This window comes from Oncorhynchus tshawytscha, linkage group LG33 (genome assembly GCF_018296145.1).
Source record: "Oncorhynchus tshawytscha isolate Ot180627B linkage group LG33, Otsh_v2.0, whole genome shotgun sequence".
In the NCBI taxonomy this organism is placed as follows: Eukaryota; Metazoa; Chordata; class Actinopteri; order Salmoniformes; family Salmonidae; genus Oncorhynchus; species Oncorhynchus tshawytscha.
In genome coordinates, this window is record NC_056461.1 from 21,177,879 (window position 1) to 21,447,490 (window position 269,612).

Consider the following 269,612-nt stretch of genomic DNA (forward strand, 5'->3'; position numbering starts at 1 on the left):
AACCTGCCTAAATGACTACAGACCCGTAGCACTCACATCTGTAGCCATGAAGTGCTTTGAAAGGCTGGTAATGGCTCACATCAACACCATTATCCCAGAAAAGGAACACCTATGTGAGAATGCTGTTCATTGACTACAGCTCAGCGTTCAACACAATTGTACCCTCAAAGCTCATCACTAAGCTAAGGATCCTGGGACTAAAGACCTCCCTCTGCAACTGGATCCTGGACATCCTGACAGGCCGCCCCCAGGTGGTGAGGGTAGGTAGCAATACATCTGCCACGTAGATCCTCAATACTGGAGCTGCCCAGGGGTGCGTGCTCAGTCCCCTCCTGTACTCCTTGTTCACCCACGACTGAATGGCCAGGCATGACTCCAACACCATCATTAAGTTTGCTGACGACACAACAGTGGTAGGCCTGATCACCGACAACAACGAGCCTATAGGGAGGAGGTCAGAGACCTGGCCGGGTGGTGCCAGAATAACAACCTATCCCTCAACATAACCAAGACTAAGGAGATGATTGTGGACTACAGGAAAAGGAGCACCGAGCACGTCCCCATTCTCATCAACGGGGCTGTAGTGGAGCAGGTTGAGAGCTTCAAATTCCTTGGTGTCCACATCAACAACAAACTAGATTGGTCCAAACACACCAAGACAGTCTGCCTATTCCCCCTCAGGAAACTAAAAAGATTTGGCATGGGTCCTGAGATCCTCAAAAGCTTCAGCTGCCTCCATGACTGGTTGCATCACTGCCTGGTAAGGCACTTCAGAGGATAGTGTGTACGGCCCAGTACATCACTGGGGCTAAGCAAGGGTCAAAGACCCCAGCCACCCCAGTCATAGACTGTTCTCTCTACTACCGCATGGCAATCGGTACCGGAGTGCCAAGTCTAGGACAAAAAGGCTTCTCAACAGTTTTTACCCCCAAGCCATAAGACTCCTGCTGAACAGGTAACCACAATGGTTACCCCCCCCCCCCAACCCCTATTTTACACTGCTGCTACTCTCTGTTTATCTTATATGCATAGTCACTTTAACGATACCTACATGTACATACTACCTCAATAAGCATGACTAACAGGTGTCTGTATATGGCCTTGCTAATCGTTTTCAAATGTCTTTCTAGTGTTGTTTTATTTCTTTACTTACCTACACACACACACACACACACACACACACACACACACACACACACACACACACACACACACACACACACACACACACACACACACACACACACACACACACACACACACTTTTTTTTGGCACCATTGGTTAGAGCCTGTAAGTATGCATTTCACTGTAAGGTTTACACCTGTGGTATTCGGCGCACGTGACAAATAAACTTTGATTTGATTTGAACCCTCTAGTCTAAATCAATACAACAGGTTATTTGAGGTTCACATACACCTGCAGTGAAGGATAAACTCAAGACACATCCCACAATGGAAAGGGAAGAACAGCCTGGTTTCATAGACTAGACGTAACATAGTACATGTAAATCCGGAACTCTCAAATTAGTATGATATGTTACGTTTGGTATGGTTACAGAAGACAGACAGTTACTTAAAGCAAAAATTAAAGTAGGGTGCTTGGTCAAGGTAAATGGGTAGGGGTATAATGCGAATGTCTAGCAACCCAAAGGTTGCGAGATCAAATCTCATCCCAGACAACTTTATCATTTTATCTAATTAGCAACTTTTCAACTACTTACTACTTTTTAGCTACTTCGCAACTACTTAACATGCTAGCTAACCCTAACCTCAACCCTTTTAGCTAACCCTTCCCCTAACCTTAAGCTTTTTAGCAAACCCTTCCCTAACACTAACTCTAACCTTAACCCAACTCCTAAACTTAACCCTAACCTAGATATCAAATCAAATCAAATCAAATCACATTTTATTTGTCACATACACATGGTTAGCAGATGTTAATGCGAGTGTAGCGAAATGCTTGTGCTTCTAGTTCCGACAATGCAGTAATAACGAGCAAGTAATCTAACTAACAATTCCAAAAAAAAAACTACTGTCTTATACACAGTGTAAGGGGGTAAAGAATATGTACATAAGGATATATGAATGAGTGATGGTACAGAGCAGCATAGGCAAGATACAGTAGATGATATCGAGTACAGTATATACATATGAGATAAGTATGTAAACCAAGTGGCATAGTTAAACATATTCTTGGTCGTACTGATGGTGAGTTGACGCTGATCTTATATTCAGTAGTTCTTGTCGGCTGTATGTAAAGAAACCTAAGATGACCTGGGGTACTAGTGTAAGAAATAACACGTAAAAAAACAAAAAACTGCATAGTTTCCTAGGAACGCGAAGCGAGGCGGCCATCTCTGTCGGCGCCGGTATAACATTAGCTAACATTAGCTAGATAGCTAACGTTAGCAACCTAGCTAGAATTCATAACATACACTATGTTTTACAAAACTTACATATTGTAAGTTTTGCAAATTCGTAACACATAATACGAATTGTAATTCGTAACATATCATACGAAATGGGTGATGGGACATTATAAATGAATACATACCATACGAAACGTAACATGTCATACTGAATGGAGTGTCTCGGATTAAAGTACAGAGTAATACAAAATGCTCTGAGGAGGGAGAGAGAGAAATTCAGAAAATGAGAGAGAGAGACAATGCCAGAGAGCTAACCAGTGTGACTTATCTCCAGACAACAAAAGCCTCTTTTAAAAACAGCTTGTAAATTCTGGCCGTGGAGAAGCCTACAGAAACTGATGAACCAGAGGAAAGTATCGTCTAACCCAGGGGCGCAGGAAAACACACACAACTGGTAGCCTCTGCGTGTGAATAACAGAAACCAAAACAAACTCTCAGAAGAGCACATACACAAGGCTAAGCAGGCTAAATTTTCCCTGACATTGTGAGAGTACGTGAGAACATTTGTTCTCTGCTGAATTTAAGGGTGGTGGTGCCACTCCATGAAGAGAGAGTCATAATTGTTTTCTTTGAGACAGGCAGAGTGCTCACAGTTCACAGCTCTATACTCCACGTTTAACTCACTAATAAAACACCTGGCTGCCAGGAAATAACCCTCTAGGCTGGGATACTCTGTTGGTACTGGATTATCTGATAAAGCCAAACTGTGTTGAATTGGGTCTACAGCTCTTTACTGTCTCTTTACGTACAACCACTCAAAACTGTTTACCTACACCTCCACAAGTCTGGTTTAATTCTGTGGGAAGTTTTTAGGTGAAGTTCTGCCTGTAAATATAAAACTAGCCAGTGAAATGAGAGAGAGGGCTCTTAAATTAACCGTGCACTGTGCTAAACAGTCATGGGGATTATTTAGCTGACGCTATTAAAGCAAGAGCAAAGTAATATTCCGCCTTCAAAGACTCTCACAGGGGGTATCAAGTCACCATCAAGCAGACAGCTTTTAGATTTAGCAGGGAACAATAAAACAAGCAGCAGTGACCTTCAATTTGAACTGAGGCCTTGCCGCTTGCGAAGTCAAACTGACTTCAAAATCAGCAGTACTGGTTGTCTTTTATTGGGTAGAACCATTAGCAACGTTACGGTTTGTGGACTTGTTCATTGTTCCATCTTTGTTAATGATTTAAAAAATCCCACGTGAGCTCAATCTTGATATTCAAGAGAAGCCTGGTTCTGCTCTTCCGATACTCTGTATCGCAGGAGGTGAGTACGGCTCATAACAATATCTGGAACTGTGCAAATAGAATGGCATCAACCACATGGAAACCATGTTTTTATTCCGGTGGAGGAGATCTTCGTGGGCTATACTCAGCCTTGTCTCAGGGTAGTAAGTTGGTGGTCTGTTGATATCCCTCTAGTGGTGTGGGGGCTGTGCTTTGGCAAAGTGGGTGGGGTTATATGCTGCCTGGTTGGCCTTGTTTGGGGATATCGTCGGACGGGGCCACAGTGTCCCCCGACCCACCCCTGACTCAGTCTCCAGTATCTATGATGCAATAGTCTATGTGCAGGGGGGCTAGGGTCAGTCTGTTATAGCTGGAATAATTATCCTGTCTTATCGGTTGTCCTGTGTGAATTTAAGTATGCTCTCTCTAATTCTCTATCCCTCCCTTCCCGGAGGTCCTCAGCCCTAGCATCATGCCTCAGGACTACCTGGCCGGATGACTCCTGGCCTGATGACTCCTGGCTCTCCCCCTGGTCGTGCTGCTGCTCCAGTTTCAACTATTCTGCCTGCGGCTAGGGAACCCTGACCTGTTTACCGGACGTGCTACCTTGTCCCGGACCTGCTGTTTTCGACTCTCTCTCTCTCTCTAAAGCACCTGCTGTCTCGATCTCTGAATGATCGGCTATGAAAAGCCAACTGACATTTACTCCTGAGGTACTAACCTGTACCCTCTACAACCACTGATTATTATTTGACCCTGCTGGTCATCTATGAACATTTGAACATCTTGAACAACAATCTGGCATTAAATGGCCCTGTACTCTTATAATCTCCACCCAGCACAGCCAGAAGAGGACTGGCCACCCCTCAGAGCCTGGTTATCCGGTCTAGGTTTCTTCCTAGGTTCCTGCCTTTCTAGGGAATTTTTCCTAGCCACAGTGCTTCTACATCTACATTGCTTGCCGTTTGGATTTTAGGCTGGGTTTCTGTATATCACTTTGAGACATCTGTTGATGTAAAAAGGGCTTCAAAATGTTTTTGATTGATTGATTTGATACCATTCCACCTATTCCGCTCCAGCCATTACCACGAGCCCGTCCTCCTTAATTAAGGTGCCACTACCCTCCTGTGCTCTGTATACCAGCTACGTGGCCATGGCAACATTTCAATTTAGTGGGCCTATTGATTTTACCATTAGAGATTGTATTATTCACAGAGCAAAATGTTGCTCATCATCTTCTGTCCCAAAGTCCTAGCTTGGTAGGGCAGTAACATGCTCTCCATTATGAGTAGGTATCAGCCTGGCACGTTTTTGCAAAAAGGGCTAATGTCACAGTAGCTGATGTTTTTCTCAATACATTGCAGTCAATACGAAAAGATGAGTGCCACAGGGTTGACGTTTATTTCAATACATTGCAGTCAATGGGAAAAGATGAGTGTCACAGGGTTGACGTTTATCTCAGTACATTGCAGTCAATGGGAAAAGATGAGTGTCACAGGGTTGACGTTTATCTCAATACATTGCAGTCAATGGGAAAAGATGAATGTCACAGGGTTGACGTTTATCTCAGTACATTGCAGTCAATGGGAAAAGATGAGTGTCACAGGGTTGATGTTTTTCTCATTTATCTCATGTACATCTCTCTCTCACTCTCTACCTCCTCTTTATCCTCTCCTCTTTTTTCATTCTCTTCTCTCCCTCCTCATTCTTTCACACTCTCCCCCCTCTCCATCTCTCTCTCAATTCAAGGGGCTTTATTGGCATGGGAAACATGTGTTAACATTGCCAAAGCAAGTGAGGTAGATAATATACAAAAGTGAAATAAACAATACAAATTAACAGTAAACATTACACATACAGAAGTTTCAAAACAATAAAGACATTACAATTATGTCATATTACGTATATATACAGTGTTGCAACGATGTAAAAATGGTTAAGGATACACAATGGAAAATAAATAAGCATAAATATGGGTTGTATTTACAATGGTGTTTGTTCTTCACTTGTTGCCCTTTTCTTGTAGCAACAGGTCACAAATCTTGCTGCTGTGATGGCACACTGTGGAATTTCACCCAGTAGATATGGGAGTTTATCAAAATTGGGTTTGTTTTCGAAATCTTTGTGGATCTGTGTAATCTGAGGGAAATATGTCTCTCTAATATGGTCATACATTGGACAGCAGGTTAGGAAGTGCAGCTCAGTTTCCACTTCATTTTGTGGGCAGTGTGCACATAGCCTGTCTCCTCTTGAGAGCCATGTCTGCCTACGGCGGCCTTTCTCAATAGCAAGGCTATGCTCACTGAGTCTGTACATTGTCAAAGCTTTCCTTAAGTTTGGGTCAGTAACAGTGGTCATGGTATTCTGCCACTGAGTACTCTCTGTTTAGTGCCAAATAGTATTCTAGTTTGCTCTGTTTTAAAAAAAAAAAAAATTCTTTCCAATGTGTCAAGTAATTATCTTTTTGTTTTCTCATGATTTTATTGGGTCTAATTGTGCTGCTGTCCTGGGTCTCTGTGTGGTGTGTTTGTGTTTGTGAACAGAGCCCCAGGACCAGCTTGCTTAGGGGACACTTCTCCAGGTTCATCTCTCTGTAGGTGATGGCTTTGTTATGGAAGGTTTGGGAATCGCTTCCTTTTAGGTGGTTGTAGAATTGAATGGCTCTTTTCTGGATTTTGATAATTCTGCTCTGCATGCATTATTTGGTGTTCTACGTTGTACACGGAGGACATTTTTGCAGAATTCTGCATGCAGCCTCAATTTGGTGTTATTCCCATTTTGTGAAGTATTGGTTGGTGAGCGGACCCCAGACCTCACAACCATAAAGGGCAATTGGCTCTATGACTGATTCAAGTAATTTTAGCCAGATCCTAATTGGTATGTTGAATTTTATGTTCCTTTTGATGGCATAGAATGCGCTTCTTGCCTTGTCTCAGATCGTTCACAGCTTTGTGGAAGTAATCTGTGGCGCTGATGTTTAGGCCAAGTTATGTATAGTTTTTTGTGTGCTCTAGGGCAATGGTGTCTAGATGGAATTTGTATTTGTGGTCCTGGTGACTAGACCTTTTTTGGAACACCATTATTTTGGTCTTACTGAGATTTACTGTCAGGGCCCAAGTCTGTCAGAATCTGTGCAGAATATCTAGGTGCTGCTGTAGGCCCTCCTTGGTTGGTGACAGAAGCACCAGATCATCAGCAAACAGTAGACATTTGACTTCAGATTCTAGTAGGATGAGGCCGGGTGCTGCAGACTTTTCTAGTGCCCGCGCCAATTCGTTGATATATATGTTGAAGAGGGTGGAGCTTAAGCTACATGCCTGTCTCACCCCACGGCCCTGTGGGAAGAAATGTGTGTGTTTTTTGCCAATTTTAACCGCACACTTGTTGTTTGTGTACATGGATTTTATAATGTCGTATGTTTTACCCCCAACACCACTTTCCATCAATTTGTATAGCAGACCCTCATGCCAAATTGAGTCGAAGGCTTTTTTGAAATCAACAAAGCATGAGAAGACTGACTTTTTTTGGTTTGTTTGGTTGTCAATTAGGGTGTGCAGGGTGAATACATGGTCAGTTGTACGATAATTTGGTAAAAAGCCAATTTGACATTTGCTCAGTACATTGTTTTCATTGAGGAAATGTACGAGTCTGCTGTGGTTGTCAATTAGGGTGTGCAGGGAGAATACATGGTCAGATGTACGGTAATTTGGTAAAAAGCCAATTTGACATTTGCTCAGTACATTGTTTTCATTGGGGAAATGTACGAGTCTAATAATGCAGAAGAATTTCCCAAGGTTACCTTTGACGCATATCCCACGGTAGTTATTGGGGTCAAATTTGTCTCCAATTTTGTGGATTGGGGTGATCAGTCCTTGGTTCCAAATATTGGGGAAGATGCCAGAGCTAAAAATGATGTTAAAGAGTTTTAGTATAGCCAATTGGAATTTGTTGTCTGTATATTTGATGATTTCATTAAGGATACCATCACCACCACATGCCTTTTTGGGTTGGAGGGTTTTTATTTTGCCTGTAGCAAATTCAAGGTAATTGGAGAATCCAGTGGGTTCTGGTAGTCTTTAATAGTTGATTCTAAGATTTGTTTTTTATCCTGTATATGTTTTTGCTCTTTATTCTTTGTTATAGAGCCAAAAAGATTGGAGAAGTGGTTTACCCATACATCTCCATTTTGGATAGATAATTCTTTGTGTTGTTGCTTGTTTAGTGTTTTCCAATTTTCCCAGAAGTGGTTAGAGTCTATGGATTCTTCAATTACATTGAGCTGATTTCTGACGTGCTGTTCTTTCTTTTTCCGTAGTGTATTTCTGTAGTGTTTTAGTGATTCACCATAGTGAAGGCGTAGAATCAGGTTTTCTGGGTCTCTATGTTTTTGGTTGGACAGGTTTCTCAAATTCTTTCTTAGATTTTTGTATTATTCATCAAACCATTTGTCATTGTTGTTCATTTTCTTCAGTTTTCTATTTGAGATTTTTAGATTTGATAGGCAAGCTGAGAGGTCAAATATACTGTTACGATTTTCTACTGCCAAGTTTACACCTTCACTATTACAGTGCAATGTTTTACCCAGGAAATTGTCTAAAATGGATTGAATTTGTTGTTGCCTAATTGTTTTTTGGTAGGTTTCCAAACTGCATTCCTTCCATCTATAGCATTTCTTAATGTTACTCAGTTCCTTTGGCTTTGATGCCTCATGATTGAGTATTGCTCTGTTCAAGTAGACTGTGATTTTGCTGTGTTCTGATAGGGGTGTCAGTGGGCTGACTGTGAATGCTCTGAGAGACTCTGGGTTGAGGTCAGTGATAAAGTAGTCTACAGTACTACTGCCAAGAGATGAGCTATAGGTGTACCTACCATAGGAGTCCCCTCGAAGCCTACCATTGACTATGTACATACCCAGCGTGCGACAGAGCTGCAGGAGCTTCTCACTCTCGCACTCCTCCCCACCTCATCTCTCTCTCCCTCCTACTTTGCCTCACTCCCCCTCCTCTCATCTCTCTCCCTCGTACTTTGCCTCCCTCCCCCTCCTCTCATCTCTCTCTCTCCCTGTCCCTCTTTCTCTCCTTCTCCCTCACTCTCCCCCTTCTCTTTCTCCCTCCTCCCCCTCCATTCTCTTTCCCTTCTTATTTTCTACAGGCAGGCAGGCAGGCACAGAAAGTTTCAAGAATTTAAGTATGCTCCCTCTAATTCTCTCTCCCTCCCATCCCAGAGGTCCTCAGCCCTAGCATCATGCCTAAGGACTACCTGGCCTGATGACTCCTGGTTGTCCCCAGTCCACCTGGTCGTGCTGCTGCTCCAGTTTCAACTATTCTGCCTGCGACTAGGGAAGCCTGACCTGTTCACTGGATGTGCTACCTTGTCCAAGACCTGCTATTTTCCTCTCTCTCTCTCTCTCTCTAAAGCTCTCCTGCTCTCTCTCTCTCTCTCTGATCGGCTCTGAAAAGCCAACTGACATTTACTCCTGAGGTACTAACCTGTACCCTCTAAACCACTGATTATTATTTGACCCTGCTGGTCATCTATTTTGAACATCTCTCTCTCTCTCTCTCTCAACAATGTACATATTGCCAAAGCATATTTTGGATATTCATATTTTTATATTTTTATATAAATATATATATATAAAATATATATATATATATTTTATATATCTTATTTTTATATATATTTTTTACATTTTGTCAGGAAATGCAGCTCTGTCTCTCTCTCTAACGAACCTGCTGTCTCGACCTCTGAATGCTTGGTTATGAAAAGCCAACTGAGATTTACTCCTGAGGTACTAACCTAGCCACAGTGCTTCTACATCTACATTGCTTGCCGTTTGGATTTTAGGCTGGGTTTCTGTATATCACTTTGAGACATCTGTTGATGTAAAAAGGGCTTCAAAATGTTTTTGATTGATTGATTTGATACCATTCCACCTATTCCGCTCCAGCCATTACCACGAGCCCGTCCTCCTTAATTAAGGTGCCACTACCCTCCTGTGCTCTGTGTACCAGATACGTGGCCATGGCAACATTTCAATTTAGTGGGCCTATTGATTTTACCATTAGAGATCGTATTATTCACAGAGCAAAATGTTGCTCGTCATCTTCTGTCCCAAAGTCCTAGCTTGGTAGGGCAGTAACTTGCTCTCCATTATGAGTAGGTATCAGCATGGCACGTTTTTGCAAAAAGGGCTAATGTCACAGTAGCTGATGTTTTTCTCAATACATTGCAGTCAATACGAAAAGATGAGTGTCACAGGGTTGACATTTATTTCAATACATTGCAGTCAATGGGAAAAGATGAATGTCACAGGGTTGACATTTTTCTCATTTATCTCATGCATATCTCTCTCTCACTCTCTACCTCCTCTTTATCTCCCCTTATTCTCTTCTCTCCCTCCACATTCTTTCAAACTCTCCCCCTCTCCCTCCCTCACTCTCCCCCTCCTCCCTACCTCATCTCTCTCTCCCTCCTACTTTTCCTCCCTCCCCCTCCTCTCATCTCTCTCTCCTTGTCCCTCTTTCACCCTCTTTCTCTCCTTCTGCCTCATTCTCCCCCTTCTCTTTCTCCCTCCTCTCCCTCCATTCTCTTTCCATCCTTATTTCCTGCCTCCCCTTCCTCTCCTCTCGTCCGTCCGTGTGTGTGTGTCCGTGTGTGTGTGTTTGTCAGTTACACATTCATGTCAGCACATACAAAAAGAAGGTCACATGGGGGAGAGGCATTGTGCCGTGAGGTGTTGCATTATTTGTATTTTGAAACAAGGTTTGCTGTCAAAAAAGCAGAGCATCTCTTTATCACAGACCGACTTCTCCACATTATTACAACCATTGAATCAATATGTTCTGACCATGACAGTTTACAATCTAAAGTAACACCAAGTAATTTAGTCTCCTTAACTTGCTCAAAAGCCACCATTCATTGCCTGATTCAGGTCTAGAACTTAGGGAATGATTTGTACCAAATAAAATGCTCTTAGTTTTAGAGTTTGGTACTGGCCACCCGTTGTAAAACTGACTGCAACTCATTGTTTAGGGTTGCAGTGATTTCACTAGCTGTGGTTGCTGACGTGTATATGGTTGAATCATCAGCATACCTGAATACACACGCTTTGTTTAATTCCAGTGGCAGGTAGGCAGGCAGACAGACACACATGCAAACAGGCAGTTAGGCAGGCAGGCAGACAGGCAGATGCCCGGCAGGCAGGCAGGCAGGCAGACAGAGGCCCGGCAGGCAGACAGACAGTTTCAAGTTTCGGGGTCAAATTACTTCAAATGTCATATGCCGCGTCATGATGGTCCCCCAGTCACAAATATGTACAATTTAGGAAGATTAAATATTTTTAACCATAAGAAACTGCTCCTATGACCTCAATTAAGTCACTTCCTGTAATCGCAGGAAGCTCAAATTCAATGTATGTCCTCCAGGGGGCGCTCTTTAATGATGCCCTTTTATTCTTTGCGTTAAGAATTGACTGTTCTACAGAGGATGGATGACAGTGTTTTGTGTAACTGCAGGGAGAGAATGAAGGACCAGGTTTAGAATTAATTAAGACACTTCCTGTTGCCACACGAAGCTGACCCTCAACACAGGGCATTCCGATAAGGTCACAATTGGTTGTGTGCAAGGATGGTTAGCTAGCTTAATCGCAGTCAACGGGCCATGTGAGGGCTGTAGGTAATGCTTTTCTATGGGACCAAATTTTCACTGTGAAGAGTTCATTTTACATGGTTAGATATAGGCTTGCCTTCATCTTGAGCGTCTGTTGAATGATCCCATATGTCAGGGGTGCTCAACTACTATTTGAGAAGGTCCAGTGACACAAATTTCCTAGGTGGCAAAGGCCCGGATGGATATCGTCCTTTATCGGCGCTGTGGTACAGCATATTAACAAACATGGTCATCTATGACTTAGGAAACATGTTGTTATATAAAATGTACATGAAATACATTAAATGAGACTACGAATTTGAATTAATTACAACTTCTTTCAAATGTAAACGTGCAACATTGCATCAACATCGCTGAAGAAAAAAAGTGGTTATGCAAAAAGGGCACTGTAAACCATTGTACATGGGCCTTGAATAAAAAAGAACAATAATACAAAAATCAGATGCATGTTTTCTGGAGAACAAAGGAGAGTTGAACAAAAATAACAATCTGAATGCACAGAACCTCTCTGTGGGCCGTGCAATATTCATGGATAAGTCACTCTGGGGCTTAATGAGAGAAATGTCACTTTCTGTCTCCTACCAATGCTTTGAACTTTGGCACAAAATTGTGTGAGAGCAACTCTGAGACACTGGTGCAGGTGTTCATTGGTGATTCTGGTGCAGTATTTGTTTTTAATAAAGTTAATTGTGGAGGAGGCTGATTCACAGCTGTGTGTGAAGCCAAACATGGTCAGGATGTATAATGTCAGTTTCTTGAGAACAGGGACATCAGCTGCAGGCACCATCTTTTCCCCAGAAAGTAACAGGGTCACAATCACCAGCCTGCTCCTTCAAAGCCACCTTTTCTTGCAGCTCAATCAACTCCATCTGCAGTGATGCAACATCTCCCCATCTGAAGATCTGTTTTGCTTCGTCTGACAACTTTGTCACATTCGTGACCATGAAGGGGTTCTGGATGAGCAGCAGCAGTTCTCTTCCAACAGTGAAGTCATCAAAGAGAGCTTTGAAGTTATCCATCAGCTTCTGGATGAAATCAACATGGTTGAGAACATCTTTGTCTCCCTGCGTTTGCACCAGAAGATTGGGGAAGTGGACAAGTTCTCCCTGGAGAACATTCTCAAAAAGCTCAAATTTCTACTGGAAAGCCCAGACTGCTGTTATCATATCCCACACTGTGTTGTCCCATCCCTGCAGCTTAACATTCAGTTGATTAAGATGTATTGTCTGTTTCCATCTTCTCATCATCTTCCAAAAACTCAAGAGAACTGAGTTGCCTTAATTGAGCTTTAATTTCCTCCTGAATGGTCCAAAAGTGTTCCAAAACCCTGCCTTTGCAGAGCCCTCTGACATTGTTGTGTAGTGGTAAGTCATCAAAACTGGCATTGGCCTCTGTCAGAATGCCTCCTAGCAAGGCGGTATTGTAGGGATGATGTTGCTCTCAAAAAGTAGCTAACTTTCATCATAGTTGTCATGACCTCAGAATACTCTTTTCCCAGACTGGCACACAGGACAGATTGATGGATGCAGTGATTTGATGTCAGGTCAGGGTGGTCCTCTTTCAAACGTGCAACCAGTCCCCTACCTCTTCCTATCATGGCTGGAGCTCCAGCTGTCGTGATGGAGACCACAGACTTCAGATCTATCCCCCTTTTTGTCAGCATCCCTTTGACGGCCTCATGGATATCCTCTCCTCGCTTCTAGATTTGTTAAACCCAGCAGCTTAAGAATTCCTTTGTTTCATTATAAAATCAAACAAACACCAGAATATGGGCATTGTCAGTGTTATCTGTTGATTCATACAAAGCTAATGAAATGCATGGTGCATTCTGAATGGCCTCATCAAGTTGTGAAGTTAAATCTTCAGCTAATATTTCAGTTCTCCTCATTGCTGTGAATGTGACAGTGGGATCTGTTTGATCTTTTCTCCAAGCTCATCTTTTTGTTTACCTTGAAGCAAGATGTCAGCAACTTCACACATACATTCTTGTATCATCTCAGTGTCTGAAAATGTTTTTTTGTGTTTTCCCAAAACCTAAGCTAGCCTCAGTGAACACTCCATTGCATGTTGCTGGGCTGTCAGGGAATTGACAAGGACTTTGGTGGACCTCTCATATTGGGATTTCAGTTGGTTAATCTTGTTTGTTCTCACTCCCGTGTTCAGGAGATATGTCTGATCAGATTTACTATGCCTGGTGTTATAATGGCACTTAACATTGGCATTTTTCACGAGAGATAAGGAACTCACTGTATATCAGGTACATTGGTTTTGTGCTAGTTGCGGGGAGAATTAATAAATACTGTTCTGTCCACTCGTCTTTGAATATACGTTTTTCAGAGTCCTTTTAAAAAATTTTTTTTTTACCAGCCATATTAACAAAGATACTGGTAACTAAGCTCTTCTATCTGTGATATTTACAGTTGAACCGCGGTCAAATATTTCTGTTTCTTTCTGCCTACTTATCCCAAGGTTCCACAGAGGATATTTGGATTCATGTGATCGGGTAAAACGCGGCCTCTTGTATTTGCATATAATCTTGCGTTTGGATAAGACGGGGCACTAGTAGAGGTGGTGATTGCTTCAAGAGAAGAGAGTGAGAAAGAGAGTTTGCTGAGTCAAAGAGGCCGCTGCGCCCAGTTGATTTCTAAAAAAGTAATGTATTAACTTTAATATAAAAAAATGCAATGTTGTCCAGTCCGGATTGACCCTTCTCTGGGTCCGGACCCAGAACGCAGTCCGCCAGTTAAGTTTGGCTGCCATATGTGAATTTTGTTTCTAGCCTCAAACGTTCTGCCAATGTCACTGAAAAGCCCATTAATTCTAGGTCAAGTTTCAAGTGAGGCCTACCTTTCTGCCATGTAGTGGGGGGAGGGGCACATTAGTGAATTGTTCATTGGACGGCCTAACCCAAGCTTCCTATCCACTCCCTGCCCAAACCTAACTGTAACCCCAACCATAACTAGCTTCATATCCACTCCCTGCCCAACCCTAACTGTAACACCAACCATAACTAGCTTCATGTCCACTCCCTGCCCAACCCTAACTGTAACACCAACCATAACTAGCTTCATGTCCACTCCCTGCCCAACCCTAACTGTAACACCAACCATAACTAGCTTCATGTCCACTCCCTGCCCAACCCTAACTGTAACCCCAACCGTAACTAGCTTCATGTCCACTCCCTGCCCAACCCCAACCATAACTAGCTTCATGTCCACTCCCTGCCCAACCCCAACCCTAACTGTAACCCCAACCGTAACTAGCTTCATGTCCACTCCATGCCCAACCCTAACTGTAACACCAACCATAACTAGCTTCATGTCCACTCCCTGCCCAACCCTAACTGTAACCCCAACCATAACTAGCTTCATGTCCACATCCCGGCTCAACCCTAACTCCAAGAGACAAGATGAGAAGGGCTATGGTTGAGCCGGGATCTGGATATGAAGCTAGGGTAAGGGTTAGGTTTAGGGTTGAGTTTAGAGTTTGTCTGCCTGCCTGCCTGCGTGCGTGTTTATGTATGTCTGCCTGTCTGTGTCTTTAACCAAAATTCACCCATTGCAGCTCTGTCACCAACTTTTTTTGCCTTGAATGCAATGTATTGACTTATATGCCAATATCCTTGATGCATATCTATGCATTAATATCCTCTCTGTGGAGGGGGGAAGTGGAAAGAGGTGGATGTGGGAGATAGAGGAAAATAGAAGAGTAGGGTGTCATGTATGTGATGCCTTTCTGTGTCCATATTGTGATACTATTCTTCCCTCATTGACTGCAATTTATTGACATACGCTTCAACCCTGTGACACATCTTTTCCTATAAACTACATGTATTGACATAAGATTAAATTGGTTGAAGCTTGTATTTTCCCATTGACTGCTATGTATTGGCATAAATGTCAACCCTGTGACACTCATCTTTTCCCATTGACTGCAATGTATTCAGAAAATCAGATGCAACAACAAAAAAACGTGCCAGGATGACATTTTCAGGCTAATAATGGTCGGATCAGCCTATTTGGGCCCAATAACAATATATGCCATTTATCAGACACTTTTATCCAGATTGAGTCTTAGTGGCATCATTAGAGTAGAAGCAGTGTGTACGCCGTATATCCACTTATTTTTCAATGGGCATTGCGTATACGCACTTCTTAATCCCCACGATGTGTATCAAAGTAGTGTACGGGAGGTACATGCCGTATCAATTAATAAAGCTGATGGAACAGATCAGAATGTTTAGATTCAAATGTTAAACTATTATTTCTTCACATCATAGGTGCAGCAATGTGCACACGGTGGTAAGCCTACACAAATGTATTTTTGGGGGGATATTATCAATGTACTAGGACAGAGCCCAAAAAAACACAATACTGTCTGGTGGTCTTCGTGCACTTTAACCAGCCTAGATGGGGTCATAAAAGCATAAGGACATGCTACAGACATGACTAAGTATTGTTTAATGTTCATTCCCCACCCTTCATTTTTTTAAATATATGTTCATCTCAGCAATGTGTATTATGATTTTGGCTTTTGTGATATTTACTTGGGCATTTACAAATTCCTTGTAAATAACCAGACTGAGGCATTGACAGATGAACAGCACTCAAACCACTCTGCCCTCTTGAGAAAAATAACTTCGCTCACATCCTTTGCAACAGGGCCTTATGGGGCTCCACTAAGAGCCTTGTTTTGATTTCCTCAGATGAAATACAGATAATTGCCAAAATAAAGGGAACACCAACAGTGTCTTAATATGTAGGGCCACCGCGAGCCAGAACAACTTCATTGCACCTTCACATAGATTCTACAAGTGTCTGGATCTATTTTGAGGGATGGAACACCATTCTTCCACAATAACTTCCATAATTTGGTGTTTTGTTGGTGAAAAATGCTGTCCTCGCTCCGGAATCTCCCATAAGTGTTCAATTGGGTTGAGATTTGGTGACTGAGATGGCCATGGCATACATTTTTCCCTTGCTTACCAAACCAATGCCCCCATCTACTCGTGCCCTGTAGATGGGGGCATTGCCACGGTAACCAAAAATAATGGTCTGCCCAGCATGGTTATAGATGACCCTAAGCATAATTGCTCAACTCAGGAACCACACCTGAGTGAAAGCGCATGCTTCAATATACTTTGTATCATTAACATAAGTATTTCCATTATTACCTACATCAACCCCCCACTGACCTTTACCTGCCAATCAATATAATGAGCACTCCTTTCAGAGAACCCAAGGAAGAAAGGTGTCTGCACATTGGTTCAAAACCCATTGAGTGTCAACTTCACTAGTATATTATATTTTCTCAATTGAGTCACTGTTCCGGTAGGTCTACATACAAATCACTGTCAGCTGTGCTGCCAGATAAAAAAAATGTTTTTAAACTTAAGTCAACTTGCAGTTTAAATTTCTCACACCTCTGCGAGTTGATTGACGAGTCCACATGTAAAGACTATACAGTGCTCTACAGAGTGTAATTAATGGTGTGCATAGCCACGGTCAGTGTGGATGGCTGATTGAGCAACATGCTGATCAGATGACACATTGATTTAGAGCTCAGCTCCTCTACCAGAGGCTCTGGCCATCCATCTACCCATTAGCCAATATCTCTTGCATGGGAATTGGTTCCCCTACTCCCATCCCAAGAGCTTAGTCTCATTGGGCCCCAGTATGACCACTAAGAACCATACATCATGTAGCCTAGCCGTCTCTCTAATAAGAAAATATTTCCTTATAAGAATTCAGACAGGTCAGACTATTTTCAGTGAATAGCTTAACTAATGAGCAGACCAATGAGTGTTGCTCCCTGACTAACTGATTCTAATAGTTAAGCCCAGTAAGACCAAAGGAAAGTAGGAACTTAACCTGACCAACCTGACCAGCCTCACTAGGGGACAAAGTGTAAACACACCAAATTCTTGAGCATCAACACAAAAGGTTGAACAAAATTCATTAAAATAGCATTAAGTGAGCGACCAGCTTAGTTTCACAGGAGAAAAAGGTGGAGCTGGCTGGGGCACTGGCGCTATGAAAGGTCTATAATGACAGGAAGCTTCATGGATTGAAGTTCATTACCAGTGAACAGCAGGGGGAGAGCTCAGTTATTGACACTACTTTTACAGAATGGAAACGTACGCAGATGTTTACATGTCCTACAGACAACGCATTTCTATAGCCTATAACATTTAACAATAAAGATGAATACACCAAACAATTTACTCTAATGGGCCAAGTATCACATGCAGTTTAACATTTGTTTCTTATTTGGATGAGTGGTTGTTCGAAGGCTTGAGGCAAATTTGAGATGGCTTGTGAGGAATGAAATGGTCTCGACTCCCCCTTGTGGCTGACAAAGGCACGCTGCAGGTCTAGGCATTGGCACAAATGGCCATCAACTACAGTAATTAATGTGCTCAAATTAAATTGATACATTTTCACTGGAGCAAACTATAAGGGGTCCATCACCATGTCAATATACACAAGGTTGTACAAACTGTATCCTATACCAGATGTGTCAATGTCAACAGTGCATTTATTATTATAATCAGGTCAAGTATTCATATTTCCCATTACAATGAAAGGCCATTCATCTGAACTCTGATTTATATACAGTTCTTTGGGATGTATAGGAGTTACTTCTCTTGGGAAGTGCAGCTCATTCCACTAAAGGCACAGTACAGGTGACAGTCCACCAATGGACTGGGCTCTGGTCTAATGCTGACCCCTTCCTTTAGGCCAGGGCAGGGAAGTCCTCTGGGTCATCAGGGTTTGGTGCCTGTCCCTGCTGGACCTGAGCCTGGGGAGAATCAGAGTCAACTTAGTGGGATGCCTGCATCAAGACATGAGCAAAGCCCAGCAGGCAATTGTAGTGCAATTCAAATGCATGAGGCACCAGGGATTAAAGAAAACACTTTGCTGCCCTCTGTGGTTTGAAACCCCTTCATGTACAGCCAATAGGACCCAGTCAACCAGACAAACCTTTTCAGGAGGCTTCTGAGGAGAAACGGTCTCTGGCCGTGTGGCTGGTCCACCTCGTCCACCCCCCCCTCTTCCTCTGGTCCCCCGTGAGGGTCGTCCCAGGCTGCCAAAGTCAATCTTCAGCTTGGCTGTGATGTCATTGGCAGGGCGACGGAGAGATGCAGCATCATCCTCCTCAACCTCAACCTGCTCCTGCTGAGTCAGAACCCAGGCAGCGCAGACAAACACTTAGAGAAATCAGTACTGTGACTAGGGTTGTAAAACCACCAGTAATTTAACAAAGTTACTGGAATTTTGGTAATTGAATAAGTAATCTGTTAACTTGTCATTTGTATTCATATTCAAAAAAAGATAAACCTGTGTCCATAAGTTTCTAGTGGATTCATTTTCAATCAGGTCTTCAAAGATTTACCACCAAAACATTTTACAACAAAGACATTGAAAGATCAATGAGTATAAAAATATCCTTCAATGTTGCATGCCAAAACCCTCATATTATACAAACAGTATTCAATTATATCGGTTATACAGCATTGTCATTTTATTAAAAAATATATATTCAAGTTCCAAAATACTGGTAGTATTTACAGGTAATGCACTCTCCCTTTTGCAACCTTAATTGTGATTCAATGAGAGGTACCAAACAGGAAAACGAGTGATTAAGCAGCCTGTATTTGCAGCATTTTACCAGGATTCCTCACCTCAACCTGTTTCTTGGACTTGTGGATGACCACTGAGTTAGAGGGCACAATGGTATCAGCCTTGCGCAGGTTGAACTCCTTCTTGGGACGGTTCTGTTCTTGCAGGGCTTTCCACTCATCCAGAGACATCTCCACAGCAACATCCACCACTGCTTCCCCCTCACCTTCATTCTCAGGGGCGCTGCAGAGAATCAACAGTTTACTATGGCTTAGGAAAATCAAACACTCCAAAACTCATTCTATAACTAGAGAGAATTGTGAGTATTTAAAATGGGAATGTCAGAGCATGTAAAGCCAAGCCTAAAAAATGAAAAAAAAAAAAAAAAAAAAGTATTGCAGAAAGAATTAAGCTATACATGTATACTGTTTGCATGGTCTCACTGGCTGATTAAATAGTGGTGCTGTGCTGGTGAACCATTTGTCACTCACAGATTTTCACCAGTCTCTGCCACCTCATCTCCGTCACCTCCCTCAGTCGCCGCAGCCCCATCAGCCACCGCACTAAAAAAAACACATCAGGTTTAACTACGGTAACAATCATGCAAGACAATTCTCAGATGACGAACACTTGAGACATGGTTGTTGAACCACTCAATTGAGGGCTTTTCTAATTCAGATCAGAAAGGAAAACATTGGCTTTAATTTATATATTTTTCTAGACACAAGTCACAACATTCCGCCATCCTTCCAAATCTCATCTTGTTGACTACTATTGGAAGTGTGGGAAACTTCAGTATCTGATTATGTGTTCGAATTTATCCTTCTTCCTTATTTGACATTTAAGTAGCCTGTGGCGTTAATTTGGAAACTTACGCTAGCTAGCTTGTTGCAAGTCAGAAATGTTTTTGAGAATCTCTGGACCGCCAGCCACGGGGAAATATTTGATTGGTTTTACAAGTGGCAACAAGTCACTAGCATCCTCCTAGACCACGAGTTCCAAAACTTTCTCCCTCGGGCCGCCCTTCTAACCTTGTGCATTCTATTACAACTTTCAAAAGTTGAAAGCTGGACTGGCTTTTGGGGGGGACCCCACAACCCCTACTGGGGGCGTGCCCCAGTTTGGGAACCACTGCCCTAGATTAGTGATGCACCGATATGACATTTTTGGCGTAAGCGATATTTTCATTTACAACAAAAGATACGATAACCAATATTTAATTTTAGCAGCCTCACGCATTCTAGTACAGTTACACCACACACGGACGCAGTGGTCTAAGGCACTGCATCTCAGTACAAGAGGAGTCACTACAGTCCCTGGTTCGAATCCAGTTTGTATCACATCCAGCCGTGATTGGGAGTCCCATAGGGCAGCGCACAATTGGCCCAGCATCATCCGGGCTGTGATAGTAAATAAGAATTTGTTCTAAACTGACTTGCTAAGTTAAATAAAGGTTACACACTATTTTTTGGGCATTTACGCATGTCCCCATTACCAGTAAAACAATCGAAACCCATTTCTTGCACTTACTTACTCGTTCATTTGTTCAACCGTTTCATTCTCAACCAGGATTTCTATGGAACGCCATTTGGGTTTTTGCATGTCAAAAGAGATAAGTCAAATAACACTACATAAATCTGTTTAAGTAGCTAGCTAACTATATAGCTATGTGTCACTTAAAATAACCCTAATTTACAAGACAGATTTCGCCTTGGAGTTGTCTCGCTGAAATGATCTTTCTCTTTCAAATGACTGCTCGATCCACACAGCAAACATTGTGTGGGCTAGGTTAGGAATGCTGTTGCACATGTAGCACACAATTTTACATGGCGTTATTACATCATGTACCTACGTTACACAAGTATGCACGGTAGCTTTGACATCGTTTTTTAACATTGGCGTTAAACTAGACATCGACCAATGTTATCATTTTTAGCTAATAATCGTCCGATTCCGATATGTTCACCGATATATCATGCATCCCTATCCTACTGTAATCCACCCCTTTTTATAGTCTACCCGATGAGAACATCCCCAGGCTTTTGAACAGAATGTGAAATACCTGGGCTTCAGAGGCTACTACCCCAATTATAGCAGAGCTCTCCTATAGCTAGTTAAACACTGCACTGAGCAAAAGCAAGGCGCTACAGAGGGTAGTGCGTACGGCCTACAACAGGCTGTGTCAGAGGAAGGCCCAAAAATTGTCAGACTCCAGCCTCCCAAGTCAGAAGGTTGTTACCGCACGACATGCAGTACCGAGGCAAGTCTGAAACCAACAGGACCCTGAACAGCTTCTACCCCCAAGCCATAAGACTGCTAAATAGTTCAACTACCTTTGTTACCTACATTGACCCATTTTACACCAACTCTCGACTCGTTTATCTTTCCTGTTGCCTCGTCACTTAATCCCTACTGTTCGTCTACACCTGTAGTTTACGAAGCACCAACGGTCCTAGTGTGCATACTCACCTTATGTGGTCCCTCATAGATCCCCAGTTACGTGGACCACTGCCCCCTCGCTTCTCCTCTGACCGCACACCACTGAAACAGGAAAATGCTCAAACGTCACCAACCTCTACTTCACGAAAAAAATTGATACGGGTTACGTGGAGTATTGATCTTACGTTCTATCACTGCCACTGTGGCGCTCGAACTCCCTCTTGCCTCTCTGGTCAAAGCCATCTGTGGATCTTATGTTGCCCCCGCCACGCATTCCTCTTCCACGGCCCCTTCCAGGACGCTCACCCTGATCCACAGGCCTGTTGGGGTAGAGTGAGTAGTTATTACAGTCCTTGTGGCCAGAGGACTACAGGAAGAAACCCAGCCCAGTCACGGACCAGGATGTCTTGCTCCCAGGCAGACTAAATAACTTTTTTGCCCGCTTTGAGGACAATACAGTGCCACTGACACGGCCTGCAACGGAAACATGCGGTCTCTCCTTCACTGCAGCCGAAGTGAGTAAGACATTTAAACGTGTTAACCCTCGCAAGGCTGCAGGCCCAGACGGCATCCCCAGCCACGCCCTCAGAGCATGCGCAGACCAGCTGGCCGGTGTGTTTACGGACATATTCAATCAATCCCTATACCAGTCTGCTGTTCCCACATGCTTCAAGAGGGCCACCATTGTTCCTGTTCCCAAGAAAGCTAAGGTAACTGAGCTAAACGACTACCGCCCGTAGCACTCACATCCGTCATCATGAAGTGCTTTGAGAGACTAGTCAAGGACCATATCACCTCCACCCTACCTGACACCCTTGACCCACTCCAATTTGCTTACCGCCCAAATAGGTCCACAGACGATGCAATCTCAACCACACTGCACACTGCCCTAACCCATCTGGACAAGAGGAATACCTATGTGAGAATGCTGTTCATCGACTACAGCTCGGCATTCAACACCATAGTACCCTCCAAGCTCGTCATCAAGCTCGAGACCCTGGGCCTCGACCCCGCCCTGTGCAACTGGGTACTGGACTTCCTGACGGGCCGCCCCCAGGTGGTGAGGGTAGGCAACAACATCTCCTCCCCGCTGATCCTCAACACTGGGGCCCCACAAGGGTGCGTTCTGAGCCCTCTCCTGTACTCCCTGTTCACCCACGACTGCGTGGCCATGCACGCCTCCAACTCAATCATCAAGTTTGCGGACGACACAACAGTGATAGGCTTGATTACCAACAACGACGAGACGGCCTACAGGGAGGAGGTGAGGGCCCTCGGCGTGTGGTGTCAGGAAAATAACCTCACACTCAACGTCAACAAAACTAAGGAGATGATTGTGGACTTCAGGAAACAGCAGAGGGAACACCCCCATCCACATCGATGGAACAGTAGTGGAGAGGGTAGCAAGTTTTAAGTTCCTCGGCATACACATCACAGACAAACTGAATTGGTCCACTCACACAGACAGCATCGTGAGGAAGGCGCAGCAGCGCCTCTTCAACCTCAGGAGGCTGAAGAAATTTGGCTTGTCACCAAAAGCACTCACAAACTTCTACAGATGCACAATCGAGAGCATCCTGGCGGGCTGTATCACCGCCTGGTATGGCAACTGCACCGCCCTCAACCGTAAGGCTCTCCAGAGGGTAGTGAGGTCTGCACAACGCATCACCGGGGGCAAACTACCTGCCCTCCAGGACACCTACACCACCCGATGCTACAGGAAGGCCATAAAGATCATCAAGGACATCAACCACCCGAGCCACTGCCTGTTCACCCCGCTGCCATCCAGAAGGCGAGGTCAGTACAGGTGCATCAAAGCTGGGACCGAGAGACTGAAAAACAGCTTCTATCTCAAGGCCATCAGACTGTTAAACAGCCACCACTAACATTGAGTGGCTACTGCCAACACACTGTCAATGACACTGACTCTACTCCAGCCACTTTAATCATGGGAATTGATGGGAAATGTAAATATATCACTAGCCACTTTAAACAATGCTACCTTATATAATGTTACTTACCCTACATTGTTCATCTCATATGCATACGTTGATACTGTACTCTATATCATCGACTGCATCCTTATGTAATACATGTATCACTAGCCACTAACTATGCCACTTGGTTTACATATTTATCTCATATGTATATACTGTACTCGATATCATCTACTGTATCTTGCCTATGCTGCTCTGTACCATCACTCATTCATATATCCTTATGTACATATTCTTTATCCCCTTACACGGTGTATGACAGTAGTTTTTTTTGGAATTGTTAGTTAGATTACTTGCCCGTTATTACTGCATTGTCGGAACTAGAAGCACAAGCATTTCGCTACACTCGCATTAACATCTGCTAACCATGTGTATGTGACAAATAAAATTTGATTTGATTTGATTTGAGTCAAAACACATACTCTAGACCAATGATAAGCCTTTGTTCTATCCTAGCTGATCTGAGAACACTAGAATGGGGTAAGGAGCATGACAGTTCCACCAAGGGTGATGTTGGGCCAGGTAGAGTTTGAACTTGCATACAAGTAACCAGTTCTCAGATCTGCAAAGCAGTGTCAGCATAGAAAATAAACTGAAGGAAATTACACATGGGAATCCTTGAATAGCCAGTGTCCAGTTTAATATGTGAATCCAGAAAAATGCCCACCTCGTGTATAACTACCTTTCAATAGAGTATCCTAAGGGTGCTTCATTGTCGTTCTGCCTTCGATCCCGGAAGCCAACACGTCGCTCCTCTAGATGGCCAGGTGCACCTTGAGGAGGATATTTCGAACCTGCACATAAATTAAAGCTTAATGTAGAGGAGATATTATGCAACCAGCACCACACAAAACCAGTAGAACAGCCAACTAATCCAGAGGATCCAATTACCTACAATGTAACCAAGAGCTAGCTAGCCGATAGGTATTATCGCAAGGCCACAGCTTTCTTGTTTCTACCATTTAATGGGTAGCTATACTGAAGAGAAAAAACTATTGAAGGTTTTACTAAGCTACAGTTCATACACAGAAACCAGTCAAGTTAAACAAAGTCATTAGGCCCTATTCTATGGATTTCACATGACTGGGCAGGGGTGCAGCCATGGGTGGTTAGAGGCCAAACCACTTGGTAAGCCCAGCCAACCAGAATGAGTTTCTCCCACAAAGGGGCTTTATTACACCACAGAAATACACACCGCCCCCACAATCTTGCAGGTGAAGAAGCTGGATGTGGAGTTCTTGGACTAGTGTGGTTACAGTCCACGGTTGTGAGGCCCGTTGGACGTACTGCCAAATTCTCTACAATGATGTGGGGGCAGCTTATGATAAGAGAAATTATTTAAATGTTCTGGAAACAGCTCTGGTGGATATTCTTGCAGTCAGCATGCCAATGGTACTCTCCCTCAACTTGGAGACATCTGTGGCATTGTGTTGTGACAAAACTTCACATTATGAAAGCTGTCTTATTGTACCCAGCACAAGATGCACCTGTGTAATGATCATGCTGTTTAATCAATTTCTTGACATGCCACACATGTCAGGTGGATGGATTATTTTGGCAAAAAGAATTCACTAAAAGGGATGAAAAAAATAATGAAGTTGTGCGTATGGCAAAAGTACTTTTATTTCAGGTCATGTTACTTCAACACTTTACATGTTGCGTACATTTTTGTTCAGTACATTCAGACATTGCTAACCTGTACAGTGGCGTTATGACCCAATTCCAGGTTTAAACCATCGTTAGCTAGCTGACTACCGTGGCAAGTCTACTAGCTAGATACATTCAAAGGCCTGTTCTGTACCGACAACTAACGTTAGATTGCATGTCATCGATTTAGCGGCAGCCTACCTGATTGCTAACTAAATTGCTAGCAATTTCACGAAAGTAGCACTGATTCAAGTAAAAATACCTAGCTAGAGCAAACCCATGTTGCACCGAACTAAGATGTTATCTACAGTAGTTACCGTTACATTTGGCTAGCTACAGTAGTTAACTACCCAAAGCATCTAAACCCCAAAGTCTACAATCCCAGTTCCATAAACAAAGGACAAACAGGAAGAGACTCTTATTAAAGTTCACTTGCAAGCAAAGTTCGTCACGCCGCAACTGTGTAAGTTTAACTACACATGCAATACACCCGACACGTGCTGTCAATCTTTACTAGAAGTTAGACACTTTCTTGAAGTAAACTAGATAGGCCTTCAGCTATCGCATCGACTTACCCTGTAAACTTTTAACGTGTGCATTGTCGCATTCCCCTGCACTCAATGGAGTTCTCCTGTCCTTTTGAGAGTCCTTCTTCACAAGTTTATCTGTAGTGGCAGTTTTTTTAGGCTCATCTTTCTTCTTTTTCTTCTGCTTCTCCACCTGAGCCTCGCGAATGATGTCGAACGGGTCGGCATCGTCGTCTAAAAGATGACCAAAGCGGTTTGTCACGGAGCACCCAAAACCAGCACTTTCGGTGTCGGTGGGTTCTTCAACAATTCCCTTCATGTTGAGAATGGAATTTTCCCCCAAAAATCTACTGGAATACAATCTGGATTACACCTCTAAATCTATTGACCTTCTTTACGAGCCGAAGACCTCAAGAACAAACATATTGACCCGTGAATAAATCACGACTATTCCCCCTGGCTAAATTTCGAACAAACTCACTTGCATATTTGAGCATGCGGTTCGTCCAAAATGGCGGATAATTTATATTCAATCCATAATATTACAATATTATTCATGAGGTTAAGGACACCCCCCTTTTTAATATCATCACCATCACAGCCAAACATTTATTGGGCGCGTTCGAGCGGATCACTTTTGTCAAGTTAGTGACTATCGCTGGTCACCACCTTTCAAACTGTGTTGCATTCTGTGGATAAAAATGGTTCGACTTCCGCCTACATGACGACTGTATGAACTTTATAACAAACATTTTTATCATCATATATTCTGCAAATCCAGCACCTTGCATACAGTGCAAATGTACATTTTTGGCCTACTATTCATTTTAAATATGTATTTAGTCATTTCAAAAGTATCATTAGTTGTGATAACCGTTGATTTCTCAGGCAGCTGTACACCCGTAGCTGGATAATTTTTGACCAACAGTTTCTTGGCGATACTTTCTTCGTTCTCAACTTAGAAGAAAATGGTGATTTATAAACTTCCATCGATAGTTGCAGGTGGAACGTTGGAATTTAGAAAATGCTCTATTATTTAAAGCTTCAATATGTAACTTTAAGGGCATCCTGACCAAATTCACATAGAAATGTGAGTTACAGATCTGTAATTTTCTATGCTTCCCGTTCTTAGGCGTAGCTGCAAATACAATAGTTTTGGTTATTGCAAAGATAGCTCACAGCGGCTTAGATCATCCAATGATTCTGTACACTATACATTGCTTGTTTTGTTACAACCAGAAATTAGGCAAACTATTACAGTTGAAGTCGGAAGTTTACATACACCTTAGCCAAATACATTTAAACTCAGTTTTTCCACAATTCCTGACATTAAATCCGAGTAAAAATTCCCTGTCTCAGGTCAGTTATGGTCACCACTTTATTTCAAGAAAGTGAAATGTCAGAATAATAGTAGAGAATGATATATTTCAGCTTTTATTTCTTTCATCACATTCCCAATGGGTTAGACGTTAACATACTCAATTAGTATTTGGTAGCATTGCCTTCAAATTATTTAACTTGGGTCAAACGTTTCAGGTAGCCTTCCACAATAAGTTGGGTGAATTTTGACCCACTCCTCCTGACAGAGCTGGTGTAACTTAGTCAGGTTTGTAGGCCTCTTTGCTCGCACATGCTTTTTCAGTTCTGCCCACACATTTTCTATGGGATTGAGGTCAGGGTGTTGGGATGGCCACTCCAATACCTTGACTTTGTTGTCCTTAAGCCATTTTGCCACAACTTTGGAAGTATGCTTGGGGTCATTGTCCATTTGGAAGACCCATTTGCGACCAAGCTTAAACTTCCTGATTTTTTTTCTGAAGTCTTGGCTGATTTACCCATGATGTCAAGCAAAGAGGCACTGAGTTTGAAGGTAGGGCTTGAAAAAACATCCACAGGTAAACACCTCCAATTGTCTCAAATTATGTCAATTAGCCTATTAGAAGCTTCTAAAGCCATGACATCATTTTCTGGAATTTTCCAAGCTGTTTAAAGGCACAGTCAACTTAGTGTATGTAAACTTCTGACCCACTGGAATTGTGATACAGTGAATTATAAGTGAAATAATCTGTCTGTATATAATTGTTGGAAAAATTACTTGTGTCATGCAACCAACCAAAATTACTTGTGTCCTAACCAACTTACCAAAACTATAGTTTAACAAGACATTTGTGGTGTGGTTGAAAAACAAGTTTTAATGACTCCAACCTAAGTGTATGTAAACTTCCGACTTAAACAGTGTGTAGCGACTTCTGCATATTGCATCTTTAATAATAATAATAAAAAATTGCTCTGTGAAATAATCAGACTATTTGAGTATTTTTGTGGGCTGCTCTAGTGTAATTGGTGTTTCCATTGTCTTGTAATTCCAAGCTGGAAAGTACCCAGGGCCTTGCCTTGGCTCCAACATAGAGCAGATCCGCCGCAGCCATGGCCCAGTGAGACACGGATGCCGGCCCGTGTAGATGGAAACAGACAAGTCTGAGCCTTTTGGGTTAAACACTGGGGTAAATTCACCTCACAAAGCAACTGTCTTGATTGATGGAGGTTGTTGATTCTTCTTGCCACAAGTCATTAGTGTCACACAGAGCCTACATTAACATAAAACACTGGCAGCCCACTGGTGTGGGGGTAAGTCTCACTGGAACAGCAATGGTAGTGTGTTCAGATTTCTATCACATGAAGCGTGCATACTCACCAAGCTCACCTTTACATGGTTTTGACCATGCTTCAGTTAATAGAAATCTGAACACACAACCAGCACTTTGAAACGGTGGCTTAATAATACTTTCCGGTGGATATATTGTCAAATCTCTGCCCACATAAGGACCAACCACGCAGGTAACAGGTAGAGTAGGTTCAAATGTAATTTTAGTCAACATTCCAGCTTGTAGAGGAACATTTCCTGAATGAAACACAAAGATATTCCAGACATTAGTGGATTTAGAAATTCACACATCTGGTCCCCGGGCAAATCACTCTGTGACCATCATATTTCATTCCATTCCAGTCTTTAGTCCAGTCATGGCCAGCTCTGAAATTACTTGCCTATTAAATCAATTTATGCTTGATCTAGCAATAGGGTCCAGAGGCTCTGTAAGAAGGGTGTGGCACAATTGAGGTGCCTCTGGAGGTTTGCAGAGGACAAATCAAGCTCTGTACTGCATCGGCAAGCGCCTCGCACATTTTGTAACAATGCAGAGGGCTCCATATAGCTCCGCATTGACATGATTTGTTGACGGTAGGTTGGGGCGTGAGGTCCTGTACAAACAAACTCACTTCCATGACATCTTCCTTCACAACAGCGCTGCGTAGAAGAATGAATGCCTTGACTTCTCAAGAGGCCGTATCACCAGTAAATGCTGTACTGCCACTGCAGGTCGGATTGATCACGCAGAAACTTCAAGGCAGGGCGGTAAGTCATTCCATGGAGGGCCTAGTGTCTGCTGGTTTTTGACTTTTCCTTTCAATTAAGACCTTCCGGCGCCGACAGAGATGGCCGCCTCGCTTCGCGTTCCTAGGAAACTATGCAGTGTTTTGTTTTTTTACGTGTTATTTCTTACATTAGTACCCCAGGTCATCTTAGGTTTCATTACATACAGTCGAGAAGAACTACTGAATATAAGATCAGCGTCAACTCACCATCAGTACGACCAAGAATATGTTTTTCGCGACGCGGATCCTGTGTTCTGCCTTTCAAACAGGACAACGGAATGGTTCCCATGCAGCGACCCAAAAACGACTCCGAAAAAGAGGGAAACGAGGCGGTCTTCTGGTCAGACTCCGGAGACGGGCACATCGTGCACCACTCCCTAGCATTCTTCTCGCCAATGTCCAGTCTCTTGACAACAAGGTTGATGATATCCGAGCAAGGGTAGCATTCCAGAGGGACATCAGAGACTGTAACGTTCTTTGCTTCACGGAAACATGGCTCACTGGAGAGACGCTATCGGAGGCGGTGCAGCCAGCGGGTTTCTCCACGCATCGCGCCGACAGAAACAAACATCTTTCTGGTAAGAAGAGGGGCGGGGGCGTATGCCTTATGGCTAACGAGACATGGTGTGACGAAAGAAACATACAGGAACACAAATCCTTCTGTTCACCTGATTTAGAATTCCTCACAATCAAATGTAGACCGCATTATCTACCAAGAGAATTCTCTTCGATTATAATCACAGCCGTATATATCCCCCCCCAAGCAGACACATCGATGGCTCTGAACAAACTTTATTTGACTCTTTGCAAACTGGAATCCATTTATCCGGAGGCTGCATTCATTGTAGCTGGGGATTTTAACAAGGCTAATCTGAAAATAAGACTCCCTAAATTTTATCAGCATATCGATTGCGCAACCAGGGGTGGAAAAACCTTGGATCATTGTTACTCTAACTTCCGCGACGCATATAAGGCCCTGCCCCGCCCTCCTTTCGGAAAAGCTGACCACGACTCCATTTTGTTGATCCCTGCCTACAGACAGAAACTAAAACAAGAGGCTCCCACGCTGAGGTCTGTCCAACGCTAGTCCGACCAAGCTGACTCCACACTCCAAGACTGCTTCCATCACGTGGACTGGGATATGTTTCGTATTGCGTCAGATAACAATATTGACGAATACGCTGATTCGGTGTGCGAGTTCATTAGAACGTGCGTTGAAGATGTCGTTCCCATAGCAACGATTAAAACATTCCCTAACCAGAAACCGTGGATTGATGGCAGCATTCACGTGAAACTGAAAGCACGAACCACTGCTTTTAATCAGGGCAAGGTGACTGGTAACATGACCGAATACAAACAGTGCAGCTATTCCCTCCGCAAGGCTATCAAACAAGCTAAGCGTCAGTACAGAGACAAAGTAGAATCTCAATTCAACGGCTCAGACACAAGAGGCATGTGGCAGGGTCTACAGTCAATCACAGACTACAAGACGAAATCCAGCCCAGTCACGGACCAGGATGTCTTGCTCCCAGGCAGACTAAATAACTTTTTTGCCCGCATTGAGGACAATACAGTGCCACTGACACGGCCTGCAACGAAAACATGCGGACTCTCCTTCACTGCAGCCGAGGTGAGTAAGACATTTAAACGTGTTAACCCTCGCAAGGCTGCAGGCCCAGATGGCATCCCCAGCCGCGCCATCAGAGCATGCGCAGACCAGCTGGCCGGTGTGTTTACGGACATATTCAATCAATCCCTATACCAGTCTGCCACATGCTTCAAGAGGGCCACCATTGTTCCTGTTCCCAAGAAAGCTAAGGTAACTGAGCTAAACGACTACTGCCGCGTAGCACTCACTTCCGTCATCATGAAGTGCTTTGAGAGACTAGTCAAGGACCATATCACCACCACCCTACCTGACACCCTAGACCCACTCCAATTTGCTTACCGCCCAAATAGGTCCACGGACGATGTAATCTCAACCACACTGCACACTGCCCTAACCCATCTGGATAAGAGGAATACCTATGTGAGAATGCTGTTCATCGACTACAGCTCGGCATTCAACACCATAGTACCCTCCAAGCTCGTCATCAAGCTCGAGACCCTGGGTCTCGACCCCGCCCTGTGCAACTGGGTACTGGACTTCCTGACGGGCCGCCCCCAGGTGGTGAGGGTAGGCAACAACATCTCCACCCCGCTGATCCTCAACACTGGGGCCCCACAAGGGTGCATTCTGAGCCCTCTCATGTACTCCCTGTTCACCCACGACTGCGTGACCACGCACGCCTCCAACTCAATCATCAAGTTTGCGGACGACACAACAGTGGTAGGCTTGATTACCAACAACGACGAGACGGCCTATAGAGAGGAGGTGAGGGCCCTCGGAGTGTGGTGTCAGGAAAATAACCTCACACTCAACGTCAACAAAACTAAGGAGATGATTGTGGACTTCAGGAAACAGCAGAGGGAACACCCACATCGATGGAACAGTAGTGGAGAGGGTAGCAAGTTTTAAGTTCCTCGGCATACACATCACAGACAAACTGAATTGGTCCACTCACACAGACAGCATCGTGAAGAAGGCGCAGCAGCGCCTCTTCAACCTCAGGAGGCTGAAGAAATTCGGCTTGTCACCCAAAGCACTCACAAACCTCTACAGATGCACAATCGAGAGCATCCTGGCGGGCTGTATCACCGCCTGGTACGGCAACTGCTCCGCCCACAACCGGAAGGCTCTCCAGAGGGTAGTGAGATCTGCACAACGCATCACCGGGGGCAAACTACCTGCCCTCCAGGACACCTACACCACCCGATGTTACAGGAAGGCCATAAAGATCATCAAGGACATCAACCACCCGAGCCACTGCCTGTTCACCCCGCTATCATCCAGAAGGCGAGGTCAGTACAGGTGCATCAAAGCTGGGACCGAGAGACTGAAAAACAGCTTCTATCTCAAGGCCATCAGACTGTTAAACAGCCACCACTAACATTGAGTGGCTGCTGCCAACACACTGACACTGACACTGACTCAACTCCAGCCACTTTAATAATGGGAATTGATGGGAAATGATGTAAATATATCACTAGCCACTTTAAACAATGCTACCTTATATAATGTTACTTACCCTACATTATTCATCTCATATGCATACGTATATACTGTACTCTATATCATCGACTGCATCCTTATGTAATACATGTATCACTAGCCACTTTAACTATGCCACTTTGTTTACATACTCATCTCATATGTATATACTGTACTTGATACCATCTACTGTATCTTGCCTATGCTGCTCTGTACCATCACTCATTCATATATCCTTATGTACATATTCTTTATCCCCTTACACTGTGTATAAGACAGTAGTTTTGGAATTGTTAGTTAGATTACTTGTTGGTTATTACTGCATTGTCAGAACTAGAAGCACAAGCATTTCGCTACACTCGCATTAACATCTGCTAACCATGTGTATGTGACAAATAAAATTGAATTTGATTTGATTTAAAACCAGGTGAGTTCCTTACTAATTAGTGAACTTTATTCAACAACCAAGTACGAGGAGCGAAAACCCGCAGACACTCAGCCCTCAGTGGAATGAGTTTGACATGTGCTTCAAGGGATACGAATAAGAAGTGTTTTGTAACATTAGGCCCTAAAACAAGTGTTGATGTGTGAAGAGATGATCACAGTAGTAATGTAAAGGGGGTTTAATTTTTTGTTTTTTATTTGTTCCATCACCACAGCACTGTGTTGGCTTCGCAAGTAGATAAGTGTTAGTATTTACTTCCTATCCTCACGAGGCTAGACCTTTATTGCTGGCAGTGTTGAATTATAACCACCACAGATCAGCCAGGCAAAACTCAAAAAGTCTCCCTCATCTATTGTGTGTATTATTAATTAATTGAATGCAATCAGAACACCACACAACAAAACTAATGCTCACTCAAGGCAAAATTCCAATTAAAACTTGTTAGGAAAGTATTGACTTTTCCCGTTGATTCAATAAATATTTCACCAAATATCTTATCTATACATTGAAGACAAAACAACGACATCTTCACTGAACAAAAATTGGGTTGGTCCCATGTTTCAAAAGCTTATTTCTCTCAAATTCTGTTCACAAATCTGTTTACATCCATTAGTGAGCATTTCTTTGCCAAGAAAATCCATCCACCTGAGGCATATCAAGAAGCTGATTAAACAGCATGATCATTACACAGGTGCACCTTGTGCTGTGGACAATAAAAGACCACTCAAATGTGCCGTTTTGTCACAACACAATGCCACAGATGTCTCAAGCTGAGGGAGCGTGCAATTGGCATGCTAACTGCAGGAATGTCCACCGAAGCTGTTGCCAGATAAATTAACATGACATTTTCTACCATGTGCTGCTTTCAACGTCGTTTTTGGCCTCACAACCACTGACCATGTGTATGGTGTCGTGTTTGCGAGCAGTTTGCTGATGTCAACGTTGTGAACAGAGTGCCCCATGGTGGAGGTGGGGTTATGGTATGGGCAGACATAAGCTACGGACAATGAACACAATTGCATTTTAGCGATGGCAATTTGAATGGACATTGCCGCGACGAGATCCTGAGGACCATTTTTTAAAAAGGTATTTGTGACCAACAGATGCATATCTGTATTCCCAGTCACGTGAAATCCATAGATTAGGGCCTAATGAATTTATTTCAATTGACTGCTTTCCTTATATGAACTCTAACTCAGTAAAATCTTTGAAATTGTTGAATGTTGGATTTATATTTTTGTTCAGTATACATCCAAACAGTAGAGTAGAATTGTCTATTGTCCCTTTAAAAGTATAATATCTCCATCAAATCAAACTGAACATCTATGAAGTAAGCCCATCCCATTATACAGAGGGATCAGGTTTTCTTCAGAGTGATCCTGTACATTTTTTCCAATGACTGTTTTCTAGTTGAACTTGCACCTATGAAGTTTCAGGTTTCGGGCACATGCATAGCCATTCCCACATTTGTTGCACACAAACACTTTCACACCAGTGTGAACACACTGGTGAGAAACTAAATGACTTGTCTGGGAGAATTTCTTGCCACTTCACAAGCATATGGTCTGTCCCGTGTGAGTGCTCATGTGGTTTACAAGAGTACACTTTATCGTGAAACCTTTCCCACAAATGCAACAGTTGAACGGTCTCTCGCCTGTTTGACTGAGGCATGTGGATATCAAATGTAGCCTTCATTGTGAAACTTTTACCACAAATATAACAGTTGAATTTTTTTCTCCTATGTGTATGTGCTGATACAGCACAGATTTGTGATAGCAGCCTTTACCACAGTGGCTACAGACGTGACTTTGAAGTTAAGAAGGCAAGTGAATCATCTTGTGTTTCTTGACGTCGGCACGCGATGATGCGAGGTAAAGCCTTCCCCACATATATTACACGCGTAAGGCTTTTCACCAGTGTGACTGCAATGACGTATCTTAAGGATTGTTAATTGGGTGAAACCTTTACCACCAGTAGTACAAACGTACAATTTCTGCCCTGTGTGAGAAAGCTTGTGTCTTGAGATTGCCTGGGTTACAGAACTTTTTACCACATATTACAGGCAAAAGATTGTTCATCAGTATGTACGATCATGCCATTTGAGCCTGGTTACATCAGAGAGATGTTTGCCACAAACATCACAGACATACTGGTAGTCTATTTTTCTGGTATGGATGGAGGCCACAATGCATTTGAGAGCACTTTCATCCCGGAAGCATGCCACATGAATTAGAGACAGGTTCTTGTCCAGTGTGCATGGTTTTGTCTTTCAAAAGTGTGCGAGATGAAAACACTTGGCCCATACGTCACAGACAGTCGGTTTCTCTCCGATATGGGCAACGTGCTTTGAGCTGGCTTGCTCAACAGTAACTCTTGCCCATAAACCACAGACAAAAGGTTTCTGTCCAGTTTGTAAAGTCATATGATCTTTGAGACTGGTTGAAAGACGGAAACCTTTGCCACATGCATCAAAGTGATAAGCCCTTGCTTGAGGAATGGCACTCTGACTGGATAAGGATGAAAGGAAAAGATCGCCACAGGTTTCACAGCAATACTTCTCCGAGTGCTCTGCTTTATGAAGATCCCATTGATACCATGACTGAAAGGTCTTAGACAGCAGCTGTGTGCCCTTTCTGCATGATCACTGAAGTTGTGCCTTTTCAGAGCACGTTCCCCACAGAATATTTTTTCATATGTTGTGCAGGTGTTCCGAGTTGGGTTAAGCTCCCTGTGTTTGACCTAACTACTTCTCAACGCAAACATCCTCCCACAATCTGCGCATTTGAAGGTCTTCTCTTTACAAAGCACCACCAAGAGGTGATTACTACACCCTGTCTTTGTACTAAAACCTTTCCCACACTGCGGGCAACTAAAGGGTTTGATGTGAGAATTAATGTGGGCTTAAGCATATATCTCCCATTGAAACACTTTCCATAAAAGTTGCAAATGAAGCGCTTCTTCGCTGCTCCGGTGGCAGCGCTTCTATCCGAACTTTGGGCTGTATTTAAAGAATCACCATTCTGGACATTATCTCCAATCCTGCCTGGGTTTGGTTCTGTGTTTGAGGGATGGCCATCTTGTTTCTCTGGGTCTGATGCAGGTGAGATCTGGGGATTAAGGTGAACTTCCTCTTGATGATCAAATTCAGAGATAAATACCACATCTGCAACAGAGGGGGACATTGTGGTTGCTGAGGCATAAATGTAAAACAAACTACTGCATTACATATATGAATAAGATTGTGGATATGAATGACCATTTCTCCTAAATAACTTTAACAGCAATGTACCCACCCTTAAAAAGTATTCCTTAATAGTCTGATGGTGGCATTTACCCCAATAAATGCATAGGAACACTAATTTTAAATGGTTTTTTGACAGATTGTCCTGAATATCCTTAATCATAAAAAGTCACTCACAAGTTGGCTAAATGGTAGTGGTACCACGATGCCATTAGCTGACTGATTCAAGTAATATATTTCATAAAATTGCACAATACAATACGGCTATTGGACTTGACCATGTCTACCCGTATTCAGTGTGGTCTTGTCGACGTCTCAGTGTTTCTCTGGTTATCTTGTGTCTGAGTCAGCCCAAGGGGAGGTCTGGGAGTAAAAATCCTCTTCCTCTTGATGAGCCTCCTCAGAGAGAGGGTCAGAGCAGTAGTTGTAGAAATGAATACGGTCTCATAAAAAAATCAGTATGTGTAAAAAAAAAACAAGACATGCAACAACACCAAAAATATTCCTCATTATAAATCTGCTAGCTAAGAATTTAATTCCAGTGTTTGATACTTGTCAAATGTATTCTCTTTTTAGACATAGCAATCAGCCTAGTATTGACATCATGCATTACACATGTGCACTGTTCATGTTGATATCATTATCTGTTCAGGTATCTAGCTAAGTGGGTTATTAAGTAGGGAGGGAGTACAAATTGAACTAGTCTAGAACACTTGCTGATTTTGGCTGACAAGTTATACATTTCCACACAATTAGCATACTTCAGTTTACACACACACCTTTAATGACCAATGATCAATCTAGGCGGACGCTTTTATTCTCTGATACAGCCTATGGGTGTGTACCTTTTAGTGCGCCTTCCACCTCAGTCCCTTTTTCCCGACTGACACTCATGCCTGTGGAAGTCTTCTCCCTTTTGACCATTATCACGTTCATTAACATCGCACTTTTTTCCCAACATCTTCATGAATATTGTATCTGAAAGATTAAAATATGAAGTTAGAGCGACCTAACATGTTCCAATTGATGTTCAGGTAGCGAACTTGGTAGGTGGGCAAACGACAGTAGTTACAGATGAGAGGTGGAGTATCTGGTTCAGTAACAGTTAACGCGTTAGCAAGGTAACCTTCACTGGTAAAAGTTTGTAGCTATCTAGTTTGCTAGCCAGCCACGTTGTCACCAGCAAACTCGTTTTTCCGACCAAATGTGTAGTCACTGTCTTGGTTTTGTTCACACGAAGTTTATTCTTCAGCAAACTAATTTCCTTATTCTGCTGAACCAACATCAGACTCATAACAGCAGCGAATGAGTCTTCTCATCTGCGCAACTGCAACTAATACCTAGACAATGGTGGATAATTGTGTCTGAAAAGTCTCGTTACTCAACATTGCTGCAAGCGAAAACAATTATATTCATGATTTATGAAATCACCCTTCTCAAAAAGTATTGAATATAATTATAATTTCGATTACTATTAAGTATCGATGTGAGAATCTTTTAAAAATAATTTTACATTTTTTTAAATTCATAATACAAAAATCAACTTACATGAACTACATCAAACATATCTAACAAAACAAAACACCGGTATTAACAAGAAAATACTCAAACATACAAAACATATCAATAATACAAAAAATAAACAGTTTTAGTGCAATTGTATTCACTGAAAAAATCGTATTATAATGATTCAGGAAGATGTTATTTTTGTTGTTATTCACTAGGGTTAATGTTTTAATAAGATAATTCAATCAGAAAAATGTGTAATTTTGGTAGAGAATTTTGGAATTTTTGTTTGTGTTTGAAGTATTTGGCAACAATAATTTAAAAAATGTACAATCATTTCAGTGGTCTTGTTATCATTGCAATAGTAACATATTATATATTTCATGTCAAAAACATAGGCATTGTTCAAAATGGTAAATAAGTATTTTGCAAGGTTTTCCCAAAATTCTGACACAAATTTACATTCAAATAACAAGCGAGACAGATTCTCACCTTCTTTTTCACAGAAAACACAGATATCAATAACCACAAATTTGGATATCATAGAATTACATGGATATATCTTATGTAAAAGTGCACTTCCTTAACTTTGTTTGGTATAGAGTATTTGTAAGGCCTTTTAACCATGCATTTTTCCAGACAATGTCAGGAATATTCCAGAAAAACTTTCCTCTCGGTGTAAGTTGGTTTTGTGAATGAAGAATTTGTCTTATATATTTATTACAACAAGATTTCTCAAGTAAGCCCACGCCTTCCAATCTGAGTTCTGGATAAACTTTGTGATCATTCCCAAAACTAAGATGAGTTTTCATTAGTGTAGTTAGACTACTGGGAACAGCTTTGATCACAGAAATAAACTCTCTGAAAGGTATTGGAAACTCTTTCAATGTTATAAATTGTTCGTATGTGAGAATATTACCCTTGTTGTCGAAAATATCAAGAACAAAGTCAATATTCCTCTCATGCCAGCTGGGGTAGAACAATGTTCCAGTTGATTCCTTATAGTTATGTCTGAATTATTCCACAAAAGAGCTTTATGTGGGGAAAAATTGTGCAGGAAACATTTTCCAGGCCATTATAGCTTGTTGGTGAAACCTAGCCAATAAGCAGGTAATCTTACAGGAATATAATTACATTTCAGTAAAAATTGAGATGATGACGTAGATGCACAAAGTAAATAGTAGTAGGGTCAATTCCAGCAACAACCAGGGGTGTTAAAGAATGAGGCTAAACTTATCAGCTATTTTGGTCTCAGTTGTGTCCCACAGTTGTGAAGCGCACCCGTGCACATACTCTGCACTGTAATTTTTTTTTGACAATGTTGATTAAAATGTACAATTGTAAGGCAACCAGCTGCAATAGGATTGAGTTGCCTCAACCTTTGGGCATATAGCTAAATCAACATATGTTCTCAAGTTTTTCTTTAATCTTTATTTAACTAGGCAAGTCAGTTAAGAACCAATTCTTTTTTTACAATGACGGCCTACCCCGACCAAACCCTCCCCTAACCCGGACAACGCTGGGCCAATTGTGCACCACCCTATGGGACTGCCGGTCGTGATACAGCCCGGGATCAAACTATGGTCTGTAGTGATGCTTCTAGCACTGAAATGCAGTGCCTTAGACCGCTTCGCCACTCGGGTGCCTTATAACTATTTGTTGAACTGTATGCTTACTCAACTTACAATTTTAGGTTGAGTGAACGTATAATTAAATTAAAAAAATTTATTCCTTATTTGCACTCCTTATGACAATACATTACATATATCTTAAAGCCTTCTTTGCCAAGTTACGGAAGATAAAATGTTACGGTGCTCATCTGCCATTGGACATAAACATTACCAGTGGTGGAAAAAGTACCCAATTGTCATACTTAAGTATAGATATCTTAATGGAGAGTTACTCAAGTAAAAGCAAAAGTCAGCCAGTACAATCTACTTCAGTCAAAGAATTTTGTTCTAAATATACTTAAGTATCACAAGTAAATGTAATTGCTAAAGTATAAAAAGTAAAAGTATTTGACATTTTCTTGTTTTTAACACTCAGACATCATTTAAAAAAAATGCATTTGTGTTTAGTGAGTCTGCCAGATCAGAGGCAAAAGGGATGACCATGTGTTGTCTTGATAAGTGAGTGAATTGAACCATGTTCCTGTCCTGCTAAGCATTCAAAATGTAACAGCATTCAAAATGCAACAAGTACTTTTGGGTGTCAGGTAAAAGGTAAAATGTATAGAGTAAAAAGTACATTATTTTCTTTAGGAATTAAGTGAAGTAAAAGTAAAAGTTGTCCAAAAAAATAAATAGTAAAGTACAGATACCCCCAAAACTACTTAAGTAGTGCTTTAAAGTATTTTTACATACGTAGTTTTCACCACTGAACATTACACAACAAGTTGGAAATTGCAAATTCAACAATGAGTGGTTTGGAAGGAATCAGTGCCTAACTGCAAGCATTGAAAAGCAATCACTGCTATTCAGTGGAGTGGGTGTGTGGTCCCAAGTCTGAGTTTAAGGGTCTCTTTTCCAAGCTTCAAAGGATAAATATTCAACATTGGCCATGCTGTCAATCCAGCATCACTTCTGCCACATTCAAAACAACTGGAAACTCTGAAAACTGGGAAATCTCAGACTTCAGTGAGCGCCGACTGGGAAAATACGTTTTGAACGGTCATCCAACTCAGAATTGCATGTCGGGAACTTGGGTCTCTTTCTAGAGCTCTGACCTGAAGATCACTGATGTCATCATGATTCAACCTTGTCTTGAACGCACCATAAATCCAGAGAATGACAGATTTTTATGACAAAATTTGGACCGTAGCGCCACCTTCCTGTTCAAGTGAGCACAGCACAACACGGTGAGTCCAAAGATGTATTGTATGCTGCTGAATAAATGATGTAGTATGCCAGGGAGATATGAATACTGTAGTTAAGAAAGCAATACTAAGTATGTTGTGAAGTAAGATGTTAGTAATAATTTGGTCCCTTTTCCCTTCATAATTTCACCTAATGTTCTGACTTAATGGTGCACATGTAGCCTATTGCCTGTTTTAGATAAATGTAATCATTGTAGAGTTGAAGTCGGAAGTTTACATACACTTTAGCCAACTAAATTTAAATTCAGTTTTTCCCAATTCCTGACATTTGATCCTCGTAAAAAATGCCCTGTCTTAGGTCAGTTAGGATCACCACATTATTTTAAGAATGTGAAATGTCAGAATAATAGTAGAGAGAACGATATATCACATTCCCAGTGGGTCAGAAGATTACATATACTCAATTATTATTTGGTAGCATTGCCTTTAAATTGTAACTTGGGTCAAACGTTTTGGTTAGCCTTCCATAAGCCTCCCCACAATAAGTTGTGTGAATTTTGGCCCATTCCTCCTGACAGAGCTGGTGTAACTGAGTCAGGTTTGTAGGCCTCCTTGCTCACACACGCTTTTCCAGTTCTGCCCGCAAATTTTCTATAGGATTGAGGTCAGGGCTTTGTGATGGCCACTCCAATACCTTAACTTTGTTGTCCTTAAGCCATTTTGCCACAACTTTGGAAGTATGCTTTGCGTCATTGTCGATTTGGAAGACCCATTTGCGACCAAGCTTTAACTTCCTGACTGATGTCTTGAGATGTTGCTTCAATATATCCACATCATTTTCCTACCTCAAGATGTCATCTATTTTGTGAAGTGCACCAGTCCCTCCTGCAGCAAAGCACCAGCACAACATGATGCTGCCACCCCCATGCCTCACGGTTGGGATGGTGTTCTTCAGCTTGCAAGCCTCCCCCTTTTTTCTCCAAACAGTTCTATTTTTGTTTCATCAGACCAGAGGACATTTCTCCAAAAAGTATGATCTTTGTCCCCATGCGCAGTTGCAAACCGTAATGTGGCTTTTTTATGGTGGTTTTGGAGCAGTGACTTCTTCCTTGCTGAGCGCGCCTTTCAAGTTATGTCGATATAGGACTCGTTTTACTGTGGATATAGACACTTTTGTACCTGTTTCCCCCAGCGTCTTCACAAGTTCTTTGCTGTTATTCTAGGATTGTACAGATGAATGTGGTACCTTCAGGCATTTGGAAATTGCTCCCAAGGAAGAACCAGACCTGTGGAGGTCTAAAAAAAAAATCTGAGGTCTTGGCTGATTTCTTTTGATTTTCCCATGATGTCAAGCAAAGAGGCACTGAGTTTGAAGGTAGGCCTTGAAATACATCCACAGATACACCTTAAATTTACTCAAATGATGTCAATTTGCCTATCAGAAGCTTCTAAAGCCATGACATCATTTTCTGGAATTTTCCAAGCTGCTTAAAGGCACAGTCAACTTAGTGTATGTAAACTTCTGACCCACTGTACTTGTGATACAGTCAATTATACGTGAAATAATCTGTCTGTAAACAATTGTTGGAAAAATGACTTGTGTCATGCACAAAGTAGATGTCCTAACCAAGTTGCCAAAACTCTAGTTTGTTAACAAGAAATTTGTGGAGTGGTTGAAAAACGAGTTTTAATGACTCCAACCTAAGTGTATGTAAACTTCTGACTTTAACTGTATATTGTAAGAGCTTTCATTGTCTTTTATGTCCCCTTTATTTATCCTGTGGTTCTGACTTGGTGTACAGGGAGAATACTGTAAGAATGGTCCATGTTCTGAATTCTGTCTTGGTACATTTCAAAAGTGCTGAACAAATAGTTATATTGACTACGTCCTTTCTAGCTTGCTCATTAATGTCTTAAATTAAATTTACGGATTGCCTCTTCTCCGCTCATCGTTCCCTTATGCCATAGTTTGTACATCTCAATTCTCAGTAGAAACCACATTTGTTTAAGCAAGTCAGCCTTATCAGCTATGTTTTTTTAAGGCAGTAAATGAGTCTGAATGAACTGTTTCACTCCCAGAAAAGGCTCCGCTGATAGCCAGGTGTAGCAGTGGTAAGGATTCACTCCATGGTGCTGAAAAGAAAGCTCTGCTTTTGGGACAGCTTTATGTAGGCCCTAACAGTTTGTGGGCACTGTTTGTCACCGTTATAGTGCAATTAATGTATTGTTTAGTGTTGTGGCTTTACTGGCATGCATTTGCAACATTTCTATTTTTTGCCCGCACCACGATTTACATGCTAAAATCGCCACTGCCTTGGTGTAATATTTCCATTGTAGAGGGAACTGTAAAATCCCTTTTACATCCACCACATGGATTTGCACTGAACAGAAATATAAATGCAACGTGCAGAGTGTTGGTTTCATGAGCTGAAATAAAAGATTCCAGAAATGTTCCATACGCACAAAAAGCTTATTTCTCTCAAATGTTGTGCACCAATTTATTTACATTTTATTTACAATTTACAATTTATTTACATTTATTTACAATTTATTTACATCCCTGTTAGTGAGGATTTCTCCTTTGCCAAGATAATCGATAAAAGATAATGTGTGGCATATGATGAAGCTGATTAAACAGCATGATCATTACACAGGTACACCTTGTGCTGGGAACAATAAAAGAATACTCTAAAATGTGCATTTTCCCCCCTCATTTTTAATCTCAGCCCCCATCCCCACAGGAGGCCTTTTGCCTTGCATCATTTTAAATAAGAATTTGTTCTTAACTTACTTGCCTAGTTAAATAACGGTTAAAATAAAAAAATACACAGTTTCAGAAACATTAGGAACAACTTCCTAATATTGAGTTCCCTTAGAACAGCCACAATTCGTTGGGATGCTGGCCAATGTTGACTCCAAGGCTTCCCACAGTTGTGTCAAGTTGTCTGGATGTCCTTTGAGTGATGGACCATTCTTGATACACACAGGAAACTGTTGAGTGTTGAAAATCAAGCAGCGTTGTAGTTATTGACATACTCAAACCAGTATGCCTGGCACCTACTACCATACCCTGTTCAAAGGCACTTAAATATTTTGTTTTGCCCATTCATCCTCTAAATGGCACACATACAATCAATCAATAACATTTATTTATAAAACCCTTCTTACATCAGCTGATTTCTCAAAGTGCTGTACAGAAACGCAGCCTAAAACCCCAAACAGCAAGCAATGCAGTTGTAGAATACACAATCCATGTCTCAATTGACTCAAGGCTTAAAAATCCTTTAACCTGTCTCCTCCCCTTCATCTACATTTATTGAAATAGATTTAACAGGTGACATCAATAAGGGATCATAGCTTTCACCTGGATTCACCTGGTCAGTCTATGTCATGGAAAGAGCATGACTTATTTGCTCTATGATAAGAGATTTTTTTTTTAATTTTACAATGACAGTTTGTAATATTCCTCCCATTCAGAATGGACCTGTTTTTACTCCACGACAGCTATCATATTTAGCACAATCCTACAAAGAAGACACGCTATTTTGTTCTCCAGCATTCTTACTTTCTATGTGATTCGTCAGTCCGATAGGTTAGGCCAGCTCCATTATTTTACGCAGTCTCTGTTCAGGTGAAGAACTTGGCCAGCTTGAACAATTTGAAAACACTTGCTGTTCACTAGTCAAATAAGCTCTGCACACAAACACACAGCTCGGATGTTTCTTGCGTCAGATGAGTCTCCTCCAGCTACTGTCACAGACGCCAAGGCCATGGCAGTGTGGTATCCCTGGCAATGTGATTTTCACAAATTAGTCACAAATCAGCATGCCAGAGACACACACAGCCACAACAAAGGAGAACTCCACACTGCTTTAGTATCAGAAAATCCTGCAACCCCCCTCTTTTGCTTCTGTCCTCCCTCTCCTTCTCCATCTCCTTCCTCTCTCATGTTCCTTTCCCCCTCCCTCCCTCCACTCTCCCATGCTCTGTTTAACGTTGGGTATTCCCTCATTAACTGCTACGCCTCAGAAATAAAAAGATGACATGCTACTGATAGCTGTTAATGATTAGCCTGTGATTTGATGTCAAAGACCCCATAATCTCACAGCAGGTGTGAGGGAAATCAGCTGCAAGTTATAAAAGTGTTGAATAGTCAAAGAAAAAGCTCCGAACACACACAGTCCCACACATACCAGTCCAGGTACACTGTTGTTCAAAACATCCCCACGTACCAGCAATATCTCACGTGTCGTATCCAGCCAAACGCCTTGTGCCTGTCTCGATCTCTCTGGCATTCCCATGTGAGCAGAGAGGCTGTGTAACCTGTTAGAGCAGCCCTAGGCAGAGACCTTGGCTCTCTCTCCCCTTGTATTTTTATTGGTCCTGACGGAGGACTGTACATGTGAGCGCCACCTCCAGAATTGAATGAGAAGCACAAACCCCTCGTGGGAACACATGTTCCCAGCAGCAGGTCATAGGGCTGCTCGTTAGAGAGAGACGGGAAGAGGAAGGTAAGAGCAATAAAGGCAGGGTTGTGAGAAGGGAATAAATAGACTTATGTTTCCTTAGACTATCTACTGTGTGGTGACACTGATGACATGGGTGATAGAATAGTACACTCTCAAGCGCAAATACCTGTAAAGTCAAAAGGTCACACATGAGCACATGCACACACACACACACTTTCATAGAATGGGTCTTCTGGTGAGAACAGTACACACGGCATGTGGGGACTTGACCCTGTGGGATAGGTCTAATAGAATGGACTCACTTATGTCATGATCTGTTAGGGCCTCAAACGGATTAGGGATACATTTCAAACACTGTTTTTGCGCTAGGGTCTGGGCAATTATATGCTGGAAACACAGTCGTGTCTCTGTAAGGGTGGTCATAGTCACGTCAACACTACTCACAAGACCAGTTGCAGGTCGCTCACTGTCTGCATAATGCTTACATGTTACATTTGGATATTAAACTGTCTCGTCTTTCGGATGGGACGTTAAATGGGTGTCCTGACTCTCTGTGGTCACTAAAAATCCCACGGAACTTATCGTAAGAGTAGGGGTGTTAACCCTGGTGTCCTGCCTAAATTCCCAATCTGGTCCTCGTACCATCATGGCCACCTCATCATCCCCAGCTTCCAATTGGCTCATTCATCCCCCTTCCTCTTCGTGTAACTATTCCCCAGGTCGTCGCTGTAAATGAGAATGTGTTCTCAGTCAATTTACCTGGCAAAATAAGGGTTAAATAAATAAAAAGCTCTCTCACTTAATACATAATACATCTGAAAATGATTCATATTTAGAGTTGGATAAATGTAATTATTGTTGTTCCTCTATGAACAACGATCACTGGTGCCAACAGTGAATAAATAAACTTGTCAGCCAATCTGTGATGATTTATGTTCTGTGACACTCCACAGCTGCCTAGCAAACCGGTCACTCATCCCAGCTGCTCATGGCACGTAAATAATATGGCTCATAAATTCACAGCTCTCACTCCCTCAGTCTAATTGAGCAATCGCTGAACTTTAGGGGGATTGTACAAGCTTTATGGTAACTTGTTGGGACTCCTGTTCAGGACTGCAATCCTCTGCTAGCTGTGCTATCGGTGTGTGAGAGTTGGAGCTTGTTTAATGGGAATCACACTACAATAACACCTAGATTCTCCCATGCCTGAGATCTTTCCTTACATGTTCAGCTCCGGGAGACGTCGCCCTGCTCCACATGCCCGTCGTGATCTCGGCATGTGATCTTTGGTTTCATGCCCGTTTTTCCTCGTCCAGCTTCTCAGAGCCCCTTTCCCGTAGATTGACGTTTACTGTCATGAATCTTGCACTGGAGGCAGAACTGAGTGATGTTCGCTAGATGGGACAGCTGCAAAGTCAAATTGGCTATAGGCTTATTGTAAAAATGTATGAAAACAAAAATTAACTTTTTGGTCTTCATTTAAGGTTAGGCATTAGGGTTAGCAGTATGGTTAAGGTTAGGTTTCAAATCCAATTTTAATACTTTGTAGCTGTGCCAGCTGTGGAGTGTGCTGACCACTGTAGAGCTGCCTCCAGGGCAAGATTGATGACAATAAATGCCGACCTGCCCCCTTCCCTGCCCCTCACGTCCCCCTTCCCAACTAGAGGGTCCGGTCAGGGCAGCCCCGGGGGCGGGAGTCAGTGACTGCCCATAAATGGGGGGAGATTGAGTGACCAAGGCAACTTGAGGGTGAGTGTGATCAGAGAGATTACAGTAATACCACCCCTCTTTCTCTCTCTCTCTCTCTCTCTCTCTCTCACAGGTTCCTCATCTATCCATCCAACTATACATAATCAAGTACTACCATTTCTCTCCTTCTAAATCTACATTATTTTGTTCCCCCTATTCACTTCCTGCGTGTCTGACACACTGAATTAATCTATTTCCTGTGTTTTTCACTGACTGCATGGAATCTGACATTCCCTACCCCCACCTAAAGAGAGTCAGCATGGAGAAGTTTTTAACAGCACCAAAAGACGTCACTGAAGTCGATTATGATTTACTCTAAAAGTGAATAATAAGGGTCAAGATCTTACTTTTTTTATTTTCCCCTAATACCTTTTCTGATCTGTCTTTTTCTGAAATATAATCAAACTAGTCACCTTCAGAATCACATCCATAATACTTGCACATAGAGAGAGAGAGAGTAAACCTTATAGTAATCAAATGCGGTCTCCAGAGGTGCAGCCAAGTCAATTCAGTTCATGGTTTAACTCCAGGCAGGCATCATTGCCTAATGATCAGATCTTGTCCCACTCCCCAAATACAATATATTATAGTAAGTTTGTCCCTTCTGATCTTTTTCCCAGTATAAGTTTGTCTCGTCAAATAGTCCACTATGGTCCGCTCAGAGTCCGATCCTATTATTTAGTGTAGCATGTAGCATGACCTTCTCTCACATGGGTCTACCCTGTCTAAGCCTCTCTCAAGAGAGCAGTGGTGTGAGGACAAGGAGCTCTTAAGTCTGATCACAAATGTAATACGAGCATGTTAAACATCGGATAACTTTCTCCCAGCAGCTCCATTCACACACTCTGATCCCTGACTCCTGGGACCCTAGAGGTCCTCCAATAAAGACATAATTACATGAACTTATCAAAACCATTGGTCTCGTTCTTGATCTATGTCGCCAGACAAAAGACAAAAGACATTGTTGCATTGTTATATTCTGGAAAATGTATAGGTATAACAACAAGAATTCTAGACTCACGTTAATTTGCCTATTAGCACTTTCTCTTCTGGTGATAGAATGATTCCCATGTAAATGAAAGTTCTGGTTTGCATGTACACAATTTTCCTCTTTGGAGCTGAATGCGACAGGAGGAAGCGGTGGGCAGAGACTGACGCCTTTCACTCCTCTATAAATCAGGCTTTATGAGTTGACATTGTGCCATTTGTTGTTACTCCACAACAATTCAAAGAGAGGTTTGTTGGTCTGTCCCCCCAGTTACACAAGCAGCTCTTTCAGCATTGCTCTGTGTGTGGGAAGCCATGTTCTCTCTCTCTCTCTCTCTCTCTCTCTCTCTCTCTCTCTCTCTCTCTCTCTCTTTTCTGGTGGAACATAAATACCAAGTGTCAACCTATAGCTGCTCCATCCATTTTTGGTATGTATCCATTGGTATGTACCCATTGATTCTTGAAGAATATAAGTTATAAACGCCTCATGAGTTGAGTTCAACTGTCATGCCCCAATACCCACAATAACCCAAAATATAAGATTGTTTTACTCCAATGTTTGTAAACAAAGCAATTGTAAACAAACACCAGTGTTGTGTTCGAGACCACCTAAAGTGAGACCGATTCAAGATCAAAACTGGAGCAAATTGAATCCGAGTCAAGACCAAGACCAGAGGGGGGTGAGCTGTCTGAGACCGAGTCAAGACCGACACCATAAAAATGGAGTCCAATTCAAGACCAATTGTGTCAAATCGCTACCCTAGTATTTCTGTGTTCATATTTCAGAAGAACACATGGATTCTTTGGACCTGTGTCCCCCAACTGGTTTTTATTTGCCCCCCCCACCCCCACCCCACCCCAAGCATGCTGAGCAAAAAAAAAAAATAATGTATAATTTTAATTTTTTATTGTTGGACATAAAAAGACAACAACAAAAACAACACCAGGAAATCAGCGCCAAGTGATTTTAATTTTGGATATCTGTTTTGATGTATTCCCACACATAGAGTGACCATATGTGATGGTATACTAATAATAATAAATAATTATTGGTTAGATATTTATATAGCGCTTTTCTACCAACTGAGGTACACAAAGTGCTTTACATAGTAGGGGGAAACTCACCTCAATGTGTAGCACCCACCTCAGTGATACACAGCGACCATTTTTGTGCCAGAACCACACATCAGCTATCAGGTGGAGAGGTGAGGTGTAATATATGCCAATTAGGAATGAGGGGGATGATTAGGTGGCCATGATGGAATGTGACCAGATTGGGAATTTAGCCATGACTGGGGTGAACACCGCTACTCTTACAATAAGTGCCATGGGATTTTGAATGACCACAGAGTCATGACACCCATTTTAACGTCCCATCCGAAAGACGGCACCCTACGCAGGGCAATGTCCTCCAGTTTAATTAAGGTTTGAAATTATTATGTTTATAGTCAAATATTATATCTGTTTAGGCTTCTTGTGGTCAATTTGAAATGTAAAAATATGTTTTTTATTGTGTTCCAGCCCCGACCATCTGCTCAAGAAAAAATAGCCTGCAGCTGAATATAGTTGAGGATCCCTGCAGTAGACATTCAGAATGGTGAAAAAATGCATGCTGAGGGCAAATAAACAGCCACTACATATTATCACCAATTCAAACAGATCTATAATAGATCAAAAAGACAAAATATGTTACAACTTCCCCAGGTTTCCCCTTACTAATAGTGAGTACACAACTTTACAATAATTTCCCTCATTCTTCCCTACCAGCAAATCAAGGACATTCTGATAAGCGAATGTTTGAGAATATTTTTCAACGAAAGTAAAGGACAGTAATGTTAGGAGTAAAGTAGGAAGCCCAGGTCTCAATAGGCGGAAATATATTAACGTGTCATAAAAGGAGTGTGGCCTGGCAAAGCGGTTTTATCCGCTGGCTGAATGGGAGCTGATTATTATGAGTTTTTTTAGATTATGAGTTGATATTTTTATGTTAGTAGCTAGGATATTAAAATTTCCGCATAAAGAAAATATAAACATGGATTGTGGATAAAAATCAGTGTGTAGAGACGTAGTGCACACAAAATGTATTTTTCAATGTGTTTCTATAGTTATGTCACAACTTTTTTTGCGTTAAATAGTGAATGTGCCTACTCAGGTGTTTGAACGTGCGTTCTAGCCAACAGCTCGCAGAAACTAGGCTGTGAGGGTAGACTAAACTACATGATGCGATTATTGTGAATAAAAGTGAGAATATTTGTGTTTGTCAAACGGCAGTCAAGCATCGATCATCATATCACTAGAATCAGACCATCGACATTTACTGGAAAGCAGCATCAAGATCACGTGCACTTTCACCAACCTGTGAAGTTTATTTATTTAATCTGTAGCCTAATAAACTTAATGCTTGCGCTCTTTTGTCCATAATATGAATATCATTATGTATGTAGCCTACCTACATTTACTGTATCTGCGAGCTGTTGGCTAGAGCGCACGTGCAAAGACGCGAGTGGGCACATTCGCTATAACCCAACATGTTTTGTCAGAAAACGATCAAGTAGATTTGAAAATGCGATGGAAACCAATATCATTGTATTTTTTATTCGGTATATGGGAATTTAACAGCAAAATTATTTGTTCTGTGCATTACGTCATCACGGACGAAAAAGTAAATGTGATGCAAACACACCTAGCCACTGACACACTTGTTAGATTACACAGGCTTTGCCAGAAGTCCACACCACACACACGAATAATGGTAACACCTTAAGCATTCTGTATGTGTCTGCACCACCACAGACGGCCAACAGATATAACCCTTTCACTTCCATCAATAAAACTAAGGCCAAGAAAGATTTTGTAATTTCTCAAATGTTTCCCAAATTGCACCTACAGTTTTGATTATTAGAGTCTGTAAATGTCCGATTCAAATTGAATAAGTAGCCACATTTTTTATGTAAATTCAAAGCAGATTTATTTAACAGTTTGTCACTCCTCTGAAGGGAGGGACTATATGACTTATCTTTAGTAGTGGCAATGGTTATTAATGGAACTGATCATTCCAGTGAATTATAAACTATTTGAGTCAATGGGGCTGTTTGGCTGCAAGGCTGGTGTCAGTCTGGGAACACCCACTGTCTCTTTCCAGCCCCTCCCTCTCCTCATCTCTCTATTCAACATCAGTCTGAGCTCCACACCTCCTCAGGACAGACCTGCAGTACACCCAGAATTCTGTGAGGTCTCATCAGACCTGAATTTTCCTCATTGCCATCTGATCAAGATCCAACAGGTTCTGGGTATAAAGGCTCATCACATCAGCTTACTGGATCCACAACCACATTTATCTAAAATAAGATACTTTCTCGTTCTAGACTGAGTTGAAGGGGATCTCTCCATACCAGGCCATGAGGGTGAGCCGGGTGTTACAGCTGTCCATCTGCCTGGTGGGCCTCAGCCTGGCATGGTGCTCTCCACCACCAGGCAAACCCTCCATAGAGGGGGGTGGCCAGGTTCCTGTGGGCCAGATACAGGTGCTCTCTGTGGGGCTGCTCCAACTGCTCCAGGGGGTGCGGGAGAGTGCCTGGAGGATGGAGAGGCAGGGCGACCAAGTGTCAGAGGAGCTGATGGGAGACACCCAGGTTGTGGAGAGGCTACGAGAGCAAGGTGTGCAGGTAGGAAGGACCCACAGGCAGGTGACGAAGAACCTCCAGATGATGACAGCACAGAGCGACAGGCTGGAGAATGCAGCTCAGGACATGCAGCTGGGACTGGAGACTTTATTGGCCGAGCAAGGTGCCTTGGAGCTCAGGATGTGCCGTGTCCTGGAGAGGGTGCAGAGCATAACCAAGCCAGTTCTAAGGATGGAAAAGCAGCTTAATATGAACCTGATGAAGGTGAGCTATTACACATTTCTAACTATATAACCTGCTCCTTCTCTCCTCCCTAGTCACCACTTCTCTGTTTTTTTCAGCTAATGAGTCTAAAAGAAGAACATTTGAATATTATGCCTTTCAATTGATAATCACCTCCAGATGTTTCATGCCTGTATTTCTGCTGTTCTGTATTTGGTCCGAACTTACATCTGTCTATCAATACGTGTGTGCTTTAGGTGATAGTGGACACTCAGTCCAGACGTCTGGCTGACCTAGCCTTGGAAGTTATGACCAGAGACAGATTGATTGATAAGCATCTGCAGCACATTGTTGACCTGGAGGAACAGGTATAGTGCATTGGCGCCACGGTTGTACACCGACAAAATACAAATTGAGACATAACTAGATAGAAACCCTTGTTCTCATAAAACTAATGTACACGACCAAAGAAATACCAAAGAGCATATAAAGACCAGCACAAACTGTACATAAAACATCCTGTCTTACAATCAGAGACAGCAATGGGTATGGAAAGTATAGGCTACACGTTTGATTGAGTCTTTAGAGAACAACTATTTGGGGTGATATCCATGCTTTTTCCCTGCTCTGTGTGCTACTGATGTAGTGTGTTTTTCTCTGTGAAGCACCATATGTTTTAGGAGTGTAAAGGAATGGAACATTGCTGTTCCTTCTCTGTGTTTGTGTGTGTTCCAGGCGTCTCGTATCAGAGGGGAGAGGCCTCCCACCAGCGCTGAGGGCAGGTTCTGATGATGGCTCTGGCCCTTGTCTGGGCAACAACCACAGCTGCATCAATATAAACACTCCATTCAAAACTATAAGAAAACAACATAGTTATAGTGGAAATCTGAGAAAGAAAGACACATAGCATTATTCATACCATATTCAAGCTTCATTTCTTCATCCAGATACTATGAGATGATCTGATTGGAATTTTAAAAGGTAGACATCCTTGTTGGGTAATCTCCAAAGTGGTGTGGCTCTGTGTTAATGTTTGAGGTTCATATTTGGAAGCTTTGTATTTGCAATCCCTTGTCAGCTGGTGCCTCTAGGGCAATTCAGGCAGATGTTAGAGGGCCCTTTTACTGAAGCATGTGTTTGTTTCATACAATTGTGTTTTGCTTTTGTTGTTTTCTTTTCTTTTCATGCATTGTGTAATTGATGTGTATAGATATCCATACTAGTGTAAGGGTTGTTTATTGATGTGTTCATGCAGGGCTCATCTACAAAAGAGACCTTGGTCTCAGCATGACTCAATGCTTAAAACTGCAATATGTAACTTTTTGGGAAACTCCACCAAATTGACATAGACATTTGTGTTATAGATCTGTCATTCGCATTGAAAGCAAGTCTAAGAAGTGGTAGATCTGTTCTATGTGCACTATTTCTATGCTACCCATGCTTAAGTTTTGTTTTTGCATCTTTTACTTTAGCTTTTGTACACCAACTTCAAACAAGATGAAAATACAATATTTTGGGTTATGGACAATATATTTTACAGTGGTTTAGATGGTACAATGATTCGCTACACTATATTGCTTGTTTTGCCACATAAACTGAAATTAGGCAAACTATTAGAATTTTAGCAACCAGTATATTTCTGCATAGTGCATCTTTAAATAAAGGCTAACCCTTTTTAAATAAATGCAACCACAATCAAATAAACAGATTCAAGGTAATGGACTGGATCAGACTGCCTGGAAAAAAAATATTCCTGTCAACTTTGGCTGATTGGCTAATTCTCCTTGAACGTAAAAAAAAATAAAAATAAAAAATAAAAAAGGCTCTGTGGCTGTATTCTAGAGGTACAGGAGACCTCCTACCGCCAAAATCAGGAGATTCTCATCTTCTCAGCTGTCTGACAACCAAATGTGGCAAAGGTTGTGTGTGAAAGCTTTGAGGACTAAGGTCCTATCTGATGGCCTCAAGTCTGTGAGATCTAAATGCATGAATGCTGTCCGACTGGTGTTCCCCAAAAAAAACAGCCAGAGCAACAAACTCTGACCCAACATGCCAAAGAGAATATACAGTAATGTTCCTGTAAATCTATTTGAAATGTGCCTACAGTTCTTCATTTGACTTGGACATTTTAGCCATTTAGCAGACGCTCTTATCCAGAGCAACCTACAGGAGCAATTAGGGTTAGGTACTTTGCTCAAGGCCACATCGACTGATTTGTTTCACCTAGTTGGCTCAGGGATTCGAACCATCATCTTTTCTGCACAACACTCTTACCCGCTAGCTACCAGACACCCCACTGACATACTCCAACAGGTCTTTACTCTTGAATTAATTTACATTTCATTTCAGCCAACCTATGTTACCAGACATGCCTATTGAAGATGGAAGATCAAAGCCAATTGAGTGTGCAATTTCATTGTCACACACAATATGTTCAGTTTCAGGTATGATCTTTGTCATATTGTGTAGAGTATGATGATGAGCTTCAGAGTATAGTAGCTCTAGGCTATCATGATTCTGAACTACACTGAACAAAATATAAATGCAACATGTAAAGTGTATGTTTCAACATGCAACACGTTGAAATAAAAGATCCCCGAATATTTCCGTATGCACAAAAAAGCTTATTTCTCTCAAATGTTGTGCACAAAGTTGTTTACATCCCTGTTAGTGAGCATTTCTCCTTTACCAAGATAATCCATTAACCTGACAGGTGTGGCATATCAAGAAGCTGATTAAACAGTATGATCATTTTACAGGTACACCTTGTGCTGGGGACAATAAAAGTCCACTCTAAAATATGCAGTCTTGTCACACAACACAATGCCACAGATGTCTCAAGTTTTGAGTGAGCGTGCAATTGGCATGTTGACTGCAGGAATGTCCACCAGAGCTGTTGCCAGATAATTCTCTGTGCATTTCTCTACCATAAGCCACCTCCAACATCGTTTTAGAGAATTTGGCACTACGTCCAACTGGCCTCACAACGGCAGGCCATGTGTAACCACTCCACATCTGTCTTCTTCACCTACGGGATCGTCTGAGACCAGCCACCCGGACAGCTGCTGAAACTGTCACACCAGATACTGACTGGTTTTCTGATCTACGTCCCTACTTTTTTTCAAAGGTATCTGTGACCAACAGATGCATATCTGTATTCCCAGTCGTGTGACATCCTTATATGAACTGTAACTCTGTAAAATCTGGGGTACCCCCACGAGCTTTGTGGCCCCACCAGAGTTTGGCCCCCAAAGATAGCGTAAGAACACGTCATACACCACAATGATTTTTTTTATTATAGGAAATTAGCCATAAAACTGAAAAAATACTCAGCCTCGTGGCAAAATGTATAGAATAGTAGGAAATTAGCTCTAAAACAGCAACATTTTCTCTCAGCCGCATGGCAAAATGTGTAAAATGCCATAGATCAGCAATAAAATTGCTATTTTTTCTCTGCCCCATGGCAAAAAAATACAATGCAGTGGCTCCCGCGAAACTACGCTAAACCGCTGCATTTACTCAAATGTGACACCTTATAATAGGTTTATGGATTTGCAGACTCAAGTCAATAGGAGTACTGGAATGCATTCAACTATAGATACGCTTTTTCAATGTATTTTATCATTTAAGTAGCCAGCCCATAGTCGCCCACAACAGCTTTGTGCGAATATGCGGACACTATACCTCAGGGTTTTACACAAAGGTGCGTGACATGACAGTAGGCGGAGGATGGCTCGAAGTACCGAGGATGCTAGCGCGTCACTGACATCATTATCAAAAGCCTTCAGAGGAGTTAGAAACGATGAAACCTGGTTGGATTTTACAACGACGATAATATTTAAGGTAAGGACGCACATACATTTGACATACGAAAAATAATATGTTGTCTTCTTGTCACCAATTGTTTGCAAACTTGACACCGCCTGAATATGCCGGTCATTGTTGATGCCACCTGTCGACGTTTTGGTTACCACTTTTTTGTTTCATAACATAATTAACTGTTCTGTTATTGACATAGTCTTAAGTTCTCACTGCAAATAACTTTTTTTTACTGTTCTTAACATATTCAATTCAAGCAATTTGGTACGATTGCATTTGATTATTACAATGAAGGCTATTGATGATGATACGAAGTTGATTTGCTTAACCACAGGAGGAAATACTGGCATCCAACTAATATAAGGATTACATCAAATTAAATCACAATTTTAAATAAAGTTAGATTAGATTTAGTCATATTCTTTAATTAACATATGTTTGGTTGAGATGGAGAGGTGAATCCAACATATCAATGATTCATTTGTAGACAAACTGGAATTAAAACCGGTCTAAGTCAGTGGCACAGATGGAACTATCCAAATGTTGATATTTGGTTGCATTGACAATTTAACACAATTCAATATCTCTAAATATCATTACATTTGAAATAAACCAGATCTTGAAACAGTGGGCCTATTGTATTGTCTATTTTTAGTTGAATTCTGTGTTGAATTGAAACAATAGCTGTTGATTACTTTGTATATAGGCCTAAATAGCACCATTAAAGATATGAGTGATACAGTATGGTCACATTTCATTTGCTCTATTAAACCCTTTGGAATGAGCAGCAGTGAATCTATTTCGTTTTTAAGTGGAGATCTCTCAACAATAATTCTCAGTAGTAATTAGTACACATTAGTAATAGTCATTGACAAATAACTAAGCAGGGCCGGGCTTAGTTAAAATCCTGGGATACCAAAGGGTAGCTGTAAATAGATTACTTCTCCAGTAGGAGGTGCTGCCAAGCCTATAGGAAAATAATTATAGTTGATATAACATTGTTTTAAAGGTACGAATTCAACATATTTAAACAAGATTAGGTTATGTTGAAATTTGGTTACCATGATGACATAATTTTGGCATTGAAATTTCACCCTCAAAACAACAGTTGATTACTTTTTTCAAATCCACTGTATTTTCCATGTAGATTCCACGTCACAATACATAGACAAATTATGTTGAAACGTTGATTCAAACAGATTGGCCCAGTGGGTTGTCACTTCCCCAAAACCTGACAGAGTAAGAACTTCACTTTGTAAAATAATGTAGGCTCCCCATTATTGTTTATATGCATAATTATGGAATCTATGAATACGATTGGCCTGTGATAAAAGTATACACAATTCAGTAAACTAGTAACTGGAGTTGTTGACCTGCATATGAAATTATGTAGGTCACAGGATATTATGCGTACACTATTTTAGCTGTGTGACTGTATTCAGGCATCAGATATAAACAAGATATTTATATGAACTTCTACTAGAATAGTCCCTATGGACAGACCGTAATAGGATTGCATTCAGGGATTTCTTTGTTCACATTTGGTTATTCCATTATTTTATTACATCCCCTATCTTCTGAAACAGTATGTGTAGTGTGTGTGAGTGGGTGTGTGTGTGGACCATATTTGACTATGGCTGATCAACAAATCTTCAGCTCAGATTTCACAGTTCCCCAGTATGATGGCATCACACATCAACCCTTTTTGATGTTAAGGTTAAGTGAATGCTATTCAATCTAAAGTCTGACCAGGCACAACTTTTATTTGCATCACTGTTTTTGGTGGGGAGAGCCCTTCACGACTGGTAATCTCTTAACACTCTTCAATTATTCTAAGTAGAATAGCAGTGACTGCTCAGAAGTTCCATGTTTTTACTCACGTTGTACTGTACGTAATATTATGTAATCCATTGATTGGGTCATCAGTGATTGACATTAAAGGTTTCCCTTAGTGGCATCAGTTCAGTTCAGCTAAACCTAGGGTATGGCAAAGTGGGGCATTTCTACACAATTTAAAAACTCTAAAATGCTATTTGGAGAACAGCAAAAACTAACAAAAATGACTCCAGCCATTAATTATCATCGCAATCTTAGGTTTACAGGTGAACGGCTTATACAATGTCAACCATGACTCAACCTCATCATAAATGTACTAATTTACTTGTGGAACTGTGCATACAGTGCAACGTGACAATTTAGGCTAATAAGATAACTCAATCACTGTTAGCAAAACCTGCAGTTATGAACAATGCAAACCTGTACGTGTAGTGACAGTAGGCCTCTAATCAGAGACATTTCTTCTCCTTTCTTTGCACAGGAAAAATGTAGCCTTTTATAAACACATGTCATGCAATTCTACTACACCTTATATGACTGGAGACATATGCAACATATTTTTTAATATGACACATTAGTAGTCTATTCTGCTGACACTGACAAACAGATCAGTAAAAATGACCTTGTCTTGAATGAAACCATCTAATCTAGACCTACAAAAAGGGGAAACACAAATTCAACAATGTGATGCACATCTAGCCTGGAAAAGGACATTGTTATCCCCAAAAATGTTTCCTGTGGAACTGATCCAGTGATAAAGACAGTGAATATGCACAATAAGATATGCTACTGTTCGCTCAATTGGGAGTTGAGAATGTTGATAACTAGAGACAGATGAGTATATTCTTGTTTTCTCTTTTCAGCAATAGTCATTTGCTTTCTAAACTGTTTTTCCTACGATTTGAATTATTGCGAAAGGCCTATGTCAAGGATTTCCTCCTCTTCTTCCGAAGAGGAGAGGCGAAAAGGATCAGAGGACCAATATGCGGCGTGGTAAGTGTCCATGGTTCTTTTAATACGTAAACGTACACATGAACAACTGATTACAAAAAATGTGTGAAACCCTAAACAGCCCTATCTGGTGCAAACACAGAGACAGGAACAAACACACAGTGAAACCCAGGCTACCTAAGTATGATTGAGAATCAGAGACAACTAATGACACCTGCCTCTGATTGAGAACCATACTAGGCCGAAACATAGAAATACCCAAATTATAGAAAAACAAACATAGACTGCCCACCCAACTCACGCCCTGACCATACTAAATAAATACAAAACAAAGGAAATAAAGGTCAGAACGTGACAGTACCCCCCCCCCCAAAGGTGCGGACTCCGGCCGCAAAACCTTGACCTATAGGGGAGGGTCTGGGTGGGCGTCTGTCCGCGGTGGCGGCTCTGGCGCGGGACGCGGACCCCACCTCACCATTGTCTTAGTCCGCCTTATTGTCCGCCTCCGTGGCTTTCTCACCATGGCCACCCTTCTCAATGACCCCACTGGACAGAGGTGGGGCAGCTGGGACAGAAGTGGGGCAGCTCCTCGGGACAGAGGTGGGGCAGCTGCTCGGGACAGAGGTGGGGCAGCTGCTCTGGGCAGAGGGGCAGCTCGGGACAGAGGTGGGGCAGCTGCTCGGGACAGAAGGGCAGCTGCTCGGGTCAGAGGGGCAGCTCCTCTGGGCAGAGGGGCTCCGGCAGCGGCGCCGGACAGGCGGGAGGCTCCGGCAGCGGCGCCGGACAGGCGGGAAGCTCCGGCAGCGGCGCCGGACAGGCGGGAGGCTCCGGCAGCGGCGCGGGCAGGCGGGAGGCTCCGGCAGCGGCGCCGGACAGGCGGGAGGCTCCGGCAGCGGCGCCGGACAGGCGGGAGGCTCCGGCAGCGGCGCCGGACAGGCGGGAGGCTCCGGCAGCGGCGCCGGACAGACAGGACCACCTGCAGGGAGGAGACAGACAGCCTGGTGCGTGGGGCTGCCACAGGAACCACCAGGCTGGGGAGACCTTCAGGAGGCTTGGTGTTAGGAGGCACCTGAAGGACCGGGCTGTGGGGAGCACTGGAGCTCTGGTGCGCAACCTTGGCACCACTTCCCCAGGCTGGACAACTACTCTAGCCCGGACCCTCCAGAGTGCAGGCACAGGTTGAACCGGGCTGTGGGTAAGCACGGGAGATCTAGTGCTTACTACACGCACCTCTCCCTTAGGCTCCACTCCCACATTTGCCCGGCACGAGCGGAGCGCAGGCAGAGGACGCACTGCACCCTCCCAGCGCCCGGAGACACAGCACGCAGAGCCGGCGCAGGATAACCTGGACCAAAACTGCGTACCGGCGACCAGACCCGCTGAGCAGGCACCATACGCCCTGGCTCAATGCCCACACTCGCATGGCACTTTCGGGGCTGCCCTATAGCGCACCGGGCTATGGGCACGCACTGGCGACACCGTGCGCTTAACCGCATAACACGGTGCCTGACCAGTAATGCGCTGCTTATAATAAGCACGAGGAGTGAGCTCAGGTCTGCTACCTGGCTTAGTACCACACCTCGTCTGCCCCCCAAAACATTTTTTGGGGCTGCCTCTCGTACCTGTCGCACTGCCTTGCTGCCTCCTCATATCGCCGCCGCTCAGCTTTCGCTGCCTCCAGCTCTGCTTTCGGACGGCGATGTTCCCCAGCCTGTGCCCAAGGTCCCTCTCCGTTCAGTATCTCCTCCCATGTCCAGGAGTCCTGTGATGCTGGCCGCTGTTGTTGCTGCTGCTGCTGCTGTCGTCGCTGCTGTTTACCACGCCGCTTGGTCCGAGTTTGGTGGGTGTTTCTGTCAAGGATTTCCTCCTCTTCTTCCGAAGAGGAGAGGCGAAAAGGATCAGAGGACCAATATGCGGCGTGGTAAGTGTCCATGGTTCTTTTAATACGTAAACGTACACATGAACAACTGATTACAAAAAAACAAGAAACGTGTGAAACCCTAAACAGCCCTATCTGGTGCAAACACAGAGACAGGAACAAACACCCACAAACACACAGTGAAACCCAGGCTACCTAAGTATGATTCTCAATCAGAGACAACTAATGACACCTGCCTCTGATTGAGAACCATACTAGGCCGAAACATAGAAATACCCAAATTATAGAAAAACAAACATAGACTGCCCACCCAACTCACGCCCTGACCATACTAAATAAATACAAAACAAAGGAAATAAAGGTCAGAACGTGACAGCCTAGGCCAATTTAACTGCTTTTCACTGACTGCAGCAATTCAACAATCAGCTATGACGGCGCCGGAAGAAATGGCAGCCATTTTACGGGCGCCTAACCAATTGTGCCATTATGTGTTTCTGCCACTGTATTTTACGGCAAAAAAGAGCTTCTGGATATCAGAACAGAGATCACTCACCCTTTTCTCCAATAAGCAGGATGCACAGGACACCCGACAAGGCCAATATCCCCATCATTGGCAGGAGAAAGAGACCCAGGCATAGGGGACACAGGGCGGGGTACCTTGTAAGGATCCGCCGACAGCGAGTGGGAAATCTGCCTTTACCATCAATATTACTTGCCATAATACAATCATTGGACAATAAATTAGACGAGGTATAATCACGAATATCCTACCAACGGGACACCAAAAACTGTAATATCTTATGTTTCACCGAATCGTGGCTGAATGACGACATGGATAACATTCAGCTGACGGGATATACGCTGCACCGGCTAAATAGAACAGCACACTCCGGTAAGACAAGGGAGTGCGGTCTGTGTATATTTGTAAACAAGAGCTGGTGCACAAAATATAAGGAAGTCTCTAGATTTTGCTCCCCTGAAGTAGACTATCTCATGATAAGCTGTAGACCTCACTATTTGTCAAGAGAGTTTTCATCTATATTTTTCGTGGCTGTCTATGTACCACCAGAGAAGAATGCTGGCGCTAAGACCGTACTCAGTCAGCTGTATAAGGAAATAAGCAAACAGGAAAACGCCCATCCAGAGGCGGCACTCCTAGTGGCCAGGGACTTTAATGCAGGAAAACTGAAATCAGTCTTACCTCATTTCTATCAGCATGTTAAATGTGCAACTAGAGGGAAAAAATCTCTAGATCACCTTTACTCCACACACAGAGACACATACAAAGCTCTCCCTCGCCCCCCATTTGGCAAATCTGACCATAATTCCATTCACCTGATTCCTGCTTACAAGCAAAATCTAAAGCAGGAAGCACCAGTGACTTGGTCAATAAAGAAGTGGTCCGATGACGCAGATGCTACGCTACGGGACTGTTTTGCTAGCACAGGCAGGAATATGTTCCGGGATTCCTCCAATGGCATTGAGGAGTACACCACATCTGTCACTGGTTTCATCAATAAGTGCATGACTGATGAAACCATGGATTACAGGCAACTCCGTACCAGGGTAGAGCTGCCGCCTTCAGCTAGATCCTGCTACTCAGACAAACCATCAAACAGGCACTGTATGCTCCGCGCTTTGAGGCAAGCAACAGTGAGGCATGCATGAGAGCATCAGCTGTTCTGGACGACTGTGTGATTACACTCTCCGTAGCCAACGTCAACATTCACAAGGCCGCTGGGCCAGACGGATTACCAGGACAGGTGCTCCAGGCATGTGCTGACCAACTGGCAGGTGTCTTCACTGACATTTCCAACATGTCCCTGATTGAGTCTGTAATACCAACATGTTTAAAGCAGACCACCATAGTCCCTGTGCCCAAGAACACTAAGGTAACCTGCCTAAATGACTACCGACCCGTAGCACCTACGTCTGTAGCCATGAAATGCTTTGAAAGCCTGGACATGGCTCACATTAACACCATTATTCCAGAAACCCTAGACCCACTCCAATTTGCATACCACACCAACAGATCCACAGATGATGCAATCTCTATTGCACTCCACACTGCCCTTTCCCACCTGGACAAAAGGAACACCTATGTGAGAATGCTATTCATTGACTACAGCTCAGCGTTCACCACCATAGTGCCCTCAAAGCTCATCACTAAGCTAAGGACCCTGGGACTAAACACCTCCCTCTGCAACTGGATCCTGCACTTCCTGACCGGCCGCCCCCAGTTGGTGAGAGTAGGTAACGACACATCTGCCCTGCTGATCCTCAACACTGGAGCCCCTCAGGGATGTGTGCTCAGTCCCCTCCTGTACTACCTGTTCATTCACAACTGCATGGCCAGGCACGACTCCAACACCATCATTAAGTTTGCAGACGACACAACAGTGCTAGGCCTGATCACTGACAACAACGAGACAGCCTATAGGGAGGAGGTCAGAGATCTGGCCGGGTGGTGCCAGAATAACAACCTATCCCTCAACGTAATCAAGACAAAGGAGATGATTGTGGACTACAGGAAAAGGAGGGTCCAAACACAAGACAGTCGTGAAGAGGGCGCCCCCCCTCAGGAAACTTCTCATCCTCAGGTCCTCAAAAGGTTCTACAGGGGCTGTAGTGGAGCAAGTTGAGAGCTTCAAGTTCACTGGAGCTAAGTTGCCTGTCCAGGACATCAGGCCAGACCCTAACCTGTCCCCAGCCAACAGGTCTGTTGTATTCTAATCAAATGGCGACATGTGGCAAATAAACTTTGATTTGATTTGGTAGGCTATTTGCTGCGCGCTACCCAATTTGTGCACTTAATACAATTCACAGCTCATTCTTTAAAAGAAACGAATGACCCTCTGTGGCCAAATCATGCTCTTTGGTTTAGTATTTTGAATGATTGTATTTATTTCTGTAGAAGTAATTATAGCTAATTTGGGTAATTTAATTCAATTACCTTTATGGGAAGCTTATCTTTCCCTAGCCTATTGGACGCGCCGCTTATGCCAACATCAATGTAAAAGCAACCGCTGCATAAAACAGCTGGCACTGAGGCTTACAAGGCCGAGTTCAAATGCAGACATCAAATTCAAAGCAATTGTCTGGCAGTGTCTCTGCTTAAAATGAAAGGCATGCAGGCTGGTAGCTTCTCTCCAAGCGATGCTCCGCATGGTCCTAAAGCCAGCTATTCAAAATGCTAAACATTGCATTTTAATCGGGATTGGAATTTCACTCTATTTTATCATCTGAAACTCTTTTGTGGGGAAAAACTAATTCTGGTTGGCTGGGCCTGGCTCCCAAGTGGGTGGGCCAATGCCATCCCAGGCCTACCCATGGCTGCTACCCTGCCCAGTCATGTGAAACCCATAGATTAGGGCCTAATGAATATTTTAATTGACTGATTTCCTTTTAAGAACTAGAACTCAGTAAAATCTTTGAAATTGTTGCATGTTGCGTTTATATTTTTGTTCAGTATGTAACTTGTCAGAAATTCCCAGATCCGCCAACAAGAGGGGTGTGAACAGTTTGTGTCTAGAACTGTGCTTGTGCCCATAGAAATACACATTCATTTCCCACCCAAGTTAACCAGTATGAACTGAAACCCCCACAATGAAAGACCACCACACAAAATGTACAGTACAAGAGTCCAGGACAGTACCAATAAAGTCAGGGAATGTGAGCTATGGTAAGCCTAAACATCAAATTGAACACTTGCACATTCTTTGGCACTTTGAATACATAATCTATTTGATGAATCATTGATGGTGCCTTCAGACACTTTAACTCTATGACGACTTAGATGCTCATATAAGTTTCTTGAGAATGTGAGTGGTTGGTATGAGTCTAGCAGATGAGTTGAATTTACATTGAGTCTGTTGATAAAGTAGCTCAAGTAAATACTTTTTTGTCATTGTTTTTTTCCCAACTCGACGTGACAATGTGTCGAATAATTGCTTTGCTTTCCAAGATTTTGAGTGGTGCGTTATTGTGGTCATCATATTGGCAGAGACTATAAATCATGAATGAATGAATGAATCATGAATAAGCCCTTGTAACAATGGGTCTCGTGTCCACTTCACCCAGCAGCTTTACCTCAGTGCTACTTGTTGATTTGTTTTGTTTCTTTGGGAGATGTAGCCTAATTGAAAGAGGCTTGAATTTCAGACTTCCCCTTGGAATGTCCCTGGGGGAGATTTAGCCTGAACAGGTTTCTCAATCCTCCCTTTATTGGGACCAAGAGTTGTTCCCGGGGGTTTCAATCAGCAGAGGTGAGGTTTTTTTTGGACCAAAGGTTTCTCACAGCATAGTCCTGGCCAGAGAGGTATGTATGTCTCTCTCTCTCATTCTAGAATCTAGACTACAAGATGCCCTAGGTATGTGCTCTGGCAGAAATGATCGGACAGACGTAGACGACATTACTACGCGGCTGGGAATGGAAGATTGTTGATGTTGTTCCCCTGCGTGCTCTCTTGACTTAAATTGTCATAGTTGCTACAGTATAATGTATTTTCAGCAAGCTGATTGCAAAAACGTCTCCGTTTTGTAGATGGGGAACTTGATGTGGATAATGGGATACAGATGTTTTGTGTGTTCTCTATAATGATATACCATTTTTGGACTTGGCCCTCTCTTTCCATCTCCTCTAGGAAGTGTGAAACTGGGATTGGCAGTAATTGCTAAATATTTGCTTTAATAGGTCAAATCAGCCCTCATATCACACCATTTATTGTGTTGTGGAATAGGAACTCACCTGTTCCCTGTTTATGCTTAACAAAAGAACCAGAAGGATGGCCTTTTAGGGAGTTGTTCTTCGCCACTGTGGTTCTGCCTCTGCATTGCTTACTCTTTGGGGGTTTAGGCTGGATATACCTAAATCACTCTAATAATTGCTGATGTAAAGAGGGCTTTATGAAATAAATGTGAATATTTGGTTAATAATGAAATACCACAACCATGATTTAGATGATAATAAATCTATTATTATTATGTCATGTTAAACAGGGTGAAAGGGTATATTATTCATCTTGTGTTAGATTAATCTATATTCTTTCTGTCCAAAAGATGGAAACAACAACCACTGAGAATGGAGGTGGAGGAACCAGTGGGTCAAAAGATTACAAAAAGGTATGGATTCTTTGGGCCCCGGTAATTTGTTTCTAATTTATGGCACACGTCTACAAATCCTGTATAATGTCCTTCTGAGTGTGAACAAGGTCCCATTGGTGAACTGAGCTTCAAGAAGGATTACTGCCATTCCTCTTTAATATTGGGCAATGCTTTACCCTCCCTGGACTGGAGATGGTGTTGTGGTTGAGCGTTACATAATGGGGCTCAGTGTGTCTGTTTGTTTGCTGATGGAGGGGCCGCAGCGGCGGATAACGTGATTAGGTAGATCAGCCACTGTGTTTAGCCACACGAGTTCAGAGCGGAAATGCCAAAATCAGTTACAAAGCTACAGGTGGTCCTGGTATCCATGAACGTGCTGACTGACAACTTTCAGATGTACAAAAATGGTATGGTTTGATCTGAAATCCCTACACATTATGATCAGTGTTGTATTGATTGAGAATATTATGTTTGTGTGGTCCCAGCCAACTGCTGCTGCACTGAAAGGAGCCATCCAGCTGGGCATTGGGTATGCTGTGGGGAACCTGATATCCAAGCCTGACAGAGATGTGCTCATGCAGGATTTCTACATGGTGGAGAGTGTCTTTCTACCCAGGTACAGTACACAGCACTGGCATCACTCAGCAGGCTTATACACCCTATTCACCCTAGTGACATGAATACAGCACAAACCCTGTTAAAGAAGCAAATCTGACAGAGTTTCCCATTGACACAGAAGTCCCATTCACTACAAAAGTCCTACTCCAGTCTCTTCACCTCATTTAACACCTGCTCATTTCCACGTTTCCATACATTCATAGAATGTTTGGGAATGACGTAGAGTAAAGCATATGTGAAACTTCGCTGACAATATAGAGGGAAAGTGGCGGTGCGTTTGGACAATTAATAACCACTGCAGTGAATAAAACCTAATAAAGAAAAATATGTCTTGTCCCGGACTGGACTCTACACAGACTGGTAGGACATAGCCAATCAGAGCTACAGTAGGCCTATATGCAAATGAGCTATCTGCCACACCGGCCTGCCATCACTCACTTTGAACTGGACTGTGTGTTTACAGACAGTAGCAACAGCACGACTTTAGATCATTAGAACGCATTCGGCAAAAGCCACAAAATACACCTGAATGAATTTCTGCAAATAAATAAAGTACCACGGGTGTCCTCTTACATTTGCAGACTTTACAGTCCTATTGATCAAACAACCATGAAAAGGTAAACTATCTCTCCCACAGTGCTATAACTTTTTTTGTACATAATGTTTCCTCCATTGTTTCTTATGACTGAAAAAGCTTCTAGACATCAGAACAGCAATCACACACCTCGATCTGGACGAAGACATCTACTTCAATGAGTCTACGCCACAGGACATACTGCTCATCTCGAACCAGGCCCTATTCCCCGGAAGAGGAAAAAACATAGCTATAGAGGTCGCAGTGCGGGTACATTGATGAGGCTACAGTGACAAGTGAATAAACTGCTCCTACCCTCTGTTCTGAGATATTCTTAATGATTGGCTATGAAAAGCCAACTGACATTTACTCCTGAGGTGCTGACCTGTTGCACCCTCGACAACCACTGTGATTATTATTATTTGACCCTGCTGGTCATCTATGAACATTTGAATCTCCACCCGGCACAGCCAGAAGAGGACTGGCCACCCCTCATAGCCTGGTTCCTCTCTAGGTTTCTTCCTAGGTTCTGGCCTTTCTAGTGAGTTTTTCCAAGACACCATGCTTCTATACCTGCATTGCTTGCTGTTTGTGGTTTTAGGCTGGGTTTCTGTAGAGCACTTTGTGACATCAGCTGATGTAAGAAGGGCTTTATAAATACATTTGATGGATTGATTGTTCTATTGGTGAATGTGCAATCGCTGGAGAACAAACTAGACGAGCTCAGTTTGAGACTATCCTATTAACGGAACATTAAGAACTGTAATACACTGCTTTTCGGGGTCATGGCTGAACAAGGACATGGATAATATACAGTTAGCTGGATTTTCCATGCATCGGCAGAACAGCAGAATCCGGTCAAATCCGTGGGGGTGGGGTGTCTCTCTTTGTCAACAAAGACTGGTGCTCATTCTAAAGGTTCTGCTCGCCTGAGTTAGAATACCTCATGATAAGCTGTAGACCATATTATTTACCAAGAGAGTTTACATCTATATTTTTCGTAGCTGTTTATTTACCACCACAAACCGATGCTGGCACTAAGACTGCACTCAACAAGCTTCATAGGGCCATAAGCAAACAAAAAAATGCCAATCCAGAGGCGGCACTCCTAGTGGCTGGTGATTTTAATGCAGGAAAATTGGAATCCGTTTTACACAAGAAATTTTTCCAACAATTGTTTACAGACAGATTATTTCACTTATAATTCACTGTAACACAATTCCAGTGGGTCAGAAGTTTACATACACTAAGTTGACTGTGCCTTTAAACAGCTTGGAAAATTCCAGAAAATTAGCCTATCAGAAGCTTCTAAAGCCATGATATCATTTTCTGGAATTTTACAAGCTGTTTAAAGGCACAGTCAACTTAGTGTATGTAAAATTCTGACCCACTGGAATTGTGATACAGTCAATTATACTTGAAATAATCTGTCTGTAAACAATGGTTGGAAAAATGACTTGTGTCATGCACAAAGTAGATGTCCTAACCGACTTGCCAAAACTATAGTTTGTGAACAAGAAATTTGTGGAGTGGTTGAAAAACAAGTTTTATTGACTCCAACCAAGGTGTATGTAAACTTCCGACTTCAACTGTATATATATAATGTACTGTAATAGAGGTCCTGGATGGCAGGAAGCTTGGCCCCAGTGATGTACTGGGGGGTACCCACTACCCTCTGTAGCGTCTCACGATCGGATGCCAAGCAATTGCCATACCAGGCGGTGACGCAACCGGTTAGGATGCTCTTGATGGTGCAGCTGTATAACTTTTTGAGGATCGGGGACCCATGCCAATTCTTTTAATTCTCCTGAGGGGGAAAAGACATTGTCGTGCCCTCTTCACAACTGTCTTGGTTTGTTTGGACCATGATAGTTTGTTGGTGATGTGGACATGAAGGAACTTGAAACTCACTACCCGCTCCCCACAGCCCCGTTGATGTGAATGGGGTCGTGTTCGGCCCTCCTTTTCCTGTAGTCCACGATCAGCTCCTTTGTCTTGCTCATGTAGAGGGAGAGGTTGTTGTCCTGGCACCACACTGCCAGGTTTCTGACCACCTCCCTATAGGCTGTCTTAAGAACAAGAGGAGACTAAGCACGCACCCCTGAGGGGACCCCCGTGTTGAGGATCAGCGTGGCAATGTGTTGTTGCCTACCCTTACCACCTGGGGCGGCCCGTCAGGAAGTCCAGGATCCACTTGTTTAGTCCCAGAGTCCTTAGTGATGAGCTTTGTGGGCACTATGGTGTTGAACGCTGAGCTGTAGTCAATGAACAGCATTCTCACATAGGTGTTCCTTTTGTCCAGGTGGGAAAGGGCAGTGTGAAGTGAAATTGAGATTGCGTCATCTGTGGATTTGTTGGGGCGGTATGCGAATTGGAGTGGGTCTAGGGTTTCTGGGATGATGGTGTTGATGTGAGCCATGACCAGCCTTTCAAAGCACTTCATGGCTACCGACGTGAGTGCTACTGGGCGGTAGTCCTTTAGGCATGTTACCTTCGCTTTTCTATGGTGGTCTGCTTGAAATCAATCAATCAAATGTATTTATAAAGCCTTTTTTACATCAGCAGATGTCACAAAGTGCTATACAGAAACCCAGCCTAAAACACCAAACAGCAAGCAATGCAGATGTAGAAGCATGTAGGTATTACAGACTCGGTCAGGGAGAGGATGAAAATGTCAGTGAAGACACTTGACCCAGACATGCGTGACCTTCGAAGCTTCACTGAAAGATGCACATCTGTTGTGACATCTGTTTGGCACATCTTATCGCACAGCTGATGCTTCTTGTATACTTCAATACTTCAATCCTTGTAGTGGTCCATCACTCAGTCACAATATTCTCTGTTTGCTCAGTGGTTCCCAAACTCTGGGGCCAACTTACTCTTGAAAGCTGTAATAGTAGAATACTTCAAAATGAGGTAGTGCATCAGCAGTTTTCCTCTTGTCATTGCTCCCTCAGAGAGCTATTTAGGTAGCCTAGAGGTTAAGAGCGATGGGCAAGTTACCGAAAGGTCGCTAGTTTGAATGCCTGAGCCGGCAAGGTGGAAAAATCTGCCGTTCTGCCCTTGAGCAAGGCAGTTACACTGTGCCGTGGACTTCGATAAAGGCAGCCCCCCGCATCGCTCTGATTCAGAGGTGTTGGGTTAAATGCAGAATACACATTTAGGTTGAATGCACTCCGTTGTGCAACTGACTAGGTATCCCTTATAATGTTTTAGAAATGACCAGAACCAACTTACTAGCCCATGTCAGCGAATGTTTTTTTATCTAGGTTTTTTAACCCATTTTTTTGTTCCCCAATGATGGAAGGGGGGCCCCGAGTGGAAACGTTTGGGAACTGCTGCTCTAACTGATGCATTTGTGTACTCTACCCTGTTCTATTGGGATGCAAATGTACGTATTTTCAGTGGTAAATTAGTGTTTGTATATGGATGAATAGGGCTGTTGTTGTACACTGATAACACTGATCTGTTTGTGTGATAACGCTTGTGTTGTCAGTGAGGGGAGCAACATGACCCCAGCGCACCACTTCCCAGACTTCCGCCTCAAAACCTACGCCCCTCTCGCCTTCCGCTACTTTAGGGAGCTCTTTGGCATCAAAGCAGATGACTACCTGGTTAGTGTGGAAAGCCCTTTACAGAAAACACTCCTATACACCATGTGCTTCTCTTATAATACAGCATACAGTCATGTAGTAATACAACCCATTAGAGTTGTAAGAGCACAGTGTTCACACTGGGCACAGATGTCATTTCATTGTCTAGTTTGGATTTACATTTGAGTTGTCAACTAATGTGAATTCAATGTGAAATCAACAAAACATTTCACCATGTCATTGGATTTAGTTTAAAAGTTGGGTGAAAAAATTACAATTCCCTTACGTTGATGCCTTTTTTCAAATCCAATCAGTTTTCTATGTTAATTCAACGTCATCACATTTACATTTTTGGGTTGAAATTACTTCGAAACAATGTTGATTCAAACAGTTTTTGCCCATTGGGTTTGTTTTGTTATTTGAAAACTGCCATGTTGCTGTCCTGTCTATATGAATGCATGCTATTGGCTCTTCCTGTATGAATTCCAGTACTCCATCTGTAATGAGCCTCTGATCGAGCTGTCCAACCCCGGGGCCAGCAGTTCCTGGTTCTACCTGACCAGCGACGATGAGTTCATCATTAAGACAGTGCAGCATAAAGAGGCTGAGTTCCTGCAGAAACTCCTTCCTGGTTACTACATGGTGAGCCCCTCCCTTAACACAAACACCATTCCTCGCATAATAAATAGGGCAACTCCTATCAGTTCTAGTGCCTTCAGGATATTCTTATTCAAAGATTGTAAAGTTTAATTTAAATGTTGGCAACGTGTGAACTATTCTCAGATGTATCTCTTTTTCCATCTTGTTTTATTTCAGAATCTGAATCAGAACCCGAGGACACTGCTACCTAAGTTCTACGGCCTGTACTGCATCCAGTGTGCCGGGGTCAACATCCGTCTGGTGGTGATGAACAACGTGTTGCCCAGGGCCCTCCAGATGCACTACAAATACGACCTGAAGGGCTCCACCTACAAACGCCACGCCTCGTGCAAGGAACGCGCCAAGTTCTCACCGACCTTCAAAGACCTGGACTTCCAGGAGATGCTTGAGGGCCTGCACTTTGATGGTGACACGTACAGTGCCTTAATGAAGACATTGCAGAGGGACTGCAGGGTGAGGCCACTCGCAGTAGATTCACTTACTTATTGGTATTGCATATTCAAAACATGAAGGCTAGCCAAATGTGTGTTGTTAGAGGGACATTTTAGTTCCTTCAATAGCATTTGGTTGGATATTTCTCATTGAACTTTGAACCCTCATTGGCAATCATGTTACATAAGGATGACTGGCCTCTTCTCCATCACATTGAGCCCTTCTGAATGACTGCATTATTACTCAACAGAGGAACTGGACATGTGGTAGGTAGGCAGCAGCACAGTAAGCTAACTCAGGCATTGTTAAGGCCTTTGTTTAGAGGAGTTATAGTGTCACATCAGTGATGGTCAGAAGCAATGTTCCCTCTAAACTGTGCATGAGATTGAACTTCACTCAATTTTCTACAGTTTTCCCCTTTAGTTAACACTATCAACATTTCGCTCTACTGTGGGAATTGTGATTGAATCAATGCAATATTAGCCACGTACACAGACCGGGGCGCCATAACCAATCTTCTTCTATGTTATGATGGCATTCTCAACAATTAGATGTGCATTCCGCCACCTACTGTGCAGGTGCATAATAAGGATCCCAAAAAAGGAAATAATGTGGGTAAAAATAAATCAAATATCGTACAAACTATCAAAAAATAAATTAACAAAATCAACCTGCTTTTCTGTAAAACACTCATTCTAATCAGGTCCTTACACAGGTTCAGAAGACTCCTGTGAGGGCGGGACATTTCCTAGAGACATTAAATCAAATCAAATTTTATTTGTCACATACACATGGTTAGCAGATGTTAATGCGAGTGTAGCGAAATGCTTGCATTAGTCCTTGCAGTGCTTCTGCCGTGCAGTGCTTCAGCACTCCAAAAACATATCGGCTACAGATAAAATGACAATTGTGCTGTACAATTAATCACTGTGGCTATAAATGCCACAAAATCCATATTCTTTACAATGAGTGTATCCAGATCACTCGATTTACTTAAAACACTAACAACTGGTTGCGATGCATCCACCGCCATATCTTCAACACTGTTGCCTCTTGACCTTTGACTCTCTTCACGCCTCCACATAGGAGAACCGGTACACAGCTCTGATCCTTGACACCTCGAACCTCCTTCACCCTAACAGGGCACTCAAGAAAGTCCAGAGTATGATCCCCACCACAGTTGCAACATTTTTCATTCACCGATTCTTCAAGAGCATACTTCTCCCGTCTGCAAACATTTCACACGTGCACAAATGCTCTCACCACATATCGTACATATCTCTCACCACATACTGTACATAGCTTCACATGTTCAGGTAGTCCCCTTAAACAACAATAATAGGTTTATCTCCTTCCTTCCATTTACCGTAGGGGTCAGGTGACGTGCACTGACCACTCCTGGGATTATCTGACTAAGTTACTCGTCTTCTATATCCAACGAGACTCCAGCTATAACTCCTTTGGCTGGCGCCCTGCATCGAAGAGCAATACGTGGGCTGACGTGAGCAATTTTGCCAGATGCAGTGCACGCTTCTGTTCTTCGACACAATTAACCAAAACAAGTCACCTTGATTGAATCCACCTTTCCCACTGCTTTCTTCACAGTCCTCGATATTACAAATGGATTTCCCAAATGAAACTCCTTGTCCAAAAAATGCAGTCCAATAAGAAATTAATTATTGGGCCGGTCTTCTACTATAGCTTTTGCTCGTTTTGTTCCATTCTTTGATTTCACTTATTTTCCATTCATTATCCCGCACTTTCAGATTCAAGCACAGTCTCCATTTCCCCACCTAACCACCTAGGGCCTTCCCACCATAACCAATCAGAGCTGCAGTAGGCCTATATGCAAATAGCCATTGCCATATATGGATCTGTACCATTCACTTTGAACTGGACTTTGTTTAGACTACAGTATGAGCGGTTGCAAGTAGATTTGCTTGTTTTGAGAACAGTGACAGCTGCATGTAGCCAGGTGTGCAGATTTGTTCATATTCTTTGCTAGTTGGTGAGTTATTAGCCCAGTTATAGCTCATTTCTAGTAAACAATAGGGGAGTGGCTGCTTCCAACGAGCACAAAATGTGTGCATTTCTAGCCATCTTTGAAAAGCCAGTCAGGTAAAGAGTTTAAAAAAAAATGTCTTTAAGGGGAAGTTCTGTATTTTAAGACGGTCTTGAATAAGCTAAGTAGCCAATAGGCAGAGCGTAGCATAATTTGTCTAATTCTCTGTAATAATGGCATGATAATAATAATACATTTTATTTTGTAAAGTGGTTTCTTGCATCACACAACATTTTCAGTCACCTCCTTGACTGAAGGACAAGTGGATTAACAGGTAAATGTCAAGCCCTGCATGTTTCTTTTCAAAAGTCTCATGGAATGTAGGCATTGAACACCACATGTTGGCTGCTACTGGAGGCTGAATGATAGAACAGGTATTTCCATGTTAACATTTTAACATGGAAATACCTGTTCTATCATTTTGTGCTTTTTTTCTCCATTGTTTTTGATGGTAGGCCACTCTGATAGGCCTACATTATGATCAAGTAGCCACAGTAACCTACTTGGCAACTGTTGAAACTGTAACTTTAATAGTGGGTACAGCCTCAGAGTTCACAGGAAACACGTGCCGGAAGTTGCTCAGAATTTTCACTACGTTCAAGTTTGCGCTCAGCAGACCAGAAATGTGCTCAGTGGCGAAAAAAATAGAGGGAACATTGGTCAGAAGGCTAGAGGTTTAAGTGTGTTTGGTTTGCTAATCCATCTTTGGTGGCTAGTTTGACAGGACTTTCAGCATGGGTGGTTGTTGAAGGTCACGTGGAGTGGTCAGTTAAGAGGATTGTTGAGAATTTAAGTGGGAACAAAATGTGGTCATGTTTGCTTTGGTCATGTGGCCTTTTATGTTCCTGTCATCTTAATGTGTGTGTGTGGATTGTGTGGTCATGTGACGGTCAGGTCCTGGAGAGCTTTAAGATCATGGACTACAGCCTCCTGCTGGGGGTGCATGTGCAGGACAAGAAATGTCTGGACAGGGGGGCCAGGGCGGACAGTAAGCGCCTCAATGGCCAGAGGGTCCTCTACTCCACCGCCCTGGAGTCCATCCAAGGGGATGGGGATGGCAAGGTTGCAGAGCCAGTGGCCGACGATGACACGTGAGAGAACATTCACCTTCACCAATGACATATCACTGACTTCACAGTGAGTCATTGCAAACATTAGTGCATTGTATTATTCACACCATAATTCAGTCACACACTGCATAGCAGCTGTGTGAGATGTAAATTCCTTTTTTTTTATCCATTAGAATGGGTGGAATTCCAGCTAAACACAAAGATGAGAAGCTGCTGATCTTCTTAGGGATCATTGACATCCTCCAGTCCTACCGGTGAGGACTTTTTGTGGAACCACTGTCGTCATTTCCATCAAGACAAACGTATCAATGTTACACAAAACATAAATGATCTTTGTAACACCTGTGCTTCTTTTTAAGGTTCATCAAGAAGGTGGAGCACTCCTGGAAAGCCCTCGTACACGATGGGGTAAGCTACAGTGTGTGTGTGTGATTGTATTCATATTCCATTTTGCTCTCATCGCGGCCGGACACCTGTGTATCTTTGTGTTTCAGGATACAGTGTCAGTTCACAGGCCCGGTTTCTATGCAGACAGATTTTTGAAGTTTATGGGCGGCACTGTATTCAAAAATATCCGTCGTAAGTGACTTCTTTCACTTAAACATCCTCAATATGACCTTATATATTTCCCCATTCCTTTTCTTCGTAATTTCACTAATGCTCTCTGTTTATCTCTCTCCCACTCTCTCTCAGCTCTAAGAGGAGCATCCTCCAAGAGGAAGAGGAGCTCCATCCATGCGATGAGGTCAGCCTCCCAGGAGGTACTGTCCCCCCAAAAGGAGGAGAAGAAGGACGAGAGAAACGCCCAAAGCATGGAGAGCCTGGGCGGACAATGTAGTCACCCTTTATTTAAAAAAAAGACACAACCCACAATCTATTGGGCCTGTACACACGACATGCACTCTCTGCTTTATCCTTTGACGTTTTTTTGTATTTCTCTGTTTTGTTCAACAGTAATGAGTTCCTCCAAGCACCCTGACCTAGTCCTACTTCCGAAATGTTTAAATCAGGCTGTTTCCTCATCCTTCTCCACTCTTGAGAAGATCAAGAAAGACCTTGAGGAGCACCTTGAGGAGCACCTGGAGAATAGGTACAGTGTCGACTGCACATTAAATCTTTACACCTTCACCACTTAGCACAAACTGTTTGAGTCAACATTGTTTCAGTGTCTTTTGTCAACTTATTGTGACATGGAATCTACATGGAAAATACATTGGATTTGAAAAAAAGTAAACTGTTGTTTTGAGGGTGAAATTTCAACCACCAGAATACGTATGTCATATTTATAACCAATTTTTAACATAGACAAACTGTGTATAAAATATGTTGAATTTGTACATTTGACACAATGTCAGATCTCCAATGTAATATCCACTGTCAGAAGAAGAAAAAAATAGGCTGGGCAGCACTTCCTACTGGAGAATTGATCTACAACTATTGATTTGGTCTCCCATCCAGGGTTTTAACCAAGCCCAGCCTAGATTTGATATTTATCACTGATTACTACCAATGTGTTATCATGAGAACAATTATTGAGAGATCTCTTCTCTATATTCACTGTTTTTATCGAAGTCATTCCAAAGCGTAGGTTTAACAGAGTAAATCAAATGTAACTATACGGTGCCTTTAGAAAATATTCATATCACATTTTGTTACAGCCTGAATTCATAATGGATTAAATAGATTTGTTTTCTCACCGATCTACAAACAATACCCCAGAATGACAGTGAAAACATGTTTTTAGAAATGTTTGCAAATGTATTGAAAATTAAATACAGAAATATCTCATTGACTCAGGGGTATTCACACCCCTGAGTCAATACTTTGTAGAAAGAAGTACCTTTGGCAGAGTCTTTCTGCGTAAGTCTGAGAGCATGTGCTTATTATTATTTTCAAAATTCTTCATGCTCTGTCAAATTGGCTGTTGATCATTGCCTGACAACCATTTTCAGGTCTTGCCATAGATCTTCTAGTACATTTAAGTCAAAACTAACTTGGCTACTCAGGAACATTCACTGTCTTTTTGGTAAGCAACTCCAGTGTAGATTTGACCTTGTGTGTTAGGTTATTGTCCTGCTGAAAGGGGAATTCCTCTCCCAGTGTCTGGTGGAAAGCATATTTTGCCTGTGCTTACGTTTTTACCTGTGCTTAGCTCCATTCCCTTTCTTTTTGATCCTGAAGAACTCCCCCGTCCTTAACAATTACAAGCATATCCATAGCATGATGCAGCCACCACTATACTTAAAAATATGGAGAGTGGTCCTCAGTAATGCTTTGTATTTGATTTGCCCCAAACATAATACTTTGTATTCAGGACAAAAAGTGAATTGCTTTGCCACATTTTTTCGCAGTATTACTTTAGTGCCTTTTTGCAAACTGGATGCATGTTTTGGAATATTTGTATTATGTACAAGCTTCCTTCTTTTCACTCTGTAAATGAGTTTAGTGTTGTGGAGAAACTACAACATTGTTGATCCATCTTCAGTTTTCTCCTATCACAGCCATTAAACTCTGTTTTTAAAGTCACCATTGGCCTCATGAGGAAATCCATAAAGGGTTCCTTCCTCTCCGGCAACTTAGTTAGGAAGGACGCCAGTATCTTTGTAGTGACTGGGTGTATTGATACACCATCCAAAGTGTAATTAATATCTTCACCATGCTCAAAGGGATATTCAATGTCAGTTTTTTAAAAGTTTTTTTTTTTTTTACAATAGGTGCCCTTGCGAGGCAATGGAAAACCTCCCTGGTCTTTGTGGTTGTATCTGTGTTTGTAATTCACTGCTCAACTGAGGGACCTTACAGATATTGTACAGTATGTGTGGGGTACAGAGAAGGTAGTCATTCAAAAATCATGTTAAAGCACAATTGTGAGTCCATGCAACTTATTATGTGACTTGTTAAGCACATGTTTACTGCTGAACTTATTTAGGTTTGCCATAACATAGGGGTTGAGTACATCATTCGACTTTGCCGTTATTGTGTGTAGGTCAGCGACAAAAAAAACAAAATGTAATCAATTTTAAATTCAGGCTGTAACACAGTTGGGGGGTGTGAATACTTTCTGAAGGCAATAAGTCATATCATCAATTACACTATTTAGGCCTACAAAGCATTTGCAAATTCATCAAGTTATTGTTTCATTTTAACCCAGGGTTCAATTTAGATCTTTTTTTGAGATGGAGACGTGAATCCAACATCAATTTGTAGACAAACTGGAAATAAATTACAACACAACCAAATATCAACATTTTGAAGGAGATCTTCTGCTTGGATAGTTCCATCTGTGCCACTGACTTAGTCTGGCTTAAAATCTAGTTTGTCTACAAATGAATATGTTGGATTAACATCTCCATCTCAACCAAAAATCTAAGTTTAAGCACTTTAAAAAAAAGTTTGATTTAGTCCTATTCTTTAACTTTGATTCTTGGTTGAGATGGAGACATGAATCCAACATATCATTAATTTGTTGACAAACTGGGAATAAAGCCAGACTGGGTCATTGGCACAAAGATACATCTCCTTAAAATGTTTATTTGGTTGTGTTGACAACGAAACACAAATAGCCTATTAACTTGTCGACAGGTTAACAAATTATAAATTGGATTCACGTCTCCAGCTGAACCAAAAATAAACGTTTAAGAATAGGATTATGCCAGTTGCTCAGATTAATGTCTCCAAGGATTAAATCAAATCAAATCAAATTTTATTTGTCACATACACATGGTTAGCAGATGTTAATGCGAGTGTAGCGAAATGCTTGTGCTTCTAGTTCCGACAATGCAGTAATAACCAACAAGTAATCTAACTAACAATTCCAAAACTACTGTCTTATACACACAAGTGTAAGGGGATAAAGAATATGTACATAAAGATATATGAATGAGTGATGGTACAGAGCGGCATAGGCAAGATACAGTAGATGGTATCGAGTACAGTATATACATATGAGATGAGTATGTAAACAAAGTGGCATAGTTAAAGTGGCTAGTGATACATGTATTACATAAAGATGCAGTAGATGATATAGAGTACAGTATATACGTATACATATGAGATGAATAATGTAGGGTATGTAAACATTATATTAGGTAGCATTGTTTAAAGTGGCTTGTGATATATTTTACATCATTTCCCATCAATTCCCATTATTAAAGTGGCTGGAGTTGAGTCAGTGTGTTGGCAGCAGCCACTCAATGTTAGTGGTGGCTGTTTAACAGTCTGATGGCCTTGAGATAGAAGCTGTTTTTCAGTCTCTCAGTCCCAGCTTTGATGCACCTGTACTGACCTCGCCTTCTGGATGATAGCGGGGTGAACAGGCAGTGGCTCGGGTGGTTGTTGTCCTTGATGACCTTTATGGCCTTCCTGTAACATCGGGTGGTGTAGGTGTCCTGGAGGGCAGGTAGTTTGCCCCCGGTGATGCGTTGTGCAGACCTCACTACCCTCTGGAGAGCCTTACGGTTGTGGGCGGAGCAGTTGCCGTACCAGGCGGTGATACAGCCCGCCAGGATGCTCTCGATTGTGCATCTGTAGAAGTTTGTGAGTGGTTTTGGTGACAAGCTGAATTTCTTCAGCCACCTGAGGTTGAAGAGGCGCTGCTGCGCCTTCTTCACGATGCTGTCTGTGTGGGTGGACCAATTCAGTTTGTCTGTGATGTGTATGCCGAGGAACTTAAAACTTACTACCCTCTCCACTACTGTTCCATCAATGTGGATAGGGGGGTGTTCCCTCTGCTGTTTCCTGAAGTCCACAATCATCTCCTTAGTTTTGTTGACGTTGAGTGTGAGGTTATTTTCCTGACACCACACTCCGAGGGCCCTCACCTCCTCCCTGTAGGCCATCTCGTCGTTGTTGGTAATCAAGCCTACCACTGTTGTGTCGTCCACAAACTTGATGATTGAGTTGGAGGCGTGCGTGGCCACGCAGTCGTGGGTGAACAGGGAGTACAGGAGAGGGCTCAGAACGCACCCTTGTGGGGCCCCAGTGTTGAGAATCAGCGGGGTGGAGATGTTGTTGCCTACCCTCACCAAGTGGGGGCGGCCCGTCAGGAAGTCCAGTACCCAGTTGCACAGGGCGGGGTCGAGACCCAGGGTCTCGAGCTTGATGACGAGCTTGGAGGGCACTATGGTGTTGAATGCTGAGCTGTAGTCGATGAACAGCATTCTCACATAGGTATTCCTCTTGTCCAGATGGGTTAGGGAAGTGTGCAGTGTGGTTGAGATTGCATCGTCTGTGGACCTATTTGGGCGGTAAGCAAATTGGAGTAGGTCTAGGGTGTCAGGTAGGGTGGAGGTGATATGGTCCTTGACTAGTCTCTCAAAGCACTTCATGATGACGGAAGTGAGTGCTACGGGGCGGTAGTCGTTTAGCTCAGTTACCTTAGCTTTCTTGGGAACAGGAACAATGGTGGCCCTCTTGAAGCATGTGGGATCAGCAGACTGGGATAGGGATTGATTGAATATGTCCGTAAACACACCAGCCAGCTGGTCTGCGCATGCTCTGAGGGCGCGGCTGGGGATGCCGTCTGGGCCTGCAGCCTTGCGAGGGTTAACACGTTTAAATGTTTTACTCACCTCCGCTGCAGTGAAGGAGAGTCCGCATGTTTTGGTTGCAGGCCGTGTCAGTGGCACTGTATTGTCCTCAAAGCGGGCAAAAAAGTTATTTAGTCTGCCTGGGAGCAAGACATCCTGGTCCGTGACGGGGCTGGTTTTCTTTTTGTAATCCGTGATTGACTGTAGACCCTGCCACATACCTCTTGTGTCTGAGCCGTTGAATTGAGATTCTACTTTGTCTCTATACTGACGCTTAGCTTGTTTGATTGCCTTGCGGAGGGAATAGCTACACTGTTTGTATTCGGTCATGTTTCCGGTCACCTTGCCCTGATTAAAAGCAGTGGTTCGCGCTTTCAGTTTCACGCGAATGCTGCCATCAATCCACGGTTTCTGGTTTGGGAATGTTTTAATCGTTGCTATGGGAACGACATCTTCAACGCACGTTCTAATGAACTCGCACACCGAATCAGCGTATTCGTCAATGTTGTTGTCTGACGCAATACGAAACATATCCCAGTCCACGTGATGGAAGCAGTCTTGGAGTGTGGAATCAGATTGGTCGGACCAGCGTTGGACAGACCTCAGCGTGGGAGCTTCTTGTTTTAGTTTCTGTCTGTAGGCAGGGATCAACAAAATGGAGTCGTGGTCAGCTTTTACCGAAAGGAGGGCGGGGCAGGGCCTTATATGCGTTGCGAAAGTTAGAATAGCAATGATCCAAGGTTTTGCCAGCCCTGGTTGCGCAATCGATATGCTGATACAATTTAGGGAGTCTTGTTTTCAGATTAGCCTTGTTAAAATCCCCAGCTACAATGAATGCAGCCTCAGGATGTATGGATTCCAGTTTGCAAAGAGTCAAATAAAGTTAGTTCAGAGCCATCGATGTGTCTGCTTGGGGGGGAATATATACGGCTGTGATTATAATCGAAGAGAATTCCCTTGGTAGATAATGCGGTCGACATTTGATCGTGAGGAATTCTAAATCAGGTGAACAGAAGGACTTGAGTTCCTGTATGTTTTTGTGACCACACCACATCTCGTTAGCCATAAGGCATACGCCCCCGCCCCTCTTCTTACCAGAAAGATGTTTGTTTCTGTCGGTGCGATGCGTGGAGAAACCAGCTGGCTGCACCGACTCCGATAGCGTCTCTCCAGTGAGCCATGTTTCCGTGAAGCAAAGAACGTTAAAGTCTCTGATGTCCCTCTGGAATGCTACCCTTGCTCGGATTTCATCAACCTTGTTGTCAAGAGACTGGACATTGGCGAGAAGTATACTAGGGAGTGGTGCACGATGTGCCCGTCTCCGGAGTCTGACCAGAAGACCGCTTCGTTTCCCTCTTTTACGAAGTCGTTTTTTGGGCCGACGGCTGGGATGCATTCCGTTGTCCTGGGTGAAAGGCAGAACACAGGATCCGCTTCGCGAAAGTCATATTCTTGGTTGTACTGATGGTGAGTTGACGCTGCTCTTATATTCAGTAGTTCTTCTCGACTGTATGTAATGAAACCTAAGATGATTAGATATCCTTTAAATGTTGATATTTGGCTGTGTTGTCAACCAAACACAATTCAATAATATTTTTCTAATAGTCAATAGCCTAAAGTTAAAGCTATCTTACAAACTAATGTAACAGTATTTATTCAACTTTAAAATGAGTAACACATCCATTTTGAGGTTAGTCTAGTGTAACTATAATTGTCTTATGTAATCATAGAAAGCATGCATGTTCAAGGTGGCATGCAAAGGTCTAAGGTGTCACGCCCTGACCGTAGAGATCCTTTTATTCTCTATGTTTGTTTGGTCAGGGTGTGACTCGGGTGTGAAAGTCTATGCTTTCTGGTTCTTTGTTTTTGGCAGGGTATGATTCTCAATCAGGGACAGCTGTCTATCGTTGTCTCTGAATGGAATCATACTTAGGCAGACTTTTTTTCCTTTTCTCATTTGTGGGTTGTTGTCTTCGTTTAATGCATGTATAGCCTTACGGAGCTTCACGTTAGTTTTTGTTGTTTTGTTGGCGACATTTAAAAAATAAAGAAAAATGTACGCTCACAACGCTGCACCTTGGTCCGGTCATTTTCAAAACGACGCACGTGACAGCCGGTCTGTGGAGATCTTCACAATTGCTATAATAATCTGTGCAGAATCTCAAACATCATTGATCACTTGCACTATGTACTTTTAATATAATCTCAACTGCAATCCAGGTCATTTGATTGTGCTACTAGATTAAGCACAGTGATCACACATTAAGTTGTTGTATAAATAAACAATATCTGACATTGTATTCCCATTTGAATTTTGTAGTTTTAAATGGTTGAAAGCATAGTGATAACACATTGGGAATTTAACAAACATCTGGCTGTCTTTTTGAGTTGCTGAATATAGGTTGAAATCTCAATGGTCAATGTCTCAACCAAATAATACCCAAATTTCCATGTTGAAATGATGCGGTGTGCCCAGTGGGTCCTCATCCTGATTGTACACCGCACCACTTCATATACACCAGACCTCACCCACTCCTTATCCACCTTAGCACCCTTATACCTTTCAAGGCTCACCCCTTGATGGAACCAACTGTTTGTTCTGTTAAACAGTGATGGAGTTATTTATCTCTGTTGTCCATTGTAACTCTTCCCACTGTCTCCTCAGTGATAACCATTGTGACTCCAGTGCAAATGTGGCCCTGGATGACACAGTCCCCTCTCCCCATACCCAGGGCAGCCCAGACTCTACGCAATGTCTACTTGGTGGGTGTACAAGATACACTATGCATTTAGTTAGGAGTCATTATCTGTTTAATAGTGTCTATGACATCATAACTTCTGCTTGTCCCTATGATATCATAAATATTCCATGCCCTTTGTAAGGTCACTGATTGTGTCGCTCTGTGACATCATCGCTAACTTAGCTCCTATGTATGACATCACTAAGATGTATTTAGACATTTCCCATATGTCCTTTTCAATGTCTGTCTCTGACATCATCAGCATCGTTTTTTGTTCTTCTCTTTTACCAATCCTCTCTGTGAAATCCCTGTTTGTTTGGTAATCTATGACATCTCCAACATCTCCTCTCTGTTACATCTCTGATTCTCAACCTCTTATGTTCTAGTGAAGACGTGTGGAAGAAGATGAAAAGTCCCTTCCCACAGCATCACTAAATAGATAATGATCTCTTTAAGCATCAACTGCACATAAAAACGCTATTATGACAGTGCTCCAATACAGACTGTCCTGCCTTTTGAAGTCATGACCTGCACTGTAAAGCACCTTTCTCCTGCTACCGTACACTTTGCTGCTACTTTAAAATCAGGGACAATCCTGAGGTTTTCGAATGGAGATTACTAGCAACAGTCACCTTGTGGAACATGCCAAATCACTTCTATTCAATGCTTCTCTAGCAAAGCTCTATTTGTATGCACATCCATGTGATTGATTATGGATTTTAATGTTGAAATATCACTAATGACAATGTTCAAATCTCTGAGGCTGGATTCCTGTAAAATGTAATCTGTAAATGTTATTTGATTAAATAGGAAGCATTAAAACAAATGTATATACATGCATAAAGATACAGAATTTAATGAAAATAAATCTAGAATTAGTACAAGAAAATACTGTATTGAGCAAATGCTTTATGTAACGGATGTGAAACGGCTAGCTTAGTTAGCGGTGCGCGCTAAATAGCGTTTCAATCAGTGACGTCACTTGCTCTGAGACCTTGAAGTAGTAGTTCCCCTTGCTCTGCAAGGGCCGCGGCTTTTGTGGAGCGATGGGTAACAGTTGTTGATGTGTGCAGAGTGTCCCTGGTTCGCGCCCGGGTATGGGCGAGGGGACGGTCTAAAGTTATACTGTTACATGACATACTTTTGAGACTCCCAAAATCAACCCATTAAGTCATATCACAATCAGTGCAGTAGACCTTGGACACCAGGGAACACACAATGTAGTGGGAACTTAAGGCTTGCACACATCGCACCGAATGTGGTTCTAGCATTTGTCTGCCAATCGTTCAGCACGCTGTGTTTTAGGGACCACCCGCTGTACATGTCTGACTGCCAAAACATTTCTGGCGATTCTACATGTAAAATTGATTCGCAGTTGTTTTGCAAAGTACATTCAGACGTGCTAAATAGTCCTACTCTTGGCCAGCAAATGCTATCGGTGTGTCTGAGCCCTTAGTTGCCAATCAATGTTCCATGCATTGAATTAGTCAAGATTGTAAAACAGTGCCATGGTGAAAGAATACCTTCGAAGGCCTATGTTATGTAGCTAAAGACATGTGATTAAGCCATATCACGAAGTGTCTTCCTTTCATGATCACACATTTTATAATGCATTTCATATAGGTGTAGGCCCATTAATGATCAGGCATGATTGCACATTTGATTTGTTTTAAAATGATGTATTTCAAGATATTTTTTTTTTAAATGTACAGTTGGCATAATATGTATATTGTATTTTAAAATAATTAGTCTTCTATAAATATTTGTCTGTCAAATAAAATCAGATTTTATGCCGTAGCATTGTATGTTTCCGTCTCTAAAGTCTCTATCATTGCCATGCCCATAAATGATCAATAGGGGGCACAATGTGTATATAATTACTGATCTCTGTTTCTTTCCTCATCGAGGATTATGTTATGATAGATGCAAACGCTATCAATATTCCATATAGAAGCTTTTTCAGTGAAAACTAAACATAGAAAATATATACATTTTATCTGTTCATGTGAGTTTAAAAAACATGGGTTTGAATGGGGACTCCCGTTCTATTAATTCTTTCAAGGCTATCAACATACCTGTGTCATTTTTTATTCTATCTGATAACGGAAATTCAGATAATCTCAGAAAAACTGGGCCCTGGTGATTCACAGCCAAGTCCTCCCGGGTCACGCCTTTAGAATGGGCTGTTGTGGCTTCAAACGTTGTTTTCATTATCTGGAGATGCACAGGAAAATTCAAAAGGCTTCCATCGATCACAGTTTGGAGACCACTACATTTATACACATCAAGGACTCTCACTACTACAATCTTCTATGGACATTGCAGGCCAATGCTATCAATATACCCTGTTTGAAAACAATGAACCCATCCATGATTTTCAAATGCAGAAACGCAACAGCTGACATCACGGAAACATACAACAGGCTATCAACATACAGTGCATTCGGAAAGTATTCAGACCTCTTGACTTTTTCCACATTTTGTTATATTACAGCCTTATTCTAAAATTGATTTGTTTTTTTACACCTCATCAGTCTACACACAATATCACATAATGACAGAGCAAAACGTTTAAAAAACAACATTTTTGCATTTGTATTAAAAATACACATCTGATCGTATTTACTTAAGTATTCAGACCCTTTACTCAGTCATGTGTTGAAGCACCTTCAATTGAAGCACCAAATCAATTGAATTTAAGCACAGGTGGAATCCAATCAAGTTGTCGAAACATCTCAAGGACCATCAATGGAAACAGGATGCACCTAAGCTCAATTTCGAGTCTCATAGCAAAGGGACTGAATACTTACGTATATGAGATATGTGTTTTTTATTTTTAATACATTTGCAAATATTTCTAAAAACCTGTTTTCGCTTTGTCATTATGGGGTATTGTGTGTAGATTGAGGGGGAAAAATGTATTTAAACCCCAAACAGCAATCAATCCAGAAGTAGAAGCACTGAATCAAAATTGTAGCCTATTGATAACATGTCGGTAGGGATGGTAATGGTTGAGATAAAAATGGTTGAGTGGATGATGAGTTTATGTTTCACTTCCCAGGTATGATTCATAGTTTCGGTGTGGATTAGGCCCTACTTTGAATTATAAGGAGTGTGTGATTGGCAGGAGTGAGTCGGCTTTGTCTCACCTTACATATTAATGAGCTGACATTCAGTTTCTGTACAATTCACTGGGGAGTGTGGACATCCGAACGGAAAGTGGGCTATATAAGTGTACATTTGACCGGACTCATGCCCTTATGCGGAACTGAACTCACCTACGTGTGGTCACGTGGTAGTCTACAGCACCGTGCGTGACTCACCTGCAGTTTCAACTTCCACGCCCATACCTGCAAAAACCAGGAAACGCAAAGCATTGCCGCAAAACGAACAGCTTTTTTCTTACTTCAAAACACACCTTCTGCTGGTGTACTATCATATTCGGTTTTTAATTGTGGTTTTCCATCGCAAACTACCAAATATCCAGAATTTTCATTAGGTAAGTCAAACTTCGAAACTGCCTTTCGTAACGTAGTGTATAATCTCTCAGTTTGCTTCTCTTGCCTTATTTGGGTATTGACCATTGTTCACAGTAGCCATAACATGCGCTTTATTTCTAAAGTAAAACATCAAACTTCAGAAAATATAGTACAATTATAACTGATCAGGCTTGGGCGGCCTCAGTGTTTGTCCTTTGTAGCCCATTCATGAGGGCTATTCTTTTACAGAAACGTCACGATTTGGCCTACTTTCTGAGGAGGCCTCAACTCAATGTTACTACTGAACCATTTCCATTTGTTCATGTCTAGTAGTTGACCTATTCAACTATTCATCCACTCTTGCTTTTTGGGGTAACCAAAACCTATTTTATACTGATTATAATTTTGTAAATATTAACTGGTGTCTTTGAGTGTGGCTATGGGTGTTTCTAGCCTTTGATCATGACTCAGTGCCGTTATGTTACACACACAAGTCTTTGGATGAAAGCTTCCTCTGTATGGGGGAGTTTGCCGATGCACATTAACGCGCATTGCTTGCGTTACGTTTTGGAAGCATAAGTATTGAACCAGATAGCTGCCAAAAGGTTGAACGTACTATCGTTAGTAAGAAAAGCCATGCATGAATCGTCAATGTGAAATTGAATCAGTGAACATACAAACACCATGTTACGATTACGGACTTACATTTTAGTCTTTAACAAATCTTGCTTTGAGTTTTGGCAGTTTTCATCTCACCAACAAAAAATGTACACAAAACGGCCTGTGAGGACTGCTACGCGAACAAGTAGAAAACAGTATTTACAAATTAAAAAATAAATGGTCAGGAAAGTTTAAAAGTGAAGTCTCTATTACCCCTCAGTTGAGTTTACTTCACATTTAGGTTGCTAATGTAATGGATTTGTTGGCCAAGTCTAGATGGCACTAGCTGTATTATGCCTACAACAGTGACTTTTCAATCCGCTAGGTGTATCTCTACAGACGTGGACATCCCCATGCATGCATATGACTAATCAAAATATGACTAATTCAATACGGCACCATCCCATTCTCTGGGCTTCCTGACGGGCCGCCCCCAGGTGGTGAGGGTAGGCAACAACATCTCCTCCCCGCTGATCCTCAACACTGGGGCCCCACAAGGGTGCGTTCTGAGCCCCCTCCTGTACTCCCTGTTCACCCACGACTGCGTGGCCATGCACGCCTCCAACTCAATCATCAAGTTTGCGGACGACACAACAGTGGTAGGCTTGATTACCAACAACGACGAGACGGCCTACAGGGAGGAGGTGAGGGCCCTCGGAGTGTGGTGTCAGGAAAATAACCTCACACTCAACGTCAACAAAACTAAGGAGATGATTGTGGACTTCAGGAAACAGCAGAGGGAACACCCCCATCCACATCGATGGAACAGTAGTGGAGAGGGTAGCAAGTTTTAAGTTCCTCGGCATACACATCACAGACAAACTGAATTGGTCCACTCACACAGACAGCATCGTGAGGAAGGCGCAGCAGCGCCTCTTCAACCTCAGGAGGCTGAAGAAATTCTTTGCTTGTCACCAAAAGCACTCACAAACTTCTACAGATGCACAATCGAGAGCATCCTGGCGGGCTGTATCACCGCCTGGTATGGCAACTGCACCGCCCTCAACCGTAAGGCTCTCCAGAGGGTAGTGAGGTCTGCACAACGCATCACCGGGGGCAAACTACCTGCCCTCCAGGACACCTACACCACCCGATGCTACAGGAAGGCCATAAAGATCATCAAGGACATCAACCACCCGAGCCACTGCCTGTTCACCCCGCTGTCATCCAGAAGGCGAGGTCAGTACAGGTGCATCAAAGCTGGGACCGAGAGACTGAAAAACAGCTTCTATCTCAAGGCCATCAGACTGTTAAACAGCCACCACTAACATTGAGTGGCTACTGCCAACACACTGTCAATGACACTGACTCTACTCCAGCCACTTTAATCATGGGAATTGATGGGAAATTATGTAAATATATCACTAGCCACTTTAAACAATGCTACCTTATATAATGTTACTTACCCTACATTGTTCATCTCATATGCATACGTTGATACTGTACTCTATATCATCGACTGCATCCTTATGTAATACATGTATCACTAGCCACTTTAACTATGCCACTTGGTTTACATACTTATCTCATATGTATATACTGTACTCGATATCATCTACTGTATCTTGCCTATGCTGCTCTGTACCATCACTCATTCATATATCCTTATGTACATATTCTTTATCCCCTTACACTGTGTATAAGACAGTAGTTTTTTTTGGAATTGTTAGTTAGATTACTTGCTCGTTATTACTGCATTGTCGGAACTAGAAGCACAAGCATTTCGCTACACTCGCATTAACATCTGCTAACCATGTGTATGTGACAAATAAAATTTGATTTGATTTGATTTCTCTACAGACGTGGACATCCCCATGCATGCATATGACTAATCAAAATATGACTAATTCAATACGGCACCATCCCATTCTCTGGGCTTTGTCTGCAATCATAACCAGCAGTATATACCAGGAATAACGAAACAGAATATAATAGATATTTGGTGAATATATCAATTATGTATGAACACTGGAGTCTTTGCCAGTCAAAATAAAAATAAAAAATATATTTCATCACTCAATCTTGCCAAAGCATATTCTGTAGGAGGGGTTTATATGAATTTAAAATCATTTTACATGATTTGTATGAATCGGGCCATGGACATATGGCCTTTGAAATGAACTAGGGAGAGGTTAAACAGAGGCTATGTCTGGCATAAACTTATTCCCCACTTTACAATAACTCTGTTGCAGTGGTCTTAGGTAGTCTCCGTATAGGCTATTCCCTCCATCGCGACACTGCTGCCCAGTTGAAGAGCTTGTTATCTGCTTGCAGCAGCGCCTTTGGAAAAGCACCCCTCAGCCTCATTTGCCTGAGTTGCAATATGAACTATATCAAAGAGAATAGAACAGTCTTATCCATTTGTTTATTGAAATCCATGTGTGTATTCTAAATTCCTCGAAGGTCTTTAGCCTATCATTTTAACAATTTGATGTTCCATTTTGGCATATCCAAATAAAATAGGACTTCAACTTGTAGGCATTGCAATTTAGGCTATCATTTTGGGTACTGGTGTCTTGCAGAGTAATTTGAACTATTAATGTTTTATAACTGTTTTTATTGGCCTCCTCTTAAAAAGAGGCCCTAGCTCACAGGCCTCTAAATATAGCCTCTAAATAAATCGCTTTATGAGTAGTGGGTCTTTCTCCATTCTGATTGTTTTATACTGTTCAATTCAACTTCAACCAAAAATAATTTTTCATCAATTTCCTGCACTCATTTGAGATCATTTCCACACTGCCACGTAGGGCTGCATGATATAGGCAAAACAATCTAGGCCTTATTTTTTAACACATAGGTGAACTGTTGGGATCATGAAACTAGAATGATTTTTCTAATTTTTTAGTTACAATATAATCGTGGGCACTTTGCGTAGTGTTTGACATGACAATGATAGAAAATGCCAGGGAGGAGTTATTGTGATAGGGTAGGAAACAGTGTTGATTGGTTCCCCTAGGAAACTCTTATCATCTTTGGCCACATTTAATGATTTCACTTAGCTACATGAAGTAGCTAACATTCTTTCTTTGCGTATTTGGCTTTGATTTAGAAGATATTGTTGCACAAACAACACGCTGATTTAGGTCTACACCATTACTGGTATTATCAGGCTGTATAGCTAATTACGCTTGCTCTGACTCAGTACATTTAATATCTAGCTGGCGATTAGCATTAGCGGCTAACAAGATTGAGGCCCAACTTGCTAAGAAAATACAAACTAGCTGTTTGCAGATGTAAGAAACACAAATGAATAGTGTCATTTATAGAACACTGGTGGATTAATATTAAGAAGCAAAGTGAAAACTGCATCATTGTCATCAACATTGTTGCATGTGCTAGACTGAACACAAGTGTCTCAGTCGTGGAACAACAAATGCTCTCCTTGAGTGCTGGGGCGGGACTAGGTCTGTGTGGAAAAAGCGGCATGGAGAGAGATGACTTAAGTAGCAAAGTAAACTATAAAATGAACGTTACACCTAGTGTATTACATTTTAACAAACCAAACATTAAAATAGTGTTATAGAGGGTAAAGTAAAAACCCAAAACGGTTTGTGCATCAATACTGGTATATCGTAAAATACGGTATACCGCCCAGCTCTAGAGTATTTGACTGTTTTGACTTCCAGAGCCAATTCCCCTTTTTAACAGAACATCAAATCAAACTGTATTCGTCACATGCGCCGAATAAAACAAGTGTAGACCTTACCGTTGAACATGTAAGGTCCTTGGACTATAAGGAGTAATGTTAGACTCATTTAGTCCATTTATTGGGCTATGGGTATGTCTAACCCAAAGCACTGAGACCTTATTCAGAATAGCAGATCCCAAATATCTATTTGAGATAAGGTTCACTACACACCATGTGGAGAAGAGATATTGAGATATATCATCTCCTTTTACTCCATTTCTTTATTTCAGTCAGCATGCCCAGACTATGTTTGTAAGAACTGAATGTATGTTTTAATGTGAGGCCTTCTTTGATCGGAGTCGTGACCAGTTCTGAATGCTGCAGGTTTAGGCATTTGTTTTACAATAAGATTCATCACCATTCATCGTGATAGCTTCAGATTTTTTATCTGTGTGCATTCATTTCCTAAAATCACTGCACGCTTATCTTAGATTAGTTCTCAACTGTGGGATGTTGACTGTCTCAGTGATTACTCAGGGACATCATTACGTAAACTGGTCTCAAAGCATTTTGTATTATTCTGTACGTGAATCCGAGTCACTCCATTTATCCTGAAGAAAAATATAAATGCAACAATTTCAGCATTTTTACTGAGTTACAGTTCATGGGGTGGCAGGTAGCCTAGTGGTTAGAGCGTTGGACTAGTAACTGGAAGGTTGCAAGTTCAAATCCCCAAACTGACAAGGTACAAATCTGTTGTTCTGCCCCTAAACAGGCATTTAACCCACTGTTCCTAGGCCGTCATTGAAAATAAGAATTTGTTCTTAACTGACTTGCCTAGTTAAATAAAGGTAAAATAAAAAGAGCGTTGGACTAATAACCGAAAGGTTGCAAGATCGAATCTCGAGCTGACAAGGTAAAAAATCTGTCGCCCTGCCCCTAGGCCATCATTGAAAATAAGAATTTGTTCTTAACTGACCTGCCTGGTTAAATAAAGGTACAGAAATATATAAATAAGGAAATCCGTCAATTCTAATAAATTCTTTAGGCCCTAATCTATGGATTTCCCATCACTGGGAATACCGATATCCATCTGTTGGTCACAGATGCCTTTAAAAAAAATATGGTCTAGGATCAGAACCAATCAGTATCTGCTGTGACCACCATTTGCCTCATGCAACAAGACACATCTCCTTCACATAGAGTTGATCAGGCTGTTGATTGTAGCATGTGGAATGTTGTCCCACTCCTCTTCAATGGCTGTGTGAAGTTGCTGGATATTGTTGGGAACTGGAACATGCTGTCAATCCAGAGTATCCCAAATATGCTCAATGGGTGACATGTCTGGTGAGTATTCAGGCCATGGAAGAACTGGGACATTTTCAGCTTCAAGGAATTGTGTACAGATCCTTACGACATGGGGCCGTGCATTATCATTAACCCTTCACCTAACCCTTTTAGCCAACCTTAACCCTTCACCTAACCCTTTTAGCTAACCCTAACCATTTAACCTATCTAACGTTAGCCACCTAGCTAGAATTCATAACATATTGTATGTGTGGCAAATTTGTAACATATAATACAAATTGTGTTTCGTAACATACCCATAAATTAATACATATCATACTAAATTTAGTCTAGTTTTTACGTACAGAATAATACAAAATGCTATAAAACCAGTTTGCATTACAGTAGGCAAAAAGTCTCTCACTCAGACATATTTGTGATTGACATGTCTCCATCTGGCATATACATTCCAAATACAGTGAGCTCCAAAAATATTGGGATAGTGACACATTTTTGTTGTTTTGTCTCTGTACTCCAGCACTTTGAATTTTAAATGATACAATGACTTATGTTAAAGTGCAGACTGTTAGCTTTAATCTGACAGTATTTTCATCCATATCGGGTGAACCGTTTAGATATTACAGCACATTTTGTACATAGTCCCCCCATTTTAGTGGTCCCAAAGTATTGGAACCAATCATTTTCGTATTTATTTACCCTTTTTAATTAGGCAAGTCCGTTAAGAACACATTCTTATTAATGATGGCCTATCAAAAGGTCTCCTGTTTTCCAAAGTTAGTTATTTGGTCCCGTATTCCTAGCACCCAATGCTTGTGACTCTACAACCTTGTTGGATACATTTGCTGTTTGTTTTGGTTGTGTTTCAGATTATTTTGTGCCCAATAGAAATCAATGGTAAATAGTGTATTGTTTAATTTTGGAGTCACGTTTTTTGTAAAAAAGAAAATGTTTCTGAACACTTCTACTCTAATGTGGATGCTACAATTATTGTGGATAGTCCTGAATGAATCGTGAGTAATGATGAGTGAGAGTTACTCGCAAATATCCTACCCCCAAGACATGCTAACCTTTCACCATTACATGTGGGGGAGGGAGGCGGGGTTTGTATGCCTCTGTAACTTTCTGATTCATTCAGGATGATCCGTAATCATGGTAGAATCTACATTAATGTAGAAGTGTTTAAAAACATTTTTCTTTACAAAATAAGTGACTCTAATATGACTCAATACGTTATATACCATCCATTTCCATTGGGCACCAAATAATCTGAAACACAACCAAAACAAACAGCAAATGCATTCAATCCAACATTTGTGGAGTCACAAGCTTGATGTAGTCTTGCGTGCTAGATAAATGAGACCAAATACTTAACTTCACATTTTAAGTGAATTTGTCCCAATACTTTAGTCCCCCCCATTTAAGGGGACCATCTCCAAAAAGTGCTGTTATTTCTAAACGGTTCACCCGATATGGATGAAAATACCCTCTAATTAATGCTGACAGTTTGTACTTGATAGTCATTTTATCATTTAAAATCCAATGTGCTGGAGTACACACCCAAAACAAACAATATGTCACTGTCCCAATACTTTTGGAGCTCACTGTACATATGGACATTGTATAATGTGAAAGCAGATCGAGCAAAATACTACAGTAATACTGCACGTGGTGAGGGCAGGGTCACAGTGAAACCGACTGGGATAAAACAACTCGCAAGTAGACATTCAATGGCTACCTATTTAGAAATCACTAAGTACAGCAGAATTAACTCAGTTAAAGGGATACTTCGGGATTTTGGCAATGAGGCCCTTTATCTACTTGCCCAGAGTCAGAGGAACTTGTGGATACAATTTTTATGTCTGTGTTATGTCAGTTTATAGACCCGATGCCAAGGTATTGGGACATCAAAAAACTGTCCCTAATTGATTTACATTTTATACGGTATTGCTGTCAAACGTTTTGACTTGAAGTGAAACGTATTTTTTATTTATTTATTTATACTAAACATTTTAAGCCATTTATGATATTTATTTTTAGGCAGACAGACTAATTGTCTCTTCCAATTTTGTGGCAGAATAGCGATGAGTTGGTTATAATTTTGTATTGCGCACGTCCATTAAGACTGTCTTTACACTTGTGCACGTGCCACTGACTACATGAATTCATATTAGGAATATATTTCATGAGATTACTATAAAGAACTTGATTCTATGTATTAAGCTGTTTTGGAAAAAGTAAAGGTTTTAGATTAGAATTCTAGTCATCAGTCAGCACAGTGGTAGCATCATTCATGCTCTTTATCCCTTAGACTGTGCCTGCTGTCTGGATGATGCACAATGCAAAGCAATTTAAAAGTGCTTAATTCTATGTGTTTGTTACCTAACTGGGTATAAAAGAGACTGTTATTTATAGGCTTGCTGCTTGTTTGGGGCCCATGGAGTGCTCAGGGATTTCTATGCCCTGCTCACTGGCAGTGAAATCTTCTGCTGTCATTGACCAGCCATACAGAGAGCGGTAATCCAGACATGCAAACTGCTGGAATATCATTCCTGCCCGGAGGTTTGCATTGGCTGGCAGCTCGCCCGATGCATTTATTTATTTCCCCTCATGGGACATGGCTGTGTACTGTCAGCGGGTGACAGGGCATACATACATGTGAATGAAATGGTGAAGACACTTGCCAGTTTGTCAGCGCATGCTCGTACATGTCCTGGAAATCTGTCTGGGCTAGCGGTCTTCACTGACATTTTCAACCTCTTCCTGTCTTGAGTCTGTAATACAAACATGTTTCAAGCAGGCCACCATAGTCCCTGTGTCCAAGAACACTAAGGTAGCCTGCCTAAATGACTACCGACCCGTAGCACTCACGTCTGTAGCCATGAAGTGCTTTGAAAGGCTGGTCATGGCTCACATCAACACCATTATCCCAGCAACACTAGACCCAATCCAATTTGCATACCGCACCAACAGATCCACAGATGATTCAATCTCTATTGCACTCCACACCGCCCTTTCGCGCCTGGACAAACGGAACACATGTGAGAATGCTGTTCATTAACTACAGCTCAGCGTTCAACACCATAGTGCCCTCAAAGCTCATCACTAAACTAAAGGACCCTAGAACTAAACACCTGCCTCGGCAACTGGATCCTGGACTTCCTGACGGGCCGCCCCCAGGTGGTGAGGGTAGGTAATAACACATCCTCCACGCTGATCCTCAACACGGGGGCCCCTTGGGTGCGTGCTCAGTCCCCTCTTGTACTCCCTGTTCGACCAGGCACGACTCCAACACATCATAACATTTGCCGATGACACAACAGTGGTAGGCCTGATCGCCGACAACTATGAGACAGACTGTAGGGAGGTCAGAGACCTGACCGTGTGGTGCAAGGACAACAACCTCTCCCTCAACGTGATCAAGACAGAAGAGAGGATTGTGAACTACAGGAAACTAGGGTTGCAAAGGGCCGGAAACTTTCCAGGAAGTTTCTGGAAATTTCCCATGGGAAGTTAAGACCGGGAATTTGGGGAATTTTGCTTAAATTTAAATTCATTTATCTGTACATGGAATTGTGTTTGTTTATTTTTTTAAAACTTTTTTGTAATCTTTACAGGCAAATGCCACGGGCACTATCTGATAGATGGAGACATTTCACTGCAGCTAATGTAGAAGGAAAAGCTGTGTACATTTGCAAATACTGTGCCAAATCATATGTGAAGAATGCAACAAAGATGCAGAATTATCTGGCCAAGTGCATAAAGTTTCCTCAGCGCTCACAACAAGCAACCTCTGACAAAAGTCCCTCTACTTCTATTCGAGGTGGAAATGATGAATCAGACACCTTATCGATAGCAACAGCTCATGGTCCTCCTGGAATTCAATGTTTTTTTGTTTTGACTCAATGGAGAAACGTAGTCAGAGAAATACTGATGAATGTCTTGCTCGGGCTGTGTATGCAACTGGCTCACCTCTGATGCTCACAGGCAATGTGTATTGGAAGAGATTTCTGAATGTTCTTCGCCCAGCATACACCCCTCCAACTAGACATGATTTATCTACTCATTTGCTGGATGCAGAGTTCAAGTGAAGGTCATGCAAATCATAGAGAAAGCAGACTGTATTGCAATCATCTCTGATGGGTGGTTGAATGTTTGTGGGCAAGGAATAAATAACTACATCTCCGCCCATCAACCAGTATTCTACAGGAGCACAGACAAGGGACAACAGACACACCCGTCTCTACGTTGCAGATGAGCTGAAGGCAGTTATCAATGACCTTGGACGACAGAAGGTATTTGCACTGGTGACAGACAATTCTACGAACATGAAGGCTGCTTGGTCTAAAGTGGAGGAGTCCAACCCTCACATCACACCCATTGGCTGTGCTGCTCATGCATTGAATCTGCTCCCCAATGACATCATGGCACTGAAAACAATGGATACACTCTACAAGAGAGCCAAGGAAATGGTTAGGTATGTGAAGGGTCATCAAGTTATAGCAGCAATTTACCTCACCAAGCAAAGTGAGAAGAATAAGAGCATCACATTGAAGCTGCCCAGCAACACCCATTGGGGTGATGTTGTCATCATGTTTGACAGTCTCCTGGAGGAGAAAGAATCCCCAAGAAATGGCCATATCACAGTCTGCCGATATGGACAGCCACATCAAGAGGATCCTCCTGGATGATTTACACTGCTCAAAAAAATAAAGGGAACACTTAAACAACACAATGTAACTCCAAGTCAATCACACTTCTGTGAAATCAAACTGTCCACTTAGGAAGCAACACTGATTGACAATAAATTTCACATGCTGTTGTGCAAATGGAATAGACAACAGGTGGAAATTATAGGCAATTAGCAAGACACCCCCAATAAAGGAGTGGTTCTGCAGGGGGTGACCACAGACCACTTCTCAGTTCCTATCCTTCCTGGCTGATGTTTTGGTCACTTTCGAATGCCGGCGGTGCTTTCACTCTAGTGGTAGTATGAGACGGAGTCTACAACCCACACAACTGGCTCAGGTAATGCAGCTCATCCAGGATGGCACATCAATGCGAGATGTGACAAGAAGGTTTGCTGTGTCTGTCAGCGTAGTGTCCAGAGCATGGAGGTGCTACCAGGAGACAGGCCAGTACATCAGGAGATGTGGAGGAGGCCGTAGGAGGGCAACAACCCAGCAGCAGGACCGCTACCTCCGCCTTTGTGCAAGGAGGAACAGGAGGAGCACTGCCAGAGCCTGACTGCCATTAGGTACCGAGATGAGATCCTCAGACCCCCTTGCGAGACCATATGCTGGTGCGGTTGGCCCCGGGTTCCTCCTAATGCAAGACAATGCTAGACATCATGTGGCTGGAGTGTGTCAGCAGTTCCTTCAAGAGGAAGGCATTGATGCTATGGACTGGCCCGCCCGTTCCCCAGACCTGAATCCAATTGAGCACATCATGTCTCGCTCCATCCAGCAACAGACTGTCCAGGAGTTGGTGGATGCTTTAGTCCAGGTCTGGGAGGAGATCCCTCAGGAGACCATCTGCCACCTCATCAGGAGCATGCCCAGGCGTTGTAGGGAGGTCATACAGGCACGTGGAAGCCACACACACACCACTGAGCCTCATTTTGACTCGTTTTAAGGACATTACATCAAAGTTGGATCAGCCTGTAGTGTGGTTTTCCACTTTAATTTTGAGTGTGACTCCAAATCCAGACCTCCATGGGTTGATAAATTTGATTTCCATTGATAACTTTTGTGTGATTTTGTTGTCAGCACATTCAACTATGTAAAGAAAAAAGTATTTAATAAAAATATTTCATTCATTCAGATCTAGGATGTGTTATTTTAGTGGTCCCTTTTATTTTTTTGAGCAGTGTATTTTGAGAGAGTGTGGTAGCAGCCTGAAACTCCTGGAACCTATAGCAGTAGCCATTGCTTGGATTGAGGTGGACAATGCCATCCTGTCTGATGTTCAGACTCTGTTTGCAGATGTAAGAGAAGAAATCTGTACTGCCCTGCCCACTTCACTGTTGCTCCTGCCCACTTCACTAGTGCTGAAATACATCAAAAAGCGTGAAGATTTCTGCCTGAAGCCCATACACGCCGCAGCGTACGTGTTGGATGCCAAGTATGCTGGCTAGAGCATCCTGTCTGGTGCAGAGATCAACAAGGCCTATGGTGTCATCACTACTGTGTCTCGCCACAGGCAAGGTTCTTGGCAGTCTGGCGAAGTACACTTCCAAGCAAGGGCTTTGGGATGGAGATGCAATGTAGCAGTCGTGCCAACATATCTCAATCGCCCACCTGGTGGAAGGGACTTTGTGAATCTGAGGCTCTTTCCCCTGTTGCCTCCATCATCCTCCAAATCCCACCAACATCAGCTGCTTCCGAGCACAACAGCTCCTTGTTTTGGAACACACAAGAAACAAGCCATCCTCAACAAGGTTGGTAAGTGACTGTGAAGATGAGGCCTCAGAGTCTGATGTTCAAGAGGTGTACATTGACGAGGTCCAGGGAGAAGACATGGAACCCTGAGAGGAAGACAACCATGGCTTTAGTTTCCAGACTGTCATTTTACAGATGTATGTTAAAAACATTTTTGGGAGATGTGATGGATCATTCAATATTATCTTTTGTTGTTCAGTGAAATCATTCCATGTGAAGAGTCAACTCATTTAAAGTTCAATTTGTAAAATATTATTATTTAAAAAAACAATTATATTGGAAGGATTGAATCATTTGCAATTATGTCTACTGATAAGGTAAAAGGTTTCTGTTTCTGTCTCCATATGATATGGTAAATATATCCAATGCAAAAAAACATCTACTTTTAAATGGTATTAATATTAATTTGCATATTTTGCAGATAATTTGCAGATTCTCGTTAATTCCCACAGAAAGTTTCCTCCTCTGAATATTCCCCAAAATGTGCAACCCTTGTCCAAACACACCAAGACAGTCGTGAAGAGGGCACGACAAAACGTATTCCCTCTCAGGAGACTGAGAAGATTTGGCATGGGTCCCCAGATCCTCAAAAGGTTCTACAGCTGCACCATCGAAAGCGTCCTGAAGGGTTGCATCACTGCCTGGTATGGCAACTGCTCGGGCTCCGACCGCAAGGCACTACAGAGGGTAATGCGTACGGCCCAGTACATCACCAGGGCCAAGCTTCCTGACATCCAGGACCTCTATACCAGGCGGTGTCAGAAAGGCCCTAAAAATTGTAAAAGATTCCAGCCACCCTAGTCATCGACTGTTCTCTCTGCTACCGCACGGCAAGCGGTACCGGAGAAGCAAGTCTAGGTCCAAGAGGCTTCTAAACAGCTTCTATCCCAAGCCATAAGACTCCTGAACAGCTAATCAAATGCCAACCCAGACTATTTTCATCCCCCCCACCCCGCTTCTATGCTGCTGCTACTCTCTGGTATTATCTATGCATAGTCACTTTAATAACGACTTATATGTACATATTACCTTGACACCGGTGCCCCCGCACATTGACTCTGTACCGGTATATAATCTCGCTATTGTTATTTCACTGCTGCTCTTTAATTATTTGTTTTTCTTATCTCTTAAAGAAAAGGTATTTTCTTAACTGCATTGTTAAGGGCTTGTAAGTAAGCATTTCACTGTAAGGTCTACTACACCTGTTGTGTTTGTCACATGCTAGATGAATGATCTGTTGGGGGATGGAGTGGGTATGGTGTGAGGATGGTAATGATGGGGGGTTCTGGGTGTTAATGGCCAGAGGACTAAGCCTCTGTGGGGATTATGAGAAAATGGGGTGGGGTGTATACATGATCTATTAGGGCTTAGTACCGGAATTATCCCGGCTGCAATGTTTAGAGATCTCCAGAATTGTATAAGAGTGACTTGCTGTCATCCCCTCTGGGCCTGCCCACCGCCTGTAATGTGGCTGTAATTGTCCATTTTCTTTCTCTGGGGGGGGAAATACATCTGTCAGAGCTGATGGTAGGGGACACGGGGCTCATTATCGCAAATGTAGTAGCTAGTGGGCAGGGTTCAGTGTATGTGTGATGGCAGTGAGCACAGTGGTGGGAGAGAGGGGTGGTAGTCAGGGGTTTAGAGTATTGCGGAGGGAAGTGAGGTATGTTAGTGGAACCGTTGTGAGTAGCATGGGGTGTAAGTGAAGAAACAGCTGAGGGCTCAAAGATGAAGTTTAAGAAGTTCATTACCATCATGCAGGCGGCCATGGGGATCGTCCCCCTCAACAAAAGAGAGCTCCTACCACCTGGGAGGAAGCGATGGAAACCCCCAGGGTGAGTGAAGCTGAGGTGTGGTGGATGAGTGTGTTGGTGTGAAATTAATGTGGGTCTAGTGTTGATAGCATGTAGCTTAACTCTGGTGGATTCAAGTACACGCATTTACTGCACCTCTAACGTAGTTGAATCATTTGCACTACAAATAATCAATTGTGTGTGTGTGCCAGAATGTATAGATGTTTCAGACAAGATGGTTCTAGCCTACATGCTACAGCATGAACATGTGTGTTGTCATTAGTTCCCGCTCAGGTCATAGAGCTTTGAGTGTGACTATGAATGTAGCAGAGATCCTGTGAGTCGCATGGCTCTCCTGAGCTGACCCAGTCCAGTCACTCACTGGATCCATTATGGAACCTTTCTTTAGTTTGTGTGTGTTTTGATTTATTTATCAATCAATCAAATGTATTTATAAAGCCCTTTTTACATCAGCATGTCACAAAGTGCTATATGACCCCTCACCCACTGAGGTTTTGTGTGTGTGATCCTTCGACCACTTTTGAGGACATTGTAGATCAGTAATTCACTATACACAACATTGGTCAATCATTCTCCTAAGATACATAGATTGCAGTATTCTTAGTTTGGAGATTTCCTAATTATGTAGTCTCATTCCAGGCTGTACCACAACCGGCCGTGATTGGGAGTCACATAGGGCGGCGCACATTTGGCCCAGCATCGTCCGGGTTAGGGTTTGGCTAGGGTAGGTCGTTATTGTAAATACAAATGTGTTCTTAACGGACTTGCCTCAAAGTCAAATAAAATTATAATAAATATATGCTGATAGAAGCTTGCCTGTAGTTTACCTGCACATCTTAACACTGCTAGAGTCAGGGTATTGGGGAGACAGTTGAACAGGAAAAGGCAAACAACGCGAGCTGAGCATTTAGTCAAAACAAAAATATGAACGCAACAATTTCAAAGATTTTACTAAGTTACAGTTCATATCAGTAAATTGTAATACATTTATTAGGCCCTAATCTATGTATTTCACATGACTGGGAATACAGATATGCATCTGTTGGTCACAGATGCCTTTTTTTTGAAAGGTAGGGGCATGGATCAGAACCCCTGTCAGTATCTGGTGTGACCACCATTTGCCTCATGCAGTGTGACACATTTCCTTCGCATAGAGAGTTGATCAGGCTGTTGATTGTGGAATGTTGTCCACTCTTCAATGGCTGTGTGAAGTTACCAGAGCATCCCAAACATGCTCAATGAGTGACAGGTCTGCTTAGTATGCGGGCCATGGAAGAACTTGAACATTTTCAGCTCACAGGAATTGTGTGCAGATCCTTGCGACATGGGGCCGTGCATTATCATGCAATTGTGTTCACATAACCGCACCGCCACTCTGTTTACAACGTTGACCTCAGCAAACCACTCGCCAACACTATGCCATACACGCTGTCGGCCATCTGCTGGGTACTGTTGAAACCAGGATTAATCCTTGAAGAGCACACTTCTCCAGCGTGTCAGTGGATATCGAAGGTGAGCATTTGCCCACTGAAGCTGGTTACAACGTCGAACTGCAGTCAGTCAAGTCAAGACCCTGGTGAGGACGACAAGCATGCAGATGAGCTTCCCTGAGACGGTTTCTGACAGTTTGTGCAGAAAATCTTATTTTTGTGCATTTGGGTTTTGTGGGATTTTTTTATTCAGCTCATGAAACATGGGACCTACACCTTACAAAAATATAAAAACACAACATGTAAGGTGTATTTATTCCTCTTCTGACACAAGGCCAAATAGCAGAGCATATGTTTGGCTCAAATGCAAACAGATTACAGCTACACTGGCTCTCCTTGTTGTCCCCTCCCCCCTCCTCTGCCCTCTTACCAATCAAATCCATTTTTTTACATTTTTTTGTGTATTTATTTTTTTATGATTTTTGTATTCGACGGGCAGAATAAATAGCATTAGACAAATGCTTTATCGCTGCATGTCCATATCACATGACATTCAATAATACAGATGTTAATCAATAAAATAAGGTTTTTATAGTACATGTGTAACTGGTGTGAAATGGCTAGCTAGTTAGCGTTGCGCGCTAGTAGCGTTTCATTTTGTGACGTCACACATGCTCTGAGACTTGCTCTGCAAGGGCCATGGCTTTTTTGCAGAAATCGGTACTGATGCTTCGTGGGAGGCAGTTGTTGTTTTCAGAGGATCCCTGGGTCGAGCCCAGGTTGGGGCAAGGAGAGGGGGATGGAAGCAACTCTTACACATGTACAGACATACCAATTAACACTACATGGTATGCTAATTGATTCCACCATAACAAGATCAAATATTTGTCTTAATTCGTTTCTACTTTTTTCTTCCGAGCTACATTTTACATAGGTTGACAATTAAAACTCCTTATACAAAGTTGAACTCTGATCGTAATGGTTATCGAAAGCCCTTTTGTCTCTCCCCACAGGGACACATCCAGTACTGACCAGTCCAACACTGACCTGTACCGATCTAGCTGCTCCTGGGATAGGTTCTACTGGACAGTACCTGTGTCTCCGTCAACTCTCTTCACCCAGCTACTCTGCTAATCTGAAGGTACGTCATCATTTCTGCAAACTTTGTACGTGTATTCTTTACCCATCCTAATCTGCCCTAAGACCGTGAGTGTGTGTGGTTGGACATATGATTTATACATTGCCATTTTGTGATCTACTCTGTAAACAGGAAATCAAGAGTGGTTTGGGCAGTAGGATATGGTTTAAAAGTCTGTCTGAAAATCTCTGCTGGATATCTATTACCTTGCATCATCCTTCGGTTATTCATGTTCCTCATTCACAATGTATCCCTTAGCACTATTTGGAAGTTGCTGGCCCACGCACCTCACCCAATGCATATTTAACCATGAGTCTTCCATAAAAGCAGTTGAAAGAGAACTCAGCGGAAAAGATTCAGGCCACCCATCACAACAGATTATTGCGCTAAATGCATGTGCAACCGGAAATGCTGTTTGATCTTGAGGCTACTAGTAGCACTGTTATCTACTTTACTTTGATGCAATGATATGGAGCTACGCTTGATGGCTACATAACTTGACAACTCTGAATCTTATATTGGAACAACACACCAGCATATTAATATTTTTATTCAGCTTGCATTGTTAGATTGAAAAACCTGTCCTTTTTACAACACTGAAACTCTACAACTAACAATCATTCTGTCCATTTTTGGAACCGACTGACGTGCCTCTGTTAGTCTTGGGACACCCAGGGGTGAAAAATCTATTAAAGTAATCTGGAAGGATCCATTTTGTCAAAATAAAGTTGACAGAATTCCAAACGATAATGAATGTTTGTTGTATTTCATTGGTTTGAACATTAGTTGGGTGTTTTCATATAAATTATTTGGTTGTGGTAATGGACTGCGTTTTATAGGTCTACGTATTTGTTGAGATAAAATATCGAGACACTTACCTCCATCTTGAATTGGTACATCCTAATACTGTCGTCTCTTTCGGCACTCGGACTCACTCAACATACTGAGTTGTTTTACAGAGTCTTTAAAAAACGTTTTAACTCGGACCCTTCTTCGAGCATTGGGTAACAACATCCCCCGCGTCTATTTCTATGGGCACAAGCACTGTTCATGACACAAACTGTTCACCCCCCTCGTTGGCAGATAGAACATTTGCAATTCTACACATTTTGCCATGTGTTTTTGTGATGTTTGGGTGAGTCAAACATTACAATAAAATGTTAGCTGACATGGGTTGGTTGATCTGGACATTTCTGACAGGTTGGAAATCACTCTAAAGTCCGAGCCTACTAGTGGTTTTAACCCAGTAGTGTAGGTAAATGTTATCCCTTGAAATCTGTTAGTGTCTTTGATAGAGTGCATTTGGGCACCCCGTGTAGTGTAGCTAGCTGTTCTGCAAGTAGAGGGCGTACTGCTACTAGAAGACATTCTAGAGTGGACTAGTCTGATGGCTGCCCTGTAGATAAAAACACACAATAATGAGAACTGTTTAGAATTGCAGTGCTGGAGTTATAGGCATACCTGGCATGTGTTTTGTGTAAGGCTTTGTAGTGGATTTGTATGCTTGTTTGTGTTGTCTTATTATAGTGTGTGCGTGCGTGCATGACATTTGTTGTTTTGTCTGAACAAGAATATAGCATGTGGTTAAAGTGTTTGCTTTTGTGTGTGCATATTGGGTATATCCATTTAAATTCAATCATTTTTTGACATCTCTTTTGATTTGAAACCTTTTCATACATGTTTTCCCATGGAAGAAGTGAGTTTTTGGAACTGAATGACAAACACATATATAATTTAAAACAAAACTATCCTTTTCATAATGTCAATTTATCTAAACGCAGAAACTCATATATTTTTCATATTCGCATATGTTGTAGCTTAGACCTCATTTCGCATCTGAGATTTTTGTGTTGTGCCTGCCATCGGTTGAGACACAACATTCTCTTGAATAGAGGGTGGGTGTCATTTCAAACATAAAAATATAATTCATAGACTGGACCTATCCCTTCAAACCACTGCAAGTTAGCTGGTAGACCATTTGACATTTTAATTTAATAGAAATTGTAACTTTTAATTACTACCAAAAACAAAGTTGACTGCTGGTCCACCCACCAAGCGAATGTTAACTTAAAAACATGCTCTGGTACTTCGGTGACTAAGAAAGCATTTTTTTAACCTCCCGCTTTGTGCTGGATGTGTCAATGTGTAGTTCATATATGCATAATAACTGTACCTCAATTAGCCCAGAAATACCTCATTTGAAAGCAACTGTTCTCTTGAACCCCTAGCAATTTGAATTATAGCCAATGTGTTTCAGCCCCTGGCATTTGAGTGACAGCTAGCAAGAGGCCTGCCCAGCGATATCCAATAAGGTTGCAGGGCAGGCCCAACGTCTCTGTCAACACAACAGAGGGAGAGTGCAATGAGGTGGTGCACATACAGTACCGGGCAAAAGTTTGGACACAGCTAATCATTCAAGGGCTTTTATTTTATTTTTACTATTATCTACATTGTAGAATAATAGTGAAGATATTAAAACTATGGAATCATGTAGTAACCAAAAAAGTGTTCAAAATAGATGTTATATTTGAGATTCTTCAAAGTGGCCACCCTATGCCTTGATGACAGCTTCGCACACTCTTGACATTCTCTCAACCAGCTTCATGTGGGGGTCCCCTGGAATGCATTTCAATTAACAGGTGTGCGTTGTTAGTTTCTGGAATTTCTTTCCTTAATGAGTTTGAGCCAATCAGTTGTATTGTGACAACGTAGGGGTAGTATACAGAAGATTACCATATTTGGTAAAAGACCAAGTGCTACATCAGATGACCTGGCCTCCACAATCACCCGACCTCATCCCAATTGAGATGGTTTGGGATGAGTTGGACCACAGAGTGAAGGAAAAGCAGCCAACAAGTGCTCAGCATATGTGGGAACTCCTTCAAGAAGTTTGGAAAAGTATTCCAGGTGAAGCTAGTTGAGAGAATGCCAAGAGTGTGCAAAGCTGTCATCAAGGCAAAGGGTGGCTACTTTGAAGAATCTAAAAAATGTTTTTACTTTGATTACTACATGATTCTGTATGTGCTATTTCATAGTTTTGATGTCTTCAGAATTATTCTACAATGTAGAAAATAGTAAAAAATAAAGAAAAGCCCTTGAATGAGTAGCAAAAGTTGTGTCCAATCTTTTGCCTGGTACTGTATGTGATATAGTACCCAATTTTTGGGGACCACTTTTGGCTGATGAGTGCTACTTTCAGAGCTACTGACTCTAAAGTATACAAAAGTACCAGAGAATCTTTTTAAATGATAGGTCTTGATGTCTATTCAATTATATTTCTATGATTTCAATAGATTTCCTATGGAGGGTTGACAGTATAATTCAAAACAGCATATATTCCCATTCAAGTCAACATTCTCTGATGTGTGGACATCCAACCATCCTTCTTGGTATCATTTTGAAAGTTTAAATGTCAATTTTATTCCCATAGTAGTGCATTTATCAGCCAAAACATGACAGTTACCCTGTATTCAAGAGCATGTTGTGTCTCAACCAATGGCAGGCAGAACACGTTAGCTAATGTAAAATAGGGTCTACGCTACAATGTACGTGACTATGTAAACAATCAGAGTTTGTGTTTTTAGATAGTTGGCGTTAAAGGGGAACTAACCATTTTTCAACTTCATATTAATCAACTCCAGCACCACTTCCGCATATTTCAAAATGGAATGTGTCTAAGTTTTGTAGTTAAAAAAAACAACTTAAAAAACACACAGATAAGTGCTTCCAGTGACCTCGTCGGTTTTCATCATGTGATTTTTGACCAATTGTGACTAGGCATTGCCTACTAATTGTCTACGACTTGGTTGATTATGTCATTGGAAACACTTAGAGAAAGGATATTGTTTTTACTACATAAACGTGCCATTTTCACATGTTGATATTGGGGTGGTGCTTGAGATTATGAATATGAAGTTGAAACATTATGAAATTACATTTTAATTATTCAAAAATGAATGTTTGTCATATAGTTTTACATACATTATAAAATAGTTTGACAACCCTGTTTTGTAAGCTTTTTAAATTACGTCAATTTCAACCGTTTTATCTTTTTCAGTGATGAAAACATGGTATGATAGGGTATGCAAAATGGGTCAACTTTGAGCACCTTTATCTCTTGAATATTTTGGCATTCGGGTCCAAAAAGTCACTTTCTGACCACTTCTACGATGGGAGGTTTAGGTTCCGTTTAAATCAAAAGGGATGCTGTCAAAAAGTGATTGTATTCAAATGGATTTACCCTATTTGAGTTAAATGCGTTCACACGTACATCTGCATATACTCATTCGTATATGTCGGTGTGCGATTATCTCGGTCCATCTATGCACGTTATTTTGTGTGCATGTGTATTTAATCATCGGCGCGTTTGCAATTGTGTGTTTACATTCTGTGGACGGTGGGATTTGCGCTGAATGTAGGCCAGCAAAATAGAGCTTACGTCAAAGCTAGGCAGGCAGATAAATGCAGGGTGTGGCCGCTGTGGGAATGGATGAGGTCGTGGCGTAGCAGCTCAGGCAGCCAGAGCAAATAGTCAGTGGAGGTAGATAGAGCAGAGAAGGAACCATGAAGACTGTCCTACACCTGCACAGGAAGTGGATCCACACCTACAAGGCCATCCGTATCCTCCAGGGGCTCGTGAGTGACTCCAGCTTGGCTCTAGTTAGACAGGTGGTCTCTGGGTGGAAAGGTAGACCGATCAGCAGGTGTTTCATGGTGGGTGTAGCAGTTGGTTAAAATGTGGGTGGGTACTTTGGTCAAGTTCTCTGTTTTCAGCTGGTATGTGTACTGTATTGGATGGTTCGTGTAAGGCTGAGGGTGTGCGGAAGCAGTAGTCCATGTGTGATTCTGCTGATTATTTGGTGTGTACTGTACCATGTGCTCAGAGGGTATTGGTTGGGAACATGGAATTTATTTGTGCCGGGTATAGCGGAGGGTTATCTTATGTGACCTTTCTGTTGGGTATGTGAGATTTTGAGCATGATGTTTGGCATGGTCCCTCATGATTGAGCTAATAGTGTGCACCTCAGTATGTCCTGTTGAACTGAGAGAGACACATGGTTATCTCCTGTTCATTGTGGAATGTGTCCTTCTCCCATAGAGCCCAGTCATGGAGGAAACCGTGTGGGAGCAGTACACAGTGACGCTGCAGAGGGTGAGTCCAGCTTTACAACAACACACATACAGCACCACACTGGATTACTACACAATACAACCCGTTTAAGTACTGCAACCATAACACACTACAACACTTCACTGCGACTATCACATTTCAATGTGTACTTTTATAACCAAAACAGAATTGAATTCTAATTGTCATGCGCGGCTACACCACCAGATTACAATGCAATACACCGTGGGTCCTTTTTTTAAGATGTGTTTCAGAACATCTGACGCACTCTAGTACATGTTCACCCATCTATAGCACACAGACTGGAATAATGCCATGCATGCAATCACATCTGCCCAGGACAGTTAATCGTGTGGCGCTCGTGCTCATTGTCTCCTCCACTCACTCTGCTCTGGCTATAAAGCTGCTTTTTTTAACCACCACATCACTGACCCTTCCACATCCAGCTGTCATACAATCTGCTAGCGAGGATAGAGAGAGAGTGTAACGGGCTAATGTGATGCTCCTTTAGCCGTTACAGGTACTGTTGGGCATAGCATAGAGAGTTTTCGACCGACCATCACATGCCGACGCTGTCGGCCAAACTCTCGCGGGCGGAGCAGGGAATGTTTTTAGTACAGATGGGAGAGGAGATGGGGGTGTTTAAATCTCTGCTCTAATCTCATCTGGTCAGCACGGGGGCAGGTACATCACACAGACAACAAGGAGAGAGAGAGAGACACACACACACACACACCTAAACACTAGGTAGGATGTATGGCTTATCTTACATAAAGACTTCATCACAAACTTAGACAGACAGATACATTTACTCACACACTAACCTGAACAGACGAGGTCACACAGGCACTCGCACACCCATACAAACACATCTCTAATACATGTCCTCTTCACTGCAGGACCCCAAGATGGGTTTTGGTATTGCAGTGTCCGGGGGGCGGGACAACCCCAACGAGGAAAGCGGGGAGATGTCCATAGTGGTATCTGACGTACTTCAGGGAGGGCCCGCCGATGGCCTGCTATTGTACGTACTGCTTGTCAATCAGTCATCATGAGAAATCAAGTGTTCTGTCATTTTGAGGAGCTAATGTGTGTACAGTTTGTATATCCTCATATGTTAATAATCATATGTAAATTGTTTTGTAGTGAGAATGACCGGGTGGTGCAGGTGAACGCCATTCCCATGGACAGTGTGCCACACTCCTTCGCTGTACAGACCCTCAGAAAGTGTGGAAAAGTAGCCAAAATTGTGAGTGTTTGACACACAGTCCTTTCGGAAAGTGTTCAGACCCTTGACTTTTTCCACATTTTGTTACGTTACAGCCTTATTCTAAAATAGATTAAATATTTGTTCCCCCCCCATCAATCTAAACACTACCCCAATAAGGACAAAGCAAAAACAGATTTTTAGAAATGTCCCTTTTTTTAAAAACAAATTTAAAAACTTTAATTTGACATAAGTATTCAGACCCTTTACTCAGTACTTTGTTGAAGCACCGTTGCCAGCGATCACAGCCTCGAGTCTTGGGTATGACACTACAAGCTTGGCACACCTGTATTTGGATTTTCTTCCATTCTTCTCTGCAGATCCTTTCCAGCTCTGTCAGGCTGAATGGGGAGTGTCGCTGCAGAGCTATTTTCAGGTCTCTCCAGAGATTTTCGATCAGGTTCAAGTCTGGGCATTGGCTGGGCCACTCAACAACATTCAGAGACTTGTCTCAAAGCCACTCCTGCGTTGCCTTGGCTGTATGCTTAGGGTTGTTGTCCTGTTGGAAGGTGAACCTTTAACCCAGCCTGAGGTCCTGAGTGCTCTGGAGCAGGTTTTCATCAAAGATCTCTCTGTACTTTGCTCCATTCATCTTTGCTTCGATCCTGACTAGTCTCCCAGTCCCTGCCGCTGAAAAAAATCCCCACAACATGATGCTGCCACCACCATTCTTCACCGTAGCTTTCTTCCAGATGTGACACTTGGTATTCAGGCCTAAGAGTTCAAACTTGGTTTCATCAGAACAGAGAATCTTGTTTCTCATGGTCTGAGAGTCTTTTCGGTTCCTTTTGGCAAGCTGCAAGTGGGCTGTCGTGACTTTTACTGAGGAGTGGCATCTGTCTGGCCACAGATGGTTGTCCTTCTGGAAGTTTCTCCATTCTCCACAGAGGAACTCTGGAGCTCTGTCAGTCACCATTGGGTTCTTGGTCACCCCCCTGACCACGGCCCTTCTCCCCCTATTGCTCAGTTTGGCTGGGCCGCCAGCTCTAGGAAGAGTCTTGGTGGTTCCAAATTTCTTCAATTTAAGAATGATGTAAGCCACTGTGTTCTTGGACCTTCATTTTGGTAACCTTCCCCAGATCTGTGCCTTGACACAGTACTGTCTTAGAGCTCTACGGACAATTCTGTCGACCTCATGGCTTGGTTTGTCATTATGGGGTATTGTGTGTCGATTTGATTGAGAGAGAAAACAACATAATTTCATCCATTTTAGAGGAAGGCTGTAAGGTAACAAAATGTGGAAAAAGGGAAGGGGTCTGAATACTTTCCAAATGCACTGTATAATTATAAAAAAAATGTTTGATTATGGTGACAAAAGATTCCCAATTAGATCTGTTTGGGATCTGAGGGTAGACACCTCTAAACTACACTTGTTTTAGAGGTGCTAAATTGCGTAGGTCCTAAAAATCATCATTGTGCTGCCTTCGACACTGTTGGCCGTCACATTCTCATTCAAAGGTTGACTGAAATGGATCTGGATCGGGCGTCTTGCAAGTGGTTTGAGAATGAACTGTCAGACAGGACACAATGTCTGATTTCTGATGGTGTTAAGTCTCGTTTCCTGGATGTTACAGAAGCTGTACCGCTGGGGTTCGGTATTGGGAGCATCTACATTTTAAAAAGTCAATAAATCTATTTTAATGTACACTCACAATAAATCCATTATTTATTTTGGGCAGGTCTAAAGAAACATGAATAAAATGTAGTCAATTTTAAAAGAACAGAATTTGAGTCGGCCATGCCGTAGGCTAGTTCAATTAGCAGACAATATATTCTTATAAGTCCCATGCCCTTATTTTATATATCATTTTTATAGTAAGTAGAATTTAATTTAACTTAGCTGAATAAAATAGAAAGGGTATTTTCCCATTCCGGCATGAGAGTGCGAATATGAAGTGGCTATGTTGAGCATAAAAGTGATCATTTGAAACAGGTCCTATATGCTAGATTTAGAGTTATTTGGCACCTTATCGTTAGGAATGATACAAACCTTTTAAATCAAAACATATATGGGCTGCATGATATTTATGAATCATGTTGAATTTGTTGTCCTCGGGGCACCATTGACAATGAGACCCTGGTCTCAATGGATTCCCCTGATTTAAAAAAATATATATATATTTTTAAATACAAATTGAATAAATAACAGTTGTGAATGATTCCTGATGGTTCAGTCAGTGCCTGATGTGGTCTTTGTTTTTGACAGACGGTCAAGAGGCCCAGGAAGGTTCCGGTGAACCTGCTGAAACGCGCCCCTTCCCCCGATGACCGCGTCTTCAGTAACGACTACAACGATGACTATGACTACGACCAGGACCGCCGCAGTGTGTACAGCGGACGCAGCAGTCATCAAGACCGCGACCACAGCCAGGAGAGGGGTGGTTACACAGACGCTGGCTATGAGGGACGGGGCTTTGACCGTGATTACGGTCGAGATGACCGGGGAAGAAGTGTGGAGAGGGACCTCCATCCAGACAGGCAGTACAGACGAGACGGGAGCATGGGTCGCACTCTGGACCGGGAACGTAGCCCTGACCGCCGCTACAAAAGCGACCTCACTCTTGACCGCGACCACAGCCCCGACAGGCGTTACCGCAGCGAACGGGCCCTTGACCGCGACCCCAGCCCCGACAGGCGTTTCCGTAGTGAACGCACTCTGGACCGCGCTAACAGCCCCGACCGACGGTACAGGGCCGGTCACAGTCCCGCCCGCAGCCATGGTCGCGACCACAGCTTTGAGCGTAACCGTGAACATGTTCCCAGTGACCGCGACCACAGGAAAGAGCAGATGAAGAGGAGCGGGAGCAGGGAGCGTCTGGACCGCTCACCCTCCCCCTCCGCCATGCCAGTCCCCATGGCCCGCCCCCCTCGGGAGCAGGAGCCCCTGGAGAAACCCCTCAACGTGCTGCTGCTGAAGAACAGGCCCAATGAAGGTCTACATACATGCTTGCGCACACACGCATACATGCATACATACATACATGCACATACACATACTGTACTAACACTCCATATTTACAGTGATATATCTCTACTATGCTCATTCCTCTAAGACAGCCTGTGCTAAATGTTTACTATCAGTTAAACCATGTTTTTATGTTTACACCATGTGTTTTGTGTGTGTGTGTTTTAGAGTATGGTCTGCGTCTGGGCAGTCAGCTGTTTATTAAGGAGATGACCAGCACCGGTCTGGCCTGCAGGGATGGCAACCTACAGGAGGGAGACATCATACTGAAGGTAGGAAGGGCCTCACATACAGACCACTGTTTCATCTCTTCCCTGGGGGAAGCGTTGTTTCACTGCTGCCTCGTTAAAAGTTGCATGTTATGTTGGCCTATAATGGGATTTATCCACATATTACTTAAGAATGATCTGTCTCAGACAGTGGGGTACAGATATTATGTGTGTTTTCTACGATACACTATGAATGTGATTTGACTCTCTCTCTCACTCTGTGTCAGATCAATGGTACAGTGACCGAGAACCTGTCTCTGAGCGATGCAGGGAAGCTGATCGAGAAGTCTCGAGGAAAGCTTCAGCTGGTGGTGCAGAGAGACAGGAGACAGGTCCTGGTCAGGATTCCTCCCCTGGCAGACAGCGACTCTGAGCTCGATGGTGAGAGACCCTCCACTCTCAGTCTCTGTGGCAGCAGCTCCTTTCCTTTTTAAGGAAAAATACCTTTTTATGTGGACAGATTCAGAACGATCCCAGTGCTTTGTAGAAGTTATTAATTGAGAGTGTTTTAACCTACTGTATTGTCTACTGATATGAAAATGTATGTTTTCGGTTGTATTGTCCTGTCCATATCTGGTTTTATTGAATTGTCTGTTTTCTTTTTGTTTGATTCTGGCAACAACAAAAAGTTCCCCTTAGGGATAATAAAGTTTTGTTTCAACTTTACTCACCTTCCACCCGACCTGTCATTGGTATAGAGAGATTATGAAACGGTATACCCATGCATGTCAGCCAAACAGACACCGTGTTTATGACATTTAGTCTATTCCATCAATAACATTTCACATTTCTATAGAAATAATGCATGAAAAAGAGAACTGCGTTCTCTTCAGTGTCACCTGGCCCTCTCTATGGCTACTGGCTCTATTTCAGTATATTTGTCACGTGATCAAAGTGCAGGTTATGATTGGGTTGTGTAATTAAATGGGAGGGTGGGGTGATGCGCTAACCCAAAGCGTTTGAGGGGGGCGTTGTCACACACCCGGGGACTTCTGACCCACTTTGGTCCATTCAGGGACGTGGTGTGTGAGCGCTTGGCAGGGGAATATAATCCCCCCCCCGATAATCCACTTATTGAATATGACAGAATTTCATTATGCTATGGTCTGAAATGTAGCAAATAAATGTGCGATCTAAGATTGGAACTGCAGCTTCTGTATTGAGAACAGGGGTGCTTGTCTGTGTGATGGGTATCTGCAAGAAATGTATCTGTCTGTGGTTTGCTGTGTTTGTCTGTTTCTCTCCACTCTCCACTAATACCAAATGTAACATTTCTTATGGGAAAGTCGAATTGGGTTATCTGTCTTGAAGATGAACTAGCTGTTGGTAATATTTTGTGTTCCAGATATCTCGGAGATCGAGTCTTACCGCTCCTACTCGCCCCAGGATGACCGACGAGCCCCCCACTCAGACCTGTCCTCCCACTCCTCCAATGAGAGGCTCCGAGACAAACCCAGGTAAACAGTCACCCTCTGCTCCCACCTGCTGTATGGATCACTCTTATGTACTGTACCATATAATATTGTTGAGATGATATTTACATTGAGTATCTGTACACCATCACTATGGCATTTCGGAGAAGATTAAAGCCTACTGTAGCTGTGCTGTACTGTTTGAGAACCATGGGATTATGTGTGTTTTACGATCAGGGAGGAACCTCCCAGCAGGCTGGCTAAAATGGGCGCTATGCCGACACCGTTCGCCATGCCGGCGCGAAAAAAGGATCGAGTTGTGGAGGACACGCCCCTTCTGCCAGTAGAGAGGGTGGAGCCCCGCCCGGAAACACCCCCAGGTAAGCACAATGACTTTGAATAACTGAATATGGGAAATGTTTTATTTCCCGTTATCACATTTATCTGTTATATAAGCAGTGCATCAGTTAACTTACCCATCCATCGTAGCAATGCTCACCAATGAGGATTTCCATTTTGTTTTTACAGCACCGGTAATAACTGTTGCCCCAAAAGTCCACGCTGCCCCAAAGGTACCACTGACACCAAGCATAGAGGATCAGGAGATATACGGGTAAGTGTTGGTTCCACAAACACATCTACAGCGAATGGGTCTAGGGCACAGACTCACTATTAACTCAACAGAGTTGTGTACTCTAATGTAGATTATGAATAGAAATGTACAAATGTTATTAACTTGCCTGTTGTCTTAAATGGATTGTGTGTTGCCCAGGCCCAACACTGTGATGGTGCGTTTCCAGAAGGGGGAGAGCGTGGGGCTGAGGCTGGCGGGAGGAAACGATGTGGGAATCTTCATCGCAGGCGTTCAGGAGGACAGTCCTGCTGAACAGGAGGGTCTTCACACTGGGGACCAGATCATGAAGGTAGGGAAAGGGTTAACTCTTAGTCTTAGTCTTCTTTGGGATTGGTGTCCCTTCCGTGGGACGGTTGAGCTAACGTAGGCTAATGCAATTAGCATGAGGTTGTAAGTAACAAGAACATTTCCCAGGACATAGACATACAGTGGGGCAAAAAAGTATTTAGTCAGCCACCAATTGTGCAAGTTCTCCCACTTAAAAAGATGAGAGGCATGTAATTTTCATCATAGGTACACTTCAACTATGACAGACAAAATGAGAAGAAAAAAAATCCAGAAAATCACATTGTAGGATTTTTTATTAATATATTTGTAAATTATGGTGGAAAATAAGTATTTGGTCACCTACAAACAAGCAAGATTTCTGGCTCTCACAGACCTGTAACTTCTTCTTTAAGAGGCTCCTCTGTCCTCCACTCATTACCTGTATTAAAGGCACCTGTTTGAACTTGTTATCAGTATAAAAGACACCTGTCCACAACCTCAAACAGTCACACTCCAAACTCCACTATGGCCAAGACCAAAGAGCTGTCAAAGGACACCAGAAACAAAATTGTAGACCTGCACCAGGCTGGGAAGACTGCAATAGGTAAGCAGCTTGGTTTGAAGAAATCAACTGTGGGAGCAATTATTAGGAAATGGAAGACATACAAGACCACTGATAATCTCCCTCGAACTGGGGCTCCACGCAAGATCTAACCCCGTGAGGTCAAAATGATCACAAGAACGGTGAGCAAAAATCCCAGAACCACACGGGGGGACCTAGTGAATGACCTGCAGAGAGCTGGGACCAAAGTAACAAAGCCTACCATCAGTAACACACTACGCCGCCAGGGACTCAAATCCTGCATTGCCAGACGTGTCCCCCTGCTTAAGCCAGTACATGTCCAGGCCCGTCTGAAGTTTGCTAGAGAGCATTTGGATGATCCAGAAGAAGATTGGGAGAATGTCATATGGTCAGATGAAACCAAAATATAACTTTTTGGTAAAAACTCAACCCTGTCGTGTTTGGAGGACACAGAATGCTGAGTTGCATCCAAAGAACACAATACCTACTGTGAAGCATGGGGGTGGAAACATTATGCTTTGGGGCTGTTTTTCTGCAAAGGGACCAGGACGACTGATCCGTATAAAGGAAAGAATGAATGGGGCCATGTATCGTGAGATTTTGAGTGAAAACCTCCTTCCATCAGCAAGGGCATTGAAGATGAAACGTGGCTGGGTCTTTCAGCATGACAATGATCCCAAACACACCACCCGGGCAACGGAAGGAGTGGTTTCGTAAGAAGCATTTCAAGGTCCTGGAGTGGCCTAGCCAGTCTCCAGATCTCAACCCCATAGAAAATCTTTGGAGGGAGTTGAAAGTCCTTGTTGCCCAGCAACAGCCCCAAAACATCACTGCTCTAAAGGAGATCTGCATGGAGGAATGGGCCAAAATACCAGCAACAGTGTGTGAAAACCTTGTGAAGACTTACAGAAAACGTTTGACCTCTGTCATTGCCAACAAAGGGTATATAACAAAGTATTGAGAAACTTTTGTTGTTGACCAAATACTTATTTTCCACCATAATTTGCAAATAAATTCATTAAAAATCCTACAATGTGATATTCTGGATTTTTTTTCTCATTTTGTCTGTCATAGTTGAAGTGTACCTATGATGAAAATTACAGACCTCATCTTTTTAAGTGGGAGAACTTGCACAATTGGTGGCTGACTAAATACTTTTTTGCCCCACTATCTGATATTGGCAGAAAGCTTAACTTCTTGTTAATCTAACTGCACTGTCCAATTTACAGTAGCTAGAATGGATTTTTTTCCCCCTTTTGTATTATCTTTTACCAGATCTATTGTTTTATATTCTCCTACATTCATTTCACATTTCTTTCAAATGGTACCAAGAATATGCATATCCTTAATTCAAGGCCTGAGCTACAGGCAGTTAGATTTGGGTATGTCATTTTAGGCGAAGAAAAAGAAAAACGTGCGGATCCTTAAGAGGTTTTAATGTTTGTGAAATTCCTCATGTCTGTTCATGAGTGCTTTACATATGATCGCTAATGTTATGTCTTTGTGTCTGTCAGGTGAACAACATGGACTTCAGGGGCATGGTGCGTGAGGATGCTGTCCTATACCTGCTGGAGATTCCAAAGGGAGAGGATGTCACCATCCTGGCTCAGAGTAAACCTGATGGTGAGTCACGCCTTCACTCTGTAGATAAAGACACATCTGTCATTTTATTTCAACTCATGTCACAGGTGAAGTGGTTTGATGTTTGTGGTGTCTGTCCTCTGTTCCAGTCTATAAGGACATCCTGGCATCGGGCAGGGGGGACTCGTTCTTCATCAGGACCCACTTTGAGTATGAGAAAGAGGTTCCCCAGAGCCTGCCCTTCTCCCGAGGGGAGATCTTCAATGTGACTGACACACTCTATGACGGCAAGCTGGGCAACTGGCTAGCCATCCGCACTGACAAAGACAACCAGCTGCTGGAGAAGGGCATCATCCCCAACAAGAGCAGGTGTGTGTGCGCATACAGATGTAAGATCTTAATTTGATCACTCTGTTGCAGGAGAACTTGTAGTGTTTTGAGTTGGGGCTGCACGTGGAATCAAATTCAGATTTAAATTGAGCAATATGTGCAATATCCATATCGCAAGAGGCCATGATTTTTTTTCCTATTTTTTTGACACTATTAATACTACAAAAACTAGACTACGGTACCTCCTCCAATGAGATGCACTAGACTGTTCATTCACTTTCTACTTGCACAGAGGATGCTGACCAATCACAAGCAGGGTCTCTCACTCTCTGCATGGCTTGCACATGCTGGCCAATCACAATCATCCCCGCTTAGAGTGTGCAGTTAAACAGGCATTGATTGCCGACGCGTTTTCAAGTGTAAGGCCTAGGAAGAAACGTCCTGCAGAACAGAAATCACAGAGGTTATCACATAGCCAAAGACATGGTTGCTATTTGTACAGTCCGCAAAGACGGCTTCAAGAGATGATTAACAAGCTGGACAGGAGGTTGCAAGATCCCATCTCGCACATAGTTCTCCCAAGTCGCCATCCCAACACTGTATGACACATTTTAAGGCAGACGTTGAAACATGTTGAATGAGCGGACCAGACTTCAATATTTGGACACCGGCTGCACCTTGCAATCGGTAGGCTACGTGTTACATGATTTTAGGGCACTTTGACTTATAGTTAAAATTATAACAATGATTGAGGCTACTTATACATAATTACACAGTCATAAGACTCCTATTCCATCTGCAGCCAATGGCAGCCTGAATAAATAATTCACTTAGGTTATTTAAGAACTCATCATGGTAAAATAGGAACTCATAATGTTATTAATGAATTAGTGCTGTGCTTATAGCAGACTATATTTGGATCATGTTAATATGTAGGTGTAATAATCCTATCTATTATCATACTGTATGTAGCCTATAACAATGTTGGAAGATATTTGTTTAATTTGGCTTTGTATTCAGTTGGCACCGTATGTAGTAATTCATATGATCTCAATTTTAGAAGTGATGTTCTCTACCTTGACAGTAGTTTTAACCATGTCTGATGGAATTACCAAGTTTTCACCCAAGTGTTTGAAAGTGCGTGTGTGTGTGTGTGTGTGTGATGATTGAGACTAAGTACTTTATGATTCCTGGTGTTCTCTGCTTCTCAGGGCGGAACAAATGTCGAATGTGCAGAATGCCCAGAGAGGAACAGCCAATGACAGAGGAGACTTCTGGAGGTTGAGGGGTCAAAGGGCGGCAAAGAAGAAGGACCTCCGTAAGAGCAGAGAGGATCTGACTGCCACCCCTGTCACCACTCGCTTCTCTGCCTACGAGAGGGTGGTCTTACGAGAAGGTACGTCTCCCAACGTAAAAGACTCCTATCTCCTGTTGGGGTGTGGTCTAAGAGCCACTTGACTGGATAGAACAGAACAAGTTCTAAACTTTCGATTGAACTTCACTATCAACTGAATTATTAGGAACTTTCTCATAATGGAATGCACAGACAAACTATATAGCATGTCTAACCAGAGCTACAGTTGAAGTTGGAAGTTTACATACACTTAGGTTGGAGACATTAACTCGTTTTTCAACCACTCCACAAGTTTCTTATTAACAAACTACAGGTTTGGCAAGTCGGTTAGTACATCTACTTTGTGCCTGACACATCATTTTTCCAACAATTGTTTACGGACAGATTAATTCACTGTATCACAATTCCAAATGGGTCACAAGTTTACATACACTAAGTTGACTGTGCCTTTAAACAGCTTGGAAAATTCCAGAAAATGATGTCATGGCTTTAGAAGCTTCTGATAGGTTAATTGACATAGAGGATTGTCAGGAGGAATGGGCCAAAATTCACCTAACTTATTGTGGGAAGCTTGTGGAAGGCTAACCAAAACGTTTGACCCAAGTTAAACAATTTAAAGGCAATGCTACCAAATACTAATTGAGTGTATGTAAACTTCTGACCCAATGGGAATTTGATGAAAGAAACAAAAGCTGAAATAAATCCTTCTGTCTTATTTTGACATTTCACATTCTTAGGATCACCACTTAATTTTAACTGACCTAAGACAGTGAATCTTTACTAGGATTAAATGTCAGACATTTTAACTCAGTTTCACAATTCATTTGGCTAAGGTGTATGTAAACTTCTGACTTCAGCTGTATATTACAGATGTGAGATACTAACCGTGTGTCTGTTTTGATCCTCAGCTGGCTTCAGGAGACCAGTGGTTGTGTTTGGGCCCATTGCAGACGCAGTCAATGAGAAACTGGCCAACGACCTGCCTGAGGAGTTTGTCATAGCCAGTGAGTATGGTGCTCCTAACTTCTGCTTGTAAACGAAGGTGCATCATGTATTTACGTTAGGTGCGCTCAATTTAGTATTTTTAATTTCAATGGAATAGTTCCAAATTTGTTCACCCTGCGCTGACCGGGCATTCTAAATTGAGCATTTCCTTATGGCTTCTATGATCGTGTGTGTTTATGTAGTATTGGTGAGAAGCTGATGTGTTTTTGTTTGACCACACAGAGACCGAGCCCAAGGACGCAGGCGCTGACAAGTCCTCCGGTGTGGTGAGACTCAATACCATTCGTCAGATCATCGAACAGGTAAACGCGACCACCACCAGCGTCTTCATCCTCCCCATTTTAATCATTACCATCATCTTCATCCACCCCTTACCTTCATCACCGTAGTCATCATCCTCCACCTTACTCTTCCTCTTCACTGTCATCTTCTCCAGCTTCCCTCTCACATTGACCCTGTCTCCCCAGGACCGCCATGCCCTGCTGGACGTGACTCCCAAGGCAGTGGACACCCTGAACTACACCCAGTGGTACCCCATTGTGGTGTTCCTCAACCCGGACAGCAAGGGGGGCATCAAGACCATGAGGAACCGCCTTGTGCCCGGCTCCAGTCGCAGCGCCCGCAAACTCTACGAGCAGGCGGTCAAAATGAGGAAGACCTTTTCCCACCTCTTCACTGGTCAGTCACACACAGCAGCTCCTCTGTATCAAATCAAATTTTATTTGTCACATACACATGGCATTGTACATGTCACTGATGCAAGTCCCCAGGTGAATCCCTAGTATTATGAAGCCCAAACACTAGGGTTGGTCTATTGAGGCCACAGTGTTTCAGTAATAAACTATGATTACGCTGTATTTCTTCTGTTTCTGTTGTGCCAATCATTCTGCTTTGTTTCTCTGGACAGCAACTGTTGACCTGAACTCGGCCAATGACGGGTGGTATGGGAGTGTGAAAGACTCTATCCGGGCACAGCAGGAGCGGGCTGTGTGGATCTGTGAGGGCAAGGTAAGCTCTGTTTTTATTTAATACATATACGCTGAACAAAAATATAGATGCAACATTTGAAGTGTTCCTGAAATTTTTCACACACACAAAGCTTATTTCTCTCAAATGTTGTGCACCAATTTGTTTAGATACCTGTTAGTGAGCATTTCTGATTTACCAAAATAATCCATCCGCCTGATAGGTGTGGCATATCAAAAAGAAGATGAAACAGCATGATCATTACACAGGTGCACCTTGTGCTGGGGACAATAAAAGGCCACTCTAAAATGTGCACTGCAGGCCTGTGCACAAAAGCCATTGCCAGATAATGTAATGTTAATTTCTCTACCATAAACTGCCTCAATGTTATTTTAGAGAATTTGGTAGTACGTCACCCATTGAGCAGGTTTGGGATGCTCTGGATTGACGTATGACAGAATGTTCCAGTTCCCGCCAAAATATCCAGCAACTTCACACAGCCATTGAAGAGGAGTTGGGCAACATTCCACAGGCCACAATCAACAGCCTGATCAACTCTATGTGAAGGAGCTGTGTCACGCTGCATGAGGCAAATGAGATGCATGAGTCACACCAGATACTGACTGGTTTTCTGATCAACGCCGCTACTTTTGGTTTTGTGACCAGTCATATGAAATCCATACATTAGGGCCTAATGAATTTATTTCAATTGGCTGATTTCCTTATATGAACTGTAACTCAGTAAAATCTTTGAAATTGTTGCATGTTGCGTTTTTTATATTTTTGGTATGTGTACACACAAACACAGAGAGAGAGAACAAAAATATCAACCGCAACAATTTCTAACATATTTATTTACTTGAATATGTAGTGTCTTTCATACCAACTTGCGTCTTTCTTTCAGTTGGACGGCTCTGAAGAGGAACTGGATATCCATGATGACCACATGTCATACCTGTCAGCGATGAGCGCCGATTACCTGAGCATGGACAGCAGACTGACCAGCGACTTCGACGACACGGCCGACGAGGGTGGGGCTTACACCGACAACGAGCTGGACGAGCCAATGGACGAGCCCCATCAGCCGGTGTCGGCCATCAGCCGCTCCTCAGAGCCCGTACTGCCAGAGGAGGTGGGTGTGCTTTACTACTGTCAATCACTAGCCCTCATTGTCAATCACTCATCCAGTGTCAGAGATGGAGACTGGCATCTGTCTCTCTCAAGTGTACTCCATTAATCTCTCATTGCCAGTCAACAAGCTTGACTTGTTGTGTTGACCTAGTCTGTGTTTGTTGACATACGTACATCCCTCCATTCCCACCTGTAGAGACGCCATCCTGCCCCCATACCTCGTATGAGGAGATCAGGGAGCAGAGAGGTGCTGAGAGACCCCAGCCCGCCCCCCACCTTCGTCCCTGAGCCCCCCAAGGTGAGATCCCCTTGAACCCCACCCTCAGCTCTCAAACCCCAAACCCTGTACCACATTTTGTGCTTGCTTTTAAGACCAGAATATCCTCTTCTATTGCACCAGGTGAGGGTGCAGTCTCGGGGGGGCTATGACTCCCATTCCAGCAGCACCATTAGCAGTGACGCGGCCGGGGGGTCCAAGCCTGCCCCGCCCCCCGTGGCCCTCAAGCCCACCCTAAAGGCCCCCGGCCAGTCATCTGAGGACCACAGTGTCCAGGGGGGAGAGGACCCGGCTAACCGCTCATTCATTGGCAAGGTGAAGGCCTTCGAAAAGATGGACCACCTGGCCAGAGCCCAGAGGATGCTGGAGCTCCAGGAGGCCGAGCAAGCACGGGTCAGTACTACTGGTGGAAAACAGACAGTAACGCCCCTAGCAGTAAGATGTAATGCCCATAAAAGAACCAAATGGATCTACAGGGGAAAGTGATCATTTCATATATTCTGATTAAATGTTTTATTTCAAGTACCAAAAGGTATATTCAAGTGCATGCAGTTGAAATCGGAAGTTTACATACACTTAGGTTGGAGTCATTAAAACAATTTAAAGGCAATGCTACCAAATAATAATTGAGTATATAAACTTCTGACCCACTGGGAATGTGATGAAATAAATAATTATCTCTACTATTTTTCTGACTTTTCACATCAAAATTAAGTGGTAATCTAAAACTGAGTTTAAATGTATTTGGCTAAGGTGTATGTAAACTTCCAACTTCAACTGTATGTTGCTTTATGTTTAATGTACAGTATGTGCGTTGACACAACTGTCAAACTCCTCCTGCTCTCTTGACTGTAGTTGGAAATAGCCCAGAAGCACCCAGACATCTATGCAGTCCCAGTGAAACTACCAAAGCCCAACCACAACCGCCCACAGCCAATAGGGTAAGTTTGTCTTTTTAACCTTGTCGATCACCACACAAATTAGCATTTTTACTTAACTTTCCACTGCCTGTCAGGTTGGGTTCAAATACTTTTTAAATTTTTTTTTTACAGACTCAATGCCCAACAATCTGAATGAACAAAAATGTCTCTCCCGCTCTCCTGTGTGTCCAGCTCCAGCTCCTACCCAGAGCCCCAGACCCCGTCCTCCAGGCCACCGTACTCTGAGAGCAGGGGTCACTACGACGACGATGAGGAAGAGTACCGCAGACAGCTGGCCAACCAGACCAGACGAGGCTACTACAGCAACCCCCAGAAGTACAAAGACACTGAGATGTAGGACAGACAGATCCACCTTATTGTTCTCACTGTGGTTACTCAAACACCCTGTCCTGTGGCCCCACCTAGTGGCAGGACGATATATTCCATTCAGGTGTGTCCTGACATTGACTGTTTGCCTCACTGTGTGGGATGGCGTAAATGCCTTTTAACCTCCCAACCCCGCAGTCATATTTATCCAAACCAATAGGGTTCGAATACACTTTTTATAACCGTGTATGTATATATATATTATCTTTTTACATGTTTTAAATCTTGTTCATTTCAATGTAACAAATCTGGACAGACATGGGGGTACTCTGTCTCCAGCTGGCCTGTTAGTGAGTGGTGGGTAATCTCTCATTGCATACCCTTTGATTTACTGTACTGTCATTTTTGTGTATTTTAATACTAGAGATCAGTGCATACAAAGTGCCTTTTATAGTGTAGCAGTGTCAGACCACTGAAAGAAGCAGTCGGCACTAGGCTCTGAGGTGATGGACAAAACATGGCAGTTTACATACAACCTGAGACAATCACATTTATGGCATATACAGTATAGATGCGCCATTCTTGTTTTACCAGGGTGTATCAACCATCTGTATATGCATCTACTATTTGATTCATGGTCCTCCTCATGCGGCTGAAATCAACTAGTGAGTCGTTAACTTTCTCAAATAAATCTATTTTAAACTTTCATTTGTGTCGTGGTGACTATGTTTTGTTTCTAATGCAGCCTCAGGCAGGATGGTTTCTGGGAGTTCATTCAACCAGGTGCAAATTATAGCACAGCTGCAACATCGCAGTTACATTTTTTTACATGCAAGGCTGTAGAAGTGGTTTTGGTCCAATGAAAAGCTCACATTTGGGTTACCACGCCCCCATGGAGACAGTTTACAGTACATTCATAGGATCCTGAAAGACCAAAGTTGTTTCTCCTCAATACGCATATTTAAATTCATTAATCTGCCTGGTAAACTACTCTGTGCCGTTTTACTTCAGAGATGCACTTGTTTAACAGGTTCAGATTAAGGCAAATCAGTGCGGAGTGGCATGAAAATACTTTGATTTTAAGCAAACAGTGATGTGAAAATCAAATACGTGGCTGATGAATGTAATTAAATAAAAACCGAAGTAAAATCCCCTTGATGTGAACTGGAATGGAGAGTTTTGTCCAGGGAGAGAGAGCAAGTCTCAGATGTAGACCGGCTGTTCCTGGGCAGTCAATAGACGGTACATGGCTGCAGGCATCGTCTTCATGTGGATCTGCAGCACAAAGTAGTAACACACAGGTTGCGTGATCAAAACACAGCCGAGCATAGAGTTTTCCTGACTTTTTGAATTGACTGTCAATTCTATCTCCACTCCATAAATTAATTGTAATGCCATTTACAGATTCAATTAGGATTATTTCAACTCATGACTGTATTTAAGTTCTTGACCTCAAACACTGGACTATTACATGTTACTGTTGCGTGTGTTCTTGTACCTCTCCCACTGCATTAGACAGGACTTGAACAATCTTCTCATGAGGTGTAGCCACCACACTCTGACCGTTGATATCAATGATGCGATGACCGACACGGACCCCTCCTCTCTCAGCAATGCCCCCCCTCATCAGGCTGCAGATCTTTACAGGACAGAGGGACACAAACAGCAATAAATCTAATCAAGCACTCAAAGCTAAGGGTCATCTCCCCCCCCCAATTGTCATGATACCCACAATGCCATTCTGTACGCTGAAGCCCAGCTGATATCGGAGGTCTGGTCTGCGGATCAGCACCATAGTGACGGGGGGACACCTGACGATGTTCAACTTAATCTTGGACTGGGCCTTCAGACCCTGGGGGGACAGATTATAACAGGAGAAGACAGCCAAGAGAAGAGGGGGAAAAAATGCACTTACAGCACCGCCTGGTCGAGCAGTCAAAGTCAGTTGTTCTCAGTGTGTGCCAGCTTGCAGAGGGGTAGACTATTTAGATTTAAAACGGACTGTCTGCCTGACCACAAGTGCATTTGCAGCAGAAATACACAGTTGGGCTGCAGTGACACAAAGAGAGAAAAGGTGAAGGCAGGGAGATGAGGGAAAGAGGCTGAAAGAACACAGAGACAAGAGAAAGGCAAACCTTGATGATACTCTGGCAAGTGGAGAGGGGCAGTCCAACCAGACTGGTTCCATTGATGGTCATGATCTGGTCACCAATGTTGAGTCGACCAGACTTCTCCGCAGGCCCAAAATGCATCATGCTAGCAATGATGACGGTGGGCAGAATAGAGCCCCAGCCTGACTCCACTATGACCACGCCCAGCATCTCTCCCTTCTGCTTCTCTATGTAAACCTGCAATAGGATACACACAGAACAAATGCCACTACTTACACCAATAAGGTCAAGGCAATTGTTCACTTGAATGTCTTCATGTCTTTCAGTTAGCCCTTCTTGTTAATGCTATGTGTATTACAGGTAAAGCTCACTGTTTTCGAACTAATTTGCATAGCCACTAAGGTCTAAAATCCCATATCAAAATTCTAAGCACCCAACACTGGCCTGCTCCCTGGTGGGGAGGAGATGTTGTTGGTGGTTGACTCACATCTCTGCAGTTCTCTGACTTGGAGAAGTGGATGAGGTCATCGTTGTACATGTCCTGAGTGTTGAGCAGGTCGCTGTACTCCCTCTGACTCAGGTCCTCTGGGTCGATGCCATTGGCCCGCAGGAACTCCTGGTACGCCACACTGAAGGCCTGGCCAATAGACTGGGCTATGAGCTGGGCCTGGACAGAAGGTAAGAGTGGCAACACAGAAACTCACATATTACGTTGTATGTCATAAAGTTCCTTCATACACACACTTGTGTCCGAGTTAAACAAATCATTTGTAAACACACACTTACATCCTCCGACTCAAACACGTGGCAGACCATCCTGTACTGGGGGAGGTCGTCGCGGGCAGGGCTGTTGGTGTGGTCAGTTGTATGGTTCAGATGTTCCTGAGCGCTCCTGGAGCGTACCATCTTCCCCCTGGCCATCAGCACCACCATATTGCCTATGTCAGCGATGTAGGAGATGGTCCTCAGTGGCAGGTCCATCATGGACGCCTGATAGGAACACAGGATAAGGACATGGTTATGTGGCTATAGAGGGAAAGAGGTGTTTGGCAGTATTGTATGTGGATGTAGTTTGTGTGTGTGTGGAGAGGTAAGTTTGATAACTGCGCCGTTCCACCAATTAGGTGGCAAATAAAAATTAAATGTTCACCTAATTGTAACATGGTCATTAAGAGCACATGTTCAACTTCATAAAAAAAAACATTTTTTCCCATCTCAAGAGGCTAAATTTAAAAAAATGACTAGTTATTGTCAAATAAAGTAACAGTGTTGACAATTTAATCTTAAACCAGCCATAAATCCCCTGGTGACAGGGGGAATGGAAGCTTGTTGTGTACAACAGGGAGGGGCAATTTAATGCAAAACATTTTTTTAATTAAAACGTTTCTAGCCTGCCTATCTATGGGTAATAGGGTTGACGTGTTATGCTTGACCCACTCAGTTTTCCACCACAAAATGGACAAAGGGTAGAACCAGCTCACCTGTTTAATGTTTCTTTTGAAAAAATATTTTAAAAGGAATAGTTTCACCATATTAAAAATGAGAGTTCAGTTCACATAACAGGTTTAACCTTAAAATGAGGGACAGATGTAAATGAATCACTAATCACATAATAATCTTTATTTACAATGATGGTGAATACTTGGGAGACATTTTGGGTTTAAGTGGGTTAAAACCTGTTTGGGCTAGGCATCCAGGTGAAACTGGAGGGCGCGCAATTAAAACAAATAATCATAAAAATGATGGCTATTAAACATTTAGGTACATATCAGTTGAAAGCTTAAATTATTGTTAATCTAACTGCAATGCCAGATTTACAGTAGCTAGTACAGCGAAAACATGCCATGAGATTGTTTGAGGACGACGCCCCACATCAAACATTTTTACCACCAGCACAGGTTTCATAAATTCACAGATAGTGACTAAATATTCACTTACTTTTTGAAAATCTTCCTCTGATTTGTCATCCAAAGTGTCCCAGCTATAGCATGTAGTGTCGTTTTGTTAGATAAAATCCTTCTTTATATCCCAAAAAGTCTGTTTAGTTGGCGCCATCGATTTGAGTAATCCACTCCTTCAACATTTTTTTAACCTTAATTTAACTAGGCAAGTCAGTTAAGAACAAATTCTTATCTTCAATGACGGCGTAGGAACTTTGGGTTAACTGCCTTGTTCAGGGGGAAAACGACAGATCTTTTACCTCGTCAGCTCGGGGATTCGATCTTGCAACCTTTCGGTTACTAGTCCAACGGCTATCTGCCGTCCCAACATGCAGAGAAAGGAATCTGAAAATCTACCCCTAAACTTTGTTTCAACAAGTCAAAATACGTTTCTATTTACTCCTCAGATACCCTAAAATGTAATCAAACTATAATATTTAGTACGGAAAGAAGTATGTTCAATAGGAAACCGATTTTTAGCAGGTGCATCCTGTCTTCATGGCGCACAGACACGAATTTCCAAGACTGTGTCCCTGTATTAAAACTGATATTTCTTATTAAAATTAAAAGCCTGAAACCTTGAACATAGACTGCTGACACCCTGTGGAAGCCATAGGAATTGCATCCAGGGAACTAATTTTCAGTATGACCTTATGCTTGCCATTCTAAGACGATGGCCTCTCAAAAAAATAAAATTCCGGTTGGATTTTCTCCTACCATATCTTTTTTGTTATATTCTCCTACATTATTTTAACATTTCTACAAACTTCAAAGTGTTTTCTTTTCAATGGTACCAATGAAATGCATATCCTGGCTTCAGGGCCTGAGCAACAGGCAGTTTACTTTGGGCACGTCATTCATGCAGAAATTGAGGAAAAAAAGGGGCCTAACTAAGAAGTTTAAAATCGTTCTAGAATTCACAGAGGGTGTACGGAGGGAAATATCAATATGTTGAATTTTGGCACTAGCATTTATTGAATTCTCCATGTGGTCTATACTAAACTTAATTTAATATAACAGGCTTTAATATCCAATATTGGTGCACAATTTCTACTTAAAATATCAAAAGGGTCGCACGCAACAGGCACTCATTTGATGGAACGACCAAATTAACACCGGGATTACTAACACTATAGGGATTGTTTGGTACATGTAACATAACAGCCGCTATCCTTGAGTGAGTCCATGCTAAGGTCAATATTATACAGTATTTACCTGAGTGTCTGCATTCAGCACTTTGATCCTCTGTGTAGACATGAAGAGATCCACTTCAGTGGAAGAAGGAATCTCACCCCCAGTCTGCACATTTAGGGAGAGGAGAGCATCACTTCAACAACAGAAGACATTCAACCATTACAGACAAACAGAAAATATGACTTAAGACACAGGACAGAAAAATATATATGTTACAGCCGTAATACTGTCACTGTACCTTCTTTCTGTTTTTAGCTTGCTTTTGTGCGGTCTGCCGTATAGAATAGCAAGAGAGAGAGAGAGCGAGTGCGTTCAAGACAGTGCTCCGCCAAGAATAGTAAGATGGGGCTAGGGTATGGACGACACTGGATTGGCTCACAGAAGATTGGCCATCCCATTTGGTGTATTAGGGCTGTGTGTGTGTGTGTATGTGTGTACACACGTGCCTTGTGTGGGCAGGTGGTGATTTAAGCTGTCTACCACATCTGACAAAAGTTACTGGCCCAGAGGTTATGAAGCAAACATCCTCAAAAGTTTCCCCTTTATCAATGTGACATTAGCACCCCTCAAGAAACAAACAGACTGCATGTGATAACAACATAGACTGACAGATGCCATGGGCATTCCCCAATACTTCTTTATGGACATGAAACAATGTTATTTGGCAGATGTGTCAATAGCTATTTAGTAAAAATGTAATGCACAATATAATGCACATCATTATATGGAATTAAGGACATGAGAATGATTACTGCCTGTCACTTAAAAGATGGAAGAGTGAAGGAAGGAGAAAGGGAAGAGTATTCGGTCCTAGCTGATGTGACCCCCGTGTGGCTCACCCTGACACGGCTCATAGCCTCCTGGGCCTGCTGCATGCGGGCACTCCTAGTGGGAGTCCTCTCTGACAGCAGGTGGGTGGAGCCCAGGTAGCAGGCCGCAAAAATGATGCCATCAATCAGGTCCTCTGGGTCACATGGCCCTGGGACTGTGGACAAGACGGTCATTGAGGTTGGCGACAATCAATGGTCATCACTTTTGATTTGAGTGAAAACAAAATCAAAAGTGAGTGACAACATGCCACTGATGCCTAACCTTTTCCATCAAGTAATCGAAGTGCATTTTATACCACAGCAAAGCTTAATCTACAAAAACATTCCGCTTATCTCACTAATGACCCCCCCAACCACAGAGACACTCACCTTCCACGTATGTAGGGAAGGACGGCATATGCCTCTGGATCTGAAATGAAAACAGAATATTACTATTATACATCAGTAATGGTGACAGTAACAGTAGAATAGCACTTCTCTTTCCACAGTGGTGCGTGTGACACAGTGCAGAGCAGTCACTTACCTCCTCAATGGATGGTGGCCTAGGCAGCTCCCTCTGTTCTCTATGCTCCCTCTGCTGAACCTGGTGTGTTCTGGAGGACTCTACCCTCACAGGACAGACATGCTCTGGGACTGGCACCGGAACTCGGGATGGAACTCGGGATGGAACTCGGGATGGGGCTGGAGCTGGTACTGGAACATGGACAGGGGAAGCAACTCGGGCTGGGACTGGGTTATAGTGTGAAGGAGACTGAGAGACAGGCTGTAGGACAGATTAAGAGATACATGAGAGAAAACCTCAATTGATTTCTGGTGGCACATTTAAACAGGAGTAGATAACATTATTACCTCAGAAATCACTCTTATCACTGATGCAATGAATGGATAAACATCCATTCTCTCCACTATGTAAACATTTCAAAAATGTGATTTCTGTAGTGATCCGGGGCTGGCTCATACTCACGTCGCCACCTGGTGGCTGCTCTGGGGAGGATTCGTCCTCATTAGGACTGACCTCCGGTCTCATCACCCACACAGGCTCTATGGGCTGGTCAGGAGTGTAGGGCGAGCGCACTGTCTTTGTCTTCACCTCCTCTATGGCCTCTCGGATGTCCCTGATGGCCAGAGAGATAGCATCCCCTGAGCCTGTGACACTGTCCTCTGAAAGGCCTTCCGCTGGAGGTCGGAGCTCCATCCCAGCCTGCTCATCCTGGAACTCACCTGAACCAGGCTGCCCAGAGCTGGGCCGCTCTGACTGGGCTTCACCTTGCACATTCCAGGGAGGTGGCCCCAGGCTTTGGGATCTGGGGCTTTCTTTGAGGCTGTCGTCCTCCCCATCAGACGTAGTGTCATTGTAGTGGTGTAGCCTTGAGCCGACTGAGCGTCCCTGCCAATGGGGGCTGGTCTGTGGTAACCCCACATCCCTACCTGGCCAGGAGTCACGGGGTTGGGGTTCAGTGTCTGTAGCTCCCTTATAAACATGCTCGCTCTGTCTACGACTGCAGGGCCCTGGGTGAGGTTCTGAATATGGCTCATCAGGGTCAGCCTCAGATCTCCTGTCTGGATAATTAATCAATTTCAAGGGTGCAGGGAAAGACTGAGGGTAGGATTTTGCGTAGGGCTCTGTGTTGGATTCTGTGATAGATTCTGACTGTGGGTAGGACTCATTATAGAATTCCGCATAGGTCTTAGGATACGAGTCTCTGAAGGTGAAGGATTTGGGGTGGGACAGTGGAGAATCAGTGCAGTTCTCATCATCAGGCATTATGTCATTTTCATAGGTGGGACTTGGGCTAAACTCGTCACTACATTGGTCCGAGTTCTCAGACTGAATTGGAGGGGGCAAGAATGGTGATTGGTGAGGAGGTGAACTCAGGGACGGAGCCTCCATGCTTAGCGAGGCAGCACTCTCAGTGTCAGAACAGTACTCATTAGTTCCATCTTCCTGATCATCCTCTACCAGATCCCTCTTGCTTCTGTCTTCTTCTCCCAGACCGGTCTCTTTTAGCTCCCCCTCTCCATGGCCCCCCTCCCTCTGGTTCTCTAGGTCTGTCTGGTTGTCAAATCCACTTTGAGTACTAACAGACTGCATTATGGATGAGCTGTACCCTTCCTCCTGTGGTTGGGGAGACTCTATGTTGGGAAGGGTTTGATGCAGGTCTTGGGAAGGGGGATCAGGGGCAGTAGGACGTGGTGTGTGGTGTGTGGGGGTAGGAGAGGTACCAGCAGTAAGGTCAGGTGCTCTACTGTTCTGTGTGTGGTGGGGTGGACAGGAGTGTGGGGGGTGCTGCTGCTTCATTGTTGCGGGACCAGTCATGTCCCTCTGTTCAGTCAGAGGAGAGCCAGATGACCGTCGCTGTTGAAACGGCAGGGCGTGGGTGTCTTGGCCATCTCTCGGCGGCGGTCTCTGTCTGTGAACTCTGACCCTGGGCTCTCCCTGGCGGCGGTAGCGGGCCACGCCAGGGCGAGGCGGCTGGGTGTGGCGAGGAGGCTCCATGTCTGCTCCCTCCCACTGTCTGGATGGGCCCTGCCCTGAGGGAGTTCGTCTACGGTGCCGTGCAGGGCCGCGGCCTGAGCCTTGGTGCGGAATAGGAGGATGATGGTGGTGATGATGTTCCTGCCCATCCTGACCGAGCATTTGGCAGGGTCTCCAACTTCTCCGGACAGGGACCCCTTCTCCTTCTCCCCCTGTGCTATTGGGCTGCCGGTTTCTGGAAGCAGGTGAAGCCTTATGCTCCTCCAAGATAGCATCACCTAGCCCCTCCCCCTGCTGCTTGTAGCTCATCACTCTGCTGTGGTCTGTTTACCTTTAGAACATGGTCCTTCCGTCTCCTAGGAGACACCACTCACAGCACTGCCTGCAGGGAGACAGGAAATGAATGTGAACAGATAGTTCAGGGGTTATGGTTCAGGGGTGAAACAGAAGGATCAGGAAGGCATGTCTACAAACAGGACATTGTGTTTGTGAGCGAGCACCCCTGTGGTTATGAAGTAGATCTATGTATCACTCTCCCAATATCCATTTTAACATCAATTCTATCCTCAATTTCAGAGATCTGCCAATCCCCCACACATCTACAAAGTACAAAGCACACACGCACAAGATCCTGATAGATAAGCAGAGCCGCAGGGGCTCCCTATACTCCAGGGTAAAACCTAAATCCCATGGGATTCATCTGGGTGTGTTTAATCTCAGGCATATTCTCCCTGCACCAGCACCACGCCACACCAAAGCAGCTGGCAGATGGCGTGAGGAGGAGGAGCAGGAGGAGGGACAAAGCCCTGACGTCACTGACCTGAGAGAGAGGAGGTCAGGCTGAATATAAAACTTTACGCTCAATGTACAGAATATTGATGTCTGAACTCTAGATAGACTGTGCAGTATACTCAGCATCAATCAGTAGACTGACTTCACAGTATCATATAGGATCAGTTTTCAAAATTGTGCACAGTATTGCAGGTAAAGTATTTTGTAGCTTTAAGAGCTATAGCCCATTGTACTGTATGAATTAGTGGCTGAAATTCAAATTTTATGGATACAGAAAGCAGAGAGTGTACAGATTTAATAAAGGCTGGATATCTGGAGACTAGGGGCAGAGGTTAATGCAGAACCTCAGAATGAAAAGGAATCTGAGTGCAGGCGAGAACCGACAAAGAGGAGACATGTAGGAGGACAAAGAGTATAGATTATATTATGCTAGAAATATGCCCTTTCCCCGGTGATTGGTGCTGCTGACTGGGTGGGCCCCTGGGGGGCAGTGCCCAGGTCACAGATGGTCAGGCTGTGGGCAACATCGGCCAGGCGGCAGGCGGAGGGAGCTGTGAGCAGCTCCTCCATCTGTTGGGGGCCCAAGTGAAAGCCACAGGGAGGGGATTTACAGTACCAAGTCATTGACTCACTGATCTTACGCTAGCCTAACACACACAGGCCAATGTTAAAACAGTGTTTACATGTAGGGGAGAGTATGTTGAGCCATTTTCTACATTCAGCATCGCTACATCAAGGGAAATATAGTATTATGTCTAAAAGATATCTACACTGAGTGTACAAAACATTAGGAACAAATTAAATTTGTCAGGGCATGGACTCTACAAGATGTCAAAAGCATTCCACAGGGATGCTGGCCCATGTTGACTCCAATGCTTCTCACACTTGTGTCAAGTTGGTTGGATGTTCTTTGAGTGGTGGACAATTCTTGGTCCACACGGGAAACTGTTGAGCGTGAAAAACCCAGCAGCATTGCAGTTCTTGACCCACTCAACCTGGTGTGCCTGGCACCTACTACCACCCTGTTCAAAGGCACTTAAATATGTTGTCTTGTTCATTCACCCTCTGAATGGCACACATACACAATCCATGTCTCAATTGTCTCGAGGCTTAAAATCCTTCTATACCTGTCTCCTCCCTTTCATCTACATTGATTGAAGTGGATTCAAGGTGACATCAATAAGGGATCATACTGTAGCTTTCCCATGGATCCCCCTGGTCAGTCTATGCCATGGAAAGAGCAGGTGATCATACTGTAGCTTTCCCATGGATCCCCCTGGTCAGTCTATGCCATGGAAAGAGCAGGTGATCAGTGGTTATTGATATTGTGTGTCCCTGGAAATAACCAGAATTAAATGTAAACTTAACAGTTTTCAAAACATAGCTTGTCCAAAACAAAGTTGTCTCTTGGCACAAGTTCCCCGGGGTAAGGGGGTTTGTTGAGCACATGTACAGGGTAAATTGAGCCGCCTTGAGGGTAAGTGGGCGATAGTGTCTTGTGACAGCAGGTGATGGTGCTGGTAGGTCAAAGTTGAAGTCATGGAATGGGGGTGTGGTATATCGTATATATGAAATGTATGCCTACATTCAGATATAGATCTCACTTACCCTTCCATTTCTTGACCAATTGTCTGGGACAAGGATGTTGTTTCAACGTGCCAACTCGTAGGCAAGTTCTCTGCATTTGAGGATACTAAGCCCATGAAACTGGTCCGCGAGATTGTTAATATGTTTAGCAAGCTCAGACTCCATGTCATCAGATGAGACCTCATGAGCATCTGCTACTCTTTCACACAGGTACATATTCCTTTTTTATCAATGTATCTCTTCAGTGTCATTCAGTCTCATTTTTCATCCCTTGCTGCTGCTCAAATGGACTTCTTCTCCTCTCTCACTTCCTTGTCTGCTCTCTCAAGAACCTCAATGATGTCAGCTCTGTAACAACGACAAAATGCACTTGAGCTCATTTGCATGACACATTGCAAAAATACGATGCATAAAACTGACAAAATGTTATCATAATTTGTATGGTTGAGTATGGTGGACATTGGCTCAACTTACCCCAAGGCAAACATTTTGACTGTATTAGCCCACACAGCTACAAGGATGCACTTTCATGCTAGATTAAGGACCTCATTTGTAGTTTATAAAGACCCAAATTGATGTATAAAACAATATTTGGTTTAGATACAAGCACCATGAAACTTACAACATAAATTCATTTGACTTTGTGAAAATCTATTTTTTGGGACCTAACTTGCTTACCACTTTTCCCATGTGGTTTCTTCCTTCACAGACATGAAATTATGACCTCTTCTGACCTCTATGACCTATTCCTAAATATTTGGTCACATGATTAATTTTGTGCATGGTTTCTTAGAAACAAGGAGTGGCTCAACTAACCCTTTGGCTCAATATACCCCACTCTCCCCTAGTATCAATAGGCCTATTGGTTATATTTTGTTGATATATTTGTGGTTTCAGCAGGACAGGATTAATGCATAGACTAAGTAAGGTGGTGTGACGACTGGCAAAAGCTTGTAGACTATTCAAGTCCCACGTTGAATGGCCGCTGGGAGGACTTTTTTTTTTTGCCTGAACGTGAGGAAATTAAAAGGGTAAGGGCAGCAGGTAGCTTGTGCAGAAAACGCTCTTCCGATTCTGTCACCGTGTATGGAGTGGGACGTAACCCAAAAGAAAAGCAAAACGAGTAGGCGCTCCTGTGATGAAATATCCTAATACATGTTTACTTATTGACAACTGCTCAACGAACGGGCTATTATCCTATTTAACAAACAGACACCTGTCTGAATGTCCGACAACGATGAAAGCCAAAACGATGTGACACGTCTCTAATTAAATGATCCGCCGGGTGCCTTTCATGGTCAAATCATCGGCGCCACTGGTACCTTCATCGATTCGGTGGTGTTATGCGATTCGTCATAATGTAGGCTTTTTGCCCTATCTCCTGGATCATAAATAGGCGCTTACCTGTTCATGACTAGGAACTGGTAGATCGCGTAACATTCCGCTTCACCATCTTTATCCTACTGGTCCCTCTGCTCGATACCTTCAAACAATTTGCATGGATTAGGCCCGATCGGTCAACTCCTGCTGCATCGTGACATTTGAGCGGATTACCGATGCACAAAGCGACTTTAGACTGCTGTGTTTCAACATGATGGCGCTGCAACGATCGTGTTCTGGTCTGCACCACTTTTTCCCACGCGCAGTGAGATATTAGAGCCCGCAAATTCTTCCCTTGCGCACAATGCATCCCCTAGGGCTAAGAAACACCGGTGTAAGCAAAATATCGACACCACGGTGTCAAGCACACAAAGCAAACTATTCAAGGACCCTCGCTCACAGCATTTGATCAGAATAGCCTATGGATGTAGACTAGCCTACATTATCTATTAGGAAAATATTCCCGAGAACGCACTCACACCTCTATTGCTATCTTCTCTACAGTCTAAACGAGATCATTGGGACGTCCCAACTCTGATGTCAACCTGTTGGAAGTGTAAAACGGTTAATGCTGGGGTAAGATTTATGGTTAAATTAAGGTAGGGGTTCAATTTAGCGTTAGGCAGGAACGTCTCAAGGATTCCCGGATTGCAATAAATGTGAGTAGTCACCATGGTATCCAATCTGTGTCAGCATTTAAACCTAATTGTCACATCTCCCTCTCTCTTTCCCGCACATCCATCATTTCAGCTCATTCTTGATTTACAGTAAGGGAGTGATTTGTTTGGCAAGTGTGGATTCATCCATGTTGGATTCATAAAGTAGCCTATCATATACCCCCTTCTTATTGGTGCCACCCAGCATTTCCTGCTCCCATTCACACATTTGCTGTTCTATTTTAAAACTGGGCATCAATAATTTCTGGTCCTTTCTTTTCATTCATTGATGAAGGTATATATTCTGTCTTAAGTTATTTAGGAACATGACAGGCTTTGAGAGCATGTTTAAAACCCATCTTTGAAATGATCATTCATAAATGTTTGATCAGAGCCATTGCAGTGTTGTCACGCAAAACCCATGGCCCACATGCAAGACCTCCCAGTATGACTGGCTTAGACTGCACTGAAGAAAGCAAAAGGGTTGGATGGTGTAGTATTGTCTCTTCTTCTCCTATCTTCCCAGTACTTGTCATTGTGCTGGGCTGCAGGTGGTGCTGTCCAATGGCTGAACTGTTCTTAATCTTTTGATATGAGCTGACCAACCATATGGTAGTCCTATCAATCGTTTGTGCTTACAGAATTTGTACATCATTGCAAGGCTCAAACCACTCCCATAACAATCCATGACACTCCCATAATAAGTGTGGGACATTGTTTGAATATATATTCAAAGGTTGTGTCCTACCTCTTGCATTATAATGTTAAAAATAATATTTTTACTCAAAGGATCTTTGGTGCCGTTCAAAAACAGGGACTTGAAATAATTTCCCCAGGTCATTAAGAACAAATTCTTATTTACAATTACGGCCTGGAAACACCACACAATGTTGGCCTAGACACCCAAAAAGACCTGACACACAGAGTCCTCTGGTCCCTTGCCACATTCTGCACAGAACCCGTCAGGGTATCAGCTAACACACAACAGCACTGTGTCAACCCAGATGGCTACAGATATCATATTCTTCAAGCACACTTAGGTGTTTATGAAAACATTCTCAGAGTGTTTACAAGGTGCTTGAGAAAGGACATGTTATTTTACAGTTTTTGTTGATTGTCATTTTATGATGATTGTGGTAGTTTCTGCACTAATTGATTTCTGTGTATCTTGCTGGTTCAGTTCTCTCAATACTTGGTCTAACACTGTAAATGACCCCACTCTTCTCTCTTAGCAAAAGAGATCCATTGATTGCTGAAGTCCTTCACATAATAAAGTGTGTATACTGTAATATTTCACCTAGAACTGACCTGTTTTCCCATGTAGCATTTCACTGCACCTTCAGGAAAGAGGGAAAGGCGAACATGAAGGGACAGACCAGACAAAGTTCCTATGACACAGGGTGCTGTAGATGTCCTGGAGGGCTGGCAGTGTGTCCCTATTGGACCGGCCGCACTACCCTCTGGACAGCAATGCGGTTGTGGGCAGCGCAGATGCCGTAGCAGGCAGTGATGCAGCATGACAGAATGCTCCCGATGGTGCATCTGTAGAAGTTCATGAGGGTCTTAGGGGCCATGCTGAATTTATTCAGCCTCTTGAGTTTGAAGAGGCATTGTTGTGCCTTCTTCACTACGGTGTCGGTGTGGTGGGCCCATTTCAGGTCCTACGTGATGTGCACGCTAAGGAACTTGAAGCTTTTGACCCTCTTCACTGCGGCCCGTTGATGTGGATGGGGGCGTGATCTCTCTGCTGTCTACTGTAGTCCACGATCAGCTCCTTCGTTTTGTTGACGTTGAGGAAGAAGTTATTTCCCTGGCACCACTCCATCAGGGCACTAACAACCTCCCTGTTGGCTGTCTCGTTGTTATTGGTGATCAGGCACTGTTGCTGTTATGTCGTCAGAAAACTTGATGGAGTCATGCATAACCACGCAGTCATGGCTGAACAGAGAGGAGCGGGCTGAGCACGCATCCCTGGTGGGCCCCTTGTTGAGGATCAGCGTGGCGGAGGTGTTATTGCCTACCTCCACAGCCTGGGGCGACCCGTAAGGATGTCTAGGACCCAGTTGCTGGGTGTTAAAACCCGAGCTGTAGTCGAATAACAGTATTCTCACTTAGGTATTCCTCTTGCCTAAGTGGGATAGGGCGGTGTGCAGAGCAGTGACTATTAGGGTGGTGTTCAAATTGTAGTGGGTTGAGGGTGTCTGGTAAAGTGGAGGTGATATGGTCCTTGATAATCCTCTCAAAGCACTTCATGATGACAGAAGTGAGTACTATATTGTGATATTCATTTAGTTCAGTTACCTTTGCTTGCTTGGGTACAAGAACAATGGTAGACATCTTAAAGAAAGTGGGGACGACAAACTGGGATATGGATAGATTGAATATGTCCATAAACACTCCAGCCAGCTAGTCTGCACATGTTCTGAGGATGTGGCTAGGGATGCCATCCAGGCCAGCAGCCTTGCGAGGGTTAACACTCTTGAAAGTCACGTCGGCCACACAGATCTAGAGATCACAGTCCTCGTGAGCAGAGTGGGCCCTCGTCGGCGGCTCTGTGTTATTCTCCTCAAAGGGGGTGAAGAAGGCGTTCGGCTTATCTGGGAGTGAGGTGTTGATGTAAGTGGTGTGGCTGGTTTCCCCTTTATAATCCAATTGTCTGAAGTCCCTGCCACATGCGTCACATGTCCGAGCTGTTGAATTGCGACTCCACTTTGTCAACTCTTTGATTACCTTATGGAGGTCATGGCTGGTCTGTTTGTATATGTCCATGTTCCTGGTCAATTTGCCATGGTTAAATGCAGTGTTTCACGCTTTCAGTTTTGTGCGAATGCTGCCATCTATCCACGGTTTTTGGTTTGGATATGTTCTGATCATCACTGTAGGAACAACATCCTCTAAGCACTTCCTGATGAACCCAGTGACAGAGTAAGTGTAATCGTCAATGTTATTTCCAGTGGCGACCCAGAACATATCCCAGTCCACCTGATCACACAGTAGATTCAGAGTGTCCCTTTCCTCTTCTCCTACCTCTCATTACTTTTACAGATTAGTTGAAAGGTAAGAGAGGAGAAAAGCATGCTATTAAAGAGTATTGGGATGCAGCCTCCTAATGTCTCCCATGTGTGCCGCAGAGCCAACTTTTGATCCCTCCATCGCCAACTGTGACTTTGAGGGTGGTTTCTGCTGACACACCCAGGATCAAATGGAAGGATCCCCATGGAAGAGGGTGTCAGTCAAGCCCAACATCTACAGGATTGGGGACCACACAACAGGGGCAGGTAAGAGATGATACGATTTTGATCTCCAAGAGATGCTAGAGGCGTAATTAGTGAACGAGAGATGGCTTCTCTATCTTCTCCTGCTTACAATTTGCACTGCGTTACATTTGGCTTTGGTAAAAACCTGAAGTATTTCAAGTGTCAGAAAGACACTTAAACAACGGTGTATTTTGAGACTTAACCAATGTATGCGAAGTGGAAATAATCCACGGCAAACCAATTGACAGAAAACAATATTGCTCAAGACAATAATAACAGTTCTTTCTCTTCACACAGGATCCTTCCTTCTGGCCCACTCCCGGCTGAATCCACGCGCTGGCTATATTAGCCACCTGCTCGGGCCTCTTCTGCCCGGCAACATGAAGTACTGTCTGAGGTTCCACTACTCTCTCTGTGAATTCATCCAGACAGACCAGGCTCTCACCGTTTACATTCAGCATCAGAGCGGAATCACACAGGAGAGGATATGGACCCAGAACGACAAGGTGTCTGGATAGCGACAGAGGTCACCATCCAGAGTCCATATGTTGCCAATGTAAAATGACTTAACATGTATTCTTTTCCTTTTTAGTTAGTCAGTTATTTTCATTCCTCAGTCACAACAACTGTCCTGTGCATGCCTTGCCTATAGTGTTTCATAATGTTTGTGACGGAACCCCTTGTGTTTATTCGGCCTTACATTGTACCTTTGACATCGTTTTTTTTTATCGTCAGTCCTTTGGTTTGGCTCCAGCTTCATAAGGAGCAGCAGTTTCAAATGAAACAGGAATGCCGAAGTCCGTAGTCACGGATTCTCCTCGTTGGTTTTTCTTTTTAAACAGCTTTTGCCCTGTTAAAACATGGATCATACCATATCACAATATATTACATAGATGTAACTGTCTGGAAATGTATTATGCAGTTCCATTGTCCAGAAGCTATATCCTCTGAGAATGTCTGTGGTTGATGATGTCACCCACTCTGCCCCTGCTGTCCAGGTGGTGTTTGTCAGCACATGTACGAACTTCTGACTGTGGGTCAGTCGCTCTGGATGACATCAGTGTGAGCCTCGGGGATTGTGATCTTACAGCAGGTAACTTTACCTTCACTGATCCCTGATGCCCACAGGGCCTCTGGGAGATCTCCGGAAGTAGTGCCTCTGTGATAAACATAATTTAGCTCCTTGAGTCATTTTGGGTGTCCATCTACAGGTCTTCTCCTGTCTGTCCCTGGGCTCTGTAACTTTGAGACGGGTCACTGTGGGTACATTCAGGACAAAGAGGGTGATAAAGGTGACTGGGTACTGGTGAGAGGGCCTACCTCCACTTCTTACACCGGGCCGAGGGTGGATCACACCACAGGAGTCGGTGAGTATCCAACTCCCTCTAGCATTCACTGAAGGAGTGTAAATGTGACATCATTGTAGTCTGTTTCCATGTTATACCATGATAGTTAGAGTTTAACCCAGTGAAACTCTGTTTGTCAGGGTACTACATGCCAGGGGTTCTCTGTGCCTGTGTTTCTTCTACCACATGTATGGCTCGGGCATAGGTGAGCTCAGTGTCCATCTGAGCAAGAATGGAAAGGACAAATTGCTATGGAAACGCACTGGAGAGCAGAGCATCACCTGGTTGAGAGCCACTGTGGAATACCAAAGTGACCAACAGCATCAGGCAAGTGGTGAAAAACATCACTACCCATAATCCATCTCCTCCTCTGTACAATAACACCTGAGACGTAAGAGGAAACTAAACACCCCACTCGCTGTTTTATTCTGGGGGGGTTTTCTGGTTCAATGTAAGTCAATGAACTAAGTAACTGCTATTGCATTCATATCTATGAGAGATACACCCAGTTAAGTAAACCGGAACTTACCTTTTTTCCCCCAATGGTAATCGGCGTCAGTGAACTATACTGAACAAAAATATAAACACAGCATGTAAAGTGTTTGTCCCATGTTTCATGAGCTGAAATACATTATCCCAGAAATGTTCCATATGCACAAAAAGCTTATTTCTCTCCAATTTTGTGCACAAATGTGTTTACATCCCTGTTAGTGAGCATTTCTCCTTTATGTATGCCATTTAGCAGATGCTTTTTCATCCTTTTCCAAGATAATTCATCCACCTGACAGGTGTGGCATATCAAGCAGCTGATTACACAGGTGCACCATTTGAAGGTGACAATAAAGGCCACTCTAAAATGTGCAGTTTTATCACACAACACAATGCTACAGTTTTAAGGGAACATGCAATTGGCATTCTGATTGCAGGAATGTCCACCCAAGCTGTTGCCATTTAAATGTTGATTTCTCTACCATAAGCCGCCTCCAACGTCGTTTTAGAGAGTTTGGCAGTACGTCCAACTGGCCTCACAACCGTAGACCACATGTAACCACACCAGCCCAGGACCGCCACATCTGACTTCTTCACCTGTGGGATTGTCTGAGACCAACCACCCAGACAGCTGATGGCTCCCAAGTCAATCAATCAAATGTATTTATAAATCCCTTTTTACATGAGCAGATGTCGCAAAGTGCTATACAGAAACCCAGCCGAAAACCCCAAACAGCAAGCAGTACAGATGTAGAAGCACGGTGGCTAGGAAAAATGTCCTAGAAAGGCAGGAACCCAGGAAGAAACCTAGAGGAATCAGGCTCTTCTGGCTGTACCGGGTGGAGATTATAAGAGTACATGGCCATTTAAGGCCAGATTGCTCTATAAGACATTAAAACGTTCATAGATGTCAAATAATAATCACAGTGGTTGTAGAGGGTGCAACAGGTCAGCACCTCAGGAGTAAATGTCAGTTGGCTTTTCATAACCAAGCATTCAGCGGTCGAGACAGCAGGTGCGGTAGAGAGAGAATAGAGAGAAAACCGCAAGTCCGGGACAAAGTAGCACGTCCAGTGAACAGGTCAGGGTTCCATAGCCGCAGGCAGAACAGTTTCAACTGGAGCAGCAGCACGACCAGGTGGACTGGGGACAGTCAGGAGTGGGTGGGCCTATGTCCTCCCAGGCCCATCCATGCCCGGTCATGTGAAATCCATAGATTAGGGCATCATTTATTTATTTCAATTGACTGATTTCATTATATAAACTGTAACTCTGTAAAATATTTAAAATAATTGCATGTTACATTTATATTTTTGTTCAGTATATATTCATTTATTCACCATCTTTTCTTTGATAACACCATCTCCAAATTACAAAAAGATATTAAGGCAAGGGTTTGAAGAATTACACTCTCTACTACTGCACCCAGTCTTATTCACAATGTGCTCTGGCCAAATACTTTTTTACTGAGTCATCACTTGTTCTTTTTCTCCTATTGTTCTAGGTTGTATTTGAGGCCGTCAGGGGTTCCTCAATAAGAAGTGATATAGTCATTGACAGCATTGTGTTTGAAAGTGGACTGTGCCCAGGTATTGTATCTGTTGCCTGATAAGGGTCATACAACTTCTCCAAAAAGGTATTGTTTTCCTTTCATGTTGTCTTGCATAACCTTGTCCCCAGGCTCAGTTTGAGATCTGGTTGGGGACGAGATTGTCTTTCATGGAACTCATTACTCCAGTTGGTTATCTTTTTTGTCCACAGATATTGAAGTCAAAATGACCCATTTCCCTGGAAACGCAAATGACATTGAGTGAAGGAGCAGCAGAGGGGAATGGTGCAGAATATGATGCATGCATCAAAACTGAGTTGAAACTTGCACATGTGGACAAACATTTTCTGTTTTACTGATGGCACCAACTTGATTTGCACATATTTTATTTTTATTTCACCTTTATTTATTAACCAGGTAGGCTAGTTGAGAACAAGTTCTCATTTACAACTGCGACCTGGCCAAGATGAATAAGCAAAGCAGTGTGACACAAACAACAACACAGAGTTACACATGAAATAAACAAGCATGCAGTCAATAATACAATAGAAAAAAGTCTATATACAGAGTGTGCAAATGAAGTAGGATAAGGGAGGTAAGGCAATAAATAAGACATAGTAATTACAATATAGCAATTAAACACTGGAGTGATAGATGTGCAGAAGATGAGTGTGCAAGTAGAGCTACTGGGGTGCAAAGGAGCAAAATAAATCAAATAAATAACAGTATGGGGATGAGGTAGGTAGATAGATGGGCTGTTTACAGATAGGCTATGTACAGGTGCAGTGATCTGTAAACTGCTCTGACAGCTGGTGCTTAAAGCTAGTGAGGGAGATGTGAGTCTCCAGCTTCAGAGATTTTTGCAATTTGTTCCAGTCATGGGCAGCAGAGAACTGGAAGGAAAGACGACCAAACGAGGAATTGGAGGATCTGTAGGATAGTCAGTTTTACGAGGGTATGTTTGGCAGCATGAGTGAAGGAGGCTTTGTTGCGAAATAGGAAGCCGATTCTAGATTTAATTTTGGATTGGAGAAATGTGAGTCTGGAAGGAGAGTTTACAGTCTAACCAGACACCTAGGTATTTGTAGTTGTCCACATATACTAAGTCAGAGCCGTCCAGAGTAGTGATGCTGGATGGGTGGGCAGGTGTGGGCAGCGATCGGTTGAAGAGCATGCATTTAGTTTTACTTGCATTTAAGAGCAGTTGGAGGCCACGGAAGGAGAGTTGTATGGCATTGAAGCCCACAAGGAGGTTAGTTAACACAGTGTCCAAAGAAGGGCCAGAAGTATACAGAATGGTGTCGTCTGCGTAGAGGTGGATCAGAGAATCACCAGCAGCAAGAGGGACATCATTGATGTATACAGAGAAAAGAGTCGGCCCGAGAATTGAACCCTGTGGCACCCCCATAGAGACTGCCAAAGGTCCAGACAACAGGCCCTCCAATTTGACACACTGAACTCTGTCTGAGAAGTAGTTGGTGAACCAGGCGAGGCAGTCATTTGATAAACCAAGGCTGTTGAGTCTGCTGATAAGAATGTGGTGATTGACAGAGTCGAAAGCCTTGGCCAGGTCGATGAATACAGCTGCACAGTATTGTCTCTTATCGATGGCGGTTATGATATCATTTAGGACCTTGAGCGTTGCTGAGGAGCACCCATCACCAGCTCGGAAACCAGATTGCATAGCGGAGAAGGTACGGTGGGATTCAAAATGGTCAGTGATCTGTTTGTTAACTTGGCTTTCGAAGACCTTAGAAAGGCAGGGTAGGATAGATATAGGTCTGTAGCAGTTTGGGTCTAGAGTGTTTCCCCCTTTGAAGAGGGGGATTACCGCGTCAGCTTTCCAATCTTTGGGGATCTCAGACGATACGAAAGAGAGGTTGAACAGGCTAGTAATAGGGGTTGCAACAATTTTTGGCGGATAATTTTAGAAAGAGAGGGTCAAGATTGTCTAGCCCTGCTGATTTGTAGGGGTCCAGATTTTGCAGCTCTTTCAGAACATCAGCTATCTGGATTTGGGTGAAAGAGAAATGGAGGAAGTTTGGGCAAGTTGCTGTGGCGGGTGCAGGGCTGTTGACCATGGACTTTACAGTGTCCCAGAACTTTTGGGAATTTGAGCTTCAGGATGCAAATTTAATGTTTGAAAAAACTAGCCTTTGCTTTCCTAACTGCCTGTGTATATTGGTTCCTAACTTCCCTGAAAAGTTGCATAACGCGGGGGCTATTTGATGCTAATGCAGTATGCCACAGGATGTTTTTGTGCTGGTCAAGGGCAGTCTGATCTGGAGTGAACCAAGGGCTATATCTGTTCCTGGTTCTATATTTTTTGAATGGGGCATGCTTATTTAAGATGGTGATGAAAGCACTTTTAAAGAATAACCAGGCATCCTCTACTGTCAATGAGGTCAATATCCTTCCAGGATACCCGGGTCAGGTTGATTAGAAAGGCCTGCTATATAAAGACATAATGATGTCAAACACAAAATACAGCTTTGCCATGATGAGTAAAAGAGATAGCAATTTGATGCAGGATATCACTGTAAACGTTTTAACTATGTCACACCTTACTATACTTGCTCTTTGTATAGAAACTGGTAATAGTCATAGTCAACATTTCCCCAGCAATAGAGGATACTTTGTCTTAAGATGAATATGAATTGGATTAATGGTAAAAAAAATTTTTAAAGAGAAGCTTTTTCAACATGTGTCCTTGTCTTGTCTTCTATCAGAAATCACAAAGCATGCCTTTAACTTCAAAACGGAGAAGCTATCAAGAACTTTTCGGATGGAACCGACTTTTTCGTGAGAATACCGAATTTCGGGATGCCTCATTGTCTAACAAACACCGCTGTAACTCGGCCACCTTCTTCTGCTGATGCGGAAGGCCGACATAATGAATTAGTGTAATTACTGTAACAAACTGTTACTGCCCCACTTCGTGGACATGAGTTGCATGTGGTAACAGGAGCAGTAGAGAAAAGATGGCGGAACCGGATGATGAAGTGGATTATTGATCTAATGGCCGAATCGAGCAGAATTGGAATATCGTCCAAAAGAATGGAAAACAGATCACAGTAGAGTACAATGATGAGAATGTCACTAAGTATCTTGTAGGAGTGCGGTTTGTAAATGAGGAGCAGCTGATCAAACTACCCATCTTGAGGAATCCATTTGAGATATCCAAACTGGTGGAGAGAGTGCTGGGTAGAGTGAAGGCTGTGAGGATCACAAGAGACGGGCTGGTTTTGATTTTTTTGCGCTTCCAGAAGAAACGTGTATTTCGTCTTTCCCGATTTAATAAGTTTGAAGTGTTGTGTGTGTCTCTTAGGAACAGGGCACCCCTCAAGGGGGTTATATCTTGTGGGAAGTAGATGTTGAAGAGATGAAGCACCCTGCATCCCATTGCTGGCTTGCTTCTGAAGCTAAACAGGGTTGGTCCTAGTTGGTCCCTGAATGGGAGACCAGATGCTGTTGGAAGTGGTGTTGGAGGGCCAGTAGGAGGCACCCTTCCCTCTGGTCTACAAAAAATATCCCAATACCCCCAGGGCAGGGATTGGAGACATTGCCCTGTGTAGGGTGCTGTCTTTTGGATGGTATGTTAAATGTGTGTCCTGACTCTCTGTGGTCACTAAAGATCCCATGGCACTTATTGTAAGAGTAGGGGTGTTAACCCCGGTGTCCTGGCCATCGTGGTCACCTAATCATCCCCAGCTTACAATTGGCTCATTCATCCCTCCTCTCCCCTGTAACTATTCCCCATGTTGTTGCTGTAAATGAGAATGTGTTCTCAGTCAACTTACCTAGTTAAATAAAAAATACAAATAAACTCTTCTTGGAGTGATTGATGCACATCAGATTAATTGTGTGAAGAAAAAGTGTTTTTTGATATGGAGTCTCTCCCTACTCAAGTGCATTTAGGGTATATTAACTACAAAGTTAGATAATTTATCCCAAGACCAATACAGTGTGATCATTGTAAAGATTTTGGTCATGTTTCAAGTGTTTGCAGAAGGAAGAAGCCGAGAGGTCCAAGTTGTGGAAAATATCATATTATGTGTTATAAAAGTGATAAATGTGACATGTTGCAATTGTGGTGGGAACCATGAAGCTTTCGATTGCCCCACAAGGGTGAAAGAGAATGAGGTGGCCAAAGTCAGGGCTATCCAGAGCATATCATATGCAGCAGCTGTTAAAAGGGTTGAGGGTTGGAATGGTGCACATGAAGAGTCCATGGTGGTGGATATGCCTTCACTGCAGGCTGCAGGGGTTGCCTTTCACCAGCAGGATCCTGCCATTTCAAAGGTTAAGAAGGTGGAATTTGTGGCCTTTATAGCTATGGTGATAAATAGCACTGCCAAGGTGGAAAGCAAGTCCAGGAAGATAGAAATCATTGTGGAAGAGGAGGAGCGGCTCCTGGGGCTGAAAAACTTCTCGGTGAAGGAGTAACATGGAATATTATCACAAGCCGTACCACCCTCTTTAGGTCCTAGAGCCTGAGAAGGGAGATATGGAGTATTGAAAGAAGAGAGAAGTAGGAATTTTGTTTTGTAAATGTACTATTTTTATTTGGGTGAAGTAATTTAGTTTCCCTATCACGTATGGATTTATTTATTTTGTTTACCTTGTTTTGGTTTCAACTTGTCCAGTTGGTGGCGGCAATACACATTTTTGTGGTGTAAGTCCGCCATAAAACCCACAGAAGAAGAATGTGTTGCATGTTGTTTTGTTGATGAACTACACGAGATCCACCTTGTCCAATCATCAATCAAAACCTTTCACACTGGGCGCTCGAATCGCAGTGACAGACTGCTAGGGCGTCTTATAATTTTCAAGAACAACATGGCTTCTGTGGGCGAAAGGAGTAAGTAACGTAACGAACACACAAACATCAAATAATGAAGTTAGCTCGTCCTCTGGTACTGAAACTGACCCACGTCCCGTTGGAGATGGTAAAATGGCTGGTTTTGTCGAAAACTTCCTGTGAGTCAACTCCCCCTTGAAATGCTCACAAACAAACAAGCTAGGTAACCACAATGACGTGATGGCGATTTACCTAACGTTAGCTACGTCTCTTGTGTGCTAGCATACGTTATCCTTGTGAAATGTTTGAAGTAAGCTAATCTAGCTAGTTATGTAACTTAGCTAGCTGTGAGAGATGTTGCTGTTTTGTAGAGACTCACCTACTTGGCATGAACAACCGAGTCAAAGATTATGGTAATTCTATGTATGACCAAGTCTTGTAGCTAACTAAATGTGCTAGCAAGCGTCAAAGTTGCTGAATGTGCTTGTGTCCGACATAGGTTGTTGTATTGTAGCCGAGGCTACCTAACGTTAACTAACTGAATATGCTAACTATTAGATAAAGTTGCTGCACTTAAGTTAAGCTGACACAATTCACTCCTTCACACAGAACCTACGACCACTCCATAGTTCACCCTGGACCAAACCCGAACATGATTGTGGGAGCCAATGGAACTGGGAAGTCCAGTATTGTCTGGGTCTAGCAGGAAAGACTATCAATCTGGGCAGAGGGGACAAGGTAGTTGGCTATTTATTAACAAGTGTAACATTACTGACGTTAGCTAGCTACAACAGGGATATGTTGTCAACTTTAATTTAACTTCAAGAGCTTCAAACTTTCCGTAGCATTATTTTTGGATTGTTGCATGTATGGCACTCTATATTGTACTTCATTTCTGTTTGTTTGAGGTTTTGTATTTGATTGTACAGAATTGAATTGATAACTTGTAGTATTCTGACTAGGTTGGGCTGTATGGGCTGTACGTGAAGCGTGAGTGCAACAAAGGATCGGTTGAGATTAAATTACAAGTCTGTTATTGATTAAATCAGAAATGCCATCACACTGATTCCCATATGTCTCCAATAGTGGGTATAATACCATGGATGGAACCCCACCTGTGTTTTCAGGTACAAGGCCGGGGGGAACCTGGTGATCAACAGAGAGATGCACGTGGAGAATAACCAGTCAGTGTGGCTGCTGAATGGGAGACACTCCAGCCAGAAGGCTGTGGAGGAGGTGAAGGCTCTACAGATCCAAGTAAGCAACCTCTGCCAGTTCCTGCCACAGGTGAGTGTAAACTTCGAGATAACACTTTTTAAAAAAAATTTTTTTTTTTTTTTTTTTTTACTTGAATGCTAACGTCCTACTCCTTCGAAATTTTCTGACCACCCTTTGCCTCCTGCCTTGCCTCCGTGACTTTGCAGGAGAAGGTGGGTGAGTTTGCCAAGATGACCAAGATTGAGCTGCTAGAGGCCACAGAGAAGTCAGTGGGGCCTCCAGAGATGTACGAGTTCCACTGCAAGCTCAAGATCTTCCGCACCAAAGAGAGGGAACTGGAGGTGAGCACAGTTTTAACTCTAGCTCTATAGATGAACGGGGACTCATTGCTTCTTCTTTTATAAAGATGTTTTTGCTGCGGTGTTGACCGCTCAGGGGAGAGCAAGTTCAATGGTATGCTGGTATTGTTTTTTGGTAGAATGTGTGCAAGGAAGAAGGCCAGCGCCCTGGAGAAATTCAAGCAGAGGAAGGAACAGAACAAGCATGGTGTGGAGCGCTACTATGAGAAGAGGAGGCACCTGGACATGATTAAGATGCTGCATAAGAAGAAACCCTGGGTGGTGAGTTTCAATAGCAAGATCATCTGACACACGTATTTATTATGCACACCAACGTAAACCGTTTACTCCAGACACTACAACGTGATGTAAACTGTTTCTGTTGCAAAACATTTTGCTATGTTGTGCACTAATGAATACAACCCTGTAGTCATTCATAGCTTGCAATAAGACACTGGACATGGGTAGATTATCCTCCATGTAAAAACAAATTGCATGTGTGTGTTTGTGTTTATATGAATGTTATGTGAATATGTTCATCTTTGTCAACCCTTTCTGTCCTCTCCAGGAATATGAGACTGCCTGTAATGAGCTGGAGGGGGTGAAGAAGGAGAGGGAGGATGCCAACAAGCAGCTAAAAACCGTGAGGGAGTCCCAGGCCCCCATGCTGAAGAAGATCCAGCACATCGACAGCCAGCTGAGGCCCATCGAGAACCAAATGAAAGACAAGGTCAGACAGGCTCCCTGGGCTGTATAGCTGGGCTGGATGGGGATGTCCATTTATTCCACTTAGTTCCAGGGTCGATTAATTTTGAAACGGGGCCCTGGGTAGAAGCATGGGTTATATTTACTTGGTGTAAACAGAAACGGGACCACCTGGACAGTAAGCACAGAGAGGTCTGGCGCTGTTTTCTTTATTTCTGCCTTATTTTTATACTCTCTTGATACCAATGAGAACGTATGACATAAAAATACATGTACAAATGCTTGATCCTCCCTTATCCCTCTAGATTGAGGACATCAAGCAGGCATTCAGCCTGATGCAGACTGAGGAGGCGGACCGGCATTAGCGAATCAGCAATACCCGATGGATGATTGACGACCTGCGGGCAGAGGTGGCTAACCTGGGCGACCGATCGGACGTGACGCCGCGGCTCGGCGTGGGGAACGCCGAGTTGAAGCACATCCATGAGGAGAAGGCCGACCTACGCAGGGAGAATGACAACCTGAACAGAGAGTGTAAACGTAGGAGAGGCACAGGCTCTGAGGAGTTTTGGCACAGTGCCTTACTGCACCATTTTAACCATGATGAAGTGTTACACATACCATTTGACTTGGTGCTAAACATCCTGTAGTGTTGAAGAACAGGCTGAGAAGTCTGGATGACATGATGAAGATCAAGGAGGAGAAGCTGAGAGGGCGCTCCAAGGACACCTACGCTGCTCTCAAGTGGCTGGAGGCAGAACAAACTCTTCAGTGGCAACGTCTATGAACCAATGATGCTAGTGGTGAGAGCATACTATTTTCCTGACTATGTCCTAATACTTTGAAGTATCATTGTCGTTGTTGAGCACCCCTCATACTTTTGTTTGTTTGCTGTAGCACAGAGGTCTATTTTCAATTAAGACTACTTGGTTCGAAGAACAGTATGTATGACTATGTAAAAAGAATTTGAAAGCCCGTAGTAGCATTTTGTTGAATTCTGTTCTATCAGATCAGTGTCCGCAGCCCGAAAAATGCCAAGTACGTGGAGAACCACATTCCTTTCAATGACCTGCGGGCCTTCACCTTCCAGAAGAGAGAGGACATGGAGAAGTTCATGACAGAGGTGAGAAGGGTCAGCAATAGATTCTGAAAGAAATTCAACTGCCAATACAAGCAAATCAAAATGCTCTGTCTACAATGATATAAGGCAAGGTTTGTACGTTTATGAAAATCCTGTACGTTCATGAACATTTTTAAATGGTGTTTCCCAGGCCTGGAAAAGTTTTGGAAAATGATACAATTCTAAAAGGTTTGGAAAAGTAACAAACTATTAAATTTCTATGAATGTAATTTATTTAGGCACAGTTTTTAAATATGTTTATTTTTATTTAATTGATAACACGTCAGTGTCATTCCAATCCTGGCTGACATGTCTGTGGTTGCGTGCGTCACTCGTAGGGGTTCGAGACAAGTGGGCTGTTGCGCAAGGAGAAGCGGGACAGTCAGACATTGTAGCAGCAGATAGGCCTAGCCTGTAAAATATTATAGAGAACAGACTAATAACTAGGTAGCCAATTCAAAACTGTTAACTGTTTAGCTGTTATTAGCGTGTATTAAGGTTTTCGTCATATCCCAGAACTTTTCACTGACAATCACAAAAAAGGCCATATGAAGTTGATTAACTTTTTTGAACAATTCGTATGATTAATTGAAATGATTATTTTTGACAAAACGAACAATTCACTTTGCCATTAGTTGGGATTCGGTTCTATTGTGGTGAATCTAATCATGTGAATAAAAATTATAATTTGCGAATAGTAATTTTAGGAAAAAATATTTGATGTAGCTTTTTGAATTATGTGGATACTTCCAGTTTGTTTGGGCATCCAATGTATGGGACATTGCAACTCAATAGATGCTAGTTAGCCTGCAAAGTAAACACAACTAAGGTAGCTAAGATATATAAATATGACTAAAATCGAAAAGGTATATTTTCTGGAGAAAATGTGTGGGTTTGCTTCAGCTGAATAAAAATATTTGTAACCTACAATAGCCATTTGATCTTTGATATATCGAGTGAGCTAATTATTTCAAAAGGCATAAAGTATTTGGTTATAATGTTGCAATGTTCTACATCAAGGGTGGTCAACCATCCTCCAGGAGAGCTACTGGGTGTGCAGGGCTTTTATTCTAGTCCCCCTCTAACAAACAAAATTTTTAGAAATGAGCTGCTCAACCGGACCTTGATAGACTGGCTCTGTGTTTGAGCAGAGCTTGATCAAAAGCCTTGACACCCAGTAGCTCACTGAGGGTTGACCACGTGTTTATGTAGTTACCTAACAGGTGTTCTGCATTGTGGGGGCTTAAGTGCCTTGCACAACGACAGGTGATGGTACATGGGATCAGAGAGCGTCCTCCCAGAGTCGATACCACATTACGCTTGCTTTGTTATACATACATATGTTTATACATATACAATTGTTGGTCATGGAAATTTGGTTAAGTCAAAAGTTTACTGACCATGTGACCCACCTGCCCAGGCCCTAGTTATAGGCTCTAGTTAAAGGAACTATATACAGTGGGAAAAGTTATAATGGCTTTGGCCTTGGCCTCAGGTACGTGACGGCCAGAACCTGAGGGTGAATTCAGTCTTTGCTCCTGAGGAGTCCTGTGCCACACCCCCCCTTCCCGACCCATTGAGTCCCTGAAGTGAGTGGTCCTCTCATACTGTCCCAATATGGATTGTAAATGTATCAAGCCTATACCTAACCTCAACCGTAATCCTAACCCTTCCATTTGTATGTGTAAGATCATTTAATAATAATTTAATTGCTATATTGTAATTACTTCGCCACCATGGCCTATTTATTTCCTTAATTTACCTCATTTGCACTCGCTGTATATAGACTTTTTGTTTTCTTTTGTTCAACTGTATTATTGACTTGTGTTTTGTTTATTCCATGTGTAACTCTGTATTGTATGTGTCGAATTGCTACGCTTTATCTTGGCCAGGTCGCAGTTGCAAATGAGAACTCAACTAGCCTACCTGGTTAAATAAAGGTGAATTTAAAAAATAATAATAAAGATGCATTTTTTATTTTTCCTGTCTGTAGGCGTTTCGGGTTCTTTGCGTACCTCTTCGACGCTCCAGAAGAGGTTATGAGCTACCTCTGCAACCAGTACAAAGTGCACAATGTTCCCGTGGGAACGGACCAAACCAAAGCCATGATCAAGACGGTACGTTCCATACCCCAGAGTGGCTGGGAGGATGGAGAGTTATTTTGAATTTCAACAATTGTCACTTTCATATTTTATTTGATTTCTGAACTGACTGGAATATAAGATGCTCCAAACTAGGAGTGTGACTGTTAAATTGGGATAAGAAAATCCCTAACAAAATATATTTTTTAGGCTATAAAGGCCTGGGGAAAGTTGTGTAATGTAAGTAAAACCAGAGAGGAAGAGGTGAACTTTAGGCTACTACAAAGCATGCGAGCTAAGACATTGTGAGACGCAGATTACCAAGATGTACAGTGGAGCAAAAAAGTATTTAGTCAAATCAAATCAAATTTTATTTGTCACATACACATGGTTAGCAGATGTTAATGCGAGTGTAGCGAAATGCTTATGCTTCTAGTTCCGACAATGCAGTAATAACCAACAAGTAATCTAACTAACAATTCTAAAACTACTGTCTTATACACACAAGTGTAAGGGGATAAAGAATATGTACATAAAGATATATGAATGAGTGATGGTACAGAGCGGCATAGGCAAGATACAGTAGATGGTATCGAGTACAGTATATACATATATACATATGAGATGAGTATGTAAACAAAGTGGCATAGTTAAAGTTGCTAGTGATACATGTATTACATAAAGATGCAGTAGATGAGAGTACAGTATATACGTATACATATGAGATGAATAATGTAGGGTATGTAAACATTATATTAGGTAGCATTGTTTAAAGTGGCTAGTGATATATTTTACATCATTTCCCATCAATTCCCATTATTAAAGTGCCCGGAGTTGAGTCAGTGTGTTGGCAGCAGCCACTCAATGTTAGTGGTGGCTGTTTAACAGTCTGATGGCCTTGAGATAGAAGCTGTTTTTCAGTCTCTCGGTCCCAGCTTTGATGCACCTGTACTGACCTCGCCTTCTGGATGATAGCGGGGTGAACAGGCAGTGGCTCGGGTGGTTGTTGTCCTTGATGATCTTTATGGCCTTCATGTAACATCGGGTGGTGTAGGTGTCCTGGAGGGCAGGTAGTTTGCCCCCGGTGATGCGTTGTGCAGACCTCACTACCCTCTGGAGAGCCTTACGGTTGTGGGCGGAGCAGTTGCCGTACCAGGCGGTGATACAGCCCGCCAGGATGCTCTCGATTGTGCATCTGTAGAAGTTTGAGTGCTTTTGGTGACAAGCCAAATTTCTTCAGCCTCCTGAGGTTGAAGAGATGCTGCTGCGCCTTCTTCACGATGCTGTCTGTGTGGGTGGACCAATTCAGTTTGTCTGTGATGTGTATGCCGAGGAACTTAACTTGCTACCCTCTCCACTACTGTTCCATCGATGTGGATGGATTCCCTCTGCTGTTTCCTGAAGTCCACAATCATCTCCTTAGTTTTGTTGACATTGAGTGTGAGGTTATTTTCCTGACACCTACAGGGAGGGCCCTCACCTCCTCCCTGTAGGCAGTCTCGTCATTGTTGGTAATCAAGCCTACCACTGTTGTGTCGTCCACAAACTTGATGATTGAGTTGGAGGTGTGCGTGGCCACGCAGTTGTGGGTGAACAGGGAGTACAGGAGAGGGCTCAGAACGCACCCTTGTGGGGCCCCAGTGTTGAGGATCCGCGGGGTGGAGATGTTGTTGCCTACCCTCACCACCTGGGGGTGGCCTGTCAGGAAGTCCAGTACCTAGTTGCACAGGGCGGGGTCGAGACCCAGGGTCTCGAGCTTGATGACGAGCTTGGAGGGTACTATGGTATTAAATGCCGAGCTGTAGTCGATGAACAGCATTCTCACATAGGTATTCCTCTTGTCCAGATTGGTTAGGGCAGTGTGCAGTGTGGTTGAGATTGCATCGTCTGTGGACCTATTTGGGTGGTAAGCAATTTGGAGTGGGTCTAGGATGTCAGGTAGGGTGGAGGTGATATGGTCCTTGACTAGTCTCTCAAAGCACTTCATGATGACGGAAGTGAGTGCTACGGGGCGGTAGTCGTTTAGCTCAGTTACCTTAGCTTTCTTGGGAACAGGAACAATGGTGGCCCTCTTGAAGCATGTGGGAACAGCAGACTGGGATAGGGATTGATTGAATATGTCCGTAAACACACCAGCCAGCTGGTCTGCGCATGCTCTGAGGGCGCGGCTGGGGATGCCGTCTGGGCCTGCAGTCTTGCGAGGGTTAACACATTTAAATGTTTTACTCACCTCGGCTGCAGTGAAGGAGAGGCCGCATGTTTTGGTTACAGGCCGTGTCAGTGGCACTGTATTGTCCTCAAAGCGGGCAAAAAAGTTATTTAGTCTGCCTGGGAGCAAGACATCCTGGTCCGTGACGGGGCTGGTTTTCTTTTTGTAATCCGTGATTGACTGTAGACCCTGCCACATACCTCTTGTGTCTGAGCCGTTGAATTGAGATTCTACTTTGTCTCTATACTGACGCTTAGCTTGTTTGATTGCCTTGCGGAGGGAATAGCTACACTGTTTGTATTCGGTCATGTTTCCTGTCACTTTGCCCTGATTAAAAGCAGTGGTTCGCGCTTTCAGTTTCACGCGAATGCTGCCATCAATCCACGGTTTCTGGTTTGGGAATGTTTTAATCGTTGCTATGGGAACGACATCGTCAACGCACGTTCTAATGAACTCGCACACCGAATCAGCGTATTCGTCAATGTTGTTGTCTGACGCAATACGAAACATATCCCAGTCCACGTGATGGAAGCAGTCTTGGAGTGTGGAATCAGATTGGTCGGACCAGCGTTGAACAGACCTCAGCGTGGGAGCTTCTTGTTTTAGTTTCTGTCTGTAGGCAGGGATCAACAAAATGGAGTCGTGGTCAGCTTTTCCGAAAGGAGGGCGGGGCAGGGCCTTATATGCGTCGCGGAAGTTAGAGTAACAATGATCCAAGGTTTTTTCAGCCCTAGTTGCGCAATCGATATGCTGATACAATTTAGGGAGTCTTGTTTTGAGATTAGCCTTGTTAAAATCCCCAGCTACAAAGAATGCAGCCTCAGGATGTATGGATTCCAGTTTGCAAAGAGTCAAATAAAGTTTGTTCAGAGCCATCGATGTGTCTGCTTGGGGGGAATATATACGGCTGTGATTATAATCGAAGAGAATTCCCTTGGTAGATAATGCGGTTGACATTTGATTGTGAGGAATTCTAAATCAGGTGAACAGAAGGACTTGAGTTCCTGTATGTCTTTGTGACCACACCACGTCTCGTTAGCCATAAGGCATACGCCCCCGCCCCTCTTCTTACCAGAAAGATGTTTGTTTCTGTCAGCGCGATGCGTGGAGAAACCAGCTGGCTGCACCGACTCCGATAGCGTCTCTCCAGTGAGCCATGTTTCCGTGAAGCAAAGAACGTTAGTCTATGATGTCCCTCTGGAATGCTACCCTTGCTCGGATTTCATCAACCTTGTTGTGAAGAGACTGGACATTGGCGAGAAGAATGCTAGGGAGTGGTGCACGATGTGCCCGTCTCCGGAGTCTGACCAGAAGACCGCTACGTTTCCCTCTTTTACGAAGTCGTTTTTTTGGGTCGCCGCCTGGGATCCATTCCGTTGTCCTCTGTGACAGGCAGAACACAGGATCCGCTTCGCGAAAGTCATATTCTTGGTCGTACTGATGGTGAGTTGACGCTGCTCTTATATTCAGTAGTTCTTCTCGACTGTATGTAATGAAACCTAAGATGACCTGGGGTACTAATGTAAGAAATGACACGTAAAAAAACAAAACTGCTTAGTTTCCTAGGAACGCGAAGCGGCCATCTCTGCCGGCGCCGGAATAACAGTCAGCCACCAATTGTGCAAGTTCTCCCACTTAAAAAGATGAGAGGCCTGTAATTTATCATAGGTACACTTCAACTATGACAGACAAAATGAGAGAAATAAATCCAGAAAATCACATTGTAGGATTTTTTAATGAATTTATTTGCAAATTATGGTGGAAAATAAGTATTTGGTCAATAACAAAAGTTTATCTCAGTACTTTGTTATATACCCTTTGTTCGCAATGACAGAGCTATGAAAGAGCTGGATCACAAGATTCAAAATGAATTACTGAAGGAAGGAGTGACGCGGTCATTCAACCCTCCCTCTGGAGCCCACCATGGGGGGGTATGGGAGAGGTTGATCCGACTGGTGAAAAAGATCCTCTATTCAGTCCATAAAGAGCAAGTACTGGATGAAGAGGCTTTGCAGACAGCCTTGTGTGAAGTTGAGGCGATTATGAACGACAGACCAATCACTACTGTAACAAATGACCCTAATGACCTAGAACTGACTCCGAACCATCTGCTTCATCTGAAAGCTAAGCCAGTCCTGCCACCAGGACTATTCCAGAGAAGCGACCTATACTCACGAAGGAGATGGAAGCAAGTACAATATATCACTGACCTCTTCTGGAAGAGATGGATCAGGGAGTATCTTCCACTTATGCAGGAGCGGAACAAGTGGAACAAAACCAAGAGAAACTTCAGTCCTGGTGACCTTGTGGTCATCGTTGATGACACCGCCCCAAGGAACTCTTGGCTAATGGGGCGTGTGGTGGAGGCTTTGCCAGGGGCCAAAGGTCTTGTTCGGAGCATCATGGTTAAGACTAAGACCAATATTTTACAGAGACCTATCAATAAACTCTGTCTGCTCCTTGAGGCGACGGAGTGAAACACACACACACACACACACACAGTGCTCCATCTTAGAATCATGTGCACCTCTGATTCGTTGATGTCGTACTCTTACATTCTTTGATGTCATAGTCATACATTTTTGGAAGTTGAACACCTTTACACTTCAACTCAGTCTGCGATCTATGGACTATTTTCCTATATGGCACCTTGTATATTTGTATATAGCTATGAACTGTAATAGTGCTCTGGTATAGAATGTTTTGTGTATTGGCTCTATGTTTGAATATTAAGTCATTGTTGGGCATTAAGTGCAGTCAACAATTAGGGGCCGGTATGTTAGAGCCGATTTGGACATATTTGTATAAAAGACTGAACATACGGAGCTCCATGTATATTTGTGTAAATATATTCATGTATATGATGAAATATTAGGTACGTACCTTTATGATTTATATTTACCTGATTGAGATATATTCATTTGTTGTTAGTGTAACTCAGTTTTTGGCCTCCCCTCTTGCCTATTCATTGTATTGTGGTAAGTGTGTGAGGATAAAGGCAGGAAGTTGGGCCTTCGGGAGAGGGAGTCCTTGCTAGATGCGGGAGCGGTATAGTTTTTTGACCATACAGACATACAGACAGGTCATAATATGTATTTTCCATATCAAGTATTCTATGCTTTAAGTTGATTGGAGAATCATTTATTTGTTAGATATAAGAAGAATAAACATTTTTGTTGCACCATATCCCTGGATGTCATTGAATGTTTGGCCGTTTGGAAACATTGAGTGTGGACTGTATGCGTACCAAACAACCCCGCTTCAGGCTTGGGCAGTGGCTATGGTAAAGACGAAAGGAAGCCCCTACACATTTTCTGTAAGTCTTCAAGGTTTTCACACACTGTTGCTGGTATTTTGGCCCATTCCATGCAGATCTCTAGAGCAGTGATGTTTTGGGGCTGTTGCTGGGCAACAAGGACTTTCAACTCCCTCCAAATATTTTCTATGGGGTTGAGATCTGGAGACTGGCTAGGCCACTCCGGGACCTTGAAATGCTTCTTACGAAGCCACTCCTTCGTTGCTTGTTTGAGATCAATGTCATGCTGAAAGAACCAGCCACGTTTCATCTTCAATGCCCTTGCTGATGGAAGGAGGTTTTCACCCTAACCCTACATGGCCCCATTAATTATTTCCTTTACACGTATCAGTCGTCCTGGTCCCTTTGCAGAAAAACAGCCCCAAAGCATGATGTTTCCACCCCCATACTTCACAGTAGGTATGGTGTTCTTTGGATGCAACTCAGCATTCTTTGTCCTCCAAACACGACGTCTGGAAATGCAGGATTTGAGTCCCTGGCGGCGTAGTGTGTTACTGATGGTGGGCTTTGTTACTTTGGTCCCAGCTCTCTGCAGGTCATTCACTAGGTACCCCCGTGTGGTTCTGGGATTTTTGCTCACCGTTCTTGTGATCATTTTGACCCCACGGGGTGAGATCTTGCGTGGTGCCCCAGATCGAGGGAGATTATCAGTGGTCTTGTATGTCTTCCATTTCCTAATAATTGCTCCCACTGTTGATTTCTTCAAACCAAGCTGCTTACCTATTGCAGATTCAGTCTTCCCAGCCTGGTGCAGGTCTACAATTTTGTATCTGGTGTCCTTTGACAGCTCTTTGGTCTTGGCCATAGTGGAGTTTGGAGTGTGACTGTTTGAGGTTGTGGACAGGTGTCTTTTATACTGATAACATGTACAAATAGGTGCAATTAATACAGGTAACGAGTGGAGGACAGAGGAGCCTCTTAAAGAAGTTACAGGTCTGTGAGAGCCAGAAATCTTGCTTGTTTGTAGGTGACCAAATACTTATTTTCCACCATAATTTACAAATATATTAATTAAAAATCCTACAATGTGATTTTCTGGGGTTTTTTTTCCTTCTCATTTTGTCTGCCATAGTTGAAGTGTACCTATGATGAAAATTACAGGCCTCATCTTTTTATAAGTGGGAGAACTTGCACAAATGCTGGCTGACTAAATACTTTTTTGCCCCACTGTATGCTCATGGTTCTCCCTGCTCCATTCTTTCTCCCTCGTGTTGGCCTGCCTGCTTTTTCTCTTCACTAATGATGCAAGTGTGTGTGTTCATTCTTTGGTCTGTTGCGTGTAGAATATCCTAGCCTTTTCATGACACCGATGTTGCCGGGATACAGAGGTATCTTCAGGCCAGTCTAACAAGCATAGGACAGCCTACTCTTCGTTACTGAGTGGGTGGGGGTGCTTTTGTCTCATATGACATTACATTAGGCTACTGGCATGTTTGTCTGTTAGGATAGGCTTTTTAAATATCGGCACGGAACCTCTAGACATATGAACCGGCATTTTACTTGTCTGTAAAGGAATGCCACGAAGCGGGACTAACATTCATCACTAGGCGACCAGAACTGTCAATCAAATAATCTCAAACTGCCTCCATGCAGACATTTTAAATACTGTGACATACAAAGACATTTAGTAGAAAAAAACACATCTAGCTACCCTACCATTAAAAAACACAGCAGCACATCAATCCCCAATGTTTGTTGTCAGGGAAACAATACAGAACATTCTATGCCGGAGCAAAATTCTGAGAAGTTAGACGCTTCTGATTTTTGAATGCAGCTTTTTTCATGTATTTTTGTCTGAAAAGTTATCAATTGTTGCTATTGACACGTTACTGTAGCTACATCCTATGTCTGGTAGATATAATATAGCCCTAGCAGTCATGCATGCATAATAGGGAAATTATTCTGCAATGTTAATTGACGTGGAATTGTATGATTTTTTTTGGGGGGGGGGTTTTTGGTTATCGTTTTAACGGAAAACCGATTTAATAAAATAAAATGTTGGTCAGTTTGTCACATCCTTACTTTCACCTCAATCATTTGACCATATATGTTTGTCAGGTGATTGAGGAGCCTTATCTGAAGGTGCTCTACACGGCTGAGGAGAAGTACTCCCTGAAGAAGTCCTTCTACTCAGGCAAGACCAGTACCAGTAACTCTGCTGTGTGGCCCTCCCAGTACTTCACCATGGCCGAGGACAAACGCCATCTGGAGGAGCAGATCAGTGTGAGGCCAGGAAAAATATGAATTTGAAATAACACATGCTGTAAACTGTCCATTAGCAGTCCGTATACTTTTGTCATTTCGCATAGGAAAGGAACTTTCTTAAGATTGACTTGACACCTGCCATAGTAATACATTTATATCATAGACACACTGATGCTAGTTGGCATAGATAACTTGCAGTAATGTAGTAATAACCAGATGCTTAGCATAGCATTACACCTTGAAAGTGAAGTGTAACCTTTGGCCATGCCCAGGCAGCTGAGAAGAGCATGCAGGCCATCGATGCACAGATGATAGCCATGCAGGAACGTGCTGCCAAACAGGATCGAGCTGCGGGCCCAGAAGAAGGCGCTCTCTGAGCTGAAGGGCAAAAAGAGACAGCTGGAACAGAAGATCAGCACCAAGCAGGACAGGTGGGTGGCAGACACACAGTGTAAACGTTTAGACAATCAGCTTCGTATTTGTTCTCACATACCATTTACTCTTCTGTGTGTAGTCTTTGGCAGATGGCGCAGGGGGCTGAGGAAGAGACTAAGGCCCAGATCTCTGCAGTCAACTCCCAGAAGGTGTCCATTGTGGCTGAGTTCATGGCCCACATGAAGGTACTGTCACTGGTTAATACTGAAGGCTCTATATACACAGATTCTATGTTACATGAGATTTGTATACTAAAACCCTTTATTTTTATTCAACTCTCTCCTTCTCTTTTCCCTTCTCCAGCTGAGGGCTAGGTTGAGTATGGAGAAGGTGTACATGGCTCTAGAGACCGTGGGCATGACAGCAGAGAAGACCAAGCTGGAGACTGACTGCAAGGAGGGCTCGGCTGAGCTCAGGGTCCTAGAGGTCACACACGCACGCACACACACTAAACTATTACACAACACAATATTTAATGTATGATTTGCTGAGTGCTAACCGTGTGTGTTTCCTCTTCTCCCCCTCGCAGCAAGCGTGTGCCATGCTGGAGCAGCGTACGGCCTGTCTATTGGAGAAATGTAAGGGCATGCTGAGGAGGGCCAGGGAGATCTGTAACATGGATCCTGGGAAGAGTGTTGTACCCCCAGACCTACACACGGTCAGTACAGTAACCTTGGCACAACTCAAAACGGAGTCGTCCGTTCATTCTACCAGGTTAAATTCATTCCTCTATTCATTCATTTGTGTATTTCTTCATGTGTGTTGTGTAGGCCTTCAGTCAGATGCCCAACACTCTGGATGAGATGGATGCCATGTTGAATGAGGAGAGGTCCAGGGCAGAGTGCTTCACTGGCCTCCGTGAAAATGTAAGTTGGAAGGCTCCTCAAAGCATGCAGTGTGCTCGCGCGTCAGGCATACCACACACCCCCGCAGGGGGGGTAAAACCGCAAAAATGTTCTCAGCCTCAGGGCAAAATGTGTAGAATAGCAGGAAATTAGCTTTAAAACAGCAACATTTTCCCTCAGCCTCATGGAAAATGTGTAAAATATCATGAGATTAGCTATAAAACTGCACTTTTTCCTCTTTGCCCCATGGCAATGTGTGGAATTGTAGGAAGTATTTTTTTTGCAGTATGCCCCACTGGTGTGTGTGTCTGAGATCATAGATTCTACCTCACTATTTACCCCCCTTCCCCAGATGGTGGATGAGTACAACAGAAGAGAGCAGGAGATCAAGAACCTAGAGAAAGAGCTGGATGACAAGAGCAATGCCCTTGCACCTACAGACAGAACATATCAGAGGTACTTCAGTGTTTGGATTGGTCAGATTTACTAGGCTTTTGCACCTGTGCAAGATTGACCTGTTTTTTTGTTGTTGTGAGGATTACAAAAACAAAGCTTAAATGTGAAATTGCCTTTAAATAGATCCATACCTGATTTGAACCTGTGTTATCTTTTTCCTTCATATGTTTTGTTATTTCAATGCGTCATAAAAAAGCAGTTGCAAAATTGGTCTCTGAAAATACACAATCTAGAAAATCTGTGTGTGCTAGTATACTTGCCTCAAAGTGCATGTTCAAGTGTGTTGTCTTAGAGAGTAATGTTTCCTTCCTGAGGCCTTCGCCCTCTCTGTTGACATGCTAAGGAGTGCTGGCTGAACCCTCTTAAGCAACTGGTAGAGCAGATTACCAGTTAATGCTCTCTGCCATCTCGTGCCCTAATTTAGGGTTTGACAGAAAAAAAGTATGCACAGTTTATTTTGGCATTGCTCCCCTTACACATTTGCTCAACTTATTTGTTTGTTTTTATATACTCTCGTCAAATTAATTCAATATTTTGTATATACTGTTCGAAACACTGTTCAAATAAATGTTTTCTTTCAGATTTGTAGGACTAAGAAAAGTTCATTGTCAATTGTTTAGATGCAAGTGGGGAAGGGGATACCTAGTCAGTTGCACAACGATGCATTAAACCGAAAAGTGTATAACACACTTAACACGACCCCTAAATCAGAGTGGTGCGGGGGGCTGCCTTAATTGACGTCATCGGCGCTCGGGGAGCAGCTGTTGCCTCGCTCAAGGACAGAACAGCGTATTTTTCCACCTTGCTGGCTTGGGGATTTGAACAAGCAATCTTTCGGTTATTGTCCCAAAGCTGTAACTGCTAAACTATCTGCCTCACAAGCGCTGTTCATTTTTGGGTCAAACAAATGAATAATGGAATATTTTTATATTTCAGTGACATCTAGCAATTCAGCGTGGCAAAAGACACATTTTATGAATTATTTTTAATACATGTTAGTATGTTAGCTAATGGTTTTTGCTGAGTGCTTAGGACATCAGACACTGAAATCACCAAGCTTTTCCCTGGGGGGTGTCATGTGAGTGTTCACAATAGTTTTATTTTTGGGGGGCTGTGGGATTATTTTAAGATGCTCTTTGAAGAGGTAGGGTTTCAGATGTTTTCCCGGAGGTGGGCAGGGACTGCTGTCCTAGCTTCAGGGGCAAGCTAGTTCCATCATTGGGGTGCCAGGATAAGAAGTGATAGAGCTGAGCGGGAGCTGCCATCCTGTAGGTGTGGGAGGGCCAAGAGATCAGAGGTGGGAGAACTGCGTGCTCGGGTTTGGGTGTAAGGGTTTGAGCATAGCCTGAAGGTAGGGAGGGGCAGTTCCTCTTGCTCCTCCGTAGGCAAGTACCATGGTCTTGTAGTGGATGTAAACGTCGACTGGAAGCCAGTAGAATGGACGGAAGAGCGGGGTGACATGGGAGAACTTAAGGTTGAACACCAGGCGTGCTGCAGCATTCTGGATAAGTTGCAGGGCTTTGATGGCACAAGCAGGGAGCCCAGCAGTCCAGACGGGAGATGACAAGTGCCTGGATTAGGACCTGTGCGAGTTAGGGTCATACTCTATGGATGTTGTAGAGCATGACCCTGCAGGAGCCACTGCTTTGATCTTTGCAGAGAATGACAAGGTGTTGTCCAAGGTCACGTCAAGGTTCTTTGCATTTTTTTTATTGTTCAATTAGCTTGGCCGCTCAACTATCTAAACTTATGGTCAAATTGCCTGCCGGGGGGCCCCCATTGACTCTGTTAGTCTGTCTCACTCAGATATATATTAAAAACATTTCTCTCCACCCTATGGCAAACTATGTAGAATGGCAGCAAACTTGCTTTAAAACTGTAACATTGTCTATTTGCTGTCAAGAGTGGGGCCACATGTTTTGCTTGCAATGTTGGGAGTATGGATCTGGGTACGCAGACACCCGTGCGCAATTGCAGCCCCTCGTGATGAGTTCAGATTTGTTTGTGGCCCCCACCCCCGTCAAAGTTGCCCATCCCTGATGTGAGGATATGACAGAGCCTGAGTGACTTGGTGTATTGACAGAGGGAGGGGGCCTAGAACCGAGCCCTCGGGGACACCAGTAGTGCGAGTACTTGATGCAGACACAGATCCTCTCCACATCACCAGGTAGGATGCAGTCCAAGAGTTAGCAGAGCCTGAGACACCCAGTCCTAAAAGGGTGGAGAATCTGATGGTTCACGGTAACGGATAGATCTAGCAGGATGAGAACAGAGTAGAGTGTCCGTTTTGGCAGTGTGGAGAGCCTCTGTGACACACTAATTTACCAGTCAAAATGTGTAGATTTGCAGGAAATTTGCTTAACTCATTTCCACCTGTGGCAGAATGGGTAGAATTACAGGATGAGCTGTAATACTGAAAAATGTTCTCTTGCTTAAGTCCTCAAAGGCTAGGGCCCTGATAACCCTCATATTTTATATTGTCTTGTTCTGTGCATTTTATTTTCTTGTGTTCTTATATTGTTCCACGTGTAGTTTAAAATGATTGTTCAATGCCATTACCGAAATTAAACTCTACCCAATATTATTTTCTTTACTAGAGTCAGTGCTAACATTAGTATGATATTGTGTAACACAAACAAGTTACTACTCAAGTTCGACATGATTTACTTACCTAATATACAGTCATTGTTTACTCCGTTGTTTTGTTGTTACACCGTGTCCAAGCCACGATTGATGTAAAAACGATGACGAATGATTACAGATGCTTTTTGGGGGCGTTGACTGCTCAAATTCACTGATTTCCAAAACATCCACTGACGGTCTTCACAATAGTTACATTGTAGCTAACACTTGTTCTGTATGTGTTAAACTATTAGCGACGACCAAAAGGGGTGCATGCCCCTACTTTCCTCTCCTCCAACCATCTGGGCGCTATCTTCCATGACGTGTAATTGCCACTCCTCCTAAGGCAACAAACGCAAAACCGGTGGACAACAGTAGCGAGGCTAACCAGCTGGAGGGATTCAACTCCGACGGAGTCCTTAGTATCGCAGAAAGGGGGAACGGAGAGTCTGCCAGGGCTTTTCTAACACCGAACGACCCACGGAGCAAGAACCCGCTTATTCAATTAAGCTACTATAAAACTACACCGATAATAAGGTAAGTGAAATGACTTTAAAAAAAATATTTGCCAGCCTATGTTAGTTACTGTCATTTAGCTGACAGTTGTTTACTGTGAGTGTGAAAGGATATCGAAAATGTATTAGCTAGCTAACGTTACAACCAGCTAGTTTTTACTTTTACTAGTTACGGTAAAATGTCTTAACTATACAGGTCTAAGCAATTGTTATCCAGTTTAACGTATGGTGAATTATTAAGGGCAAAACTGCTGGCTACCTAACGTCGTTAGCTAGATAACTTACTATTTTTGTTCACGAAGTGAAAATGGCTAGTTAGCGTCCCGTATATCTAGTTTTTTCCACGGGGGGGTCAGAACAGTTTCACCGCGGAAAACAACCGTTAGGGAACATTGGAGTTACTGTAACCACGACAGAACCGGCTAACTAACGTTACTACCTGAACCAGCAACCATCGGAGTTCGATCAGCGTGGTCGATGATGGTTGACGAGAGGGATGTGCGGGATCATCTCGAGGCAACCTCGAATATCTTATATGGTTAACGTAGCTAGCAAACAACGTCTGTCGAAATGGGCATCCATTTTTATTTAACCTACGTTAGATGTAGGTAACTAGTTATTGGTGTACAGAAAGTATTTGTTCATCTTGAACTGCCAAAACAGGAAGAGTGGTAGGAACAAAGACATGACAAAGTGCTAACGTTAGCTAGCTAGTAAGATATAGTGGTGATTTGCGAAGAACCACATTTCGCTAGCTAACGTTGGATATATTGTTGAATCATATATTATTGATCATTGAGTAGTTAGCTACTGCAATATGATCATGTCATGTATAGGTAGGAAGCAACGCCGTAGCTTTATTGCTATATCTAGTACAGTACGTTAGCTACCTAACGTTTGCCATTCCGACATCTAGCTAACGTTAGCTAGCATGACTCAGTGGATTTACAGAGCAGTCGAGGCCTCCACTGGCTGCAATGTCTGAATCGTTGGCCTGAGCTTTCGTTCCAGCTTGTTCGCCAGTCTGCTTGGGTGGATTTATTATGTTGAGATGCATTATAGTTTTATTGTCGCATTATAGTTTTATTGTCTATATAACGTTGTCAGTTGGCTAACGTTATTTCGATATAAAGTAAACTTGTCCTTGGACCCTAACGTGGGGGGAAGGTGGTCGTGGCAGTAGGTAGGCAGCACATATTCCTTCATGTTGATTTTCATGTAATATATTATTTATAGCTAAACATCATATGACTGTTGGTTTATCAGTTAGCTAGCAACACACATTTCCTATCAATGCAAGACATATGCATGTGGCTTTGCAACTTGTAGGTATGTAGCTAACCAACTCCACGATTTACAATGGAGTTGAGCGACATTCTATCAAACGACTGATTTTCAGCGCACAGAATAACACCCCATTATTCCGTGTTCATGACGCCGATGAGCTTCAGGTCTGGAGTTGGATGACCGTTCAAAAGTTTTTCCCCAGTTGTTTTGAACGCGGCATTATACAGTATGTGGGTTATTATTTGTGTTACGGCGGATCTCCAGTCCGCCCACACTATTGTATAGTTGAGTTTAATCGGCTGGTAATGTAGCTAAAGATTGTAATCTATTGTTCAGTCAAACTTTAAGCACCCTACATTCGTTCCTGTATAAATAAACAACCAATGCACAGTTGCTGTGCCAGCCGGCTTTTTGTGATGTAACCAAACCTTAGTGGGGCTTCCAGGGTTGCCTAAATATAGTCAGCCGAGCTGTTAGCTAGCGAGGTTGTTTGAGATCAGTGTGTCAACCTTGCTTGTAACAGGCGAAAGTGAATACCCCTGTCCGTGTGAGTCAGTGTGGTGGGAGTTAGAGGACTCTAGATGGATAAAACCTGTTTTGGCATTGCCATTGAGGGCTTCCACACAATGTTAAAGTAGCCAACTGGGTGGGCCTTCCTATGGGTGAAGAGGGATTACAGGATTCCACATGGGTCATCAGGAGTGCAGTCAAGGAATTATACTTGTGAGCAAACATTCCATTACTATAGGTGGCAGTCAATTTCCAACCTTTGCTTTATACCTGTTCAAACACTCTAGCTGGCAGTGTGCACCCTTTCAGTTTGTTTGCCAACTAAGAAGTAGTAGAAAGAAAATTGACTTCTTCAATCTGGAGATGGCCTCAATGTCACTGCCTGTGTGCTCAGACGCCACAATGGGACATGTACTCACACCCCTTGACTTTTTCCACATTTTGTGGTTACAGCCTGAATTTAAAATGTCACACACTACCCCATAATATAAAAGTGGATTTTTTTTGTAGATGTTTGAATGAAAAGCTGACACTTTGAGTAAGCATTCAATCTCTTTTATTGCCAGCCTAAATAAGTTGTTTGCTTAAGTCACAAGTTGCATGTACTGACTCTGTGCAATAACTGTTTCATATGATTTATAAATTACTACCACATCTCTGTACCCCACACATACAATTATCTGTAAGGTACCTCAGTTGACCAGTGAATTTCAGATTCAACCACAATGACCAAGGGAGGTTTTCCAATGGCTTGCAAAACGTGGAGAATTTTTTATTTTTTTTGTCTTGAATATGAAGCGAGTACCACTCATAGTATTTTCAAGCATGGTGGAGGCTGCATCATGTTATGGCTATGCTTGTCATCAGCATGGACAACATTTCAGCAGGACAATAACATAAAACACATGGCAAATATACACAGTTCCTTACCAAGATGATATTGAACGTTCCTGAATGGCCTAGTTAGTGTTAACTTAAATTTGCTTGAAAATATATGGCAACACTTATAAATGGCAGTCTGGCAGGGCATAAAATGAACACCTGCCAAATGAGAGTAGATTTAGGTATTGGAGGCTACGGATGCTTATTTTACCAGCCACATTGGCGGGTGGTCAATTTGCAGAGCTCTAATGCGAGTGTTACATGTGCGAATAGAGAGTTGAGTATGAGTAAGTGCGAGTTGCTATTTCTATTAGAAAAATGCTGCGGTGGCTGTTTTCAAAGTACAGTTCGTCAACGTGTTTTAGAACACGTTGAATAAGTAGGTGTCACCCTTTGACTGGTACTGTATTTTGAAGGGGTTACAGATGACAAGCAGGCGCTTTAGAGTTGTTTGATCAGTCTGGTGAGGTACAACACAAGAAACTGCAGCTTAGTAATCACAATGACTAATTCATTGAGGAACGTATGCGTTTAATCAGGCTGTGTTTGTGAGCGCTGGACTGAAAAGACAGACATGAGATGTTGAAAGATCTGTCACAGAGAAGGTGATATGCCTCGTTTAAATGTTCAGAGAACTTGTGTAACAGCATTATTGTAAGAGGGCGAGCGCAAATAATTGCTTAAACCAAAGTATTCTAAAGAGCTACCATGTGTAACGTTAACAGACACCTATCATCTTAGTGTTGGTTTGATGCCAATGACAGATTGTGCCCATTACCGATACCAATTAAGATATTTAAAAACCTGTCATGGAATTTGTTGATGCATAGTTTCAATGGGGCCCACCCTGCAACACTTTTAATTGGTGTAGGTAATACTTTATTTTTGTACTATATTTTCGTTGAACGTGTAGACGAGTAACACCACTGTTACACTAACTGTTTGAATCAACTTCGTTTCTATGTCATTCTACTACAACAAAAATCTATTGGATTTGCATCAATGTAAGGGAATTTTATCGTTATTTCACTTAAATCAAAACTAAACGTTGAACTGACATCTGTTTCCAGTAGGTAACAACTCAGGTTTTTTTTTTAGTTTGAGTCTGCTGCTTCAACTGATAGCGAAGAGACGCCCTTCGTCACATCCAGGGTTGCCAGTTCAAGCAAATGTTTTTTGTCCAATGACCAATCAAAACCTGCCCAAATGACCTGAGAACTAAGCCTATTTTATTTATTTTTACAGCAAGGGAGGAGTTGCCATATCTATACAATGAGCCATTTTTTCATACCGTTATCACGGTAATTAAGAAGGAATATTAACCGAGGTATATTGGCAATATACCATACCTCCTTGTGCCTTATTGATTAATCACAACAATCATACCTCCTTGTGCCTTATTGATTAATCACAACTATCAAGCGAGTTAGTAAATCGACATCCATTAATGGAAAATGATCTGGCAAGTTTAATAAGGGCTAATTCTTTGCTTGTCACATTCAAATTCCTTTATTACGTCATGTCACAGCTTGCAATAATTATTTTGAGGAACCCTGAATTTTGCTTCTAATTTCTTTAAAAGTTAACCTTTTGCGACTAGCAATCCCGGATCCGGGAGCGTAATCATAGCCTCAAACAAAGTAGCATAACGCAGCGGACATAAATACCCCTAAACTTTTCCTATTCATGAAAATCGCAAATGAAATAAATATATTCAAACACAAGCTTAGCCTTTTGTTAATCACACTGTCACCTCAGATTTTCAAAATATGCGTTACAGCCAACGCTAGACAAGCATTTGTGTAAGTTTATCATGGCATAATGCTATGCTAGGCTCTGCTGGCAGCAGGCAACATTTTCACAAAAATAAGAAAAGCAACCAAATTAAATCATTTACCTTTGAAGAACTTCGGATGTTTTCACTCAGGACACTCCCAGTTAAATAGCAAATGTTCCTTTTTTTCAAAAATATTATTTTTGTAGGCGAAATAGCTCCCGTTTGTTCATCATGCTTGGCTGAAAAATCGACCGGAAAATGCTACCACTACAGCGCCAAACTTTTTTCCAAATTACCTTCATAATATCGACAAACACGGCAAACGTTGTTTAGGATCCATCCTCAAAAGGTGTTTTTAACATATATATCCGTTGAGGCAATTGGTTTCTCATAAGAAGCGATTGGAAAAATGGCTACCTCAGTATTTTGCGCACGATTTTCTGCGGGAGACCCCATGTGACCACTTGCTAAATATGGTCCCTTACGTCTATTCTTCAACGGAAATGCGTAAAAAGACGTCAATGCTGTAGACACCTTGGGGAAAACGTTAGCTCATTCACAGCCATATAAGGAGTCATTGGCATGAGGCGGTTTTTAAAAATGCGGCACTTCCTGGTTGGATTTTTATCTGGGTTTCGCCTGTAACATCAGTTCTGTTGCACACAGACTATCTTTGCAGTTTTGGAAACGTCAGAGTTTTCTATCCAAAGCTGTCAATTATATGTGCAGTCGAGCATCTTTTCGTGACAAAATATCTCGTTTAAAATGAACGTTTTCATTCAAAAATTAAAATGTCGCCCCCTAGTCGCAAGAAGTTTTTAAGGACTGTTCTTAAGCGCAACGCAGAGTGCCTGGATACAGCCATTTAGCTTTGTTATACTGGCCATATACCACAAACCCCCAGGGTGCCTTATTGCTATTATGAACTGGTTACCAACAGTAATAAGTGCTGTTTTGATATACCTGTGGTATATGGTCTGATATGCCACTTTTTTCAGCCAATCTGCGTTCAGGGCTCAAACCAGGTTTATATTTGTATATAAATCCCCTTTGAGCATGTGCATAACTATAGATAAATCTGTCAGGAGTTTGAGATATGAAAGTTGGACAGAGAATCTCAATCTCTGAGCAAGAAACATTTGGATGAACATAAACTAATGTTAGGCTATTTTCTGGCAATTGTTCTCTTATGCGCTAGGTGTTAAGACTAAACTGTTATAAACGGCTCCATTTGCGAGATTTACTTGTTATTTCAATAGGCGTAGGACACAGACTAAAATCTGGGTTTATGATTCTAATTCAATGCCATAGTTTGCTTAGATAAAGTCAGGTAGCCTATAGGCCCGCATCTCATTTCAGTCTACAGTAGCCTAGACTAGATGTAAACTGAACGATTTAGCAGCTTACTTAAATGAACAGACTAACTCAATATGCTTGTCAACAGCCAAGGTTCTGTAGCCTAGTCTGACTACTGTTACCATCAACCTAATGCGTTCATAAGATCACCAGGCTACAACAACAATAAACTGAATTTATAGACCAATTTATTAAATTGGTTTGCCAGCTCCAGGTAGGCTATACAGGTGGCAGAAATTGATTTGACTCCAGTGGTATTGTAATTTCAACGGCTAATTTCAACGGTGTATACGTTAATGGGCTACCTGATGGCTAACAGAGACAAATATGTGATTATCCACATTTAGGACCCCCCCCCCCAATAAAAAGAAAGTACCACAACTTCCATTTCAGATTTCCACTCCACTTGGCAACCTCCAAGAATTGAGCATGCATAAATCACTGCGCTTGACAGCAGTCAACATTAGAATGCATTTTAAACCTCCTCTGAGTGGATTTATGTCATGTGCCCAAAATCATTTTCCAGTGCTTTGTCTCCATTATTTCTTGATGTGCATCAGTTCTAGAGTTTTAATGTTTTCTGCAAAAAGGGTTGGAAATAGGTGTCTCCGTAATGACAATCTAAATAGCCTACCCACAACTGGTAAAAAGATGTCACAATGTGTGTGTGTGTGCGCTGCTGCTCTCTTCTCCTCTCGCTCACGTGATTCAGCCAATAACTGTAGTGGTCTTTCAACCCACATGCACCCCTCTGGCCCTCCCCACCACTCACTCAGGAACTACCTGACAGTCTGGAGCAGGTCACAGTGAAATGTATATATTTTAAGAGAAATGCCACGGTGGCTGCGGTGCAACTTAGAAATAGCCCAAAAACCTACAACCCATGACCAATAGATTTTTGTCCACGACATCCTATTCAAAGGAGCCCAATTTGGCAGGAATACCGCGAACATAGCCACACACACACACATGGCTTTACTTGCCAGGTAGCCTAGTGGTTAGAGCATTGGACCAGAAAACCAAACCTTTTTGGGGTTTTTTTCGTGTCAAAGAATTCCTTCACAGCCCTAATAATTACCAGTTGGGGGGCCGTTCAAGTAGATTTTTCCCAGTCGTATGTGGTAAACATAGATATTGTGTCCCATTATTGCGTCTGAACACACCAGCAGCACAGTTGAAAACATATCAATTTTGAAGTAAACAAACTGAAAGGGTGCATACTGTCATCCTAGTGTGTTTAAACTGGTATGAAGCCAATGATGGCGATTTACTGCCTCCTACACTTATTGAATGTTTGCGCACAAGTATAATTGTCTGATTCCTCCTGATGACCCACTCTGACCTTGATATACAGGGTGAGTGAGATCATTCAGGTTCAACTGTTGAAGTGGCAGTGCTTTTAGAATGGTGGCAAACAGTTCAAGGCCACAGATGCCAGGACAGCCCAACGAGATTAAAATGCTGGAATATAATATTGCTTCTTTGTTAAGGGTTCATTTTCTTCTATTGGTACTGTATGTTGTCTGATGCGTGGCTGGACCAATACTGTAAACAGCTTTGTCTCACTAACAATTGATTATGTTTAGACATTTGGCAAATGATGGCTAATAATGATGGCATTTGGCTAATAACTGTACTAGAATCATATTAGAAGGGGCTCGCCATATGTCGCCATATGTCATAAGCCCCCCCCAATAAGAGAACCATTGTCTGCCTGTTTTTGACACATGAAATTCTGCCTGACTGTTTGTAGCCCACACGTCTCACTCTCTAATGAGCATGTCTGTTTCATTCTGTCCAGGGCAATTTACCCAGCAGAGATGGCACAGGAGACCAATCAGAGTCAAGCGCCCATGCTTTGTGCTACCGGCTGTGGTTTCTTTGGAAACCCCAGGACCAGTGGCATGTGCTCTGTCTGCTATAAGGACCACCTGACCAGACAGAACAATGGAGGAGTGAGCCCCCTGAGTGCAATGGGTAAGATCTGCCATTCCTCAATAAGCTGTTAATTGTTTTTGTTCATTTTTATCCGAGAAGTAGATTCCTTAAGACTCAGGTTTGCGGTCATGACCTTTTCTCCTAGTAAATCCAATAATTTGCATCATTTAGGTGGCAGTGTCTCCAGTAGCCCCACAATGGAGGCCTCTGCCATCCAGAGAATTGAGGCCACATTGAATAATGCTGCGGCGGCGGCTGCTGCTGAAGCTGATGCGGAAGCTGCCAGGTAAGTGTCAGTTGCTACTTAGAAATGACCATGGAAACTATTCTTTAAGACCAATCCACACCAAATGACTGTCGCTTATCTTGCACCACTTTTGTTATCATTACATCTGAATGAGATGGCTAGTGTGCAGTGGACGATTTGGAGTAAAACTTTGTAGCATCTCTTTCTCTCACTGTAGTGGGGCAGCAGCTGCTCTTCCTGTTACCCAACAGATGACCGAGATGAGCATTTCCTGTGAGGAGGAAGGAGCATTGCCTAAAGCAGAGCTTGCAGAACCTGGTGGGTGTCTGACTCATATGGGTGTTCAGAGCCTCATGGGGGGGGCACACACTTGTGAGTGGTTACACGCCAGTGATGGGAGGTGGTTGTGAATATTCTCTGGGGCTGTTTTGAGGTCTTATTTAGCGTTCCCCTATTTTTCCAGTGGTCACTCAGCCCATCGCCTCCGCTTCCCCTCCCAGTGCTGCCGGGAGTGACGAATCCAAATTACCCGAACCCGCCAAACCGAAGAAGAACAGGTGCTTCATGTGCCGCAAGAAGGTTGGCCTTACAGGTGAGGACAAACATTCCATTACTGCTTATTCAGTCAGTTACACCTCAAGAAGGCTGTGGCTTATGTGCTTCTATGATATGAGTGTGATACACTGTACAGAGTTGGTATGAGCCAGGTCTATTAGTGTGACTCACTGTACCCTTTTTAATCTGCCAGGTTTTGACTGCCGCTGTGGGAACCTGTTCTGTGGACTCCACCGTTACTCAGACAAGCACAACTGCCCATACGACTACAAAGCAGAGGCCGCCGCCAAGATCCGCAAGGAGAACCCTGTGGTGGTGGCCGATAAGATCCAGAGAATATAAGACCTTTTCTCACTTTGACCTTGAACACTGAGTGATTGGATTAAAAAAAGGACTCGTGCTGACCTGCGTTCTAAAGGACTAGTTTTTTAAATTACAGTATGGGGGGGGTCCAGTTTCCTGCAATGCATGAACGATCACATTTTTTATTTTGTTTTCTGTTGGTGTCTGTGCTTATGATTAAAGAAAAATGAGAAAGATCAAAAATGTTTTTTTAGAATACTACAGACTAGAAATGTTGCTTTTCCGGTGATGCCTGGACCTGGCTTAATTCTCACTGTTTATGGGGGAGTCTGATTGTTGTCAAGTAGGCGAGCTGATGTGTTAACTACTTTTGTGACTGGCTATCTGTGTGTTGAGATTTTTCTGAGGATAGTGGGGGACACTAGCCTATGAGACTGTTACAGCCCCGACCGGATCACTCCCGCAGTGGCAGGTCACAGCTGGCTTATGTTGGGAATAGCTGTTTTTGCTCAACTTCTCATAACGTGTCATGGTGTCCTCCATGGAGTCTGTTTTATATGTACTACCATACATGTTTGTTTTTTTGCTGCATGGGGCCTCAGTTCAGGGGAGGTCCTCAAGCACATTTCCCTATTGTGAGATAAGATGTGAAGTAGTGACATAAAAAAAAAGCTTGATTTATTAGTCAACTAAAGAACATCTTGGAGGATCTTATGAAGTTATCATCCAGTAGGCATGGTGAAAGCAACCATACCCCTGACACTTGGACGATGGCTGGATGGATGTGTTCTATTCCAACCTTATTGGCTCTCATCAGAGATGCATCTGAATCAAACCGGATATCATTGTGTCATACAAGCCTGCTTCACTGGTTCATTCTTCTGGCAATGTGTGCTGCACTAAAAAAAAACATTGCTTAGGTTTACTTGTCTCTGTTAACGATTATTTCCTAAAGAAGTATTTAGGTTCGATGCTGTGATGCTCATTTGCAGGGGATACTTGGCGCTGCCTCTGACCGGGTGGATAGGAAGTTGGAGGAAGACTTCCTGCAATGAGATCAAGGTCAGGTCATTTGACCTCACTCATCCAGCCACTCGGGTCATGTGACAGTGTTGATGCCCATTCTGTGTTCTTGTTTTCTCCCTTCTCGTGTCCATGTTTTTATGAGGATATGGAGTGTTTTGCATGGGTTGTTGTATCAATGACAAAAAGCCTAAATGAACCAGATTGCTGAGGTTGGAAGGGTTAGGTCCACTAATCTTTTGAATGTTTCACTTCTGTTTTGTTAATTTTATTAATCTTTTTAATGTGTGTGTGTGCTGATATGTTTGATTGTGGAGTGCGTGTCACATGCTATGTATTAAACACAAGTGTAGTGCAGTAGACTTGGATGGATGGATGGTGGATGAGTATTGTGTATGTTTGTATGCAAGTAAGTGCTTGTGTTCCTCAGTAGTCAGAACTGGTCCAGTGGACTCACTCTTGATTTAGATTCTTTTAGTTTTTCTGTTTTATTTGGTCCTGCTGTTCACGCTGTAGGCTGTGAGATTTCACTTTATGTTTTAATATTTTTAACCCTTTTTTTTAGTTATGCAAGTTTGTACAAACCATTATTTATGTACTGCGCATTTAATCTTGTTACACAACATTACTGCAAAATTGTATCATGTAAATAAAATGATGTACAGAGATATAGAATCATGTAACCCGTGGCCATTTTATTTAACGTTGATGCGATCAGCTAATTTAGTCTGTTTTCACGTTGAAGCTTTTAACATGTCGCAACAGTGAAGGTGATGCATTTACCAATGTCTCTAAGACTCCAATGTCTTTGCAAGTACCAGTACGTAATTGCAATGGCTTGCTACACGGCCCATGGTATTTTACTATGCAGAGGGGCAAAACTCCTGCTATGACAACTGTGGAGGTGCTGCTTTTTTAAGTCTGTATTTGAATTTATTAAGGATCCCCATTTGCTGCTGCTTCTTATCAATACCTCTCTCAAAGATAAGTAGTGATACTGTCAACCTCTCCAGCTTCGAGCTTGAGATATTGACATGAATGTTATTGATGTTGGCTCTCTGTACATCAGAGATGGTCACTAGTCTTTGAGGTAGAGTCCAAGTCAATTCTCAAGTCCCTTTTGGCAATGGCTTTCTGCCTGGTGTGGGTTAGGTCTTGTAAACCTTGTAAATTATTTGGAGACTCCCTTGTTCATTAGTCCATACTTGTATGAAAGGAAGCACATCAGGTGCTATTTAAATCAAAATACATTTCCTTTTAAAATGTAGACAGTTTACATTAAAAGTAATTGTACTGCATATGAAAAAAAGCAAACATTTGAAAGTGTATGGTATTTTGTGGAAGACATTGTCTATTTCACTTCATTCTGTCACACACACTGAAAATCTGTAGGTGAGGGAAGATGTATGAATCTAAACCAAAATGACTGACAACTGTTCAATAACTGCACTACTAAAGTGTCCTATATATCAAACTTAATGACCTTTATCCCTAAAATATACTTACTGACCTGGACACTTAACAGAAATACAATTTCCTGTACTCTAAGATGGAGAACATGTCTATTGCAGACAGGTTACTTTTCAGAAAGATCAAGTTTGTCAGTGTTCTTGCACTGAGCCTGGCACGATGACTACTCTCCACTGGGGCACTGGTGGCAGGCACAGCATAGTGGGCAGAAACATTTGATAAATATTCTTTCCTTTTTAATAATGCCACCTAGACCAGTCCAATAACCTATTTTTAAAATTAACACTTAATAGTTATTTATGCTCTTTAAGTTTACTAAGACGGTTCATTAGGTCAACAGTCAATGTGAAACCATGTCTGCTTAAAAAACTAACAGAAATGTCCAACATTCTTTTTTGGAACAATTTCATAAATTTAAAGTTAGTTGCCAAACACTGTCATAATTATATAATTTACAGCACATTATTTAAATACGGCACGATTTCACATACTATGATAAACGATAGCTAACGTTTGCTTATCTTAACAAGCTTAACTTAAGATAAACGATAGCTTGTGTTTTAATGTTCCAATCTATAGCAATAGCATACACAATGTCCGCTCAATCAAATAAGGACAAAGTGTAAATATGAGTAACCATTATCCCTCCATTGAAATAGATATGTCCTTGTCTGCATATTTTTTGCAGAACACAGATGTTCTAGAACGCTTTTCAGCCCTCTGTATTAAATTACGTTCTCCGTGTTACAATTCTGCCTCTTCCATGTTATCTGACAGAATGCACAACAAAAACTTATCCCAGTACTGACTTGCATTGTTCACGAGTCTCTCGTCTAGAGTCCAAGTCAAGTCTCAAGTCAATTGATCACGAGTCCAAGTCAAGTCGTAAGTCATTTTCTTTGCAATTGAAGTGCGACTGGAGTCTGAATCTCATGTGCAGTTGCAAACCGTAGTCTGGCTTTTTTATGGTGGTTTTGGAGCAGTGGCTTCTTCCTTGCTGAGTGGCCTTTCAGGTTATGTCGATATAGTAGTAGTGTAGTGTATGGGGCTTTGGTGACAAAACAGATGACACTGTGATAGACTGCATCCAGTATGTTGAGTAGAGTGTCGGAGGCTATTTTATAGATGACATCACCGAAGTCGAGGATCGGTAGGCTGGTCAGTTTTACGAGGGTATGTTTGGCAGCATGAGAGAAGGATGCTTTGTTGCGATATAGGAAGACGATTCTTGAATAAGGCAGTAACTTAACAAAATGTGGGAAAAATCAAGGGGTCTGAGTACTTTCTGAAGGCACTGTATGTTAATGCAACCTATTTTTTACCATTTTCTGGTTGCTTGATTGTTTTTAATTGCTTTACTGGGAGGCTTATCAGAGGTATACATGACAGTGATGTTTGTATTTGATCTGATAGTCCAGGGTGAACTGTTCACAGTGGGGTTCCTGCTAGGGAAAACCGTCTCAGTGCTAACAGTGTAACTCAGGTTCGTAGGCGCATGATTACTGCTGACAATAACTGTCGGATTGACAGAGTCATTCAGAGGAACATACATTAAGTTACTTCCATTTTGACTGACAACACCCCTGTGTCTCTGCTTATGGGTAAATATAGAGACTGGCAACCTGATTTGCAGCTGCGTGGCCTTCTCTCACATGAAATACTCACCCCCAGCTTCCACCAGTACAGTATGTTATGATGCACACTGTTGGGCAGGCAGGCATAATCAGCCTAAAACAAGCTGCATGTGTTCAGCTACAGAACAACACAGGGGTCACAGTCACAGCAGGCAACCTGTGGATTACTTTAAAAGGCCCCAAACACGTGTGGGAGAGAGAAATCTCTGGGCAATGAGTTGGACCTCTTGTGATTGCCAGTTCTCTGACAGACAGTGGTGGAAAAAGTACCCAATTTTCATACTTAGGTAAAAGTCAAGATACCTTAATGGAAAATGTCACCCAGTAAAATACTACTTGAGTAAAAGTCTAAAAGTATTTGCTTTAAAAATAGTGAAGTATCGAAAGTAAATGTAATTGCTAAAATTCCTTATATGAAGCAAACCAGACGGCATAATTTTTTAAATTATTTTTTTAAATTTACGGATAGCCAGGGGCACGCTCCAACACTAAGATATAATTTACAAATAAAGCATGTGCTCAGTGAGTTCGCCAGATCAGAGGCAGTAGGGATAACCAGGGATGTTCTCTTGATAAGTGTGTGAATTAGACAATTTTCCTGTCCTGCTATGCATTCAAAATGTAACGAGTACTTTTGGGTGTCAGGGAAAATGTATGAAGTAAAAAGTACATTTTCTTTTAGAATGTAGTGAAGTAAAAGTAAAAGTTGTCAAAAATATAAATAGTAAAATAAAGTACAGCTACCCCCCAAAACTACTTCAGTAGTACTTTCAAGTATGTTTACTTAAGTATTTTACACCACTGCTGACAGAGCATAAACATATGTACCTACATTACAAGTCACATAATAGGTTTATTTGTCCATTGGCTAGTCTACCTGCTAGTATACCTGCTTATCTGCATAGTTCCTATGTAAGTTGTATGGGTTGATCAGTAATATAAATCAATTGTACACTATTACAATATATAATTAAGTGGTGAGAAACACTGTCAAGTGACACAGTTATGATAAGGCTAGGAATAACAGGCCGCACAGAGAGGTACTTTTTATTTTACACAAATTGAATTTCCTCACACTTTATTTTCTAAGATTGCTCAACCATCGGATTCTCGAACAAAACACCTCTTTGTCCACAAAACTAATCTTTATTAACCCAGAAGTAAAATCTCATGTCATTTGGTCAACTGGGTGCCCACGGGAGATTATCACAAACCCAATGATAATATCCTTCTTGTCCAGTAGGGGACAGGCTGGAGACTGCTCTGACTGATCATTTGTTTTCATCACCACCTTATCAGATCTGTGTTCCTTGCTGATTTGTGCACAAGTCCAGGTGACATGTAGCTGTATTCCCCTGCAAAACAGGCATGCAAACCGTGTATTTGTTTTGTCTTTTCAAGATCTTGTGATATCCATTGACTGAGTGGCTTTACATGGTTGTAGTGTTTTTTTTCAGCACAGACTAAACATTCCTCCTATCCTGTCTGACATTTTTACATATATACTTTTTTCACAGTTTTTGTGATTGTAGTTGATCCTGAAACCCCTTTTTTATTTGTTTTATTTTGTTCCATTAGTCATCACTTGCCCATTGATTACAATGCATTATGAAAATGTGTCCAAATTATGTTAGAAAACACTCCAAACCAACTCCTATTAGGTCAGAATGCCAATCTGAATGTTTCTGCACAATATTTTTTATTTTTTTAAAGGTTCCACTGTCCCATAAATCCATATTTCAATACTATTTTTGTTGTTGTTGTTATTGATGTTGTAAACAGGATAATTTAAACATAACTCAGCAACAAAAACAAAAAAAACGATTTTCTCTGTAACAAAACAAAAAACAGGTAAACTTCCCCTTAAAGTGATATTACTGGATCCTCCAGACTACAAGCATTAACATTAAATACTCATGCACAATTCATGGCAGAAATGCATTAAATATTGATTTAAAATCATCTGAGTCATTTTGAGGCACGGAAGTTTTCAGACTAGAATGAGGACTACGTTGGCATGAAAGCTGTTGATGATGGGGGTTTCCTTTTATCATTGAAGGTGGAATCATTTCTGGAATGATATTGGTTGGAAAAATGAAATTGTAATATTATGATTGCACTTTTTTTTTAAAAATGATACTGGTGATAGATGCAATGTTTTATGCATGCGTGCGTGTGTGTGTGTTTTCTACTTGACAGGGTGGAGGAGCGTGTGATGGTGTAGTTTTGGCTGTGGAAGATGAGCTCCTCTTCATTATTTAATGGGGGCCAGGCTCAGAGGTGTGCACTCTGTATCTTTGTGTGTGTACTGTATGTGTTACTACACATACCGCTGTACATTCTCACTCCGTCATTGTGGGCAATAGCTTTCCAATATTCTGTAGGCATTGTATCAATAGCAAATGTAATATGTAAGATGTGTCTAATGTGTTTGAGGTTTGCCTAATGGGTCTTGAAAAGGAAACCTAAACCTTCATTAAATCTTTAAGGCTGTTCGTCTTGGTCTGTGTGTGGTCATGGTGTCTGATGTCCAGACGAGTGAGAGTGTCTCTAACTGTTTAAATGTCCTTGTCCTTCTGCTGCTATATGGACCGTAGAGAAGGTCCACTCCCTTAACCTTCTGTCTGACACAGGTGCTGTCCACTGAAATGGTTCCTCAGGTTCCCTATGGGGGTTCTCTGGGTTTTATTTAAGAAAACTAACACCAGATCATGCTGGAACGTTTTTGTCGTTGTTGCTGTGATTAAGTTACACACTCCTTGATGTCTGCCGCTATGATATCATGTTTTTGTTTCAGGAAAACAATATAACACCTATGGAGGCAGGTCACATGCTGTAGTTGTCATAGTGATGGGGAGTTAGTTACTAGAGCGAGGTACAGGTCCCGGTAGAGCTCTGGCTCTGTGTACCTGGGGAGGGGTTGGTGCATTCAGTCCAGTTAAAGTCCCAGTACCTTCAGAGAATATCTCACACCAACCACCATGCCTAGGAAGAGTGATGTGGGGGCGAAGATTGAGGATGGTGAGTTGAGATTCAGCATCTCAGTTGTTAATGTTTTTATGCTCTGGCTTTGAGGTGATATAAAGACTTTATATGAGATGCAAATGCAAAATGCCTTTATAGATTCATGCTGGGCCATTTTAGAGATGTTTGAATGAGTGGTGGACATTTATTTGTTTGCGTTGTCATTTAGTTGGAATCGAGATCGATGGGGACGTGAGTGACAGTGAGGGTAAGCGGAGATGAGTTCTCACCTGACCCGTATAAAGCAGAGCTTATAGTGGTGTCTTTCTCTGTGAAGGAGGAGGACAGCTACTGACACCGGCTGTTAGAATTGACCTGATATTTAAAAAGCTTCAGCTCTATCTGTATTAGTGTGTCTTTTTACATTGTGCTAAAAGTGTATATTCCTGCATGTGTTGAGCTGCTGTGTGTGTGTTCTCGCGCATACATTTGTGTGTGTGTGTGTGTGTGTGTGTATACAGATGACACCAGTCGAAGGAGAGGGAACAGAAGACCGACAGCTGGCAGAGGAGGAGCCCGCGGCAGGGGCAAAAAGCCAGCTGATGAGGATGAGGAGGACGAGGAGGAAGAGGAGGCCCCCAGAAACCGCAGAGGAGCCAACAAGAAGAAGGCTGCTAAGTCACGTGACACCGACGACGAAAGTGAGGATGACACCCCCAAGAGAAGACAAGGAAGAGCAGCAAATAAAGGAGCAGCAAACAAAAAGAAAGGAGGAAAGGCCCAGGACAATGACGAGGACAGCGAGGAGGAGAAGGGGAACAAGAGAAACAAGAAGGGAGCCACGGGAAAGAAGGGGAAAGAAGAGGAGACCAAAGATAAGAAAGGAGACGCCAAAGGGAAGGGCAAAGGAAAGGAGAAGGAAGACGAGAAGGACAAGAAGAAGAAGAAGAAGAAGAAGAAAGAGAGCAGGTATCTCAAATCAAATCAAATCATCAAATCAAATAATATTGAGTGGAAATCAGGGCCCAAGATTCTAAACGTAGTACTAAACAGCGCAGGAATCAAAATAATGGGTCAAATAACTTATTTAACAGTATTATACAATATTTGCTACCCTTGCACCAAGAGAAATAGAGGGACATCCTTAATAGAGGGACATCCCTAACCCTTCCAACTATCTCTCTCTGTCTCTCTCCATCACTGACCTCTCTTTCTCTTCGATCGCTCTCTCCTAACAATCTGTCTTCCGCTCTCTCTGCTCCACTCGGTCTCCCTTCCTCTATCTTCTATCTAACTCCCAGCTCAGACACAGACTCTAACACAAACTCAGAGGAAGAGTCCATGTCAGAGGGAGAGATGGAACGACTGAAGGAGGAGGTGGAGGAGAAGAAGAAGGTCATAGCTATTATGAGGAACAAGCCCTGGCGAATGAAGAGGCGGCTGGTACATCTGAAGTAATGAACGAGTTGACTGATTGCACTCGCATAGGCTACTGGAAAAATGACATATGCTGTCAGGATGAAGTTGAGATACACTTTCAGATAATAATTAGCTCTATTCATTGATCATAGCTGTGGTTTTTTTTCACCCCATTTTAAAGTATGTTCTACACCTCCTGTCAGAATTATTTCCCTATTTTGTTAATTTTATCAATTTATTTGAGCTTGACTGTTCTGTTGCTAACCTTATGATTTGTTCTCAGAGAATGTCAAGAATTTGTGGATAAATTTGAAGGGGCTCTGGGAAAAGGAAAAGGCAGGAAGTTTTATGCTTATAAAGTCATGATGACGAAGGTATGGAAGCATGAGCACAATATACGATTTTCTGCCACTTAGCTTTTTGTGGTTGTCAAAATATGAGGCTATAATAATGATTGTCTTTCTTTTTCGCCAGAAATGGATCAAATTCCAAAGAGATTTTGAGAATTTCAAAACGACTTGCATACCATGGGAACGAAAGATAAAAGAGGTTGAAAGTGAGTTACCTGATAGTCCACACTTTAGAAACACCAACATACTGAAAATATTCCTGAACACAGGTCACAACACAAGATAAAGTAATATACTGAGCTGATTGACAAAGGCCAGTTGAATGACAGTTGAACGCTACAACTTAGTGAAGAAACACTATCACTTCTCTCCCCTCAGGTCACTTTGGGTCCTCAGTTGCTTCCTACTTCATCTTCCTGCGCTGGATGTATGGCATGAACATGGTCCTCTTTGGCTTAACCTTCGGACTGGTTGTGATCCCAGAGGTAAAACCGCCTCACAAAGAGTTTTAACACGTAGATACAACTCTAATGTATACTCTAGCAGTCTATCAATCATTATTGAAATGTTTTATGGCTCCAGGTTCTGATGGGACTTCCATATGGATCCATTCCCAGAAAGACAGTGCCCAGAGCTGAGCAGTCCACTGCTCAAGACTACTCTGTCCTCATGGACTTCAACGTGGGTTAAAACATGCAGTCGAGATAGGCTACCCTCTATTTACTCTGCATGAAAAGCCTATCAAATATTACCATATCAAAGAGTTCAGGCTCATATGATGTGATGATATTTCATATTGTACTATTTAAATTATCAGCATGGGTCTGGAGACACCCGTGAAGATCAGAAGACACAGTTTATCGGTACACTATAAGAGCGCAGTTCATCACCTGCGATCACTTCTTTCTCCCTCAGGGGTATTGCAAATACTCAGTCCTCTTCTATGGTTACTACAACAACCAGAGGACCATTGGGCTGCTGAAGTTCCGCCTCCCGCTGTCTTACCTCATGGTAGGAGTGGGGACTTTTGGCTACAGCCTGATGGTGGTGATACGAACGTGAGTCACCACCCAATCCCCCACTTATAAAATATGATCCCATGTCACACATATGTCAAACACAGCTTAACACATCAAGATAGACCCCAGGAAGAGTAGCTACTGCTTCTGCAAAAGCTCATGGGGATCAAATTAAATGTTTGTTCATGGTGTTTGATCTGAAAATGGATGACGGCCTTTCCCCACTGTCATTCATATATGTTTTGATAGAATGGCTAAGAATGCTGACGTGGGGGGAGGGGATGGAGATGACGGGGAGTTCACCTTTGCCTGGAAGATGTTCACCAGCTGGGATTACCTCATCGGCAACGCCGAGACGGCTGACAACAAGTACGCCTCCATCACCACCAGCTTCAAGGTAACCATGGAGACCTGTGTACTATTTTCGCAACTTCATCACAATGTCTGATCTTTTGAATGATGTTCTTCTGAGTATTCTTTACTGTATTCAATCCAATATAATTACATAGATTATTTCCCACTAACTACACAGCACCACATGTTAGTGGCCCATAAGCTAACTGTCTTTCTGTCTGTCTGAGTGCAGGAGTCCATTGTGGATGAGCAGGAGAACCAAAAGGATGAGAACATCCACCTGAGGAGGTTCCTGCGTGTGCTGGCCAACTTCATGATCATCTGCTGCCTGGGAGGAAGTGGCTACCTCATCTTCTTTGTGGTGAAGAGGTCCCAGGAATTTGCCAACAGGGACGACCTGAGCTGGTACGAGAAAAACGAGGTAATGCTTGGAGAATGGTGTTGATGCCATGTACATCCTTTGAAACCAATGGAATCCGTTTCTATTTGGAATAAATTATAGTGATATTATGTCATAATAGTGTAGCATTTTTAAAAATCTCATTCATTAATGACTAAACAAACTTCCCTCTCTATTTCATCACCAAAATATGTTTGATCATATGGTCATATGGTGTTGTGTAAAGTGGTGGTGTAGTGGAGAGATGGTATGATTCCTCCCATTGTCCCACTGTGTAGTTGGAGCTCATCATGTCCCTGTTGGGCCTGGTGTGTCCTCCCCTGTTTGAGACCATCGCTGAGCTGGAGGAGTACCACCCCCGGATCGCCCTCAAATGGCAGCTGGGGCGCATCTTTGCCCTCTTTTTGGGAAACCTCTACACTTTCCTGTTTGCCCTGTTTGATGAGGTCAACAACAAGGTACTGTAAGACTGCCTCACACTTCTTTAGGCCACTACCAGACGTTAGCTCTTTCTTGTTCATCTTAAATCTACACTGAGAGCGGGATTACAGGATCCTTTTCGGGATAATAAGAAAGCGTCAACGAGAAGGATAAGGTTTAATACTGGGACGGTTGAGTTACGTATTCTGTAAACAACCCAGTGCATCCTGTAGTGAGGGATTGGTTTCATACTCTTAGGACTGATGTTCCTCAGAGAGGTGCATTGTCATTGGGATGAATGGGTAGTGCATTGTAATGGATGACCTGTGATTCGATGGCTTCCTTCCTTCCACTCAGCTTGAGGAGGAGGTGTCCATTAGGAATGCGTCCATCTGGGCCCAGAAGGAATACTACGCTAACTTCACCCTCTACAACAATGACACGGACACCACCCCGCCCCCCATGGACCCCTCTGACGTCATCAGGGGGCCATGCTGGGAGACCGCCGTCGGCATAGTACTGACACCTTACTGATATCCTCATCTCTGGTGTGATATGGTAATTGTTTCTGTTGTATGCAATGTACCTTTGTGAAGCCCTGTCTGTGATGTTCATCATGCGACAGGAGTTTGTGAAGCTGACCGTGTCAGACATCCAGGTGACCTACTTGACCATCCTGATTGGTGACTTTGCGCGGGCTGTCATTGTCAGGTTCCTCAACTACTGCTGGTGCTGGGACCTCGAAGCCACATATGTACGTGCTCCACTGGTCATTGTTACAAATGTCTTATCTTGTCTATTGGCGGGGATGAGGTCTACGTTTTTGTTGCCAGGCAGAAGTTTGAACCACTGTTTGTGATATGGATTGTCTCTCCCTCTGTAGCCATCGTATGGAGAGTTTGACATCAGTGGCAACGTTCTTGGCCTGGTCTTCAACCAAGGAATGATCTGGTAAGAGATATTTCTATTCTGGTTGTAGAACTATAGAACTCATGTCGTATATTCCCTTCGCTGACCCTGTGTGTGTGTGTGTGTGTGTGTGTGTGTGTGCGTCTCTCTCTCTCTCTCTCTCTCTCTCTCTCTCTTTCAGGATGGGTGCATTCTATGCTCCAGGGCTGGTAGGGATAAACGTCCTGCGTCTCCTCTCCTCCATGTACTACCAGTGCTGGGCCGTAATGGCCACTAACGTGCCCCATGAGAGGGTCTTCAAAGCCTCCAAATCCAACAACTTCTACATGGGCCTCCTCCTTCTCATCCTCTTTCTCAGTCTACTGCCTGTGGTCTACACCATCATGACTTTGCCACCCTCCTTTGACTGTGGGCCATTCAGGTAACACACACATACACACAGGCATGTTTACTGTTCTGTAGGACATACACTTTCACAGAGGAGAATCCCTGCAAATGCACTCACATCTCTACGCATAAACACAGACAAACAATATACAATATGTAAGGACACATACCTGTCGCTACATACTCACAAAAAAACAAATCACAAATACAGACTCACACAATCTGTGATCTCCACAGTGGGAAGGCCAAGATGTTTGATGTCATCATGGAGACGATAGACCTGGACCTGCCTGCCTTTCTGGGAACACTGATGGGCTATGCAGCCAACCCTGGCCTCATTATACCAGCTGTGCTACTGATGGTGTGAGTAGAAAAGTATATAGCTACACATACGTTCACACACACACACACACATATATATACAGTGCCTTGCGAAAGTATTCGGCCCCCTTGAACTTTGCGACCTTTTGCCACATTTCAGGCTTCAAACATAAAGATATAAAACTGTATTTTTTTGTGAAGAATCAACAACAAGTGGGACACAATCATGAAGTGGAACGACATTTATTGGATATTTCAAACTTTTTTAACAAATCAAAAACTGAAAAATTGGGATTGCAAAATTATTCAGCCCCCTTAAGTTAATACTTTGTAGCGCCACCTTTTGCTGCGATTACAGCTGTAAGTCGCTTGGGGTATGTCTCTATCAGTTTTGCACATCGAGAGACTGGAATTTCTTCCCATTCCTCCTTGCAAAACAGCTCGAGCTCAGTGAGGTTGGATGGAGAGCATTTGTGAACAGCAGTTTTCAGTTCTTTCCACAGATTCTCGATTGGATTCAGGTCTGGACTTTGACTTGGCCATTCTAACACCTGGATATGTTTATTTTTGAACCATTCCATTGTAGATTTTGCTTTATGTTTTGGATCATTGTCTTGTTGGAAGACAAATCTCCGTCCCAGTCTCAGGTCTTTTGCAGACTCCATCAGGTTTTCTTCCAGAATGGTCCTGTATTTGGCTCCATCCATCTTCCCATCAATTTTAACCATCTTCCCTGTCCCTGCTGAAGAAAAGCAGGCCCAAACCATGATGCTGCCACCACCATGTTTGACAGTGGGGATGGTGTGTTCAGGGTGATGAGCTGTGTTGCTTTTACGCCAAACATAACGTTTTGCATTGTTGCCAAAAAGTTCAATTTTGGTTTCATCTGACCAGAGCACCTTCTTCCACATGTTTGGTGTGTCTCCCAGGTGGCTTGTGGCAAACTTTAAACAACACTTTTTATGGATATCTTTAAGAAATGGCTTTCTTCTTGCCACTCTTCCATAAAGGCCAGATTTGTGCAATATACGACTGATTGTTGTCCTATGGACAGAGTCTCCCACCTCAGCTGTAGATCTCTGCAGTTCATCCAGAGTGATCATGGGCCTCTTGACTGCATCTCTGATCAGTCTTCTCCTTGTATGAGCTGAAAGTTTAGAGGGACGGCCAGGTCTTGGTAGATTTGCAGTGGTCTGATACTCCTTCCATTTCAATATTATCGCTTGCACAGTGCTCCTTGGGATGTTTAAAGCTTGGGAAATCTTTTTGTATCCAAATCCTGCTTTAAACTTCTTCACAACAGTATCTCGGACCTGCCTGGTGTGTTCCTTGTTCTTCATGATGCTCTCTGCGCTTTTAACGGACCTCTGAGACTATCACAGTGCAGGTGCATTTATACAGAGACTTGATTACACACAGGTGGATTGTATTTATCATCATTAGTCATTTAGGTCAACATTGGATCATTCAGAGATCCTCACTGAACTTCTGGAGAGAGTTTGCTGCACTGAAAGTAAAGGGGCTGAATAATTTTGCATGCCCAATTGTTCAGTTTTTGATTTGTTAAAAAAGTTTGAAATATCCAATAAATGTCGTTCCACTTCATGATTGTGTCCCACTTGTTGTTGATTCTTCACCAAAAAAAATACAGTTTTATATCTTTATGTTTGAAGCCTGAAATGTGGCAAAAGGTCGCAAAGTTCAAGGGGGCCGAATATTTTCGCAAGGCACTGTATATATATATATATATATATATATATTAGGATACTGCATATCTACAATTGTAAACAGATGGATATGTACTTCCCCACAGACTGGCTATCTACTATTTGAACTCGGTATCTGAGGCGTACCAACATGCCAATGCGGAGCTGAAGAAGAAGATGCAGATGGTGAGTGTGAGGGTTTTTCAAATTAATTCAGTCTCACGTAAAAATGTTATGTGGTTAATATACACACTACCAGTCACCTACTCATGGATGGACACCTACTCATTCAAGGGTCTTTATTTTTTTAAACTATTTTTTACATTGTAGAATAATAGTGAAGACATCAAAACTATGCAATAACACATATGGAATCACGTAGTCCCCAAAAAAGTGTTAAACAAATTAAAATATATTTTATTGCCACCCTTTGCCTTGATGATAGCTTTGCACACTCTTGGCATTCTCTCAACCAGCTTCACCTGGAATGCTTTTCCAACCGTTTCATAGTTTTGATGTCTTCACTATTATTCTACAATGTGGAAAATACTAAATAAAAAAACAAAGCCTTGAATGAGTAGGTGTTCTAAAACCTTTGACCGGTATTTAAATAATACTAATTTGCTCGTTATCATCGATCTATCTACATGTATATATCTATCTTTCATCTACCACTCACACACACACACACACACACACACACACACACACACACACACACACACACACACACACACACACACACACACACACACACACACTCTGTCTCTCTTTAGGCAAGAGATGAGGAGAAGAACAGGAGGAACAACACTGAAAGCACAGACCAGGTCATGAAGGACCTGGAGGACCTGCTCCCCAACCGCTCTCTCTTGCCCCCAGCTCCCCCACCAGAGACAGGTGCAGGTGAGCATCATACCTTCACTTCAAATGTGTATGAAACCTTAGCTCCGATAGTGCAACGCAGGTGATCTTGTTTGACCTAATGTTAAATATGGCTGAAATCAATGATATCATGAGCCAGTCTGGTCTCATAGACTAGACGTAACATGGTAAATGTAACTCCGGGGACACTCAAATGAATATGATATGTTCTGTTTGGTATGGTTACATAAAACAGAAAGTTACTTAAGGCAAAAACAAAAATAGGGTGGTTGGTTGGGGTGGATGGGTAGGTTTATAATGCAAACATCTAGCAACCCAAAGGTTCCATGTTCGAACCTCATCACGGACGGAAATGTAGCATTTTAGCTAATTAGCAACTTTGCAACTACTTACAACTGTTGTCTATTTTGCAACTACTTAGCCTGTTAGCTAGCCATTTCCCTAACCTTAACCCTTTAACTTAACTCCTACCCTTAACCTTAACCCTTACCTTAACCTCTAAACCATAGCTAACTCTAGCCACCTAGCCAATGTTAGCGTTAACCACCTAGCCACCTAGATAATGTTAGCCACCACAAATTGGAATTTGTATCATATCATAAGTTTAGCAAATTCGTAACATATTGTACAATGTGCAAGTTGGAATTTCTAACATATCATACGAAATTGATGATGGACATCCACAAATTAATACATACCATACAGAACATAACATATCATACTAATTGGAGAGTCCTGGATTTACTATGTTAAGTCCAGGTTGCATGAGCAAAAATATGGTTGTACTTGTTTAGACTTTGAGGCAATGCACTCCCTCTATGTATTCCCTGACCAGACAATAAAGCAGACCAAGGTGGAAAGTCTACAAAGGTGAGGCCAGGAACTGCAGGCAAGGATGTGAACCTGCAGAAAGACGTGTCCCTGTCATCACCAAATCCCAACGCTCGAGGCGCAGTGACCCGCCCACCGGGTCCCCGGGGGCCTGGACCTCTGCCTGGAAATGGTCAGCAGGGGCCAGGAGGGGGACCAGGGCGGGGACGGGGGAGAGGACAGCCACCTCCAAGACGCTAGCACCCAGATGAAAAATAAAAGTCAAGATTTTTTTGTAAATCTAACAATTGTTTAACTTAAGAATTTGTAAATGTATTGAATTGTACAAGAAAGTGTTGGATTTGAGCTACTATTGCTTAAGAACAAATTCACATTTTGGATTAGGTTGGGGACTGTACACTGAGTGTACAAAACATGAAGGACACTTGCTCTTTCCATGACATAGACTGACCAGCTGAATCCAGGTGAAAGCTGTGATCCTTTATTGATGTCACTTGTTAAATCCACTTCAATCAGTGTAGATGAAGGGGGGGAGACGTGGATTGTGTGTGTGTGCCATTCAGATGTTGAATGGGTAAGACAAAAGATTTAAGTGCATTTGAATGGGGTATGGTAGTAGATGCCAGGCGCACTGGTTTGAGTCAAGAACGGATTTTTTCACTCTCAACAGTTTCCTGTGTGTATCAAGACTGGTCCACCACCCAAAGGACATCCAGCCAACTTGACACAACTGTGGGTAGCATTGGAGACAACAAGCATTGGAGACAACGTGGGCCGGCATCCATGTGTGGGGGGGGCAACTCAATATTAGGAAGGTGTTCTTAATGTTTTGTACACTCAGTGTATAAAGAGATATACAATTATTCAACTGCTATTGTGTCTTTATTGAGTTTGCCTTGTGTTTGAAATGGTTTGGAATAACAGATTTGGAATGGTTGTGTTTGGAAAGGTTTGGGAAAACACATTTCAACCTTTTATTCACATACTGCACATGCCTATTGACTTTGTATTTCACTCAATGAATCTGACTTTGACCTAACATTTTGTTAACACAACACGTCTTCATGGTATGTCGTGAAATGCTCATCACTTTTATTGTGTTGGAGGAGAACATCAGACATCACTGCAATCAAACCCACTACATAACCACTGATTTGCAGCATTTCTGCTTCTTACTGTAATCTTTAACACAGGCACTAGTATGCTAAATCTGTTGTGGTTGAACAAGGTTCGCTTGAGGGATTGTCAGGCTCTGAGGGGTTTGAGAAGTGAATGGTGGAGACACTGCAAGGTGTGTTGTTGAGTAGTGAACAACACAATCAAGACAACTGCGGCTCAGAACGATCTCTTCAGCTGAACAGGTGAGGTTTTCTAACATTCAAATCAATCAAATCAAATTGTATTAGTCACATACACCATATACAACCGGTGTAGACCTTACAGTGAAATGCTTACTTACAAGCCTCTAACCAACAATGCACTTTTTTTAAACAAACAAAAAGGGTGGCTGGAGTCTTTGACAATTTTTGGGTGCATAACACCGCCTGGTATAGAGGTCCTGGATAGCAGGAAGCTTAGCTTGTACATAGGGCTAAGCTTCCTGCTATCCAGGACCTCTATACCAGGCGGTGTCATGCACCCAAAAATTGTCAAAGACTCCAGCCACCCTTTTTGTTTGTTTAGAAAAAGTGCATTGTTGGTGCTCTCGAAGGTGCAGCTGTATAACCTTTTAAGGATCTGAAGACCCATGCCAAATCTTTTCAGTCTCCTGAGGGGGAATAGGTTTTGTTGTGCGCTATTCATGACTGTCTTGGTGTGCTTGGATCATGTTAGTTTGTTGGTGATGTGGACACTAAGGAACTTGAAGCTCTCAACCTGCCCCACTACAGCCCGTCGATGAGAATGGGGGTGTTGAGGGAGAGGTTGTTGTCCTGGCGCCACATGGCCAGGTCTCTGACCTCCCCTGAGTTGAGGATCAGCATGCCGGATGTGTTGTTACCTACTCTTACCACCTGGTGGCGGCCCGTCAGGAAGTCCAGGATCCAGTTGCAAAGGGAGGTGTTTAGTCCCTGGGTCCTTAGCTTATTGATGAGCTTTGAGGGAACTATGGTGTTGAACGCTGAGCTGTAGTCAATGAATAGCATTCTCACATAGGTGTTCCTTTTGTCCAGGTGGGAAAGGGCAGTGTGGAGTGCAATAGAGTGCGTCCTTTGTGGATATGTTAGGGCAGTATGCAAATTGGAGTGGGTCTAGGGTTTCTGGGATAATAGTGTTGATGTGAGCCGTGACCAGTCTTTCAAAGCACTTCATGGCTACAGATGTGAGTGCTAAGGGTCTGTAGTCATTTAGGCAGGTTACCTTAGTGTTCTTGGGAACAGGGACTACGGTGGTCTGCTTAAAACATGTTTGCATTACAGACTCGGACAGGGAGAGGTTGAAAATGTCAGTGAAGACACTTGCCAATTGGTCAGAGCATGCTCTCAGTACACGTCCTGGTAATCCGTCTGGCTCTGCGGCCTTGTGACCATAAGGAACGTATAAGAAGTATTGATGCACTTGTGCTCATTCTCTTTAAAGGTGCACTATGCAGAAATCGTTCCACCATTTCCTGGTTGCTAAAATTCTAAACGTTTGCTTAATTTCAGTTTATGTGACAAATCAAGGAAGTACAGTGTAGATAGTCATTGTACCATCTGTGAAATATATTTTCCAGAACCCAGAATATTGTATTTTCAGCTGATCTACCCCTTCTTAGACTTGCTATCAATGAGAATAACATATCTATAACTCATATTTCTATGTGAATTTGGTCAAGTCGCAAAAAAAGTTACGTAATTGAAGCTTTAATTACAATTCTGTTTATGAAATTGTTGGTACCACTTTACATTAGAGTAGCCCTTATTACTGTGTACTTATTCCAGTTAGTACAGTGTAACAAGTACACTGTAATTATACTGCTATTACTTAGGATTAGGGTGAGGACTAGTGATAGGGTTAAAGTTGACTGAGATAAGTACAGTGTAACAATCAGTAATTACAACACCTGTTACACTGTACTTACAGGCATTCTTTTCACAGATATAACTAAGTTCCCGAGCTGTAAAGATGGAAACGGTCGCAAAGAGTAAAGATTGAAACCGTTGCGTCAGCTGTAGAGATGGAAACAGACATAACAGCTGGAAAGATGGAAGACACCTCACAAATGTTTAGTAAATCAACGTCTGTATATTATGGGACCGTAGCCCCATATCCACACTTTAGTGCTAGTAGCAATGCAGCAGCTCTTGAGAAAGCCATTGAAGCCAAAGGTAAGAACACCATGTATCAGAATACTCCAACCTCCAAGCCCCCCTCCCGCCGGGCACAGACGTCAGTTCATCATCTGGTTTTGATTTACATTTGGTTGAGTTGTCAACTAACGTGAATTTAACGTGAAATAAACAATGACAAATTCCACGTTCACATTGATTCAATATCTTCACATTACATTTTTGGTTCAAATTATGTGGAAACAATGTTGATTCAACCAGTTTCTGTCCAATGGGCTTCTATTTTTATTTAATTTAAATGTTTTATTTAACCTTTACTTAACTATTCACTCAGTCGGTTTTATTGTGTTTTTATTCATGATCAATATTACCTCTACAGGAGTGGATGAGGATATGACTATGACAGTTCTGGTGAAGAGGAGCAATGGGCAGAGACAAAAAAATCAAAATAGTCTATGAGCAGTCTACTGGGCATATGAGTCACAACATTGTCCCCTCAGCCAATCCCTACTCCTAACTGCCCCTTACACATCTTGTCCCCTCCCCTCTATCTTGTTTCAGGCTCTGACTGATGACCTGAATTCAGCTCTGAGGTCAGATCTGAAGGATGTGGTTTTGGCCCTGCTGATGACCCCTGACTAATTTGATGCCCACCAGCTCAGACAAGCTACAAAGGTAAACAGCAATACAGTTTTTTGGTATATTTTCACAACTCTTAGTACAAAACTCCAAACTGGTCACATGTGTAACACAGCCAGTCTTTCATTCAAAACTTCTCATTGTGCATTCAATTGGATTGTAAACATCTCTCACCACACAACCATTGATTAAATATATAAGTTTATTGTGAAATGTAATGAGAACATTGGTTTAATCACCAAAACACAACATAATTCATCCAATGCAAGATACATGTTTAAATGAAACAAATTAAATTGATTAAAATAAAATAACATTTAGCACGCATTCATTTGCATCATGCTTGTCTTGAGCATTTGGCCGTACATTCTCATCCACATCACTGTGAATCTCATTGTTCATGCATCGCGGGAAAAATCTTTTGGCTTGGCAAATCCAAGCTTGACCTTGGTCTGCATTGATGTCGTCGTAAGCCTCCATTGCCAGAAGGAAGGTGGCAAGCTCGTGGGGATGGTGTTCATACACGCTCATGAGGAAGGCGATCATCCATGCTGAAAAAAAATCCTTAATAGGGCTGAGGACAGAAGAGCATGGGGGCAGTAACAGGGTCATATATCGGGAATGGGCCCAAAACCATGCCTGAATCCACTCTGCATGGTGGAACCTGAAATTGTCCCACACAATGTCATCGGTGACCTTCCACCTTGACAGACCTGCTCAATTTCATTGAGAAACACAATGAGGTGTGCAGCGTTGTAGGATCCAAGTAATGACCTACGTTCTACCACACCATCTTCAGAGATAGCTGCGCACATGGAGATGTTTCCCCCACGTTGTCCAGGCACTTGGACTGAGCTTTGGCCAGGTTGAAGCCCACTTCATCATCAAAGATATACTTGTGATAGTTCACAGCAGCATCAAGCACTATCACCCTCTAAAATATATATTTGTTAGTTATTTTTACAGTATAGTTCCAATATGATATTGTAAAGTAACGTGTACATCGAATAGTAACAGTAATACAGTACATATGTAATGAATACTCAGGGAGAAAAAGGTGTAGATTCATGCGCAGATCGCAGCAGATGTTTTCAGGAATCGTGGTCACAGGCAGGCAATGGTCAAACACAGGTAGGCAAACAGGCAGGTGAAACAAAACTAGGACTGAAGGCTATAACTGGTTCTCACAAACTAGCTAGGAAAAGGCTTAGTAGACTCAAAATGAACAATACATCACAAAGGCACAAACAGAATGAACTGAACCAAATAAGGAGCTGATGAGACCAGGTGAGTAACTAACACAGGTGAAATCAACAGCAAAAATGAAAGACAGGGCTATGTTCAAGAACACAAAGAAACAGAACACAAGGTTGACTAAGAAAATAAATACAGAACCTTACAATAATAGTGCCTGAACATACTCGGCCCGCAGTTGTTTCACCCAGTTGTTGTTTCTCGCAAAAGGCACATGGTAAATGTGTTTCATAGATACCTGGTGCCTCTTCGAAAGGCCAATGATTGTTGTTACGCTGGTGGATGCCACATTGGTAAAGGTGTCATCGGTCTCCTCAATGGCCTGCCTTATTTTGAATAGCCGTATGTCATTGCTGGTTCTCACCATTTCCACCACTGCTCACTCCTGCTGGTCAGTCAGCACACGGCCACAGGGTCTTCTGTCAATTCAAAGGGCAGAACAGTGTATACTGTCAATAGGTCATACTGTAAGAACACTAACATGTGTTTTTACTGTATGTAATTTACTATAACATGTCATGTACTGTAAATGTAATGATAAAGCAGAGTGCATATTCTGCAGACTTACTGGCTTTCTTGGTGAAATGATCTCATGATTGAATTGACAGTTGACCTTTTCAGATTGGGGTGAATTAATCTGGCAGCCTCTGCCATGGTAAGGCCTCTGTTTATCACGTGGTCAGCGACGAGGGCCTGGACTTTAGACACATGTTCCCTGCCGTCTGCCTCCCTCTCTCTGAAACCCACCTCTTTGACCTCTTTGACGGGCCCCTTGTCTACAAACACTTTGATTTCTTCCTCTCCCTTGTTGTCTATCCTGCTCCATGTTGAAAGAAATTGCAAATGTTCACACACACACCCTTTTATTTGATGACCAATTGTGACCAATATTATCATGTACACTCGGGCAGGTCTATGCTTCAATTGCTATTCGATATTGTTCTTGTTTTGTAACAATAGAGTTTGCGTACAAATTAGGATATTCTGGTAGAAATTATGGCATTAAGGACACACGAGGAGATTTGTCAGAAAGAGGACCTTCATGGATAGTGTGAATATGTGTTCATTTCAGGATCTATCATGAGTGTAAGGATGTATTGAAGCGTTATAAATGTCTCTCTCTCTTTCTCCTACAGAATACCAGAAGGACTTGGACAAGGTCATTAAATGTGAGACCAGTGGAGACTTCGCCCCTGCAATTCTGGCCCTTCTGAAGACTGACAGGAGTGAAGACACTGACGTGGACATCGATCTTGCCAAAAAGGGTACAAGGGTAGGATAGCACTCATCACAACCTTTAACAACATAGTAGATGCAATAATATAACTCCATGATACTGTCTGGGCACATAGTCAGTCTCTGATGTGGTAAAATGGTTTCCTAGGCTGTCTTTGAGGCGGGAGAGAATACCAAAGGGACTGATGTCGCCGTCTTCATTGACATCCCCGCAGCAGGAGCGGCCCACAGGTCGCCAAAGGTAAGGCATATTAATGAGTACAAACACACGCAAACACAGAAGGCCTGCAGAGTCTCCAAAATAGCCAGGTACAAAATCACTACACAGGTCCCAACACACAACAGAGGTCCAAACACACCCAGACAAACAGGTGTAGTGTAACCACACACAAACAGGTCACACATAAAATGGACACACAGAAAGAAAGATTCTTAACACTCTGTGCTTAACCATGAATGAATCCATGTCTATTTTTATCTCCTAGCATTCCAGAAGTATTTTGATTTCAGTGATGCCTGCCTGCCCTGCCCTGCCCTGCCCTGCCCTGCCCTGCCCTGCCCTGCCCTGCCCTGCCCTGCCCTGCCCTGCCTGCCTGCGTGTGTTCATGCGTGTGCGTTGGTGCTTACCTGTATTAGATGGTGTACTTGGTAAAGATATTTAAAGATGTAAAACTCCTCTCCAGGGCTACGGTACGTGTGAAACTCTGATCAGGGTGCTCTGAGCCGCTCTGAGGTGGACCTGAAGAAGATGATGGAAGAGTTTAAGGCCATGTACAAAAGAACCCTACAGGAGCACACACTGGTGAATTACACAACACAACACTGAGTGAGAATCAGGAGAAAGTTGGAGATTGATTTTGAATTATATTATGTGGACATTAACTCATTACCCCGTTTCCTTTGTGAAACAGGAGGACACAAGGGATATTATGAGAAAATCCTGCTTTTACTGCGCGGACCTTTCTGAAGACTGTACATACCAAATGTTCCTGCATTACTAAAATAAAATATATATTGAAAATATTGAAGGCCTACCTGTTTACAAATAGCTGCATACATAAAGCATAGATAAGAGCATGACAGCTTGTGCTGCCTTCATATGTGGTTTGTCACCTAAATAAGTATATTGGAATTATGTATTCATAAAACTATTTGTAAGAGCAGTAATCAATGTATATGTTTAGGTACCCTACAGCAGTATAAAATATGTAATCCAAAGTCTAAATGGAAAACTTTTTGGGGAAAGGCTAAAATGTCACTTTGGCTGCACAAAGCAGAACTGATGGGAACTCGGACCTGGGAACTTTAGTACGTTCAAAACCACTGAGAACTCGGAAAAAACAAACTCCGACTGAGAAAAATCGATTTGAACGGTCATCCAAATCGGAATTCAACTCGGGAACTCGGGCCTATGCCTAGAGCTCCGACCTTCCGACCTGAGGTTCACTAACGTCATGATTTGACCTCGTATTTTTCCGTTTTCCAAGTTGTTTTGAACGCGGCATTAGGTTCGAGAATTTGTGACGTGGAAACGTTTACAGTATCCGGAAGTGTGGCCGCGACCATCTGGGATGGTAATTCTTTCCTTTGGAAGCAATTTTACAAATAGTTTATGATACCATATTCTTAATTATGCCGGATATTTGAACGAACATGGTCTGCATCTGTATTGTAAGAGGGGGGTCTTGCTAACTACGATGTCTTGTTGAATTATATGATAAGCTAGCCGGCTAGCTGGCTAACAACAGCTACTATAGTAATCTCTTTGACACAACTTTACAAGGCCAACGTTCGCTAGCAACCACCAGCCTGGTCGCATGGATCATTACATTTGTTGAATTTTAGCCTAGCTATACAAATGGATGACAAATACAGCAGCAATGTACTTTCCAGTGGACAACTTGGCAGGGTTGAAGTACCGAATGCCAGGTAAGCCCTCTAGTTTTCTAGTAATGTTCAATTGTTGTGGTTAGGCAGCTTAGGTTAGCTGTAGCTGAGGAATGCTCAAGATAGAACAGAGTTAAGCGTTCCTCAGCTAGGTCAGTTGCTGTCTTCGCTGACTAACTATATATCCTGTGACGATTGTACCAGATTAGTTGATGAATTCAAGAGTATTTGCTTGTATGTTCTGTTCAGTGCTAGCCTACGGTAGAAGTGAGGCTATTGTTTACATCATGGCTGTGTTTATGTCACAGATTGTCATCACTAGTCTTCCCTAGCTAGGTGGGCAAGATCATGTTCTGAGATTGCATTTGACTTGTTATTCTCTCTTTCAGGCTAACCAGGTACATAGTGTTACTGCTTGTGTCCAAGGTGTTGAAGGCACTTGGGATCTTTGAATCATATGACCTCCTCAAAGTTGTCCATATTGTTCAGTTCATCTTCATACTAAAATTGGGGTGAGTAGCTCCTGGTTACCCTTTTCTCCTCCGATTAAAATATGAGTTTATTCTGTTATGTATGGAAAATACATCTGTCTTTTGTTCCTGTGTAGGTGCGCAGTGATTTTGGTTTTCTTCCAAAAACCATTCTCTTCTGGGAAAGCAATTTCAAAGAGACAGGTATGTTTTTGCATTGCTTTCAGGTCTTACTCGGAGACACAAATAATGTGTCATAGACAGCATATGCACTCCAGGAGTAATCACATGACCCTCACCCATCTTTATTGCAGTGGATCAAGCTTCTCAAACATTCGGTCATCAGCTGCATAATTTCCCTCCTGGGTTTCTTTGGTCTCACTCTCTGTGGACCTTTAAGGTAAGATGTCATGTCATCCGTGTGACCGTCTGATTGAATGGAGGGTCTGGTTTCCTGATGTCATTACTTGTACGACCTCAGACACTCCTTGATAAGATCCTATTTTTTTCCTTCTTGCTCAGGACGTTGTTACTGTTTGAGCACAGCGATGTGGTGGTCATCGCACTCCTCAGTGTTCTATTCACAAGCTCAGGAGGTGGCCCCTCCAAGGTAAGCACATGTGTGCATCTGTTTTTTTATGTTCTTTCTAAACAGTCTTATCAATCTTCATTTCAATGTCTTCCAAACCCCTGTGGATGTGGTGAATGACAACATGTCTGTTTGTGTTGTAGACCAGAGGTGCTGCTCTTTTCATTATCGCTGTCATCTGTCTCCTTCTCTTTGACAATGATGACCTCATGGCAAAGATGGCGGAACATCGTATCCTTTCTGAAATGCACGATAGAATAGAAGTACAAGTGCATTTTTTTTCTCTGAATGGGTGATCATAATGTCTAACCTCTATAGTCTTTCCCTTAATCATCTGCTCTTCTAGCTGAAGGACACCATGACAGTGCCCTCACTCATGCTCTCTATACTGCTATTGCCTTCTTGGGGGTAGCAGATCACAAGGTAAGGAAATCAATCACATCACAAGTACAGTATTTGCTTGTCTAGTGGATGTAATCTTCCCTGTGTCTCAACTCTATCTTCTCTCCTTTCTCCAACCTTTGAGAAAAGTTAAGCCTCTAATGCTCTCTTTCTCAGGGTGGGGTTGTGTTGCTGGTGGTGTCTCTCTGCCTGAAGATTGGCTTCCACACAGCTTCCAGGAAGTTGTCTGTGGAGATCGGGGGAGCCAAACGCCTGTACGCCCTGGATAACCTGGTCTCCTCCATAGTCCTGCTGCCCTGGGTCATAGTGCTCTCAGCCACCACAGAGGTAAGAGATGAATAATATGGGAAAGCACAATTCTAAGACATCTATAATGCATGTTTATCAGATTTCTTACAAATATTTTGTCTCAGTAAGGTTAAGAGCCCAAACAATTGGGTATGTGTTACTGCATAAAGAGTACAAAGTGCCTAAACTGTGATTCTAAATTTCCAGAGCAAAGTGGAGTCATGGTCGGCTCTTATCCTGCCATTTGGGATGATCATCTTCTCTGTGATGATCCTGGAGTTCTATGTAGAGTCCATCTGCATCACCAAGATGGAGGCTCCCAGGTGTGCCCGCTATGGCTCCATCTTTCTCTTCCTCAGTGGGCTGCTGCTGGCCAACTTCTGGACCCACCCGCTGACGGAACAGCTCCGGACCATGAGCAAGACCCCCCAGCAAGAGAGCACAGAGACGGAGCATGTGCTCTCTGGGGGGGTGCTGGTCAGTGCAGTCTTCTTCATCATGGGTGAGTGAGAGTACCGGAGGTAGTAATGACTGACTTCATGGTGGCTAGACAGTTTTTCGTCAGAGTAAGGACTGTGACATTAAGTAGTCTAACTTTCAGGTGGCATTCATTGAGCATGTCATATACCATAAATGCCCCTCTCACTGTTTTCAGCTGACAGCATCTTGTCGTCACCATCGAAGAAGGGTCAGAAGGGGACCTTGGTGGGGTATTCCCCCGAGGGAACCCCTCTGTATAACTTCATGGGGGACGCCCTGCAGCACACGTCCCAGTCTCTGCCCCGCTTCATCAAAGACTCCCTCAAACAGATCCTGGAGGAGTATGATTCCAGACAGATCTTCTACTTCCTCTGTCTCAATCTGGTAAGTAGAACCTCAGGTGTGAGAATACATAGGACTGAATATCAGATGACTGGACTGGGTGATCTAGACTTGAGGATTTCAGTACCATGTCTTATCTACAGAGCTTTTTGTGGTGGCTAAAAATTAAGATTAGTTGACTAAATTGCTTGTTACTTCTTGTTTTCCACGGTCTAGGCTTTCACGTTTGTGGAGCTCTTCTATGGTGTGTGGACCAACAGCCTGGGCCTGATCTCTGATGGCTTCCACATGTTGTTTGACTGCTCTGCTCTAGTGCTGGGCCTCTTTGCAGCTCTCATGACACGCTGGAAAGCAACCAGGATATACTCTTATGGGTAAGCTCAGTAATGGAGATAAGCTGCTCTAAGAGGTATTGGATGTAGGGCTTGGCGATATGGCCAAAATCTCATATCCCGATTTATAAGTAATTTCAAATCCCGATAACAATACATATCACGATATAGCACATTTTCTGTAAATTCAATGAATTAAATAGTTTATATGAAATGACTACATGTAAAGGCCTATTTCTTATTACATTTTGAGTTATACTCAATAAATAAAAGGTACTTACTCATATGATTATTTCTCCTTTTATTTAGAACCTTTGTGTACATTTCCAATTAAGAGTGTAACCAAATTTATGAAACCTAAAAAGGTAAATAGAAAACACTTCAACTATAGTTGCAAACAAAATAAATATAGGCCTAAAAAATATATATATATGTTTTGCATGTTATTTTGGCATTAATACTAGTCACTTATCAATTTGCATTTGGTACCTTGGGTCGAGTGTTAGCACCAACTCACAAAACCCCCGTTTCTGGACCGTGTAAATTGGGGCCATGTCTTTGCAGATGTAAGTTGTAACGGCAGCTGTTATCTCCTTCCATCTTTGTGATTCTTTGCCATATGGTGTGCTGCGGGCAAAAGCCTCTTGCAACGTCTGAGTCTGTGGTTTGTTTTGAGCACTCGACTGTACTGTTTTGGGTCTCATCCTTAGACTCTCCATGCTGTTTCACAATATTCTTGCATAGGTGGTGAAAGAGGTTAGTGGTGTTTGAGCCTGTTGTCAGGACCGGCTTGCGGCATATTTTGCAGAGGACGGTTTTCTGGCCCGTGTCAGACTTTTGATACTCAAACCACGTCCAAGCGACCGAAGTAGCCCCACTTTTAGATACGAGCTCCTCTTCGTGCTCTGTGTCACGTTCACTCTCCTCCATGTTTGTTTGTGTTGCAAATTTCCTTCCGCACGTGTGGAAGAACGCAAAGTGTCGTCCAATCGAACGAAAAATATTGCTGTAAAGAGTGTGATTTGCGACACAACGAAATAAACGATAGAGCATAATACGAAATGATAGAAGTTTTTCTATCGTCACACGATATATATCGTCATATCGCCCAGCCCTAATTGGACGTCTTCATTCTTATCTGGAGCTAGTATTGTCAAGTTTTGAGAAATTCAAATGTGATTGATCAATGTTCTGTTTAAATTTGCAGATATGGCCGGGTTGAAATTCTCTCTGGATTCATCAATGGCTTGTTCCTCATGGTCATAGCTTTCTTTGTCTTTGTGGAGTCGGTCACCCGACTCGTAGACCCTCCCAACATTAACACAGACATGTTGACAGTAAGTTAACCATGTCTACAGCTTCTCATAATGCCTCTTTATGTTCATCATGTTAACATTTGTATCAAACATATTCAAGTTTCTCTGCCTAATAATATGTAGGTTGTCCAAAAGAGTTTAAACAAATGTTCGTCTGGTAACCCTGATAACACAGCATCTGTTTTTTCCCCAAGCCTGTGTCAGTTGGAGGGCTCCTCGTCAACCTAGTGGGTATCTGTGCCTTCAGCCACGCCCACTCCCACGGTGCTGCTAAAAGCAACTGTTCATCGCATGATCATGGCCACTCCCACGGGCATGGGCACAGCGAGCACGGGCACTCTCATGGGGGACATGGGCACGGTGGAAACGGGCATGGACAGAGCAGTCATGGACACAGTCATGGAAGCAGCCATGGCCACTCCCATGGCGGGGGCATGAATGCCAATATGAGAGGTGAGTGATCCACATTATAAAAACTGTTCATAATTCCTTGTAGAGCTGAGCTGAAGAGAGGTGTTATGAATGTACGTCCAAATTAGGTGCTCTTCGTTGTTTTCAACTGTATGACGGACCACAGTCAGTGTTTAATCACGGCTTTAAATGCATATTTTTTCCCAGGTGTCTTTCTGCACGTGTTGGCTGATACCCTGGGCAGTGTTGGTGTGATCATCTCCACAATCCTCATTCGTCAGTTTGGCTGGTTGATCGCTGACCCCATCTGTTCCCTCTTCATCTCCACCCTGATCTTCCTCAGTGTCATCCCGCTGCTGACAGATGCAGCTGAGGTCCTCCTCTTGAGGACGCCTCCTGAACATGAGAAGGACCTCAACATTGCCCTGGAAAAGGTTGGATAGCAAAACCTCTACTTACATAGTAAAGTAAATTGAAAGATTGTAATTAAGTACATTAGATTTGTATTCAGTTGATTGATAGTGTTTGAAGAGCGGACCATACAATGAATAATCAGGTTGGGTATTTTTGTGCTCTTTCAGATTGAGAAAGTAGAAGGTGTGCTGTCTTACCGCGACCCTCACTTTTGGAGACACTCAGCCAGTGTCATCGCAGGAACGATTCACCTGCAGCTGATGTCAGACGTTGTGGAGCAGAGGATCATACAGCAGGCGAGTGGAAAAAACAATTTCTTGATTATTTTTGGGGTTAAGTTAATTGTGTTTTTCATGAATAATACATCTCAAACCATTTTCATGTTGTTCTTTATAGGTGACTGCTATTCTGAAAGATGCCGGGGTGAATAATCTATCTGTCCAGGTGGAGAAGGAGGCCTATTTCCAGCACATGTCTGGCCTCACTACTGGATTCCATGATGTTCTGGCAATGACACAACAAATGGAGTCCATGAATTATCTGAAAGATGGAACATGTATCATGTAACTTATTCTGTGGTACCAAATAACATTTTTTTTTTTTTGCATTTGTGTGTGTGTGCGCGGTTCATGTGAAATAAAAATTGAATATATAACTTCTATCTTAGGTGGACCACAACCACTGTCTTTATTATGTTCTTCTATTATTCTTTCTCCATTTTTTTAGAAGAGTAATTATGCACTAGATATGTGGCTACTGCAGAGCCTGATGTGCCTCCAGAGCACATTTATGGGATCAGAGGTTAACACAATATAAGAAATGTGTGTTGTATGGTCATGATGTCCTGTTTCCTACATGACTAGCACAAATGCAGTAATAAGAAGACCGTAAATAGTAAAATAACAGTGTAGTACAAGTGTACACTTTATTACATGAAATGCAACTGTGATGGTGGAGTTATCAGAGAAAACAGAGCCAAAATCAAAGGTTTTTAAGAATCTTTGGGGAAATTAGCAGCTGATGGTGCTCCTAGGCATGGCAGGTAGCCTAGTGGTTAGAGAGTTTGGCCAGTACGGAAAGGTTGCTGGATCGAATCCCTGAGCCGACAAGATAGAAATCTTTTTGTCCTGCCCATGAACAAGGCAGTTAACCCACTGTTCCCCGGTAGGCCGTCATAGTAAATAAGAATTTGTTCTTCTTCTGACTTGCCTAATAAAATAAATAAAAATATCTTTGCAAACATATAATTCATTACATAATAGAAAACATCAACAAACAAACAAAACAAGTTGATAAACCGTAATTAAATCAAATAAAGTGCCTTTGTTTTCAACTGAAACAAAACGTATTTTTCTTATTTATAAGGAGGCGGAAGTCTTTAAAAAAAAAATGAATCCTGTCGTCATTACTGGTTGTCCTAGGAACGCATTCTAAGCGGCTGCGTATCATCCAATCAGATGACAATTAATTTTGGAACCCAGCGAATGGGATTCGAGTAAGCCTGCATTTAAACCACGGTGATTCACTCTTTGGTATTGTACAGTGCAGTGTTTTTTGTCTTCAGCAAATCAATTCATCTTTCGAAATGGCTCTCCCTATGACCAGAGTAAGTTTTATATTTTGCTGAATTTCTCTTTGTTGTAATGTAGTCCTGACATTTGATTTTTTTTCTTCCCTTGTATGCATTAGTTTAGAATTGTTTTGGAGCTCAGATGGCGATAAGTGAAATCGCCTCGTGCATCTGCAAAAAATGTTTCCTTCTCGTGACATTCTTGCGTACTGTAGTCATTCAGTATTCGACATCCCTTGTTTTATTTGTCTGTGTGAATAAATCTCGCTACATGGTTTCTTTTATTGCTGTAGAGTCGCCTGGCTTCCTCAGAGAACCAAACTACTCTGCCGGGCAAGGCTGTTTTGGGAACTAAGCCTACACTGAGACCACGAGCTGCGCTCGGTGAAATCGGAAATGTTGGAGTCCCCAGACAGACTTTGAAAAAGGTGCGATTCCGGAAACGTGTTCTCTATGTATTGCTTACGATCTAGTTGCCATGTTTTTTTTGTACTAAAATACTGCTCTTCAATTATTCTACAGAATGCAAAGGCAGAAACCACTAAGGTGGTTGACAGGAAGACCAGCACGCGGGCTGAAAAAGCCCAGGTAGTTCAACCACCAAAAATAGTAGTTTTTGCCCCTGTTCAGGTGAGACTTCTGGGGTGATGGGCAATTTGTCTGCTTTATTTATTTTTTTGCCTTTAATCTGCTCAACTCTCCATTCACGTTTTGCACCTTGTTCACCACTATACCCCATATTGAATACAAACGTTGGTGTTTATCTGACAGGTTTTGCCTGAGCCAATGTCGCCCACACCAATGGAGACCTCTGGCTGTGCTCCCAATGAGCTGTGCCAGGCCTTCTCAGATGTCCTACTTAATATCAAGGATGTAGATGCTGACGACTACGACAACCCCATGCTCTGCAGTGACTATGTGAAGGACATCTACAAATATCTCCAGAAACTTGAGGTTGGTTTTGAAATGGTGTAACTATGTCCATCAAATGCATTGTCTTACTGCATGTGCCTGTTGCCTACATGGCCCTCTGTCATCTCCCCTTGCAGATTGATCAGGCTGTCAAACCCAACTATCTGGAGGGACAGGAAATTACAGGCAACATGCGTGCTATCCTCATCGATTGGCTTGTCCAGGTCCAAATCAAGTTCCGCCTGCTGCAGGAGACCATGTTCATGACTGTGGGAATCATTGATCGCTTCCTTCAGGTAATAAGCCAGTGGGAACTTTCCTGTGACTAACTATCCTAGACATCCTGATCTGAAACTATTTGAAGTTTGGTGGGAATGTATTTTTACCCCTTTTTCTCTCCCTAATTTTGTGATATCCAATTGGTAGTAGTTAGTCTTGTCTCATCGCTGCAACTCCTGTATGTACTCGGGGAGAACCGATGGTCTAGAGCCACGCGTCATCTGAAACACAACCTAGCCGCACTGCTTCTTGACACAATGCCCATCCAACCTGGAAGCCATCTGCACCAATGTGTTGGAGGAAACACCTGGCTACCGCGTCAGTGTGCACTGCGCCCGGCCCGCCACAGGAGTTGCTAGTGCGTGATGAGACAAGGCTATCCCTGCCGGCCTAACCCGGACGACCCTGGGCCAATTGTGCGCCGCCCCCTGGCTGTGACAGAGCCTGGGCTCCAACCCAGAATCTCTAGTGGCAGTGCCTTAGACCACTGTGCCACTCGGGAGGCCACATGGTGGGGATGTAGCAGACACTTCATTTAACCTGCTAGTAGGCTTATTTTAGTGTTTGCCAATCCAGGATTTCAAGTTTGGGCAGAGCAACAAAATGGGTTGGACACAACCACAAATTTGTGCCCATTACTGTGTGTGGTCCCAATTGATTGACATCTTGTTCACCAGGATAACCCAGTGCCCAAAAAGCAGCTCCAGCTTGTTGGTGTGACAGCCATGTTCATTGCCTCCAAATATGAGGAGATGTACCCTCCGGAGATCGTAGACTTTGCCTTTGTTACCGACCAGGCCTACACCACTGCACAGATCAGGGACATGGAGATGAAGATCCTAAGGGTGCTGAAGTTCAGCTTTGGCCGCCCTCTCCCCCTCCAGTTCCTCAGAAGGGCCTCAAAGATCGGCGAGGTATGCCAACCTCCAACACTGATACACTTTCATTTATATTGCTCAAACCCTGTTCCCAAAAAGCTACCTTCCTGTAGGTTTTTGCTCCAACCATTGGTGTAACTTGCTTAGTTTATCAACCAGCTAATTAGAATCTGGTGCACTGGATTGGCCTTGGTGCAAAATATCTATAGGACTGTAGCTCTTTGGCAGATGGTTGGACAGCCCTGGCCTATATTCACACCAATTAAAATCTCTCCAGGTGACTGCTGAGCACCACACCCTGGCAAAGTACTTTGTGGAGCTCACCATGGTGGACTACGAGATGGTGCACTTCCCTCCCTCCCAGGTGGCCAGCGCAGCCTTTGCCCTCACCCTGAAGGTCTTCAACTGCGGCAAATGGGTAAGATGTCATCAGTTTAGTTCTCTTCACTTTTCTGAATGGCTTTTTATTTTTTTTAAGATTCTGACCAGTGAAACTAGGCCATTGTTCGCTATTGCTTAGTCTTACTTGCTGTGTGTCCTCACCCCAGAGCTCCACACTACAGCATTACATGAACTACACAGAAGACAGCCTGGTCCATGCCATGCAGCACATCGCTAAAAATGTTCTGAAGGTGAACGAGGGACAAACTAAGCATATGGTGAGTATCATACAAAGTACTGCCTCTTTCTTTGACTGCCACTTTGTTTGTGACTTTACATGCACCAATGATTAGTTCAAATTATTCTACCAAATGGCCCCTGTCCCCCTGATTTTAAATTCTTTGTTTCAGACGGTTAAGAACAAGTACTCTAGTCAGAAGCAGATGAGAATTGCAACTATTTCACAGCTAAAGTCTTCGCTGATCAAGGACCTTGCAAAACAACTCACCCTATGAGATGCCTGCTGGAGCTATGTACTGTACAGAATGTGTGACTTATATATTTTTATTTTTTTAAGTCTTAACAACTGGGAGACATGTTAGTGTACAGCTTGTGTTGGACTTCCTGGTAATTAAATGCATTGACCTAAAGTAAGTATGATTGCCAGGCAGAACAACGTAACTTGCATGTATGATCAAGACTGTATATTCATGTAATGCCAATAAACATTTTATAAACTTTTAAATCCTGTTTTTGTTTCATACTTTTATTTTATTTATTCTTATTGTAATGCCTCATCTTGTCCACTAGAAGGAGCTAGTGCTTTAGTTTCTGTCTTGGCAATTTCATGTGAAGTGCAGCTAGTTTCCTTTATTAGTGCTTGCATGCATGGCACATTTACAATTGGCCATCACTTGTACATTTGCCGACGAGCGCAAATTCTGGTCGGCATTTAACTGCTTGAGTTATGATATTTTGACTGGCTTAAAGGGAAAATGGCAACTCTGAGCATGACTGGTGTTCACATGCATTCAAGACACTCACGCTTTTTATTTTTCGGACAACATGGCTGTGCTGACCCAGTTGCTCAGAGCTGCTCCTTTTCAAGGCCTCTCACTGCACTCTAAGGAGCATCTGCACAGACATTATTCAGGTCAGAGCCATTCTGTTGGCCAGCCTCTGGTCCATCTCATTAAGTCTGCTTTTGTAACCTAGACCCTTCCATTTTTGGGATCTGAACCCAAGGTAACAATGACCTGGTAATCTCATGTGGTGTCACACCAGCTGGGTGTGTTTTTTTTTTACAGGGTTAGCCATAGAACTGGAGCAAATTGGTAAGTGCCTTGCTTGGGTACGTCGCCCATTTTCACCATGTCTGCTCAGGTATTCAAACCAACCTTTGCTTACTGGCCCAACACTAACCACTAGACTGCCACCTGTAGTCTTAACTGTTCTTGACTCTTTATTCCTATAGGATGTAGATCTTTCCATTGATCTGTATCCTCTGCAATTACATTCATTTTGTTCAACCTTCAAAATAACATGTTTCCTACACTTCCAGTGAGGTTAACAGCCATTCTAATGAGTTTAGCCTACCCTCTGAACCCACATTCTGGTTTAGGAACAATGTCACCTTGCTTTATTTCAGGCACTGTCGTGAATATTTTTGCTCGGGGGCTCCATTGTAAGCAAAGCTGTAGAATAAGACCTTGAGTATTCTCAGAACTAGAGGATCCCATTAAAAGAACAGGACTCAATCTGTCCTGGAGCAAGCGGTGTCAATTCATCACATCAAGCTAATGGACACAGCAGAGGCAAAAGTTGTCACTTTAGCCCATCCACAGCTGAGGGCCAAGGGAACATTGTTCCATGAGACCCCCAAGAGGATTCTCAGAGCGCTAATGCTCTTCACGGCCACCTGTCATCTCACAGAGTTCCCTCTGTATCCGTCATGATCACAGATCTGCTGACGGCTCTCAACCTGTTTGTTGGACAACAGTTTGGCGACATACTGTGATTAAACTGTCACCAAATGAGCAATATTACAAAGATACGTTTTTATTTGGCATTGAAAACTTGGTTTATTGTAGTTTGTTGTACAGTTCACATTGCCAGTTAACATTGCAGCACTCAGAGAAATATGAATCTGTTGCAGAATTAAAAAAACAAAAACATTGCTTTAGTAAATTGCGTTAAGAGCACAATAAATGCAAAGTGGGGAAAAATAAAACAAATGGCTCCTCAGCCTATTTTCTTTAGCCTATTTTCTTTAGCCTATTTTCTTTAGCCTACCTTCTGTCATCATAGGCACAAGGGGATGTTGCTTAAAGGGTGTCTCTATAGGTTCATCTTTTTCAGCTCTACTGTACCTTCTGCTGCTCTCCGTAGGGACAGATGCTAATTAGTCTCAGTTACACTGGAAAGCTGTTCTTTTAAACCCAGACCATTGCTGAGAACTCATGCTTGAAGGCTGAGGTCATGACTGGCCAGCCAGATCAGTTTACAAGACAGATTCCTCCTGTGGAGCTTGAAGCCGTATGGTTGAAGCAGCCAGGAACACTGGATTTTTGGCCTTTCGTTTTTTTTAGTTTAAAAAAAAAAGTTTCATAGAAACCAGTCATATGACATAGTGGAATAGCAGATAGAAAACAGGAGTGACCACTCAACCGTAGTGGTGAATGACCGCTCTCTCATTACCCTGTGTGCTATTGTTTGAATATTGAATAACAACCATATACCATATGTCAAAACTGTATTTATGATTCGTGAAGAATTACATCAAATTACACACTCTCTGATGACAGCTTGAAGGCAACTTTGGGATAATCCTTATTCAAACATATTCAATCAACACTAAGGCACAAAAGCTCATGCCATATTCTGTGTTTATTCAAGCCCTCCTCAATAAATGAATTCAAGAGTCAGCATTGAGGTCCAGAAAGAATGGAAAACTTGGCCTCAGAAACACCTTTCAAATTTCTGAGATACATAACTCACCCAAAGTTGAATTGTCCAAGACCAGAGTCAACAGTTTGGAAGTGTTTCTCAGTCTAAACATTATCCGAGATGGCCAGGACTTAACAAGTGCACCCTTCAAAATGAGTCAATACACATTCTCAATTCACATCCACTGTGCCTGCATGTCTCAATTCAATAATGACAAAGTCAAACAAACACAACGCCACAGCTGTGATGTTAGGGTTTTTGTGGGGTACTAATAGGTCTGCAGCTGGCAACCGGACTGAAGTCTCTGGCCCTGAAAGTGAAGCACAAATAAACACAGAGGCATTCATTTTCACAATTTATAGATTTTCAAATAAAAATTGGTGTACCTCCTGAACTTTACCAACCTTTGCTGCTCAATGGCACATGAAGGAAAGAAAGGCTCCTATTGTGGCCTGAACACTGGTCTATTTCAACCAGGTGTGAAAAGGAATCACTCATTGGTTCATACCAATTTAGTGAGTGGAACACACAGGTCCAGTGTGGCTTAGTTGGTAGAGCATGGAGTTTGCAATGCCAGGGTTGTGGGTTTGATTCCCATGGGGGACCAGTATTAAACATTTATGCACTCACTACTGCAAGTTTTTCTGGATAAGAGCATTTGCTAAATGACGTAACCTCTCTGTGTAAGAATTGAATGGCAACAGCTCTCTCATCTTCTTTACCCAACAAAGTTCATACCCTCACATTTGTTGAACAGCCTGTACAACATGAATCTTTATACTGCGCATTTTCTGACTAAACCAAACCCACTCAGTAAATTAAAAGGTTGAAATTGTTTGTTGGATGCCTTTGCTCAAAGAACTGAGAACTTCCCAATTCATCTGACTTTGTAACCATACACAAGATACACTGGTAACATAGTATTTGTATATTAAATGCCTTGTCAAAATGGCAAACGCTGCCATTGCATGACGTTGATGATAGTTAGCTTTATATTTGATCAGTCAAATCCGATAAATTGTAAAACCCTTTTTTTGCTTTCGATCCATAGAAATGTGGAACATTGACACTGTGTTGTTGTGCTACAGCCTGTTTTGTAAGTTAACATTTTACTCCATTATTATCATGAGTTGAATCACACCCTTCTAAGTAATAGTCACATTTTTGAGGGATTAATGCCAATGTACTTTGTTGATGTTTTGAGTTTACGATAAGTGAAATAATGAGACCAAGATTGCCCGTAAGTCTTGTTTTATTTAGTTATTTTTAAACAAACATTTTTGCCCCTTCATTCTTGGAACCACTGGCTTTCTCAGTATGCCTACATCAAGAAACATTTCATGTAAAACATAGGATACAACAAGATTTGTAGCAACAGGGACAGTTTCATGTAGAACCCTCTGTGGAAAATGCCCTTCAACCAGGAAGGAAGTGCAAAATCTGACAGAAAATGGCCGATTTCCAAAGCATATCATTCTATACTATCAGTCTATCCCCACCATGTCCTGTACTGTAATCTATGCTCAAGAGAGCTCCACTCTTGATTCCCAAAACCATATTTCCACCCCAATCCCTATACACAATTTATTAATACCAGACTGGTTATATTCCAGACTGACTTAGACACATACACCACAATGCAAAGGAGCTATTGGCTCTGACTTCGTAGGATTTCAAGTCTACCCAACATTGAAACCATAGTGTAAAAGTCCCCAGATGTAGCCGGAAGTCTATGGGTAGATATTACAGAGTGACGTTAAGATTCTGTATGATTACTCTTTCATCATGTGGCTAGAGCAGGCTGCAAGATGCTGTAATTTGACCTCGGTAAATCAGTCAGCCAAGCCAAAACTTCTCCAGTCATGTTATAAATCCTCAGTGGTGTGTAGGGAGGGGGAGGGGGGGGGGGGGTTGCTGCTGACACATTGTAAATCTGCCTCTGGGGTCACTTGGCCGTTTCCTTTGTTTTTGGTGAGTGTGTGTGGCAGTAGATTCCCCGAGAAGGCAATTGCACCTGGACACTGTTCCTGTGAGTGTGTTCACCTCTCTACCAACTAAAATGCATTCTTTAGAGAACAGCTGTCCATGCATCATCATAATTCAATCATGACTTTGATTGTGTTTCAATTAACCGGAATGGAGATAACACATGCCTATCCGTTACCTGTTTCCTTACCTAACATGATGGAGAATTAAATTGATGAATATGTCCATGTAAAAAAAAATGTCAGTAAAAGTTTACTAGCATCAGCTGGGATGACCTAATTGTAAGAGCAGAGTGTTTGTGTTGTGCATTTGTAACGTAGAGCTCGCCAAAACACTGTGTGGACGCACACTGCTGAGTAAGCATATCCATACATTAGAATGATGTGGAGCCTCACTTTCTTTCACTTTCACCTTACAAGAACAGTAGGCAATTCCCTTCAAGAGACAATCCATTACTATCAACATGATTAAGCTCTTGAGATTTTCTATATTCTACATCTCTCATCATTCTCTTAGAAATTACCTTGAGCTTCTATCCCAATACGTCCCACTAACTCTGTGTTGTTGTTTTTGTCACACTGCTTTACTTTATCTTGGCCACGTCGCAGTTGTAAATGAGAACCTGTTCTCGACTGGCCTACCTGGTGAAATAAAGGGGAAATAAAAAATAAATAAATCAACTAATAAATAATTCCCTCAATGACTCTGAGTTTGCAGTGGATAGTATAGAGGTAGCCTACTATGGGCTCTATTCAATCAGATCTGCTTCAGCCGACATCCGCAAGGTGGTTGTTTTGGCTGTGTCGGAGGTGGAATTGCATTAGACCTTACAAATCCATAAGTAACTCCCGGCATTATACCTAAACCGGACATTGCCATTGGGTGCAAATAGTCACATTGATAGAAATCCCATGCAGCCTTTTTTACAAGTTCGAACACTGGAATGCGAGATGTAAATATAAAAAAATAAATGGAGCCATACTGAATGGCCGTTGTTATGCAAGCTCCTTGGCAACTTAGCAACTTAGCTATTTTGTCATTCTTTTGTTGTGCATTTTTACTTTATTTTCTCGAAATCTATCCTCTATCATTTCTTACAACCGACAAGAACGTTTGAACATCTGATCGGCAGTTACTTACCTCAATTCCTGCTTCAACTTCGATTCATCTGCCCTGGGCTCTTTCTGTAATTCCAGACAATTTTCGGGCTACCCAAGAGGAAACGACGACGTTACAGAGGCAAGAGAGGGGGATCCTGGTGAGATTAAGTTGAAGGGAAAACCTCCATTTGCAGATTTTCTACCAATGGGACTCTCGAAACTGGTTTTGGTTAGCCTCAAACCGCAACTGGTTTGCCGACTCGAGCTTGGTGGAAGAGCCAACCCATTGTTCAACTGTCTTCGAATACCTGAGGGTCAAATGCCGACCCTTTTACCTCCCGAGGGAGTTTTCAGCTGTTATCGTAACTGTTGTATACATTCCACCTCAGGACAAGAACAGGCTGGCACTTAACGAACTGTACGAGGCTATAACCAAGCAGAAAAACTTACATCCAGAGAATGCTTTTCTGGTTGCCACAGATTTGAATTCTGTGTCATTAAGGCACGTGATGCTTAACTTCCATCAACACATTTCTCTCACTACTAGGGGCGATAATGTCCTAGATTATTGTTATTCTACCCACAAGCAAGCATACAAGGCCCTCCCTCGTCCGCCATTCTGTAAGTCAGATCTCCGTACTCCTGCGTACATCGCCACAAAAGATCCATATGCACAACGCAGTGTCAATTGCACTCCACAGTGCCTTAACCATCCTATAGAGGAATACCTATGTGAGAATGCTGTTCTTTGACTATAGCTCAGCGTTCAACACCATTGTCCCCTCCAAGCTAGTCACTAAGCTTAGGACCCTGGGATGACTGAACTCCTCCCTCTGCAACTGGATCCTGGACTTCCTGACCGGCCGACAAGACCCCAGGTGGTGAGGGTAGGCAACATCACCTCCGCCACGCTGATTCTCAACATGGGGCCCCACAGGGGTGTGGGCTTAGTTCCCTCTTAGTTCCCTCCAGTTACATTGTTATTGATCACTGCAATGTTGGGTTTAGAGCTAGCAAGAAAGGCATTTCACTGAACTTGTGCATGTGACATTAACATTTTACGTAATCTACACCTCGATTTGGATGAAATCCTCATTATTCAATTTAATGGCATTTTCAATTTATTTAAGTGTAATTATTTATATACAGCCGACACTTTCTCGCTCTGAACATCGGGACGGATGTGGCTTTGTGACAATGATTGCAAGAGCAGCTGCTCACCAGGTTAAACGCAGTTCCACCTCCTACACCACCAAACATCCTCTATGCAGGTGTCTGCTATCACTAGATCTGATTGAATCTAAGCCTTAACCCTCTAGTCTAAGCCTGTCTAAACTGGGGAGGACTAGCTATTTGATTTTCGATTTCAAGACCCTGTGAAGTATAAAAATAATCTTTAAAACAATTAGTTGATACTTTTAAAATGTTATTTTACTGCTATTAGCTCATACAAATGCATTGAATAACTGATTTAACTACATGGAAAAACAGATAGTTCCCTCCAAAAAACCTAAAGGAAGTTTGTTCTGAAGTGTCTGTCCTATATCTGAGAGCTGTATGAAAGATCAGGATTTTGTATTTGAATTTTTTGGCACTAAACTGTCTCCATGTATACTTCCATTAATTTAACTGGTACCAGGACAAGTCTTGTGATGCCTTGGGTACATGTTTGTGAGAGTCTCACCTTTCCATAGAGGGGTCATATTAGTGTGTAACCCAAACTGTTCAGACTTCTACAGACAGAAGATGGCAGATCAGTTGTACTGACTTCAGATGAGTAGACCATGGTGTTCCTGAGAGTCTCATCTTTCCATAGAGGGGTCATAATAGTTTGTAGGCCAAACCATTCAGATGGTTTTGTAAGAAGTCTGATTTTTGGGATTTCTCGGTCTGACAACCAAGAGCTTCTGGATATCAGAACAGCGATTACTCACCTTGAACTAGACTAAGATTTTTTATTTAATGAGTTGGACGCAAAGGATGTACTGCTTCTCTGAGACCAAGCCCAAATCCCCATCGTTCGCTTGAAGAAAAGATGGAAATTCAAGGCACAAATCACCATCATTCACATGAAAAAAGGAGATACTGGGGTGGAGATCAGGGTGCCTTGTGAGAATTTGGCGGTGAGTGGGTAACCCACCTCTGCCATCCGTTCTACTAACCAACGTGCAGTCACTGGAGCATAAACTGGATGAGCTCCGTTCAAGACTATCCTAGCAACGGGACATCAAAACTGTAATAACTTATGTTTCACTGAGTTGTGGCTGAACGACGATACAGATAATATACAGTTGGCTGGGTTTTCCGTGCATCGGCAGGAGAGAATAGCTAAGGGGTGGGGGTGTGTGTCTATTTGTCGATAACAGCTGGTGCACGATGTCTGATATTAAGGTAGTCTCAAGGTATTGCTCGTCTCAGATAGAGTACCTTATGATAAGCTGTAGACCACACTATCTACCAAGAGAGTTTTCATTTCAGCCCTATATTTACCTCCACAAACCGACGCTGACACTAAGACGGCACTCAGCAAGCTGTATAAGGCCATAAGCAAACAAGAAAATGCTCATCCAGAAGCGGCACTCCTTGTGTCCTAGTGGTTAGAGCGTTGGACTAGTAACCAAATCTGTCGTTCTGCCCCTGAACAGGCAGTTAACCCACTGTTACTAGGCCGTCATTGAAAATAAGAATTTGTTCATAACTGACTTGCCCGGTTAAATAAAAGCAGGAAGCACCAGTGACTCACTCAATACGGAATTGGTCAGATGACACGGATGCTACGCTACAGGACTATTTTGCTAGCACAGACTTGAATACCCTATCCAAGATGGCGTATCAGTGTTTGTCGTTGTCCTCTGTAAATTGAGTCTTTTTTCGTTATTTTTTTGTATATATTTCAATCTCTTTTACCATGTTTAAATTAAATATACCTTCCGGCAACCCGCCTCACCCAATGTGATGCGAATATGCTATTATAGCTAGAACCTCCATCAGAAGCTAGTCATCAGATGCTAACCAGCTACTCGCTATTTAGTCATTGTTAGCGGCCTTTACCTCTAGCTCAGACACCAGCTGCTTTTTCCCTGGATAATACCCGCCAGTCTGCACAGCGCGATATCACCACGAGAATTTCGGACTGCTTTTCTCCACCATTACTCCAGATCATCACAGCTAGCTAGCTAGCTGCTACCGAGTGACCCAGCCCCAAAGCTAGCCTTTGAGCCAGGCTCATCTCCCAGCCTGCTCAGTGGACCCTATGATCACTTGGCTACACAGCTGATGCCTCCCGGACTCTTCACTAACACGACTAGAAGCCACTACATCGCCGGATTCCTGCCGTAAACTCTGGACCTTTGCATCAGATCATCGCAACTATCTAGCTGCTACCGAGTGTCTATAGTGGCTAACGCCCTTGTCCCAAAGCTAGCACCAGTTAGCCTCGAGCCAGGCGCATCTCCCGGCTAACAAACAAAATTACTCCAGCTACAATACCTCTTTTACCAATTGGCCTGGACCCTTTGTCGACACGGAGCCCCGCCGATCCATCACAACTGGTCTGCCAACGTAATTCCTCCCGATGTGCCCTCAACCGGCCTTTGTCGGATGTCGGTGAAAACGCTTCTGCTATCCCCGGCCTGCTAACTTTATGAACACTGTCTCCCGCTTGTTAGTGTAGTAACGACTTCCCTGTTTCATCTTTTGCTGTTCACTGGACCTTATGATCACCTGGCTGCATAGCTGATGCCTGCTGGACTGTTCATTAATCACGGTATTCCATTTTGTTTATTTTGTTTATCTGTCAGCCCCAGCCTTCGAACTCAGGCCCTGTGTGTAGTTAACTCACACTCTCTGCCCATTCATCGCCATTTTACCCGTTGTTGTTGTCTTAGCTGATTAGCTGTTGCTGTCTTACCCGTTGTTGTCTTAGCTAGCTCTCCCAATCAATACCTGTGATTGATTTATGCCTCGCTTCATGTCCCTCTCTAATGTCAATATGCCCTGTATACTGTTTAGGGTAGTTATCATTGTTTTATTTTACTGCGGAGCCCCTAGCCCCACTCAACAGCCTCAGATACAGTGGGGCAAAAAAGTATTTAGTCAGCCAGCATTTGTGCAAGTTCTCCCACTTAAAAAGATGAGAGGCCTGTAATTTTCATCATAAGTGCACTTCAACAATGACAGACAAAATGAGAAAAAAAAATCCAGAAAATCACATTGTAGGATTTTTAATGAATTTATTTGCAAATTATGGTGGAAAATAAGTATTTGGTCACCTACAAACAAGCAAGATTTCTGTCTCTCACAGACCTGTAACTTCTTCTTTAAGAGGCTCCTCTGTCCTCCACTCGTTACCTGTATTAATGCCACCTGTTTGAACTTGTTATCATTATAAAAGACACCTGTCCACAACCTCAAACAGTCACACTCCAAACTCCACTATGGCCAAGACCAAAGAGCTGTCAAAGGACACCAGATACAAAATTGTAGACCTGCACCAGGCTGGGAAGACTGAATCTGCAATAGGTAAGCAGCTTGGTTTGAAGAAATCAACTGTGGGAGCAATTATTAGGAAATGGAAGACATACAAGACCACTGATAATCTCCCTCGATCTGGGGCTCCACGCAAGATCTCACCCCGTGGGGTCAAAATGATCACAAGAACAGTGAGCAAAAATCCCAGAACCACACGGAGGGACCTAGTGAATGACCTGCAGAGAGCTGGGAACAAAGTAACAAAGCCTACCATCAGTAACACACTACGCCGCCAGGGACTCAAATCCTGCAGTGCCAGACATGTCCCCCTGCTTAAGCCAGTACATGTCCAAGCCCATCTGAAGTTTGCTGGAGAGCATTTGGATGATCCAGAAGAAGATTGGGAGAATGTCATATGGTCAGATAAAACCAAAATATAACTTTGTGTTATAACTGTGTTTGGAGGACAAAGAATGCTGAGTTGCATCCAAAGAACACCATACCTACTGTGAAGCATGGAGGTGGAAACATCATGCTTTGGGGCTGTTTTTCTGCAAAGTGACCAGGACGACTGATCCGTGTAAAGGAAAGAATGAACGGGGCCATGTATCGTGAGATTTTGAGTGAAAACCTCCTTCTATCAGCAAGGGAATTGAAGATGAAACATGGCTGGGTCTTTCAGCATGACAATGATCCCAAACACACCGCCCGGGCAAAGAACGAGTGGCTTCGTAAGAAGCATTTCAAGGTCCTGGAGTGGCCTGGATTTTTCTTCTCATTTTGTCTGTCATTGTTGAAGTGTACCTATGATGAAAATGACAGGCCTCTTATCTTTTTAAGTGGGAGAACTTGCACAATTGGTGGCTGACTAAATACTTTTTTGCCCCACTGTATACATCAATGACGTTGCTCTTTGTGCAGGGGATTCCTTGATCCACCTCTACGCAGACGACACCATTCTGTATACATCTGGCCCTTCTTTGGACACTGTTAACAAACCTCCAAACGAGCTTCAATGCCATACAACACTCCTTCCGTGGCCTCCAACTGCTCCTAAATGCTAGTAAAACCAAATGCATGCTTTTCAACCGTTCGATGCCCGCACCTGCCCGCCCGACTAGCATCACTACTCTGGACGGTTCTGAATTAGAATATGTGGACAACTACAAATACCTAGGTGTCTGGCTAGACTGTAAACTCTCCTTCCAGACTCATATTAAGCATCTCCAATCCAAAATTAATTCTATAATCGGTTTCCTATTCCGCAACAAAGCATCCTTCACTCATGCTGCCAAACATACCCTCGTAAAACTGACTATTCTACCGATCCTCGACTTCGGCGATGTCATTTACAAAATAGCCTCCAACACTCTACTCAGCAAACTGGATGCAGACTATCACAGTGCCATCTGATATGACACTAAAGCCCCATATACCACCCACCACTGCGACCTGTATGCTCTCGTCGGCTGGCTCTCGCCAGACCCACTGGCTCCAGGTCATCTATAAGTCTTTGCTAGGTAAAGCTCTGCCTTATCTCAGCTCTCTGGTAGCCATAACAACACACACCCGTAGCATGCGCTCCAGAAGGTATATCTCACTGGTCATCCCCAAAGCCAACACCTCTTTTGGCCACCTTTCCTTACAGTTCTCTGCTGCCAATCACTGGAACAAATTGTAAAAATCGCTTTAACTTTAAGCATCAGCTATCTGAGCAGCATACCGATCGCTGCAGCTGTACATAGCCCATCTGTAAATAGCCCATCCAACTACCTACCTCATCCCCATATTGTTTTTATTTACTTTTTTGCTCTTTTGCACACCAGTATTTCTACTTGCACATCATCATCTGCACATCTAGCACCAGTGTTCATTTTCTAAATTGTAATTACTTCGGTACTATGGCCTATTTATTGCCTTACCTCCTTACTCCATTTGCACACACTGTATATAGATTTTTCTATTGTGTTGTTGATTGTAATTTTGTTTATCCCATGTGTAATTCTATGTTGTTTTTTGTTGCACTGCATTGCTTTATCTTGGCCAGGTCGCAGTTGTAAATGAGAACTTGTCCTCAACTGGCCTACCTGGTTAAATAAAGGTGAAATAAAAAAAACATGTTCTGGGATTCCTCCAATGGCATTGAGGAGTATACCACCTCAGTCACCGGATTCATTAATAAGTGCATCGACGACTCGTCCCTGACGCTCATCGGATGTGGCAGGGCTTGCAAACTATTACGTACCCAGCTACGAGCTGCCCAGTGACCTGAGTCTACCAGACGTGCTAAATGCCTTTTATGCTCGCTTCGAGGCAAGCAACACTGAAGCATGCATGAGAGCACCAGCTGCTCTGGACAACTGTGTGATCACGCTCTCCGTAGTCAATATGAGCAAGAACATTAAACAGGTCAACATTCCCAAGGCAGCGGGGCCAGATGGATTACCAGGACATTACTCAGCGCATGCGCGGACCAACTGGCAAGTGTCTTCACTGACATTTTCAACCTCTCCCTGACCAAGTCTGTAATACCTACATGTTTCAAACAGACCACCATAGTCCCTGTGCCCAAGAAAGCAAAGGTAACCTGCCTAAATGCTTACCGACCCCTGGCACATCGGTAGCCATGATGTGCTTTGAAAGGCTGGACATGGCTCACATCAACACCATCATCCCGGAAACTCCAAATCGCATACCGCCCCAACAGATCCACAGATGACGCAATTTCAATCTCACTCCACACTGCCCTTTCCCACCTGGACAAAAGGAACACCTATGTGAGAATACTGTTCATTGACTACAGCTCAGTGTTCAAAACCATAGTGAGCGCAAAGCTCATCACTAAGTTAAGGACCTGGGACTAAACACCTGCCTCTGCAAGTGGATCCTGGACTTCCTGACGGGGGTACCCTTCAGAGGTGCATGCTTAGTCCCCTCCTGAACTCCCTGTTCACCTACGACTGCGCGGCCAAGCACAACTCCAGCACCATCATTAAGTTTGCTGACATCAACGGTGGTAGGCCTGATCACCGACAACGATGAGATAGCCTATAGGGAGGAGGTCAGAGACTTGGCAGTGTGGTGCCAGGACAACAACCTCTTCCTAAACGTGAGCAAGACAAAGGAGATGATCGTGGACTACAGGAAAAGGAGGGCCGAACACGCCCCCATTCACATCGACGGGGCTGTAATGGAACAGGTTGAGAGCTTTAAGTTCCTTGGTGTCCACATCACCAACAAACTATCATGGTCCAAACACACCAAGAAAGTCATGAAGAGAGCACGAAAATGCCTTTTCCCCCTCAGGAGACTGAAAGGATTTGTCATGGGTCCTCAGATCCTCAAAAAGTTCTACAGCTACACCATCGAGAGCATCCTGACCGGTTGCATCACCGCCTAGTATGGCAACTGCTCAGCATCCGACCGTAAGACCCTACAGAGGGTAGTGCGTACAGCCCGTTACATCACTGGGTCCAAGCTTCCTGCCATCCATGATCTTTATACTAGGTGGTGTCAGAGGAAGGCCCAAAAAATTGTCAAAGACTCCAGTCACCCAAGTCATGGACTATTCTCTCTGCTACCGCATGGCAAGTGGTACCGGAGCCCCAAGTCTAGGTCCAAAAGGCTTCTTAACAGATCCCCAAGCCCTAATACTGCTGAACAATTCATCAAATGGCCACCCGGACTATATGCATTGACACTCCCGGCCCTTTGCTTTTATCACTGCTGCTACTCACTGTTTAATATCTATGCATAGTCACTTTACCCCTACCTACATTAACAAATTACCTTGACTAACCCGTACCCCTGCACATTGACTCAGTACCAGTACCCTCTGTATATAGCCTCGTTGTTATTTAATTGTGTTACCTATTTTTTACTTTTGTTTATTTTGATTTGATTTTATCTTGTTGGAAAAAGTAATCTCCTTGCCATGAGGATGTTGTGTGTGGATATTGTCACAGATGGCTCTTCACTCAGACAAGGAAATGAATGGTAAATTACTATGTAAACATTTCACTGTAAAGTTCTACACCTATTGTATTAAGCACATTTTTAAAATATTTTTTAGTTTGAACCTTTATTTAACTATTTAAAAACAAATTCTTATTTTAAATGACAGCCCACCGCGTAGACTCTTACACTGAGATGCAGTGCCTTAGACCGCTGCACCACTCGGGAGCCCAAATATAATTTAATTTGATTTTGATTTGATTTTATCTTGTTGGAAAAAGTAATCTCCTTGCCATGAGGATGTTGTGTGTGGATATTGTCACAGATGGCTCTTTGCTCAGACAAGGAAATGAATGGTAAATTACAGTGTGAATCAACACGAATAACTTTTCTTATTGTCTGTTTTGCAGCCAACATCTGTTCATTGGTAGGACTATTCAACAGAATATGGGAAACTAATTCACCTCCATTAGAAAAGTATTCTAGAACTGTGTTTCTTTCATTGCCACCAATGCTCTGTCGTTAATCTTATCCTATATAATCATCTGTCCAGCGCACCCCCAGTCCTTTTCAACAGAAGTGGTGCTATTGATTAGATTAGTCAATAAAGGCTTGTTTCCCCCTACTACTATCATACTAATGCACTTACAGTGAATGTCTCAAGCAGCCTTGCAGGCCAGGTTATAAAGTGCACCAGAGCTCCTAAATTATTCACGAGCCCCTTCACCAGTCGATGCCTCCTTTAGAGATGGGCGGGCGGTGGGCGATGATGTCACACAGCCCCGTGGAGCCAGACAAGGGCACCTGACACTGAAACTGAATGATTGATCCAGCTGTGGAACGCTCCCCGCCACAGGATCCTGGAGCAGTCTTTAGAGATGGGCATTCAACTCCCTTAGGTCGTATCATTACAACCGATGTCCAGGGCATGAATGAAGGACTGTAGAGGTGTCAATTGAAAAATTATGTAACCCCATTTAATTCGGTCAGATGAGAGAAATGTTACTGGATTTTAAAGCTTTTGTCATAAAGGGGGACATTTAAGGGGAGATAAATGACAGTGAAATCTGAATTGATATTTCATATTCCAGTCTTGGACTGCAATAAAGGGAACTTGTGACCATTTATTTAATCTTTAAAAAACAATACATCTCAGATGGAGATTACAGAGAACATCTGACAACATCGGTTTTAATTCAGCCTGTTCTATAAGTGCTACATCAACAGGGTTGTATGTGGCTAAGCCCACAGAATAAATGTAGGTTATTACTGTAACGGCATTCTTCCTCCTCTTCTGAGGAGGAGTAGCGAGGAGGATCGGAGGACCAATGCGCAGCGTGGTAAGTGTCCATAACATTTATTTAAAGACATAAACTGAACACTACAAAACAATAAACGTGAAACGAACGAAACCGTACCGTGTGGCAACAAACACACACAACTCAAAAGTGAAACCCAGGCTACCTAAGTATGATTCTCAATCAGAGACAACTAACGACACCTGCCTCTGATTGAGAACCATACTAGGCTGAACTCAAAACCCCAACATAGAAAAACACACATAGACTGCCCACCCCAACTCACGCCCTGACCATACTAAATAAAGACAAAACGGAAATAAAGGTCAGAATGTGACAATTACCCATAAAATAGCATTCATAACAGCACACGTCTAAAGTATACATTCTTGTGCTCGACACAGAAATTGAGACTAGACTGATTGAAAAGATCCATTTGACAGGATGTTTTATCCCACAGCTCAGAGAAACTCATCTAACTTCCAGTGGTGGTTCTAGACCATTTCAACTGGGGTGGCCAAGCTGGGGACAGTTGTACTGTTAGAGGGGCCAGTTACATTAGACGTTATTGTTGTCATCGTTTTCTTCACTATATTGCAGGCAAAAGACCATGTTCATAATCGTCATCATTGCCACTGTCTAATAACGGATGTAAAAAAAAGAACGATAGCAAAAATGAGTTATGTAAAAATTATTTCATACTCCACATTTAGGGGGGCCACAAGAGGGTCCAAAATTGTTGTCAATTTTGGACCGCCACTGCTTCCTTCAAGAGACACAAGAGACACTTTGAGAAGCCCATCGACTTGTCTTCTCAGGATTGCAATAGCTATTGACCACTCATCAATAAGTATTAAAACTAGCCCACTGAGCAAAAACTGGTTGAATCAACGTTACTTCCACGTAATTTAAAAACAATTGTGGTGACGTTGAATCAACGTGGAATACTGAATGGATTTACAAAAAATTATCAATGTAAGGGAATTTCATCTTTTTTTCACACAACTTTTAACCTAAATCCAATGACATGGTGAAATGTTTTGTTTATTTGACGTTGAATTCATGTTAGTTGAGAACTCAACCAAATGTAAATCGAAACTGGAAGTTGAAATGATGTCTGTGCCCAGTGGAACCCTGGTTTATAACAGGCCTTTTGTAATGTCCATGTGTCAAAAAAGCTAAAGCACAAACATAGACTGGCTTCCAATTTAGCCAGGACTGTTGTCGTTGTAATGCCAAACAAGTTGAGCGACGGTTGAGCTGGCTCTGACTAAAACAGACAGGCAAATCCAGAATATACCCAGCCAGGTTTAAAAACATGATGAAACAAGCATTGCATATTTGAAGAAAGTGTGGGGTATTTCCGCACTCCTGCTGATCTGCTTCTCTCTCATTTCTGGGAAATCCAGCTGAAGGCATACAAAGTAGAAACACTGTGGAAAATCAACATCTTCTACAACAAAGCCAAGAGCGAAGGGATGACATTGCCAATTTAAAAGCTAGCTCTCTGCTCTGAAATAAGTGCTTCAGGAGTGCTGAAAAGATCACTGTTCAGAGCATTAAAATCACTGGCTCAAGCTAGCATTCAAGATTTTATTACACTAAAACCTTTGGGATATTTGAGAAAATGCTCTGTAGCTTAACAGTTTGATTTGATTTATTCTCTGTTTGATGGAGGAAGCAGTCATTGTGGCTGCAGTGCATTTTTTGTTGTTTTTTTGTTGTAAAAGAAAATGTCTTCTATACATGGCAGCTAAAAGCTGCATTGCATATACAAAAGCACATATCGAAATACAACCAATAGAACACAGCAGCTATGTACGTTAGGCACTGGAAGGATGAATGATGGATCAAGGAATTGAAGCAGTTATGATGGCATTGAGCGCTGTCATTCCTTAATTAGACCTCATAAAGGAAGTGAAGAAAAAAAAATAAACTCAAGGAATTCATACCTTTCTTATACTCATTGAGGTACCCACCTAAAGTAGCCTGCAAGTGAAGCCTTGGATTTGAATACAACTAGAAAAGTCACCATGATTTCAGACACTACACATCTATGTTATAATAGCCTACGCTAAGCATTTTAAGCTGTGGGCGAATCTCCTCCTACAATTTTGTGTGATTTTCTTCATTTTTGGCTCAAAAGAAGTGCGTGGTCCTCGTACATCCGGCTGGCCACTTTATATTCCGCTGTGGTATGTATTGTTTTTTTTTATCCATCTTCCTCATTGACTTGACATTCCAAATTACCATCAAATAAAGCCCAGAGTGATAAGGGTTCAATGGGTTGGCCAAAGAAGCAGAACACTACTTAAAAAAACACACACACATATATAGCTATTGCATCATCATGCCAAAGCGACTATGACATCACTGAAGACAGTAGTTTTAAAAATGAAAACTGTCATGAAAAATTATTCATTTAATCACATTATGATGTCATTCCCGCCCCCTCCAGACCTATAAAAGGTACCCCCTGTCCATCTAAAAGTCATACATATTCTTATCCATCATAATGCCCAGGAGACGCAGAACATCCAGCAGCCGCCCTGTCCGCAGGCGCCGCTGACCCAGGTTGTCCCGGCATCGCAGGGGAGGAGGCCGCAGATAGAGTTAGACAGGTAACCTAACTGACCTAACCACTCCCGTTTCTCCCTCACAACCACTGGTAGTGTGGAGATGTTAAAGTCTCCTTAAATAAAAGATGGGCTTTTAACTAAAACTGTTAAAAAATATGTATTTTCTTATAATGGTTTAGGCTTATAAGAGTTTTAGGCAGTGGAGTTAATGATAGATAGGCTAAGTAGCCTAGATAATAATTGCGTAATCTGTTTGGGATATTGTCACGTTCTGACCTTAGTTCCTTTGTTTTGTTTTATCGTTTGTTTTAGTATGGTCAGGGCATGAGTTGGGTGGGTTGTCTATGTTAGTTTTTCTATGATTTTCTATTTCTGTGTTTGGCCTGGTATGGTTCTCAATCAGAGAGGCAACTGTCAATTGTTGTCCCTGATTGAGAACCATATTTAGGTAGCCTGTTTTCGATTGTGTTTTGTGGGTAGTTGTTTTCGGTCTTTGTGTGTCTACACCAGACAGAGCTGTTCCTGTTGTTTTGTTATTCAGTGTTCAGTTTACTTTATTAAAAAGATGAACATGTGCTGCGCATTGGTCCTCACCTTCTTCCCACGACAGCCGTTACAGATAGCCTACAATTAAAACATTGAATCATTGTATATGTCCCTAACAAATACAGCTGAAGTAGGAAGTTTACATACACCTCTGCCAAATACATTTAAACTCAGTTTTTCACAATTCCTGACATTTAATCCTAGTAAAACTTTCCTGTCTTAGGTCAGTTAGGATCACCACTTTATTTTAAGAATGTGAAATGTCAGAATAACGGTAGAGAGAATGATTTATTTCAGCTTTTATTTCTTTCATCACATTCCCAGTGAGTCAGAAGTTTACATACACTCAATTAGTATTTGGTAGCATTGCCTTTAAATTGTTTAACGTGGATCAAATGTTTTGGGTAGCCTTCCACAAGCTTCCCACAATAAGTTTGGTGAATTTTAACCCATTCCTCCTGACAGAGCTGGAGTAACTGAGTCAGGTTTGTAGGCCTCCTTGCTCACACACACTTTTTCAGTTCTGCCCACACATTTCTATGGGATTGAGGTCAGGGCTTTGTGATGGCCACTCCAATACCTTGACTTTGTTGTCCTTAAGCCATTTTCCACAACTCTGGAAGTATGCTTGGGGTCATTGTCCATTTGGAAGACTCATATGCGACCAAGCTTTAACTTCCTGACTGATGTCTTGAGATGTTGCTTCAATATATCCACATAATTTTCCTACCTCATGATGCCATCTATTTTGTGAAGTGCACCAGACCCTCAGGCAGCAAAGCAACCCCACAACATGATGCTGCCACCACCATGCTTCATGGTTGGGATGAAGTTCTTAGGCTTGCAAGCGACCCCCTTTTTCCTCCAAACACAACGATGGTCATTATGGCCTAACAGTTCTATTTTTGTTTCATCAGACCAAAAGTATGATCTTTGTCCACATGTGCAGTTGCAAACCGTATTCTGGCTTTTTTATGGCGGTTTTGGAGCTGTCGCTTCTTCCTTGCTGAGCGGCCTTTCAGGTTGTCGATATACTTTTGTACCTGTTTCCTCCAGCATCTTCACAGGGTCCTTTGCTGTTGTTCTGGGATTGATTTTCACTTTTCGCACCAAATTACATTCATCTCTAAGAGACAGAACGCGTCTCCTTCCTGAGCGGTATGATGGTTGCGTGGTCCCATGGTGTTTTTACTTGCATACTATTGTTTGTACAGATGAAATGTGGTTCCTTCAGGCGTTTGGAAATTGCTCCCAAGGATGAACCAGACTTGTGGAAGTCTGCAATTCTTTTTCTGAGGACTTGGCTGATTTCTTTTGATTTTCCCATGATGTCACGCAAAGAGGCACTGAGTTTGAAGGTAGGCCTTGAAATACATCCACAGGTACACCTCCAATTAACTCAAATGATATCGATTAGTCTAAATAAAACTGTAAATACATTAAAACAATGTATTTATTTCAAACATTAACACATTCAATCATCAACAGTCACGTCCGATGCATTGCATCATTATGATTTAGTTCGCAATCCGCAACATAGGCCTACAATCATGTCTTGATCCAACTGCAGGCCTATATGCAAATCATTGATTCATAAGCATGTACAATATCATTGCACAACATTGACAGACAACTAAGGAAGAGAATAGACACGGGAATATAAATTGATAGGTTATTTGTTCAAAAGTTAGCCTATCAAATCAAATCCAACTTTATTTGTCACATGCGCCGAATACAACAAGTGTCGACTTTACCACGAAATGCTTACTTTACAAGCCCTTAACAGTACAGTTCAAGAAGAGTTAAGAAAATATTTACTAAGTAGACTAAAATAAAAAGTTTTTTTTTTAAATAACACAATAAGAATAACAATAATGAGGCTATATACAGGGGGCATCGGTACCGAATCAGTGTGCGGGGGTAGAGGTTAGTTGAGGTAGTTTGTACATATAGGTGGGGGTGAAGTGACTAGGCATAGATGTAAACAGCGAGTAACAGCAGTGTACAAAAGGAAGGGAGGGGTCAATGTAAATTGTCAGGTGGCGATTTTATTAATTCTTCAGCAGTCTTATGGCTTGGGGGTAGAAGCTTTTGAGGAGCCTTTTGGTCCTAGATTTGGCGCTCTGGTACCGCTTGACGTGCGGTAGCAGAGGACACAGTCTATGACTTGGGTGACTTGAGTCTGACAATTCTATGGGCTTTCCTCTGACACCGCCTATTATATAGATCCTGGATGGCAGGAAGCTTGGCCCCAGTGATGTACTGAGCCGTTCGCACTACCCTCTGTAGCGCCTTTCAGTCAGATGCTGAGCTGTTGCCATACCAGGAGGTGATGCAACCGGTCAGGATGCTCTCGATGGTGCAGCTGTAGAAACGTTTGAGGATCTAGGGACCCATGCCAAATCTTCTCAGTCTCCTGAGGGGGAAAGGTTTTGTCATGCCCAACTTTGTCATTCACAACTGTCTTGGTATGTTTGGACCATGATAGTTCATTGGTGATGTGGACACCAAGGAACTTGAAACTCTCGACCAGCTCCACTACAGCCCCGTTGATGTGAATGGGGCCCTGTCCTGCCCGGCTGTTCCTGTAGTCCACGATCAGCTCCTTTGTCTTGCTCACATTGAGGGAGAGGTTAATGTTTATAGGATCATTTCAAGATCCAACCAAAAAGGTAGGCTAAATCATCTGTATAATATGCCTAACATAACTCTCGGCTGCTGGAGGGTCTACTCCTACCGTTTTGTGCCAATGGTGTTCATTTTAGGATCAAAAGAAGGGCTTCCATCCTCTAACGCAGTGGTTCCCAAACTTTTTATAGTCCCGTACCCCTTCAAACATTCAACCCCCAGCTGGGTACCCCCTCTAGCACCAGGGCCAGCGCACTCGCAAATGTTGTTTTTTGCCATCATTGTAAGCCTGCCACACACACTATACGATACATTTATTAAACATAAGAATGAGTGTGAGTTTTTGTCACAACCCAGCTCGTAGGAAGTGACAAAGAGCACTTATAGGACCAGGGTACAAATAATAATATAATAATAATCAATAATTTTGCTCTTTATAGGGCCATCTTACATATAAAACTTTATTTGTTCATGGAAAATTGTGAATAACTCAACACAGGTTAATAAGAAGGGTGTGCTTGAAAGGATGCACATAACTCTGCAATGTTGGGTTGTATTGGAGAGAGTCTTAAATAATTTTCCACACACAATCTGTGCCTATATTTCTTTTTCATGCTAGTGAACGCCGACAATCCACTCTCACATAGGTACGTGGTTGCAAAGGGCGTCAGTGTCTTAACAGCTCGATTTGCCAAGGCAGGATACTCTGAGCGCAGCCCAGTCCAGAAATCTGGCAGTGGCTTCTGATTAAATTCAATTTTCACAGAACCGCTTGTTGCAATTTAGATGAGGCTCTCTTGTTCAGATATCGGTAAGTGGACTGGAGGCAGGTCATGAAAAAGATAATGAATCCAGTTGTTTGTGTCATCCATTAATGTGAAAGTACCTGCGTAATTGCACACCCAACTCACTCAGGTGCTTCGCTATATCACATTTGATATTGTCCGTAAGCTTGAGTTCATTGGACACACAAACAAATCATACAATGATTGGAAGACCTGTGTGTTGTCCTTGTTAATGCAGACAGAGAAGAGCACCAACTTCTTAATCATAGCCTCAATTTTGTCTCGCACATTGAAAATAGTTGCGGAGAGTCCCTGTAATCCTAGATTCAGTTAATTCAGACAAGAAAAACATCATCCGGATAGGCCAGTCATGTGAGAAACTCGTCATCATGCAAGTGGTCAGACAAGTGAAAATTATGGTCAGTAAAGAAAACTTTAAGCTCGTCTCTCAATTCAAAAAAACTTGTCAATACTTTGCCCCTTGATAACCAGAGCACTTCTGTATGTTGTAAAAACATTACATGATCGCTGTCCATAACATTGCATAGTGCAGAAAATACGCGAGAGTTCAGGGGCCTTGCTTTAAAGTTAACCATTTTCACTGTTGTGTCCAAAACATCTTTCAAGCTGTCAGACATTCCTATGGCAGCAAGAGCCTCTCGGTTGATGCTGCAGTGTACACAAGTGGTGTTGGGAGCAACTCCTTGCACGCGCGTTACCACTCCACTATGTCTCCCTGTCATGGCTTTTGCACCATCAGTACAGATACTATGCTTGCTGGGCTAACAACAAATGTAGAATTACTGATGATAGCATTGGATGTGCTCGTGGAAGCAGAACAACTTGTGTCGTCGACAGGTGCAGGTGTAGTACTGATGGTAGTAGCAGTACTACCAGTAGAGTTGGTATGTGTCTTTATGGACGCAGGCCCTACTTTTTTGAGCAGCAGCTACGTTTTGCTACATACGGACCGTTAGTGGAATTCCCACGAGAGAGTAATGGTTAATGATTGGATGTTAATTATTTAACTAGGCTACCTGTATTTGACATTGTGTTGTTATTGTGCTGAACACTAGATGGTTTAATTTGATTTTTGCCAGTGAAACGAGGCTACTCAGGCGAGAACAAAGCCTCACCCAAATGTATAGCCCGGTTGTAAAATATAAATGGACTGTTTGAAAATGTGAATCACATTTCTATTTGGCGTACCCCCGACGGCATTGTGCGTACCCCAGTTTGGGAATACCTTCTCTAACGCCATTGGCCATGTTGCATAGCCATGGGAAGTAGGGGTGCTGAGGGTTCTGCAGCACCCCCTGAAGAATCTGAATTGAAACAAAATATTAATAAAAGCAAAATGAAAAACTTGAGAAAAAAAGTAGTGCACTGGGTAGTGCACTGGGCATTTAATAGTCCTGTTTTAGCGGACTGATATAGCCGTCTGTCCCACCCCCAGTTGATTACATTAAAATGGTGGAAGCCCTCAATGGCTACGTTCATGCTAAACACAGCCTTTTGGCCACTAGAGGCCTCTGTCATTCTCTATGGAGTGTATTCATAGGAGCAAAGCAGGAAATAAAAACAGAAAGTAAAAACAGAAAGTAAAAGCAGTAAGTAGAAGCAGGAAATCAAAGCAGGAAGTCAAAGCAGGAAATGGACCATAGAGAAGTGTACCATATGCGTTTTAGCCTCAATAGAGGTTTGCCAGTTGACGCACGACGCCTCCTGGTGGCCATGTTGGAAGACCACAGCATCAATTCTTTCAACAACAGCTGAGTTCTACCTCAAATTGCATGATAACAGTGTTGATAACTAGTTGATTCATCACCATGGTCAATTTTCTGTGCAATATTTGGTTGCTGTGAGAAGGCAGAAAGTCATGAAACACCAGGGAGATAAGACTCAAGGGCTGTGGTTCAAACTCATAAAAGACACACCCTCGTCCACTTACCCTCGCCTTATGCCGTTGGGGGTATCTGAATAGGAATCTGAACTCGGTTGAGATGTAACGTGGGTTGATCGGAGCTCTGGTATCAATTGTTGATAAGCAAACAATGAAACTTAACTTGGTGTGATTGCGGTTCGGGACAACTGTGCTGGGACTGGGTCAGAGATGATAGGAGATAGGGATGGAGAAGAAAGTGAGGCGCAAAAGAAGAAAGTATGGAGCATAGTGGAACAGCAGTTCGGAGGTAAAGAGTGCCGAGGAAGGGCAAGATAAGTCGCCAGGGGAGCATGGAGGTGAGGAGGAGCATAAAGTGATTCTGAAGTTTAGGAAGGAAGGGGGAGTTGGGGCGATGAGTCTGATAAGGTTGACAGCTGTGATGAAAGAGTTGATTGGGGTAGTTGTCTATGCTGAAGTGTTAAGAGATGGGATCTTGTTGGTGTTCTGTAAGGACATGGCGCAGAGGGAAAAAGCTCTCAGGATGAAGCAAATAGGGAAGTGTAAGGTGGTGTCGAGCAGCCGGAATGATCAATCAGGGAAGCAGTGGATTAAAGGGGTTATAACAGGAGTGCCTCTGAGTGTTAGCACTAAGGAGGTAAGCTACAACTTCAGAGGAGGCGTTCTAGTTAATGTTCAAAGATTGCAAGCAACAAGAGATGGAGTTAGATAGCCCATTTTTAATTTTGTAATTTAACTAGGCAAGTCAGTTAAGAGCAAATTCTCATTTACAATGACGGCCTACCCCGGGCTCCCCTAACCCGGACAATGCTGGGATAATTGTGCGCTGCCCTATGGGACCCAACCCAGGATCAAACAAGGGTCTGCAATGACAGCTCTAACACTGAGATGCAGTGCCTTAGACTGCTGCGCCACACGGGAGCTCCAAGTGGATACTGCCAAATAAAGTAACCATATGATATAGGAGTTATTATGCGAGGGCTTATGTACCGAAGCCTTTAAGCTGTAATAAATGCCAAAGGTTTGGGCATGTGGCAACAGCAAGGAAACAGAAAAAGAGGTGTGCCAGGTGTGGATGGGAACTTGTGTATGGGAAGTGTGGGGATGGTGTACAACCAATGTGCTGTGGGGGTGCTCATAGTGTGGCATATGGTGGGTGTGAGGCAATGAAGCAGGCAGCGGAGGTGCAGCAAGTGAGAGTGTAGAGAAGGGTGTCATATGCTGAGAGACATCTGAGTGACAGGGTTGACATGGGAAAAGGTTTGAGATTACCTCAATCACCCGAGGCTGAAGTCATGTATTACTGGATCTTAGTTATGGTGGTAATACTACAATTGAATGCTTGAAGCCTAATGGCTAATGGGCAGGAGTTCAAACAGTTCATTGTGGATATGCCAGTTAAGCCTGAATTGATTTGTGTGCAGGAAAATTTGCTCAAACCGACGTTGGAGTTTTGTAGGGGACCCCACTCTGGTATCTAGTGCAGATGGCAGGAGTCTGTGAGTGGGAGGTATGGGAGGAGTCGACAGTAGGGAGTGATCTTTATTCCATAGTATGCACAGTAGGCTGGAGGGAGGAGGAGGTGTCAGTGGATGGAGTAGGCAGGTGGGTGTTTGGAAGGGCAAAGTAGGATCAGTTTCAGGAGCTGAGTGAACAGGTGGATATGAGAGGGGATGTGGATAGTATGATTAACTCGGTTAGAACAGCTTTAGTGGGGGCAGCTACTGAGGCTATACCTTAGAATTGGAGAAGGAGGAGGAAAGCAGTCCCATGGTGGACGGAGAAATGTGGGGTAATGGTGAAGAGTAGGAACAGAGCATTTAGAGTACTGAAATGGACACAACTTCCAACATCTAATTCAGTATAAGCAGGCCCAGGTCATGTTGGCGTCAGTTCTGTGACACCATTGGAAGGGCGACACCTGTGGGAGGGGTCAGAAGGGAATGGGATTATCCAGTGTTGACAAGTGAGGAGGATATGGCATTAACAGATGAGAAGAAGGCAGAGATGATGGCCTCAGCGTTTGTCCAGGTGCGTAGATCAGAAAATTTGTCAGAGCAGGGGCAGAGTGGGAGAGAGAGAACGAGAGCAGAGCACCCTGGAGTGATGGATAGGAGGGAGGATGTAAATGATGCATCAGCCAATAGCTTTAACATCACATATATGTAAGATTATGGAATGTACACTATATAAAAAAAAGTATATGGACACCCCTTCAAATGAGTGGATTTGGCTATTTCAGCCACATCCATTCAGCCACTTAACAGGTGTATAAAATTGAGCACACAGCCATGCAATCGCCAAGGACAAACATTGGCAGTAGAATGGCCTTACTGAAGAGCTCAGTGACTTTTAATGTAGTACCGTCATTGGATGCCACTTTTCCAACAAGTCAGTTCCAAAAATGTCTGCCCTGTTAGAGCTGCTCCAGTCAACGGCTGTTATTATGAAGTGGAAACGTCTAAGAGCAACAATGGCTCAGCCGCAAAGTGGTAGGCCACACAAGCTCACAGAACGGGACCGGCGAGCGCTGGTGAAGCGCGTAGCGCGTAAAAATTGTCTGTCCTCAGTTGCAACACTCCAAACTGCCTCTGGAAGCAACATCAGCACAAGAACTGGAGCTTCATGAAAGGGGTTTCCATGGCTGAGCAGCCGCACACAAGACTAATATCACCATGCGCAATGCCAAGCGTCGGCTGGAGTGATGTAAAGCTCGCTGCCATTCAACTCTGGAGCAGTGGAAACGCGTTCTCTGGAGTGATGAATTACGCTTCACCATCTGGCAGTCCGACGGACGAATCTGGATTTGGTGGATGCCAGGAGAACGCTACCTGCCCCAATGCATAGTGCCAACTGTAAAGTTTGTTGGAGGAGGAATAATGGTCTGGAGCTGTTTTACATGGTTCAGGCTAGGCCAATTGGTTCCAGTGAAGGGAAATTTCAACACTACAGCATACAATGACACACTAGGTGATTATGTGCTTCCAACTTTGTGGCAACAGTTTGGGGAAGTCCCTTTCCTGTTTCAGCATGACAATACTCCCTTACACACAGCGAAGTCCATACAGAAATGGTTTGTCGAGATCGGTGTGGAAGACCTTGACTGGCCTGCACAGAGCCCTGACCTCAATCCCATCGATCACCTTTGTGATGAATTGGAACGTCGACTGTGAGCCAGGCCTAATCGCCTAACATCAGTGCCTGACCTCACTAATGCTCTTGTGGCTGAATGGAAGCAAGTCCCCGCAGCAAAGGTGGGTCCAACTCCCATGATTTTGGAATGAGATGTTCGATAAGCAGGTGTCCACATACTTTTGATCATGTGGTGTATGATTATGGAGAGGCTAACTTAATTCCTGGAGAGCAGGTACCGCCACATAAGAGTGGGTTCAGGAAAGTTAAGGGAACAATGGACCCAGTGCTCTGCTTAGAAACAGAGGTCAGGAAGGCTCAGGTGAACAAGGAGACTGTTGTAGCTGTCTTTTTTGAAGTGGAGAAGGCCTATGATATGATATGGAAGGAGGGGTTGTTAATCAAGCATGATATTATGGAGGCAGGAAGAAGAACGTACAACTGGATAAAGTATTTCCTGTTTGGAAGGTCTATCTAGGTACGGGTGGGGAAGTCTATCAGGCAGCTACCTGGTGGATAACGGTACACCGCAGGGGAGCGTGATTCGTCCTCTGTTGTTCTCAATCATGATCAATACTGTTTACTCTCAAGTAAGGACGGATATTGGGAGGTCGTTATTTGCAGATGATGGGGACTTATGGAAGGGGGGAAGAAATGTGCCATAGATAATCAGGAAGGTACAGGAAGCAATTGATGAGGTAGAACAGTGGGAGTTAATGTGAGGATTCAGGTTATCTGTAGAGAAAACTCAGACATCGTTCTTTACCAGGAGGAAGGTGGGAGATGAGGTACGCTTGAGGATATACAGTGCCTTGCGAAAGTATTCGGCCCCCTTGAACTTTGCGACCTTTTGCCACATTTCAGGCTTCAAACATAAAGATATAAAACTGTATTTTTTTGTGAAGAATCAACAACAAGTGGGACACAATCATGAAGTGGAACGACATTTATTGGATATTTCAAACTTTTTTAACAAATCAAAAACTGAAAAATTGGGCGTGCAAAATTATTCAGCCCCTTTACTTTCAGTGCAGCAAACTCTCTCCAGAAGTTCAGTGAGGATCTCTGAATGATCCAATGTTGACCTAAATGACTAATGATGATAAATACAATCCACCTGTGTGTAATCAAGTCTCCGTATAAATGCACCTGCACTGTGATAGTCTCAGAGGTCCGTTAAAAGCGCAGAGAGCATCATGAAGAACAAGAAACACACCAGGCAGGTCCGCGATACTGTTGTGAAGAAGTTTAAAGACGGATTTGGATACAAAAAGATTTCCCAAGCTTTAAACATCCCAAGGAGCACTGTGCAAGCGATAATATTGAAATGGAAGGAGTATCAGACCACTGCAAATCTACCAAGACCTGGCCGTCCCTCTAAACTTTCAGCTCATACATGGAGAAGACTGATCAGAGATGCAGCCAAGAGGCCCATGATCACTCTGGATGAACTGCAGAGATCTACAGCTGAGGTGGGAGACTCTGTCCATAGGACAACAATCAGTCGTATATTGCACAAATCTGGCCTTTATGGAAGAGTGGCAAGAAGAAAGCCATTTCTTAAAGATATCCATAAAAAGTGTTGTTTAAAGTTTGCCACAAGCCACCTGGGAGACACACCAAACATGTGGAAGAAGGTGCTCTGGTCAGATGAAACCAAAATTGAACTTTTTGGCAACAATGCAAAACGTTATGTTTGGCGTAAAAGCAACACAGCTCATCACCCTGAACACACTATCCCCACTGTCAAACATGGTGGTGGCAGCATCATGGTTTGGGCCTGCTTTTCTTCAGCAGGGACAGGGAAGATGGTTAAAATTGATGGGAAGATGGATGGAGCCAAATACAGGACCATTCTGGAAGAAAACCTGATGGAGTCTGCAAAAGACCTGAGACTGGGACGGAGATTTGTCTTCCAACAAGACAATGATCCAAAACATAAAGCAAAATCTACAATGGAATGGTTCAAAAATAAACATATCCAGGTGTTAGAATGGCCAAGTCAAAGTCCAGACCTGAATCCAATCGAGAATCTGTGGAAAGAACTGAAAACTGCTGTTCACAAATGCTCTCCATCCAACCTCACTGAGCTCGAGCTGTTTTGCAAGGAGGAATGGGAAAAAATGTCAGTCTCTCGATGTGCAAAACTGATAGAGACATACCCCAAGCGACTTACAGCTGTAATCGCAGCAAAAGGTGGCGCTACAAAGTATTAACTTAAGGGGGCTGAATAATTTTGCACGCCCAATTTTTCAGTTTTTGATTTGTTAAAAAAGTTTGAAATATCCAATAAATGTCGTTCCACTTCATGATTGTGTCCCACTTGTTGTTGATTCTTCACAAAAAAATACAGTTTTATATCTTTATGTTTGAAGCCTGAAATGTGGCAAGAGGTCGCAAAGTTCAAGGGGGCCGAATACTTTCGCAAGGCACTGTATGGGAGAAACTTGGAGAGGGTGGGGGGCCATCAGGTTCCTTGGGGTATACTTTGGGCTGTCTGACAGGGAAGGACTGGGGGCTGGGCGTTACTCATTGTGAACAATGTATGTTGCATTGATCCGATTTGTAATAGACTATGGCAGTATAGCGTATGGTTAGGCAGCCCGTGCCTCATTGGAAAGGCTAGATGTCATGCAGGGGCAAGGACTCAGAATATGTAGAGGATCATTTCAGACCTCCCCAGTGTCTGCACTACAGGTGGAGATGGGGGATATGTCATCGTAGATTAGGAGACTGCAGCTGGCAATTAATTATTGGGTCAACCTACAGGGACATGGGGTGTTTCATCCTTCGAAAGGGATTTTACAGTCATGCTAGGAACATGAGCAAGGACAGAACACAAACTTTGGGTGGGTGGGTACTACAAAGGCGAGGGAGATGGACTGTATGGAAGAGAGTTTAGTCCAACGGTAGCTATTCCAGTAAACCCAACTTGACTACTCTCGCCTCCAGTAGTTGACCTAGAAGTGTTGGCGAGACTACGGAAAGATAGGGAGGGTGTTGATCCATCTGCTTTATTTAAGAGACATCTGGATACTGTGTATCACGATTTTGTGGCCATTTACACAGATCGTTCAAGAGATCCAAGGACAGGATGTACTGGCAATGCAAATAGTCAGGGTAGCCATTTGATTAATTGGACTGCAGAGTGAAGGAAACAAGTGCTCAGCATATGTGGGAACTCCTTCAAGACTGTTGGAAAAGCATTCCAGGTGAAGCTGGTTGAGAGACTGCCAAGAGTGTGGAAAGCTGTCATCAAGGCAAAGGGTGGCTACTTTGAAGAATCTCAAATATAAAATATATTTACATTTGTTTAAAAAATGTTTTGGTTCTATATGATTCCATATGTGTTTTTTCATAGTGTTGACGTCTTTACTATTATTCTACAATAGAAAATAGTAGAAAATAGTCAACATAAAGAAAAACCCAACTTTTGGCTGTTACTGTATGTTAGCAAAAACCTCCTGAGAACCTATTTATCATGTTTTGCCATTAGAGTTAGGAGAACATTCCCTTAATGTCAAACAGAATTTACCCAGAATGTGGTTACCGTGTTCTCAGAATATCCATTATACACTTTCTAGACCCATTTCATGGGACTTTGCAATAACTTTCATGTGTCCAATTTTCTGAGGGTTAGGAGTATATTCCATCAATGTCACATCAAACATACACAGAACATGGCTGCCATGTTCTCAGAATATAAGATATTAATGTTCTAGACATGAGTCATTGGAATGTTGCCAAAATATTCATGTGTCCAAGGACGTTTAAAATAAATGACATTCTGTCATGGTACCTTGAAAGTTTTTGTCTAGTTCCTGGCTTGTTCCAGTGACTTCCATAAGTACGTTTTTAGGACGTCGCCTAATAGTCCCAAAGAGACGTTCTCCCCCCCAAAAAACGTGTTTCATTACAGATCACCCCTTATAACTGTTGCCGAGCCCATCAAGGCCCTGATTGGTGAACCAAATCAAATGTTATTGGTCGCGTGCACAGATTTTCAGATGTTATTTGCAGGTGCAGCAAAATGCTTATGTTTCTAGCTCCAACAGTGCAGTAATATCCAGCAATACAATAACCAAAAAGTAAAAAATATATTATGGAGGGACCATTTCAGGTCCTCAGTGATGTCCACGCTGAGGAACTTGAAGCTTTTGACCCTCTCCTTTGCAAAACGCCTTTATGGACGTCACCGAAACAAGCTGGAAACTAGACATTAACCTACAGGGGACCATGACAGAACATCCTTTGTTTTAAACATCATTGGACACATGAATGTTCTTTCAACATTCCCATGAAACGTATCTAGAACATTAATATCTTATATTCTGAGAACATGGCAACCATGTTCTGTGTATGTTTGGTGTGACGTTGATGGAATATTCTCCTAACCCTCAGAAGACTGATGACTGGAAGACTCTTGCAATGTTCCAATGAAACTATTGAAGAACATTAATATTAAATATTCTGTGAACATGGTAACCACATTCTGGGCAAGTTCTATTTGACATTAAAGGAATGGTCTCTTGGAAACAGTCCTTGCACATCACTGGAACATTCCCACGAAAACGTTAGTTTAAGGGAAAGTTCTCAAAAGTTTTGGAAACGTTTGTTGCTCGCTGGGATGTAACGAGTGACAGTAACTAAAGCCCCGTTTATACCTGGTGCTAACATGGGTCCTTTGTCTTTATCTTGTCTACATTCTGATTGTGCCCAAATTTCCAGAAATGTGTCTACACATGGTATTAAAATGTGTCTGTTATCTGTCCACTGTGTCTGCATTGTGACCAGATTTCCTGGTCCCTTCCTTTATGCAAATTATTTCACAGCTATTCTTTCCAAATACAGTTTATTTATTTATTGTAAGACACATATTGATGTAATCAGTCAATGATGCCACCTGCCAATGATTTTCGAGGGCGGAATATTTATGATTTAAATGGTTTCTCTCTCACGAGCTGTCTACACTTGTAAGATATCCAGACACAATGTGTGTCTCACTATCCTCCGGAGGCGGCCAGGATGATCTGATCACAATCAGATGACATTGTGTCTTTTGAGTGTCTACACCTTTCAAAAAAATGTGGGCACAATCAGAATGTGGACATGAAGAGGGCAAAGGACGCAAAGTTAGAGAACCAGGTACAAACAGGGCTAATGAGACAGGGTTGTCTCAAATAGACATGTAATGTGCTTTAAATCAAATTCCCACTATTCAGTACCATGACAAGTTTTTGCCCCCTGAAAAGAAGAGGACTGAGATATAACCTGAGATATGAATGTAATCTATACAAAATGTGTGTGAGCATTTAGCAACTACTTTTATTGAAGCTGTAGAACATCGAGGCCGTGGCACTATATGAACACATTTCAAAGCAGTGGATGACTCGTATCGTTGTAGATGCATCCCCTCTCCATAATAAGTATTGCGCCAAGGTTGGATTCTGCTAACAACAATCCATCCAAAATTATATATCTTTTCCTTCACATGAACATGATTAGCTGAAAATAGAAAGCACCATATCAAATTGAATACTTGGACCACCAAGTTTAAAGATGATGTTTCATTTATGCATATTTTTGTTTGTTTGTAGCCAAGGAAACTTTCCTTCTTCCTCCTACTGATGAAAAGTATGCAGGGAATGTACCCTTTCATGGAGTACAAATCCAATTTGCATTTCATTTTAAGACAACCAATAGACGTCTCTGTTTCAAGGTCCATTCTTTTCATTAAATGTGTTCCCTTCTCTTCTATTTCTACTCCTTTCAACTCAACTCAAATAAAATCAGCAGGTGTGGACCTTACCGTCAAATGCTAACTTTACAAGCCCTTAATCAACAATGCAGTTAAGAAAATATTTACTAACTAAACTAAAGTTTAAAAAAGTAACACAATGAAATAATTATAAAGAGGCTATATACAGGGTGTTAAGGTTAAGGTTAAGTAATATATTTGGGTTTTTCATGAGGTAAAAAGGAATACATTCAAGTTGATTATGTTAAAAAAGTTATTTATGATGAATTTCACTTATAAATTTGCCATTCAAATATTGATTTACAGACAGTTCCCTCCTGCTGGCCTTAAACAAGAAATTATAATTTTATTAAAATTTGGTGAAACAATGCAAAGATTTGTGTCTGTTTGCGATTTGACCAGACACTTAACCATTGATTTCTTACATTTACATTTGCATTTGAATCCTTTAGCAGACAGTCTTATCCAGAGCAACGTAGCTTCAGTATTGAGTGCATACATTTTTATTTCTTTCTTTAACATTTTTTTCTAGATGTGATTTTTCAACTGCAAAACAAGTACTGTTAAACAAACAAAATCTAGGTGAGACAATTTGAAGACAATTCCTGGCCTACTATAAATAGGCTTCACGTGCTAACCTCCTTTCACTATGTCAGCTGTTTCAAGCATTTCAGACTGGCTCATGGCTCCACCCTCCACTGCAAAGAATGCCTCCCTCCATCCAAATGGTCTCCACCATCTGTTGAACATAACTCTTGTTCCTCTTCCCTTTGCCCAAGACAAAACATCACAGAGTGTTATCCATCAGATTTCACTTTATCAAATGATAAAGTTAGTTAAGAACAAATTCTTATTTACAATGACGACCTACCCCAACCAAACCCGGATGACGCTGGGGCAATTGTGCACAGCCCTATGGGACTCCCAATCACGGCCGGTTGTGATACAGCCTGGAATCAAACCAGGGTTTGTAGTGACGCCTCTAGTGCTGAGATGGAGTGCCTTAGACTGCTGCACCACTCAGGTGTCCAACATAAGGCTAGAGTTAGGGTTATGCCTGACACACTTTTTGCATTACCTTAACCCTAATCTTGGTTTATCATACTTTTATTGTACCTTTTATCATGCTCATCTCTTTGGACCCATGCGGGAGCTCAGCTCCACTTGCCTCTCCTTTTGAACCAAGGTGCAGGAGCCCAGCTCCACTTGCCTCTCCTTTTGACCCAAGGTGCAGGAGCTCAGCTCCACTTGCCTCTCCTTTTGACCCAAGGTGCTGGAGCTCAGCTCCACTTGCCTCTCCTTTTGACCCAAGGTGCTGGAGCTCAGCTCCACTTGCCTCTCCTTTTGACCCAAGGTGCAGGAGCCCAGCTCCACTTGCCTCTCCTTTTGACCCAAGGTGCAGGAGCCCAGCTCCACTTGCCTCTCCTTTTGACCCAAGGTGCAGGAGCCCAGCTCCACTTGCCTCTCCTTTTGACCCAAGGTGCAGGAGCCCAGCTCCACTTGCCTCTCCTTTTGACCCAAGGTGCAGGAGCCCAGCTCCACTTGCCTCTCCTTTTGACCCAAGGTGCAGGAGCCCAGCTCCACTTGCCTCTCCTTTTGACCCAAGGTGCAGGAGCCCAGCTCCACTTGCCTCTCCTTTTGACCCAAGGTGCAGGAGCCCAGCTCCACTTGCCTCTCCTTTTGACCCAAGGTGCAGGAGCCCAGCTCCAAGTAACATAATGACCAAAATTCTTCACAGAGCCGGCAGCTTTCTGCACGAAAAATCATCACATGCACTATCTCTCCTGGCAAGGTTCCTGTGATCTCCAAATCTATACTTTTTGTCCATGACCAAGTCCTATATGGGGATTGAGACAAGGCATTCACCTCAACTCAACTGCAGTGAAAGAGCCGTTTTACTGTACATGAGTTAAACAATGAACAAGGACAAGCAATATCACAATAAATGAACTCGTACTCTGTTCTGTTTTAGGCAGATGGTGAAGAAATCATTGACAATGTGAGTGTGGGAATCGTACTGTGAGTGTGGGACTGTGGTAGCGACATACTGTACCTAGGCCAACACTCTGGGTTTCATCAGCATAACACTTGGGTTTAGTGGTTGTAATTTAAAACACTACATCACATGGTGCCATCTCACGATTAAGATGTTAAGCCTCCTCAATTGTCATTGTTTGGACTCTCAAGACAAACACATTTCATCTTAACAAAGTCAGCAGGATACACCCATTCAGCATATGCGCCATTCAATCATCATAATAAGACAAAACAAACCAAAGGCCTGATCCTTTCCCCTTTTCTTTGAGAGTGTCAAATCCGAGCTATTAGAAGGCCTGGCTCTTTTGAACTGGAATTGTTCTGGGGCATGGACACAAAGTAGGCAGCAGAGTCGTGGTAGAGCTTGACGCCCCTTGATAATGGAGTCGTTTAAGACAATTTCAATGGACAGCTAACCTTTCCCCTGCTGTTTCTCACCTATTAATAGCACCATTCTGCAGGAAGAAAATACAGAGGAGGCAGCTCAGGCAAGGCCTTACCATGTCTCCCTATAAAGAAACCAAAGGGTTTTCTGTAAGCTTAATGTAGCAGTAGTTACTGTATAGCGGCTGGACATTACAAGATGAAGAGAATATCTGTTTAAACAAGGAGTCAGAAACCCTTATACCTTATACTATATCTGTTTATGAAAATGTATTCCATATACTGAAGAAAGGGAAAAAGGCCAAGACAACAATACATGCAACATTTAACTGTTGGGTCCAGTTTAGTTCAACAAAGGCATTTAGAGATAATACCTAAACCATTGGCCCTTGGTCAGTCATGTTAACGTTTTGAATATGTGTCCTGATTCAATTATTCTAATTATTCATATGAAAAACAACCTTTCCAGATGTATTTTAGTGCGATAACATCCGCAGTCATTTAAATGAAAACAAAATTGAGCCCCCTTTTATCAGCCCTGCAAGTGACTCTTACAGCCTCCCATTCAACAGCTTCCAGATGTTTCTCCAGCAAGGCCATCTGTAAAGAACAACACTTTCCCATAAAACACTTATCTCCATTTTGTATATGCTTATGAGGTATGTAAATGTCAAAAGGCAGCCTGGCTTGGTAATTTGCCTTTGGAAAGAGCTAGGCTTTGGTCATTTAACCCTGGCATTATGTTATTGCACAGAGAAGGGGATTGGGAGAAGTGTTTGTGGTGCATGGTCAGTATGTTCATGACCCATTCATGATATCAGCCAGAGAGAAGTATGTAGGGAAGTGCACACTGCACACTGCAGACTCCATTTATCTCCCGTATAATTCTGAGAAACCAGCAGCACAGCAGTGAACCAGCAGCACAGCAGACACTCAGCACTGTTTACAAAGTGTCCCCATGCTGCCTAAGGGAAGTGTATTTGTAAGTAAATGTTTGCACGTATTGTACACAGTGATTCCTAGAGGGATTCAGACCTATCCATTCTTAGGTAATAGAACTCCTTAATAGAAAGAGCTATTGAAATTTGGTGACATAATAGCCTAATGCCATTGCAATTATCGTCCTCTGAGCACATGTTAATGCGGGTTAAACTGATATCCAGGATGTCTTCTCTTCAGAATAGCATAGTGCTGTTCCATGTTGCTGCATTAATGGTGAATAAATATAATTCTCCACCGCTGAGGAGGGGCAGCCTCCTTCGTACTGAGGAGGTGCTCATTATCATAACAAAATGTATTTTTGCTGACTCATTTACCTAACTCTGTATTTTAAGGAATTGTTCATTCCCCGCAAGTTCTAGCTTTGTCAGCTGAGCTGCTTTGACAGACTTACAACAATGTAACAACAGAACATTTTGGTGGACTGCACTGCAAATGATAAATGTCTGCTTGACGATTCAAACCAAGGTTTATTGGGGTAAAAATACAAAAGACAAGCTTCATTATCCCTCTCCTTTCATACAAGTACCTCTTAAAAAACATGCCATGAATTATTTATAGGCCTACTTGTTATTTACACAAGTGTACTACAATACTTTCAGGTACACTAGTAAAGTGGTTGCACATCAAATGTGCAAATCATCCAGCCTGGTCTCATAGTCTAGTAAATCTGGGACAATCAAATTAGTATGATATGTTATGTTAGCATTTGAGCTAATTAGCATTTTTGCAACGTACTACTTTTTAGCCACTTTGCAACTACTTTGTGTGTTAGCTAACCCTTCCCCTAACCCTAACCTTAACCTCTCAACCTAAGTCATAACTGTAACCCTAAACTTAACCCCTGGACTTAACTGTAAACTTAACCCCTAACCCTTAGCCTAGCTAACATTAGTCACTTAGTGAACGTTAGCTTTAGCCACCTAGCTAACATTAGCAACAACAAATTGGAATTCGTAACATATCATACGTATTGCAAATTTGTAGCATATTGTATGAATTGCAAATTATAACATATCATATGAATTGCAATTTGCAAGTGATCATACCTAATGGTTGATGGACATCCACAAATGAATACATACCATACAAAACATAACAAATCATACTAAATGGTGGGAGATAGATTTATATCATGCAAATATCTAGCAACCCAAAGGTTGCTTGTTTGAATCTCATCACTGACAACTTTAGCATTTTATTAAATGTTAGTCAATTAGCAGACTTACAGTGCATTCATCTTAATTTGATTTCATATATCACAATCATAGCAAGTACATTTTTCCTAAATAGCTGTCAGCAAATTCATGGGTGCTGTGGGATTACTCAAAGCCCTATTAGCACAGGAGTAGTATTCTTCTGGGAAACAAGATATTTCAAATATCTAGGGAAAACCTAATGGCCTTCTGTACTGTTTACATTTCTACAATTTAGTTGTTAGGCTCATACAGTTTCATTTATACAGGTCTTCCTCGGGAATCAAACCGCCAACTGTGGCGTAGCAAGTGCCATGCTCTACCAACTGAGCCAACCTGGACCTGTGAAAGTCAACATAATGACGCATATCAATAAGAACCATGAACTGTAACCTATGCCGACGTTTCAGTAAATGACTTATTTGGCAATTTATCAATTCATTGGCATAACATCGTCCACTTCATCTTTTAAAAGAGAAGTATGGTACTAGGAAAGTTGATATGTGACTAAATGGAACTTTCATCTGTAGGCTATGTGCATAGCACATTAATTTAACCATCAATTTGTTCCCATGCTCTTACCCAAACTGGGTGCAGCACCGGTTAAACTCTGTAATATCCCTAACAACACAAGCTTTTGTATTTGTATTTATTATGGATCCCCATTAGCTGCTACCAAGGCAGCAGCTACCCTTCCAAATTAAGGCCGTTTTAAAAACATTACAATACATTCATTACATAATTCACAACACACTAAGTGTGTGCCCTCAGGCCCATACTCAACTACCACATATCTACAACACAAAAACCATGTGTACGTGTGTGTATAGTGCATATGTTATCATGTGTGTGTATGCATGTGTCTGTGCCTGTGTGTGTCCCTCTTCACAGTACCCACTGTTCCATAAGGTGTATTTTTATGTTTTTAAAATCTGATTCTACTGCATCAGTTACCTGATGTGGAATAGAGTTCTATGTAGTCATGGCTCTATGTAGTACTGTGCGCCTCCCACAGTCTGTTCTGGACTTGGTGACTGTGAAGAGACCTCTGGTGGCATGTCTTGTAGGGTATGCATTGGTGTCTGAGCTATGTGCTAGTAGTTTAAACAGACAGCTCGGTGCTTTCAACATGTCAATACCTCTCACAATTACAAGTAGTGGTTAAGTCAATCTCTCCTCTACTTTGAGCCAGGAGAGATTGACATGCATATTATTAATGTTTGCTCTCTGTGTACAGAGAGCCGTGCTGACTTGTTCTGAGCCAATCACAATTTTCCTAAGTCCCTCTGTGGCACCTGACCACACGACTGAACAGTAGTCCAGGTGCGACAAAACTAGACCTGCCTGTAGGACCTGCCTTGTTGATAGTGCTGTTAAGAAGGCAGAGCAGAGCGCTTTATTATGGGCAGACTTCTCCACAGCATGGCTACTGTTGTATCAATATGTTTTGACCATGACAGTTTACAATCTAGGGTTACTCCAAGCAGTTTAGTCTCCACAACTTGCTAAATTTCCACATGATTTCTTTCAAGATTTCGTTGAGGTTTAGGGTTTAGTGAATGATTTGTCCCAAATACAGTTGTCGTGGAAATACTACACAGGACACTCAAAGTACATTTTAAATTAATCATTGTTTATTGTCAGCGTGTTGGAGAGGTTCCAACAAACTTGATGCACCACGTCTGTCAGGAGCTCTCTCAGGGCACTCCCATTAGTTCTCGTACGAACTGCAGACAAGTAATATTTGCATGATTTAGCTTATTCATCATTCATAATTAATTAACATTTGCTTCATTCATGTGACTGACTAATGCATGTCCATGCATGTGGCAGACCAATACCTCATGAGGCTTCTTCTCTCCAAGCCGAGACCATGAAACTGAGATATTGTTCTCAAAGCAAGGGTCTGGGCTTTGCAAATACTACAGTGAGGATTTCTCCCAGGCGTTCAATCAGTCACTCGCATGAACACAGAAATTGGTTTATAGAAAAGCACAAACAGAAGACAGAAATTGGTTGTTTAGAAAAGCACAAACATAAAAATGTACATCACACAATGCTTTTAGTTTTTTAAATACTTAGGACTAACTTATTCCTTGCCACCCATTCTGAAACTAACTGCAGCTCTTAAGAGTTGCAGTCATTTCAGTTGCTGTAGCAGCTGATGTGTACAGTGTTGAGTCATCCGCATACATAGACACGTTTTAAGGCATACGTTTTTCCAGCAGCATACTATTATGATCGATAATGTCCAACGCTGTCTAACAAAACAGCCCTCACAGTATTTGTATCATCAATTTCTCTCAGCCCAAATTTCTAAGTTTTACTGTCGATCTTTGTCTTTGTTTCATAGTGTAGTTTCTTCTTCTTTTCCTTTAGTTTAGTCACATCATTTCTCAGTTTGCAGTACGTTTGCCAATCAGTTGTGCAGCCAGACTTATTTGCCATTCCTTTTGCCTTATCGCTGTCAACCATACAATTTTTCAATTCCTTATCAATCCACTGGGATTTAACCATTTTTACAGTCATTTTCTTAATGGGTGCATTATTATTAGTAACTGGGATAGCGCAACGTTTGTTTGCTCCTCATTACACACCACGGACCAAAACATATTCTTTATATCAGCAACATGGGAATCACAACACAACTTATTGTATGAACTCATACACTATATTAGGCCCAGCAGTTGGAACTTTGGTTTTCCTAGATATGGCTACTATATTGTGATCACTACATCCTATGGATGATTCTCTTAACGTTAGTCACCTAGCTAACATTAGCTTTAGCCACCTAGTTAATGTTGCCAACAACAAATTGCAAATTCATAACATGTTGTCATGACGTTGCCCTCTTTGGGTACAGCGAGCACCATCCCCCTCTCTCTGTAAATCCCTAGGTAAGATCCTGCCTCATGGCCACACAGTATAGAGACAGAGTGAAGTTTCATAGAGAACAAAGGAATTTCTTCCACCTCACAGAACTTGAGGTCCGAACAACATTTACATTCCGGAGAAGGTATAAAAGATCGGTGAAGAATCCAGCTACGAACTGGTCCGTTTGTTACAAGTTTGTAAAACTCATGAGAGACGGTGCGGCCACATTACCATATTATTTATATAATAGCCTCAGATATGAGGTTTACATCTAATTGTTGCATAAGATGAATGAGTGAGGATGATACTGTTTGTAAAATTGTGTAATGTGATTTTGGACTGTTTCATGAAGGAAACTCCAATTCCCTTTTGAGTTTTGAGTTGAACTAAATCAGAGGACCGCCCATGAGCACAGTTACGGTCGGGCATCCTGGGACAGGCCCTTTTCTGCCCTTCCGAATAAAACCCCCACTCGGGTTTTCTATCACCAGACCATGTTTCTCTCAATCACAAGAGGACAAAGGTTGCAGACCAGCTTACCTCGATAATGAGAGGGCCAAGGTTTGAGTAGACTGCTGAATCTTTTAACCATACCACGTGTTTAAACTCTGTCGATACCGACAGAATAAGAACAAGTCTTTGATATTAATTAGCAGTCTGCAGCTAGGAATTCGGTATCATTGAACGCGAAGAACAAACACCTATCCATAACAACATGAATGAATGTCACTCTGAACTATCCACTCTAACCACGACAGAGAGAGAGAGAGAGAGAGAGAGAGAGAGGGGACAGAAACTCTCCAACAGAAACTAACTTTTCAGCAGAGATCCCAACGACACACTGAGTGTAAATATATATATTGATTGCAATTGTTCCCGAATGAGTGAGCGTTCATGTGCAAAGGATTAGCATTTAAATTGTTATAATTATCAACTGTGTGTTGTCTTCTCAGTCGACCCCCACTTCCCTTTTGTACAACAAGCCGCCATGCCAGTTTAGCCCACTAGGGCACATTCCCCTATCATTTCTTGTAACCATATTTACTATGTTTGTTTGTGTGTGCACTTCTGTGATTGTTTAGTTAGTTAATAAATAAATGATTTAAGACAATTGATGTATGGATGACTCATAGTGAAGACTGGGTTTGTGCAGATAACCAACAATTTACGACATTTGGAATGAGACTAACATGAGATAAAATAAATGATTCATTAATTCGAAGACTAATTGATCAGATATAAAATAGTTATTTTAGGAAAATTATAACTTTGTAATCTGAATCTTTTCCTTGGTCCCCCGACTTCCTAGTTAATTGCAGTTAAATGATTAATCAGTTTAATCGCGTAATACTGATTACAGAGAATCTTTGATAAAAAGCTAAAAGTCTTCATTTAATGATAGTAAAGACATAGATACCATACAAAACATAACATATCATTCTAAATGGAGAGAGATAGATTTACATTTACTATGTTATGTCTACCCTTTGAGTCCAGGTTGAATCATCTGGAATCGTCAAAGGAGAGCAGCAGTGTATGGGCTATAGGAAGAAAGATGCAAAAGTGGAAAGATGAAAATGGTAGAGGACCCAGTATACAGAGGAAAAATAGGACAAAGTGTGTTGAAAAACACAAAATGTTTTGAAAACCAACTAGATGAACCATATTAACATTGATGTCTTCTCTCAAGAAAATAATTGGAGTATTTTAACTTATCACATAGCCAAGTGATTAAAGGCCATCTTTAAGCAATCATCACCAACCCAAATAACTTCTTTAAAGCAAACTCATTACCATGTTCATTCTCAGCTCACCCCAACAACTTTTGAGACATGCAGTCATGTCCACTTCCAAAAGAGGGAATGATTATCAATGGTTTCCACAATCAAACAGCAATAAATACACGTCCCTTTTTTTTATCTGAAAGCTGGACAGAATCCACTCAGAAGCTGGACAAACAGAATAGGAGTTCAGCTTATTAATGCTGATATCATACTGGTTTGTTAGAAACACCATATTATTCCCTGAATGATGCAAGTCTCTTGTGTAGTTTATAGGCTTTTACTTCCCACTTTACTTCCCACTCCAGAGTGATGTAAACATTACAGATCAAATAACAAAAGGCTGTTGTAAATGTTATACTGTGGGTAATTCCAGAATGGTAATATTGTGTCCTTTTGTGTTTCATTGGCTGTCACAACCTTATTATGGCTGATAAAGGCAGCTATATAATAACATGCAGTCAAACATACACAAGACGTCAAATTCAGTGTTCTGTCTTTTTAATGACTGATATCAATTTGTCTAAATACATTAATACATACTCGAAAGATCATATCATACAACTCAAGATGAGGCAGGACAAGATGCAGCATAGTAGATCTGGCTGGCAGATTAATGACGAGATGGGACGAGCTCATTGGTCACATCTACACTTCCCAGCAAGGCCGGTACACCCTTCCCACCATGCACCTCATGGTGTCCCTCCTGACAATGGAGATGCTGGGGCTCAGGTCCTGGTCAGCCTCTCTGCGGTCCAGGGTCAGGGCTCTGTCAAGCCCTGCAGCTGCAGCTTTCAGCTTGTAGAGAGGAAGTCCTCTGTTCAGGTTCTTCCACATGCCTGAGTCTGCCAACACGATGATCTTGGAGCTCCCGCTTCTGATTGAATCAGGGTTTTTATCGGCCACCTCTTCGTTCAGTAGAGAGTCTAGAGTATCTTGCTCCAAGGCTGTGTCCTCCATCTTGCCCATCGGGATCGCCATGGACGGTGTGTAGCACTCCAAGAAAAGTGCCAAGGCAAAGATGACGGAGAGGACCGAGTCTCTCATCTTGGAGAATGAGGATCTTCGTAGAGGTGGATGTTGCAGGTTGACGTGATCTCAAGCTCGTTCAGGCTGTTCTGACTCTGAGATGTCCGTCTTCCTCTTTTATACCGCTTGGACCTCCAGGATTAGCCACGTTTTCATCACTGCTGTTCTTCTTGTTTGTGTTTCAGGATATTAACAACACTATAAAGACATGGTTGATGAGATCCTTAACAATGCTGAAGTGTTTTATCTGGTGGAGTGTTAATTAAGCTCCTCTGTGGCTGGTCTTTCTAAAGTCTGCGAGAATGAAACAGTGGGAAGACGTAATTCCAAAAACCTTGCCCTTTAAAAGAACTAGAGTGGATTACCCACCCGTTGACTAACCTGTGTTTAAGGCCTCTTAATGATACGTACTCCCCTCTCATGGATGCCTTATAATAATGTTCAATATGGGATTTCAGGTGGGATTACAGTTGAAAAGTAAACCAATAATAATTGAAGAGCTTAGTGTGCATGTGACACCGGGAAAACCAGCAGGGTTCTTTGTAGACGTATTGAGAGGAAATTCACAATTTCACTGATGTAAGGCTTTGGAGAAGATAGGAAACATCACTTAATTCAGAGCATGTCTGCTACATCTGCTACTTGTACTTTTAGACATTTCTGCTAAATGTATTAAAACTAAAAAACAGAAATACCTTAGTATTAGTACCTTAGTATTCAGACCCCTTGCTAATAGACTCGAAATTGAGCTGAGGTACATCCTGTTTCCATTGATCATCCTTGAGATGTTTCTACAACTTGATTAGAGTCCACCTGTGGTAAATTCAATTGATTGGATATGATTTGGAAAGGCACACACCTGTCTACATAAGGTCCCACAGAGTTGACAGTACATGTCAGAGCAAAAACCAAGCCATGAGGTCGAAGGAATTCTCCGTAGAGCTCCGAGACAGGATTGTGTCGAGGCACAGATCTGGGGAAGGGTACCAAAAAATATCTGCAGCGTTGAAGGTCCCCAAAAACACAGTGACCTCCATCATTCCTAAATGGAAGAATTTTGGAACCACCAAGACTCTTCCTAGAGCTGGCCGCCCGGCGAAACTGAGCAGTTAGGGGAGAAGGGCCTTGGTCAGGGAGGTGACCAAGAACCCAATAGTCACTCTGACAGAGCTATAGAGTTCCTCTGTGGAGATGGGATAACCTTCCAGAAGGACAACCATCTCTGCAGCACTCCACCAATCAGGTCTTTATGGTAGAGTGGCCAGACGGAAGCCACTCCTCAGTAAAAGGCACATGACAGCCCACTTGGAGTTTGCCAAAAGGCACCTAAAGGACTCTCAGACCTTGAGAAACAAGATTCTCTGGTCTGATGAAACCGAGATTGAACTCTGGCCTGAATTCGAAGCGTCACATCTGGAGGAAACCTGGCACCATCCCTACAGTGAATCATGGTGGTGGCAGCATCAAGCTGTACGGATGTTTTTCAGCTGCAAGGACTGGGAGACAAGTCAGGATCAAGCCAAAGATGAATGGAGCAACGTACAGAGAGATCCTTGATGAAAATATGCTCCAGAGCGCTCAGGACCACAGAATGGGGCAAAGGTTCACCTTCCAAAAGGACAATGACCCTAAGCACTCTGCTAAGACAACGCTGGAGTGGCTCTGAATGTCCTTGAGTGACCCAGCCAGAGCCCGGAATTGAATCCAATCAAACATTTCTGGGGAGACCTGTAAATAGCTGTTCAACCAGACAGAGCTTGAGAGGATCTGTAGAGAAGAATGGGAGAAACTCCCCAAATACAGGTGTGCCAAGCTTGTAGTGTCATGCCCAATAAGACGCAATGCTGTAATTGCTGCCAAAGGTGCTTCAAGTAAAGGGTCTGAATACTTATGTAAATGTAATTTTGCAAAAATGTATAAAAACCTATTTTGCTTTGTCATTATGAGTAATTGTGTGTAGATTAATGAGGGAAAAAAATAATGTAATACATTTTAGAATAAGGCTCTATACTCACAATATGTGGAAAAAGTCAAGAGGTCTGAATACTTTCTGAAGGCAATATACCTCCTGTAAGAAACCTATGATCTGTGAAACATACACGACACAGACAACATCTTGGTGTCTAAATCTAAAGCACCACTCTGGAAATGTTACATGTTTGAAGAGTATATTGTTACAAACAATATGCCTAAAAATAAATGAATGTGAAAGTGTATATTTGAGAGCACACTGTAAGGAGTATAAAGAAACCAATATGTTGCCTGTATCATGTATGATTCGCAGATCATAGGGTCTTTCGAGGCATGCATAAGTCTAAAAAGGGCCTAAAATGGCCAATTAACATGATTTTCTCGAAAATGGTTTGTGATACAAATGTAAAACAACCTTCCTCCCAATAAAGTTCCTATGTGATAATTGCCAATAACCTGAGATAACAAAAATATTTGCCGCTGGCATGAAGTAGCCCTAAATCATTTTTTGCTCACTTACTGGTACATGCATATTTACAACCTTACCTAATTAGGAATATCAGACAGGGAGTTAAAGGTCACTGCTCACATAGCCCTCGGTGTGACGTTGTCGTGTTCAAAGTCAGCATTGCAAGAGACATCCACAAAAAAAAGAAGATGTTGGCTGGTGGACCGTCAATGTTTCGCTTGCCTTGATGAGCTTTGGTGATTCATAGTGATGCCCTCAGGTCAAATAATGTTCCTGCGTAAGAACTTTTAAAATATGCAAAACTCTTCCAAAAAAGTGTGTATTTTATATAGAACAATTATTATTGTTCTATAAATACTACATCTTGGAACTCTTGCCTGTTCCCAGTCTCAGCTTTTGTTTGACAAGGGTTTGTTTTTGTCCAGTGGTTGAACCCAGCTGTAACACACCTGAACTTGGAAGATGTTTTTGTCTCTTGGGGTAGTTTCACAAGACATTTTAAAGAAATTGATCACTAAAGATACGTGGTTTGTCCTTGATATTCAGACATCATTAGCACGCATATACAGTGTGAAAATTACACCCTGAAAAGTTCTCTCACAGTTCCCCAATTAAGAGGAATAAACTTGAAGTAGAGGGTATATGTGTGTGAAAAATGCTTTAATGGCCTCCTTTAATGTTCTTATCCCTTCTCCTTCTAAAATATTTTTTGTTCTTTCAACCAACTGTTGAAGGGGACCTAAAAGTTGGCATTATTGTTCTCAGCAATTAAAGACTCCAGCCTTCTCTATCTGCAGGTGACTGTTCAATGTAAAACAAATCAAATAATGGATGTGAAGTCGACTGGTTCCAATGAGGGATGTGGTCGTGAGTGAAAAATGATTTAACTGCACCGCAACTCAAAATCAAAGAGGATGCCATTTAAAATGAAGCAACAGAGACAAAATCTACATTTCATAAGAATTTTTGTATGATAATCATGGAAGCTTTGTACGATAGACAAGGAAAGAGATTATCAGGATGCAGAACTCACTTCTTAATTCAATTACTGTCCTCAAGCAAATAAAAAAACATTCATTTAAGCGCTTGATATTTCTTCTAAATCAAAACAACCTTAAAAACAAATATCAAATTTATATGAAAAGCACTTAGACACAGCAGTAGGCATGTACTTTCTTACATGAAATATTTTCAAATAGGCCAACAGTTTATCATGGGTCACATTAAGATCATGGGTCACATTAAGAACATTAAGGCCATTCTGAAATGTGTGCAATTTCTAAAACTATTACCTTTAATGGCTTCTAGTCTGGAACAAATTGCATAAATTCTTTGAGTGTTGGTACTGTTACTACCGGTGTGGCCAGATGGGGCATGCCACGGACCATTTGTCATTGAAAAGCGTGTCTGTGTTCTGCATGGTCAAAGCTGGCAAATCTGTGATGACTAATAAGCCTGACATTTTACAATTTCTTCACCTTGTTTTTGCTATTACTTACAGGGCTCATGTACTGCATTTGTCTCACATCCTGGGACATACATTTAGACTAATAATTCTTATCTCAAGCATTTCTAAGTAACTAACATGCTCCATTTTTAGGAGGTGGTTGGGATGGGGTAAAGCATGTTTGGCAGGCCTTCTGTTCCACACGAGAACATGTTAGGACCAACCAGATGGATCCAAGGGGGGCTAGGCTAGGGTGACTGAAACAGGACATCATGACTATAAGAGACTATTAAACAGGACATCATGGCTATAAATCTCCTTTTATTTGTGGATGGAAAAAGCTATCACTATCTGAAAATCCAGGGAGGGTGACCGGAATCAGGACAAGTGGAGAAACCGCTCAAACAGACTGACATCACTGAAAGTTGTGGAAAACACAGAGTAATGACATGGTGAAGATGTAACTGAAACTGCATTCAACTGTTATAACCTATGATTGAACTGATGATAAAACAGAACCTTCCAAATTGTATTGTTGATCCATTCATTTATGACTTTCCTTATAAACCACGCGAAGACAAACAGTCCGAACCCTACCTAATTATTCATTCGGAGTATGGAACTGTATTGACCTCTGTATGTGTCTAGTAGTGTTGTAGATACTGTAGTTAAAACAGAGCAGCCTGGTCTCATAGACTAGACGTAACATAGTCAAATCTAGGACACTCAAATTAGCATCATATGTTATGTTTGGTATGGTTACATAAGGTTACTTAAGGCAAAAATGAAAGTAGGGTGATTTGTCGGGGTGTATGGATAGGCGAATGTGAAGGTCTGCAACCCAAACGTTGCAAGTTTGAATCTCATCACGGACAGATTTAGCATTTTAGCAACTTTCCAACTACTTACTACCTTGCAGCTAAATAGCATGTTAACTAACCCTTCCCCTAACCTTAACCTAACTCCTAACCCTAATCTTAACCCTAACCTTAACCCCTAACCCTAACCCATAGCCTAGCTAAATTGCAATTCGTAACATATTATATGAAATGGATGATGGACATCCACAGATGAATACATACCATACGAAACATAACATATCATACTAAGTGGAGTGTCATGGATTTACATTTACTATGTTACGTCTACCCCTGACTCCAGGTTGAACAGAGAGAGGGGTGTTTATCTGTTGGTGGCCGGTGTGTTTCAGGCCTCTCTCTCGCCAGGTGTTTGCTTGGTGATGTGTGTGGTTATTGGATTACAGCTGTATGCCACATGTCCATGACAGACCTGACTATAACATAGCTGGGGTTCTTGTTTTATGTGCCCATCCAATATATATGGACACCATTCTATTTAATTCTGTCATAAATACCTGCTAAAATAGGCCGTCAAGACAACATGAAACACTGCAGACTTTTTATACTCCTCCGAATGCATTTAAAAAAAATCCAGATATTTTCCTGACTTTCCTCTCCTGGAAAGTCGAGTGGCAGAGAGTACCCTTTCCATGTTTGCCCCTTGACCAAGGAGAAGGTGCAGCTGCCAGTCCAGAGAATGCCCTCAAGGTGTTTGTGTGTTACAGAGAATCATCCATAAGTGCAACACTGCTACACCTCCTCAAAAGAAGAAAAAAAAACTTTGGAAGTGTGAGGCCAAGATGTGCAGACCAGCTGACTATGCTGACGGGTGCCAACCCAAACACAAGGCCTCAGCTCAGGGGTTTTGAGGGGGGGAAAGACCCCAGCCGCGCACCGAGGGGAGACAGTGCCTCTCACATAACGCAGGGCCCTTCTGCACACAGCAGCGCACCTCTTTAAAACAACACCAAGAGGCAGGCCGCACCGTACAGGCTAAAGTGTTATTCCAGCTAGGTAAACACAGGGCACAGATCTAACAGTGATGAATGCCACATATTAACAGGCACAAATTGAATTATGTTGTTGAAATTTGATGGCAGTGCATTCTGCCGGCCAGTTTGAGGTTGATTGAAATCTTCGCGTCTTTCCGCATACGGCATGAGGATTTCTGAAACCAAGACGCACACAGAGGACTCCCCTTCCAGAGGAAGATCATGGAGTTTCTAAAATAAGTTTTCAAAGAAGCCACTAGTAGGGATGACATTGCCCTCCAGTCTTCTATGTAGCCCGGTGAAGTACCTAGACAAAGTCATCTAGTACATCCTAGTTAAAGATAATAACTGTCAGCCTACCAGGGTAATGTATTGACATGCACACTTCTTATGATGGGCTGTAGAGAACTTTCATGCAGCATGGACCATTGTATCGAGAGATGAAGAGAAACTACAGGCTTTGACTGGGCTTCGGTGACAGTATGGATCTGGTGACAGGTATCCGAGACAGTGGCTCATTAGGGTCTAAATGGAAGACAGAAGTGCTGATCTGATGTAAGGTCAGTTTTGCTCTATCTTTACCTAATGGATAAGGTCAGGCTTGGACAGAAATCGGTGGATGACAGCTAATCCTAGATCTGAGGCCACCTCCATCGAAAGACCAACTGTAAGTGTCTGAACCATGAGGAGGTCGCTTAATGCAATAACAGACAAAAACCCATCTTCTCCTCTTTGAGCACATAAGGATATAAAATCCCCCACACACACCCATGTCACACAAAGAGATCTACAGAGATACCAGTAGTCATGGTGATGGTCAGACATGTAATCAAGAAGAGGAGTATAATTAGCAACACAAGCACCCAGGGAGTTGTGTAAGAAAGATTTAAAAAATAACATTTTGAAGAATGTGACATTTTGTTCTTAGTGAAGCGACAGAATAATGAATGATACATATGGACATGCGAGGGAGAATCTGATCCCTTTCCAAATCACACTCGCCAAAGTGACCACCCATTAGCCACACTGTTAATAATGGATGAGGTGACGTTGTTCCAAGCCTCTGGAGTATGACATGTTGTATTTCTAAAGGGCTTTGCACATTTGAGTCTAAAGCTTAGACTATTTTTTTAAACTGGGAAAGAGTAAATGGTTTGTACTGTGCGAGACCGTTTCACTGTCTTTTTAGGGCAAAACACTTGTTATCAAAGTGTTAATTCAATTAATTAGTTCATGGCATGATGTGTTGCCAAATTGTTATTGTGCTCCCATGTGGAAATGATACAAAGGGAAAATGTCTCAAGCAATACTGATGATTTTACGCAAAAAAAAAAGTTCTCATAGAACAAAAGTATTCATAAATCTCAGTGGGAGGATCGTTTTGTGCCATATGAAACATCGTAGCTTGGCTGTCTAGCTACAAGAAAATATTGGTTTGATTTGTGACCACGGTTTATACTGTGGAGATAGACCATTCCAGGCACATGGGCTTTCTGATCGCTCATGTAAAAAAAAAAGACCTGAGCGGTTAAGCCTCAACAAGAAACTCGTCTGTTGTGTTGCTCAGTAACAGGAGCCATGCAGGTGCTTTATGCTGTAACTCAGTGATTTGTCTGTTCGTGACGTGTGTTTTTGTTTTTTGTCTCCTTCCAGACTCATACTAAGCACCTCCAATCCAAAATGAAATCTAGAATCGGCTTCCTATTTCACAACAAAGCCTCCTTCACTCATGATGCCAAACATATCCTCGTAAAACTGACTATCCTACCTATCCTCGACTTCAGCGATGTCATTTACAAAATAGCCTACAACACTCTACTCAGAAAATTGGATGCAGTCTATCACAGTGCCATCCGTTTTGTCACCAAAGCCCCATATACTACCCACCACTGCGACCTGTATGCTCTGGTTGGCTGGTCCTCGCTACATATTCGTCGCCAAACCCACTGGCTCCAGGTCATCTATAAGTCTTCGCTAGGTAAATCTCTGCCTTTTCTCAGTTCACTGGTCACCATAGCAAAACCCACCCATAGCACGCACTCCAGCAAGTATATTTCACTGGTCATCCCCAAAGCCAACACCTCATTTGGCCACCTTTCCTTCCAGTTCTCTGCTGCCAACGACTGGAACAAATTGCAAAAATCACTGAAGTTGGAGACTTGTATCTCCCTCACTAACTTCAAGCATCAGCTGTCAGAGCAGCTTACCGATCACTGCAGCTGTACACAGCCCATCTGTAAATAGCCCATCCATCCAACTACTTACCTCATCCCCATATTATTTATGTTTTTCTGCTCTTTTGCACACCAGTATTTCTACTTGCACATCCTCATCTGCACATCTATCACTCCAGTGTTAATTGCTAAATTGTAATTACTTTGCCACTATGGCCTATTTATTGCCTTACCTCCTTACTTAATTTGCACACACTGCATACAGATATTTCTATTGTGTTATTGACTGTACGTTTGTTTATCCCATGTGTAACTCTGTGTTGTTGTTTTTGTCACACTGCTTTGCTTTATCTTGGCCAGGTCGCAGTTGTAAATGAGAACTTGTTCTCAACTGGCCTATCTGGTTAAATAAAGGTGAAATTATTATTATTATTATTTTAAACCTTCCATCCTCTACATAACCTTTTCATTGGTCTTTCCTCTCACAAGAGACACCGTGGTCTGTATTATAAACAATTATAAACATTGTCTGCATCAGACACAAACACACTCATGGACACAAACGCACACAGCCCACACACACAGCCCACACACACAGCCCACACACACACACACAGTTCTAAGATACTACTATCTATATCTGCCTGAACTACCACTACTATCTCTGCCTCAACTACCACGTATCTCTATACATTGATATGGTAGTGGTAGTCCTTGTGTATAGCTTAATTATTGTGTTTTATTTGTATCTTTATTTAACACTGCATCATTAAGGAAGCGCATGTAAGTAAGCATTTCACAGTAAGGTCTACAGCTGTTGTATTCAGTGCATAATACAAATAACATTTGATTTGATCATTTTTTAGCCAGAGACATGTGGTTTCTTCAAGAGCAGAAAGTGTTGACATTTTTGGATGAAATGGCTGTCTAGTGAATAGACAGGAAACAACATTTAAACTTGACTCCATTCTCTGGACAGCTGTTAAGAATCAGTGTTTACCCTCCCATCTCTCTCCGCATCCCAAGGGTCTCGGGAGAAAACGTGCCGTGTCTAACTGCTTTGTGCACAACCAATGGGCACATCTGAGGACAAATCCATCCAGCCTTTTTAGAGCATGTGTTGACTATATGTCATGTAGTTGCTCAGTGCAAATACTGAAAATAGGGTATGAAATAAGGGTGTGGACACAAATGCACATTGAGTGATGTGAATGTTTGCTGCATAAAATAGCGCCTTATGTGCCAAATTATATTACAATTTTACACCAAGGATTTCATCAAAGGAAAATGTGATACCCCATGATGAATGGACTCTTGTGCAACATTATTGAAGTTTTATTTACCATTTTCCAAACTGTTAAAACCAATTAGCCTAAATATAATTTAATTTTGTGAAGCATGTTTCTAACTACAACTTAAAGGGGAAATCTGCCGTTGCTACATCCGTTTTTGGACTTATAAATTAATAATACAGACGTAGGATCTTAATTTGAGCACTCTTTTGTTGTTGCTGAGAATGTTCCTGCACCTCAGATGAGCTTTGTGATTTACACAAATTCACTGAAAACTCACACTAACACAGTTATATTAACACTATTGCACTTTTCATGTAGCCTACTTTTGGCCAGATAATAGCCTAACCACCAATCAAGCAACATTAAGGACTAAACGCTAAAATCCTGTTGCTGCAGGATTATTTTGGTGAGATGATATAGGTCAAATTAAGATCCCACATCTGTATACCCATTGATTCTTGAATAATAGCCTATAACTTAAAGGCCTCATGAGCTTAGTTCAACTGTTGTACCCCATCAGAACCTAAGATATAAGATTGTTTTTCTCCAATGTTTGTAAACAATACACATTTAAATGTTTTTTATACTGTTCAACATACCTTGTGTCAATTGAAGATTATCCTCAATACTGACAAATCTAAACTAATGGTGTTTTCTAAAACAAGAAATAGACCTCTGAACCGTTCACCTATTACTACATGTCAGGGCAAGGAGATTTAGGTTGTAACCTCATATAAATATCTTGGAATTTTAATTGATGACAGCCTCTCTTTTAAATTGCATATTCAACAACTTACAAAAAAATTGAAGCTGAAATTGAGATTTTATTTTGGGAATAAGGCCTGTTTTTCTTTTGAAGCCAGAAGGAGGCTAGTAATCAGCTACATTTATGCCTTTACTAGACTATGGGGATATTTTATATATGAATGCTTCCGCTCAGTGTTTGAGATCAATTGACACCATTTACCATGGCACTTTGAGATTTATTTTAAACTGCAAAACCCTTACGCACCACTGCACTTTGTATACCAGGGTTGGCTGGCCTTCTCTAGTCACTTGTAGGCTCAGGCACTGGTATACTTCCATTTACAAAGCCATTTTGGGTTTACTACCTTTTTATTTGGGCATTTTTATTGTTCAGAAATGTGGTGTGTACTCTCTTCGTTCGCTGGACTTTATCCTGCTAACTGTTCCAAATGTCCGAACTGAATTTGGTAAAAGGGCTTTTATGTACTTTGCGCCATCAACTTGGAACATCTTACAAAATACTTGTAAACTGGAAGAACTTTCCCGATTGTTATTTTTAAATCACTGATGAATGATCTTGAGACTGATTCCCTGACCTGTCAATGTTTTTAATTAGCTGTTTTTGATTTTGTTATACTATTATGAATTCTATGGTTTTTTATAGATTACTTGTAGTTTTTCATGTTGTTTGTCTGTAATTTTTGTAATGAAAAACAAACAAGCATGACATCTTCCTGAGTAGCCTAACTATAGTTAGGTCAACCAATAGAGGCCAAGTCTTGGAGTTGGTGTGTTGCTCATCTTCCTAACTGTGATGTTTTCACATCTTAAATGGTTTTCTATGTTTTATTTGTTCAGGCCTCAGGGGAGATCTTCTGAAAAAATATCTAATCGAGTAAATAAAGTAGGCCTAATTTATACAAGTTTTATTTCATAACAGTTATCATAACGCTTTGAAATAAAAACAAATTTAGGATGTGACTTGCTCGAGACGTGACACGACATTGCTCATTCCATTTCTTGAGCAGAACTGGTAGGAGGAAAGTGGTGTAATTCACAAGTCTTGGTTAGTTTCACAGTTCTATGAAAACGTTATGCTTTTTCATTAGACTTTATGATCTGATTGAACATTTATTTGAAGTGTACTGTGGTTAATAGAATATATCCCCAACCATTTGGTTAACATCCCCAACAAGTGCGTTTAAAAAAAAGGGAAAGGGAGGTAAGACCTGTGCCGTACAAAACCACAGTCACTGAACCAGACTTTTACTGAATGCTCAAAGTTATATGTGAAAAACAAAACAAGTCTCTGACTAGTTTGTTATGACAAAAACAAGATACATTTGAATAAGTAGCATTAGTCATAATTGGAGAGTATGGCACTGTTGTTTTCAGTGGCAATCGTCCTCCGTAGGGAAAAAGTATAAGTAAATGTCAACATGCAGTGCCATACTCTGGAGCAGGTTTTCATCAAGGATCTCTCTGCTCCGTTTATCTTTCCCTCGATCCTGACTAGTCTCCCATTCCCTGAAAAACATCCCCATAGCATGATGCTGCCACCACCATGCTTCACCGTAGGGATGGTGCCAGGTTTCCTCCCAACGTGACGCTTGGCATTCAGGCCAAAGAGTTCAATCTCGATTTCATCTGATCAGAGAATCTTGTTTCTCATGGTCTGAGAGTCCTTTGGGTGCCTTTTGGCAAACTCCAAGCTGGCTGTCATGTGCCTTTTACTGAGGAGTAGCTTCCGTCTGGGTGCTGCAGAGATGGTTGTCCTTCTGGAAGGTTCTCCCATTTCCACAGAGGAACTCCGGAGCTCTGTCAGTGTGACCATCAGGTTCTTGTTCACCTCCCTGACCAAGGCCCTTCTCCCTCGATTGCTCAGTTTGGCCAGACGTCCAGCTTTAGGAAGGGTCTTGGTGGTTCCAAACTTCTTCCATTTAAGAATGATGGAGGTCACTGTGTTCCTAGCACCTTCAATGCTGCAGACATTTTTTTGGTACCCTTCTCCAGATCTGTGCCTCTACACAATCCTGTCTCGGAGCTCTACGGACAATTCCTTTGGCCTCATGGCTTGGTTTTTGCTGTGGGACCTTATATAGACAGGTGTGTGCCTTTCTAAATCATGTCCAATCTATGGAATTTACCACAATTGGACTCCAATCATGTTGTAGAAACATTTCAAGGATGTTCAATGGAAACAGGATGCACCTGGTGATGCGTTGTGCAGACCACACCACCCTCTGGAGAGCCTTGCAGTTGACGGCGGTGCAGCTGCCGTACCAGGCTGTGATACAGCCCGACAGGATGCTCTCGATTGTGCATCTGTAAAAGTTTGTCAGGGTTTTGGGTGACAAGCCACATTTCTTCAGCCTCCTGAGGTTGAAGAGGCGCTGTTGCATCTTCTTCACCACACTGTCTGTGTGGGTGGACCATTTCAGTTTGTCTGTGATGTGTATGCCGAAGAACTTAAAACTTTCCATCTTCTCTACTGCTGTCCCTTCGATGTGGATAGGGGGCTGCTCCCTCTGCTGTTTCCTGAGGTCCACGATCATCTCCTTTGTTTTGTTGACATTGAGTGAGAGGTTGTTTTCCTGACACCACACTCCGAGTGCCCTCACCTCCTCCCTGTAGACTGTCTTGTTGTTGTTGGTGATCAAGCCCACTACTGTTCTGTCGTCTGCAAACTTGATGATCGAGTTGGAGGCGTGCATGGCCACACAGTCGTGGGTGAACAGGGAGTACAGGAGAGGGCTGAGCACACACCCTTGTGGGGCCCCAGTGTTGAGGGTCAGCGAAGCGGAGATGTTGTTTCCTACCTTCACCACCTGGGGACGGCCCGTCAGAAAGTCCAGGACCCAGTTGCACAGGGCGGGGAAGAGTCCCAGGGCCTCCAGCTTGATGATGAACTTGGAGGGTACTATGGTGTTGAATGCTGAGTTGTCGTCAATGAACATTGTTCAGATGGGATAGGGCAGTATGCGGTGTGATGGCTATTGCGTCATCTGTGGACCTGTTGGGCGATATGCAAACTGAAGTGGGTCTAGGGTGGCCGGTAAGGTGGCGGTGATATGATCCTTCACTAGCCTCTCAAAGCACTTCATGATCACAGAAGTGAGTGCTACGGGGTGGTAGACATTTTTTCACTTATCTTTGCCTTAGGTACAGGAACAATGGTAGCTATCTTGAAGCATGTGGGCACAGCAGACTGGGATAAGGATTGATTGAATATGTCCGTAAACACACCAGCCAGCTGGTCTGTGCATGCTCTGAGGACACGGTTAGGGATGCCGTCTGGGCCAGCAGCCTTGCGAGGGTTAACAGGTTTAAATGGTTTACTCACTTCAGCCACAGAGAAGGAGAAGGGGGAATGCAGTCTTTGTTAGCCAGCTGCGATGGCAGCACTGTATTATCCTCAAAGCGGGCAAAGAAGGTGTTTAGTTTGTCTGGAAGCGTGACGTCGGTGTCCGTGACGTGGCTGTTTTTGTTTTCGTAGTCCGTGATTTCCTGTAGAGCCTGCCACATACGTCTCGTGTCTGAGCCATTGAATTGCGACTCCACCTTGTCCCTGTACCGGCATTTCGCTAAATGAATCATGTAGAATAACTGGAACAGTAGAACAATGTAATGCATGTATTACTATGCTTATTCATGCACTAATCATGCAGGCCTAAGCATAACTCTCATTTTTCTCATATCACTACATAGACCTTACACACAGCACTGCATCTACTGATAGATGTAAAAAATAGACATCTTAAGTTGTTCAGCAATAATTAAAACTGTGGAAAAACAATGTCAGAGCACCAGAGATTGATAAGCAAGTTGCTGTAGGTTCTCATGCTGATATGGTTCTCCTCCTCTATCTCACAGTGAGTGGACACATGCGGATTTCAACCACGAGCCTCCCGAAACACAGCTCTGCTCCACCACCGAAGAGGACTACAAAGTCAAAGGTTTTCAGCCTTCCCTCCCTTCACCTCTAAAGGTCTACTTACTAGATCAATGATTTTCTATGAGCATGATTACAAAATACCCCTCTTTGTGAGACACATTGTTTTGGGACAAGCTAACTGTCTTCCTGTCTCTTGTATATGTACTGTAAACTTACATCAGTAGTATTCAACTCAAACTTCAACAGACTTCATTTCTAATGCATTCTTTGTTTGCTGTGATTAGGAGCATGACTACAAAGGCGATCAGGCAGTTACTTTTTGGAGTGAGAATCATCAGCACACACAGGTTGGTCTGATTATTCCATTACACCTCCATTTATACTGAACAAAAATATAAACGCAACATACAACAATTTCAATGATTTGACTGAGTTACAATTCATATAAGGAAATCAGTATATTAAAATAAATAAATTAGGCCCTGATCTATGGATTTCACATGACTGGGAATACAGATATGCATCTGTTGATCACAGATACCTTAAAAAAAAGGTAGTTGCGTGGATCAGAAAACTAGACAGTACTGTATCTGGTGTGACTGTACTGACAGTACTGTATCTGGTGTAATGTTAGTGGTCTCTCTGCTTTTGTGAAAGCATTTGTTATCCCGCTCTTCCTCTTATAAAAAGAGAATACAACAAATGTATTTAAGAGAGTTCCCACTTACCCAGACCTCAGTAAGACATTACATGAGCCTGTTACTAAAGCAAACATTTTCAAAAGCATTTTATTTACCTTATCAAGGTTAGAGGACCATAGCCTTATTCGGTTCATACTATTAGGTTCATACTCTGTGTGACCCACTCCTACCCCTGTATTTAATCTCTGCTGCACAATCTGTCTTATATTATCGCAATAAAACCATCTAAATATTATTGCACACTTGGCTCTTGAATTGTAATATTTGATGTCTGTTGATATGTAAGATATGAACCAATGAAAATCATTTTGCATATGTTTGTCATTTTGGTGTCATATTTGATTACTATTTACAAGCCTCGATTTTGAATTTGGTCTCAAGAAGACCTTCAAAAATACATCTTAGTAGATTCTGCCAATAGTGTTCAAAGAGCACAGCTGGTACAGGGTATTGTCCAATTCTGAATGAGATGCTGCATCTCATCCACTTTGACCCAGTTCATTTAAGCCTTTAAAAGAGGCAGAAGATACTGTAAAAATAGCATACATTGTCTGATAGTACTCAGTCTACACCAGACCCATATATTTAGAGCCAACTTTTCAAATTTTGTAGTTCTAGACATTTAATTACATAGCACTGTTTAAATATTCTTCTTGTAATGTTAATGGGGAGCTAACATGGCTGCCAGAGAATGTTGTAGTGTCATGTAAATGCATCATAATGCAGAAACCTCTCTAAATACATGGCTCTGGTCTACACAAAAGCTATTTTGAAATAAAAGCAAGAAAATGTCACTTACAGTATGTCACGTACTGTGTTTTTCCCATGTCTCAGGGTGTGACAGTGGTGAGTACCAGAAATACTCAGTACTCCTATCAGTGAACGCATGGATGACGAGCATATGCTGTACACACCTGAAAATGTACAGTTGAAGTCGGAAGTTTACATACACCTTAGCCAAATACATTTAAACTCAGTTTTTCACAATTTAACATTTAATCCTAGTAAAAAGTCCCTGTCTTAGGTCAGTTAGGATCACTACTTTATTTTAAGAATGTGAAATGTCAGAATAATAGTAGAGAGAATGATTTATTTCAGCTTTTATTTCTTTCATCACATTCCCAGTGGGTCAGAAGTTTACATACACTCAATTAGTATTTGGTAGCATTGTCTTTAAATTGTTTAACTTGGGTCAAATGTTTCGGGTAGCCTTCCACAAGCCTCCCCCAATAAGTTGGGTGAATTTTGTCCCATTCCTCCTGACAGAGCTGGTGTAACTGAGTCAGGGTTGTAAGGCCTCCTTGCTCGCACACGCTTTTTCAGTTCTGCCCACAAATTTTCTATAGGGTTGAGGTCAGGGCTTTGTGATGGCCACCCCAATACCTTGGCTTTGTTGTCCATAAGTCATTTTGCCACAACTGTGGAAGTATGCTTGGGGTCATTGTCCATTTGGAAGACCCATTTGCGACCAAGCTTTAACTTCCTGACTGATATCTTGAGATGTTGCTTTAATATAGCCACAGAATTTTCCTACCTCATGATGCCATCTATTTTGTGAAGTGCACCAGTCCCTCCTGCAGAAAAGCACCCCCACAACATGATGCTTCCACCCCCGTGCTTCACGGTTGGGATGGTGTTCTTCAGCTTGCAAGCTTTTTCCTCCAAACATAACAATGGTCATTATGGCCAAACAGTTCTATTTTTGTTTCATCAGACCAGAGGACATTTCTCGAAAAAGTACAATCTTTGTCCCCATGTGCAGTTGCAAACCGTAGTCTGGCTTTTTTATGGCAGTTTTGTTGCAGTGGCTTCTTCCTTGCTGAGCGGCCTTTCAGGTTATGTCGATATCGGACTCGTTTTACTGTGGATATAGATACTTTGTACCTGTTTCCTCCAGCATCTTCACAAGGTCCTTTGCTGTTGTTCTGGGATTGATTTGCACTTTTCGCACCAAAGTACCTTCATCTCTAGGAGACAGAAGGTGTCTCCTTCCTGAGCGGTATGGCGGCTGCGTGGTCCCATGGTGTTTATACTTGCGTACTATTGTTTGTACAGATGAATGTGGTACCTTCAGGCGTTTGGAAATTGCTTCCAAGGATGAATCAGACTTGTGGAGGTCTACAATTCTTTTTCTGAGGTCTTGGCTGATTTTTTAAATTTTCCCATGATGTCAAGCAAAGAGGCACTGAGTTTGAAGATAGGCCTTGAAATACATCCACAGGTACACCTCCAATTGACTCAAATTATGTCAATTAGCCTATCAGCCATGACACCATTTTCTGGAATTTTCCAAGTTGTTTAAAGGCACAGTCAACTTAGTGTATGTAAACTTCTGACCCATTGAAATTGTGAAATTATAAGTGAAATAATCTGTCTGTAAACAATTGTTGGAAAAATTACTTGTGTCATGCACAAAACTATAGTTTGTCAACAAGAAATTTGTGGAGTGGTTGACAAATGAGTTTTAATGACGCCAACCTAAGTATATGTAAACTTCTGACTTCAACTGTACTTGTTGCGAGCATTGGACATATCATGCATTTTATGAACAGTGATATTAAATTGTTTCCACTATGCTATATAAGACAAATTATGTCAAGTCTCTGTACCACATATGGTATAACTTTTGTTCATCAAGCATTTGCTCCACTGCAGTGGTTCCATAGCCAAGCAATTATGTAGATACAATACAATAAAACATTAGTGAGAATACATTCTAGATCGCAATTTAATTGAAAGCCGTAATAATGCTTAATCATGTTCTTATGATTTGTGTAAGTTCTGCACATGATTTAACACAACTAGACAGATGAAAGGCATTGGATTGTGACTATATCCCAGGGTTATTATCTCCTTGTTGAATTACAGTTGTTATCTTTTTATTCATACCAGGGCTTTGTATCAATACAATTATCAGCATGTTTGTTCTTGCTGTTATTTTTGCTTGTAGGTTATTTTTTCTCCACTTATGCGGTCTCATTTTGCAACCCCAAATTACCACAATTGAGCACTGCTGAATAACAGAAAGCAACATTTTCCTCTTTCTCCTGCGCTAGGCAAAAATGGATCTGGCTATTGACCTTCGACAAATGACAGAAGCCAGACATTTTCTTAGACGAGGAAACTGTTTATCCACCTTTAGGAACAAGAGAGGCACACAGAAGCCTCCACTGTACCGATGTCAGACATACTGATGTTCATGCAGCCACCTTACATCAGAGAGCAGGGCTCGATTCAAATACGTGTTCTGTTGATCAGAGGACAATTTTACATGGTGTTACTCTCTCCTCTCCCTTTCAGCAGAGATTAGGAGGAGGTAGCTATGGCAACAAGTAATTTTAGACTACATTTATGCAGCTTTTTTCCCAAACATTTCAGTACCTCATGGGATTAGATGGGGAAACAATTGGTGTCTGAAACAGATGCCATTTAGCTACTTACTGCCAAGTGAAATATATTGCCACCTAATTTCAATTAAATGTGATTATGTAAATATTCCCTTCTTTGAGTAAAAGTGACTACTCATTTTCCCCTTGGTTAGATTAATAATATATGTTGATCTATCCATAAATGTACCTCTGTTTAGGTTTATAAATGATGTATTACAGTACTTACATCACTGTATTCCCCTGTGAAAGGGAATACTGCTCTGCTTAAAATGGATGTGGAAGCTTTTGTCAGGGACCAATTGTGAACATACCTGCAGTGCAAATTCAGTCAGTGCATTCCCCATCAAAAGCTCACTTCTAAGTTGTTGTTGTCTATCCTCCCAAGCAGCATAAAAAAATGCTAGTGAAATTCTTCTCCCTCGCTTCAAAAAGATTAAACCAGGAGCCCTTGTTGACTCAACAATAGGTAACATTTATCCTTAATTAATTCTACAGTAAAAGTCAGTCTATGGCAAATAAATTGTACATTTATACGCACACACGTACAGACTAGCAAATTGTACACACCCTGAAAGGGAAACATAAGTGATTATAGTCTTATGAGACACTGTTACTTGGTTGATAAGTGAATTGGAGCGGCTGAACATTTAGTACTGTTAAGGGACCCACCACCTCCTCACTTCATTGTGCGCCTTGCTAACGGGCACATTCAGTGTGACAGTAGAGCTGAGGGGAGTGGGTGGCCGGTAATTACGACTCAGGCCCAGAGGGAAGCTGTTCCCCGCAGAGATGAAGAGACACACATGATGCCATGCCACAGGTGATAATGGACTGGTGATGTCATTGCAGCTTAACACAATTGCATCCTGCACCCCCTGATATTGGCTGTCATTTCTTGATTAACTGTTGCTTTTGAATGAGCTTCTTCTCATCTTTGACATGCAAAAGTGCATTGTACGTGTTTTTAATGTGCAGGTTTTGACAACGTTGCAATGTGAAAAGACAGGATTTATCCTTTAGGTTTGTAACACTGTCAGACAATGCAAATACTAGGCTATGGATGATTGTATCATGGGCCTTTGGTTGAATAAAATAAAGAAAAATTTAACACTAATTAGCTTGGCAGAACTTCTGTTAATTCATTTGTGAAATGCAATATATTAAAGTGGTACGCTAAAATTACAATTCAGGCTCTCTAAGGTACCATAGCAAT

General features: G+C 42.5%; 11 protein-coding genes and 2 pseudogenes across 15 annotated transcripts; 9 read left to right on the forward strand and 4 right to left on the reverse strand.

Annotated features, from left to right (window-relative positions):
* Positions 1–17,839: 17,839 nt before the first annotated feature.
* LOC112230957 (intracellular hyaluronan-binding protein 4) lies at positions 17,840–26,072 on the reverse strand. 2 transcript variants are annotated; one of them, XM_024397391.2, is made up of 8 exons: positions 25,601–26,072; positions 24,061–24,172; positions 21,567–21,701; positions 21,412–21,483; positions 19,434–19,505; positions 19,005–19,185; positions 18,304–18,495; positions 17,840–18,121 (listed from the first exon to the last, which is right to left on the reverse strand). In XM_024397391.2, exons 1-8 carry the CDS (start codon positions 25,869–25,871, stop codon positions 18,056–18,058), a joined length of 1,101 nt encoding a protein of 366 aa, XP_024253159.1. In that variant the 5' UTR covers positions 25,872–26,072; the 3' UTR covers positions 17,840–18,055. The 2 variants fall into 2 exon arrangements, with proteins under 2 accessions (XP_024253159.1, XP_024253158.1); XM_024397390.2 differs by having other exon boundaries at positions 18,304–18,498; positions 25,601–26,071.
* Positions 26,073–33,249: 7,177 nt separating this feature from the next.
* On the reverse strand, positions 33,250–35,702 carry LOC112230513 (annotated as a pseudogene).
* Positions 35,703–50,491: 14,789 nt separating this feature from the next.
* Positions 50,492–52,561, forward strand: LOC112230566. Its single transcript, XM_024396844.1, has 3 exons — positions 50,492–51,174; positions 51,390–51,500; positions 51,868–52,561. Exons 1-3 carry the CDS (start codon positions 50,686–50,688, stop codon positions 51,919–51,921), a joined length of 654 nt encoding a protein of 217 aa, XP_024252612.1. The 5' UTR covers positions 50,492–50,685; the 3' UTR covers positions 51,922–52,561.
* A 2,154-nt stretch (positions 52,562–54,715) lies between these two features.
* LOC112230514 (phosphatidylinositol 4-phosphate 5-kinase type-1 beta-like) lies at positions 54,716–83,795 on the forward strand. The gene is made up of 14 exons (XM_024396798.2): positions 54,716–54,975; positions 64,676–64,738; positions 65,206–65,336; positions 69,409–69,526; positions 69,995–70,147; positions 70,322–70,618; positions 73,554–73,750; positions 73,903–73,983; positions 74,089–74,137; positions 74,224–74,308; positions 74,423–74,563; positions 74,684–74,819; positions 81,923–82,020; positions 82,385–83,795. Exons 1-14 carry the CDS (start codon positions 54,862–54,864, stop codon positions 82,405–82,407), a joined length of 1,686 nt encoding a protein of 561 aa, XP_024252566.2. The 5' UTR covers positions 54,716–54,861; the 3' UTR covers positions 82,408–83,795.
* A 1,545-nt stretch (positions 83,796–85,340) lies between these two features.
* LOC112230958 (tight junction protein ZO-2) lies at positions 85,341–123,016 on the forward strand. Of its 3 annotated transcripts, XM_024397395.2 has the most exons (24): positions 85,341–85,497; positions 101,768–101,895; positions 106,991–107,044; positions 107,920–108,044; positions 108,167–108,269; positions 110,494–111,220; positions 111,421–111,524; positions 111,749–111,902; positions 112,867–112,978; positions 113,171–113,313; positions 113,462–113,546; positions 113,706–113,856; positions 115,932–116,040; positions 116,148–116,367; positions 117,540–117,724; positions 118,591–118,686; positions 118,910–118,989; positions 119,155–119,365; positions 119,595–119,695; positions 120,558–120,785; positions 120,981–121,082; positions 121,185–121,454; positions 121,917–122,002; positions 122,174–123,016. In XM_024397395.2, exons 3-24 carry the CDS (start codon positions 107,000–107,002, stop codon positions 122,337–122,339), a joined length of 3,603 nt encoding a protein of 1,200 aa, XP_024253163.1. In that variant the 5' UTR covers positions 85,341–85,497; positions 101,768–101,895; positions 106,991–106,999; the 3' UTR covers positions 122,340–123,016. The 3 variants fall into 3 exon arrangements, with proteins under 3 accessions (XP_024253163.1, XP_024253161.1, XP_024253160.1); XM_024397393.2 differs by lacking the exons at positions 85,341–85,497; positions 101,768–101,895 and adding an exon at positions 106,418–106,527 and having other exon boundaries at positions 122,114–122,255; XM_024397392.2 differs by lacking the exons at positions 85,341–85,497; positions 101,768–101,895 and adding an exon at positions 106,420–106,527.
* A 150-nt stretch (positions 123,017–123,166) lies between these two features.
* On the reverse strand, positions 123,167–135,099 carry LOC112230959 (amyloid-beta A4 precursor protein-binding family A member 1-like). Of its 2 annotated transcripts, XM_024397396.2 has the most exons (13): positions 134,643–135,099; positions 133,260–133,586; positions 129,348–131,241; positions 128,907–129,146; positions 128,753–128,792; positions 128,393–128,538; positions 127,575–127,658; positions 125,206–125,409; positions 124,907–125,086; positions 124,444–124,656; positions 124,041–124,160; positions 123,807–123,947; positions 123,167–123,583 (listed from the first exon to the last, which is right to left on the reverse strand). In XM_024397396.2, exons 3-13 carry the CDS (start codon positions 131,166–131,168, stop codon positions 123,512–123,514), a joined length of 3,261 nt encoding a protein of 1,086 aa, XP_024253164.1. In that variant the 5' UTR covers positions 131,169–131,241; positions 133,260–133,586; positions 134,643–135,099; the 3' UTR covers positions 123,167–123,511. The 2 variants fall into 2 exon arrangements, with proteins under 2 accessions (XP_024253164.1, XP_024253165.1); XM_024397397.2 differs by lacking the exon at positions 133,260–133,586.
* A 3,311-nt stretch (positions 135,100–138,410) lies between these two features.
* LOC112230567 (MAM domain-containing protein 2-like) lies at positions 138,411–140,199 on the forward strand. The gene is made up of 5 exons (XM_024396846.1): positions 138,411–138,552; positions 138,829–139,087; positions 139,530–139,624; positions 139,743–139,898; positions 140,018–140,199. The coding sequence occupies exons 2-5, from the start codon at positions 139,077–139,079 to the stop codon at positions 140,080–140,082; spliced, it is 327 nt and encodes a 108-aa protein (XP_024252614.1). The 5' UTR covers positions 138,411–138,552; positions 138,829–139,076; the 3' UTR covers positions 140,083–140,199.
* Positions 140,200–146,145: 5,946 nt separating this feature from the next.
* Positions 146,146–162,226, forward strand: LOC112230516 (annotated as a pseudogene).
* Positions 162,227–164,520: 2,294 nt separating this feature from the next.
* LOC112230960 (AN1-type zinc finger protein 5) lies at positions 164,521–175,334 on the forward strand. Its single transcript, XM_024397398.2, has 6 exons — positions 164,521–164,803; positions 172,395–172,570; positions 172,703–172,817; positions 172,996–173,096; positions 173,242–173,370; positions 173,527–175,334. The coding sequence occupies exons 2-6, from the start codon at positions 172,414–172,416 to the stop codon at positions 173,673–173,675; spliced, it is 651 nt and encodes a 216-aa protein (XP_024253166.1). The 5' UTR covers positions 164,521–164,803; positions 172,395–172,413; the 3' UTR covers positions 173,676–175,334.
* A 5,410-nt stretch (positions 175,335–180,744) lies between these two features.
* LOC112230517 (transmembrane channel-like protein 2-A) lies at positions 180,745–190,178 on the forward strand. The gene is made up of 20 exons (XM_024396799.1): positions 180,745–180,784; positions 180,957–180,995; positions 181,249–181,678; positions 182,026–182,181; positions 182,430–182,520; positions 182,621–182,702; positions 182,875–182,981; positions 183,079–183,177; positions 183,412–183,554; positions 183,765–183,912; positions 184,102–184,290; positions 184,548–184,727; positions 185,047–185,205; positions 185,315–185,443; positions 185,573–185,640; positions 185,780–186,019; positions 186,223–186,348; positions 188,120–188,198; positions 188,789–188,915; positions 189,730–190,178. Exons 1-20 carry the CDS (start codon positions 180,745–180,747, stop codon positions 189,963–189,965), a joined length of 2,868 nt encoding a protein of 955 aa, XP_024252567.1. The 3' UTR covers positions 189,966–190,178.
* Positions 190,179–197,636: 7,458 nt separating this feature from the next.
* On the forward strand, positions 197,637–203,715 carry slc30a5 (solute carrier family 30 member 5). Its single transcript, XM_024397399.1, has 16 exons — positions 197,637–198,052; positions 198,400–198,522; positions 198,618–198,684; positions 198,795–198,880; positions 199,003–199,090; positions 199,213–199,300; positions 199,416–199,492; positions 199,628–199,798; positions 199,967–200,261; positions 200,415–200,623; positions 200,798–200,955; positions 202,121–202,250; positions 202,424–202,682; positions 202,848–203,074; positions 203,222–203,350; positions 203,451–203,715. The coding sequence occupies exons 1-16, from the start codon at positions 197,982–197,984 to the stop codon at positions 203,619–203,621; spliced, it is 2,349 nt and encodes a 782-aa protein (XP_024253167.1). The 5' UTR covers positions 197,637–197,981; the 3' UTR covers positions 203,622–203,715.
* A 799-nt stretch (positions 203,716–204,514) lies between these two features.
* ccnb1 (cyclin B1) lies at positions 204,515–207,819 on the forward strand. The gene is made up of 9 exons (XM_024397400.2): positions 204,515–204,660; positions 204,918–205,052; positions 205,147–205,254; positions 205,396–205,578; positions 205,674–205,832; positions 206,493–206,729; positions 206,971–207,111; positions 207,242–207,352; positions 207,485–207,819. The coding sequence occupies exons 1-9, from the start codon at positions 204,640–204,642 to the stop codon at positions 207,587–207,589; spliced, it is 1,200 nt and encodes a 399-aa protein (XP_024253168.1). The 5' UTR covers positions 204,515–204,639; the 3' UTR covers positions 207,590–207,819.
* Positions 207,820–249,914: 42,095 nt separating this feature from the next.
* Positions 249,915–250,566, reverse strand: pmchl (pro-melanin-concentrating hormone, like). The gene has a single exon (XM_024396847.2). It carries the CDS (start codon positions 250,475–250,477, stop codon positions 250,079–250,081), a length of 399 nt encoding a protein of 132 aa, XP_024252615.1. The 5' UTR covers positions 250,478–250,566; the 3' UTR covers positions 249,915–250,078.
* Positions 250,567–269,612: the final 19,046 nt, after the last annotated feature.

Excerpts from the sequence above, each read along its gene's own strand:
- LOC112230957 (XM_024397390.2), bottom strand. The coding sequence starts at position 25,871 with ATGAAGGGAATTGTTGAAGAACCCACCGACACCGAAAGTGCTGGTTTT. Across the intron at positions 19,186-19,433 it reads GCAGAGACTGGTGAAAATCT|CGCCCCTGAGAATGAAGGTG; the intron begins GTGAGTGACAAA and ends GATTCTCTGCAG. Across the intron at positions 18,122-18,303 it reads CTCAGAAGCCTCCTGAAAAG|GCTCAGGTCCAGCAGGGACA; the intron begins GTTTGTCTGGTT and ends GATTCTCCCCAG.
- LOC112230566 (XM_024396844.1), top strand. The coding sequence starts at position 50,686 with ATGAGGGTGAGCCGGGTGTTACAGCTGTCCATCTGCCTGGTGGGCCTC. Across the intron at positions 51,175-51,389 it reads TTAATATGAACCTGATGAAG|GTGATAGTGGACACTCAGTC; the intron begins GTGAGCTATTAC and ends TGTGTGCTTTAG. Across the intron at positions 51,501-51,867 it reads TTGTTGACCTGGAGGAACAG|GCGTCTCGTATCAGAGGGGA; the intron begins GTATAGTGCATT and ends TGTGTGTTCCAG.
- LOC112230514 (XM_024396798.2), top strand. The coding sequence starts at position 54,862 with ATGGCTCGAAGTACCGAGGATGCTAGCGCGTCACTGACATCATTATCA. Across the intron at positions 74,564-74,683 it reads GGAGAGCCTGGGCGGACAAT|TAATGAGTTCCTCCAAGCAC; the intron begins GTAGTCACCCTT and ends TTTGTTCAACAG. Across the intron at positions 82,021-82,384 it reads CTCTACGCAATGTCTACTTG|TGAAGACGTGTGGAAGAAGA; the intron begins GTGGGTGTACAA and ends CTTATGTTCTAG.
- LOC112230958 (XM_024397392.2), top strand. The coding sequence starts at position 106,456 with ATGAAGACTGTCCTACACCTGCACAGGAAGTGGATCCACACCTACAAG. Across the intron at positions 118,990-119,154 it reads TTCGTCAGATCATCGAACAG|GACCGCCATGCCCTGCTGGA; the intron begins GTAAACGCGACC and ends CTGTCTCCCCAG. Across the intron at positions 120,786-120,980 it reads AGCCCGTACTGCCAGAGGAG|AGACGCCATCCTGCCCCCAT; the intron begins GTGGGTGTGCTT and ends TCCCACCTGTAG.
- LOC112230959 (XM_024397397.2), bottom strand. The coding sequence starts at position 131,168 with ATGAGCTACAAGCAGCAGGGGGAGGGGCTAGGTGATGCTATCTTGGAG. Across the intron at positions 129,147-129,347 it reads AGCAGCCACCAGGTGGCGAC|CCTGTCTCTCAGTCTCCTTC; the intron begins GTGAGTATGAGC and ends TCTGTCCTACAG. Across the intron at positions 125,410-127,574 it reads TGCTGAATGCAGACACTCAG|GCGTCCATGATGGACCTGCC; the intron begins GTAAATACTGTA and ends TGTTCCTATCAG.
- LOC112230567 (XM_024396846.1), top strand. Across the intron at positions 139,625-139,742 it reads GGATTGTGATCTTACAGCAG|GTCTTCTCCTGTCTGTCCCT; the intron begins GTAACTTTACCT and ends GTCCATCTACAG. Across the intron at positions 139,899-140,017 it reads GGATCACACCACAGGAGTCG|GGTACTACATGCCAGGGGTT; the intron begins GTGAGTATCCAA and ends TCTGTTTGTCAG.
- LOC112230960 (XM_024397398.2), top strand. The coding sequence starts at position 172,414 with ATGGCACAGGAGACCAATCAGAGTCAAGCGCCCATGCTTTGTGCTACC. Across the intron at positions 172,571-172,702 it reads GAGCCCCCTGAGTGCAATGG|GTGGCAGTGTCTCCAGTAGC; the intron begins GTAAGATCTGCC and ends TGCATCATTTAG. Across the intron at positions 173,097-173,241 it reads AGCAGAGCTTGCAGAACCTG|TGGTCACTCAGCCCATCGCC; the intron begins GTGGGTGTCTGA and ends CTATTTTTCCAG.
- LOC112230517 (XM_024396799.1), top strand. The coding sequence starts at position 180,745 with ATGCCTAGGAAGAGTGATGTGGGGGCGAAGATTGAGGATG. Across the intron at positions 180,785-180,956 it reads GGGGGCGAAGATTGAGGATG|TTGGAATCGAGATCGATGGG; the intron begins GTGAGTTGAGAT and ends GTTGTCATTTAG. Across the intron at positions 186,020-186,222 it reads TTTGACTGTGGGCCATTCAG|TGGGAAGGCCAAGATGTTTG; the intron begins GTAACACACACA and ends TGATCTCCACAG.
- slc30a5 (XM_024397399.1), top strand. The coding sequence starts at position 197,982 with ATGGATGACAAATACAGCAGCAATGTACTTTCCAGTGGACAACTTGGC. Across the intron at positions 200,262-200,414 it reads TGCAGTCTTCTTCATCATGG|CTGACAGCATCTTGTCGTCA; the intron begins GTGAGTGAGAGT and ends CACTGTTTTCAG. Across the intron at positions 203,351-203,450 it reads AGCAGAGGATCATACAGCAG|GTGACTGCTATTCTGAAAGA; the intron begins GCGAGTGGAAAA and ends TGTTCTTTATAG.
- ccnb1 (XM_024397400.2), top strand. The coding sequence starts at position 204,640 with ATGGCTCTCCCTATGACCAGA. Across the intron at positions 205,053-205,146 it reads CCAGACAGACTTTGAAAAAG|AATGCAAAGGCAGAAACCAC; the intron begins GTGCGATTCCGG and ends ATTATTCTACAG. Across the intron at positions 207,353-207,484 it reads AGGGACAAACTAAGCATATG|ACGGTTAAGAACAAGTACTC; the intron begins GTGAGTATCATA and ends TCTTTGTTTCAG.
- pmchl (XM_024396847.2), bottom strand. The coding sequence starts at position 250,477 with ATGAGAGACTCGGTCCTCTCCGTCATCTTTGCCTTGGCACTTTTCTTG.